A 288,358-nucleotide genomic window follows, 5' to 3' on the forward strand; every position below is an offset into this window, starting at 1 on the left:
AAGCATTAGGTTCAAATACTGAATATACCATCCACTTGAAGAAGGAAATGGCAACCCACTCAGTGTTTTTGCCTGGAGAATTCCATGGACAGAGGAGCCTGGAGGTCTTAAGTCCATGGGGTCGCAAAGAGTCGGACATGACTGAAGCAACTTAGCACAGCACATACCATCCACTAGCTGAGTGACCTAGGACACACCATTTAAACTTTCAAGATTACTGTGGAAGTCAAATGAGATATGTGGAAACAAAGTTTGTAAATTGTAAAGCCTTGTAAAAATGCTGTTAGTGATTCAAATTTCCTAGCTTAAAATTCCTTTTCGTAAAGATGTATCCTCATTTTATATCACGTTATCTTTCAACAGAACAAGAACGCACTTCAAAAATGGTATTCAAACAAGGAAATACAGCAACTCAGTTTATTACATGCAGATTCTTCTGCATTGATGCTAACAGTTCACTGGTCCAAAATTACTAAAATACTTAAAAAACTATACATTATGTAAACAAAACATAAATAAGACAGCATAGTTCTTTGTACATATAGTTTAGTACAGGTTGTTAAGGATTTAGGGATATGTACAATTTTACACAATGGACTGCATTTTCACAATGCATAAATATATATATATCTATTTTTTTACAGAAACAAAAATATTATTCCACTAAAGACACAGAATATTGTATCAGAGATACACGCTGCAACAGTCCAAATTCAAGAAGAAACATGTCGATGCAAGTGTGCAAAACCCTAGCTTATTCCAAACTAGTCAAACTTGACTGTTCAATGTCATACAGACAGGTAAATCCTGTCTATTTTAAACAAATAACCTTTGAAAACATACTCATACCAATGAGCGAAATGGAACAGATTTTTTCCTCCCCAAGAAAATCAAAGCCTTGTTGCAAGCTAATGAAAAGATACATTAACACACACACAAACTATGTATAGTATGTTTTCAACAGTATAATAAACAGTTAAAATTTTTATGGGAGTCAAAACAATGCCCCATTATTTAAAAACTGGCTCGTTTAGTCTAAATTCAAGATGCAGCTGTGTCAGGCTTCTCTAAGCCAGATGACTGAAAAGCAGGGAAGACAGAGGCAGGATTTCGACTGGCAGATACAATCTGAGAGAGTGATGGAGAGACTGAAGGAACCTTAGATGCTGGAGTATTTATGGTATTCAAAATGGCTCCTTCTGGGCTGACCAATAGTTTTTTGACTGATGTGTCCAAATGAAATACTGAAGTGTTACTTGGCAGTGGAGGATTACTAGAACAAATGGCAGAAACCAAAGATGTCTTAGCCAGAAGAGTTGCTGGAGGAGACTTAATTACTGAAGTCAGTGACACTGTTGGTACAGGAGGTGGAACAGAAACTTTAGCAGTTGGGTTTATGATTTGTGGTGCTGCAGGTACTGTGGATAGAGAACTTGCATTCCCAAGAGAGTTTACAATTTTTGTAGAGCTTTTTAGACAATGTTTTACAGGTTGCCCACTTAAAGAATTATTTGATGCTAGTGTGATCTTCTGGGCCAGGTTATCTACTGGTGTAGGCTGAGCGCCTTGGCCACTATTAAGAACTAAGGGAGGTCCATATTTTGGATTAGTAGATATAAGAAGAACATGGCTGCCAGCTCCAAGACCTTGTGGTGGAACAATAAACCGGGCTCCATTAATCATGATCTGAGTACCAGGTGCCAAAGGTGTACTGGTATTGATGACTATTTTTTGCTGGATGCAAGGTTCACTGAGCTGACTCCCTATTACACTAGTTACATTTGACGGTGCTGTAGCAGTGTGAATGGCAGTGACACCTGGAGTAGGACTGTAACTAGGGGTTGGTTTTAAGAAAGCAGGGGACATTTGCTGGTTTGGGAGAGAAGCAAGATTGGAAATGTTAATTATTTTACCTGGATTTGGTGAAAGGGATGGCAATTCAGTTTGAGGTTTATTTGTGTTTATATTTGTTGGCACTGTAGTTGAAACCCCTGGTGACTGAATCTGGACCGAAGTCCGAGATTGTCTTTTAGAAAGAGATACAGAACGTGTGGCTCCTGGTACTGTTGCTGCTTGTGCAACTGTGTTGATTATTTTAGGGGACACAGTCACAGGTGTAGGCAAGGCAACAGTAACAGGGATTTGCAAAGCTGATGTTAGACATTTCGGAGACACTGTTGGTTGTGTAGTTGAAATCAGAACAGATGATGCAAGATGTCCTGTTTTCACAGTTGATATAGCCACAGTGTTTCCGAGATTTGACGTGCAAAGTCTGTTTGACAAACTAGGCATAATTCTTGAAGAGGTATCATTTCCACTGACTAAAACAGGAGGTCGTGTCCCAACTGAGGCAGAGGTTGAGGTCACTGAAACAGAACCCAAAGATACATTTGCTCCTGTTCCTGAAAACATGTTTACTGTTCTTGAAGCAGAAACCACTGATTCATTAACAGGAGTAATATTTTGACTCATAAAATTTGAGCTTACTGGAATTGAACTGCCACTTGTTGACAATGGTAAAACATAGCCCTTGCTACTTTTTTCTTCTCCTTTTGAGGTTACATTTTGCAGTATGTTAATTGACGGTAGAGCTGGCACACTGCCTGAAGTATTAACAATTGCTTGGCCTATGTTTAGCCCAATTTTCACATCTTTTATCTGAGACACAGTTGGCGATGAATTTATTTTTATTGGTGTTCCCACTGTAGATGGAATTAGTACTATCTGGGGCTGTTCTGGAGACTTAACATATGTTTTACTCAATGGAGAAGGAAGAGCTTGTTTTAATGGTTCTGCTACAATAGCTGGGGTTGAAGTGCCACTGGGAATTGCAGCATTTATAAAAACTAATTTCTGGGCAGAAACACCTGGAGATGTTGGTGCTGGTGCCACATTAATCGAAGTTCCACTGCCAGAACAAAGAACAGATGGAGCTGACACCAGCATAAGTTTCTGCACTGGAGTCCCACTGATAGTATCTCCATTTGCTGCTGCTGTTGCTTCTGATCTTGTAACAGGGTAACTTTTTGTGACATAATCTACTTGTTGATGTTTAGCTGGTGTACGAACAACATTTGAATTGGTTTGTCCAAAATTTCCTGTTGATACATTAATTACACTTACTGAACTATTTGCTGTTGATGATAATAGAGGGCTAGAAGAAACAGAGGACTTTAAGGGAGAGGAGGGCATGGGTGAAGTTTTATCTAACATATGGCCCAAATTACCACTGCAGGAAGGTTGGCTTAATGTAAATTTAAGATTTTTCCCTGTGGATGGATTAAAGCCAGCTGGAATGGAAACAGAAGTAGGTGCTTGGCCAAAAGATGGGAGACTAGATGTAGCAGTTGTTCCAGCTCCTGACGAAAAAGCAGATGATGATGAAGCTGTTGATTTTGGTACCAGAAATGCCTGAAGCTGAGGAGCAATAGTAAAAACTGAACTTGAAGATAAACTGTTGGGTGAATTCTGATCTGGATTGGTCTGTACTTTTACAACTCCAGTGTTTCCGCCTCGTGTCCTAACAAGAATTGACTGTGAATCTCTTATACACACAGTTTTCAGTTCTTGCTTTGCTTCAGAAGAATCAGCAGTTTGTTGTGCAAAACAGTTGAGGGAACTACCGGAATTTGTAGATCCATTTAGTGTTGTTGCTGATAACTGAGGCTGAACTGTTGAGGAAATGGTGGGTGAAGCAATGGGCTGCGGGAATGCGGCAGCTGAAACTGTGTTCTTGACTTTTCCTGCCTCACTCTGGCTAGTCTTAACTGGTGGTGCTAACAAATTACTTATGGAGGTTACAGGTGTCAAAGACTGTGGTCTAGCACTACTCACATTTGACGAAGGGGTGACTGTCTTGTTGAAAGTTGTATTAGGTAGTTGTGTAGAAACAGTTCCTGTTGGGTTGACAAGAACTGATGGTAAAGAAGAGTTTACATTTGCTGTCTGTGGGAAAGGTGAACCATGTTGTTCTGTACCTTTTTGTTGAAGTGGTGGTATTTCTTTTGCAACTGCTTTCCCTTCCTTGTGCTGAATCACAAAATTCTTAGGCAGAATGAGAACCTGTTGCATAATTTTTTCTCCTGATTTACGATCTAGCATAGGTTGCATCTGAATCTTTACAGAGCTGTTATGAAGATCTATGGGCAACCACTGACCACAGGGCATTTTGTATACCATCTGTAAAGGACCTTTTGTACTGGTGTGGCAGGTCAATGCTGGCTTTATGGGGCTTGCTTCTGGAGGAGATATCACTGGCTTTTCCACAGCAGGGGCACTTCTACCTGTGGAAGGGGGCAGTTGATTTGTTAAGGTCACTTTGTTCCCAATATTCTTTGCAAGCAAGGCCTGAATAGGTTTGGTCCCTTTCTGGAGAGTAGACACTGGTGTTGAATCCAATGAGGCAAACGACTCTGGACACAGTGGCTCTGTATGCTTTGATTCATTCAAACAGTCCATCTGCACATCACCTTCTGCATTCTCAACCACTGTCTCATTTGTGCTTAACTTTGCTTTCTTCCTTGGGGAAAGCTCTTTTGTGCTATCATCCAGGTAACTAATTTGCTTGGACTGTCGTTTAAGTGTTTTAGGCAGTGTCTTCAGTACATCTTTAGAAGGCAAATCCTTTTTCAACAACTTACTTCTGGCCATAGGAAAATCTATTTCTGACAATTTCATATCATCTGAAAATGATAAAAAACAAGCATTTTGTTTATATAAAACAACAACTGAATAGCAATGATAAGATCAGTTATAAAAACAGAAAGTCAATCTTTGATCCAGCAATTTATTAGAAAAACTGTAGTATGATTCAAAAGTCTCAGTACCACTGATGGAAATTAAGGTAAGGAGACCATTGACATGGTTATCCTGATATTGTAACCATTCCCAAGAACAACATATTATTAGTGAGAAAATTATTTTTGGTCAGATTCTGCTGCCAATACAAGTGTAAAAGGAAACTTTACAACTTGAGATACTCAAGCCAGCAATTAGGGCTCAGAATTTAGAGTAGACTAGTACTCTACTAGACTACTTTTCTTCTTTTAGACAGAGAAATCCTCATATCAAAGAGAGATGTTTCTCCCTACCTTTTTTTCTTTTTAGAGAGAGACTGTAAAGAATAAAAAACATTCAGTTTTTTTCTGCTGTTCAATTATTCCTACAGTAAAAAATTTATGTTCATATCTGGTTAAACTGGGCTGATGAGAAGTTACACCTTTTCAATTCACCAAAGACATGAAATGTAATAGGTTAATACATTTCTAAGCACAAATTTTCATACCTATCAGATAACTAAGGAAAGTTATTTAACTGGATTTATAGAATAATATAATCTGACAAACTGAAAGGAAGATAATCTTATCCAGCCTCCTTATAAGAATGAGGTGTCCATTCTAGTCACAATAGGTCATCAACATAAAAAACAAAAACAAAAAACTCTTCACAATTATTAGGGACTTGCCAAGTTCCATTTAAGCAAACATCAGATATATTGTTTCAAAAATAATAACAGTAAAAGGAAGAGGATACACCTATTTCAAAGGGATTGTATATTAACGATGTGTGGTCTGTACTGAGCAATAACATGCCTAGTTTGGAGTCAGGTACTGGTTCCAGAAACTCCCAGAACAGTAATAATGACTCCAAAGAACCTTTAATAAGACATTCACACACCTTCAAACATAACAGATTTCCCCAATCAATAAACCTCATTAATCAGACTATCTTCTATCTCCACAAAAGATACTAAAATTTCTCTTTGTGCTTGTAGTGTTGATTTAAAGAAAGTTTGAATGCCCACCTGAATCAAAATGATCCTTCTCCAGGATATCCAGAGGTTCTGTGGTGTCTACAGACTTGCTACTGATTTCTACTTTAGAGGTTTCTCTTCCAGGATCTCCTTCACCTTCTTCACTAGTCCACAGTTCTCTAGCAAATTTATCATGATCAGGCTGTCTTCTAAAATCATCATAGTCTTTCTTTAGGCGACTCCTGAAATAAAATATTCAGCATAAAAATACATATGTGTTAATCTCTTGGAAGCCAAAGTAACTCAACATTTCAAACTATTTATTTCAGTATTTTCAATTAAGTCACTAAACCTATATTTTAATCAAGTGTGTGTAAGATGTCAATGATGATTGTTCAAGAAGACACAACACAGGGTGTAGGCATAGGAAGCTTAAAGATTGTATCTGTAAAGTATTTGCACATACCACCCACTATCATTTTAAAGGCTACTGGGAGACCTATTAAGAGTGAAAATGTGAAAAAGATTAACTTTTTTTTTCTAGCTGCACTGACAGAAATAGACTTGAGATAGTCTTAAAATTGATTATAATACTATTTAAAAGGTCACTTAAAAGTGTTAATCAAAAAATTCTAAGAAACAAAATTTATTATTTTTGACTTCTACAAAGAGTAATAAACAAAAATAATCCTTCATTTAATACTGAAAGCAATCCTATCTAAACCTTGGGTCTCACTAGAATTTTTTTTTTAAGTATAGGGAAACAAAGCTGGAAAGTGATTTTTCACAAAGCTGGAAAGTGATCCTTTTCACATAAAAACATAGTACTTATGTTTCTATGAGACTGCAAGAGATAGAAACATTTCCAAGTGATTGCATGGTATTTTAGAAATCCTTTATTATTCATTTGCTTTCAATTGAGTTTTTCTGTTCTACTTTAATCTTTATTTTGTTTAAAAAAATCTGAACATACATTCTCTAATTTACTTTTGCTACAAATCCCTATCTGTGCATACCGGAGTTTAAATCTCACCTCTGTCACTTAACAGTTGTAAGACTTCAGACAAGTTCCTTAAACTTTCTAAGCATCAGTTTACTTATGTGTACAAAGATACTTAACTCATAGTATCTTTGAGTTTGCTCAAATTCATGTCCATGAGTTGGTGATGCTATTTAACCATCTCATCCTCTGAGGCCCTGCTTCTGCTGAAAAGACATTATTTTCTGTTGTTTTTTTTTTTTTTAATAGCCATCCTAATGAGTATAATGTGGTATATCACTATAGTTTGGATTTCCACTTCCCTAATAATGAATGAAATTGAGTACATTTTTTAAGTGCTTATTGGCAATTTATGTATCTTTGGAGAAACGTCTAGAGATTTTGTTGTTGTCGTTGATTGAATCTCCTTACTAGTTACGTCTATTCAGAAACAGACATGATCTGGCTACCTTTCTCTGTATTTCTCTGGAAAAGACATGATCTGGCTACCTTTCTCTGTATTTCTCTGACTCTCGACTCTAACCACTTTCCTCTTCATTCACTCAGCTCTCCTTATTCTCACCCCTTTGCATTTCCTATAAATGTCAAACATGCTTTCAACCTTAGAGCTTCTGCATCTTAGATATCCACATGGTTCTCTTCCCTATTTCCTTCAGGTCTCTTTTCAAACACCAACTCATCAAGGAAACTTTATCCAACATCCTGTAAAAAAGCAATCATTATCCCATCTAAGCCAAGCATTTCTTTCTTTTTTAAAAAGTATTTATTTATTTTTGGCTGTGTTGGGACTTTGTTGGCATGCTTGGGCTTTCTCTAGTTGTGAGTGGGGGCTTCTCATTGCAGTGGCTTCTCTTGTTGAGAAGCATGGGCTCTAGGGTGTGCAGGCTTCAGTACTCGCAACACATGGGGCCTAGAGCATGGTGGCTTCAATAGTTGTGGCCCACGGGCTTCACTGTTCCAAAGCAAGTGAAATCTTCCTGGACCAGGGGTCAAACCTGTGTCCCCCGCAGTGGCAGATGGATTTTTGACCACTGGACCACCAGGGAAGTCCAAAACAAGTATTTCCTTTTTGTTTTTCTGTAAAGCACAGTGAACTATATTCAATATCCTGTGATAAACCATTATGAAAAAGATGAAAAAGAATACAGTATATAGATGAGTCACTTTGCTGTATAGCAGAAATCAACACAACACTGTAAATCAACTATACTTGAATAAAATACATGTAAAATATTTTAAGTATAGGATAATTGCTTTACAATATTGTGTTGGCTTCTGCCTTACATTAACATGAATCAGCCATAGGTATATGTAAGTTCCTTCCCTCGTGAACCTCCCTCCCACCTCATCCCACCCCTCTAGTTGTCACAGAGCACCTGACTTGAGTTCCCCACATCATGCAGCAACTTTCCACTGCCTATCTATTTTACATATTGTAATTTATCTGCAAAATAAATATATCTTATTCCCTTTAACCAGCTTCATTTTTCTTCACAGCACTTATCATATCTGACATTTGAGTTTGTCTGAATAGACGTAACTAGTAAGGAGATTCAATCAACAACAACAACAAAATCTCTAGACGTTTCTCCAAAGATACATAAATTGCCAATAAGCACTTAAAAAAATGTACTCAATTTCATTCATTATTAGGAAAGTGGAAATCCAAACTACAGTGATATATATTATACTCATTAGGATGCCTATTAAAAAAACAAAATAACACATGCTGGTGAGGATGTGGAGAAACTGAAGCTCTTGTACACTTATGATGGGAATGTAGACTTGTACAGACACTATAGAAAACAATATGATAGTTCCTTAAAAAATCAGGTTTATGATGTCTACCTTCTTTGTGAAATGTACCTTCTATCATTAAAAACATTCATCTTTGTTTCATTTAGAAAAAAATCAGAAGTAGAATTACCATAGTCCACTTCTAGGTATACATCCCCAACATTTGAAACCATGGTCTTAGATATTTGTACACGTATGTTCACAGCAGCATTATTCATAAGAACTAAAACATGAAAAGCCTCCCAAATGCCCATTACAGATGAATGAATAAGTAAAATGTGGTATATGCATAAAATGCAATATACAGTTCAGTTGTTCAGTTGTGTCTGACTCTTTGTGAGCCCATGGACTGCAGATTGCCAGGCATCCCTGTCCATTACCAACTCCTGGACTTTACTAAAACTCATGTCCATTGAGTTGGTGATGCCATCCAACAATCTCATCCTCTTTTGTCCCCTTCTCCTCCCGCCTTCAATCTTTCCCAGCATCAGGGTCTTTTCAAATGAGTCTTTTTTTTTCTTTACATTCAGTCTTTAAAAGGAAGTAAACTCTACAAAATAGAGGAACTTTGAAAATATTATGCTAATTGAAATAATGACAGTCACGAAAAGACAAGTATTTTATATTATATGATGTACTTAGAGTGATGCTTTCAAAGGCCCACTTGACTTCACATTCCAGGATGTCTGGCTCTAGATGAGTGATCACACCATCGTGATTATCTTGGTCGTGAAGATCTTTTTTATACAGTTCTTCTGTGTATTCTTGCCACCTCTTCTTAATATCTTCTGCTTCTGTTAGGTCCCTACCATTTCCGTCCTTTATCGAGCCCATCTATGCATGAAACAGTCCCTTCATATCTCTAATTTTCTTGAAGAGTCTTTCCCATTCTGTTGTTTTCCTCTATTTCTTTGCATTGATCGCTGAGGGGGAAGGCTTTCTTATCTCTTCTTGCTATTCTTTGGAACTCTGCATTCAGATGCTTTTATCTTTCCTTTTCTCCTTTGCTTTTCACTTCCCTTCTTTTCACAGCTATTTGTAAGGCCTCCCCAGACAGCCATTTTGCTTTTTTGTATTTCTTTTCTATGGGGATGGATCCCTGTCTTGATCCCTGTCTCCTGTACAATGTCACAAACCTCCATCCACAGTTCATCAAGCACTCTATCTATCAGATCTAGTCCCTTAAATCTATTTCTCACTTCCACTGTAATCATAAGGGATTTGATTTAGGTCATACCTACAGGTGACACCACCCTTACGGCACAAAGTGAAGAGGAGCTAAAAAGACTCTTGATGAAAGTGAAAGAGGAGAGTGAAAAAGTTGGCTTAAAGCTCAACATTCAGAAAACGAAGATCATGGCATCTGGTCCCATCAGTTCATGGCAAATAGATGGGGAAACAGTAGAAACAGTGGATGACTTCATTTTGGGGGGAGCTCCAAAATCACTGCAGATGGTGACTGTAGCCATGAAATTAAAAGACGCTTACTCCTTGGAAGGAAAGTTACGACCAACCTGGATAGCATATTCAAAAGCAGAAACATTACTTTGCCAGCAAAGGCCCATCAAGTCAAGGCCATGGTTTTTCCAGTAGTCATGTATGGATGTGAGAGTCGGACTGTGAAGAAAGCTGAGCGCCAAAGAATTGATGCTTTTGATCTGTGGTGTTGGAGAAGACTCTTGAGAGTCCCTTGGACTGCAAAGAGATCCAATCAGTCTATTCTAAAGGAGATCAGTCCTGGGTGTTCTTTGGAAGGATTGATGCTAAAGCTGAAACTCCAGTACTTTGGTCACCTCTTGCGAATAGCTGACTTATTGGAAAAGACTCTGATGCTGGGAGGGATTGGGGGCAGGAGGAGAAGGGGATGACAGAGGATGAGATGGCTGGATGGCATCACCGACTTGATGGACGTGAGTCTGAGTGTGCTCTTGGAGTGGGTGATGGACAGGAATGCCTGGCATGCTGCAATTCATGGGGTCGCAAAGAGTGGGACACGACTGAGTGACTGAACTGAACTGAACTTAGAGTAGTCAAAATCATAGACACAGAAAGTACAATGGTGGTTGCTAGGAGGTGGGGGAAGGAAGGTACAGAGCTTCAGTTTCACAAGATGAAGAGTTCTGTAGATGAATGATGGGCTGAGAGAAACACAACATTATGAATGTTAAAAAAAAGTGGTATTAAATATATCACTGAACCATACACTTAAAACTAGTTAAGATGGTGAATTTTACTTGTGCATTTTAACACAATCGAATAAACTAGGGGAAAAAAAATATAAACCACACAGTAGGGATTTTGTTTAATTAACATTACCTTGTCAGGACTTAGGAAGTGCCTTGCACACAAGATCAAAAATATCTGAACTACAAATCAATGGGACACTAGTAATTCCAGGACATCTTCCATAATCATAAAGTAAGAGTGTTAAACTAAGTGAAACAGATAATAAAGCTTGATTTACCTGTTTCTTTGAAAAGCTTTCATTAACTTTGGTTCCCATGGCAGCAATTCGTTTAAAAGACGTATCAATGTACTATGCAATTCTTTTACAGCTTGCCTCCGATGATACCATTTGCCCTAAAAACACAATTTGAAAAGTAAATCCTTTAGATTTAATCTAAAAGTCAACACCAAGACTTATTTTCTGAGTAAAAAAAAACAAAAACAAAATGCTGATACCCATTAAATAAGTACAAATCTCTTCTTCAGAAGGTTGCAGAAAGGAGAAAAATATCCTATAACAAATCTTCTTCGATATACTTTAAAGATTTTCAACTATACAGGAGAAATCTAAAACGCATTGAATCAAACTAGGACATAAAAGGTTTTTTAAAGCTTTTAATTGAGTCAATTATAAATATTCAATAAATCACAAAAATGTATGTAAAGATACAAACATTCATATAATTATGTAAATTATATGGCTCATTTCTGTAATGCTTTTGTGATTTTTTTCAAAAGGCTGGGGAAAAAAAAGAAAGAGAAAAACCCAAATTGTTATCATGTCCAAAAGCAGTCCTCTTAACAAACTTCCTTAGGAAATTTTACAATTATTTTATTTAAAAATGTTTTCAGCACAGAAAAGCAAACAAGTGGTCACCATTTCCATTATTTTTATGCTATATTAAGGGATAATAATTTGACATCCCCCTCCCCATTTGCTAAGTATTATCCTAAGTATTTCATTCATACATGGAGAGAAAGAGACAGGGAGAGAGAGACTGAGTGAGCATGAGTGTGTACATGAAACAGCAGTTTCAAAAACCTTCTAAGGTGTGTTTTTAGTCTTACTTAACAAATGATGAAACTAAGGGTCAGGGAGATTAAATGACTTGTTTAAAGGTTCTCTGACTTAAACCCAGATCTGCCTGTTGGTGTAGTCCAAGTTCTAGAACTAACTGTATCACTACGTCTTAAAAACTGTATCACATAAATTCAGTCTGACACAGGTTATAAAAACCTCTAGTAAAGATATATTTCACTGTACCCATAAAATCATTTGTATACCATAGAAACAATAAGATTATAGAAGTTATATCTTTAGGTAAGCAACTTCTCCACATCTATCAACATCACCACCACTATCACTATTATCACTTACTGTTATATAACCATGTTGTAATTTTTATTTGGTAAACAGCTTTGAGATATAATTTACATACCACACAGTCCACTCATTTTACTTCTTTTATAACAAAAACATACAAGTAAATGTTACAGATCGCATTTAACCTGCATAAAACTAGATTTCATCCCACAGGAACTCTGAGTTACATTTGCATACAGGCAGAATATTAAGGCAGAAAAATAACCACTCCCTATAGTAAAGCATAGGAGAAGGCAATAGCATCCCACTCCAGTACTCCTGCCTGCAGGACAGAGGAGCCTGGTAGGTTGCAGTCCATGGGGTCACTAAGATTTGTACACGACTGAGCGACTTCACTTTCACTTTTTACTTTCATGCATTGGAGAATGAAATCGCAACCCACTCCAGGGTTCTTGCTTGCAGAATCCCAGGTTCGGGAGAGCCTGGTGGGCTGCCGTCTATGGGGTCACACAGAGTCGGACACGACTGAAGTGACTTAGCAGCAGCAGCAGAGTAAACCATATACTAATCTGTGCATAAAATTCCCAACTTTATTTGTGTCTTCTTAGCAGCACAACAAATTATAATAAGTGAAAAATTTCAAGAAAAGTTAATTTTTATTTCATATAATATACTAACTTGAATAGACATCTTGTCAAAAAGCTTTCTAAAAGGACCCAACTAACAACAAGTTATACCTCAAGTTATTTTTCTCAAAGGAATGTTATGAGGTAGTATAAAGCACTTATTCTAACCCATGAAAGTAAAACTACTAGACTATGAACAATAAAACTTAGCAAAAAAAAACTTTTAACCTATGGAAAGCTATCTGAGGAAGATGAAAAGGCAGATGATAGTCACCCTAAATTCTTTTTGGAATGAGGTTAAGATTTTGTTTCAATAAAAAATAGAAACTAGGTAGATGGAGAAGACTATTCCCTTTAAGGCGTATTAACAACATTCCTTTTTCTACATCTCAACTTCTATTTGGTTCAAAAGTGAAATGGTGACTGTAGAAATAAACTTTTCCTAAGCTAAAGAGGGAAAGTCGCTCAGTCATGTTCAACTCTTTGTGACCCTATGGCTTATACAGTCCATGGAATTATACAGGCCAGGATACTGGAGAGGGTAGCTGTTTTTCTCCAGGGGATCTTCCCAACCCAGGGATTGAACCCAGGTCTTCTGAATTGCAGGCAGATTCTTAACCAGCTGAGCCACCAGGAAGATGATGTGCTGCACTCAATATGCCAACACATTTGGAAAACTCAGCAGTGGCAACAGGACTGGAAAGGTCCGTTTTCATTCCAATCCCAAAGAAAGGCAATGCCAAAGAATATTCAAACTACTGCACAATTGCACTCATCTCACACGCTAGCAAAGTAATGCTCAAAATTCTCCCAGCCAGGCTTCAACACTACATGAACTGTGAACTTCCAGATGTTCAAGCGAGATTTAGAAAAGGCAGAGGAACCAAAGATCAAATTGCCAACAACCGTTGAATCATCAATAAAGCAAGAGAGCTCCAGAAAAACATCTACTTCTGCTTTATTAACTACGCCAAAGCCTTTGACTGTGTAGATCACAACAAATGGTGGAAAATTCTTCAAGAGATGGGAATACCAGACAACCTAGCCTGACTCCTGATAAATCTGTATACAGGTCAAGAAGCAACAGTTAGAATCGGACATGGAACAACAGACTGGTTCCAAATTGGGAAAGGAGTACCTCAAAGCTGTGTATTTCACCCTGCTTATTTAACTTACATGCAGAGTACATCATACAAAATGCCAGGCTGGATGAAGCACAAGCTGGAATCATGATTGCCGGGATAAATATAAATTAACCTCAGATACACAGAAAACACTCACCCTTATGGCAGAAAGCAAAGAGGAACTAAAGAGCCTCTTGATGAAAATCAAAGAGGAGAATGAAAAAGTTGGCTTAAAACTCAACATTCAGAAAACTAAGATCATGGCATTTGGTCCCATCACTTCATGGCAAATAGATGGGGAAACAGTGAGAGACTATTTTTGGGGGCTCCAAAATCACTGCAGACGGTGACTGCAGCCGTGAAATTAAAAGATGCTTGCTTCTTGGAAGAAAAGCTACGACCAACCTAGACAGCATATTAAAAAGCAGAGACACTCCTTTGCCAACAAAGGTCTGTCTAGTCAAAGCTGTGGTTTTTCCAGTAGTCATGTATGGATGTGAGAGTTGGTGTAAGAGTTGGACCATAAAGAAAGCTAAAAAGTGCTGAAGAATTTATGCTTTTGAACTGTGGTGTTGGAGAGGACTCTTGAGAGTCCCTTGGATTGCAAGGAGATCAAATCAGTCAGTTCTAAAGGAAATCAGTCCTGAATATTCATTGGAAGGACTGATGCTGAAGCTGAAACTCCAATACTTTGGCCACCTGATTCGAAGAACTGACTAATTAGAAAAGACCCTGATGAGAAGGGGACGGCAGAGAAGATGGTTGGATGGCATCACCAACTTGATGGACGTGAGTTTGAGAAAGCTCTCCGAGTTGGTGATGGACATGGAGGCCTGTTGTCCTTAAGTCCATGGAGTCACAAAGAGTCGGACACGACTGAGCAACTGAACTAAACTGAACTGAAGTTAAGGAAAGCAGAAAGAGGAAAGATATAAGGAATGAAGCGGGGAGAATATGCTCTTCCTGGTATAATTAAGTGGAAAAGTGTTAAAAGACTACGGGGTGCCAGCATGCTGAATTCCTTATTGTGTGTGCAAGCTAAGTCACATCAGTTGTGTCAGATTCTTTGCGACCCTATGAACTGTATAGCCCACCAGGCTCTTGTCCATGAGATTCTCTAGGCAAGAATACTGGAGTGGACAGCCATGCCTTCCCCCAGTTATTAACTGGAAGTTAATACGAAGAAGAATGACAGATTTGAGTCAACCTAGGCAGTATGGCTGCTGTATAAGTTAGCATAGTGGTGGTAGAGTAGGGAATACAGAATTAACAGAACTGCAGGATGTTTAGGACTAGGTAGTTGAGGCACATGAAGTGGAGACTGTGTAACTGGATACTATTTCAAGACATTTATTAGCTCTGTTTGTGTCTTGACTAAATTACAATATTAATTTTTACAGGAAAGAATTTGAAACATATTAGGAAGACTTTACCTTTTGATTTTATTTTGGTTACTAAATTTTAATTAATCTAATGTCCAGAAAATATATGACTGAACTAACAGCATACAGGGACGGGGTCATATATACTCATCAGAGAATAGAGATCTAACTTTTGTATAACTCTGTTTCACCTACTGACCTGTTTGTAAATGTCTAAGGCCTTTTAACTTTATATATATGTTTTTTTGGCCTTCTCCCCTTTCTTTAGTATACATATTTGCAACTTGGGGTAGTGATGGTATGGCTCCTAATTTATATTTGAAAATGCCTATTTAATCACTGTATTTCAAAAAAAGTTTATTATTTTCATAACACAAATTACAGAAAGTAAAGGCTGATAAAATGTTTGACAAGAAGATACACATAAAGGCTATAATGACCTCAACAAAAGGGCATCCCTATATCTGCCAGGGGGTATGTGTGTTATCGATCAAGAGGTGGGACATGTTTAAAAAAAAATTCAGACTCACTGCTCTGGGACTGGTGTTTGATGCAGCTGTATACTTTAATCACTTGACAGTAAAAGAGAAACTCACACTGCTTGTTTCATTTATTATCTTCTTTGGTCAATATAACCTAAATGGATTTAAAACAGTATGTTCTTTTCTACCCAGTGCTGATCTCAAGAGTATCACAGTATACAATGAAACTAATGTAGAGAACTTATGAATTTTTAAATAAAGTTAGCCAAATGGTAATAATCTGACTTAACTTAGATCTAATATAAAATAAAAATCCATTTAAAATTAAGTAAGTATTTCCTGAACTTCTGACTGACCAACTTTATATACACAGAGAAAGGAAAAACTATCATGCTTCTAGGATGAAATTTTTAAAGCTAAAGGGAATTTAGCAGACATAATTTTACAGATGGAAAATGTCTAAGGTAAACAGAGAAGTACATGTAGGTGGGAGAAGACTTTAGAACTTTAGATCTCCTGAATGCTAAAATCCACTTTCCTTCCACTGCACAAAGCCACTTCTCCTGGCTTACATATAGACAGTCCCTAAAGAACAGACTGTATTGTGTAATTCCTATATTTACATATCTCTGTGATGCAAATATTAAAATCTCTAAAATTTACTTTAGTTAAAATAGTACTTAAAACTATGGTGATCTAAAGTTTAAAAGTGAATTAAAAAACAAGGAAAACAGCAAGCTCCCCATCTCCAAATACATGAGAGGATATGGCTACAATGAAAATCAGAAAGGCTCTTACAATCTTCATCTGCACTGATCAATACAGAATAAAAGATAAAGATGGTAGGTAGACAAAAATTTAGAGATGAGCTAACACCTATCCTACTCAAACTCTTCCAGAAAATTGCAGAGGAAGGTAAACTTCCAAACTCATTCTATGAGGCCACCATCACCCTAATACCAAAACCAGACAAAGACGCCACAAAAAAAGAAAACTACAGGTCAGTATCACTGATGAACATGGATGCAAACATCCTTAACAAAATTCTAGCAAACAGAATCCAACAACACATTAAAAAGATCAACATCATGACTAAGTGGGCTTTATCCCAGGGATGCAGGTTTCGTCAATATTCACAAATCAATCAATGTGACACATCACATTAACAAATTGAAAGATAAAAACCATATGATTATCTCAGAGCAAAAGCCTCTGACAAAATTCAACATCCATTTACAATAAAAACTCTCCAGAAAGCAGGCATAGAAGGAACATACCTCAACATAATAAAAGCCATATATGATAAACCCACCGCAAACATACTCAATGGTGAAAAACTGAAAGCATTTCCCCTAAAGTCAGGAACAAGATAAGGATGCCCAGTCTCACCGCTACTATTCATCATAGTTTTGGAAGTTTTAGCCACAGCAATCAGAGAAAAAAAAGAAATGAATCTAAATTGGAAAAGAAGAAGTAAAACTCTCACTGTTTGCATATGACATGATCCTCTACATAGAAAACCCTAAATACGCCACCAGAAAATTACTAGAGCTAATCAATGAATATAGTAAAGTTACAGGATATAAAATTAACACACAGAAATCTCTTGCATACACTAACAATGAGAAAACAGAAAGAGAAATTAAAGGAACAATTCCATTCACCATTGCAACGAAAAGAATAAAATACTTAGGAATAAATCTACTACCTAAAGAAACAAAAGACTTATATATAGAAAACTATAAAACACTGATGAAAGAAATCAAAGATGACACAAATAGATGGAGAAATATACCATGTTCACAGATCAGAAGAATCAACATAGTGAAAATGAGTATACTACCCAAAGAAATCTACAGATTCAGTGTAATCCCTATCAAGCTACCAAGAGTATTTTTCACAGAACTAGAACAAATAATTTCACAATTTGCACGGAAATACAAAAAACCTTGAATAGCCAAAGCAATCTTGAGAAAGAAGAATGGAACTGGAGGAATCAACCTGCCTGGCTTCAGGCTCTACTACAAAGGTACAGTCATCAAGACAGTATGGTACTGGCACAAAAACAGAAACACAGATCAATGGAACAAAATAGAAAGCCCAGAGATAAATCCACACACCTATGGACACCTTATCTTTGACAAATGAGGCAAGAATATACAATGGAGAAAAGATACTCTCTTTAACAAGTGGTGCTGGGAAAACTGGTCAACCACATGTAAAAGAATGAAACTAGAACACTTTTTAGAACTAACACCCAAAAAAGATGTCCTTTTCATTATAGGGGACTGGAATGCAAAACTAGGAAGTCAAGAAATACCTGGAGTAAGGCAAATTTGGCCTTGGAGTACAGAATAAAGCAGGCAAAGGCTAATAAGTGTTCTGCCAAGAGAATGCACTGGTCATAGCAAACACCCTCTTCCAACAACACAAGAGAAGACTCTACACATGGACATCACCAGATGGTCAGTACTGAAATCAGACTGATTATATTCTTTGCAGCCATAGATGGAAAAGCTCTATGCAGTCAGCAAAAACAAGACTGGGAGCTGACTGTGGCTCAGATCATTAACTCCTTATTGCCAAACTCAGACTTAAATTGAAGGAAGTGGAGAAAACCACTAGATCACTTGGTTATGACCTAAATAAAATCCCTTATGACTATACGGTGGAAGTGAGAAATAGACTTAAGGGACTAGATCTGATAGACAGAGTGCCTGATGAACTATGGACAGAGGTTCGTGACACTGTACAGGAGACAGGAATCAAGACCATCCCCAAGAAAAAGAAATGCAAAAAAGCAAAATGGCTGTCTGGGGAGGCCTTACAAATAGCTATGAAAAGAAGAGAAACAAAAAGCAAAGGAGACAAGGAAAGATATAAGCATCTGAATGCAGAGTTCCAAAGAATAGCAAGGAGAGATAAGAAAGCCTTCCTCAGTGACCAACGCAAAGAAATAGAGGAAAACAATAGAAAGGGAAAGACTAGAGATCTCTTCAAGAAAATTAGAGATACCAAGGGAACATTTCATGCAAAGACGGGCTTGATAAAGGACAGAAATGGTATGAACCTAACAGAAGCAGAAGATATTAAGAAGAGGTGGCAAGAATACACAGAAGAACTGTACAAAAAAGATCTTCATGACCCAGATTACCACGATGGTGTGATCACTCACCTAGAGCCAGATATCCTGGAATGTGAAGTCAAGTGGGCCTTAGAAAGCATCACTACGAACAAAGCTAGTGGAGGTGATGGAATTCCAGTTGAGCTACTTCAAATCCTGAAAGATGATGCTGTGAAAGTTCTGCACCAAATATGACAGCAAATTTGGAAAAGTCAGCAGTGGCCACAGGACTGGAAAACATCAGTTTTCAATCCAATCCCAAAGAAAGGCAATGCCAAAGAATGCTCAAACTACTACACAACTGCACTCATCTCACACGCTAGTAAAGTAATGCTTAAAATTCTCCAAGCCAGGCTTCAGCAATACATGAACTGTGAACTTCCAGATGTTCAAGCTGGTTTTAGAAAAGGCAGAGGAACTAGAGATCAAATTGCCAACATCTGCTGGATCATCAAAAAAGCAAGAGAGTTCCAGAAAAATATCTATTTCTGCTTTATTGACTATGCCAAAGCCTTTGACTGTGTGGGTCACAATAAACTGTGGAAAATTCTGAAAGAGATGGGAATTCCAGACCACCTGACCTGCCTCTTGAGAAACCTTTATGCAGGTCAAGAAGCAACAGTTAGAACTGGACATGGAACAACAGACTGGTTCCAAATAGGAAAAGGAACATGTCAAGGCTGTATATTGTCACCCTGCTTATTTAACTTATATGCAGAGTACATCATGAGAAACACTGGGCTGGATGAAGCACAAGCTGGAATCAAGATTGCTGGGAGAAATATCAATAACCTCAGATATGCAGATGACACCACCCTTATGGCAGAAAGTGAAGAAGAACTAAAGCGCCTCTTGACGAAAGTGAAAGAGGAGTGAAAAAGTTGGCTTAAAGCTCAACATTCAGAAAACGAAGATCATGGCATCCGGTTCCATCACTTCATGGGAAATAGATGGGGAAACAGTGGAAATAGTGGCTGACTTTATTTTGGGGGGCTCCAAAATCACTGCAGATGGTGATTGCAGCCATGAAATTAAAAGACACTTACTCCTTGGAAGGAAAGTTATGACCAACCTGCTAAGTCACTTTGGTCGTGTCCGACTGTGCTACCCCATATACGGCAGCCCACCAGGCTCCCCCGTCCCTGGGATTCTCCAGGCAAGAACACTGGAGTGGGTTGCCATTTCCTTCTCCAATGCATGAAAGTGAAAAGTGAAAGTTAAGTTGCTCAGTCGTGTCCAACTCCTAGCAACCCCATGGACTGCAGCCTACCAGGCTCCTCCATCCATGGGATTCTCCAGGCAAGAGTACTGGAGTGGGGTGCCATCACCTTCTCCGTATGACCAACCTAGACAGCACATTAAAAAGCAGAGACATTACTTTGTCAACAAAGGTCAGTCTAGTCAAGGCTATGGTTTTTCAGCGGTCGTGTATGGATGTGAGAGTTGACTATAAAGAAAGCTGAGTGCCAAAGATTTGATATTTTTGAACTGTGGTGTTGGAGAAGACTCTTGAGAGTCCCTTGGACTGCAAAGAGATCCAACCAGTCCATCCTGAGGGAAATCAGTCCTGGGTGTTCACTGGTAGGACTGATGTTGAAGCTGAACCTCCAATACTTCTGAGCATTTGACCTGAACTGAACTGAGAACACTTTCTAACAGCATACAGAAAAATAAACTCAAAATGGATTAAAGATCTAAATGTAAGACCAGAAACTATTAAACTCCTAGAGAAAAACAGGCAAAACACTTTCTGACGTAAATCATAGCAGGATCCTCTATGACCCACCTCTCAGAGTAATGGAAATAAAAGCAAAAATAAACAAATGGGTTCTAATTAAACTTAAAAGCTTTTGCACAACGAAGGAAACTATAAGCAAAGTGTAAAGACAGCCTCAGAATGGGAAAAAATAATAGCAAATGAAGTACTGACAAAGAGTTAATCACAAAAATATAGAAGCAACTCTTGCAGCTCAATTCCAGAAAATTAAGCAACCCAATCAAAAAATGAGCCAAAGAACTAAACAGACATTTCTCCAAAGAAGACATATAGATGTCTAACAAACACATGAAAAGATGCTCAACATCACTCATTATCAGAGAAATGCAAATCAAAACCACAATGAGATACTATCTCACGCAGGTCAGAATGGCTGCTATCAAAAAGTCTACAAACAATAAATGCTGGAGAGGGTACAGAGAAAAAGGAATCCTCTTACACCACTGGTGGGAATGCAAATTAGTACAGCCACTATGGAGAACAGTGTGGAGATTCCTTAAAAAAACTGGAAACAGAACTGCCATACGACCCAGCAATCCCACTGCTGGGCATACACACCGAGGAAACCAGAACTGAAAGAGACACGGGTACCCCAATGTTCATCACAACACTGTTTACAATAGCCAGGACACGGAAGCAGCCTAGATGTCCATCGGCAGACGAATGGATAAGAAAGCTGTGGTACATATACACAATGGAATATTACTCAGCCATTAGAAAGAATGCATTTGAATCAGTTCTAATGAGGTGGATGAAACTGGAGCCTATTATACAGAGCAAATTAAGTCAGAAAGAAAAACACCAATATGGTATATTAATGCATATATATGGAATTTAGAAAGATGGTAACGGTGACCCTATATGCGAGACAGCGAAAGAGACACAGATGTAAAGAACAGATTTTTGGATTCTGTGGGAGAAGGCGAGGGTGGGATGATTTGAGAGAATAGCATTGAAACATGTATATTATCATATGTGAAACAGACTGCCAGTCCAGGTTCGATACATGAGACAGGGTGCTCAGGTCTGGTGCACTGGGATGACCCAGAGGGATGGGATGGGGAGGGAGGTGGGATGGAGGTTCAGGATGGGGAACACATGTACACCCATGGCTGATTCATGTGAATGTATGGCAAAAACCACCATAATATTGTAAAGTAATTAGCCTCCAACTTAAAAAAAAAAAAAAAGAACAGAAAAAAAAGATGGTAGGTAGGAAGATTAAGGAGTAAATGGTTATTTGTGGAACAGTGTTATAACTGTTTCTATAATAAAAAATACATTTTATAAGCTTTACGTATATAAGTTTAGTCCTGACTTTTCTTTATAAACAGGTATGTCAATATGGGGATAAATGAACTATTTTTAATAATTAGAATTCTATTTTCAGGAATAAAAAATGTTTCCAAAATAATCCCAATATGTTACATGAACTTAATAATCCAAATATTTACTGATGGTCTCTTTAAAAAGAAGAGAGTGATATATCTTTCTTTATAAATTTACTATAAAGTTTAACGTGAAGTATGAATTCAAGCACACACCATGGAACCAAAAGTATACAGTATGATCTAAATTTGAGGCTTACCTTTCAATATTTTCTCATCCAATGTCCACAGCAGCTGTAGATTGCCAGCTCCCTTTCCATGAGATGGCTCAACTGTCAAATACTAAAGTTTTTATAACCTGATAGGGATTACTACAACAAGGAGTTCGTCTATGGTCACAAGATAAGTGCTTTATTATATTATGCAGTTTTATAAGCTTTATAATGTGATATGTTAATAACCTAAGGAACCACAAGAGAAAAGATACTCTGAAAAAACTTACAAAACTACACAATATTGTAAAATGGAAAGCTAAGTCTCTTTGTGTGAAATGAATGGGGAGGGAAACTTACCTTACAACTAAAGAAAAACTCCATTCTGCTGCAGTAATCTGGGATGGGTATGACAGACCAGCATTAATACTGGCTGGGGTGTTGCGAGGAGAGGGAATTGGCAATCTACTGATGCTGGGGACACTGAACATCTAGAAGGAAGAAAAGAGGAAAACAAATAAATTCTAGATTTATTAAATGTCTTATCACTATGGATCTTTTGCACATTTAATAAGTTTAGATACTCTGAATATTAGGTGAAAGTGATTTATACAATTCATTCTGTTACTTTTAGATTTTCTTACACCGATTTCTAAACAAAATTGATATCAACTGTTGTATGCAGAAAAAGATTATCATATATAAATACGTAAAGAATATTTTTAAAATTGAAATGGTATTATTGTGATGATAAAAATATAATTTTTATTAAAAAGAAGAGTACAAAAACATAATGTATATGAAAAAGGCAAAAATGCTCTCTTTCTACATGCTTCTACTTACACGTGTTGCTGGAGCACAGAAACAGGGATCATAAAACAGAGCATTTTTTGTTATAGGCTTGGTTCTTGTCACCAACATAAATCATATGGTGGAAAGGGATTATATAATAATACATCATGCTTTTCTAATAAAATTCAAATAGCTTTTAGAAAAGTCAAATGGATTTATATATAAAGATGTCTTATTTAAAAACATTAGGAATATCCAAAGTTAGGTTGCAAATAATTTAATGGAAATGAATAAAAACATAGCATAAATTAACTGGAATTAAGCATTTTAATAATTTAATTATTTCACATTCTCCTTAATCTAAGTAATAGTAAATGAAAAGGTATCAAGTATTTACTTTTTTTGCTTATTGCTCACCTAAAGAAACTACCACTGTATTAATATATTTTTGCATATTCACAGTTTTGGGGGTAAAATACCACATTCATCATGGTGGTATACAGTCTCTTGAAAAAGTACTACTTAGACAATATAGTGAAGTGTTTGAATATTAGTATGGAAGAAGTTAAAAAAAAAGAATTTTAACACTACCAGAGGTCTTAATATGAACTATTCTATCATCTACTAGTATTTTCTCTTTAGGTACTCAAACCTACTTTCTCTTAATACTAATTCAATAGGAAACAAAAGCATTTAAAGATACCAACACTGCACAGCACATACAATGTTTCCATTGTATTTCTAAATGAGCATTTAACTAGAAAGCATGAAGATAAACAACAGTGATACATCAGTGATAATACTGGAAACTACATCAGTGATAATACTGGAAATTTCAGTGTCATTTGACTTTGTAGAGACAGTGGACAGATCACATTCCCAGCGAAATAGTTATTATTACTGGGGAAGAAAATCTAACAATATGGATATAACTGATGGTATGTAACCACTTCCATTCATAAAGAAGAAAAAATCCTGGACTAGAAATTAACTACTGAATAGTATCTGAATCTGACCCTTTTTAGTAAACTGGTGGTAGCAAAGAAGTTAATAACATTTAATCAAATCTACACCTGTTATCAGAAAGGTGGATTCTCATGCAATTCACAGCACAATCTGAATCACTAAGTAATGCTACACTGTAACATCAGAGCATAAAAAGTTCCATGTAAATGAAATTATGACTGGGGATAGACTAAAAGTAGGGTCAGTATTCTACTTATTTTCACTTTCTCAGGCTCCATTACAATACTAAGTACACAGTAGGTCCACAATAAGTATTCGAACCACAGAAGTAAATTTCTTAGCTGAGATTTTCTACTTAGCTGAAAAGATTTCTAAAAATTGATAATCATTCCTAAAATACATGTCTTCCAGATTTTCTGAGCACACAATGAATATAATTTAACTCTTACTGACTTGTTCATCATTATGAACAAGCCATTGTTTCATATTTTAAAGCAGTGATGCTAGGGTTTACAGGGCTATAACCTATATTCCTATATTAAATGGTTATTGATTACTGTTTTGGACCCTAAAATCTTGTTTTTTAAATTGTCTATCAGTATTTCATGCAACTAAATCTGCCTTAAAATACTTCTGTCCTAATTAAAAGCACTTGCTACAACTAGTTAGCATCATGTCTTCATTAAAAGAAACTGGTTCCATACAAGGATATATATATATATATTTGTTTGTTTGTTTTCTATTTTAAAGTGCTAGAGATCCATATGTGGACTCTGTCTTCTATTTAGACTCTTTTTTATTCTTTGGTAGATCTGGATTAATTTTCCTTTAATATATAGTGTATCACTTTTACCTTCGTATCTACAGAGTATAAGATGGTAGGGAAGTTTTATTAGTGTTTAATCTTCTCTATTGTTTGGATGATATTCTTCCCTAATTCACAAAAGATATTAAACTATTCTATCTTTAAATTTGGGGGGCTTTCCAAAGATTTTGATTTCTTCTGTAATATAAATAAATAGAATGATGCAAAGTTTATTTTTGGTCTCAAGCACCTCATGGATTTAAATTCAATTTGTCAGAACTCTTGTCAGTGAAAGGCAGTAGAGTTAAATAAAACTAATAGATAAATTAAATAGAAAATAATACAAATTTACTTGCGGCTTTGAAAAATATTTGCCATTTAAACTTATTTATATTTGAGTAAGTGTGTATGATTTGTAATTCAAAAGAGTTTAAGGCAAATTATAAAAGCTGCACCATGAATCTCTAACTACAGAAGGATCTGTCACCTAGTTCAATTCTTCCTTGAAGTTCACTCCTTGCTGAGAAGACACAGTATTAATATTCTGGCTGATGTAAAAAATATAAAAATTTTCCCTTTTTAATTGGAACTTTCATTGGGAGAAAATAGGTTCAAATATTACTTTTAAGAAAGTTTCCCTGATGGGATACAGACTACGCCAAATTCCAGTAATGGAAAAGGTGAGCACTATTAATAGGAGTTAATATCCCGTTCTCAGTTGAGCAGAGTAGTTATTAAATGTTAAAAAAAAAAAAAAAAAGGCCCAAAGTGAGACCTACCATGGACAAATGAAGATAATGCATTCTCAGATAATTTGGTGACTACAGTCAATTGAAGCTTTGTCTTACTAGCCAGCTACTGTTCTGGTTCATGTTTCCAGTCATCTAGTTCTCTTTCCTTACTATTATTTTGAGTATGTCAGTTAATATTTGATTCTTCAGAAAGTCCATATGTTATCTACCCTTCCACCCTTACTCCCAAATAATACATAAACATGTCTTTAAGTGAGTGAAGCAAGTGTCTAGAAGCAGTGGCTCCTGAATTTAAATGGCTTGAAAAATCAAAGATCAAGTCTTTTATAAAAGGATAGGAATCAGCTCAACCAATACTGATTAAAGATTTATCCTCAGGACTGGGGAGAAAAAGCTTAAGCTCTAAAGTGAATTCCTTGAGGATAAAGACTTTCAGTCTCTGAATATCTACCAAGTTCCTTGGTGTTATGTACAGTACACAGACCACAATGAGGAAGTATGTGCCTATTGAATAAGACTAGAATATGACAGGTAAAGGAACTTATTATACAGGGTTTCCAAAAGGCTATTTTAACTTTTTGAAAGCTTTAAATATGACTATTTAATGGGAAAGCATCTTTTTCCCCACAGCTGAGAGTTTTTTCAGTTTTGTTAACCTTTATCAAAAGATCTAGAATAAGAAAATAAGATATACAACGATGTAATGGTCAAAAACTTATTTAAGGATAATTTAGATATTACTGCAATCTCTGCATGACTGGTAATTGAGGCCAGATAATTCTTTGTTGTGGGGGGCTATCATGTGCATTATAAGATTATACAATGTAGAATATTTTTAGTAGCACTACTGGCCTCTATCCATTAAGTGCCAGTACCACCTCTTCAACTATGTCAATCAAATATATCTTCAGACATTACCAAAGTCTCATAGTGGGGGTGCAAAGTCATTCCTCATTGATAACCACTGGCTTTTACAAAACTCTGACAAAAACTAGGGTGTAATCATCTTTGATCTAACTTCTGATTTCTCTAATGTTTGATCTAGTTAATGCACAGCCTTTGGTTAAGCAAGAGAAGTCTTATTATTATGAATTTAAATTATTTCAAGAACATAGTAAAGATTAATTTTGTTCATGACTTGTAATTTCTCTCTAATTCTCTTAAAACATGTCTTACAAAAAAACTATGCCTTTTGACATACTGTAATTATTGTGTATATATTTTTGAATGTTTTTAAAAGTTAACAATTTTACAAATACTTCCATATAGTAACAATGATCTACAAATATTTTATTTTACCAGCCTTATGACATACCACTGTTAATATTATTGTTCTCTCTACTATGAGAGAGATATTGAACATAATATTGTGTAAATTACTTTTGGGGGGATAGGGGAATAGTGTGCAAAATGGGGAGGATAAAAGTTAAATACTAACTACAACTACAGGACCAAAGAGTACAGACAGTTTTATAGCTTTTATTACATACTGAATATGAAATCTGGAAATATCTGAAGTCTTAAAACCTGCTCAGTGCTGAAGTGCTTAACTGCTAAAAGGTATATTAGAAAGATATGGTATTATATTTTAAAGTTTAGTTTGTTTATATTGATGACTATTATTTATCATGTCGTAGTCCAGACAAGGTTTCTTTTATCTTTTTGTTTTCTGCCAAATGTTCACTTTTCCATACACCCCATCTCTACACTGACTTTTCATTATCAAAAAGACTGAAAACTCTTTAAGATCTAAACAATAATATAAAACATAAGGAAATTATGCAAATATGAGAGATTAGGGTCACATGAAAAATTAAGAAACATAATAACCATTTCTGTATTAGTCTTACAAAAATCTATCAAGTTTGATTATTTATACAGCAAAAATGTTTAACAAATTTCAAATATAGGATCAGGAAAATATATCAATTATCTTAGGTGTAAAGCTGTCTTTCTGGAAAACTAATAAATTTCCAAAGTACAACTTTTATCTCTTGATTAAACCCACAAAGATAAAAACAATAAAATATCACAATGTCTTCTTTAGAGCACTAAAAAAAAAAAAACCCCTATCATCTAAATAATAATGAGACAGACAAAATTAAAGGATTTTGTCAAATTATATAATTCTATTTAGCTCTGTCAGTTGTCTCACTTTAAACAAAACTCAGGTAGGTAATTTGTATGGCACTGGAAGATGTAAAGGACATTGATTCCTCTTTGAATAAACCTTTAAATGAAGTAATGGGATAAAGTGAACTAAAGTAAACTCAAGAAAATTAAATCACTTATTTCTCTCTTCACACTCTAAATCATAAGTAGAATTAATTGTCCTGCAATAATGAGTAAACAATCCAGATTTTAGGAGACTAACTCTTCCAGTACAACGAGCAGTTCAATGGCAAAACCTCCAAGAGATTAAGAAAGCTTTTTTAATGGAACGTTGACCTGGATGAGGAAATGGGGTAATTCTTCCTTGTTGCTTTGGTAAGAAAAACATCTTGAAATGCCCTGTAGAGAAGCTTCCCAAAACAACCAGGTGTTTAAATGAATCCGTGTTAAAACCCTCTATCACATATATAATTTCTATCTTTAGTAATGACATGCTAATATGCTAATCCCTTTATGACAACCAAAAGTTTATAGGGAATATATATCTTCTTTGTTATTGAAGCCATTATTATGGATATGAAAGTTGATGATGAACAACAGAGTTGTTTTGACATTATTTTTCAGTGATATCCTCTTACGAAGAACAATATTAATAACTTCATTTGTCTGGCAATGGTGAAGGAAGCTCACTATGCAAGGAATAAACAAAATGGTTATCATTACCACCAAGTTCATACATTTCATTATTAATAAAATCTCTCAGGTCCTTACCATGAGCCCAATTTTGACAACATGGCTACTTGCTCTGCAACCATCAGTTAGGGCAAGTAAATGGACACACACAAGAAATGACAGACTGACAATGAAGAGACAGAACAAAAGCAAGCAAACAAACAAAAACCTTCAAAACATATAACCTAAAGGCCTATCTGTGAATGTTTAATAGAGTTACTGACATCAATAGATTTTTAGGGTATCAGTACAATTATGGATATTCATAATGATCCCTGAGTTTTCAAGAAAAGGGTTCAATTATGTTCAGTATAGTACCAGGAGGCAGGGAAATCTTTTTCATTAAATGATTAAAGTAAGGATTTTAGTACTGAATGTTTAGGTTTTCTAGAAAATTCAGTTAAGTGGAACCCCTACTCCCAAATGATGACAAACTAGTATTCAATACCAACATAAAAGTTCAATAAAATTTATCATACTCAGTATCAGCTTTTGTAAAAAAATAAGGAATGACACTGAGATGCAAACTTTTACTATTCCTTTATTCCTGGACATTTTATTAAGATAAGTTATTCATGAAAACAATATTTTAGTCAGTTTATTTTAGGGCAAGTAGCCTGTATACTGGTAATCTCAATTATTCCCAATAAATAAAGTTCAAAGAATTTCTATTTCTTGAAGAGCAGAAAACATATTTTAAAACTAATATGCAAATACCAAGGGTTATGGACAAGTCAAAAATTTAGAGACACAAAATCTAAACAATTAAAACCTATACATAACCTAAAATTTTCTGATAAACACACCCCCAAGTACTATAGAGTCAAATATTTGTAATTTATATTTTCTTTTACTCTTATAATTACTTTCATGAAGGAAGGCAATATGCTAATCCCTTATACTACCAATGGAAATGAGGTGGATGGCTTATAGAAAAACTCTAGGATGCTTGCAAAAGTCTTTTTGTCTTATACTACATACCGTAAGTAAGCACATAAGCCTATTATGCTTTGAACTATCCATTAAAAACAAAATCCTAATTTATAATATGAGAACAAATTAAGATGAATGTTATTGTTTAACTGTAGCTAATAAAAAACAAATAACAAATTTACTTAACAGAATTCTGTTTAGAGTCATGAAGTATGGACAAGTCACTAAAAATAAATGGCTTCTGCAAAAAAAAAAAACAAACTTTAAATATCCTGATCAAAATATTTTTCCTATTAAATAATAGAATCAATCATTTAAAAACATACACATAAAATACATTTAGAAAAACACTGGTTGGGGAAAAAATATTTTAATATAGTTTGATATATCACAGAGGTTGTTTTAAAACAACATGTAGGGTTCATTCCACACCAAGAGATTGCTGACATATTCAAAACAAAACAAAGCAAAACAAAACAGATAACCTCTCATAGTCTTATAATGATCTAAACCATTTTTAATGGAAATAATCCTAAAATAAAGTTTTGTGCATTCTCAGATTATATATTGTACACAAAAGTGTACTGAACATGATGCTTTCTTAATGCTTTTGATAGCTGTCCTCATATTATCTCATCTCTTAGATTATAGCCAATAGTCTCAGGGGTATCATGTGAGATACTTCTGAAATACTTAAGGCTGTTTTACCTCTGTATTAAATGATCTCCCAGTACTTTAATTTCCTTCCTTCAGAGTGCTACCAATATGTCCTTTCTGAACAACATATAAAATGAGTATTACAAATCTGCTGATATGAATGAAGCTTGCTGTACCTCTAACCTTATTATCATACACAATTCTAGATTAACAGGTTCTGAACAAGTTCCTAAATGTGGTTTCATGACATTCCTGAGGCATAAAATAAAGAGATTTTTAAAAATAGTGACTGATTTTTTTTTCAACGCTTAAAGCCTTCTCCATTTATTTATTGGTGTTTGTGTTTCAAATCTATGATATAATAGAACTATAAGTGTCAGTTAAATGGGTATTACTAACTTAATAAATAACATAATTGAGTGTTTTACCAAGTGCTGGGTAAATAAAAATAAAGCCCTTTATACTCTATTCTCTCAAGAACAGTTAAAAGCGAAGGTAAAGATTAATTGTGAATTTAGTATAGTGAAAGTTAAAAGAAGACCTTTAGATGATAAAGGTTCTTAAGATTTACTGTTAAGCATGTATCAAAAACATCTGGGGCAAGATTAAATAATTTACATGTTACTTATGTCAGAGCTAATCCATTAAAAGCATATATTATTAATTAAGAATATCTGTAAGGTAAGTACTACTCCAAAACTACCAGTCAGAAAACAACTAACCAGTATACTGGGAAATACATCAAACTAAACCTGATAGAAACCAGGCAAACAAAATTAATGTACTTGCCCCAGCACCATGTTTGTCTATTAAAAGTGAAAACTAGACCACATAGGAAAAATAAAAGAAACACCTTTCTATTTTTCAAGCAAATTTATATGTAATTCAGGACAACAAGATTTAAAAAGGCTTTAGAAAAAGCAGGAATAAATTTTAATGCTGACAATAATAGATAGAACTTTTGGATCAACACCTACCGATTTTTTTCTATTGTTTTCCAGATCTTTGAGTTCATTCTCGATTTTTGTGATTAATTCCCTGAGTTCATCAAGATTAGTGCAAATAAGCTAAAATAAAACACAAAAACACAGCTTGATAACACATAATATAAAACACCCAAAATGTGGTAACAGAAGTTGTTTTAACACACATTGAATTCACAATTATTTGTCTTTGTAACAGTAAAACGCAAAAAAGCTCCACAGTTGATATTTTAAAAGATATTTACTTGTTATGATGTATGAACTTCAGGCTTAGTATAAAATTAGCTGAAATTTCAACATTGGTGGTTTCATCCCACGTCCCCATCTTTCAGTTTGTTTTATAATCCAGGTTTTTTTTGTTTTTTGTTTTTTTTTTTAAAAAACATTCTTAACTTTCAGCCCAGAATGACAAAGATCTGGAAACTCACCCTAGATTTCACAAGTTACTGGATCACCTTTATGAAGTGTTTCATCAAGCAGTCTCCGAGCAGGTGAGTAAGTGCACCCCTGGAGAACAATTGCTTTACTTTTGCTTTGGTTGCTAACTATATAACTTAACAAATTGTATCACTGCTGTTGGGACTGCTAATAAAGAGGGACTCCAACTATATGAATATACTGAAAGAAGTTAATGAAATTAAGTATACATTCTTTATATGATCTTAGTAGTCTTTAATAAAACCAGATCCAAAGATAGCATCTATTGCCTTTCATAACTGTGTGGTTTACCTTATTTCACTTTGGTAATATTGGCAAATGGTCAAAACAATTGGTCTTTAGTTACTAACTGATAATCAAACAAGTCTGGCTTAACTGCTAAATATTTATAAACAGTGAAGCATCAGCAACATAACAAAAATATTAGTAACTACATTTTAGATCTTGTAAAATTATACTGAATGTTTCAATCAGTTTGATAATATTCAACTTTTTTTCTAAAATAATTTAAACTTACATTTTAAAAAATCTGTTGTGTAAAAGAAATAGAAGATTTCTAAAACAGAACTGCAATCACATACAGGGGAAAAGTTTTAGATTTAATGAAAGTCTTATAATGTATATACTGTATAAATGAAAAAATACTACACTTATAAAGCTATTAATTCATTATTAATTTTTTATTAGTTTCATGTTTTTTACATTCATTAATTTTTGGTAAGGGCACTGTTTTCCTAAAAGGCATATTTTCTTTTAAAAGAAAATGGACAAAAACACAAAGCAAAAGAGAATTACAACAAGATCATTCCTAGTGACTACTATGTGACAAAAATGGGAGACTAGGAGCCTCCACACTTTAAGTTGAACCATATGAAACGTTGATATGCCTTTGGTTACAAAAGAGACAATATGGTTCAACCGAATAGACTAAGAAAGAATTATCACAGATAATATAAATTATACTCAGTATTAACAATGATTAGAAACATCTACATAATTTCAAACTCACAGAACTGACAAAGCAGGGGAAACATATATTTAGGTAACCCAAATTAACAATTTCAGAGTACAAAACACCAGTATAACAACTAAATAGTAGGATATTGCTGCTGACACATTATACACATTTCCATTTGCCAAATCTAGAATTATGGAAGAAATGCTGATGGTTAAGTAGTAAAGTGGCTAATTACGTAAGTGCCTTTAGAACTAGATAATGTCTTCAACTTCCATCATATAAATAAAGCCTCAGAACCGTGTTGGCCCTACACCAGGTTTCTAGTAAGTACTCAATGGGAACTAGACTTGTATAAAATGCTATTATGATTACTATGTCAAATTTGCCATGGAACTTGCAAATGGTTACACCCCATTCATTCAACTTGGTGTACTAGTTAATGACATAGCATGGATTTCTCATTTGTACATAAGGCAAAGCTCAGAGCTATTTTCACTTGCATTTTCACTTAGCTGTCTCATTATACATGGAGTAAAGGTACATTTTCTTTGTACTTTGTAGAAACTCACAGTAACAATGAAAATATATACCCCTATACCTGAACACATCCTAAAATATTTAAGATCTTTTAATTAGCAATTAGTCATGAGATCAGAAAATATTTCTATTTCATTTAAGGAAACAGATAATGTAGTTTTGAAGTCAAACTAGGAATTATTTCTATACTGTAAGAGCTATATATTAAAAAAATACTTTACTAGTTATCAAGCTGTATTAAATCAGTGCTTCTCAAACTTCAATGTGTGTAGGAGTCACTTGGGAATCTTGTTAAAATGAGGTCTTTGATTTAGTAGGTCTGAGGTGGGACCTAGGATTCTACATTTGTAACAAGTTCTCAGGTATGGGCTGCAAATCTCACATTTTTGGGCAATTATGTACTAAATGATTATGAATTACAAATCTGCATGGTCACAGAAACATTTGGTAGTATGGAGCTAAATGAGTACAAAATTTAAAAAGATTATCTTCAAATAGGGGATGGAATACTGAATTAAAAGCACAAATGTTCAATGTTAATGCACAAATGTTCCTTAAATGCCATGATTCAAACATAAATTTTATTGAATTTGAGAGTTAAAATATTTTTAGCAATATTTACTTTGAACCTATCTTAAAGCAACTTAATACCTACCTAACAATTTATACTCTTTAAGTACTAATATATACCTCCCTCTACATATGTATATAATATGTAATACATATACTCCAAATATAGAGTCAAGTTATTAGAAAATTCTTATATGAGAACATATTCTAAATTTGTTACTTATCATTTTGAGGTTATATTTTAAGGGAAAATATTTATGTCAATTCTGTCATTTACACACTCTTCTCTTTACAAAGTAAGGTGTGTGTTTGTGTGGCCTTTTTGTGTGTGTGTGGGCTTTACACTCAGCTTAATTTCAAATGATGCTTTTAAAAATAGAATCAATCCAATAAGAAAAGTTGACTTTAATAAGAACATGAATTTTTTTGAACAAAGCAAAAAACCTTATCAAGACCTCCTTCTCATTACCTTAAATTTGGGGGAAAAAAAATCTAGGGCTTAGTGCCTCCAAGGGTGAAAGAAAGCTCCACAGCAGCTTGGATTACAGTCAGGACACACTGCCAACACTCAAAGAGAAGGTTTTCAGTCATACTGCAGAGGTTAACAAGAAGAGTTTTATCTCCCAGGAAGAACCTCTTCAAGGCTGTTAAACTCTCCCTCAAATTAATCTTTCACTTGGTGCAACTCGTGACAGTCACAAAATCATAAATTTTAGAGCTGAAAGGGACCAAAAGAAAAAAAAAGTAATTTGGTCCAAACCTTGGCCAAGGCTAAAGAGGGGTATCTCTAATTCACACACAAGCTAGTTTAAGAGAGATTAAGTGACCAAAGATGACACACTCATAGAGGAACACCATGGAACGTAGGACTCCTCTTCCTCTTACATCATATTCTTTAAGGGTTCTCTCTAAGCAAAATAAAACAAATTAGAAAAAAATCTAACAATAATTTGAACGTGTAGTTTTGCGCTTTATAGGTGGCGCCAGTGGTAAAGAATTCGCCTGCCAGTGCAGGAGCCATAAGAGATGCAGGTACTATTCCTCAGTGGGGAAGATGCCCTGGAGAAGGGAATGGCAACCCACTTCAGCACTGTCTGTAAAATCCCATGGACAGAGGAGCCTGGTGGGCTACAGTCTTGCAAAGAGTCAGACAGAACTGAACGACTGAGCACCCCATTATAGTTTAAGGAATTAATTTATATCTAAGCTTTCATATCTATTTAAGTATTAAAAGGCCCTCTCTCCAACTCAAGAAGCAAAAATGTGTGTATATAGTCTATAGAAATAAGTGTATATGGGGGAGAAGGGGAGGTCCTGTAGAGATCAAAAGAACTCCATAATCACATCTCAGAAAAATTACAAAGTAAATCACTATTTTAAGCTACATACTATGTCCTTCAGGTAAAAATTCCATAAGTTTGAGAGATATTTACTTTATTTGCTCCAAAAAGACTGTAAGTAAGATAGCATACAAAAGTAAAACAATATGGTAAATTACATTAAAAAGCAAAGGGAAATGCAGAGAAGTCAAAATGAATAGGTCCAAATAAAATGGACCATGCTCACTACCATTCTAATAAAACATTCCAATAATTTATTACATTATAAAGTTATAAGCAAAAAACTAAATGCATGGTATAAATTTAAAATCTATATTATACTTAAACTAAAATTATATTGACATCTGTTAAAATTATTGGGACAGAACACTCCTTCTCACTTCTTAGGATCATCATATCAGCAATAATGATTACTTCAAAACCTGCAAATAAAGATATCATGAGCAACATGACAAGTCTGATTAATAAATCAAAACATTTTTATACCACTATATGAAGAAAAACCTTTCTCTCAAGGCACAATATATAAAAACAGAAAAAAATTTCAGCGGGAAGTAAAATTCCATGATGTTAAAAGTGAAATAAAAAGCTGAAGCTGAAAATACTCATTTTAAGAGGCAGCAATTCAAAACAACAATACAATCAAAAGGTCCTTAACTCTGTGAGGCAGTTAAATTCTAATTTTAATCCCAAATTGTCACATTGAGGATAGTACTTTATTTCATATCCCTTAGTTTCTCCATTGGTTAAATGGAGCAACAGTGTTTTTTTCAGAGGTATGTTAAGGATCATTGAGTTTATGCTTATGCTAAAAAACAATACTTCTATATAAATCTTAGTCAACACCTGGGTTCTGGATTTTCTCTGCAAAGAAGCCTTTAGAATAAATTACACACATGTAATAGGAGCAAGCACACGACATAAGGTTCTTAAATTATTTTAAAACTGTATCTTGAGACGACAAACCACGTATTAGGAATACTTTCTATGACTCTGTTATAACTGTGCACAAAAAGAAAATTCATATAATATTAGGCTTCTCTTTCAAATATTAAACATTAATATTCTTGGTAAAAGTTAACTTTATTAAGAAAATCAATATTCACTTTTCAATCTAACAGTCTTCCTTGTACTACAAAACTGGATATAGAAAAACAAAAAAATAGTCTAGTCAATTTAACAAAGTAATCAGTAAAATTGTTAAATCTGACACAAAAGCTTAAATCACCCACATGCTGAAGACTAAAAATATTTCCTGACTTTCTGAAACTATTGCTAAGTAAAAACATGGCAACTTCCCCTATATGCCAAATGTATAACTCCCAATAGCACTACAGTAAGAAGGGCTAAGCACAGGTTTTCCCTCTAATATAATGATGCAAATACTACCACTTGGTTTTCCACTTTTCAAATACTTGTAGGCTTAATGATGAAATCTGACCAAATCTGAGACTTATTCCAAGCTCTTAAGGTGCTGGGGAAAGTGGTAAAGGTCAGTAATAGATGCTCTTTAACCAATAATTAATTATTTTCCTACTCACAAGTACAGTACTGTCTGAAGCATCTGACATGCTTATTTAAAAAATAAGATAATAAAACATTAAGTTCTATCACTTAATCCTGATAACAACCTTGTGAGGTGGGAACTATTATTATTACCCCATTGTACATATGAGAAATTAGAAGCTTTGAGCAGTTAAGTTACAGAGTTAGTGCTAAAATGGCATTCTAACCCAAGTAGCCTGGTTCCAGAATCTACATGCTTAAGCACTGTCCAGATTACTAATATCTATCTAGACTCTCTGAATCAAGGATGGACCATTAGAGGATGAAACCCAGGATTTTTCATTTTTAATAAACGTATAAGTTTCTTTTTATGCCATTGAACATTTGAGAACCACTGATATAACTCCTAGGAAAAACTGGTACAGATATGGTCAGTCTCATTATAATATACACATAAATATAAATACAACAGGCCTTTGACTGTTTACAGTGTATACTTTAAACAGGAGTGGGAGATTACTGTCTTGTCCTGAAGTATAGGTATCACTTGTTTATATGAATAAATATGGATTCTTCCTGAAACAAACAGGCTTACCCATTTCAACTAGCTAAAAAAAATCAACAACTATCAAATTAAAAACTAGTTGAAGTCAAAGACAGGATTTACTTTTTCAATTCACCAGAACCTTAAAAAAAAAAAAAGAAAAAAACTTCATGCAATTTAATCCCTGGACATGTTTCTGAAGTACTAAATGTCATATTGTTAGAGCTTTTTGAGAAGGAAATAAATTCACTTCTTTGTTTTATAATAACCAGTCTTCTTACATGTGGAAGACTTTCAAATACTTAAAGAAACTATCACAGAATTATTCTGAAAGGCAAAACTGTAAGTTCTGCATGTAACAACAAAGTTTACTAGTGACCAATATTATCTCCTATTCTTTGCTTATTTGAAGCAAATGACCTATTTCTTGGGAGATGGCTGTTAATTTTCTTTCTCAATACTACCATGGTATTTAAATTGTAAATCAGGAATAAGAACACCTGTTCTCATAAGTCTATTCCCCATACCTAGCCCCACCCACCCCCAACACACAGCCCTGCTCTCTTTCCAGAAAACCTTAAGAACCAGGAAGAGGACGTTGTTTATTTTAAACAGTTCAATTCAGCAAAACATGTACTTTTGACCTTCAGTTTCTGAGTGGTAAGCAAATGGTTGGTAACTAACTAAAAGCATCACTTAAGACAGTATTTTTCATACTTTTTTGCCCAGAACTCATGGTCAGAAATACAGTTTACACTGCATGTCAGTAAACACACACAATGGAAACCAAGGTTTTATGAAATAACATTACCTTTACTATATTTGACACACTCTTAAAATTTCTATTTTAACTGTGTTAGCTTAAAAAGAAATGCTGGCCATGTAATATACTAAATTAATTTTCATGCCTCACTAATGAGTATCACCTTCAATTAAAAAAAAACAATTACTTTATGCAGTGTTACTTACTACATATAAAAATCAGCCATTTAATATAGGGATGAAGGCAAATATCAACAATGGACCAGATTTGTCTTGAGATTCATATTCCCAGGATGAATACTTTGAGGTATTAAGGAAAAAAAATAAGTGGGAGAAGCACAAAATCAGTGGAAGAATGAATAACCATATACTCTTGTAGCATTAAATAAGGCACACAAGCAATGGTAGAAAGGTCTCTAAATAAACAGTAAATATTTTTTTTCCTTTTTACAGAATATGCTGAAACCAGGGTTACTTTATATAAAAGGATTCTGTAGAAATTATTCATCCTAAGGATGTCATTAAAAATATTCTAAAATACTAAGAGAAAAACATATCTCTTTTATTGTTCATTTAAAAGTATTAAATTTGACCAGTTATTAACTTCCATTTAAAACAAACACTTCTAAAATAGAAATTTTACTTAAAAGAAAAAAAAGGATGTGTCTACATTTTTGGATATATGTAATTGTTAAACTCATATTATATATTATCAATATTTTCATAGTTATTACTCCTTTATTTTCTTTTTTGTTACATTTTAACATCACTTATATTTTTTGGAATTGTTAGTTTTATAACCTAAACCAGAAATAGATAGGACACACTACTACAAGAAAATTTTTAGAAAGTCATTTGTTGTAGAAAACTCATCTTTTATAAAGTAGAAAATAAAAATATTATTTAAGGTAAACTTCTTTGCTTATTCCAGTATCAGCTTCAAACAGAAAACTCTTTACATAATCACACAGCAGAACATAAAAGTACTTTTTTTCTTTTTGCAGAAATGTTTAAAAACCATTCAGTTAATAGTCTCTCTGAAGTTTATATAGCTGTTAAAAAAAACCTGTTTTTTAAGTTAGTAAATCTATCATTTCTACAGTGCCCAAATAAATTAAAATAGATTACCTAGGCAATATTAGCATGTACAAACTAGAGTTTGTTCTTGGAAGACTTTAACACATTTACATATATGTGTGTATGTGTATATATGTATATACACACACATACACTATATGCTACACTGTAGTTAACAGTTTAACATATTTCTATTAAACCACTTCTATAAGATAGCATAGCATAAACAAACCACAGATTTTTTTAATATCAAGACAAAAAGAGAGGTAAAAATTTCTGAAATACTAGCAGATTAAATCATTGCTATGTCTGCACTTGCAGGGAAAAAGTCATAGTTGGAAATATTTCATTGAAGTATTGTGTGTTATGGTGGAACTTGGCCAGTCTCTTGAGGAACAATGTAAACACAGATATAAAAAATTAAACTGAAAAACTTTGAGACAAAATTGAAACATTTACCTGAAATTCTGGTACAGTAGGTGACTTTGTGACAGTTTTCCTCTTCTTTGTGATTGCTTTTTTAGATATGGATTTTTTTCCTTTCAAGATTAAAAGAGAAAAGCTTCATAATGCTGTTTATAGCATTTCATTAACAAAAAGCAAATTACATAGAACCTTGAAAGTTAAATTATAACTAACAGATGGCTTCTAGTGAGTCAAATAAAAATGATGAATCAAAACAAGCCCCAGCAAAAGCAAACATCAAACTGTAACTACCCATAACAGACATATTAACAAATGGTGTTTTCTTAACAGCCAAACTATTATAATCTCTAATGTGTTGCACGTTACCAGAATTAATTACAATAAGATTTGGAAAATAAAAAGTCATATTACTACTGCTTAGTTAAAATGTAACTCACAACTTAAAATGAGGTTACATAAGGGAAAAAAAACCTTACCTTTAACAACGACTTCTGTTGTCAGGAACCTGTACAGAACTATATTCTGAAGACTATGGTCTTTATTCAACCTAACGTGAAAATCCTCTCAGTAGCTTAGGAAACAAGATTTTCCTTCTATCTCTTTAGCTCTGCACTCCCCTAATGGGCTGCTGTTGGCAGTATTCAATAACCAGTTTTAAAACAAGGTAAACATTTCCCTTTAAAGTGCACCTCATCATTTGTGCAATCAGAAACCACAGGGAAGAATAAATCCATATTCTTAAAGAATTTCAGTTTATAGCATAAAGTATATATAATCTACAATATGTATTTAAGTAGACTAAAGAAATACTTGCATACATACAGCCTCTACCTTATTTTAAGGAACATATTAAAGTAAATGTTTTTTCCCATTTATAATTGGCAAAATCAATTAATAAATTATTTAAACAGGAGATACAGTACAATTTATGGGGACAACAAAGAATTATAAAATGGAAACCCTGCCCTCCAAAAGTTTACAATGTAAGGGAATAAAAAATTAATTTTAGCTCACAATCATTTGTATGCTAAAATCAGTTTAAAAACTATTTTTTCAAAAGAGAAAATTGCTATACTAAATAATTCCTACTGTTCTTTTCTAAATATTTTAATAGATATGATGATTTTGCATGAAAACAATCAATCTGATAGCACATTTTATTCAAGTCATAAGCATATTCTAGTTTACAATATAGTTCTATTTTCTTTTGTATTTGTAAAATCAGATCACAGAACTGTAATTTGAATCATTTCTAACTTTGACTCAACAGAATCCAACTATACCACACTTGAACTACTGCAAATTTTCAACTGCTGAGATTCACAAGGGTTTTAGTGTTTTGTTTTAATAGGTAACAACCTGCTGACTTTTGCTTTTAATTAAATTTAAGAACCTAACATATATTTTCTTTTCTCATTACTCTTATTTGCTTATGTGCTCACACAGTACAAATATTAGAACTAAATTTATACAAAAATAGGTAAGTGGGTGAGCTGCTTTAGCAATATCCGAGAAGTGATTCCCAGGTGGTGCTACTGCTAAAGAACCCACCTGTCAATGCAGGAGATGCAAGGGATGTGGGTTCAATCCCTGGGTCCAGAAGATCCCCTGGAGTAGGAAGTGGTAATCCACTCCAGTATTCTTGCCTTGAAAATCCCATGGACAGAGGAGCCTGGCAGGCTACAGTCCATGGGGACCACAAAGAGCTGGACATGACTGAGTACTATCTTACTATATAATACAGCTAATAACTGATTTCTAAACTGGGTGCAATAGGAAACTCTCAAGTGGACTGATGGATCTGAACACCAAAATGTCTCTCCTCTGAGACATGCTATCTTTACTATTATCGAAAGTTTACAGGAAAAGATTTAATTGCTTGCTGACTTAAGACAGTTTGAAGGAAATGAAATCCTTCCTCATTCCTATTCCCCACCCCTCAGAACGCCTCTAACTAGCTTTTTAAAAATAATTTGATTTTGTATTTACTTATTTACAAGCACAACAGAGGACATTTTTTATGTTTCCAATCAATTTGATATTATTGCCACAGAAACACCAAACTTACATAATAAATTCTCAATTAACTCTTAACAACCACTCTATCTGAATAAATTAAGCAGCTGAGGTGATTACTGGGAACCTCCTTTCATCATGTCATTTAGATAATTTAAATGTTATTAAGAAACTGGAATTAGTATTGGGAGTTTTGGAACTAAACTACCTGGATTGGAATTTCAGCTCTAACCACTTACAAGCTGCAAGACCTTGAGCGAATTATTTTATTCCCTTGTGCAGCTTCACTAAAACAGGAATAATATTTCCAACTTTGTGAGAATTATACAAATTAAAGCATGCTAAGAGCTTAGACTACTATTAGGCACAGGGTAAATCATCAACACATGTTAGTGGTTCTCATCTGCCTTAGATACGTTGTGATAAGAGTTTAAACAAAATGTTAATTATTTTTCAACCTTCTTCAATTTATTAACTTACTCCTTCATTTTAATTATTCTTGTTCTGATGTTCTCTGTTACCACTCAACTTTGTACATATATCAATTAATGTAACACTTACCATACAGTGTTACAATTATCTGTTTACATGTTTCTCTTCCTTACTAGATTGGGAATTACTGACAACAAAAATCCCATTATTCATTCTGTATACAAGTTAAGATGCTTAAATGTAAGAATCCTACTCTTCATCAGAAATGTTCAGTCTGGGGATAGGGAAAGGGAGGCAGGTAACTGTTTACAATTCTGAGTCTATAATCGAATGTAAATAATTTACACAATTTGCCAAAGAGTTTCACAACATGACCTAGGAAGGAAACTAACATTTATTGAGCACTTACTATGTGTCAGACACTTAGTAAGGTGATATATAAGTTATCTCAGTTAATTCTCAAAGAAACCTTCCAAGGTAGGCAAAACCTCCATTTTAATGTGGGATAAATGAAGATCAAAAGATTTTTAACTTACTTAAGTGTTACACTATAATAAGTAATCCCCACAGCCAGGGCCTCTTAACTCCAAAGTTCATGCTTTTTCCATTACGTAATTCTAACCTCTAAAAAATCATAGTTAACATTTACTGATTCCTACCATGTGCCAGACACCATGCTAGGTACCATGCATTCAGTATTCCATTAATTTTTGTGAAATTACAGCAAGATAAGTATTAGCTCATTTTTCACAGAGAAATAAACAGGCTATAATCAGGTAAATAAATTAACAGAGAACTTATAACTAACATGCACTGAAGCACATATTTGTACTAGATATGTCTCACTTCAAAGCTGTGCTCTTTTTATGGTAAAACACTGCATTTTTTCAGGCTTTCTGCAGGGATGTAATTTGTATTTGTATTTGACTGGTTAATTAGGGTTATAAGATTTGCATATTCACTATTACTTAATATCTTTGTCCTCAACGGAACAATATGAATACAAAGTTTTCTATATTCATCAATAAAAATTAACTGTTACTGTTCATTAATTATTGCTTTTAAAATGGAGAATGGAATACTATAAAACCACACAGCCTTTATTTGGTAATGTGTTTTTGCTCCAGGGCAACCCACTCCAGTATTCTCGCCTGGGAAACCAATGGACAGAGAAGCCTGGCAGGCTACACAGTCCATAGGGTCACAGAGCTGGAAACGACTAAAAAACAACAAGTTATATAGAGGGCAAGTTACATATTCCTATTAACTTCAACAGTTAATAGTTGAAAAACTATTCAACACACATACTTCTATCTCAGTACTTTCATTTTAGGGATTCTGATGTGAATGAATACTAAGACATTGATCACTGTTAAAATTAGAAACCCAAGGGCATTTGTATTATCAGCAATTCTGGCAAGTGCCTGTTAGACTGTAAAGTCACAGAAAGTCTAAATATGATTTTTACTTACTAAATGTCCATATCTTGGCTAATATATATATTTTTTTAAGTTGGCATTTTACTTTTATTTATTTGTTCTAAGATTTAGATGAGACTTAAAAGGCTTAGAATAGTGCCTCGTACACAGTAGGCATTATAAGAGTACTGGGTTTTGGGGGGTGGGGTAAGTAGAAGGCATTAAAATAAAAGGCCATGGAATATAATCAATTCTTTCACTCTAGTATCTTGACATCTTGAATTGGTTCTCTAAGAATTTTCTCCATAAAGACACATATCTATAGTAATATTAACACAGAATTATACAACTGTTTCACAAATATAGGCCTGGGTTTATCTGATTATTCAATATAATCAAATATTGTAGATTACATTACTTTCTCAGTCATTCCCTATAAGCAGCTCATTACTTTTTTATACATTTGATATATTTTATTTCAACCTCATTTCCCAGACTGTATTCCTGATTCAATTATCTAAAACAGCACCACAAACCCAGAAAGAGATCATCCCCAAATGGCATATTTCCATCATTCAAATGCCTTCTAAACCGTCAACTTTTCAACTTTTTCCTTAAGTTCTTCTCTAATTACTCTACTTTTTCTCAGTGAAACTTTGCTGATTTATACCTCCGTGGTTTTGCTCACTTACTAACCACTTTCATCTACCCAACCCCCTTATTCTTCAAAGTCCTTCATCCTCTATAAAATCATACTATAGAATACATTGATTTATCCTCTCTGACCTTTGATTGTATGGTCTTTACTGTATACTTAACAATTATTAAATGAGGCTATTTACTAATTTTGAATCTTAATTTCTTCAATAATAAGAAAATAACAATACTTGTCCTGTTTATTTTAGTTGGTTTAGATGAACTACACAAAATGATTTGATTGAAAATAACTGCCATGTAAATAGGGAAAAAACCTTCCAAACCAAACTAGTTGAAATAAATAACTTAAAAACACCACAAGCTTTTTCATAACAGTCAGTGTATTGTGAATCATTTCTGTTTATTTTTTCAGGTTTTATAAAAAAATCTTCTCATTTTTAAAATTTATAACTCATTTCAGTCAACTCTATTTGCTCTATACAATCTACAATAGTATGTTACTGAAATCAACTGAAATGTCCATTAAGGAAGCTAGTTAAATGAACTACACAATACATATAACAGAATCCTAGGTACTCATTTATTTTTTATTTTTTATTTTTTTTTTTAAATTTTTAGTCTGGCTCCTAATTTTTTTTTATTATTTTTTTTATTTTTTTTTTTTTAATTTTAAAATCTTTAATTCTTACATGCGTTCCCAAACATGACCCCCCCTCCCACCTCCCTCCCCACAACATCTCTCTGGGTCATCCCCATGTACCAGCCCCAAGCATGCTGCACCCTACGTCAGACATGGACTGGCGATTCAATTCTTACATGATAGTATACATGTTAGAATTCCCATTCTCCCAAATCATCCCACCCTCTCCCTCTCCCTCTGAGACCAAAAGTCCGTTATACCCATCTGTGTCTTTTTTCCTGACTTGCATACAGGGTCGTCATTGCCATCTTCCTAAATTCCATATATATGTGTTAGTATACTGTATTGGTGTTTTTCTTTCTGGCTTACTTCACTCTGTATAATTGGCTCCAGTTTCATCCATCTCATCAGAACTGATTCAAATGAATTCTTTTTAACGGCTGAGTAATACTCCATTGTGTATATGTACCACAGCTTTCTTATCCATTCATCTGCTGATGGACATCTAGGTTGTTTCCATGTCCTGGCTATTATAAACAGTGCTGCGATGAACATTGGGGTACATGTGTCTCTTTCTAACACCGTACACAAAAATAAACTCAAAATGGATTAAAGATCTAAATGTAAGATCAGAAACTATAAAACTCCTAGAGGAGAATATAGGCAAAACACTCTCAGAAATAAATCACAGCAGGATCCTCTATGATCCACCTCCCAGAATTCTAGGTACTCATTTAAAATGATGGTACAGAGATCTACTTATTGCACAAAGATGTTCATGGTAAACTGCCATGTAGGGAAAAAAGCAGACTGCAAAATAGTATGTATAGTATAATACTACTCAAAAATAAAAATGCTTTGAAAGAATATGAAAATACATGTTAAATGGTAAATCTTAGTTATTAATATATCTTAGAGAATCATACTATGTGTGTTCATTTATTCATTCAATAGATTCTTATGCAATGTGTCAGTTATTGTGCTAAGTATTAGGGAGCAAAACATAAAATAATCCTTCTATTCTCAAGGATGTTATAGAAATGAGGGGAGATAAGCATCAAAATAACCTAGAAATAAATGCAACTATTAAGAATAAATTTTATAAATAAGTATTATGAAGGAGAAGTATCTGGTGCTCTAAGTATGCACAATTGGGAAAATGACAATGTTTTTATATTCTGTAATGTTTCTAAGAATAAGGAACAGGTTTAAATAATTGAAAATAAATTCAAAATTTACAAGGCAGAAAGAGGGCTCCCCTGATGGCTCAGTGGTAAACAATCCACCTGTCAGTGGAGGAGACACAGGTTCAATCCCTGGTCTGGGAAGATTCCACATATTGCGGAGCAACTAAGCCTGTGCACAACTATTGAGCCCATGTGCCCTAAAGCCTATACTCTGTAACTATAGAAGCCAGTGCAATGAGAAGTCAGTGCACTGCCACTAGAGAGTAGCCTCCGCTTGCTGCAACTAGAAGAAAGCCTGCACGACAATCAAGACCCAGCACAGCCACACATAAACAAATTAAAAACAAAATTATATTTTAAAAAAGCAGAAAGAAAAGTCTAACTCTGAAAATAGACTAAAATGTTTATGGGTCACAAAACTGCCTCAGTGCACTTAAATTAGCAAATCATTTTCACCCAATTTGTCTTTGCACCTTCTACTAAAAATCGTCTGCCATTACAATAAGAAGGTTTTACTGACCTGAGGAGTCCACCAAAATTTCAGGTACGTGTAATCTACAGAAAATGGACCAGGTTGACTACATAAATCCAGACCAACCACATTTAGTCCACCCTAAGTAGAGGTTCATAAATCAGCCATGGATGACACAGCTTATCCCAAAGCATATTCTACAGCAAGGGTCCCCAACCCCCGGGCCTCAGATTGGAACTGATGCAGGGACTGGTACTGGGTCTTGGCTTGGTAGGAACTGGGCTGTACAGCGAGTGGCAAGTGAGCAAAGCTTCCTCTGCCACTGCCCCGCCCCCATTACCACGTGACCCATCACCCTCCCCAGCTACTCCCATTCCCGTCCATGGAAAAAGTGTCTTCCCTGGTGCCAAAAAAAGCTTGGGGACTGCTGTTCTACAGATTATTATTACTTGAAAAAAATTTCTGTGCCAGTAGCCAGCACGGGAGATTCCACCCATGACAAGGTCATGCGGAGAGACCTGACGGGGCAAGGTGAGTCAGGTCTCAAGGGGTCCTCTGCCTGAGCATCTACCCTGAAACCAAAATCTGTCTGTTTATTGTCTGCTATACTATACTCTTCTGACATTACAGGGGGCTATCCTCGACCACCTTTCTCTGGAAAAAGTTAACTTAGAGCTCCAACTGGTCTCCTGCATATGAAAGGAGTGTCTCAGCTCAAATCCCTCTGATGGTTCTCTAACTTGCCTGACAGTTAGAGACTTACAACTTGTGATTGGTTACAGCCCCCCAACCATGAGAGGCATGAAGCTTAAAACATCTTAAAGATATAGGGCCTTTTCTAAAGAGCTAAAAATTATACTGGTGATGGGTTTCACTGTTGAGTCAATGACTGCTGCCAGGCCTCCATATTCTTTATCTTTTAGGCACCTGGAGGATATTAATCAATGTAACTGGGATATAGAAAAAGGAATATAGTAGTTTTGATGTTAGCAACACTAGACTTTTGAGTTAGTGAACTTTCTCTTTGTTATCAATCACTGTACTCCTCTTTCCTTGTTATAAATTGTTGTGTCCTTGCTATATAAGAATGTAACTTTATTTACTGCTTTCTGAGAGTGGCACCAGACTTTGGAAAGAACAACACTTTTAAGGCAAATAAGTTTTCTGGTTGACAGACCCTTATCAGAAAAGGGCCATAAAATGGTAATAGGCTTCCTGGCCAGAAGATGATGCAAACCACCTAAGACTTGTGTATACAGCTAGGTATGCAGAGAGAAAGCCTGGTCTCGGTAAGAGTCAGGGCTGCTGACACTACATAATTTTGTATTATCCATTGATCTCTATGTACAACCAAAAGTATAAAAAGCTTTTCTGGACCATAAAGGATGGACCAGTCACTGGAAAGACTGGTTCCCCCGTATCTTCTTTTCTTTCTTACTCTATTTTCTGGCTGATTCCCATCTGGGGCTTAGAGGCTAGCCATGTCTACTTATTTGCCCGGGCTTCTAAGACCCACGTGAGAGAGCGCCCGAGGCGGGGCACCCTCTGCTATTCAAGCGGGCGCCTGTGGCCCTACGTAGACGGTTCAAGTCCCTTGTCTCAGGGCTTTATTGGCTTTCTATGTAAACTAAGGAATACAGCCTCTTTCCTCCTCTAAATTTTCTACTACACTATTCTTTCCTAATCTCTCTTTATATTTCTAAATAAATAAGTTTTTCCTCGCCAACTCCGTCCCCACTTTGAATTCCCTGGATCCAATGGGGCTGGATCCCGGCAGTTCTGTATTCAAGTAAACTTGAAAAGTACTAGGTTAAACAAAACTAAACAGTTTTCTTCAAGATTTTCTGGAGTCCTTAATACACCAGCTTAGAATCATATATGTGTAATTCTGAAGTCCAAAAGTTTCTGAAAACTAAAATTTTAAAAACAACTTCTATCAAAACATGATGAAGTGTTATGAGGTTCTTTATAGTCTTCATCTCATTTAGACTATCCATACATTTTCCTTTTGAAATTATACATTTGATTACAGGGTTGCCCTAAGGTCCACTGGGGATGTAATTTAATAAACATTACATGCATACCCTTCTAAAATCTGAAAATTTCTGAAATATCTGGTACAAAGTTTTGTAAGCTGCATTGTGGACCTGTATTAATGGAAAATGTGAATCTATAAGAGGAATAGTTCCCAAACATATGACCATGAGGCTCACTTTTAAAGAGTAAGAAAGAAAACACTGGATTAGGATATGCCCAAAACCAACTATAAAAGGCTCTGAAGTTGAATATCTAATAAAAAAAAAAAAAGCTCAGGGCAAAGTATCAGAAAGACAAGTATACAGAATGATGTAAAACAAATGTTTTGTTGTTATATCATTTTATATAATACTGTTATGATAGTAAGAAGTTTAGTGTCCAATGAAGCAAAATAATTGGTCTATGCTTACTCAGTACTAACAAGGGAGAGGAAAAGTGTATTAGCCAGATCCTAGTACTTTTGTCATGGAAAACCGACTTTCTAAAATTTGCTCTGAAGAAAAAAAGAAAAAGTATACAGGCAAGTGCATTATTTTCTTCTACTTCATGCTGAAAGCCTTTTTTTCCCAACAACAGGCTCTGAGAGCATGCACAAGTACTCACTGAATTTGCTTTCGAGTTTTTTTCATATACATGTCTAGAACTGGACATGCAACTCCCACAAATTTTATATCTGACCTACACACACTCCGAACTTTCATTTAAAAACTGTAGCAATGCTTTGTGTGTTTACAATATAAACTTCTTTTAATTCAGTCCTCAGGAGCTAATGTTTTTCTTCTGCAATTGGTAGTCTGTATAGAAGCTACCATCAATATGTATTCGATAAACCATCATAAATAAGTCATAATTACATTTGAACACACGAATAGTAGGTCATAAATGAACACTTAAAAGGTTTTAGGTGACAATGATATTAATAAAACTACATACTTTAGAATTGAAAAAAGTTTTTAAATTTAAAAATATTACTTACTATTTTAGAGGCTAACATTTCAAAGAGAACTTGGCAAATCAGTCAAAATAAATTTATATAGCCTAACGGATTGCTTGTAAAATTTAATGGATTTATTGCTGAGAGTTACCTTAAAAAAAAAAAACTGCACCTTTTTATCATATAGATCATTGTGGATTACTCTGCAATTTTTAGTTCAACAAACTAAGCCTGTTCTTGATGGTAAATTTTATACTATTTCTTTATCAATTATATATTACATACACATTTTAATATATTTAATTGTATTTAGTGATTTAAACAACTAAGGTATAACAGCAACTATATCAACTAAACAAAGTTCACTTCCCTCATTTGCCAACTCATTAAGTTATTGCCAAATCTTAATTATCTTTGTTACTGAGGGAAAGAGTAAAAACTGAAACCCACAAATGATGATAAACCACAACTTGTTTCAGTAAAACATTCAAGCTTTTCCCAATCAGGCAACATTTTCTTAGGGTTAATTAAAAGAAGCTTTTATCTCATCCATCCTATTGGTAACTGAGACAGAAACTGATTAAATGGCAAACAACAGGAAAAGCAAAGGCACCTGACTAACTTAAAATGCAGCACAATCACTCACTGAAAACTTTATTCGTAAGATTTTCTTGTTGTTAACGTTCGACAGGCTTGTGACAAATACAATGAGTACTTATATTTGGTGTAAGACAAACTTACAAATCCTTAAATAAGCTTCATAAGTTATTAAAGTAAAGTAGTCGCTCAGTTGTGTCCGACTCTTTGTAACCCAATGGACTATAGCCTACCAGGCTCCTCTGTCCATGGAATTTCCCAGGCAAGAGTACTGGAGACGGTTGCCATTTCCTTCTCCAGGGGCTCTTCTTGACCCAGAGATTGAACCTGGGTCTCCAGCATTGAAGGCAGACGCTTTACTATCTGAGCCACCAGGGAAGCCCATAAGTTATTAAGTTGATGTAATTTTTTCCTTATAGACAACATTTTTTTCTGGATATGAGAGTATATACTAAGAGAACTTTTCAGAGTGCTAAAAATATATAATGTGGGAAAAAACTAGGACCCAGAAAGATAATCTAACTTGTCTTGGTTTAAGAAGCTAGTTGCTATGAACTTTAGTCTTAGGAATGCTAGTTCCTGACATCAGTGCTTTGTCCACTGTATGGAACTGCCCTTAAGCTGGGGGAAAAAACACTTCTTAAAAAGGATGGCAAGGATCACTTATGGAGAAACTGGTCCAGAGAATGTTCAAAGATTTTAAAACTGAGAATTAAATTCAAATGTATTACATTGGTATTTTGTTGTTGCTAGTATGTAAAACCTCTTCTGCTCTGGGTTTTAATTATGGGGACTAATATAAAACTTGACATTCACACACACACACACAAAATATATTTCATTTTGTCAATCAGAGCCTTCCATGATGCCTAATTGAAAGAACTACTTGAAGTATGCTAAAATGTAATCATTGCCCATTTGTGTCAGCTTACCAGATTTGTGCTTCTTGTGTTTTGCTTTCTTTTTGATGATCAGTAACTTATTTTGGATCTCAGGTTTGTAAGACTTGAACGCAAGGGAATGAAGACTTTCGCGCTTTCTCTGTAAGTTTTCATTCAAAATATCTTTCAATTTCTTTTTTTTCTTTTTCTTCTTTTTTGCCCTCATTTTAGTTAGTTTAAGTTTCTTGTGGCTCTGCAGTGACTGTTCTAATAGAATATCCCTTACAACTTTGTGGCAGTTAATGTCTGGATGATCACTGTGGCTTCCATTTACATGTATCTGGCAAGATTTCAGAGCATTTTCTTTTAATGGACTGGGTTCAAGCTTTACTCTGGAAGCTTCACCATATTTTTCCTGATTTTCTATAAACCTTATTTCACCTGGACTGAGAGGCTCTCCAAAGCTAGTAACCTCCCCTGGACTTCCTGGTTTCTCTAAATTTTCTTTACAACAATCAGTTATATTCATTTCACAGGGCCTGCGAATTCTAATTTCACAGTTAGACTTCACTTCTGTTTCAACAGAGATATCATGATTATCTAAGTTCGTTTTAGCAGGGCAGCAGGTTGGATCAAAATTAATTTCCTGCTCTTTTCTGAAGGCAGAGGGCAGGCCTTCTCTGCTACACCTATGCTCTCCATTACTTGCACTCACATAGTCACACTTCAATTTCTCCAGTTTAATCCGAGGTACTCTTTGTATTTTAATGGGTGGAATTGGAAATTCTGGGGCCTGAAAAGGTCTTTGTTTGTAAATCCGTACATCTGCACCACAGAACTGTGGAAAATGTACATAAGCATTCTCCAAATAATCATAACCAAGAATGACTTCCCTGCATTCATGAATAGGTTGCCCAAGTACAGCATCTTGAACTTCCTTTTGTGTTTCATACACAAAGTCACAAAGACCCTTAAGTATCCACACTTTTTGGTAGAAAGGTAGCTCATGAAAAGGTTTTTCTTCCAATGGATTAACTTCTCCAAGAACTTTAAAAAACTGAGGACACAACCCAAGTTTTTCAGCACAGTTGTCAGGATTTTCTGTCTGCCCTACAGCTGTGTACCACTGCTGCACTTTCTGTCTCAGTGCTGCTTCCCAGGTCCTATAAGGCAAAGTAGGTCTTCGATGTAAGGTAGGTCTGCGATGGGGAGGACTTAATAGAGAAGTCATTATTTTAGATAGAAAAGCATTACATTGAGGCATCAGAAGACAACGTTCCAATTCGTAAAAGACTATTTCTGGCAAATTTAAAATTTGCTGGGCTAAACAAAGGAAATGCCCAATAGCTGGAATTTCCCACATGGTCTCCATACAAGTTGGAGCTGCTTGAGCTAGAAGTTTTCTTTCCCATTCTTCTATTTCCTTTTGACTAGCTTCTTCTGCTTCTTTTCTTTCCTGCTCCCGAAGCCTAAAAAAATTTAACAAATTATATTATTACTATTTAAAATAGAAGATACCATGAAATACTCAATTTTAAGTATGTCATATTTATCTTCAGACAACAAGGCTTTCCAGTTTAGATGTACTTTTTTTTTTCTTTTTTTTTTTTCAGATGAAGAAATACATATACAACTTGATACTGAGTTTTACGGATGGAGGATTATCACTGACATTGCCACTCAAAAGTAAAATTCAAATCACAAGTCCATCAACTTCAAAATAAATGGACAAAAATTTTAACTGTTTACTAAACAAAAGCACAATGGCACCCCACTCCAGTACTCTTGCCTGGAAAATCCATGGATGGAGGAACATGGTAGGCTGTAGTCCATGGGGTCACTAAGAGTCAGACACGACTGAGTGACTTCACTTTCACTTTTCACTTTCATGCACTGGAGAAGGAAATGGCAACCCACTCCAGTGTTCTTGCCTGGAGAATCCCAGGGATGGCAGAGCCTGGTGGGCTGCCGTCTATGGGGTCACACAGAGTCGGACACAACTGAAGTGACTTAGCAGCAAACAAAAGCACAGTTTAATGTTTTCTAGAAGCAATATGATGTCATATAAGAACTATAAAGATGTTTACATCCTTTAATCCCATAATTCCATGCCTAAAGAGTTATATGAGGAGGATAATTCAATAGAAGCAAAAGTTACATGTCTGTGCAAAGAGTTGACTCATTGGAAAAAAAAAAGAAAAAAAAAAAGTTACATGTCTGTCAGTGTTAACTGGAGTTCTATATAAAAAAAAAGAACTATAAGGAAGTTGTATTACACAGCTGGAAAATAAGCTTGCTATATTATATAGCCTTTAAATTAAAATTATGAATATCATCTATAAACATCATCAGAACACAGCACTTAACAAACAGTATCAATAATAAGTATATGCACATACTAAATAAGGAAATGACAATATTCCAAACATAAATGGCTCCTAGGTCAGTGAGATTATGAGTGTTTTTTTCCCCTTAAAAATTTCCTCATGTTGAAACTGTAAAAACAAACAAAAATTTTTCTTTATGGGCACTGCTTTAAATTTTCTTAAATAAAAAATTAAATTAGATAAAAAGAAGTCTTGTGATTTTGCATTAGGCAATGTGTTTTTAGATATAGCACCAAAAGCACAGTGACAAAAGGAAAAATGATGAAGTGGACATCATCAAAACTAAAGCTTTTTGTGCTTTCAAAGGACATCATCCGAGTGAAAAGACAGCGACAGAATGGGAGAAAATTTTTTCAAAATCATGTATCTAGTTAAGAGATCTGTAATTAGAAAATGAAAGAACACATAGAATAATAAAAAAGGATAAAACAGCCCAACTAAAAATGGACAAAGAATAATTTCTCCAACGAAGACATACAAATGAATAATAAGCGAATAAAAAGCTCAACATCATTATGCATTCAAGAAATGTAAATCAAAAACCAAAATAGGATACCAATCCATGCCTACTAAGATGATTATTGTAAGAGAGATAATAACAATTATTGGTGAGAAATGTGGAGAAACTGGAAACCTCACACACTGTAAAAGGTACAGATGCTTTGGAAGGCAGTCTAACAGTTCCTCAAAAAGTTAAACATGTGACCCAGGAATCCTACTTCTTGGTACATGTCCAAGAGAAATGAAAATATCAAAAACCTGTACATGAATGATCATAGAATTACTCAAAATGGCCAAAGAGTAGAAACATGAAATGTCCATCAACTGTCCAATGGATTAATAAGAAGTGGCATATCCATACAATGCAATATTATTTGGCAATAAAAAATATACAGTGCTGATACATGTTACAATATGGATGAACTCTGAAACATAATACTACATGAAAGAAGTCACCCACAAAATATCACATATTGTATAATTCTACTTATATGAAATGTCCAGAAATGTACAGAGACAGAAAGTAGATCAGAGGTTTCCTAGGATTGAAAAGGTGTGGAAAATGGGAAGTATCTTAATAGTCTTTCTGTCTTAGATGATGAAATGTTCTAAAATTGACTGTAGTATGTGTGTATAACTCTGTGAATATACAAAAAACAAAAGAATTTTATATTTAAATACGTAAATTCTATGGTGTGTGATACAATAAATCTGTATTTAAAAAAACTGGAGCATATAAGGTTTTAGGAGAGACATTACAATATGACAATAAATAGGGGAAAATATAATAACTTCTCTTATTTCTGAATTTTCAAGAGTGAACTCTTCCTCTAGAATAGATATATAAAGATGTGACTAATTCATGAACTCTAAATGAACACTGAGGTATAATGTCTGACATTGGCTATTTTTCTGTTAAAAAATAGCCTAAAATCATATTATAATCTGTTAAAACACAGTAAGAACACTATTTTAGCAGTATTGGGACTTCTCATTTTATCAAAAAATCCTACTTTTACATTTCTGGCTGAGAGGTCACACTATAACTACCTTGCTATTACTGATAAAACAAATTATCTGATCAAGTAGCCTGGTTCATTAAAGAAGTTAATAGAGAAACATACAAAATGTGTGATTTGGCATTTAAGTATATTAATTACATCTAAATATCCAAACAATGTTAGACATTTTAGCAAAAAATTTTTTTTTCAAAAGTGCTTATGGTTTTGAGGAGTTTCAGTTTTTCATTGAATGGGGGTGGTGGTGGGATGGTAGAATTTGGCTTCCCTAGTACAAAGCTGAGATTCCAAAGGCCCACAGAATTAGCAGAAAGGTGTACTAGCAATAGTAGTCCCTTCTTCTGGCCCCAACTAAAGGCCTGAAAGGAAAACTGTCTTCACAACAGGAGTGGTGGATGGAAAAAAATAAAATCTCTTCTAAGAATTTATAACTGTAAGCTGACTAATGTGGATTTATTGCCCACATTCACATTTCCTGGGTGCTCAGAAAAGTTTAACGTAGTTTCATGTCAAAATGTAGTTTCATGACTTGAACAGAAAAAAATTAAATCTCTAAGGCAATGCACTTTGTAACTGGATCTTAAGGAACTCCCACACAGATACAATGACAAGGAACGAGTTAAAAAAAAAAAACAAACTCAAAATATAAAAGGAAAGAAGTTATTGCGAGGCTCAGGAAAAAAAAGTATGACTTCTAAAAAAACTACAGATATGGAAAATTTAGGAGGTGGAAAATAGGTCTGGTGAAAAGAAACTGAAAACATCAGTAAAGAGGAGATTATTTTAAAATGGCAAGGTAGTATGAAAAAGAACTGAAGAAAATGAGTAAATATGGAAACTAAGAACTTAAAAGATTTACACTTAACAGAAATCATGGAAGCCAGAAGACAATGGAATATCTTTAATGTACTTAAAAAATAACTATCAATGTAAATTTCCATTCAGAGCAAAAGTATCTTTCAAAAATGACAAAAATAAAGATATTTTCAAACAAAAATGTCATATTTGTGATGAACAGAACCTCAGCCAAAGGAAATGCTAAAGTATTTACCTCAAGTGGAAGAAAGGTCATTGATACTGGACTGATGATTAGAGATGGGAAAAGAGTGAGAAATTGGAAATATATAGGTTAATCTATACAGATAGGGCATAAAATAATGATAAAAGTGCTTTGTGGAGTTTAAAAAGACGACAAGATAAAATTAAAATATATTATAACAATAGCAAATAAGCTGTGTGAGAGATGATTAAATTTAATAGTGTTTCAAGGTCCTTGTATTAATCAGGAAGATGGTAAAAATACTGATTAGGCTTTAATAAGTTAATGAGGCATGTGAAAGTTCAAGGTAGGGACTAAAGTAACAGACTTGAAACATACAAATTAGTAGAACCAGAAATATGGAAGGAAAAACATATAGCAATGAAAACTGGTGGGATACACGTTAACTAAAGCAGTACTTGGAGGGGCATTTAAAAGAATGTATATTTAGAAAAGAAGGAAAGTTGAAAATAAAATATTCATATTCATTAAAAGAAAAGAAAAAACTAGAAAAAAACAGCAAATCAAAAGTCCCAAAGTTGAAAGGAAATAGCAAAAATTAATGATATAAAACAAACAGAAAAATAATTAAATTCAAATGTTTGTTCTTCAAAAATGTTATTCAAATTAACAAACGCCTGACAAGACTGATGAGGAAAACAAAACATACACACAAAAAACCAATACCAGAAATGAAAATGAATTTATAGATTCTATAATTTAATCCTATAGATTCTACAGATATAGCTACTACAATGTTTACTGTAAGAAATTTTATGCCGAGACAATTTTAATGAATAAGCAAGTTTTTTGAAGAACACAAATCAACAAAACTGACACAAGAATGAAAATCTGAATAAACCTGTATTTACTGAAGAAACTACACACTTCAAAATCTTCTCTACATAGAAAAACTGGGGTCCTAAAGCCTTCACAAGAATTCATCTCAAAAATTTCAGTTAATGAAACAAAATATAAAACGGACATGTTAAAGAAGTAAAAGAGGGAATTTAAAATAATGAGTAATAAGAATTTATCAGAATGATTCAGAAAGATTTGTTTTAAAAAGGAACTTCTAAAAATAAGAAAATACAAACCAAAAATAAAACACAAAAAATAAAAGTCTAACAATCAACCGGAGTGCTAGAAAATAAGAATACAGAAGTGGGGTAAGAGTGTGGTGATGAGAGCAAAATTTGAAGAGATAATGGCTAAGAACTTCCTAGAAATAATGAAGGACACAAATCCCCAATTCAAAAGGCCCTAGAAAATAAATTAAGACAACCACCTTTGGGCATATCATAATAAAGCAATAAAACATCAAAGGAAAAAAAAATCTTGCAAGCAGTCAGAAGAGAAGAAAAAACAGATTCCATATACAAAAATGACAAAAAGATTGAGAGATTTCTCAATAGCAACAAAATAAATGCAAAACAATAACTATCATTCATGGATAAGGATAAATTAAAGTTATTTTCATTTAGATAAAAATCACAACTCATTCTAAAGTAAAAACTTCTAAAACATCTGTTTCCACCTGACAAAGTAACAAGGAGTCAAATTTACTTTCCTACCTGAACCAATCATAAAAATCCTGACAAAATACATAAAACAATGGTTTGTAAGAATTTAAGTATAAAGCAAAGGACAGTGATCTCAGAGAGATGGGAAACAGAAGGTGAGACCAAAAACTACTGCAATTTGTCGCTTTCAAAGAATTTTCAGGCCATGATGCAGGAAGGGAAACCCAGATAAGAGTCTAGCAGACTCCACAAGATGAGAAGCCAAGAGTCCAGAGATACCAAGGCAGCAGAGTCTACAAGAGATAAAACTCAAGAAGAAAAAGCTGCACATAAAATGAGAACAGCAAATTTTTACAGAGTCCTCCTCAACTTCAGAGCAATGACTAGTGTATGCATGCAAGGTAATAACCCAAAACTAGGTGAGGGAAAAATACCCCAAAGATTAGAAAATAAAGTGTTTATTCCCACAAGCCACGCTGGAAAAATTCAAAGGATGTTAGACAGCATCCTTTGCACAGTCTTGCACAGGCAGTAGAGAACAATTAGCCCTAGACAGAGTATTGCTCTGAACTCAACTAACAAATCATAAAAGATTCAAAATGACCAAACTGTTTCAAAATAATTACCGGCATTTCAGAAAAAAAGCTCTAGAAGACCTATAGAAATATAAACATATCTGGCACCCTCCAAGATAAAACTCACAATGTTTGGCATCCAAACCAAAAGTACTAGGCATACAACAAAGTACAAACACATGATCCATAATGAGATAAATAATCAATCAAAATAGACCCATAAATGAAACAAATGGTAGGATTAGCAAATAAGGTCATTAAAGTAGTAACTGAAACTGTAATCCATATAGTCAAAAAGTTAAGTAGAGACATGAAAAATTAAGTAGTGACATGGAAGATATAAAACAGATTCAAGTCAAACTTTTAGAGATGAAAACTACAATGTCTGAGAGGAAAATATACTGAATGGGACTAATGGCAAATTAGACACAGCAGAAGAAAAGATTAGTGAACTTGAGGACAGTAACAGAAACTATCTAAATTTAAAGATACAGAGAAAATACTTCTATAGTATATACTTCAGGAAAAAGATGATCATAGAAGTTCTAAGATGAAAGAAGGATTGAAGAACAAATCAACTGTGAACCATGTAGGTAAATAAACATTATTACAAAAAACAGTAACAATAATGTCTAGTTTGGGGTAAAAAATCAGATAGAGCTGAATTATTAATCAATAATACATAAAAAAGATGAGGCAGAAAATATCCATATTAACAGAAAAAGAGCATGTAACTTGCAAATAAGCAGAAATACTTATAAGTGAAATAAATCTTCACTTCCACAGATGGATGTCAACAGATAATGCCAAGCTAAAAAATCAAGAACTCTTAATAGCCACATAGGCATATATTAAGAAATATGGAAATAATTACTAGAAAAATTACCTAAAAAGTTAAAGGTAGATGTCTCTGAGTCATGGATTTGAAGATGAGCTGAAGTAAGGGTTGCTGTCTTTCATTAAAAGCCTCAGTAGTACTATGTGACTTTTAAACTATACAGCCAATGAAATTTAAAAAAATTTCATAAATCAACTTTTTAAAAGCTAAAGAATATTAGCCAGGAGATATAAAAGAGCCAAAATGAAAAAGACTTATACTGTATATCTTACCATGTTAGATTTATGTATATTTTGTATCTTAACATGAAACTGAGTTTCTCTACAGTTAATATATACTGAGAAGAGTAATCATTTATTCAATGTTCTGTTAACTAAAGAAAAGGTTTTCAATTTATTTCTCATGAAATGTAATTCAAGAATTTAAAGGTTTGGTATAGGAAATTGTATCTGTTCAAATATCAACCATCAAAAAGTGCATTTAGTATACTTGGCACTGAAACTGATTTTGGTCAACCATGTCACAATCAATTATGCTCTGTTTTTGTATAGGTGAAAGAGTAATAACTAGTACTCAGGGAAGAAAATGAAACGAGGAGTTGGAGCAGACAAAACACTTTTATGGACTTGTTTTTGCCTAAAACAGTGTTAGCAACGTTTGGCCAATAAAGGCTAGAGATATGGCAATTTCAGATACTATTCAACTTACAGATGGGGACATTAAGGACATAGAAGGACAATGAGATAATTTCTTTAGGCTTACATAGTGTATTAGTGTAAGATCAGCAATATAAATAGTCTGCCATTGGTAGGTTAAAGTTAGCACCAACTGGCTTACTCTGGGAAGAAGAAAATTTAGGCAATAATTCATGCATCCTGCAGGATCACGTACCTGGAAAGGCCGTGACATAGTAGTGTTATGATACAGCCAAATATGGACATTGCCTGAAGTTATTCAAGGGCCGCTACTCATGCTTATGTTTCCTACGAACTAAACCTTTTAGGAGACAATGATGGATTCTAAATTCAAACCATGAGTACTGAAGAGGTAGGAGGAAGAGAAAGTCTGGTCTGGTACAGGCCAGCATAATGTGGAATAATCCTTTAGAATTGGAACTGTGAGTCTCCATCCTGTCCTCAGCAGTGTGGTACATATGGAATGGGAGCTTGCCAAAGACCTCTAGAGTCAATATCTATAATATGCCAATAAAAAAACAAACACTTAAAATATAAGCAAAACATTTAAAAAACACTATATTAAAAAATGCTGAAGCAAACCAGTGTGCTCACAAGGACAGATTTTAAAAAAACAGCTTTCAAAGTTATTCTCAATTTAAAAAATTGTTGAGGTGTTATACTAAAATCAGATATAGTGCTACATGTTTCTAAAATGCTAGCTCAAAAAGTAAGCCTTCAGTATTTGGGGAATGCTATAAGACTGCCTGAGGATACTTACAAAAACCACATTCACTAATGGAAAAAGGAAAGTTAAACAGAGTAGATCCTAATAGTTCTCTTCACAAGGAGAATTTTCATCTTTTCATTACATCCATATAAGATGATCAATATAATTAAACCTACTTTGGTAATCATTTATGTAAATCAAACCATCATGCTGTTTATCTTAAACTTATACAGTGATATATATCAATCATTTCTCAATAAAACTGTAAATAAAGGTTAACACTACAAAATGAACAAATTTTTTTTTTCCTGGACAAGTTCTTGATTGTTCCTTACTGGCTTAGAGAACATTAATCTGTTACTACACAAAATACTAATAGAAGCTGTGCCTAAGGTTATTTTGATCATATATAACTTGACAGGAACATCACTCATGAGGAAATAGCTTTACAAAAAAGTTATTATATGTTTTAAAGTATCCTAACTTCAGTAGTTTTGTAAATTTTATCTAATGCCTATCATGTATAAAAATACAAAGAGGTGAAAGTATGGGCCACACACTTTACAATCTAGTAAGAAACATATACAGGAGCTGTAATGCCAAATAATCCATTAACTGAAAAACCATTATAACATAATGTTTAAGCTGGTTGAATGAAAAAGGAAAGCAAGACATTCATTTACATTTTTAATATAAAATATTATATTTTAGGAAAAGCAATTATTGATATTGTTTAGTCAAGCTTTTTACTTAGCTACAAACAAAAGAATCTCTTCCAGCTAAGTAGAAAAGGAATTAAGCTCTGTTAAGCGTTTGTTGTTACAAACCAAACTTAACAGATATGAACTGCAACTACACTTTGACAACTTCTCCAGGAAAAATTAGACTGCCACTATTATTTGGTACTTCTGATACTAGCAACCTAGAACAACTAGAATCTCCCACCACCACCTCTATCAAAAGATAAACTTCCTTGCCTAAGACTGCCACCTCATGTTGGTCCCAAGCAATTTCAAGTGAGAAGAGTATGACTGGTCATGGACCTTCTTACCTTAGTTGTGAGTGGGTATGAGAATACAGATTTCCTGACAACTGCTTTGCGAAGTCAAGAAGGAAGGAGGAGAAGGGGATGACAGAGGATGAGATGGCTGGATGACATCACCAACTCGATGGACATGAGTTTGAGCAAGCTCTGGGAGTTGGTGATGGACAGGGAAGCCTGGTGTGCTACAGTCCATAGGGTCGCAGAGTTGGACACAACCAAGTGACTGAACTGTGCTGAACTGCTTTGTTAAGTTAGGGCTTATAACATGGGAAATTACCAAAATGTAGGGCAACTGTTCAAAACTGTGGGGTTGTCACAAATGACAAATGTCTACTTCATTAAGTCATTGTTACTTTAGGTTATTAAGAATTTGAAAATAAATCAAAGTCATAATTTCTAAATCACAAAAATGCAGAAAACATTTTTACTTTTAACTTCAGCAATTTCCAGATCAATAAAATACCAATAAGTTTATACAACTTACATGCACACTACTTCTGGTAATCCAAATCATTTTGCAAAGAAAAGAATGGTGCAGTGGTACAATATTTTTAACACGGCTATTTGATTAAAACTGCTACCTAATACTATCATATTTCGGATTAACTGAAATTTGCTTGAGGAAAGCTAGCTTTCAATTTTAACAATTTTTTAAAAAACAGTTATCTAAAATGTATTACATACATTCTGGCTTAATAAACAAGGAACACAAAATATAGTTTAATCTTTCCTTAATGATTCAACGTCATCATTATTAACAAAATGCAGTGGTCATGAGTAGCTTAAAGACTATTCCAGCAACTACACATTAACCAGCCCTTTCGTTCCTCCTTGACTTATAGTGCTCCTGTCTTCTAAATCAATAGTGCCTCTCTACACTAATCAGCTCCAAGACTGGCTGCTACCCTATTAGCATTTACCTGGAGAAGGCCAGACTACCAACCCCTCAGTTCAGTTCAGTTGCTCAGTCATGTCCGACTTTGCGACCCCATTGACTGCAGCACGCCAGCCTTTCCTGTCCATATCCAACCCTTACTCAATGTTTATTTCTCTCTGTTTAAATACATATCATCTGCTATCTCCTTTGTATTGGTTTCCAGTGTATCTAGGTAAATAAAGATAACAGTATAGGAATGTCAGGATTTTTGTAATCTGATCTAAAAAACCATGGTTTTTATGGCCTATAATGTACAAGCAAGGGAAACTACCTACTGTATAAAAATAAAATACAGAGTAAAGACTGCCTTCCTTTAACTGAAATAGATCACAAATCAGAGACCTAACTGTTGGACTTAAAGATTTTTAAAAATAGTTTACTTTTAGGTCTGTGTCTGCCCAGATGATCACCTAAAAATTATTAGATACCTGTCAGTTAACTGAAGTATTGCCATATTACCATAATATGGACTAGAATTATTCAGTTTGCTGCCAACTTGAATTTCCAATATATTGAATAAAAAGTTGTTTAAAGCTAATGAACAGGAGGAGAACATTATTTTCCCACTTCTTATACCAGAAGTTTTAATCAAAAAACAACGAAAAAGAGAAAGCTACGCCCAAGTTTTTCAGCACAACTACAGTAACCTCTGCAACCTTCCCTGTCTTCCAATCTGACCTTTCTTTATGTTTCCAAAGTCCCTTTCAGACCAAATTTTTCAGTAGCCATATTCTCAGCTAGTCTCTGACTAACTCTCAACAGGATAATTAGATTGACAGATTGATAATATCATGATAGCCGGCAGAATAATCGTACATAGGGAGGGAGGCTTTGTTTAGCACTCCTATGAATCACATTACATGTTGCTGATGAAATGTCATATTTTCCTTCTGAAGACATATCATAATTTCCTTCCTTTTTTTCCCACCAAAAAATCTTGGGAAAGGCCCAAAAGACATAAAAAAAATAACAAAAACAAAAAACTCTGCTTATCCCATTAGTTAGGTGGCACTTTATAAATTTTAATACTTACTGCATTTTCAACTATAAAAGAAAATCATGCTTATGTTGGAAAAATTAGAAAACAAAGCTTAAGATAAAAGGTCTAACTATTCTTGATACATTTCATATGTTTTTAATGTAAACTCTAAATTTGGATGCACATACAGTTAACAATCTCTTGGCACAGAAGAGAGAAAAGGGAGGCTAGCGTGGCAAGGATAGCAAGAATGTGGGATAAAGGGTGTAAAATGGGGTTAGAGAGATAGGATGAGGCCAAAAGCTGAAAGCAGGGTCTTATAAACTATATTAAGCCATTAAAGTTCTTGTGTGTACCTGCTTTGTTTTGAGGAGGTAGAAAGTAATGGGAACAGGGAAGAGGCATGATCAAATCTGCATTGGGAAAAGTTCATTCTACTTTTTAGACATGAATCTGAGCAAATTCTGGAGACAGTGAAGGATAGGGAAGCCAGGCATGCTGCAGTCTATGGGGTCGCAAAGAGTTGGATACGACTTACCTACTGAACAACAACAAAATTCTACCTTTAATGTGAAAAACAGAATAGAATGAGGGTAAGCATGGACAGAGTTTCACTAATTAAGAGAAGATTATAGTTGTCTAAGTGAGAGATTAAGGAACTGGATGGAAACAGAGAAGACAGAGGGAAGCAGATTAAAGAGAGATTTAGGAAATAAAACATCAATATTTGGGACTGAATTTTGTGTATAAGGGAAAGGAGGATGTCCTGTATGAATCTCAGATTTCTAACTTAAGTAATCTAACAGATGGTGGTGCCATTCACAAAGATAGGGAGCACAACAGTGAGATCAAGATCTAGGTGTAAGCATTAGGCTTTCATAATTAATTTTTGATGTAATCATTTTGAAGAAGAGATCTATGGCAAATATCTTTTGTTTGCCTCCAGAACTATTCTCTACTGTATAGTTTTATCTGTATCAGTAGGCAACCTCATCCGCTAGCTTTCCTTAGGTTTAGTCAAGAGTGTCCTGGCAAGATAGGAAAGTAGGGTAAAGTATTTATTCCCTTGGCCTCCTCTTTGTGAAGTTTTTGGTATTTGCCTAACACACATGTGCTATACAAATAATAACAGGGAAATAACTTGAGATAATGACTAGCTCTGTTTAATGTCCTGTTAAAATTTCATGAACAATATAAGCATAACTGTTAAGAACGTGTGTATTAAGTTCATGTAAGTGGAATAAAACTTTTATAAATGGACTTAAAAGTTTTGTGGGGGGAGTTGTGTCCTTTAACAGAAGGTATCATCTCAATAGTCTCTTCTTTGTACTCCTAATGGCAACCCACTCAGGTACTCTTGCCTGGAGAATCCCACGGAGGGAGGAGCCTGGTAGGCTACAGTCCATGGGGTCACAAAGAGTCGGACACGACTAAGCGACTTCACTTTCACGGTACCAGTACATAATTCCCCTTGTTTGCTAACAGCCTTATATCTTTTTTTTTTTAAGACACATTTATTCAGAGTCATGATCAGACTATTACATTTAGCAATCAACAGCATGGGTGCAAAAAAAAACCCCAACAACAAACTACAGTAGAACACTTTGTTGAAATGCTTTACACTTTCCACAGAACAGAAATCAAAATTAGCTGTTACACAATTAATCACAAGTACAGTCCTCAACTTGCATTGTCTAAAACATGTCTTCTTTGTAGCAGATAGGCCCTGCTACCACTCTGCTTGGCTGAGTTCACAAATCTGTTGTAAACTGTAGTTTCCCTGTCACTTCTCTGGCTCTCCACTCCTGCTAAGTTTTGTTTCCTGCCAGTAATTAAAACATTCCATCACTGCCATAGCTACTGCTACTACTGGAACCACCAAAGTGACCTTGGTTTCATGGTTTGGTGAAGTACTGGCCTCTACTGCCATAGGGGACAGAACTTCTGCCTCCAAAGTTTCCACCTTTTGTAGGTCCAAAATTTGAAGACTGATTGCTGCAATTGCCAAAATCATTGTAGCTTCCATCATCTCCAAAATTGTTTCCATCATTACCAAGTCCATTATAGCCATTCTCACAGCCACGATATCCACCACCAAAGCCACCTCAACCACTAAAGCTTCCTCCATGACCAAAGTTGTCGTTCCTACCAAAACCACCTCCACATTCACCACTGAAGTTTCCAGAACCACTTCGACCTCTTTGGTGGATGAAGCACTAGCTATCTCTTACTTAGTTAGAGCTTTTCTTAATTCACAGTTGTGGCCATTCACAGTGTGGTATTTCTGAATGACAATCTTGTCTATGGAGTTATGGTCATCAAAGGTTACAAAAAGAAAGCCTCTCTTCCACTGCCTCAATCAGTCATGATTTCAATCACTTCAAATTTCCCGTACTGTTCAAAATAATCTCTCAGGTGATGTTCTTCAGTGTCGTTAAGGTCATCAATAAAAACTTTTTTTACAGTTAAGAGGGCACCGGGTATTTGAGAATCTTCTCTTGAGATGGTCCTCTTTGCTTCCACAATTCTTCCAACCGCCTTGTGTGACCTCACACAAGGTGTGAGGCTGCATCCACCTCCTGCATAGGCATATGTGACAAACCTGAAGCCTCTGCAGTGCTTGGTGTTTGGATCCCTCATTACCACACAGTCTGTGAGTGCTTTCCATTGCTCAAAATGGCTTCTCAGACTCTCATTGGTTGTTTCAAAGCTCAGTCCTCCGATGAAGAGCTGCCACAGCTGTTTGGGCTCTTTGGGAGACTCTGACTTAGACATGACAGCAGTGGAGTGGGGAGACTTCTATGATGTTTACTGACAGCATCCATGGGCAGAAAGGAGTAACCTAACGAATGTATCTCAGCTTCATGTCTTAATGTTCAGCTATATTCCAACTTCTCTGGAAATAAACCCTCTTTGAATTACCCCATTTTGAATGTGCCACCTATTTCCTGACAGATGAGATACACTGGTATCATCACTGATAGATATTACATCCAGAGAATATATTAAGCATGCAATTAGGCTTCAAATTTAGAGAAGTTTGAGCAAGAGACATCTATCTATAAGTCTTCTATATATAGGTGGTATGAGAATGAATGAAATCACTTATGAAGAAAGTATGAGAAAGGAGAGAATCTTAGATTAAAAACTAGAGCTGTGGCAACAGTTGGGCAGTTAAGAACCAGAAAGAACTAAAATATTGAACAATGATGGCACTTAAGACTGAGGGGGAGTATCTAGAGTTTAAAAGTTTAAATATTCATGTGTTCTTGGGAAGGAAAATAAGTATATTAAATTTACTCTTTAAATATATATAATAAGACACTTTACTGTCATAATTAACTGCTTTATACAAAACTAATATGATGGCAACTACTTTATCAATATAACTTCCTTACAACAACTTTAAGAACATATTAGTGTAGTTATTAGTGTAGCAACACTCTTTAAAGCACTAAAGAACTTGCCATGACCATAAGATTAAAGGCAGAATGAATACAGAATTGAATGGAAAAGAATGAATTACCTAGAAGGTGAAAGACCAAACAAAGCTAGACGCATCATGCTCCCTGACTTCAAGTGATGTTACAAAGCTATAGTAATCAAGACAGTTGGTTACTGGCATAAAGACAGACTCACAGATCAATGGAAAAGAATAGACAGCCCAGAAATAAACCCATGTATATATATCAACTATTTTATGACAAAGGAGACAAGAATATACAGTGTGGAAATCACAATCCCTTCAATAAATGGTGTTGGGGAAACTGGACAGCTACATGTAAAAGAATGAAATTTGACCACTATATTACAACATACACAAAAATGAACTCAAATGGATTAAAGACTTGAATGTAAGATCTTATACTATAGAACTCCTGGAAGAAAAAGACAGTCAATAAGCTCCTTGACATAGGTCTTGGTAAAGAGTTTTGGATCTGACAACAAAAGCAAAAGCAAGAAAAGAAAAAAACAACTAAGTGTGACTACATCATACTAAAAAGCTCTCTACAGCAAAGGAAGTCATCAACAAAATGAAAAGGCAAGCTATTAATGGGAGAAAATATCTGCAAATCATGTATCTGGTAAGAGGCTAAAATCCAAAATATATTTAAAAATTTATACAATGCATTAGTAGAAAACAATTTGATAAAAAATGGACAGATCTGAATGTACATTTTTCCAAAGACACAGAGGGTCTACAGGTACATGAGAAAATGCTCAACATCACTAATTATCAGGGAAATGCAAATGAAAACCACAATGAGATATCACCTCATACCTGTCAGAATGACCATTATCAAAAACACACACACAAAAACAAATCATTGGTTAGGATGTGGATACAAGGGAACCTTTGAGCACTATTGATGGTAATATAAACTGGTGCAACCACTATGAAAAACAGTATGGAAGCTCCCCCCCAAAATTAAAAATAAAACTACAATATAACCCAGTAATTCCACCTCTGAGGATTTATCTGGAGAAAACGAAAACACTAACTTGAAAATATGTATCCCCATATTTACTGCAGTATTATACACAACAGCCAAGATATAAAAACAACCTAAGTATCCATCAATGGGTGAATGGATAAAGAAATTGTGGTATTCACACACAATGGAGTACTATATAGCTACAAAACAGAAGGAAATATTGCCACTTCTGACAGCATGGATGGATTTTGAGGACATTACGCTAAGTGAAAAAAAAAGTCAGACAGCAAATGATAAAACTGTATGATCTTTCTTGTATGTAGAGTCTGAAAAAAAAAAAAAAAGAGAGAGAGAGAGAACAGATTGGTGGTTGCCAGAGGAGAAAGAGGAGAGTTGGGAACATAGGTTAAGTGAGTCAAAACATAAAGAAGAAAAATAAAATTAAAAACAATGTAGAATGGATACATACCCACAGATCTATTTATCCATATCCTCATCCTTAAATAAGACAAGTACATGAATGTTTACTGTAGCATTCTATATAATGCAACTCTAGAACTAATCCAAAATGTGTATCTTATCAGGTAAATAGATAAACTGTAATACAGTCAAATAATGGGATATTATACACTAGCACTGGAAATAAAATACAATGAAATAATTCAACACAGCTAAATCTCAAGACACATAATGTTGACTGAAAACAGAAGACTGCCATTTATATAAAGGTTAAAGGCATACAAAACAATGCTATATATTATCTATTAATATATACATAAAATTTGCCCAGAAATGACCTCCTTTTCCTGGTCATGATGCAATAACTGAACCAATCTTACCCTCACTCTGTAAACAATTACAAATTGAATAAGATGCATGAAACAAATGTTTTCAGACATTGAATATCAAACAGTACAAGACTGTGATCCCCAAGAAATGAAATAAATGAGGTGATCCCTACAACTGACTGACTTCCTAACTAAAAGCAATTAATTTCCAGACCATGAGCAGAGACAGCAGAAACCCAAATGGTCCAGTGGAGTTGAGTTGAGATGAGATGAAAATCAGCATTAGGGGAGTAAGGCACCTAGAAGTTGTGAGATAATTCTAAAAACAAGGAAGCTATGCAGAAAAGAGCTTCAGAAATCTATACAAGGGTACAAAGTAGGACAAGAATGACTAGAAAATTGTAAGATCAAGGAGTTCATAGACACAATAGGGAGACCAGAGGAGGTCCGGAGTTCTCAGTCATCACTTGGGGGCATTTGGTGGAGACTCCAGAGAGGTCAGATCTTAGTCTGTGCTTAGTCACTCAGTCGTGTCCAAATCTTTGCGACCCTATGGATTGTAGCCTGCCAGGCTCCTCTGTTCATGGGATTTTTCCAGAAATAATACTGGAATGGATTGCCATTTCCTTCTCCATGGGATCTTTCAGACCCAGGAACCAAACCTTTGTCTCCAGTGTCTCCTTAATAGAAGGAGGATTCTTTACTGCTGAGCCACCAGGAAAGCTCATTAGATTTTAGTAGCAGGGCTGAACTGGAGTGAAGGTTATTCTAGACCCATCCTATAAGAGCTTAAAGTTGGAGTTGAAAGGATCATCAAACTGATCCACAAGGAACTTAACTTCCTGGAAGAACAAAGCTCAGTCCTCTTTTAAGAAGGTAAATACAAATCTAAATACTCAACAAGGTAACATTCACAACATACAATTTCTAATAAAAAAATTACTGGACACGTCAAGAAACAGAAAAATGTTACTTACAACAAGGAGAAAAATTGGTCAATTGGCTTAGCAAAGACAAAGATGATGGAGCTAGCAGAAAAGGACATTAAAAGGAACACAATAAGACATGAAGATATTAAAAAAACAAATGTAACTTCTGGAGCTGAAAAAATACAAACTCTGAAATAAAAAAGTTCCCTGGATTAGACACTACATTAAAAAAAGATTAGCAAAACTTCCATGCAATCTCAATCAAAATTCCCTCAGGTGTTTTTATTTTTTGAAGGATTTCCAGTATGATTCTAAAATTATACAGATATGCAAAGATCCCAGGGTAGCCTAAAAATTTTAGGGGGAAAAGAAACAAAATACAAAGTTGGAATATTCACACTACCAAATTTCAAAGCTTATTATAAAGCCATAGTCATCAAGTCAACATAACTTAAGGATGGACCTATAGATGGTTAAGAACAGAAAGTCCAGAAAAACTCACAAATGTATGTTCAACTGATTTTTAGCAAAGATGCAAAAGTAACTTATGAATGCTGCTGCTGCTTCTAAGTCGCTTCAGTCGTGTCCGACTCTGTGCGACCCCAGAGACCGCAGCCCACCAGGTTCCCCCGTCCCTGGGATTCTCCAGGCAAGAACACTGGAGTGGGTTGCCATTTCCTTCTCCAATCATGAAAATGAAAAGTGAAAGCGAAGTCGCTTAGTTGTGTCCGACTCTTAGCGACCTCATGGGCTGCAGCCTACCAGGCTCCTCCATCCATGGGATTTTCCAGGCAAGAGAACTGGAGTGGGTTGCCATTGCCTTCTCCAACTTAAGAATAATAAATAACAAAACTTAAAACTATTAAAAAAAAAAACTGCTGAGTAGTGGGTACCAAGGCCTTTGATTTTATTCTTTGTTCCATGCTTAAAATATCCCTAGTTTAAAAAGAAAAGGTTAATGCTTTACCCAAAGAGCAAGCTTAATTCATATTAAATTATCATGGTTACTAGACATTTAAAGGAGGGTTTTTCCCCCATGTCTTAATTCACCCATGTTTATTTGATGTTACGCACAGGACACACACACATACATACATAAAACTGGAGAAAAGAAAAGGATTCTCATATTTCCAGATTCTTACTAGCCATTCCTACTTACTTGCTTAAATGTTTCCCTCATCACTTCAAACAACTATTAAAGACTGCAGTTCACGGGATCTGTCTCCACACCACTGACTCAAGCTCTTTTATTTTCTTTGATGGTTCCGTCATTTTTAGGTCATAGGGACAGCATACTTCTCAGGAGTACAAACTATAACCACAATGCTCTGGTTCAAATCTTAAATTTACCATTCAAAAACTGCCTGACTTTGGGAAAGTTACTCTATCTGATTCAGGACAAATACTGAATACATATGAGGTACTTAGAGGTGCTGCTGCTGCTAAGTTGCTTCAGTCTGAACCTGGCAAATAGCCCTGCACAGTAAACATTAACTATTCTTTTTTATTTTCTTCTTATTGCTACTATTACAACTATCTCCAGTCTCCTCTTTGTCTCTTCCTATGTTCCCCCAATATCAAGGAAGGTACTAAGTCCTGCTGATTGTTTTCAGAACAATCTGACCTTCTTCCTATTTCTGGTCATCAGTAGTGGAGCACTAGACTCCTTACAGCCTTCTTCCTATAAGCCTTCCTTTTCTTCAATTTCTCTCTACACTAACCTATTACATACTACTGTCAGATTAATCTTTAGCCCCTTCCATACAACCCCCTTTTCTATACCAGGAGTAGTTTAATGAGGCTCTATACAAGGAAAAGAAGTGGGTTTTGTTTAGTTTTTTTTTTTTTTTTTGAGAACACTGTGGGTTCTCAACTACCAACTATTATTAAAAAGTATGGTGGTACTGAAAGCCTCAGGGTGAATTTTAATCCTACAAAGCAAGCTAAATTCATTATTACAATATATTATAAATTGACTTTGACTAGCGTTAGTAGTTCTCTATTACATCAGCAATTGCTAATATAGTTTGGGATAAGATTTAATATAAAAATTATCAGTCTTTTCTGAGTAATCACTTACCTCTCTGGGCCCTACTCTTGCTATTCAAAAAAACCTTATAGATAGGTCATCAATCTCTGTACTCCCTGACCCTAAAAGTTAATACTAATTGAGCACAACATTCTTTCCTGATGAGTCCAGAGTAAGCATAATTATTCAGGAAATTAATACCAGTGAGGGAACTGGCATAAGTGAACTTATATGTCATTTTGAACTACATTATCTCCAGAGGTTCTCCTAATTTTAAATGTTAAAGGTCTGTGCTTCTATTCTAAAGTTCTACAAATCTATTCAAAATTTTTCTCATTTAAAATTTATAATTCAATTGAGACTACTTCCAGAAGTATAGAAAGCAACCTGAAATCTTTCACAAAAATTATTTTTGTATAGTTTTTAAATAATTTGGTTTAACATTTAAAACTGTACTTTGAAACAAATTCGAGTTTGCTATTTCAGTATTAACTCATATTTAGGTGAGAATGCATTTTGGAAACACTACTAAAATGGGCCCAGAAATTTGATATGGGCACACAAAAGTTACACAGCTACTCTCTGAAATGTAGTTCTTAAAAATTTAAACAACATGAAACTTAACTGTTTTTGTGGGGGTTTTTTACATTTACCTTTTTTCTTCTTTTGCTCTCAGCTGTTCTTCCTGTCTCAAAACTTGAACCATTACAGATTCAAAAACTCCACTTGTCAAGCCTGCCAAACTTCGTGGTGTTGACCGACGCCTTGTTGAAGTACATGCAGTTCCCTTCTCATCCTCCAATCCATAATAGCCTCTAGATGTAACTGCTATCGTTGTCTTTTCTCTCAAGTGCCTTGGAGAAGAATAAGTCATTCACAGGTCAAATCTTCTGGGTAAGCAATAAACCCCCTCAACCAGCATCTTAAGAAGAATCCTTTTTGCTAACTACATAAAACTTAGTTAAACTGTGCTTAGCTATGTTTCAGATTTTTATCCTTGCTACATAATTTCTAATTTTCCTTACTCATGTCATAAAATCAGTCTAAGGGATAGTGTCTTCCCTACATTAAAAAATATAAAACTGAAGCACTAAATTAAGAATTGAAGATCTCTTTAATGAAAAAAATTTGTAAAATTAAATCTAGCACATCTTTACATCTCTTTATAGATTTCATACTACTTATCATTGGTATGGGAAAGTATATAATAATAATAAAACATTTTGGGAGAGAAAATTTATGATACATAAACATGTTTAAGTAATTACAAACAAATGAAGTATTATAATATATAAATATTAAGTGGTAAGCATTATGATATATAATTGTAAATTTAGAAACTTTCTGACTAAACTATATAAAGAGCTTAGAGTTCTTCAACATCACCATGAATATCTTCCTTACCCTATATTTAGTAATACAATATTAACCTAACACTTAAAGATAATGATGAAAAAGTTTCTCAGCAGTTTGATTAATTACCCATAATTGAATAAAAACTATTTACACTAAAGAAACACTAAATTAATCTTATAAATTTTTAAGCCTAGACCAAAAACTGACTTCTGAATTTATGAGTTAATTGTGAAAAGCATTAGGGAAAATAACTGCTGTTGTATCTTTGCAAAACATGCCAGAGCCTCTGAAAGCTTTGTACAGGTTGTTTCTACAATGGTAAAATCAAACCAATCTTAAAAGCAAGCATTCATTATGCTGGAAAGGAATGTACGTCAATTAGAATAGAAGTCGACCCTGTAGTTTTATTTCCCTACTGTCCTACAGGCACAGCTTTCTTTAATACAAAATAAGCTAAAGGATCACCAAAACAAGATTTTATGGCATGAAATAAACTCCTGTATGTCTTGGACTATATTTACAGTGGTTTATTACTCTAAGTTAGAATAACTTTATAACAGTCTTACTCTCAGGCCATCTAGGTCCCATGAATAGTATGACTGCAAGGGTCTACTGAACTGTGGCACTGTTACCTGTTTTGTTTACTATGAGGAGATAACATTTTAATTAATACAGCTTTCCGCAGGGCATAAACTTTTAAACTGGTTTTTCAGTGTTGCTAAAGAACTTGAGCTAATCTATCCATACTATTTCAGGCTGTGATCTTTTAATCACAACAGCATACATCCGTATAATAGTTAATTGGGCTGGGAGTAAGGAATGTGGGCCCAAGGAAAAGAAACTGGCAATAACAGATACTGAATGGATATATCTGGGTTCATTTTAGTAGAGTGTTCACATTGGCAGAATGACTAGTTCTATAATTTTATTTATCTCCTTGTCAATACTAATGGAAAAGGACATTCATGGACAGTATTACACTAAAAGATGAAGACATGTCAGAAGTCACAGGGCATGGAGCACGGGGGAGAAGAAGAGTTAAGGGAAACATTAAGTCATATGCTTAAACTGTCATGTAAACAAGTCAGAAACTAAATTTTACCCTTTAACTTCAGTCATTTAAGTACAGAAGATGAAGTATCAAACTACTTTTTTTAAAACATTATTTTCTCAAAGAGAAATTAATATCCTTTATACTCATCAGAAATAAGAATTTATAAGCTTTGATATTTATCGTTCATAGTTCAAATACAAAGAAAACTGTTTGTCTTGTATCAATATGTAAAGATAAAAGGGTCTAAGGAAAAAATTCTTATCCAACGTGAGTGGGTATGTAAAACTGTCACAACCTTCTCGGAAGTCACTTTGGTAATAATCATTAAGATTTAATGTGCACATATCTTTTGACCAATCATGCTTCTAGTAATTTAGCCTACAGACATATATCCATGACTGTGAGCAATAATACACACACACAATATTGTCTTGTTATTCAAAAGAACAACATGGAAACAAACTTCTTTCAGTATGAGATCAAATAAAGTTACATACATCACACTGGAGAAGGAAATGGCAACCCACTTCAGTATTCTTGCCTGGAAAATTTCATGGAGAGAGAAGCCTGGTAGACTATAGTCCATGGGGTCACAAAAAGTCGGACATGAGTGAGCACGCACATCACACCACAGAATATCATCTATTAAAAGCAATAGGTAAATCTGTATGTACTCACTATAAAAGATGTCCTTATTACATTGCTGAATGTAAAAAAGAAATTTCTGGACAAAACATATTTTTTTAACCCAAAGGAATTATATAGAAGTATATGCATATGTACACCAGGACTTCCCTAGTGGCTCAGGCGGTTAAGCGTCTGTCTACAATGTGTGAGACCTGGGTTCGATCCCTGGGTCGGGAAGATCCCCTGGAGAAGGAAATGGCAATCCACTCTAGTAATTAGAGATACCAAGGGAACATTTCATACAAAGATGGGCTCGATAAAGGACAGAAATTGTAGGGACCTAACAGGAGCAGAAGATATTAAGAAGAGGTGGCAAGAATACACAGAAGAACTGTACAAAAAAGATCTTCACGACCCAGATAATCATGATGATGTGATCACTCATCTAGAGCCAGACATCTTGGAATGTGAAGTCAAGTGGGCCTTAGAAAGCTTCACTACAAACAAAGCTAGTGGAGGTGATGGAATTCCAGTGGAGCTGTTTCAAATCCTGAAAGATGATGCTGTGAAAGTGCTGCACTCAATATGCCAGCAAGTTTGGAAAACTCAGCAGTGGCCACAGGACTGGAAACGGTCAGTTTTCATTCCAATTCCAAAGAAAGGCAATGCCAAAGAACGCTCAAACTACCGCACAATTGCATTCATCTTATATGCTAGTAAAGTAATGCTCAAAATTCTCCAAGCCAGACTTCAGCAGTACGTGAACCGTGAACTCCCTGATGTTCATGCTGGTTTTAGAAAAGGCAGAGGAACCAGACATCAAACTGCCAACATCTGCTGGATCATGGAAAAAGCAAGAGAGTTCCAGAAAAACATCGATTTCTGCTTTATTGACTATGCCAAAGCCTTTGACTGTGTGGATCACAACAAACTGTGGAAAATTCTGAAAGAGATGGGAATACCAGACCACCTAACCTGCCTCTTGAGAAACCTATATGCAGGTCAGGAAGCAACAGTTAGAACTGGACATGGAACAGACTGGTTCCAAATAGGAAAAGGAGTACGTCAAGGCTGTATATTGTCACCCTGCTTATTGTAGGGTACACTTATATGCAGAGTACATCAAGAGAAACGCTGGACTGGAAGAAACACAAGCTGGAATCAAGATTGCCAGGAGAAATATCAATAACCTCAGATATGCAGATGACACCACCCTTATGGCAGAAAGTGAAGAGGAGCTAAAAAGCCAGATAAAACTGACCTTTTCTTGATGAAAGTGAAAGAGGAGAGTGAAAAAGTTGGCTTAAAGCTCAACATTCAGAAAACGAAGATCATGGCATCTGATCCCATCACTTCATGGGAAATAGATGGGGAAACAGTAGAAACAGTGTCAGACTTTATTTTTGGGGGCTCCAAAATCACTGCAGATGGTGACTGCAGCCATGAAATTAAAAGACGCTTACTCCTTGGAAGAAAAGTTATGACCAACCTAGATTGTATATTCAAAAGCAGAGACATTACTTTGCTGACTAAGGTCCATCTAGTCAAGGCTATGGTTTTTCCTGTGGTCATGTATGGATGTGAGAGTTAGACTGTGAAGAAGGCTGAGTGCCGAAGAATGGATGCTTTTGAACTGTGGTGTTGGAGAAGACTCTTGAGAGTCCCTTGGACTGCAAGGAAATCCAACCAGTCCATTCTGAAGGAGATCAGCCCTGGGATTTCTTTGGAAGGAATGATACAAAAGCTGAAGCTCCAGTACTTTGGCCACCTCATGCGAAGAGTTGATTCATTGGAAAAGACTCTGATGCTGGGAGGGATTGGGGGCAGGAGGAGAAGGGGACGACCCAGGATGAGACGGCTGGATGACATCACTGACTCGATGGACGTGAGTCTGAATGAACTCCGGGAGATGGTTATGGACAGGGAGGCCTGGCGTGCTGCGATTCATGGGGTCGCAAAGAGTCGGACACAACTGAGCCTTCTATGGTAGATATGCATATTTAAACATACATATGGCATCCAGTAGTGTGTAGTGTGTGTTTGTGTACATGTTCAAACTCTTACCTAGATTACTGCAGTCTCTTTGTGACAGTCCCCTGGCTTCTACTCAGACTTCTCTACAGTCTATCCTTTAGGCAACAAACCAAGTAATCCTTTTAAAAAGGTAATTAGAGTAAGTCAATGCCCTGCTGTCTCCTCTAAAGCCTTCCAGTTATACTTAAAATACAACACCAAGTTTTGATGACCTACAAGAGCTAGTATGATATGGTTCTCATTTACCTCTGCAGACCCTATCTTCTATGACTCTGCCTTTAGCTTTTTGTGTTCTGGTCACGAATGTCTCCTTATGATTCTCAATCACAGCAACATTCGCTTTGCACTGGATCTCTCTCCTGTAAGGCACTTTCCCCCTAGATATTTGTATGGCTAGGCATTATCACTTCCCTCAAATCTCTATTAAAACGTCACCATATCTGAGGGGGCTTTCTTGACCACCACAACCAGCAACAGATTCCCTGTCATTCTCTATTCCCTTACTCCACTTTCGTTTTCTTCATGCTACTCATCATATACTACATGATATAATTATCTGTTTACTTGGTAATTATTCATCTCCTTACCAGAATGAAAGCTCCAGAAGGATAAGGACTTTGTTTTTTAATGGCCATTACCTTCAGAGCCTCAAATACTATATATACACGGCATTTGAAAGGATACAAGCCAAACTATATTTTATTTTAAATTTACACACATAAAGTTGAAAAATTCCAGTCATTTATTCTGTTGTTCACAGTAAAAGAATCTTTATCAAACATCTCTTACTAACTAGTAGTTTTCATTTTCATTCATCAGAGAATAAAAGGCAATATTATAAGATGAAAATAAGTCTCACTTCCAAATAAGAACTGTTAGATAATTAATCAACCTTCAAGTTATACAAAAAATAACTCCCCTTTTCTAAAACTGAAGCTTTTTCCTTCCTACTAGGAAAATTATTCTATGAAATCAGTCTGGTAGTAGTTTGAAAATAACAGATTGCTAACTGTAAGTAAAAGCTAAGCAACAATTATAGTTGATTCATTGACTTTTTTAAAATTAAATTTTTATTTTTACTTTACTTTACAATACTGTATTGGTTTTGCCATACATTGACATGAATCCACCACGGGTGTACATGCGTTCCCAAATATGAAGCCCCCCTCCCACCTCCCTCACCATAACATCTCTCTGGGTCATCCCCGTGCACCAGCCACTCACAAAGTGTGAAAGGTCTTTTCTGTGGTGTTGATATATTCCAAATTTCAGAATTCAGAGGTTCAATTTTGTTTAAAATGACTAAAATATATATTAAGATGGAAATGAGCTGACATTAAGTTTTATTTAATGTTAACATATGGAGTAACACTGACCCTCTACTAAATACAGATATTTGGAAAGGTTTCCACTATTACATGACTTTATGTTACTAAAACAATGTAAAAGTGACACCTATAAAATTTTTTATCTGTATACTTTAAAGTTGGAAACAGAATCATCTAATCTGCTTAAAAATATTCTAAATGGAGAGTTTCAACCTCTTTTAAACCCATTTACTTAAAAAATTTTAAATGCAATACAGCCCTCAGGGTCCTGACAAGGAAGAGAGAATACTCAAAAGGAGGTGATATTTAATGAAGAATCTATTTACAAATGTGCAACTAAGCTTCAGGGAAACTAGGAAGGGATGGAGAAGCACTCGTGGACCAGCCATACAGCATTTTATCACTCTAGATTCAACAGGGGAGGGGAGGGAGTAGTTACTGGAACCAAGAAGCTGCCATTGTAGGAGAGAGCTACACATGATGATGTACAGTCACTGACAACCTGCAACACAGCAAAAAAGAAGCTGTTAGGTAAATATTTCTATCTCTCTGTCAGTGCCTCCAATTCACTGAATCCAATCAGAAGCCAGAGAACAAGGCAGACTAACTGAAGGAGTCCTTAGAGATCAGCCTCCCAGGACACACAGCATAGTGCAAAGGGTAGAGAATAGATTTGAAGGGGACTAATGTATGCAGGTCAGGAGGCAACAGTTAGAACTGGACATGGAACAACAGACTGGTTCCAAATAGGAAAAGGAGTACATCAAGGCTGTATATTGTCATCCTGCTTATTTACCTTATATGCAGAGTACATGAGAAACGCTGGGCTGGAAGAAACACAAGCTGGAATCAAGATTGCCAGGAGAAATATCAATAACCTCAGATATGCAGATGACACCACCCTTATGGCAGAAAGTGAAGAAGAACTAAAGAGCCACTTGATGAAAGTGAAAAAGTTGGCTTAAAGCTCAACATTCAGAAAATTAAGATCATGACATCCAGTCCCATCACTTCATGGGAAATAGATGGGGAAACAGTAGAAACAGTGTCAGACTTTATTTTTGGGGGCTCCAAAATCACTGCAGATGGTGACTGCAGCCATGAAATTAAAAGACGCTTACTCCTTGGAAGGAAAGTTAAGACCAACCTAGACAGCATATTAAAAAGCAGAGACATTACTTTGCCAACAAAGGTCTGTCTAGTCAAGGCTATGGTTTTTCCAGTAGTCATGTATGGATGTGAGAGTTGGACTATAAAGAAAGCTGAGCGCTGAAGAATTGATGCTTTTGAACTGTGGTGTTGGAGAAGACTCTTGAGAGTCCCTTAGACTGCAAGGAGAGCCAACCAGTCCATCCTAAAGGAGATCAGTCCTAGGTGTTCATTGGTAGGACTGATGTTGAAGCTGAAACTCCAATACTCTGGCCACCTGATGCGAAGAGCTGACTCACTTGAAAAGACCCTGATGCTGGGAAAGATTGAGGGCAGGAGGAGAAGGGGACAACAGAGGATGAGATGGTTGGATGACATCATCAACTCAGTGGACATGGGTTTGGGTAAACTCTTCGAGTTGGTGATGGACAGGGAAGCCTGGCATGCTGTGGTTCATGGGGTCTCAAAGAGTCGGACACAACTGAGCGACTGAACTGAACTGACTGAATGAAGACTATCCAGCACAACAGTTCAGTACTGGTTTTCAATAGCAACTGACTGATATTAGGGAAGGCAGAACTTTTTTTGGTGGGTTTGAACAAAACCTTTTGCATGTCTGATAGATAAGAATCATTATGCAGTTAGCCCAGCCTGTCATGCACTTTTTTCATCTGTATTTGTGTATCTTTATGAACTCTGAAATGAGCTTCCTTGATAGCTCAGTTGGTAAAGAATCTGCCTGCAATGCGGGAGACCCTGGTTTAATTCCTGGGTCTAGAAGATCCCCTGGAGAAGGGACAGGCTACCCACTCCAAACTACAACAGTCTTTGAAATCAAGTACCAAAAGAACCCCAACTTAAAACAAACCTTTCAAATAGCTCTAGAGTCAAGGATTAAAACAAGATTTTGAAAAACTAATGAAATATCAAAACATCCTACCCCAAATAACTTCATATTGGTATTTTTTTTAAGTAAAATATGCTTAATCTATTATTTCAATTATCTTGTTTAATGTGTTATATATAATGTTTTACAATATATACAGCACAACTGTACAGAAGAATCCATATATAATTTGTAAATAAATACGCATACAATTGGGGTACATATTGGAAACCTGGAAACTTTTTCTGCTTGAGGAGCCAGACCATAAAAATTTGGAGACCACTTCTCTCATTGCAGGTATATATCTGATACCCCAGTTTTCAGAACAAAGAGTCTTCATCCACACACACACACATTTATCACAGACTGTTAAATCTGTTTCCTAATTGATCTTCTTTACTTTCTATTCTCCCAATTGTTACTCTTATTCCCTGTGCATTTTTAACTCCTCTTTATCCAACCCTCCAGTTCCTTGAGTTTCAGCCTCATGTAGATAACTAGTTGGGATCCACTGATCCATCATATATGACTAAACCTCTCTTTTTCATGTTTTTGTTTTGGCCGCACACTGCAGCATGCAAGATCGTAGCTCCCCAGTGACAGAACCCGTACCCCTTGCAGTGGAAGTGCAGAGTCTTAACTATTGGACCGCCAGAGAAGTCCCATGACTCACCTCTTCTTTTATCTCATCTCCCTTGACCAATATATCTTTCTGTCTCAGGCACCCTATCTCTCTCTTGCATCTCAGCTGAAAGGTCCTTCACTCCTATATCTTCACTACTAAGGACGGTAGGAAAAAAAAAAAAATCACCACTTTGTAGTCTACTGTCTAACTGTAACCTAAACTGGACTCACCTAAGATGACTGCTCTGAAGGAAGTCAACTCCCTCTTTGGTTCTCCATAACAGCAACTTCAAATGTCACCATTATTCAAAAGCTTCACCTCACTATTCATTATCACATAGTAGCTGACTTTGCCTACTACTAATTTCACAGAGAAAATGGTAGTTTTAAAGAAAGAGTTCCATTAACTTTGTTTCTCAAAAAATAAAATTATCTGAATCCAAACAAAATTTATCTGAATTTTAAGTTGCAGTGAAAAAAGTGCTTACCAAAAACTAATCCAGGAGTAGGTTTTCAGAATTTGTATTTCATTAATTATTTCCTGCATTTTCAGCCTGTCCCTGCTAGTTGCCTTTAGCATATAAACATGTCCAAGTTTTTATTAAATACAAACCATTCCCCTCAAGAAGTACCACATCTAAACTCTTGGTCCATTTCACTTTTCACACTTCAAACTATCATTTGCCTACACCTACTCCACTGAAATTCCTCTTCCCAAATGACCTCCTACTTATATAATTCAAATGATAATTTTTCATTTCTTATTCACTCAACTTCTCTATACCATCCAATTACTCTTCTGTCAAGACTTTAACATGGACTTTGCAGAAAGAATAGTTTTAGATAGATAGGCAAGAGTGGAGTAGCAATACAAATTAACAAGAAAAATATTCATTCATAGTATTCAAATTCATTCATTCAAAATATTTACTGAGCAACAGGGATTCCTCAAGGACATGCTGACAGTTTGCATATCAGGTTGAAACAATGGTGACACCACTGGAAAAAAAAAAGTGAGAGTTGAAAAGAAAAACAGGAAATCTGGGAAGACCTGGGTTAGAAACACATTTAGTTTTTAACATTTTCACATAACAGTTACACAACCAGCTGTGAAAGTTCTATGGACAGAAATAGGAAACTAAAACAAAAGGAAAGGCTGAAGATACAGATGTGGAAGTCTTAGCAATAAAGTCATAAAAAACAATCTCTCCACAGAGGAACAAATATAGGGACACATGATCTAGAACATAACATTAGGGATCATCCATAATTATAAAGAAAAACATAGCAAAAGAGGAGGAAGATTCAAAAGATAAGTTATTCTTAAGACAAGAAATAGCACAATAACCAACAAAGAGAAAAGTTTTAATATCAAGTGATCTAAACTACTTAATCCTCCAGGTAGATGGCGAAAGTACTAAGTAAAAGCCAAGGATTAAACAAGAAGACATTCATTAGTAAAATTCAAGAGGGCAACTTCAATTAGGGAATAATTAGAAATAACTTTGTAAGTTAAAAAATACCTCAGAATTTTTGCTCATACCTGAAGTGGACATCAAAAAAATTGACGATAACACCCCTCCCCCAAAGAAGCATCAAAGACCACCACTGAAAACCAATCATTTCACTCAGAATAAATTTCCGTTTCTTGATTTTGCCTTTCTAATTTAAGGAAGGCACAAAGGTAAATGTCAAGTTTTTATTTACATAGGAAGGATGCTGAGAAGTGCCTTACCAACCTTGATAGCTCTGATATGCATTTTCCATAAGTTAGGACTGCCCTGTTGAACATTTTACTAACTTTACAGCTATTCCTTATCACACAGAAGCAATCAAGAGTTCTCAGCACAGAGGGCTGAGAACAGAGGGCTGTAGAACAGAGGGCTCCCTAGGTCACTATCTTTCAAAGACTGGTTACGTTCATTTTCCCTAGAAAACACTAAATCTGTGACAAGTCTGCAAAGTGGGCAGACAGATACTTTGGCTTCCTTTTCTTGGCTAACTCCTCTAAATATCTGCCAAGTATTGATGAGGATTTAAAGTGGGATACTGTAAATTCAGAATACTTTCAGATGTGACAAAGACACAAAGAAAAAAGCTGGGAAAGCTAGGGTGAGTTTTGCCTCTACCTACCTGAAATAACAGATCATAAACAAGAGATGTAGGGACCTGACAAGAGCTGAAGACTTAAATGAAATTAGGAAGATGTAGAAAGTGGATATCATGGTGTTTATATAAAATAAGTAATGCTACCAACTTCTCTATTGTTCATTTCAAGAATGGGAAGAATGTCATTCTTACTCCCCACAAACTAGTAATTCCTATTGTTCTCTCATATACTTTTAATTCAAAAAGGAGCATTTTATTTCCCCTCCTTTATGGAGATATAACTGACACAAACCACTATGTAAGTTTAAGGTGTAGGATATGTTGATTTGATACACACATATTTTGCAAAATGATTACCAGAGGGTTAGCTAACACCTCCACCAGGTCACGTAACTAAAAACAAGTATTTAAAATTTTCATTTCTGAATATTATTTTTCTTCTGATTTAAAAAATCTTCAGTTGTTTTACCCTGCCCTCTGGGTTTTGCAAGGTTTAGCGTGTGTTACAGGACTATCTGGCTGTATTGTCTCTCCTTCATTCCATAAACATTTATTGAGCACTACTGGGCCCCAGGCTCTGCTTTGGGAGCTGGGGATTCAGAAGACAATGGTCTTCGTCTTCCAGGTACTTCACTGCTCTCTTGCATTTTTCCATTCAGATATGCTGCTTGGTACTGCACCTCTGCACCAGTTTCTCTGTTCTTTCTTCCCCTCACCATCTGGTAACCTTGTTTCTTCAAAACCCAAGCCAAATCTCTCCCTCCTTGGATACTTCTCTATCTTTGACAATAATCATTCAACTCCATCTCATTGTGGTTCTGGTCTTTTTCACTGATGGCTATTCTTCAAATAGTTATGATTTTGGTGTGCTTGTGAGATGAGGTGAGCTTGGGGTCTTTCTACTCTGTCATCTTAGCTAATCTCTCCATCTCTCACTTATTTCTTTTGCCAACTGACCAAAAAATGAGTGGTTCAAATGTTGATTCCACAATACTATAAAAAAATATAAAAAGTACCTTATGTAAAAGTAAGAACATAAAAATTTCATTTATGGAAAACTAAGAAAAAATCATTTGACAGAGGACTCATCTGATTAGATCTTAAAATGGATTTTAAAAGTCACAGTAATAAAGAATTTTAATGCCAGAAGATGAAGAGCTAAAACATACCAACAGTATAGTGAAAAGAGTCCAAAAGTAGATCCAAATATTTAAATATATTAATATTACAAAATGGTATATCAAAGCAATGGAAAAAAATAATGCTGTGACAAATAGCTGGATGTGAGACAAAAAATAAAGCTCAACTTCAACCTCAATGCTTGATCAGACTCATTTATTTATTTCTTTTTTCAATACTAAGTTCTCACAGATATTGAGTTAGGTGCTGGCATCAACACTTACAGGCAAAATTCCTCCTTGCTGAGCTTGCAAGCTAGTAAGAAGATACACAAAAAGTGAGTAAACAAATACATACACATAAGTCCTAACTATAAGATACTGTAAGTTCTGTGAAAGACAGTCAAGAATGATTTCTCCAAGGAAGTGACAGGAGTCGCCAGCCACGATGAAAACAAGCAAACAAAAAAAGCAAACCAAAACACCGAAGAAAACTTTGGGGATAAGAGTGTTCTAGGTAAAAGAAAGAGCAAGTTTTATAAAGATGAGGCGAGGTGAGAAATGGCTTGGCAGGTATATAAAGAACAGTAAGCCAAACTCCTCACTATAGCCTCAGTGCAAATGAAGTGCCTGATGCAAGGTACTGACTTCTCAATGCACATTTTTTTTTTTTGAAGTTTACCCTGGCTGCTGAGTAGAAAATGGACTCTAAGAGAAAAAAGCAGAAGCAGGAAAAACAAATCAGCAAACTACAGCAGTATTCCAGTCAAGAAATAATAGTCTGTACTTAAGGGGAGACAGTGAAGAGAAATGGGCAAGATTCAAAATATACTTCAGTTCTATTTGCAATTTTTAAGGAATCCCACTGCTTGGCATACACACCGAGGAAACCAGAATTGAAAGAGACACATGTACCCCAATGTTCATCGCAGCACTGTTTATAATAGCCAGGACATGGAAACAACCTAGATGTCCATAAGCAGATGAATGGATAAGAAAGCTGTGGTACCATATACACAATGGAGTATTACTCAGCCATTAAAAAGAATACATTTGAATCAGTTCTGATGACATGGATGAAACTGGAGCCGATTATACCGAGTGAAGTAAGCCAGAAAGAAAAACACCAATACAGTATACTAACACATATATATGGAATTTAGAATGATGGCAATGACGACCCTGTATGCAAGACAGCAAAAAAGACACAGATGTGTATAGCGGACTTTTGGACTCAGAGGGAGAGGGAGAGGGTGGATGATTTGGGAGAATGGCATTGAAACATGTATACTATCATGAAAGAATCGAATCGCCAGTCTATGTCTGATGCAGGATACAGCATGCTTGCGGCTGGTGCACGGGGATGACCCAGAGAGATGTTATGGGGAGGGAGGTGGGAGGGGGGTTCATGTTTGGGAATGCATGTACACCCGGGGTGGATTCATGTCAATGTATGGCAAAACCAATACAGTATTGTAAAGTAAAATAAAGTAAAATAAATAAATATCATATAACTAAAAAAAAAAAAAATATATATATATATACACTTCAGAGGAAGAAAACTCAAAAATTGTTGACATACTTAAAATGAGAAATAAGTAAAAAGGAAGAATCAATGAAAAGAGCTAGGTTTTTGGTCAGAGCAACTTCACAGACAGTGGAATCATTTGCTCAGAACACAAGAATAGGCAGAATAGGCTTAGAAAAGAAAAAACAAACCCAAAGCTAAGTGTTTTTTTTTTTAATTTCAATACTTTATTTATTTGGCTGTGCCATGTCTCAGTTGTGGCACTCAGGATCTTTGATCTTCACTATGGCATTCAGGATCCTTTTTACTTTCTGCATGCAGGATCTAGTTCCCTGACCAGGGATTGAACCCAGACCCCCTTCACTGGGAGCACAGATTCTTAGCTACTGGATCACCAGAGAAGTTCCTAAAGTTCAATTCTGAACATGCTAAAATTTGGAATAGCTAACTTGTGTTCAACATAGTACTGGAAATCCTTATCACAGCAACCAGAAAATGAAAAGAAATCAAAATTGGAAAGGAAGAAGTAAAACTGTCACTGTTGGCATATGACATGATACTATACATATAAAATTGTAAAGACACCACCAAAAAACTACTAAAGCTTATCAATGAATTCAGTAAAGCTACAGAATACAAAATTAATATATAGTAATCTGTTGAGTTTCCATACACGAACAATTAACTATAAGAAAGAGAAATTTTAAAAAAAATCCCATTTACCATCAAAGCAAAAAGAATAAAATATCTAGGAAAAATATCTAGGAATAAATCTAAGGAAATAAAAGATCTGTACTTGGTACAGTGTACATTTTAAGACTAATGAAAGAAACTAAAAATGATAAACAGATGGAAAGATACTCCATGTTCAGTGAACGGAAGAATTAATATTGTTAAAATAACTATTCTACCCGAGAAAACCTAGAGTCAATGCAATCCCTATCAAAACACCAATAGTATTTTTCACAGAACTAGAATAAAGAATTTGAAAACGTGTATGGAAACAAAAAGACACTGAAGAGACAAAGCAATCTTGAGAAAAGAAGACACATGAAGGTATCAGGTTCCCTGACTTTACTACAAAGCTACAATAATGAAAACAATACAATACTAGTACAAAAGCAGACACACAGACCAATGCAATAGAATTGAACACCTCCCTCCCCATGGTTAATTGATCTGTTACAAAGCAGGCAAGAATATGCAATGGAGAAAGGAAGTCTCTTCAACAAATGGAGTAAAATAATGAAATTAGATTATTTTCTTATGTACAAAAGTAAACTCAAAATGGACTAAAAAACTAAACGTAAGATGGAAAACCATAAAACTACCAGAAGAAAACATAAGAAGAGCACTCTCTGACATAATTCATAGTAATGTTTTTTAAATATTTCCTTTCCTATAGCAGTATTTCCTTTACTAAAGCAAAAGAAACAAAAGCAAAAATTTTACAGTGACATCTTACTAAACCGAAAGCTTTTGCACAACAAAGAAAACCACCAATAAAGTGAAAAGACAACCTACACTGGGAAAAAATACTTGCAAACAATGCGAATAACAAGAGATTACTCTTCAAAATATACAAACAGCTCATACAGCTCAGTATCAAAATACCAGTACTAATTTAAAAATGGGTGGAAGCCCTGATAAGACATTTTTCCAAATAACACATACAGATGACCAACAGGCACATGAAAAGATGTTCAACATTGCTAATCATCAGAGAAATGGAAATCAAAATCACAATGCGGTATCATCTTATATCTGTCAGAATGGCTATTATCAATAAGACCATAAATAACAAATACTGGCAAGGATACTGAGAAAAGGGAACCCTTACCTACTGTTGGTGGGAATGTCAACTGGCACAAGTACAGAGACTCCTCAAAAGACTAAAATAGACCAACCATATGATCCAGCGATTCCACTCCTGGGTATATATTCAAAGAAAACGAAAACACTAATTTAAAAAGACACATGCATCCCAATGTTCATAGTAGCACTATTTACAATTGCCAAAATATGACAGCAACCTAAGAAAACATCAACAGATGAGTGGATTAAAAAAGATGTGGTTTGTGTGTATGTGTATAAAATATACACAACAGAATAGTACTGAGCCATAAAAAAGAATAAATTTTACCATCTGCAACAACACAGATGGACCTGAAGGGTATTATGCTTAGTGAAATAAGTCACACAGAGAAAGACAAATACTGTATGATATCACTTATATGTGGAATCTAAAAAATAAATAAAGAAAACAAACAAAAGCAGACTCATAGATATAGAAAACAAACTAATATGTACCAGTGGAGACAGGGAAGTAGGGAGAGGCAATCATAGGGGTAGGGGATTAAACAGATGCCAACTACTAGGCATAAAATAAATAAGCTGCAAGGATATACTATACAATATAGGAAATATAGCTTATATTTTATAATAGCTTTAAATGGAGTATAATATATAAAAATTTTCAATCAGTATGTTGTACACCTGAAACTAATATTGTAAATGAAGTTATACCTCAATACGAAAAAAATGGTAAAACTTCACACAAACAGAAAAAAAAAAAAAAAAAACCTGAAACATCCAAATGAATACAAGAAACTAGTGACAGTATTTACCTATTTTAGTAGGGGACCAGGCAAATGAAGAGGAGATATTTTTACTGTAATACTTCTACCATTTAATTTTTTGCCACCAAGATGTATATATTATTTTTTAAATTAATAAACTACTGACAAAACAAACACTACTGAATTGTTAAGCAAAGTCAGTGTACATCAGTTACACTATTTCCTTTAGATTATCACAGTAGTTACACTTTATATGCTTAGTTTTTAATAATTTATACTGTAAACACATATTATTGATCTCACCACCACAAGTATCTAAATGCTCCCTCCACCCTGAAATCTGTAATGATCCTATTCTCTCCAGTTTCTCTTTCAGGTAGAAAGGCTTCTTTCTCTCAATCTCTACAGCTCTAGATCATAAGCAGCAAGCACTGTGATTAAGCACCTGGGCTCTGGAGCTAAACAGATTCAAATCCAGGTTCTGTCATTAATTAGCTTGGGTAAACTAATTTTCCTGTGTCTCATTTCTTCATTTGTAAAATATGTTATCTAAATCATTAATTACTTCAAGAGTTGTGGGGATTAATAATCTAATATAGATAAAGCCTTTCAAACAGAGTGGCATTACTGGCATGATGCAGCCAAGGCAGGTTACTGCTACTCCTTGTTGTAAACTGGCAAATTAATCACACGTATTGTTTAAAAGTATAGCTATACAGTAATGAAAACATTAGGAACTAACTTGTGTGACTGAAAACATTCAAAAATAGTTTTAATGTATGTTCTTATTATTTCACAAATTCATCATACCATCATTGATGGCTTCAACCTATTTCTTAATAAGTTATGCTAATTTTTAGTGAAAAGCAGTGTGCATTTTTTTGTTGGTAGCCAAACAAAGCACACGGAGAAGGCGATGGCACCCCACTCCAGTACTCTTGCCTGGAAAATTCCGTGGATGGAGGAGCCTAGTGGACTGCAGTCCATGGGGTCGCAAAGAGTAGGACACGACTGAGTGACTTCACTTTCACTTTTCACTTTCATGCATTGGAGAAGGAAATGGCAACCCACTCCAGTGTTCTTGCCTGGAGAATCCCAGGGACGGGGAAGCCTGGTGGGCTGCCGTCTATGGGGTCGCACAGAGTCGGACACGACTGAAGTGACTTAGCGGCAGCAGCAAACAAAGCACAAGATGGCTAATCCACATGATGAAAAAATAACCTTAGAAGAAAAAACTACAGAGTCAAACAAAACAAAGCAAAACAAAACCATCACTAAAGAAAAAGGTCCTACTGTTGCTATCCGATAATCTGACATGCAACAATATACACACATAACAATCAAACAACCAGTAAAATCAAATCTAGTTAAGTGATAAGCAGAATATATGGCAAAATACATAAACTACATATGGTAAATTAAAATTTTGTCCTGAACTTTTTGTGTTGAGTAAATGATACATATATAGATGAGATAAAGAAGACTAACAAGTGATATCTGATGGGATAGGTGATTTTGTATTTTTATTTTTTTTAACAATTTTCCATGTGTTTCCAGTCTTCTTCAAAGAGCATACAGAGTGCTTAGCAAAGTATTATAGTCAGCATATAGAAAGAATGGATAAATGTTAACCATTCGTAAAAAAGGATTCACATGCCAATTCGGTGGTGGTCTGCTGCAGAGTTGGAGGCACTGAGTGCAGCAGCGGGTGCATGGGACCTTTTGAAGGAGGTCACCATTATCTTCATTACCTTCACCATAGTTTGAAGTAAAGTGAAGCTGCTCAGTCAAGTCCAACTCTTTGCAACCCCATGGACTGTAGCCCACCAGGCTTCTCCATCCATGGAATTTTCCACCCAAGAGTACTGGAGTGGGTTGCCATTTCCTTCTCCAGGGGATCTTCCTGACCCAGGTATCAAACCTGGGTCTTCTGCCTTGAAGGCAGATGCTTTACCTTCTGAGCCACTTTGGAAGGGGCTGAGCCACCAGAGAAGCCCCCACCATAGTTTAGCCCCAGGTAAATAACAGCCCCACCCATCCACAGAAAACTGAATTAAAGATTTACTGAGCCTGGCCCCGCCCATCAGAACAAGACCAGTTTCCCCCTCAGTCAGTCTTTCCCATCAGGAAGCTTCCATAACCTCTTATCCTTCTTCATCAGAGGGCAGGCAGACTGAAAAACCACAATCACAGAAAACTAACCAATCTGATCACATGGACCACAGCTTTGTCTAACTCAATGAAACTATGAGCCATATTGTATAGGGCCATCCAACGGGCAGGTCATGGTGGTGAGTTCTGACAAAACATGGTCCACTGGAGAAGGGCAAACCATTTCAGTATTCTTGCCTTGAGAACTCCATGAACAGTATGAAAAGGCAAAAAGAGAGTTCACTGAAAGATGAACTCCCCAGGTCAGCAGGTGCCCAATATGCTACTGGAGATCCGTGGAGAAATAACTCCAGAAAGAATGAAGAAACAGAGCCAAAGCAAAACCACCAACCCAGTTGTGGATGTGACTAGTGATGCAAGTAAGGTCTGATGCTGTAAAGAGCAATATTGCATAGGAACCTGGAATGTTAGCTCCATGAATCAAGGCAAACTGGAAGTGGTCAAACAGGAGATGGCAAGAGTGAACATCAACATTTTAGGAATCAGCGAACTAAAATGAACTGAAATGGGTGAATTTAACTCAGATGACCATTATATCTACTACTGTGGGAAAGAATCCCTTATAAGAAATGGAGTAACCCTCACAGTCAACAAGAGAGTCCAAAATGCAGGACTTGCATGCAATCTCAAAAATGAGAGAACGATCTCTGTTTGTCTCCAAGGCAAACCATTCAATATCACAGTAACCCCAGTCTATGCCCCTACCAGTAATGTTGAAGAAGCTGAAGCTGAACAGTTCTATGAAGACCTACAAGACCTTCTAGAACTAACACCCCAAAAAGATGTCCTTTTCATTACAGGGGACTGGAATGCAAAAGTAGGAAGTCAAGAAATACCTGGAGTAACAGGCAAATTTGAAATTTGGCCTTGGAGTACAAAATGAAGCAGGTCGAAGGCTAAGAGAGTTTTGCCAAGAGAACGCACTAGTCATAGCAAACACCCTCTTCCAACAACACAAGAGAAGACTCTACACATGGACATCACCAGATGGTCAGTATCAAAATCAGATTGATTATATTCTTTGCAGCAAAAGATGGAGAAGCTCTACACAGTCAGCAAAAACAAGACCAGGAGCTGACTGTAGATCAGATCATGAACTCCTTATTACCAAATTCAGACTTAAATTGAACAAAGTAAGGAAAACCACTACACCATTCAGGTATGACCTAAATCAAGTCCCTTACAATTATACAGTGGAAGTGACAAATAGATTCAAGGGCTTAGAGCTGATAGACAGAGTGCCTGAAGAACTATGGACGGAGGTTCGTGACATTGTACAGGAGGCAAGGATCAAGACCATCCCCAAGAAAAAGAAATGCAAAAAGGCAAAATGGTTGTCTGAAGAGGCCTTACTGACAGCTGTGGAAAGAAGAGAAGCAAAGGCAAAGGAGAAAAGAAAGATATATCCATCTGAATGCAGATTTCCAAAGAATAGCAAGAAGAGATAAGAAAGCCTTCCTCAGTGATCAACGCAAAGAAATAGAGGAAAACAACAGAATGGGAAAGACTAGAGATCTCTTCAAGAAAACGAGAGATACCAAAGGAACAAATCATGCAAAGATGGGCTCAATAAAGGACAGAAATGACATAGACCTACCAGAAGCAGAAGATATTAAGAAGAGGTGGCAAGAAAACACAGAAGAACTATACAAAAAAGATCTTCATGACTCAGATAATCAAGATAGTGTGATCACTCACCTAGAGCCAGATATCCTGGAATGCGAAGTCAAGTGGGTCTTAGGAAGCATCACTACGAACAAAGTTAGTGGAGATGATGGAATTCCAGTTGAGCTATTTCAAATTCTAAAAGGTGATTCTGTGAAAGTGCTGCACTCAGTATGCCGGCAAATTTGGAAAACGCAGCAGTAGCCACAGGACTGGAAAAGGTCAGTTTTCATTCCAATCACAAAGAAAGGCAATACCAAACAATGTTCGAACTGTTGCGCAATTACACTCATCTCACAAGCTAACAAAGTAATGCTCAAAATTCTCCAAGCCAGGCTTCAACAGTACGTGAACCGTGGACTTCCAGATGTTCAAGCTGGATTTTGAAAAGGCAGAGGAACCAGAGATCAAACTGCCAACATCCGTTGCATCATCGAAAAGCAAGAGAGTGCCAGAAGAACATCTACTTCTGCTTTATTGACTACACCAAAGCCTTTGATTGTGTGGATCACAACAAACTGTGGAAAATTCTGAAAGAGATGGGAATACTAGACCACCTGACCTGCCTGCTGAGAAATCTGTATGTACGTCAGGAAGCAACAATTAGAACTGGACGTGGAACAACAGACTGGTTCCAAATCAGGGAAGGAGTACATCAAGGCTGTATATTGTCACTCTGCTTACTTAACTTATATGCAGAATACATCATGTGAAATGCCAGGCTGGATGAAGCTGGAATCAAGATTTCCAAGAGAAACACCAATAACCTCAGATATGCAGATGACACCACCCTTATGGCAGGAAGCAAAGAACTACTAAGATCCAGTTGATAAAAGTGAAAGAAGAGAGTGAAAAAGTTGGCTTAAAACTCAACAGAAAACTAAGGTCACGCATCTGGTCCCATCACTTCATGGCAAACAGATGGGGGAAAGAATGGAAACAGTGACAAACTTTATTTTGGGGGCTTCCAAAATTACTGTAGATGGTGACTGCAGCCATTAAATCAAAAGACACTTGCTCCTTGAAAAAAAAAGTTATTACCAACTTAGACAGCATATTAAAAAGCAGAGACACTACTTTGCCAACAAAGATCCATCTAGTCAAAGCTAAGGTTTTTCCAGTAGTCACGTATGGATGTGAGAGTTGGACTATAAAGAAAGAAGCATGTCGAAGAATTCATGCTTTTGAATTGTGGTGGAGGAGTCACTTGCGAGTACCTTGGACTGCAAGGAGATCCAACCAGTCCATCCTAAAGGAAATCAGTCCTGAATATACATTCATTGGAAGGACTGATGGTAAGCTGAAACTCCAATATTTTGGCTACCTAATGCAAAGAACTGATTCATTGGAAAAGACCCTGATGCTGGGGAAGACTGAAACCAGAAGAAGGGGACGACAGAGGATGAGACGGTTGGATAGCATCACCGACTCAATGGACATGAGTTTGAGTGAACTCCAGGACTTCATGATAGACAGGAAGGCCTGGCATGCTGCAGTCCATGGGGTCGCAAAGAGTCGGATATGACTGACTGACTGAACTGAAAAAATTAAAAATAGTTATACTATCATTTACACACTTGCCAAAAAATCTTTAGAAATAACAGTTGATTTCAATTTCATTACCAACCAAATTCCCTACCATGGAATTAGTAAGTAGAGGAACTTATTAATGTACAGGCAGTTGTATCATTATCAGGGATTCAGATAAACTGGAGGATATTAATGGTTCTCATACTTGTTCAGTGCTCTCTGGCTCACCATGAAATAATGTCGTATTTAACATAATTTTTTTAAAAAACCTTTTATTTAGCTTGTTATGATGTTTAAGATTATGTTCTTATAAGTACCTATCAGATACAAATATAGGTTTGGGTCTATAAAAATCAAGCTGACAAATTAAGCATAACTAGCTGATACTGTCAATATGTACTTGCAATATAATAATTATATTTGTCCTGTTCATTTTTTTTTTTTTTGGTGACTGGTAAACAAAGTTGTAGAAAATAACTTGGAAGATATAGTAATTTAAATAGGAAAAATTCTGTATTTAACATAGTTTTTTCCCCGAGAACTGGAAGACTGAAATTATCCACTTATAGAAACAAAATTAAGTCCAACTTAAATTATTTAGATATTTAAACATGGCACATTATCCAAGTTATTTAGCAAAAGAAAATATTGTCTCTTCTTTATAGCATTATTCTTTTTGCTTTAATAAAAAATCCTTTTATATAATGTAAACAGATACATTTCTATTTAATCCTTCACCAAATCTGCTAAAAGAAGCAAAGTCAAATGTAAAATTAAAATCTATTAACTAAGCTTAAAATTAAGGGATGGGAAAACATCAAACTGATGTTAGTTTTCTCTTCTAATTCATCCCATCTATATGTCTCTTGTAATTCTCTAGCATAAAAGCTTTTAACTTAATAACTCACTAACAAGGAATATCAAACTTTCTATTAGCACAGCATATTAGACCCTTTAAGATCTGGCTCCATAATCTGGCCCTTCCAGTCACAGCTGTCATTACTTTTCTATATATAACTAGCACTCTAGCCAAACTAAACTACTGACCATTCCCTAACTACATATAGTGACTCTGCTGCCTCTGAACTTTTGAGTATGCTATTCTTGTTGACTGGAATGACCTTCACATCAATTTAGTTTATCAGCTTCTGTCTTCTCATTTTCATCTTGAACCCCTCTACACTGTTGATCAAATAATAAGCACTGTAAATATATTTTGACCATAAGGAACATTACCCATCTTTCTACATTAACCATACACTACCTTCTATTATGCTTTTATTTATTGTATCCATCCTTTAAGAGAGGATATGGTATCTGAATTCAATTAATATATGCTAAGTTTCTCTGCCCTTGAAGAGCTGGTTTCTAGAAGTACAAAAGCATCAGAAAATCTTAAACTTGGGGGGGGTGGGCAAACAGATAGCTTCAATATCATGATATTCAAAATCTTCAATACAAATCATATGAATACAAAAAGTGGGTTAAGAACAGAGGAATATACCTAACCCAAGCTGAAACAAAGGCAGAAGAAATTGTGTAATTCTCCTTAGGAGATAACAACTTTGCTGAATAGTTTATAAAAAGCAGCTATTCTGACTTGATATAACTGAGTATTTATTTGATTTTGATAAGCTCATTTATTTCATTAACTGAAGAATTACCAAACAATTAATATCACAATACAGACAGACACATAACTACCACAGAATTTTTAAGTGCTATAACCAAATGCAAAGCGAAGACTCATGGAATGCAGTGAAACAACAATTCTGTATCAGACTTCGTAGAAGAGGTAAAATCGGAGCTGAGCCTCAGATATAATTAGGATTTCACTAGACATAGAAAAAAGAAGAGAAGTAGAAAAGAAGACACTCCTGATGTTTTGAAATTGCTCTGAATTTGATGAAGTTAATGGCAACAACTGGAAATTGAATTCCAGAGAAAGTCAATGTCTAGTTCAACACAAGTGTCGGTGTCAAAACCAGAATTAAACTCACTTTACTTCCAAAGTTAAGATATCTTCAGTGCAGTAAGTCATATATTAACTTTCAGAGTCCAGAATACCAAGGGGGCTATTTCTAAAACATTTTTCCTCTTAATTTAATGCAGAGCAAAACTACTACTTAGTAAACAAGTCTCTCTGAACACCAAAGAGTATAAACACGGGCATAATGTAAGACTATCTTCAGGTACTATTCAAATTCTGTTATTTCTGTTAAAAGCCTAATTCTTCCTTCATTTAATTGGAATTTTCTCTACTTTAACCAAACATCATCATAACTTATTGAATGTTTGTTAATTCTGTGTCTTAAAATTACGGTTCTTAACCTATTTTGGGTCCGTGCTCCTCTGCTGACCTAATAAAAAGTTTTGTACCCTCTCCCTAGATAAAATGTAGGCACCAGTCCACACTACCACACACACTTTTGCATACATTACGGGGTAGGGATGGTTTAGAACTCTAATTTTTAAATATTATAAAGGCTTGGAACTCAAACTTAACTATAAAAGAAAAACATAAAATTTAAAAAACAAAAGACTATGAGGTCAACTAGTACATCACTTTGCCTGATATAGTGCAGAGCAAAGCTATGAGAGCTAACCTAGATCTCTTTTCATTGCTCCCCCAAATCAAATAAGGAACATAAAGAATACCATTATTATCCACAGCTGATTTATGATGTAAGATCATACAAACAGGCTTAAATGCATAAGTGACAGGAATAGAAACTTGGATCTTTAATTTCAGGCTTTTAAAAATTCTGGTATTATTTAACACATTAGCCCTATGTAACAGGAATTACTCAGAGTATTTTAATTCTAAATTAGAGATTGATCTGTGTAATATTCTATGGTAAACATGTGACTTTCAAGGTCTCTCCATTCTTTTTTCAAAGGAATAGAAATGCAAACACCAATATCATGTGTCCCCACCCCTCCCCCAACACTATCCCTCACTTGTTACCACTTCTTCAAGCTGTATGTATTTCACAGGAACACGACTATATGAAATCTGCTTCTTAATTCTCTACCGTCCCTTCATTCTGCCTAAAGGTTGACAAGTGTAAAAGAATAATTTAAAAAAATATACTTCAATGAAAGAAATTTTAAATTCTGAGGTGAAATCAATCATGAAACATTGTTACTATATCCTGAAGTATCAGTCCTGAAACTTTATTTTGCATAAAAATCATTTAGGAGTTTATTAAAAATGTAGCTTCCTTATCCCCACCCTGAGATAGTGGGTTAACAGATTTAAGTATGCTATTCTGGGGCCAAGATCTCTGCCTTTAACACAATTCAAATGCTGGTTATTTAGGAAACACTGAGAGGCATAGCCCCAAAACCTTTTAAAATGACCAGTATAACCTATAGCTACCTACTACTTAATTTTTAATCAAAATTTATAGAAGTCAATAGCAACAAGCCAAGCAGAAAAAGTCCCTGCCTGCACAGATTTTATATTCTAGTGAGACAGGAGAAACAGATATATAATTAAATCATATTATATATTACATTTCAATAAATGCTCTGAAGGAAGACAAAGAAGGTTAAGAAAGGATAGAGACTGACCAGACAGAGGGAAAATTTGCATATAAGGTAGCAACAAAGTAGAAAGTGAGGAAGACAGAAAATGAGCTTATCTGTGGGAAGAGTCAAATTTAAACCTGCTTTTCCTCAAGCACAAGTATTTGAAGATAGATATAAAATATGTTTTATATGTTCTATTTTGTTTACTGATTATATTTTAATATTTTTATCTTCCAATTTTAGTAACTCATATGTTAAAAATTGGGCTCGTGGGCGAACATGGAAACAGTTCACATTTATGTCTATGGGGAAATGATTCTATGTAATGTAAGTTTTTGAGATGATCTGCTTCTTTCCTTAGCGCCAAATGAAATGGATTTGTCCTTATTTTATGAAGACACAAGAACAGACCCTAAATTCGCTAGGAATTATATTTTTAGCAGAATCTTGGTATACCTTACTGCATTTGTTAAGTAAGCTACCACTGAAATTGAAAATAAGTTTAAGAACATAAAACATGAAATGCTGCAGGGAAAGTAATTCCAATATTCTACTTGCATGCACATTTTGTAAGAGAGATTTTCCTTCTAATCTCAACCATAAAAAACTGAAAATATACATACATCATTACCATAAAGGTCAATGTACTAGGCTAGTATAAATTGTAGAACTGAAACAAAACTATTTACCTTTAAAGCTTTCGCAAACTTAAACTGTAGTAATTATAAACCGGCATGTTACCATTTGAAAGAAACCTTATGTCTAGTAGATGAGACATATCTGAAGGATAAGTCCTTCAAACATATCTGAAGGAAAAAGAGGGATATCTTTTGGAAAGAGAAGCTCTCTAAAACACTTCATGTGCTAAATAGTCAGTTCAAATACTTTATGCAATTTTATCTTGGCACAGTTTTTTTCACTGATTCTAACTTAAGGGCAAAGTTTTTTTCGCTGATTCTAACTTAAAAGGCTTAAACTTCCACAAAAGAGCAATATTAGTAAAGTAGTACTTACAAGGTAGAACAAGAGGTAAATAGTTTTACCTTAAACTAGTTTATCTCAATCTGTATTCTCATCTTTTTTTCTCTTTTAGAGGGATGCCTAGAGAGAAATGAACAAGCCTGAATTTCCAGATACACTACCATTGAAGAGATATAAAACAAGCTATCAGAAGAGTTATTTTTGTCTGAAGGTACATTCATCATTTGCAGCCATGAAATTAAAAGATGCTTACTCCTTGGAAGGAAACTTATGACCAACCTAGATAGCATATTCAAAAACAGAGACATTACTTTGCCAACAAACATCCGTCTAGTCAAGGCTATGGTTTTTCCAGTAGTCATGTATGGATGTTAGAACTGAACTATAAAGAAAGCTGAGCGCCGAAGAATCGATGCTTTTGAACTGTGGTGTTGGAGAAGACTCTTGAGAGTCCCTTGGACTGCAAGGAGATCCAACCAGTCCATCCTAAAGGAGATCAGTCCTGGGTGTTCATTGGAAGGACTGACGTTGAAGCTGAAACTCCAATACTTTGGCCACCTGATGCAAAGAGCTGACTCATTTGAAAAGACCCTGATGCTGGGAAAGATTGAGGGCAGGAGGAGAAGGGGACGACAGACGATGAGATGGTTGGATGGCATCACCGACTCGATGGACATGGGTCTGGATGAACTCCGGGAGTTGGTGATGGACAGGGAGGCCTGGTGTGCTGTGGTTCATGGGGTCGCAAAGAGCTGGATATGACTGAGCGACTGGACTGAACTGAACTGAACATTCAGATGGCTCTACTCAAAACCTTTAAATAAGAAAGCTTAAAATGAGTTCTTAATACTAGCTATTTCAAGCATTTCAAACCGTACCTACAAAATCTGAAGATTTTATATTTTGAATGATATTATAAAAAGTAACAACAATAACACATGATCAGGGTTTCCCAGGTGGTGCTAGTGGTAAAATAACCTGCCTGCCAGTGCAGGAGACGTAAGAGACACAGGTTTGATCCCTGGGTCCAGAAGATCTCCTGGCTGAGGGCATGGCAACCCACTCCAATATTCTTGCCTGGAGAATTCCATGGACAGAGGAGCCTGGCAGGCAGCAGTCCGGGGGATTGCAGAATTAGACATGACTGAAGCAACTAAGCATGCATGCACATATTGTAAAAAAAAATAAAAAATACAAAGTGGATGGGAAAATTAATCACCCACAGTTACACCACCCACTTACAGCATCTAACATGACTGTACTGTCTTACAACTTTGATAATACATATTTTTAACCCAATTCTTTTTCAAAGTTGTAGATTCTAATTTCCTTTAAATATAATCTTTTATTAACTATAAAACAGAAAATCTGACATATAGAAAAATTTAAAAGTAAAATGAATAACCACTATTAACACTTTATTGGTTTTCATAAGTCTTTTTTTTCCAAAGTGTATATATTTAATACCTTGATTTTAAGCACAATTAATTGTGGAACATTCACTGGTCCCCAGTGGACGATGATGTAATAAAGGGCTTGGTTATAAGATAATATCACCACTGGGGTTTATTAGTGCTTCCCATTAAAAAAGAAGAACAACCTCTTCAAGTAATTTAAAATACATTTTAAAGATTCATATTATTGTGGAAGCTCCCTGGAAATGAAAACAGCTATTATTTGTTCTCTACTCTTGTGGAGAGAACCTAGAGATGATTTGAGGGCTAAAACACAAATACAAAAAGAACATAATCTTCTCTCCAAAAACGTGATTTCTTTTCCTTGCTCTAATTTTTTTCTTAGAAATAAAAATAATTACAAGGGCACAAATACAATGAGAAACAAACTTTGAGGCAAAACACCTTACAGTCTATTAGGGCTTTTTTTTTTACTGTATTAGATTTAAATCATTTTCAAATGAAACAAAATCTCCTAAAATACTAAAGCCTGTAACTTTACTATATTCCAACTGATACTTTTTATTTATTCCACAATTTTTTCTTTTTTTGGTGCACAGGCTTATTAGCTGCTTCATGGCATGTGGGATCTTCCTGGACCAGGGACTAAACTTGTGTTATCTTGCATTGGCAGGCAGATTCTTTACCACTGAGACACCAGGGAAGCCCTTATTTACTCCAGAATAAACTTTTCAGCTTTATTAACTGCCTTTTCTCAATTAAGCATTTCAACTTTTAATATACATTATACACACTTTAATCATATTTTTCTAATCTTTCCAAATTGAAGACAAATCCTTACACAAGGTTCTGTCTTGGATCCCCTTGTATTTTTACTAGACTCTATCCTGGGCCTTCCCTCCTATTTCTTCAACCATTCTCCTTTTGCAGGTTAATTCCTAATTAAACACCTCTAATCTAGCACCAGCCACTCTGCAGAGCTCCATATTCAGCCTTCTAATAATTCTCAGCTGCCTATCTTCAAATGCATGCCTCCTTTCACATTCCCTCAGCATCACCATCACTTGGGCTCAAATTTATTCTCTTTTGGACATCATCCTCTCCATCACACCCACATCCAGTAGCTTGCTACTGTACTACTTTTACTTGCAGAATTTACTCTTATAGCTTTATCCGCCTATTTATTTCTACTGCTTATTATTTTTGATGGTATTAACTCAAGAGCCTTTTAATAGGTTTCCTTCATTCTCTCTTCTTCCATTTTAGCCCTCAAACGTCAAAATAGTAGTACAATCATGTCACTCCCTTAGCTAAAAATTGTGATGAATCCATACTGCCTACATTATAAATTCCTTAGCAAGCAATCAAGGCCCTCCGTAATTACTGTTGCTGTTGTTCAGTCGCTAAGTCGTGTCTGACTCTTTGTGACCCCATGGACTGCAACACACCAGGCCTCCCTGTCCTTCACTATCTCCCTGAGTTTGCTCAAATTCTTGCCCATTGAGTCCGTGATACTATCTAACTATCTCACCCTCTGTCACCCCCCTCTCCTTTTGCCATCAATCTTTCCCAGCATCAGGGTCTTTTTGAACGAATCCTCCAAAATTAGTCCCAGCTTATCTTTCTAGACTTATCTGCCACTACAGGATCTCATCATTCTAACCAACCACTGGATATAAACCACTCCTCTGCAATATGCCCTCTCCTGCCTCCATACATGTAATTGTTTGTTTACCTACCACCTTGAAGTTAGGGATAAAGTCATGTTTATCATTGTAACCACAAAGCTTCACAAACTACTCATCATAGGATAGGTCAAATAATTGTCTCATGAACTCTTAAACTTCACCTATCAATAGTCTACTCACCTTTCAAAATTATGACCTATAAAACAAAATCTAATGAAGTATTTTTTTCAATCCCAGCTTTCCCACCTCCTTCGAGTAGTTGATCCCTCCCCTGTACTTTCATAAAACTCTATAATAAAGCTCATCATAGTAGTCCTCAAAGAATGCACCCTTAGAATATATAGTTAATCCTTGAACAAAAGATGTTTTAACTGCTTGAGTCCACTTAAACACAGGTCTTTTTCAACAGTAAATACTACAGCACTACACAGTCCTCAGTTGGATTCAGCTGGTTGAATCTGCAGATTCAGAACCCCAGATAGGAAAGAACCAAGTACATGCATTTGAACTGTGATGTTGGAGAAGACTCTTGAGAATCCCTTGGACTGCAAGGAGATCAAATCAATCAATCCTAAAGGAAATCAACCCTGAATACTCATTGGAAGGACTGATGCTGAAGCTGAAGCTCCAATACTATAGCCACCTGATGAGAAGAGCTGACTCATTGGAAAAAGACCCTGATGCTGAGAAAGATTGAGGGCAGGAGGAAAAGGGGACGACAGAGGAAGAGATGGTTGCATGGCATCACTGACTCAATGAACATCAGTTTGAGCAAACTTCGGAAGATGGTGAAGGACAGGGAAGCCTGCTGTGCTGCAATCCATAGGGTCCCAAAGAGTCAGATATGACTGAGCAACAGAACAACAATAAAATATACAGAGGGTCTATGCAGCGTAACGGAGAAGGCAATGGCACCCCACTCCAGTCCTCCTGCCTGGAAAATCCCATGGATGGAGAAGCCTGGTAGGCTGCAGTCCAAGGGGTCGCTGGACACGACTGAGAGACTTCACTTTGACTTTTCACTTTTGTGCGTTGGAGAAGGAAATGGCAACCCACTCCAGTGTTCTTGCCTGGAGAATCCCAGGGATGGGGAAGCCTGGTGGGCTTGCACACAGTCTATGGGGTTGCACACAGTCGGACATGACTGAAGTGACTTAGCAGCAGCATGCAGGGTAAACTTAGATGCAGGTTTTAAACTGCATCAAAAAAAATAAAAAATAAAAAAAAATAAACTGCATCAAAACCAACATATACCACCAAAAATCCAAAAATGATTATGTTTGCCCAGTTTGTAGGGAGAAAAATCTGAGGAGCTAGGCAGAATCTTATCATTAAGGGTTTCCTTCCATAATTTCTTTTAAACCTTTTTTATCCCCTAGCAAAAAATCATACAACTAAATATATCGATATCTCAGGATGCACTGTAAACAGTCCCATGACTTCCAGGTGTTTTGACAATGGATCAAGTCTGAAAATCAGTTTCAACGTATTTTAACCCTTTACCATAACTGTATGTAAACCTCTTGGGCCAAGAACTGTCCCTTAAGTCACAGAACAAAGCAGGAGCTCAAAAAACGTTTTGTTAGTTGAAATCCTTCCTCCATCCTTTCATCACTGCACTTAAAACATGCACTGAATCTTCTTAAATAGCACTTTTTTTAAAGAATGGAAACTATAATAAATAGAATTACATGGCGTATCAAGCACTAACATTCTATAATTCTGAACAAGAAGTAAATCCAGATTCTATTAGCAAAGGTACTCAATTGTTAAAGATTTACATAAAAAAGATAGAATTACACATTCCACTGGGAGTTGAACTACTAGGGAATAAGAAACACCTTGTTAAAATCCCCAGTTAATTTCTGGGTTTTGATCTGAGTTGAGAATAAGCAAGCCAACAAATTTCAAATTTAACTAAGGAGATTAAAATCAGTGTACAAAATCCATATGTAGTTCAATTACTACTTGTACTTGGAAACCAGTTTTTAAATTTCTGAAGCTTCATAATGATGCTTTTGTATTTTCACCTCCAACTAAAAAGCAATTACAAAACTAAGTAATCTTTACCTATATTTAAGAAATCCTTTTTTTTAAATAACCCCTTATATGTGCCTCTCTTTAACAGCAACTTAACTCAGAAATCAACAAAGATATATCATGTTCAAGCTTATTTTCACCAAAATATTATTTTAAATGGCCAAAACTAAAACTTCAAGTTCAGCTCTGTTGGGGTCACGGGTGATGCCTATTCCGTAATTACAACTTATTAAAACTACATAGCAATATTCTTAAAGCTTTCAAAAATGTTTAAATTTAAAAGCATTCAAAAATATAATTTAAAATTCAGAAGAGGCAAAAATTCTTATTAGGCATAATTTCTATTAAGTATTTTCTATTCCTTTCCACTTATTCAATGATTTTCTCCCTGTTCCTTAATGCTAATTGCTATTTCCCTCCTGGGTGTGTGGGCGTGTTCAGTTAAATCCGATTCTCTGTGACCCCATGGACTGTAGCCCACCAGGCTCCTCTATCCATTGGATTTTCCAGGCAAGAACACTGGAGTGGGTTGCCATTTTCTACTCCAGACGATCTTCCCAGCCCAGGGATTGAACCATATCTCTGGCGTCTCCTGCACTGGCAGGTGGATTCTTTACCACTAGCACCACCTGGGAAACCCTCAGTTGCCTCAAATACATGAATGAGATCCTTTCTAAAATATGTAACTGTGAGACTAGATACGCTACTCTTAGTCGTAGTTCTATCACAAATATTATATATATAAAACATTGTTATATATTACTAATATAGTTACATATGATTAAATGTCATTTGCAGATCATATACATGTAGTGTTATCATAAACACAAGACGCAAACCAAAAAACTTAGAAATGTTAACAGGATAAAATAAAAATAAAATATACTAAAGTTGTAATATTTTCTTCCTCCTCCCCAGTTGATCATCCTGCATACCTGCTGAAAAGCAGACACTACCCTGGAGACCATACTGTAGCCACAGGAAGTACCTGTAGTTCCCAGAAACACCTTGCTATCCCATGCCTTGCATTCATTGTAGTTCAATATTCTGGAATGTCTCTCTCAAACCCTCTAAGAAACTCCAGAAGCAATCTTCAACTTGTTTAAGAAATAGTTCAAGTATAAACTTCTCTATACCTTTTAACTCCATTATATTGTAGAATCATCAATCTTTTTAAGTGTCTTTTCCCCTACTCAACTATATACCACTTAAAAGAGTAGAAAACCTCTTTTGATATCTGAATGTCTAGTTCAGACAGATACACATTTGTGCAATCAATACTTTCAAAGAACAGATGAAAACACTGAGATTCAAGTTATACAATCTGCCCAAGGTACATGCCACTGAACTGCTCTGCAATAATGTGACACCCTCTCTATCTGATGTACCTCATTTCTTGCTCAGTAATATATGAAGCAGCTGTAAAATTCTCCTTAAATTTGAAAATAAGGGTTAATTCAGTATCTTACAAATACATATGAAAAGACAAAAGAGAACAAATTTAATACGTGTTCTTTATTACTAAAATATGATATACCACTTATTTAGAAATAAGGTATCTGAATTATCTACTTGCTGAAAATCATACTCATGTGGACAGTCTACAGAGTATTGTTCTGGAACATCTATATATCCTAACTGCATACCAAACAGTTATAATCTATGCTTTTCTTGAAGTGGTGCCCATTCAAAGCATTTATTTAGTAATGACTTGGATTTTAGACTAGTACAGAAAAAGAAATGATTTCCTAGATCTACAACTGTGGTTTGTTGAACCTATTATTTACAAAATGTTTGTACGTATCAAATACAAAAAAAGTGAGGGACTCAAAAAGCCTTAATTATCTCTTTGAGATCATCATATTACTATTTACTACTAAACTGCAAGAATTTTATCTCTCCTGGACTAAGAACGTCAGAAATACATTATTATGTTTATAAACAAAAGAATGTTTTAAGTATGGGTGCTATTAGATCATATGGTAATATAGTATTTTGAACTTTAGTCATTAGGAATGATTCAAAACATTCAGAAATTAACCTTTATGTAAAAGAGAAATGGTCTTCCTGCTATTTTGCAGGACTTATATAGGCAAAGGTTCTGAAAACACCTGTATTCAAACCTATTTGCAACTTCTTAGCACTTTTCATGCAATCATTATCCAGCCTCATTCTAAATCCCTGTTTCTAATCTGCAAAACTAGATGCTTGAACTAGATAAACTCTATGGCTTCTTCCACATCTAAAATCTTGCAACATCAACTTGGAATATATTTTACTACTTAAAAATAATGTGAATGGACTGTTTCTCATGTGAGTCATAACTATAAAACACCGTGAAGACAAGGGTAACAAACACACCACACAAATAAAATGCCACTAAATAAAGTATTAAAAGTAATATACAAATTTGTGAATTATTCTATTACCAAATAATTCAGTATTAAGAAAAGATTCAAGAAGAGGTTCCTTTAGTTTAAACAGAGCCGCCCTAATGAGTCAAGCACTACCGTAACCGTTGTTTTCAGTAAAAGAAGTCACTGGTAGCCTTGGAAACAGCATAATTGGAAGCCAGCAACAGTTGATTATTTTAAAATTACAATTATAAATCAAGGACAGAAAAGTTAACACAACTTTTCAGGAGCTTTTGGATAAAAGCACTGGCACACGTCCCAGTTTCAGATATGAGAATATTCATTTTATTCAACTACCACTACTAGTATCATAATGGTTAAAACTTGAGCTAACTATATGGGACTGGCACATTCGACTTTACATTTATTAATGCATTTAAGAAACAGCAACCCCATTAATTAGGTACTGTCATTATCCTCATTTTATAGATGAGGAAACTGAGGCCAAAAAGGTAGAGTGACTTGCAAGTTCACTTCCACTAGTAAAGAAAGGGTCAAACAACTGGATCACTTCAACCACAATTTCCAACAACTTTCAATTACTTTTTTATTCCTGACGAATTTCCACTAGAGAAATTCAACTGGCTCCTATCAATCACAGAATTATAAATTAATGTTTATTTTGGTAGCCTCCTGTGTTACATTATCACTTATTATAAAGGAAAAATAATTGAGTAGATATACGGGTGGAGCATACCTGAGTGTGAGGAGGGCATGGGCACCCCACTCCAGTATTCTTGCCTGGAGAATCCCCATGGACAGAGGACCGGGCGGGGTACAGTCAATGGGGTCTTAAAGAGTCGGACACGACTGAGCACACCCACCCACCTAGAGTGTACCGAGAGCATACACACACCTACTCACCCTCCCACCCACGTCGAGCCACCTGACCTCCCTATGACTTCTGGGAGAATAAACACCAACATCCTAAGCGTATTAAAATTTTTGTGTTGATACAAAAATTCAGTCCTCTCAGAGGAAGATGAGAGAAAAAACCAAGAATATGCCACAGTAACTGTTAACCATTTAATAACACTATACACTCCGATGACCGAGCTGAGTAGTAAAACGATATAACCTTAAGTTTGACACCACCTTTTACACGAGCCAACATAAATTTCTAATGATATTTCATTTCAAAAACGTTTAAAATTTTCTTGCCAAAATTGTCTAATAAAAGTTGCAAGGCCATCTTCCATCCCACTAAAACTTTTCCTCTCCCTACTCCTATAATTCTTCCTACGGGCACCTTTTCACTTTACTTCCACAAACTTTACCTGCTCTTCAGCGCTCGGTTCCCGGCTTTCTCCTCGGGTTCTTTTCCGTCTGGGCGCGGGGTTCTTTCGGCCCACACCCACCACACCCCTGCGGGCCCCCGCCCAGCACTGCTCCTCCTCCCGGGTTCTGACTCAGCACCTATCAGCGACGCCCCCCGGCCCCTGGCCCAACCCATCCTCGGACACGTGCGAGGGTGTGTTTGTGTCAGTCCGTCAGTCCCGCCGGGAACTGGGCTCACTCACCGAGAAAGAAGCGCCAACTTCTGCTCCAGCATCATCTCCAGCTTCTGGCCCTGTTTGGAGATCCAGTGGTCTACTCCATGCTGGCGGTAGCACGTCTCCAGCATCAACCTGAAGTCAGCCACGAACTCGGTGATGCCCCCGTACTGGCCGCTGGCGAACTTCTCCTCCATCTTCAGCAGACACATGCCCTGACCCGGCTGCTGCGGGAGGGCGCGACTGCCCCGGCCTCCGCCGCGCGGCCCCTCGGCCGCCTCTTCTTCCCTCGTGGCAACGCCCCCCAAGGGCTGGAGGAATGGGGCGGTGAGGCCTCGGTGCTTCTCCTGCAGGAACTCGCCCAGGATGCGGTAGCCCTGCTGCAGCTCGTAGGTCAGCTCCTGCTCCTTGCAGCCACCGCCCCCGACCACCATCTCCTCCTCCTCTTCGTCGTCGTCCGCGTCCTCCCTAGAGGAGGCACTCCTTCGAGCCGGCCGTGAGGCCGGGGCCGCTGCCACCAACTCGTCGTCGTCCTCTTCCTCGGCCGCCGCTGGCGGCCGCTCCTCTTCTCCGACCGGCTTCATCTCCCCCGGCTTCCCGGGCACGCTCATGCCTCCGGCAGGCCCAGCTTGGGCGGTGTGCAGGGGCCGCTCGAGGCGCCGGGGCACGCGTGAGCGCGGACCGCTTCCTCAGGGCTCAGGGGCGCCGCGCAGCCTCAGCCGCATCGGGCCTTGCTCTTCTCAGCCGCCGGCTCGGCTCGGTGCGCGCGGGGGTCTCGAGCTTGCCGCCGGCGGGGCGGGGTTACATGGGGCGCGGGGGAGGGGGGAGAGAAGAGGAGAGCCTAGGTGCCCTCCTCTCCCCTCCCCCCGGCGGCGGCGCGCGCGCACGGCCCTAGCCTGCCTCACCCCTCCGCGCCCCGCCCGGCCGCTCTTAACCCGCCAGGCCTGGCTTGGCCTCCGCGCCCCACCCCCTCCCGGGCCGGCTTGAAGGCAGGGAGGGGGCGAGGAGAAAAGTGGGCTTCTTCTCTAGCCTCCCCGGAGGGCGCCGAAACGCTGGGCCACCGCGGCTCGGGCTCCTCCTCCTCTCCCTCACACTCCCTCCCTCCCCTCTCTACCTGCGGGGGACCCAGGCAGGAGGAGGTGGCGCGCGGACGGGGCCTGGCGACAACTGTCAGTTAGAAGCCCTACTGGGCGGGGGGAAGAGGAGGGGCCGGGAGAGAAGGGGGAGGGCACTCAGCGCCCCCCCCCCCAACCCCCCCTCCCCGGCTCTCCAGGTTGGGGCGAGCTGTGGAAAGAAGCAAAGAAAGAGGCACCGTCGCCGTCGACGGTGAGCATGCGTAGTAGAACACTACCACCCCCACTTCACGTACCGATACGTGAAAGCCAGGACTTCGTCTCAGCTTCAGGCCCTGAGGCCTGGTAGGTTGCGCGGAGCAATGATGTCATCAGCTTGTAGCCAACTGGAAGGGGCGGAGTGAAGAGAGAAGCAAGGCGGCCGCTGGGCTTTGCTCGCCACCTCCTGAGTGGGAGGCTGAAAGGGTTTTAGAAGTGGGCTGTGCTAAAAGGGTATTTGTTCCGCGAGATCCCTGTTAGCGATACAAGCTAAAATTAATCCTGCAGGCGCTTGCTAGACAACTTTCGTTGATGGAAAGTGAATTGTAAGTAGACATAGAATGTAAATCCTATCCCTATTGTAAAAAGTTTCCCTTTGCACACTCCCATCCTCCACCCCCGTGACTGCTAGTTTTTCAATGTAGAATTGAAATTTTGTAAAGTTTAGAAAGGTTCAAGGACTCGATCATTTGGAACAAATGTTCACATGCAAAAGAAAAAGAGATGATGTGTAGAACTCGAATTCTAAAACTCCCGTCCCCGTCTTAACATCAGTTCCTATTTTGGAAGTTAATCCCATGTTTTCCGTTAAAGTGAAAAGACATCCCCACCTTCTCAATTTTTGACATCTGGCATCTGGTCCCATCACTTCATGGGAAATAGATGGGGAAACAGTGGAAACAGTGGCAGACTTTAGCTCCAAAATCACTGCAGATGGTGACAGCAGCCATGAAATTAAAAGACGCTTACTCCTTGGAAGAAAAGTTATGACCAACCTAGATTGTATATTCAAAAGCAGAGACATTACTTTGCCGACTAAGGTCCGTCTAGTCAAGGCTGTGGTTTTTCCTGTGGTCATGTATGGATGTGAGAGTTGGACTGTGAAGAAGGGTGAGCGCCGAAGAATTGATGCTTTTGAACTGTGGTGTTGGAGGACTCTTGAGGGTCCCTTGGACTGCAAGGAGATCCAAGCAGTCCATTCTGAAGGAGATCAGCCCTGGGGTTTCTTTGGAAGGAATGATGCTAAAGCTGAAGCTCCAGTACTTTGGCCACCTCATGTGAAGAGTTGACTCATTGGAAAAGACCCTGATGCTGGGAGAGATTGGGGGCAGGAGGAGAAGGGGACGACTAAGGATGAAATGGCTGGATGGCATCACTGACTCGATGGATGTGAGTCTGAGTGAACTCCGGGAGTTGGTGATGGACAGGGAGGCCTGACGTGCTGCGATTCATGGGGTCGCAAAGAATCGGACACGACTGAGCGACTAGACAGAACTGAAACTGAACTGAACTGAAGAGTCATGGAAGGGAATGGAACCTCATTTAAAGTCCTTGGGACTTAGTCTTCAAATATTTCAAATTAAAAATGAGTAGAAAGTAACTAACGGTCCCTTAATGCAGATAATAGTATTTTCTCAGGTTCTTTTTCGAAGATGCACATATTCCTTTTTCTGCTCTTGCTTGAAACGTCAAATTACTTTCAAAATTTTAGAAAGTAAAATTTTAAAAGATGTGTAACAAAGTGATTGCGATATATTGACTTTTAAGTCTGTTTTACTTCCCATCAATGTGGACCTTTAAAGCACTGATAAAATTCGAAACTAAAAAGCTTTTTCTTTTTTTTTTGCGGGTTGGGGGGTGTCTAGTATGTTAGATAGTCTTAGGTAAGAGTTAAATGGGGACACTTTTAAGGTTTTAGGGTATTGACAACCCCCCCCCACACAAACACACACCCATCATCTAGTTTATCTAGATCTCCTCTTACCTCATCAGACATTTGTAATTTATTAGGCATTTACAGCGTTCTCTCTCCTTAGCCCATGAGTGAAAGTCGCTTAGCTGTGTGGACTCTTTGGGACCCTATGGACTATACAGTCCATGGAATTCTCCAGGCCACAATATTGGAGTGGGTAGCCTTTCCCTTCTTCCCAACCAAGGAATCGAACTCAGGTCTACAGATGTACTTTAAATCAGGAACAAAGGCAGACCAGTCTTACTTCAGGGACTGGCAACCAAAAATGTGTCTGACTGGACATCTTTCCTTTGAGAAAGCTTAAGAATCTGGAGCCATCCTATCAGATATCACCTCCTTCTCTTTAGCCACCAACCATATTTCATGACTCCCAGATAATATTAGCTTACATTTATTGAACCCTGTGCCACTGATCACTTTATATTCATTACCTTCTTTAATTCTCACAATTAGCTAGGCCTTATGTTTATTTCACTGATGGAAAACTGTTTAGATTAAAAAAGCAGCTTGCCAAAATTCAAATCTAGGTTTGTCTTCAAAATTCTCCAGGTGCCTAATTCCAAGTCATATGGTAGGTTTTCCAATTTTTCATGCACAAGAATATATGGAATTGGTAGAAATGTTTACCAAAAGCTTCTTAAATAAAGAATATTAATAGACACCTGGATGAGTAGCAGGAAAGTTAGCTACATGTCACTGAGAGGCCAATTAACTTCGATCTTAACTATTACGAAAGTAGAATCAGGTCCTTGAACTTTTAAAAAATATAGATCAATGAGAAGAAAAACTGCCTTTCAATCCCACCATCCATAGAAAACCTCTATTAATACTTTGTGGTGGGGTTTTTCTATTTATTCATCTATACTTTTAAATTTAATCTTATTAAAATAATGACTATACCCCAACCAATGTCCTTTTCTTTCTTTCCCCTCATTAACAATAAATAACTACAGGGAATGTATAGGAATTGCATATTTAAAATCTCAATTTCGTATCTCTGTCCACAGTGGCCTAGATGGCCTGGTCATGAACTGGTAGGAGGGGAAACAGGGAGATTTTAATATAAAAGGAATTCCAGACCATAAAAAAGAACACAGAAGAGGTACAAACACCAACAGCAGTAACAGCTACCATTTATTAAGCACTTACTAGGTCTTAAATACTCACTAAATACATACACAGTACTCATAACAGCCCAAGGAAATCCATTACAGATGTATTTGTTCTTAAATTTTGGATCAATAATTTGCTGAGTAGAAAGCTTTTTCTACCCTACAAAAAGCCTGAGATTAAAGACCAACATTGTAATTAATATGTTACCCCAAATTTATAGAACTGCTTTCTTAGAATTCACACTGCTAAATGACTGGTCATCTCAAAGCTGTTTTCTTTTTCATGTTTAAAGATTAATTTTGCTTCCCTTTCATGATCACAATTGAATTCTCTTTAATGCTACTAAACAACTGAGTTTCTTCAAAATAGAAATCTATTTAAGCCCCATTTTGAATCAGGGCTTCTCTTGTTGAACTGCTTTGCAGGGAAAAATGGCTTACATACACAATGCAATATTCTGCTCAAACACGTAACAGTGATTGACCCCCACAAATAATCATTTACTCTTTGTCAAATACTGTATTACAGTATGTTATATGCTACCAATGTTAGATGTACCAGGATACCCTTTACAGTAACTGTGGTCCTTAAGAGTCCTGGTTAAGTTAAAATAGACAGACTGATCTGGCTAAGTAACTATCAGCTGGACACCTTGGGAAGCAGCATATGGATATGTCTCAGCCTCAGGAGGACATTATTAAAAAGTTCTTATGTATTATGGAGAAAACTCCCCACATCCACTGCAGTATCTCAAAACTTTTCCAATACCAGCATCCTCCCATTACTATGAAATCTAGGAGTATCATAAAGGAGGAATAAGCCTGCCACTATATTCTTCACTCAATTCCAAAGAGTTTGTCCTGGAAGTTCTTCTATCCCATCTTTGTGCACTCTTAACATCTTGTGTTAGGCAGCAGGACACCCTGACACCAAGCACACTGCTTGCCCAGCATCAGGAATTTAGACAAATAGCAACAATGTACATACTTCACATCAAATAGAGGAAAGGTGACAAACATTTTAAGACAACAGAAGCACAGGTTATCACCAAGGTCTGTATTTGATAAAACATGCAAGGTAAACAGAGGCTATAACACTGACTAATCATGGAGAAACACTGGGAAGGAATATAAACTGCTCAGCAGGAAGAGAACAGCTCTCTCAATCATAATAGAATCCACTCACAACACTTAGTTGGAGTTACTTTTATGGGGGATGATATTCAAGTAATAAAGTGCTTCAAGCAAAATTTAGCAGTTCCTGTAAGGCTTCCTGCTGCTCATCATCAAGATGGGAAATGCATTCCAACCATAATTCTTCAGAAGTCTGTACCTGACGTACAACATTAGCTAGGCGTTTGGCACAAGGATCTTCATAGTTAATAGTCTCGTTAATTTTTCCTTCTGCAATTATACTAATTATTTTTGGAAGATTGGAATTATTTGGACCAAGTACAACTGGGTGGTTACTTTCAATTAAGTCACAGAGAAAACTCAAAGTCTGAATAGCTTCCTCTTTATCCTCATGCAGCGGAAGCCATGACAACCAGTGTGGAAGAACTTCATCTACATTTACACAGTTAGGCTTAAACCTCAAAATCTTCCCTACTGCTGAGATACAGTTCTCTGTAGCAATGACATTTTTTTTGGTTTTGGAATTTGCACACTTAATAACTTTTACCAGCAGCGGAACAGCTTCTGAACATAAAGAACGATAATCATCTCCACCATACTGTGCCATAACACCCAGGCCATAAGCAGCAGCTTGCCTGACTTCAGGGTTGTTGTCACGCATATTTAGTAGCATTGGCCACCGAAAATATTCAACATATTTAAATGAAGTTGGACTGCAGTGCTCTATGATATCATCAAATATGCACAATCCCCACTGTCTGTCTGGCCATGGCCTATTAGAACAAATTAGATTTACAATTAATGGAAGTAGCTGTTCAAACCACGGTAAAATCTTTTCCTTGTAAGTACTAAATAAGGAGTGCAAAATATCTGATACTTTGGTCAGAATATAAACATCACATTCATCCTCATCTTGCAGAGACATTTCAACCTGTTGATCATAGTTTTCTTCCTGTCTTTTGACCTGTCTTAGTTCTTGGTTTTTAAAGTGCCCTTCAAGTTTTGCTTTCAGTATTTCTCCCAGTTCTTCCAAGTGTTCATCATTAAGGCACCCATCTCCCATTACTTCAATGGATTTTGCAAAAGAATTCATTATTTCTGAGAGTACATCTGTATCAGGTTCGGTCCCAATAGCCTTGATTAAGGGATCACATATGAACTGCCACATCTGTGCAAGATACTCTGGCCCCCGAATTCTTGCACATTCCAGGAGAAAAGGCAAGGACTCTGCAGCTGCCACTCGAACATTGTCATGGAAATAAAATTTCAGTAAAGGAACCATCAGTTTTACAACTTGTTCTGTATAGTCCATAAATCCTTCTCTTAACTCCTTAGCATAATAAACCAACATCTGGCAAGCAGTTGCTTTTGCTTCAAGTCCTGAAGTTTTAATTCCAAAACTTTGCTGGTCTCCAAGATTTACAAATTGCCATCCATCATCATCACTCATATTCTCCACATCTTGTGTGTCTAAGAGAGCAACGTCAGGTTTAGCTGAAGCAGTCTTAATAAGAGGCTCAATAACCAGTGGAAGGTACTGTTGAAAATCACTTCCAAGAATTTTACACATTCTAGCCCATGCTGAAACCATGTAAGAGGTCTGAGGGTCATCATCTTCCATATTATTTAACTCTGATTGTGTCTTCAACAATAACTGCATCACATTTGATGCATCTTGCATAAATTTTTCCTTACCAACAGCAAGACCAACATGGCTAATGCATTCAATAGTCTTTCCTTTCAGAAGTTTGAGTTCCTTTTGAACAGCAAGCTCAACAGTATGCTTTAGTGAGGGCATAAATATATCATAGTATGGTACAAATTTTTCTTCTATTGTATCTGCAACTGAGGCAATGGTTGTCACAAGCTGTTCTAAGGCCAACTTAGTTCCATTGCGAATCAACTCTTGAAGTTTAATCACCAAGATGGAATGTAGATTTCTTACCATACTATCCAAATATAGAACCAGCAATGATTTGGGACAGTCTTCAATAAAAATAATAAGCGCAGAAGCTGCATGTGACTGTACACGCTGATTACCTTGATTTTCCATAGTACGCAACAGAGCTGCAATCACAGTTTCATGGAATTTCTTTTGGAAGTTAGGTGCAAAATCTGTAGCCATCTGTCCAAGTGTAGTACAGGCTGCAGCCCTCACCCTTGGATGAGGATCCTGAAGAAAAAGCAAAACAGAGTTAACTGTTTCATCTAAAATTGATTCCATTTGCTGATGGCATCCTTCTCCAATAGCAGATAAGGCCATTAATCCAGCATGTCGGTATTTCCAGTCAGGGCTCTGCAGCATCTGCATGATATGCTCCTTAGTCATTGGTAAAACAAGTTTTCCACCGAGCCCACAAGCCAGTCTGTCTAATGCACTCTCAGCAGCAACTGCATTGCTGTCAAAATCATCTTCTTCCATTTCATCAGCATTTACCCAGTCCTCGTCATCTTGTAGATCAACCATCATTGCTAATATATGAGGAACTGCCTGTGCAATAATATTTGTATGTTTTTTCAACATTGGGGTGGCAGTTTCAGACAAGGTCACTATTACTTCAAGTGCCAGCTGGCGTTGCAGATTACTAAGTCTAGAGTCTCCACATAACTTTAGACTCAGTTGCAGAGTATCTTCTAAATAAGGACCCAAATATTTAGGTACAGTATCTGCAATCTCGACAAGGGATTCTAGCACTGAATCATCATCCTGGTAGCATGAATCATTCACAGCCTGTAAGATTCCAGGAAGCAAGTCTGCAAAGTCTTTGAAAAGACCAATATTATTCTCATTAGCAAGTACAAATGCAGCTGCAGCTCTAGCAGATAATGTCCTGATTGCTGGATGTTCTTGATCTTGAATACACTGGTCCAACAACCTTTTGATGATATCCAAATCGTGCCGCTCCTGGTTCCCAAAAATCCCCGGAAAGTGCCAGAAAACGTGAAGTGCAACTTCCCATAGAACCACATTTTTAGAGTAGATTGAATCAACAAGGAACTTCAGACCTTCAGGCCAGTGGTTAGTGCCATCCTCATCTATCAAATTCCTGGCCAGGACTGCAAAAATGTCACAAAGTTTTTTCCTCATACTAGCATGTGTTTCTAACTTAACAGCCAGTATCAGTTCAATCTTGACGTCCCTCTGAACATCAGAAGGCAAATTTGGATAGACTTCCTCAAACCCAGAGGACAAAAGCCGTCGTAGCAGGGCGGCAGCCATTTGTCTCACCTCATAACCTGCTCTTCTATTTCTGACGGCATCTAAGAGGAATGTAGTCTTACACAGACCTGGGATATTTTCATAGATTTCCTCTGCCTGCCGCCGCACCATACAGCTTGGATTGATCAGGTTCTTCAGAAGCTGGTAAAACTCTTGCTTTCCCGACACGGTCGCCGGTACTCCGGCAGACCCGGACGCCGCCATCGCGTTCTGTCAAAGCAACCGCGACGGGGAAGGAGGGCGGGGGTCTGCGTCCCGGAGCAGTGACATCAGCGAGGCGCCGGCGCGGAGGGGCGGGGCGGGGCCACTTCCTCCCCTGCCGTGGCTCGTCTTGGTCCGGGCTTTGGGAGGCCGGGAGGCCGGTGGCGCGGGACTCATGGGGTCGTGGTGGGAGCGAGGGTCACTCTCCATCTGATTTCCAATAAAATGAAAATGCACCTATAGAGAGGAAAAAATAAAAGTATGATAATGACTATTAGAATGGGATTATGGGTTTTTTCGTCTTCTATTTCTAAACTATATCTACGGTTGTTACACTGATAATTTTAAAACAGAGCGTACGCCTTGAAAATCTAAGTGAAAGAAGACAATCACGAAAGGCTACATGTTTTATGATTCCTTTTATATGAAAGGTCTAAAATGGAAAATCCATACAGAAAGTAGATTAGTGTTTGGCAATGGCTGAGGGGAAGAGAGAATAGAGAATAACTGCTGTCAGGAAAGTTCTTTCTGGGTGATGAAAATGTGAAATTGATAGTGGAGATAGCTGCACGACTCTGTGATTATACTCAAACCATTGAATTGTACAATTTAGTTTGGTGAATTGTATTGCATGTGGATAATACCTCAATAAAGCTTTTTATCAAATAAGTACAATAAAAGATAAAGACAATGATTAGCACCCACTATTACATCTAATGCAGTAGAGCAGAGGTGCTCAGATTCAGGTGTGTGTTGGAATCACTTGCTCTGTGGATTATAATAAAGAATGAGAAAGGTATTTGAGTAATGTATGATGAAAAGTAACGTGGGTTAGTAAGATTAGAATCCTGGTCTTGTCTCAAAATTGATTTGAATCCCTGGTCTTGTCACTGAAGTTGTTTTTTTTTTTTTTTTTGCAAACTTAAAATGTTTTTACAGTTTTCCTTTTCCTAGAGAGCAGCTGAGGTTATTCTAAGAAATAAATGCCCCTGAGGCTAAATATTGTTTCTTTAATTCAGAAAGGGTTGCTTCCCTGCAATTACCAGGCTCATTAATTACACGGGCTCAGCGGTAAATAATCCACCTGCCAATGCAGGGGGCACAATTTTGATCTCTGGTCCTAGAAGATGCCACATGCTGTGGAGCAACTAAGCCCTTGTGCTACAACTATTGAGCTGTACTCTGCTGCTGCTGCTAGGTCGCTTCAATCGTGTCCAACTCTGTGTGACCCCATAGACGGCAGCCCACCAGGCTCCGCCGTCCCTGGGATTCTCCAGGCAAGAGCACTGGAGTGGGTTTCCATTTCCTTCTCCAATGCATGAAAGTGAAAACTGAAAGTGAAGTTGCTCAGTCGTGTCTGACTCTTAGCGACCTCATGGACTGCAGCCTACCAGGCTCCTCCATCCATGGGATTTTCCAAGCAAGAGTACTGGAGTGGAGTGCCATTGTCTTCTAGAGCCTGGTAAATAGGAACTGCAACTACTGAGCCCACAAATCCAACTACTGAAGCCTGTGTGTCTAGAGCCTAGTGCTCTGCAACAAGATAAGCCAGTTCAATGAGAAGCCTGCCCACTGCAACAAAGAGTAGACCCTGCTTGCTGCAATGAGAGAAAAGCCTGCACAGCAAGGAAGACCCAGCACAGCCAAAAATAATTAGTAAAATACATAAATAAAATTATATATTAAAAAAATCATCATTACTTTAACAATGATTAGATCTTACTTTTGTATGGGCCTTGCCAATCTATCATTTTAACCATTACACAGGTTTGCAAGATTGGTAGAATAGATATAATACTAATTTTAGGTGAGAAATGGAAACTCAGGAAGGTTAAGGGATTTGCCTAAGATGACGCACCCTGAGTCTCCAATCTACCTCTTCTGAAAGCAACACTGATGCTCTTTCACCATACCACTTCCCCATAATTACTCTTGATTTTGCAATACAATCAGACGTTTTCGCTTATTGCACGGTATATTTTAAACTTCTCTGAGTCGGCTGAACTTTAATTTTGTTCCTGGTAGTTCATCAATAAAGAATCTGCCTGCCAATGCAGGAGATGCAGGTTTGATCCCTGGGTCAGGAAGATTCCTTTGAAAAGGAAATGGCAACTCACTCCAGTATTCTTGCCTGGGAAATCCAATGGACAAAGGAGCCTGGTGGGCTACAGGCAGCAGAGTCACAAAGAGTCAGACACGACTTAGTGACTAAACAACAACAAAAACAACAACAACAAATGCTCGTTTAGGAAAAAACCTTATTCTCTAAACAGTGCTTTTTATTCTGTGGACTGAAAGTCAACTGCATCAGAATCACTTGAGAAACTTATTTTAAAATGTAGATATTAGGGCTCAATCTCTGAACTACTGAATCAGAATTTCTGGGTGATACAACCTAAGAATGTTCAATTTTAACAAGGACACTGGGTTTTCATGTGAATACAAAAATTTGAGAACCACTGCTGAAATCAGTGTTGGTTCTGATTCCAAGATCTTGACTACAGTTCTGCATCTTGCTCCAGAGTCAATGGCTTTCCCACCATTCTTTGGAAAAGTCTAATTATAGGACCTTTGCATTCACTCTTTCAGAAAATCTTAATAACTATTACATGTTGGGGGGAAAAAGCTTGTCTTAAAACCATATCTGTTAGCATATTAAAGACACAAAAACTAGAATGAGATACCACCACAGGCCCAATACAATGTTTTAAATTTAAGTCTAAGAATATCAAGTGACAGTGAAAATATGGAATAATAGGAAACTCAATGATACTTTTGGTGGTAGTTTAAGTGAGTTGGTAGAACCACTCTGTAAAAAATGTTTGGAAAATGCTGGGTTAACATTACGCAGTTATTCATTTATTTTCTCAGCACACGTTCATTGAGGGTATACTCAAGTATGGTGCTGTGTGCTGGGGATAAACATTAAATACATGAGGATGCCATGAGAGACAGCAAATACCATATAGTGTAGTGATCACTGTGGTGATGCAACCACGTGAGTTTGTGGAGGCAGCTAAGGGAAATCAGGCAAGGCTTCCCAAAGGTGGTGATACCAGGGCTGGCTTTTAAAGGATAAATCTTTATTCACTATTTGAATAAAGAGAAGAAGTTTCTAAGTAAAGGGAACAGCTGTGTTCAAATGTGGAAAGGTCTTAGAGCCTAGTGTGATGAGTTCTGCCAGTATTTCTTGCTGGAGCATTGGGTATGTGACTTGAGGGGGCTTGGGATGACATAAGAGGCAGGAAGGAGGAAGACAGAAGTTCTATAGAAGCCAGATCATGAAGGGTCTCATATTCCATGTTAAGAAATTTGGCTTTTTTCCCCCAAAGGTAAAGAGGAGCAGTTTAAGGATTTTAATCAAGTGCTGTGAAATGATCCACATTTAGAAATATTACTTTGATAGCAATGCAAAAACTGAATTGTGAAGATTGGAGGCATTTAGGGTTTTCCAGGCAGCAGAATGGTAAAGAATCCACCTGCCAATGCAGGAGACGTAGGGAACATGAGTTTGATCCCTGGGTCGGTAAGATCCCCTGGAGTAGAAAACGGCAACCTGCTCCAGTATTCATGCCTGGAAATTTTCATGGACAGAGGTTCCTGGCAGTCTACAGTCTACAGGGTCACAAAGAGTTGGACAGGACCGAGCACACACACACCTTAGTTCAGTTAAACTGAAAGTCTAAATCATTGCAGTGGTGGAAGGAAAGAAAAGAGGGCAAGGACTAGATAGGTTGAAAGAAGTCATATCAATAACACCTTACATGGGAAGAAGCAGCCTAGGAAATCTTCCTAAGTTTTGACCTGGGCATCTGGTTGGAGATGCTGTAATTTACCTGTTTCTTTACCCACACATGAGGAAAGAACAGTATTAATGCAGACCAAAAGACTGCTAACTCTTTCTGGAAGAATTCCCTAACAAATGAAAGTGTTAATCCCTCAGTTATGTCCAACTCTTTGTGACCCCATGGACTGTAGCCCAACAGCTCCTCTGTCCATAGAATTTCCCAAGCAAGAATACAGGAGTGGGTTGTCATTCCCTTCTCCAGGGGACCTTCCCAACCCAGGTGTCAGACCCAGGTCTTTAGATTTCATGCAAATTCTTTACTGTCTGAGCCACCAGGGAAGTCCTGGCTATGTACCAGGTGGTACTCAGTGACATTTTATGAACAAAGATGGAGTTACTCCCAGTCTTATCAAAACTCTCCAGTATCTAGTGAAAGCAAAAGTGAGAGTCATGTCCGTCTCTTTGCGACCCCATGAACTATAGTCTATGGAATTTTCCAGGCCAAAATACTGGATAGGGTAGCCTTTCCATTCTCCAGGGGATCTTCCCAACCCAGGGATCAAGCCCAGGTCTCCCACATTGCAGGCAGATTATTTACCAGTTAAGCAACAAGGGAAGCCCAAGAATACTGGAGTAGGTCTTCCTTAAGAAGATGAGTCCCCAAATCCATATTTTGTTCTCTAGTTGCTCCCACACTCCATAGTGATGGTCATTGTTACAAAGGTAAGAGCTAAATGGAATCCATTTTAGGAAAAATATTTATGTTCTTAGTTTAGAAGAACATACACAGATTTAAAATCTTAAAGTACTTCCTCTCTAGATTGCATAATTCAATTCTATTTACCTTTTGCAGTGTTATTTCCTACCCCCTCACCCCCTAAGGAGCACACAAATATTCAAGATTTCAAGAATGGACTTGAATATTTGGTTAAAGAACTTTATTAAACTTTGTAATTAAAATTGGATTTTAAATTTGTTTGCACTGTTGAGAGGGCATTTAAAAATATTTCCGTAAGGTGTAAGGTGGCTCAGAAGTGGACGATTCAAGTATTTATTAGCACCTTGCTAAGCGAAGAAAGGTGAAAAGTAAGTTGCAAATTTCTTCCAAGATCTGAGAGATTTAGAATCAAGTGGGAGGAAGTAGAATTAAATTGGACATTCTTGACAGTTTTGCAAGAATAATCCATAATAAATAAAAATATAGAAAACAAAAAATACTATGAAGGCTCCTACCAACCTAAATTAAAACAATCAGAATATCAGAAAGAATAATGCTTCTGATGAATTAAAAAGACTTTAAATATAATCAGCAAAAGTTCCAAGTGTCTAATACTAACAAAAGTCACAACTCATTGGTCATCTTTGGATGCTAGGTCAGCAACTGAAAATTAATAATAATCACAATTTTTCCTGCCTTTTCTGTATAAACTGTATTTCAGGAAAACCTAACAGTTATTCACATTCTTCTCTATAGAATTCCATATAAAAAGTGCACAAAAATGCTAAAATCAGAAAATTACTGTGTTGTAACCCAAATGAAATAATGAATGTAGGCAGCAATAACCAGTGGATGCTAAAACCATTAATGAAACATTGATTGGGATTTGATAATAGAAGGATTAGGCTGAAACCATCTGAAGTTCCTGATCTTAGTATTATTAAAAGTGGGATAAACCAGAAGTTTCATTTATGTGTTATCTTTTGGTTTCGCATTCAAATTTTCTCTAATTTGTTCTCTGATGCTGAGGCTGGGCTCTGGAAGCAAAATTTCTCCTTTCTTAGCGTGGTCCCTCAGAGTTTCCACCAGAAAAGAGACAGAAAAGAGATTGCTCCTTCTTGTTTTTCCTTTTCTTGTCTGGATTGCCCCAGCAGTGGCCCCTCCTCCTGGTAACAGTAATTTCCTCTTAATCCAATCGCTTCCTGTTTCTGCAGAGATACCCACAGTAACCTGGGGGCACTCATTCCTCTGAGGTTTCACCTGGAGCTCTGAGCTCAAAGATGCCAGTTCTATTTTGTTCCTTCAGCTTTAGGGATGGTAGCAGGTCCTTCAGTTACCATTTTTTATTACATCAGTGCTGTTTATTCACTCCTTCAGGTCTCTCACACCTATGTAACCAATCTTTTAAATCTCCTCTTCAAGTAATTAGTGTGGTTTCCATTTTTCCACCTGGACCTTGGCTCATTCATATATCAGGCATTAAGTGATGCAATAGGGAGCACAACTATAACATATTTTTATTTAAAATCAGGTTTATTAAGGTATAATTTACATGCAATTGTTGTTGTTCAGTCGCTAAGTCATGTCTGACTCTGCGACCCCATGGGCTGCAGCACGCCAGACTTCCCTGTCCTTCACCAACTCCTAGCGTTTGCTCAGACTTATGTCCATTGGGTCAATGATGCCATCTCTGTCACCCCTTTTTCCTCATGTTCTCAACCTTCCCCAGTGTCAGGGTCTTTTCCAGTGAGTTGGTTCTTTGCATCAGGTGGCAAAAATATTGGAATTTCGGCATCAGTCCTTCCAATGAATATTCATTGTATTAATTTCCTTTAGGATTGACTAGTTTAATCTTGCTGTCCAAGGGACTCTCAAGAGTCTTCTCCAGCACAACAGTTTGAAAGCATCAATTCTTTGGCGCTCAGCCTTCTTTTTGGTCCAACTCTCACATCAGTACACGACTACTGGAAAAACCATAGTTTTGACTGTATGAACCTTTGCTGGTAAAGAAATATCTCTGCTTTTAATATGCTGTCTAAGTTTGTCACAGCTTTTCTTCCAAGGAGCAAGTGTCTTTTAATTTCATGGCTGCAGTCACCATCTGCAGTGATTTTGGAGCCCAAGAAAATCAAGTCTGTCACTGTTTCCATTGTTTCCCCATCTATTTGCCGTGAAGTGATAGGACTGCATGCCATGATCTTAGTTTCTTGAATGTTGACTTTTCCAGTTTTTTCACTCTCCTCTTTCACTTTCATCAAGAGGCTCTTTAGTTCCTTTTCACTCTCTGCCATAAAGGTGGTGTCATCTGTATATCTGAGGTTATTGATATTTCTCCTAGCAATCTTGATTCCAGGTTGTGATTCATCCAGTCCAGCATTTCACATGATGTACACTGCATATAAGTTAAATAAGCAGGGTGACAATATACAGCCTTGACATAGTCCTTTCCTGATTTGGAACCAGACATACTCCTTTCCTGATTTGGAACCAGTCTGTTGTTCTATGTCTGGTACTAACTGTTGCTTCTTGACCTGCATACGGGTTTCTCAGGAGGCAGGTAAGATGGTCTGGTATTCCCATCTCTTCAAGAATTTTCCACCGTTTGTTGTGATCCACACAGTCAAAAGTTCTCAGTTCAAGTACTATCGAAGCCTTGCTTGGAGAATACTGAGCATTACTTTGCTAGTGTGTGAGGATGAGTGTAATTGTGTTGTAGTTTGGACATTCTTTGGCATTGCCTTTCTTTGGGATTGGAATGAAAACTGACCTTTTCCAGTCCTGTGGCCCCTGCTGAGTTTCCCAAATTTGCTGGCATATTGAGTGCAGTGCTTTCACAGTGTCACCTTTTAGGATTTGAAATAGCTCAGCTGGAATTCCATCACCTCCACTAGCTTTGTAGATGCTTCCTAAGGCCCGCTTGACTTCACATTCCAGGATGTCTGCTTCTAGGTTAGCGCTCACACCATCGTGGTTATCTGGGTCATGAAAATCTTTTTTGTATAGTCCTTCTATGTATTCTTGCCACGTTTTCTTAATGTCTTCTGCTTCTGTTAGGTCCATACCATTTCTGTCCTTTATTGTGCCCATCTTTGCATGAAATGTTCTCTTGGTATCTAATTTTCTTGAAAAGATCTCTAGTCTTTCCCATTCTATTGTTTTCCTCTATTTCTTTGCATTGATCACTGATGAAGACTTTCTTATCTCTCCTTGCTATCCTTTGAAACTCTGCATTCAGATGGATACATGTTTCCTTTTCTCCTTTGCCTTTAGCTTCTCTTCTTTTCTCAGCTATTCATAAGGCCTCCTCAGACAGCTGTTTTGCTTTTTTGCATTTCTTTTTTGGGGGATGGTTTTAGCTGACTGTGGCTCAGATCATGAACTCCTTATTGCAAAATTTAGACTTAAGTTGAAGAAAGTAGGGAAATCCACTAGACCGTTTGGATATGACCTAAATCAAATCCCTTACAATTATATAGTGGAAGTGACAAACAGATTTAAGGAATTAGATCTGATAGATAGAGTGCCTAAAGAACTATGGACGGATGTTCGTTTTCCACAATAGATCTATGCTGTTAGAGTATTAAAAAATTGAAAATAACCAAACAATGGAAATAATAGTTGTTGCATAAGCCATGGTATTTTAACATGTGTTAAAATGGTTCTGTGGGAAAAGAAGATATATAATATGTGCACACCACATATACTTTGTATAAAAATATGGCTCTGTGGGCCTGGAGTGAGGCAGAGGGAGAGACTTCCTCCACAGAGGGCATCTTAGTGGGCCCCAAGTTGTGTGTCAGGCCTGGGGTCTTCCCCTTAGGTCATGCTCCAGGACAAGCAGATAGGTCTCTTTCTCACAGGGGCAGTGGTGTACTTCTGTCCATCTTTTGTGATATGCCCTGGGATAGCGGGCTACCAAAAGCTGTCTCTCTATTTGTTGCAGTCCCAGGAGACTCATGAGTGCAGGCTCTTCTGGCCATTAACCAAACAATCTAGAAGTGTCCCCTGGGTGCGCGTGCGTGCTCAGCCACTTAGTCGTGTCTGCCTCTTTGTGACCCCATGAACTGTGGCCTGCCAGGCTCCTCATGGGATTCTCCCAACAAGAATACTGGAGTGGGTTTCCATTTCCTCCTCGAGGGGATATTCTTGTCCCAGGGATCGAATCTACATATCCTGCATTGGCAGGTGGATTCTTTACCACTGAGCCACCTGGGAGGCCCATAGATATACTTTAGAGTATTGTAAAATCTGGGATCTTGTGCCTTGGAGCATGACAGAGAAAAGCAGGAATATAGTATCAGCAGGAAGATAGTATCTGTCCTCTAGGGTCTCTGGAGAGGAATACAGTCAGCCCTTAGATGGGTGTTTAATTGCAGGCTTTCCCGTTAGGCTGTGGCTATGAAAACAAGGCATCTGAAGTCTGTGTCTTGGCCCAGGGTGACACAGGTGGGGTTAGATGGCAGCAGCACATATCGTGGACAGGAGTGAGGGAACTGCTCCCAGACTTTACTTCCATTAAGGACATCCAGACTCACTTATGCACCACAACTTCCTACCGGAATCTATGGGGAGATGTGACATGAAAGAAAGCACCTTAAGCTTAAAGGCACATAGCAATAATCTCAGTTCTCAGAAAAGTAGTGAAACATCATGGTGAGAGGAATGTTATGCATAAAAGCATGTGGCAAGTTTTGCATAATATCCCATAGCAGGTGAACCTCTGGATAACCCAATCATTAAACAGTAGACTCTACTATCAATGATTCTAACACCTTAGATGGAGAAGGCAATGGCACCTTACTCCAGTACTCTTGCCTGGAAAATCCCATGGACGGAGGAACCTGGTAGGCTGCAGTCCATGGGGTCGATAGGAATTGGACACGACTGAGCGACTTCACTTTCACTTTTCACTTTCATGCACTGGAGAAGGAAATGGCAACCCACTCCAGGGTTCTTGCCTGGAGAATCCCAGGGATGGCAGAGCCTGGTGGGCTGCCATCTATGGGGTCACCCAGAGTCAGATACGACTGAAGAGACTTAGAAGCAGTGCAGCACCTTAGATGAGACTTCTTAGAGTGCTGATTAAGCTATCACAAGTCATGGACAGCAGAAACCTACCACGAGATTAGCCAACACAACAAACTTAAATATAAGAGAAAGTTTTTTCTTTTTTTTTTAAAGTTCATTCTTCTGGAGACTTCTCAAGCATAAGTTTCTTTCTTTGAAAATGAAGCACCCAAGACAACAGATTTCCTCAGGAAATTTAAATCCTATTTTAAGAAAAGAATCATCTAGATAGAATTGCATGTGGAGTTTTCTCCCTATGATCATAACTATGGCAACAATATTAGAAAGAGCTACTCTGTGCTTTGGACTAGGTGAACCTTCTTAAGGGTCCTTTTCAAATTCCCATGCTATAGTTTTGGGAGTCATTTAATGGAAAACTTTTACAGAAATAGTAGTCGACTGCCTGACAGTAGATTTCCTGTTATTCCTCCATCCTCGTTGTTGTTTTAATAACAATAAGTGACAGGCTGATAAGAAAATATAGGTTTAGGTTCTTTGGGTTCTTTTCTGTTTTCCTGTAAAGTTTTTAAGATTTCTAATTTATTTTAAAGATGTTGATTTACATAGCAATTTAGTACAACATTCTATGTTTGTGGCATTTACTTGGTCTTTTACCTAGGCATTTTTTAAAATGAAGAAAACGATATATTAACAAAATTGATGAAAATGTTATGCGAAGAGACAGAATAATGACTGGACCAGTGAATGTTCTTTCAGTTTTTCAGTTCAGCCGCTAAGTTGTGTCCTGCTGTTTGCAACCCCCATGGACTGCAGCATGCCAGGCTTCCCTGTCCACCACCAACTGAGTGTTCTTAGAGGACAATAGAAAAAAAACCTTTTAGATTAGCATCATTATAAATCATTCACTGACAATGAGCACAGACCCTTTCCTGGGATCAGAGAACTTAGGTAACTTGTCTGAGGTCATACAGCTAGGAAGTGCAGAACAAGACTGGAACTTAGACTGTTTAGCTCTCACACCATCCCTGGTGTGGGAATGTACAAGTAGAGGGATAGATTTTAAGGAAAAGAATGATGCTTCTATTGCAAAGAAGGAGAGCCTGAAAGAGAATGCACCTGAGGTAAGCTTGCAGTTGTGATGGTAGGTAGGCAGTGATTGAAGGACTTTTTTTTTTTCTAAAGATGAGTGAATGATGAATAAAGATGAATAAAGATCATCATGGTCTCTATTTTCTTGGTGAGACCACTGGTCTTAAGCACGGCAGTGAGGGTTTGAGGAAAAAGTCAAAGGTTTTGGAGAAGCCATGGGAGTGAGGAGTGAGGTATCCCTCGTTGAACAAAAATAATTTTAGGAATTGAAACAGGGAAAAAAAATAATTGCAAACTTTTCTTCAGTTGAGATTAGAAACCAGGAACCCACAGTGGCGACAATCCATTAATTATACTCTAAAGTAAAAAACGCAGAGTTCAGTGTCATTGGTTCAATTCTACTTCGTAAAACACCTGCACGTGTGTATAAAACATGTGTAGGAAAATGTTTAGTATATATACCAATTTGTTACAGTGGTTACTTTTTACCCATACATTTCAGTATGGTTTGAATTTTTATAACAATATATTTCTGTATTACTTGCATAAAAAATGGGGAAGGTGATGGCCTGGTAAAGACTTTAGGCTCCTGAGCATATCTGCGTCTCCACAGTGATCACCTAGAGGCAACTGTATAGTGATTGAAGCTTCAGAGCCAGGAAAAGTCCTACCTGAAGCCTCGTGGCACAGTTCATAGCTCCTGCATAAACCACAATGTTTAAACCAGAGCCAGTACTCTAGGATTAGTGGTATCCAACCCCACTGCTGCTCTGGTAGAAGACTCCAGCTTCCCAAACAGCTTGCATCTGTCCATTAAAAGCATTCAGACTCAGGGAGGATCTGGAAAGGTTCATAAAATTATATTTTCCAGCTGCTGAAATCTATGCCTATAGGGAATCTCCCTCCTGCTTGTGGGAGAGGTTTCTAGATTCTGTTTTGGCACTTGTAATGAGTGACAACTGCAGCAATTCCATGGCTGGTCCAGATTGTAAGTGCTTTTCTATTTATATTTGTATGTCAAGACACACCTAAAGCAACACAAGTTAATTTTTTGAAATATGTCTAGTCAATGCAGTCTTCTTGTGAAGATTAATTCTATAAAATAAGACAAATGAGAGATAGCAGTGACAAATAGAACATTCAATTAAGCAAGATTCTTTTTGTGATAAAGAAAATAGAAATAGAGGATTGAAGGCCAAAAATCAAAACAAAACTGTTCATCCCAATAACACAGCACTAATACTGGAAAAGACTTGGAAGGTAGACAGAGCTAGATTCAAATTTGTGCTTCACCACTTTGAGACTCTGGGGAGAATTACTAAACTTCAAGCTATCTGCTCATCTTCAACGGGGAATAATAAGATCTAGTTCACTGGGTAATTCTAACATCCAAATGAGACAAAATATAAACGTTGAAATTTGGTTTGCAGTATTAATTCATGTGAGTTTTCCCCTCCTATTGTTTTGCCTTCTTCATTTTCCAAGAAGGTCATTTGTGCATCCCTTCCTTGGGAGTTATTATAAGGAAGAAAGCTGTTGTTTGAAAACAAAGTTGCTTTTCTTGTGTTTTGTGAACACTTAAACTCATCAAGGAGATTATTTTAGGTATGAGTGGTTTGGGAGGGGGGAGTGGGTATTCTTATAGGGAATGAAATAGGAGCAGAATGAAGTAGGAGAGGAAGTGGACATTTCTGCTCAAATTAAGGAAAGGATGGAGGATATTCTATTAAGATGGGGGAACTACTGTTCTTCTGGAGGTTGGATCTCCACAGGTGTGTAGTGAACAGGTGAGACTACATGCTAGTACCTGATTCCCAGATCTGTGACCAAAAGGGGCATGCTTCCATGCTTGCAAACTTCCAAAGGACTATTTGAGCTCAAGAAATGAATATCTATCTCAGCTGGTGGCGCAAAGTGGGGACCAAAGCCTGGAGTGGTTTCTCCATTTACTTTGTTTTTTGTAAGACCCATTGAACCTTCTGTATAACTCAGTTGGATGGGAGTGGGTCTTTGCCTGTATTTCCTTGAGATGACAGCTTGAGACAAAAGCTGGGGCATACGTAATCTGAGACGTAATCCCATGGAACAGGAGTTCAGCACAGAGAGCGAGGAGAAATCAATCTCAAGTTGTATTATTGAGCTGGTTACTGGCATGGGTTCAAATCAGAATTGTTTCCCCAGTGAGGACTAAGAGAAGGAGGAAGAAGCATTTATTCTTCTACTCCTGCCTGTAATCAGTTGGGACATAAAACGCTCTTGCTTTCATGTATATGTGAGAGCTGAGCAGGCACCTATGGGCACTTACAATAAGGAATCAGAAAAGCCCTGAGGCAGGAAGCTAGGAAAAGTAGGCACAGCTTGAAGGGAGGTGCTTTCATACTAAGAGAGAGGAAGCCTGCAGGAACCTGTTTGTCACAGCCATTGGAGTTGAAAGTTTGAGAATGTGAAGTGGGGCTCCAGATGTCTGATACAGAGAAAGGCTCAATAATGACTGAGCAATATGGGCATAGAGATTTTTTAAATTTATTTTCCTCCTGATAAAAAAGTAATGTGTATTTTTGGAGTAGACTCTAACTTAATTTGATTAAATACAATTATCGTCTTTCTGATATATCCTTAGTTGGGGTCTAAAATTTAAACCTGCCATAGTAGCACAATGCCTAACAAAACAGGCACTAAAAATACACTCAATGACACAAACAAAAAAAGATTAGTTACCATCGTCTAATCACACATGAATATTCATAGGCACACACAAAACACATATATACACAGCTTTTTCTAAAATAAGAGGAAAAGATATTAATAAGTGTTGTGATTCCATTATGAGTTTGCACCTGTGTGACATTAGCATTTGGCTCTGAACCTCCAAGAAACTGACCAATAGCCTCCCCTCTGATTGGCACCAGAGTCCTCGCAATGCTCTCTAATGGTACCCAGAGTTACTTCAATAGCCCTGTGAGCAACAAATTAATTCTGAGCAGAATCACCCAGCAGAGCTGTATCAGAGCATCAACTGCTCAGTCTGCCTCACTTTGTGGGTCTCATGAAGGCACACAGGGTGAGCCCTTATTCTCCAAGTCCACCCCTTCAGAAGCACCCTGTGAAATCCATCCTTTCTTCTTGGCAAGGGTAACTAAATTTCAAGTATTTAGAGGACCTGGATATAAACCCCAGCATTTTTTCACGGTTCAGACTACAATCCTGCTCATTCTTATAAAGCATATAAATATTGATAAAGATTAGGGAAAAACCATTATATGATTCCTAAAGACCTACCTGCAAACACAACTAAAATTACAATCCACAATTACAAAAATAATAGAGAAGAGATACTTCTGAAGGAAAAATAATTTCATGTTCCTAGTCTCCTATTCCAGATATTCAAGTTGGTTTTAGAAAAGGTAGAGGAACCAGAAATCAAATTGCCAACATCCCCTGGATCATGGAAAAAACAAGAGAGTTCCAGAAAAACATCTATTTCTGCTTTATTGACTATGCCAAAGCCTTTGACTGTGTGGGTCACAATAAACTGTGGAAAATTCTGAAAGAGATGGGAATACCAGACCATCTGACCTGCCTCTTGAGAAACCTATATGCAGGTCAGGAAGCAACAGTTAGAACTGGACATGGAACAACAGACTGGTTCCAAATAGGAAAAGGAGTATTGTCACCCTGCTTCTTTAACATCTATGCAGAGTACATCATGAGAAACGCTGGGCTGGAAGAAGCACAAGCTGGAATCAAGATTGCCAGGAGAAATATCAATAACCTCAGATATGCAGATGACACCACCCTTATGGCAGAAAGTGAAGAGGAACTAACAAGCCTCTTGATGAAAGTGAAAGAGGAGAGTGAAAAAGTTGGCTTAAAGCTCAACATTCAGAAAACGAAGATCATGGCATCTGGTCCCATCACTTCATGGGAAATAGATGGAGAAACAGTAGAAACAGTGTCAGACTTTATTTTTGGGGGCTCCAAAATCACTGCAGATGGTGATTGCAGCCATGAAATTAAAAGACGCTTACCCCTTGGAAGAAAAGTTATGACTAACCTAGATAGCATATTAAAAAGCAGAGACATTACTTTGCCAACAAAGGTCCATCTAGTCAAGGCTATGGTTTTTCCAGTAGTCATGTATGGATGTGAGAGTTGGACTGTGAAGAAAGCTGAGCGTCGAAGAGTTGATGCTACTCAAGTGTGGTGTTGTAGAAGACTCTTGAGAGTCCCTTGGAGTGCAAGGAGATCCAACCAGTCCATCCTAAAGGAGATCAGTCCTGGGCGTTCTTTGGAAGGAATGATGCTAAGGCTGAAACTCCAGTACTTTGGCTACCTCATGTGAAGAATTGACTCATTGGAAAAGACCCTGATGCTGGGAGGGATTGGGGGCAGGAGGAGAAGGGGATGACAGAGGATGAGATGGCTGGATGGCATCATCGACTTGATGGATGTGGGTTTGGGTGGACTCCGGGAGTTGGTGATGGACAAGGAGGCCTGGCGTGCTGCAATTCATGGGGTCACAAAGAATTGGACATGACTGAGCGACTGAACTGAACTGAACTGAGTCTCCTATTCTGGCTTCTTGTATAAAAATACAACAATATTATAGTACCTAGAATTACAAACATAACTACTCATACTGTTTTTACATGGGTAGTTCTGTTTGTAATTCTAGGTACTGTATTTTGTGTATTTACAAATATTAATCTGAGAAGGCATCCAAAGCTTCATCACAGTGCCAAAGAGTTATTTGTCATGTTAAGAACAGCTGTAAATACATGTAAAAGAATAAAATTAGAATACTTCTTAACACCATTGACAAAGATAAACTCTAAATGGATTAAAGACCTAAATGTAAGACCAGAAACTATAAAACTCTTAGAAGAAAACATGAGCAGAACACCCTTCAACATAAATCATAGCAAGATCTTCTATGACCCATCACCTACAATAATGGAAATAAAAGCAAAAATAAACAAATGGGAACTAATTAAACATAAATGCTTTCACACAGCAAAGCAAACCACAAACAGGATGAAAAGACAACACTCAGAATAGGAGAAAATAATTGCAAATGAAGCAACTGACAAAGGATTAATCTCCAAAATATACAAGCAGCTCATACAGTTAACATCAGAAAAAAGAACCTAATAAAAAACTGAGCAGAAGACCTAAACAGACATTTCTCCAAAGAAGATATACAGATGGCCAATAGGTACATGAAAAGATGCTCAACATCACTAATTATTAGAGAAATGCAAATCAAAAGTACAATGAGGTCTCACCTCACTCTAGTCAGGAAGGCCACCATCAAAAAATCTACAAACAATAAATGCTGGAGAGAATGTGGAGAAAAGGGAGCCCTCTTGCACTGTTGGTAGGATACAGCCACTATGGAGAACAATACAGAGATTTCTTATAAAAAAAAAAAAAACTAGGAATAAAACTACCATATGACCCAGCAATCCCACCTGAGAAAACCTGAGAAAACTACAATTCTAAAAGACACATGTATCCCAATGTTCGTTGCAGCACTATTTACGATAGCTAGGACATGGAAGCAATGTAGATGTCCACCAACAGATGAATGGCTAAAGAAGTTCTGGTACATACATTCAATGGAATATTACTCAGCCATACAAAGGAATGAATTTAAGTCAGTTTTAGTGAGGTGGATGAACTTAGAGCCTGTTGTACAGAATGAAGCAGGTCAGAAAGAGAAAAACAAATATCATTAACAAATATTAATGCACATATATGGAATCTAGAAAAATGATCTGATGAACCTATCTGCAGGACACCAATAGAGGCACAGACATAGAGAAGAGACTTGTGGACATGGAGGTGGAAGGAGAATGTAGGACAAACTGTAGGTGGAAGGAGAGTGTAGGATGAATTGAGAGAGTAGCATTAAAACATATACATCACCATATGTAAGACAGATAGCCAGTGGGAATTTGCTGTATGCGGCAGGGAGTTCAAACTAGTGCTCTGTGACAATCTAGAGTGAAATGGGGTGGGATGTGGGAAGGAGGTTCAATAAGGAGGGGACGTAAGTATACCTATGCTGATTCATGTTGATGCATGGCAGAATCCAACACCACATTGCAAAACAACTCCTTGGTGGCTCCGATGGTAAAGAATCTGCGTAATGCAGGAGACCTGGGTTCAATTTCTGGGTTGGGAAGTTCCCCTGGAGAAGGAAACAGCAATCCACTCCAGTATTCTTGCCTGGAGGGTTCCATGGACAGAGGAACGGAGCAGGCTACAGTCCATGGGGTCACAAAGAGTCAGACACAACTGAGAGACTTTCACACTTCAGTTCAGTTCAGTTCAGTTCAATCACTCAGTTGTGTCCGACTCTTTGTGACCCCATGAATCGCAGCACACCAGGCCTCCCTGTCCATCACCAACTCCCAGAGTTCACTCAGACCCATGTCCATCGAGTCAGTGATGCCATCCAGCCATCTCATCCTCTGTTATCCCCTTCTCCTCCCACCCCCAATCCCTCCCAGCATCAGTCTTTTCCAATGAGTCAACTCTTCACATGAGGTGTCCAAAGCATTGGAGTTTCAGCTTTAGCATAATTCCTTCCAAAGAAATCCCAGGGCTGATCTCCTTCAGAATGGACTGGTTGGATCTCCTTGCAAGGGTCTCCAAGGGACTCTCAAGAGTTTTCTCCAACACCACAGTTTAAAAGCATCAATTCTTCGGCGCTCAGCTTTCTTCACAGTCCAACTCTCACATCCATACATGACTACTGGAAAAACCATAGCCTTGGCTAGATGGACCTTTGTTGGCAAAGTAATGTCTCTGCTTTTTAATATGCTATCTAGGTTGGTCATAACTTTTCTTCCAAGGGGTAAGCGTCTTTTAATTTCATGGCTTCAATCACCATCTGCAGTGATTTTGGAGCCCCCCCAAAATAAAGTCTGACACTGTTTCCCCATCTATTTCCCATAAAGTGATGGGATCAGATGCTGTGATCTTCATTTTCTGAATGTTGAGCTTTAATCCAACTTTTTCACTCTCCTCTTTCACTTTCGTCAAGAGGCTTGTTAGTTCCTCTTCACTTTCTGCCATAAGGGTGGTGTCATCTGCGTATCTGAGGTTATTGATATTTCTCCTGGCAATCTTGATTCCAGCTTGTGCTTCTTCCAGCCCAGCGTTTCTCATGATGTACACTGCATATATGTTAAATAAACAGGGTGACAATATACAGCCTGGATGTACTCCTTTTCCTATTTGGAACCAGTCTGTTGTTCCATGTCGAGTTCTGTTGCTTCCTGACCTGCATATAGGTTTCTCAAGAGGCAGGTCAGGTGGTCTGGTATTCCCATCTCTTTCAGAATTTTCCACAGTTTATTGTGACCCACACAGTCAAAGGCTTTGGCATAGTCAATAAAGCAGAAATAGATGTTTTTCTGGAACTCTCTTGTTTTTTCCATGATCCAGGGGATGTTGGCAATTTGATTTCTGGTTCCTCTACCTTTTCTAAAACCAGCTTGAACATCTGGAAGTTCACACTTCACGCTCACACAAATAAATAAATTTTAAAAATAAATTGACAAACACACACAAAGAACAGCTGTAAAAATTTGTATGTACTTCTGTGAGGCAGGCTTGCAAGACTCAATGAAGCTATGAGTCATGCCGTGCATGGTGACTCAAGACAGTCAGGTCATAGTAAAGAGTTCTGACAAAATGTAGTCTACTGGTGAAGGAAATGGCAACCTACTACAGTATTCTTGCCTAGAGAACCCCATGGACAGCATGAAAGGCAAAAAAAGATATGACATCAGAAGGTGAGTTCTCCAGGTTGGAAGGTGTTCAATATGTTACTGGGGAAGAGCAGAGAGCAATTACTAATAGCTCCAGTAAAGATGAAGCAGTTGGGTCAAAGTGGGATCAACTGCTCAGCAGATGTGTCTGGTGGTGAAAGTAAAGTCCAATGCTGTAAAGAACAATACTGCATTGCAACATAGTTAGGTCCATGAATCAAGGTGAATTGGATGTGGTCAAGCAGGAGATGCCAAGAGTGAACATCGACATCTTCAGTCAGTTCATTTGCTCAGTCGTGTCCGACTCTTTGTGACCCCATGAATCGCAGCATGCCAGGCCTCCCTGTCCATCACTAACTCCTGGAGTTCACTCAGACTCACGTCCATCCAGTCAGTGATGCCATCCAACCATCTCATCCTCTGTCATCCCTTAGGAATCAGTGAACTAAAATGGACGAGAATGGAATAATTTAATTCAGATGACCATTATATCTACTACCGTTAATAAGTATTCCCTAGAACAAATGGTCAACAAAAGAGTCCAAGATGCAGTACTTGGTGTAATCTCAAAAATGACAGAATAATCTTATTGTTTAGAATAATAGAATAATCTGCTTATTTAACTTACATGCAGAGTACATCACTCAAAATGCCAAGCTGGATGAATCCCAAGCTGGAATCTAGATTGCCAGAAGTTTCAACAACCTCAGATATGCAGACAAAACCACTCTAATGGCAGAAAGTGAAGAGGAACTAAGGAGCTCCTTGATGAGGGTGAAAGAAAAGAGTGAAAAAGCTGGCTCGAAACTCAACATTCAAAAAACGAAGATCGTGGCATCTGGTCCCATCACTTCATGGCAAATGGAAGGGGAAAAAGTGGAAGTAGTGATAGATTTTATTTTCTTGGGCTCCAAAATCACTGCTGACAGTGACTGCAACCATGAAATTAAAAGATACTTGCTCCTTGGGAGGAAAATTATGACAAACATAGACAGCATTTTACAAAGCAGATACATCACTTTGCCAACAAAAGATCAGTCTAATCAAAACTGTGGTTTTTCCAGTAGCCATGTATGGATGTGAGAGTTGGACCATAAAGAAGGTTGAGCACCGAAGAACTGATGCTTTTGAATTACGCTGGAGAAGACTCTTGAGAGTTCCTTGGATGGCAAGATCAAAACACTCAACCCTAAAGGAAATCAATCCTGAATATTCACTGGAAGGACTAATGTTGAAGCTGAAATTCCAATATACTGGCCACCTTATGCGAGGTTGCCTTATTAGAAAAGATCTCCATGCTGGGAAAGATTGAAAGCAAAAGGAGAAGGGGGCGGCAGAGGTTGAGATGGTTAGATAGCATTACCGACTCAGTTGACACAAATTTGAGCAAACACCAGGAGATAGTGGAAGGACAGAGGAGCCTGGAGTGCTGTAGTTCACGGGGGTTGCAAAGAGATGGACAGGACCTGGTAACTGAACATTTTAATCTTACCACAGGGTGGTGCTATTGCTTTAAGAACAGGGAGACTAAGGCAAGCTCCTTGAACAGGCATACAACTTACTTCAGAGAAACTTGAGAAAAAAGGGTGTCACGTGGTCACAGAAAGTCACAATAGTCTTAGTCTTTCAAGAAAGTTTCAAATTCTTAGCAGATAAAATGCAAATCCATTAACTAAGATATCAGGATCTAATATCTTTATGTGATTTAATATAGACAATCTGATTGGATTTTGCTGTTTTAAAATAGTATGTAACACAAAACCACAAGGTTTTAAGGATCTATTGGCTAACAAGTTCCCTAAACATTTATTGTACAGATTTATTGTACAACATTTATTGTACAACATTTATTGTATAGATTCTTTTCAGCACACAGAATGTCTCTGGGTTTTATTTTTCCCACTGTATGTAGTATGTGTGTGTGTTAGTCACTCAGTTGTGTCTGACTCTTTGCAACCCCATGGACTGTAGCCCACCAGGCTGCTCTGTCCATGGACTTCTCCAGGCAAGAACACTGGAGTGGACTGCTGTTGCCCTTCTCCAGAGGATCTTCCTGACCCAGGGACTGAACGCTGGTCTCCTGCGTTGTAGGAGATTCCATGATCTTTGATTTTTTTTTTAGGTTTTTATTTTATTTTCTTATTTATTTATATTTTTAAATTTTAAAATCTTTAATTTTTACATGCGTTCCCAAACATGAACCCCCCTCCCACCTCCCTCCCCATAACATCTCTCTGGGTCATCCCCATGCACCAGCCCCAAGCATGCTGTATCCTGCGTCAGACATAGACTGGCGATTCAATTCTTACATGATAGTATACATGTTAGAATGCCATTCTCCCAAATCATCCCACCCTCTCCCTCTCCCTCTGAGTCCAAAAGTCCGTTATACACATCTGTGTCTTTTTTCCTGTCTTGCATACAGGGTTGTCATTGCCATCTTTCTAAATTCCATATATATGTGTTAGTATACTGTGTTGGTGTTTTTCTTTCTGGCTTACTTCACTCTGTATAATCGGCTCCAGTTTCATCCATCTCATCAGAACTGATTCAAATGTATTCTTTTTAACGGCTGAGTAATACTCCATTGTGTATATGTACCACAGCTTTCTTATCCATTCATCTGCTGATGGACATCTAGGTTGTTTCCATGTCCTGGCTATTATAAACAGTGTTGCAATGAACATTGGGGTACATGTGTCTCTTTCAATTCTGGTTTCCTTGGTGTGTATGCCCAGCAGTGGGATTCCTGGGTCATAAGGTAGTTCTATTTGCAATTTTTTAAGGAATCTCCACACTGTTCTCCATAGTGGCTGTACTAGTTTGCATTCCCACCAACAGTGTAGGAGGGTTCCCTTTTCTCCACACCCTGTCCAGCATTTATTGCTTGCAGATTTTTGTTTTGTTTTTGTTTTTTTAATTTATTTTTTATTTTTTAAATTTTAAAATCTTTAATTCTTACATGCGTTTGGGAACGCATGCTTGCAGATTTTTGGATCGCAGACATTCTGACTGGTGTGAAGTGGTACCTCATTGTGGTTTTGATTTGCATTTCTCTAATAATGAGTGATGTTGAGCATCTTTTCATGTGTTTGTTAGACATCCGTATGTCTTCTTTGGAGAAATGTCTATTTAGTTCTTTGGCCCATTTTTTGATTGGGTCATTTATTTTTCTGGAATTGAGCTGCATAAGTTGCTTGTATATTTTTGAGATTAGTTGTTTGTCAGTTGCTTCATTTGCTATTATTTTCTCCCATTCAGAAGGCTGTCTTTTCACCTTGCTTATATTTTCCTTTGTTGTGCAGAAGCTTTTAATTTTAATTAGATCCCATTTGTTTATTTTTGCTTTTATTTCCAGAATTCTGGGAGGTGGATCATAGAGGATCCTGCTGTGATTTATGTCTGAGAGTGTTTTGCCTATGTTCTCCTCTAGGAGTTTTATAGTTTCTGATCTTACATTTAGATCTTTAATCCATTTTGAGTTTATTTTTGTGTGCGGTGTTAGAAAGTGATCTAGTTTCATTCTTTTACAAGTGGTTGACCAGTTTTCCCAGCACCACTTGTTAAAGAGATTGTCTTTCCTCCATTGTATATTCTTGCCTCCTTTGTCAAAGATAAGGTGTCCATATGTGTGTGGATTTATCTCTGGGCTTTCTATTTTGTTCCATTGATCTATATGTCTGTCTTTGTGCCAGTACCATACTGTCTTGATGACTGTGGCTTTGTAGTAGAGCCTGAAGTCAGGCAAGTTGATTCCTCCAGTTTCATTCTTATTTCTCAAGATTGCTTTGGCTATTCGAGGTTTTTTTAATTTCCATACAAATCTTGAAATTATTTGTTCTAGTTCTGTGAAAAATGATCTTTGATTTTTTGAATGTTGAGTTTGAAGCCAGCTTTTTCACTCTCCTCTTTCACCCTCATCAATGCTCTTAACCATTTGAATCACAGACATCATATTTAACATGCACTGAATTCCAGCTAGATCTAAACATTTATTAGATGCAGACAGAAAGTTCGAAAAGAAGATACAACTTCTGCACAGGGCATAGTGGTTTCTTTTATGGTTTGTGCCTTTTGTGACCCATTTGAAAAACCTGTATCTATCCCAAAGATTGAAAAGATTTTCTCCTATGTTTTCTTTTAGGAATTTTATAGCTACTTACATTTCAGGTTCATGAGAATAACCTGTCACCTAGTTTTCTATAAGTGTTGTCTAAGAGGTTTTTGTTCACTATTTACCTGCCCTGTTCTATGCGGGGATTAAGAGAGATTCAAAAATTATGCTATTACTGCTATATTTTCAGAATGTCCCTGTCGCATTTCGTGACTCATAAATCTGTTATGTTTCCTGTAGTAATACCTGTCTTTGTTTTTATTTGCTTAGTGTTCCTTTCACTGTCAATATGGACAATTCCTATTTTTCTCCATTATAGACTGCATAGTTCCTGGGTACTATGTTTTCTACTTTGTTTCATTTACTTTTCATGAAGAGTGATGGTTGCTTGCCTACTTAATATTAATTATCCCCTATTTCCAAGCAGAATCCTGCTTTATTTGAGGGTGGCAATCTGTCCAACAAAAATCCATATTTCTTACTGACCTTGTAGATAAACAGGTCATGAAACATGGTTCCGGTTGGTGTAATAGAAGCAGAAGTTGTTGGATGAGGCTTCCTTAAAACTTCTCTTAAGAAAGTTAGGGTAGGACTTCCCTGGTGGTCCAGTGGTTGAGAATCCTCCTGCCAGTGGAGGGGACATGGGTTCAATCCCTGGTCCGAGAATATTCCACATGCCACAGAGCAACTAAGCCTGTGTGCCACAACCGACGAGACAGCACTCTAGAGCCTGTGAACCGCGACTGCCGAGCCTGTGGGCCACGACTGCTGGAGCCTGGGTGCTCTAGAGCCCATGCTCTGCAACAAGAGAAGCCAACGCAGTGAGAAACCCATGCCCCACAACCAGAGAAAGCCCGTGTACAAGCAGTGAAGAGTCAGCTGAGCCACTAATAAATAAATGATTTAAAATTTAAAAACAAAGCAATGTAAGAAAAAAACTTAAAAAAAAAGAATGTAGGGGTATAGGCGTGCACATTGTGCCCTTTGTCTTTCCCTTTCTTCCTGTATGAATGAAGCTATGAGTCTTCCCACCCGGAGAAAATATATGTTACATAGACTTAGTAATTTAAGTCCGCACAATTTAAAATTTCTCATTGTAAGTTGATAAATTAGTATTCAGGTTTGTACATCAGACTCAGTGGGCCTGTTTAATTGGATTTTGCCTTGAGAGATAAACCCAAGACTGCAAGACAGAAATTCATCATTTTCTGTGAAGCTTCTTAGGCTATAAGACACCACCAGCCTTCCCAGGCAACATCCTAAACACATTAAACATTTCTTCTGAACATCAGTAGATTATGTATCCCCTATATTTGTACTGATATACGTAACATTCCACTGAACAAGGAATGGAATCTGCTCAGAGGCCATCCATGAGGAGGCATAAAAGATTTCTTCACAAGGTGATGCTATATTGGCTAACAATTTATTTAACCAATCAGATTTTCTCTAGAGAATTTGAATGTAAGGCATATACAGAAGGACACAAGTGGTTGAGAAACGCAGAAACAGTAACATGGAGAAAACTGTAAGAAGCCAAAACCAGGAGGTGGGGAAATCATAAGCGAACAGAAACTATGAGTCAATTGAAATAATATCAAATTGCATGAGTTGTATCATGTCCTGATAATGATTTATTTCTCTACAAAACCTGCTGAGAATACTTAGCTTCATATTTCTTATTTCCTCATCCATCTTTCCAATCTATTATCTGAGATCATCTGAGTGAGTCGATGCGCCTTGCAACTTGGAAGAGAAATTAGCATAAGCATTTCCTAAATCTGTTTCCTCACTTCTTCCCTTTCACTTTTCACTTTCATGCATTGGAGAAGGAAATGGCAACCCATGCCAGTGTTCTTGCCTGGAGAATCCCAGGGACGTGGGAGCCTGGGGGGCTGCCGTCTATGGGGTCGCACAGAGTCGGACACGACTGAAGCGACTTAGCAGCAGCAGCAGCAGCAGCAGCATTTCTAAGTTTACTGCCATGCTTAGATCAGGCTTTCATTCTTACTCACATAGATGACTAGGATAATAATTTATACCTTCCAAAGTTTCAGTCATCCTTCATGTAACCTTTCTAAAACACAAATCTTGTCACTCTGTTCATAAATAATGCACATGTGAGCACTGGCACATCATACAACAGCAAATCATAGTGTTGGCTCCAGAATGGTTCTACTCTTTCTGCGTACATGCACTGGAGGCTGAGAGAGGAGCATTGTCATACCCTTTAGAAGGGAACTGCATCTCAGAGAGGCTGGGTGATTTAATTCACTCTTTTGGCTTGCATCACCAAGTATATGCTGAAGACCTCTGCTTCACTCCACCTTCTCCTGACCTTAGGATGCATATAGGCAACTGTGAAGACTTACAGACAGCTGAATCTGAACATGTCTAAAGCAAAGCTCATTAGCTTTTCCTTCCTGTGAGAGTGATTCAGTTTCTTTCTTTAAAGACTGTTATTACCACTTGTCCAGGTCAAAAAGCTTGGGGTCCTCCCTGACCTCTCCTACTTCCTCATTCATATTCAAGAAATCACCAAGTTCTCTTAATTCTGCTTCTTAAATATTTTTTAATCTAAACTCTTTTTTCTATCCCACTGAATTTACCTTATTTTAATCCATTTCTCTCAGGTACGTCACTTACAGGTCCTCCCCACCTACTCTAGTGCTCCACCCCTCACCTCCACCAAGCCATTCCATTCTGTAGTCTGTATTTGTCCATGGAGTGTGTGCATGTGTGCTAAGTCACTTCAGTTGTGTCTGACTCCTTGAAACCCTATAGACTGTAGCCTGCTAGGCTCCTCTGTCCATGGGATTCTCCAATCAAGAATACTGGAGTGAGTTGCCATGCCATCCTCCAGGGGCCCTTCCCAACCAAGGGATCAAACCCATGTCTCTTACGTCTCCTGCATTGGCAGATGAGTTCTTTCCTAATAGCACCACCTGGGAAGCCCATTAGTCCATGGATGACTACTTAAATAAATTGTAATAGATTACAGTATACCTATACAGTGTATTATTGAATAGCCTTTAGAAAGAATAAAGCAGATTTGTATGTGACAAATAGAAAGTTTTCTAGAATATTTTGCTTAATAAAAATGCAAATTACTGAACAGTATCTATGATATCATCCTTTTAGGCAAACTAATTATAAAGTAAAAAATGTTGTGATATGTGTGTATAGATTATTTTTATTATTTTTCTAACTATTCCAAATAAAATGGCTACTTATGAGAAGTACTAAGGGCTGGAGTGGTAAAGGCAGAAGTACGGAGACTCTATTAATTTTCTACTATGGAAAATTTCAAACATACATATATGTAGGGAGAATAGATCGTTTCTTCCTTCCCTATGATCCAACTTCAATAATGATCAGTTCGATTTGTTTATATTCCTACCCACTCTACTTTTATCTACACTGGATTATTTTAAAGCAAGTTCCAGACATTATATTATTTAATTAATAAATAATTCAGTATTTGTGGCTAAGACAGAGCTGTCCAATAGAACTGTCTGCAATGATAGAAATATTCTACACATGTACTGTCCAATACATAGCTAATCATACATGGCTACCAAACACTGAAATGTGGCTGATGTGCCTAAGAAACTAAACATTTTAACTTTAAAATTTTAATTGACCTAAATCTAAATTTAAATAGCTACATGTAGCTGGTGGTTACCATCTTGAATAGCACTGCTCTTAGATATATAGGCTCTTTTTAAAAAACACAATTGCTATACATCACATTAAAAATTACTACTACTTTAACATCATCAGATTTGAAATGCCAGGGCTCAAATTTCCCCAGATATATTATAATTGTTCTTTTACAGTTAATTTGTTTGAATCTAAAGCCAAACACTTTATAGCTGGGTTGATATATCTCAAGTTGTCTTAATCTAAATTGAAGAAAGTAGGGAAAACCACTATACCATTCAGGTATGACCTAAATCAAATCCCTCATGATTATACAGTGGAAATGACAAATAGATTCAAGGGATTAGATCTGATAGACTGCCTGAAGAACTATGGATGGAGGTTCGTGACATTGTAGAAGAGGCAGGGATCAAGACCATCCCCAAGAAAAAGAAACGCAAAAAGGCAAAACGGTTGTCTGAGGATGCCTTATGAATAGTTGAGAAAAGAAGAGAAGCTAAAGGTAAAGGAGAAAAGGAAACATATATCCATCTGAATGCGGAGTTCCAAAGAATAGCAAGGAGAGATAAGAAAGCCTTTCTCAGTGTTCAGTGCAAAGAAATAGAGGAAAACAATAGAATGGGAAAGACTAGAGATCTCTTCAAGAAAATCAGAGATGCCAAGGGAAAATTTTATGCAAAGATGAGTACAATAAAGGACAGAAATGGTATGGTCCTAACAGAAGCAGAAGATATTAAGAAGAGGTGGCAAGAACACACAGAAGAACTGTACAAAAGATTTTCATGACCCAGATAACCACGATGGTGTGAGCACTAACCTAGAACCAGACATCTTGGAATGCAAAGTCAAATGGGCCTTAGGAAACATCACTACAAACAAAGCTAGTGGAGGTGATGGAATTTCAGCTGAGCTATTTCAAATCCAAAAAGATGATTCTGTAAAGTGCTGCTCTCAACATGCCAGCAAATTTGGGAAACTCAGCAGTGGCCACAGGACTGGAAAAGGTCAGTTTTCATTCCAATCCCAAAGAGAGGCAATGCCAAAGAATGTTCAAACTACTGCACAATTGCACTCATCTCACAAGCTAACAAAGTAATGCTCAAAATTCTCCCAGCCAGGCTTCAACAGTACACGAACTGAGAACTCCCTGATGTCCAAGTTGGATTTAGGCAGAGGAACTGGAGATCAAATTACCAACATGCACTGGATCATCAAAAAAGCAAGAGAGTTCCAGAAAAACATCTATTTCTGCTTTATTGACAACACTAAAGGCTTTGTGTGGATCACAACAAACTGTTGAAGATTCTTAAATAGATGGGAATACCAGACCACCTGACCTGCCTCCTGAGAAATCTGTATGCAGCCCAAGAAGCAACAATTAGAACTGGACATGGAAAAACAGACTGCTTCCAAATAGGGAAAGGAGTATGTCAAGGCTGTATATTGTCACCCTGCTTATTTAACTTATATGCACAGTACATCACGTGAAATACTGGGCTGGATGAAGCACAGGCTAGAAACAAGATTGCTGGGAGAAATATCAATAACCTCAGATATGCAGATGACACCACCCTTATGGCAGAAAGTGAAGAAGAACTAAGAGCCTCTTGATGAAAGTAAAAGAGGAGAGTGAAAAAGTTGGCTTAAAACTCAACATTCAGAAAATTAAGATCGTGGTATCTGGTCCCATCACTTGGTGGCAAATAGATGGGGAAACAATGGAAACAGTGACAGACTTTATGTTCTTGGTCTCTAAAATCACTGCAGATGCAGCCATGAAATTAAAAGATGCTTGCTCCTTGGAAGAAAAGCTATGACCAACCTAGACAGCATATTTAAAAGCAGAGACATTACTTTGCCAACAAAGGTCTGTCTAGTCAAAGCTATGGGTTTTCCAGTAGTCATATATGGAAGAAAGCTGAGTGCTGAAGAATCAATGCTTTTGAACTGTGGTGTTGGAGAAGATTCTTGAGAGTCCCTTGAACTGCAAGGATATTGAACCAGTCAATCCTAAAGGAAATCAGTCCTGAATATTCATTGGAAGGACTAATGCTGAAGCTGAAACTCAGATCCTTTGGCCACCTGATGCGAAGAACTGACTCATTGGAAAAGACCCTGATGCTGGGAAAGATTGAAGGCGGGAGGATAAGGCGATGACAGAGGATGAGATGGTTGGATGGCATCACCGACTTCATGGACATGAAGTTGAATAAGCTCCAGGAGTTGGTAATGGACAGGGAAGACTGGCGTGCTGCAGTCCATGGGATCACAAAGAATCAGACATGACTGAGCGACTGGACTGAACTGAAATCTGTTGATGACCTATGATTTTTCACTTTATATCAACCTATATAGTTTGAGTGTTTAAAAAGGCTTTAAACCATGGCTGTATATCACTTTTAACCATTAGTATCAGTATATCATTAGGGCTTGTCTGAGGTGGTGGGACTGTATGCCAATGCTGTGTGTATTTAAAAAAAGCTTACTTTTAAAAAAAGTATAAATCTTTTCATATCTTTTCTCTGCTTAAAATGCTTCAGATTTTCTCTCGGCTTCCAGGAAAACAATGAACCTGTTCTACAGGTCTTTCAAGATTCTTGGAAGGTTTTCAAGAAGGTTTTGCTGCCTCTCTTACCTCTTTCTTTCTACCTTCCTCTTTTCCAACCCACTTGCTGCAATTATACTGATTCCCTTTCAGTTTCCATACCAAGCCACGATCTTCTTCTCCGGTGAGTCTCTGCATACACTGTTCCACTCCTTGATGTTTCTTCCTTCTGTTTTGCCCATAACTTCCATTCACTGTAGCTCTAGATTAAGAGTTATTTCCTCTATGAAGTCTTCTCTCACCTAAGACTTAGTTACAGGTCTTAAAGAACCCTGTGCTTACAGCTATCACAGTCTTTACTACACTGAGGTTCAAAACTGCCTTTCCAAATTTAATTCTGTGTGGACTCTTTTTGAGTAAGGATTATGTCAAACATATTTTTGTAACTGTGGTTGCTATTAGAAATGCCTAACACATGATAGGTCTTTTATTAAATATTTATTGAGTCAATGAATTAGGTATTTTACTCAAGGTCAAAAATCAACAATTTTCTTTGGAGCTAGTATTGTCAAATGCTACTTTGAACCATTTAGTCTTATAATGTTCTTATTTTTCCCTATTTGTTGTTTATTTTTCTTTCCACTTGCTAGAATATAAGCTCCATGGGGGCAGGGATCTTTACCTGTTTTGTTCACTGATGATATAAAACTTACAGAAGAGAGCTGGAACACAGTAAGTACTTAATAAATATTTTTTGGATGAAAAAAAATCCCTTCTCTGGAAATAATGTGCAGTAATGTTTTCTTATCAAGTTTACTGAGGTATAATTTACATACAGTAAATTATATCTATTTTAAGTATATAATTCCATGAGTTTTGACAAATGATTGTACTCATGTAACCACCATGATGATCAAGATATAGAACAATTCCATCACCTCAAAATATTCCCTTGTATCCCTTCTCAATCAATAATTCCAGGCCCGGGCAATCACTGATGTGCTGTCTGTATAGATTAGATCAGCCTCTCCTAATGTTTCATATAGGGATCACACAACAGGTACTGTCTTGAATTTGACTTCTTTTACTCTGCACATTGTGTTAGAAGTAATGATTTGTAGTTTCTTTTTTGGTGCAAGTTTTGTTATCTCTATGTAATGCTATGACTTGTGAGTATCTCTACCCACACTTTAGGCTTGTGCTGGATGTTTCTGTGCTTGGTGTTACTATAGGAACCAGATGGTGGCACCAGACTACTGCACAGAACCCACTAAAGAATTCTGAGTCCAAGCTCATGTCTCTGTGTCCATTAATTAGGTGATGTATGACGGAAAGAGAGGTTGAATATGTTTCTTTCACTAAATTAGTTAATTTAGTATTGCTCCTTCATAGGAGGAGTGATGGAATAGAAGTTAAACATATGATTCCTAGAACCAGATTGCAGGGTTTGCATCTTGGCTGTGCCACTAACTAGCTGTGTGATCCTGGGCAAGTCAATTAGTCTGTAAAATAGGGATGTTTTCTAAGTCATTGTAAGAATTGAATACATTAAGCTGTGCTAAGTATTTAGAATAATACTTGGCAAGTGGTAACCTCTCAATAAGTTTCTACTGATGCTGTTATTTACATTGTTAAAGCAGTGTTTTGCCTGCTCTCACATAAATATACCCAGAAGATCATTAAGGATGTATACAGGAGTCCTCAAAATCTTTGGCACAGTCATTTTTTTGGAAATTTCACTTTGATATATTGTAGTGCTTTGATTTGTCTATTTTTGAGAAATCTCTATATTCTTACTATGCAATTCAAATCCTTGATCATGTCCCTATGGGAAAAAAGGTCTCTTTCAAACCTTATGATGAAGTTGCAACTCCCTGGACATGATATTTACTTTGCTTAAGAGGGAATAACATCTCCTAATAACTGGATATATTTTTCAATAAATGAAGGTTTAATTTTCATATGGAAAGATAATGACTGATAGACTGAATGTTACATCAGCCAGAAGCAACTTCTTAAAATATAATTTCTGAAAAACTAAAGCTTTGTGAAAAACACTAAAATTAAGATATGTGTTTGTTATTAAGCTACTATCCCTCAGCTTCAAATCTATCCTCTGTTTGCCTCTATAAAGGTGGGGACAGAATTCTGCAAACCCCATTACATCCTTCTTTGCCATTTGGACCCTGTTAGGCTCCCTTAATACAGGTGCTAGAGGGAGACTGGAAGGCTGGAGTGAACGGAAGAATCTGACTCCTTCCTGTGTGCTTCTCATCCCTCTCCCATCACTCCAGCAAAGACTCTTCACCTTGAGTGTCATGCCTTCTGTTAGCCAGAGCTGATTCTAGTTTGCAGTTTTCCCAGCACTTCTAGAACCAGGTCCATTGCACCTCTCCAGAGACACCAGCCCCAACTAGCTCATGTTCCTTCCTCAGAGGTCTCAGTCCAGCTCTGGAGTCCCTCATTCAAACGCCTGGAGCCCCAATCATTGTACAGCAGCATCCCTCCTCAGAAGTCTGAGTCATAGCCCCAAAAGGCTCCTCCTTCAGGGGTCTAAGATTTACTTTCCTAACTTTTTTCTTAATTTCCCCAGTCCCAGCTGTGATAGTCACTTTCTTTAATATCCATTTCCATCATATCTTCAGTGTTCCCTGTTTACCTTGCCAATTCTCTAATATCTGTTTAACAATATAATTCTTTATATCAACGTGTGACAAGATGTCATCTAAGTTATTTTCAGCAAACTATCCAGACTATCTGTGCATTTATTATCTATCTCTCTCTGTTTATCTTATTATCTTTCTATTTAGCTAGTCAGTACATTTTTATCAAGAATTTTACATATTTTGTGGAGATCACTTGACAGTCTGACTTGGTGTACAAAATTCTCTTCCTGGTATGGTTTGAAATATACTTTATGGCCCCAGCATATCTCCCATAGGAGGCTGTTGCCTACTAAAATTTCCAGTATTATGAAAATCATCCTTTTTAGGATGAGTTTTAAGAGGATCTCTAGAGATCCTCTTAAAATGCGGATTCTCCTTGGAGGGTACAATATGGTGTCATTTATAGATTAGTAAGTTATATTGGAACATGGAACATTGTAAGTATGCATAAGTAGCATATGAGCCCCTTTCCTGAATGTTCTCCTATATCCCCAGGAATTTCTTACTAACTTGCGCACATTATGCTTTCAATGAATATGTGTCAAGCGCGCATGACAGTTGAGGTAGGGAAGACTTCGTGTGGGACAAGAGGCAACGTTTGAGTGTGGTGGTCTCATAGTCAGAAGGAAACCTGAGGACAATGGCTACCTGAAAAGAGAAGGGCAGAGAAATAGCCAGAAAGAGTGCTGCTTATTTCAGAAGTCTCATCTTAGGCTGGCCTCCTGAGGTAAAGATCATGCTTGAGATAAAATTAAATTGGCAACAGACGATCTTTCCTGGGAACCTGGTAAGAAATTATTTCTTGCATCAGGGTATAGATTCCTCTCTACATCTACTTCAGTTCAGTTCAGTTCAGTTCAGTCGCTCAGTCGTGTCCGACTCTTTGCGACCCCATGAATTGCAGCACGCCAAGCCTCCCTGTCCATCACCAACTCTGGAGTTCACTCAAACTCACACGTCCATTGAGTCAGTGATGCCATCCAGCCATCTCATCCTCTGTTGTCCTCTTCTCCTGCCCCCAATCCCTCCCAGCATCACAGTCTTTTCTAATGAGTCAACTCTTCGCATGAGGTGGCCAAAGTACTGGAGTTTCAGCCTTAGCATCATTCCTTCCAAAGAACACCCAGGACTGATCTTTAGAATGGACTGGTGAGATCTCCTTGCAGTCCAAGGGACTCTCAAGAGTCTTCTCCAACACCACAGTTCAAAAGCATCAATTCTTTGGCGTTCAGCTTTCTTCACAGTCCAACTCTCACATCCATACATGACTACTGGAAAAACCACAGCCTTGACTAGACAGACCTTTGTTGGCAAAGTAATGTCTCTGCTTTTGGTACGCTATTACATTTACTTCATCCCCTGTATATTAGTGCAAAATCAGTCATCAGATCAGGTTTACCGAAAATCACTGACCTAGCCAAACTCAACATGTGAAATAAATTACAGATTAAGAAATCACATTTCTTCTGCAATCCCTTTTCTTCTTTAGGCAAGACCAGTTTTCCTTAAGCACTTCTGGGAATGAGGAACTGACAAATGCTTAATTCACTTAGCCCTGGTGTCTCCGTATCTTCTTCATCCTCATTCACAAGGTTTCCAGCATGGACACTTTTCATTAACCTTTCTCTTTTCTCCTGTTCTCCAAATGTTGTCAGAGAAAAGGTGTTTTTAGAAATTTTTCTTATATCAATATCTGTGTCCAAATTTTTATTTTTTTCCTCAGCAGAGCTGTCTTTAGAGAGGGCTTTGCAGTATGCTAAGCAGCATCATAAAAGTATAAGAAAACCAAAAGAAAAGGTGGCTCAAGGAGAGCAATGTCAGCATCACAGTGGAATAAGACATCCCTTATTTTTGTCCCCTCCTTCTACTGCCAACAGTAATCTGGCATTTATCCACAGACACAAGTTCTTTGTGAGAGCTATGGATCCAGTACTATACACCAGGAGACCCAGGAGGAGTCATACCTTCCAGGTAATAGGCATACAAACCTAGGTCCTGGCTTTGGACCCTGCAGCGTTCACGAACCAGCTGCAGTCCTTCTCTGCCTCAGTCTGGGAACCCCTAGAAGACTGTCTTAGACAATTACCCACAGATGCAAAAGACTTTGTGGAAGCCCAGGTTTCCAGAGAAGTCCTAGGAAATTGTTGGAGCCAAGAGAAAAAAAAAAAGTGAGTTTGAAACATTGGACTGGGTAAAAGAACAACTTGACTTTACCCACATCATTCCTCCCCCAAGGTTGCACAGCTCAGGGCCAGGAATGATCTTCCTTAGCCTATGATTTATCCTGTAGGTGAAAAGGAGAGTCTGTGAGTGAGCACCCAGCTTCCCCAATTGTGTGGGACATTGCCAAAGGGGGCTCATTTCTCTCTCACCTCATCCAGAGTACTTAATCATGAGCTGCAAGCCTGGGAGATGGGAAGAGTCTGGGAGGATAGCATATAGGACTACTGGAGAGCTTAAGGGGCAAAGATCCTATTAATTGCAGTGTGAACTCCATCAAAAAGCACACGCATGAGCCACTGGGAATGTCACACCCATGGATACCTTTAACTGGCCCACAGGCATTCCCAGAATTCCATGAACCTCAACCATACCCACTTCTACCTCAACCCTCTGTATACTCCTAAGGGCAGTAGTGAGAGTGACCTTTGGCAGACAGCTAATGAGCATGCACATACAGCCAATCTGGATCTGAGGTTCAGCAGGAGATAACAAATTTAAGACTTAGTTTCACCTTTGGAAAAACAAATAGGAGGTTGTCAGCACTTGGCCTAGTGTGTTATAGGATTGAGAGAAAGCATATAAGCTTAAGAATTCTGCTATAAGAGGAAGCAAGAAGCATGGAGCAGGTGTATCCACAGAAGTCCTGAGAAAGCCTCAGAATCCTTACCAGGGTTAAAAAAAGTATCTTGCTGAAGGCAGAGGGTAAAGACTGGAGGAAGCAGCTGCTACTTCATATGCAAAGATAGCTATGCACAACTTTAAGGAACATGAAAAATCAAGGAAACATGATCCCATCAAGAATCACAATAATCACTGACCCAAAAGACATGGAGATCTATAATTTAAATAATTTAAAATAGCCGTTTTGAGGAAACTCAATGGGTTACAAGAAAACACTGAAAGAAAATTCAATGAAATTAGGAAAACAATGTATAAAAAAAATGAGTTCAACAGAGATAAAAAATGATTAACAACAATCAAGCAGAAATTCTGGAGCTGAAGAATATAGTGAATGAACTACAATAGAAAGCCTCAGTAGCACCAGAGATCAAGCAAAAAAAAAAAAAAAAAAAAGAATATGTGAGACAGAAGACAGAAGAGAATAAAGAAAAAAGAATAAAAAAGAATGAAGATTTATGGGATACCATTTAAAGAACTAATTTGTGGATTACTGGAGTTCCAGAAGAAACAGAGAGGGAGAAGATGGCAGAAAGATTTTATAAGGAAATAATGGCTGAGAACGTCCCAAATTGGGGAGAGATTTGGATATCTAAGTTCATGAAGTTCACAGGTCATCAAACAAAATTAACTTAAAGAGATCCCTTCCAAGATACAGCATAATAAAACTTTCAAATATCCAAAACAAAGAGAGAAACTTAAAAGCAGCAAAAGAAAAAGAGCTTGAGACTTAAAAGGGAACTCCCTAAGGCTATCAGCAGATTTTTCAGCATGGATCTTGCAACCAGAGGAAGTGGAATCATATATTCTAAGTGCTGAAAGAAAAAAGGCTGCCAACCAAAAATGCTTTACCTATAAAGCTGCCCATCAGACATGAAGGAGCAATAAAGACTTGCTCAGACAAAAAAAGGGAATTCATTACTACTAGATCTATCTTACAAGAAATGCTGAAAGGAGATCTTGAAGCAGAAGTGACAGGTCACCAGTTAGTAACATAAATGCTATGAAAATATAAAGCACAATAGTAAAGGAAAGTAGAGACAAATTTAAAATACCTTAACTGAGTGCCGAAGAATTGATGCTTTTGAACTGTGGTTTTGGAGAAGACTCTTGAGAGTCCCTTGGACTGCAAGGAGATACAATCAGTCCATCCTAAAGGAGATCAGTCCTGGGTATTCACTGGAAGGACTGATGCTGAAGCTGAAGCTCCAATACTTTGGCCACCTAATGTGAAGAGCTGACTCATTTGAAAAGACCCTGATGCTGGGAGGGATTGGGGGCAGGAGGAGAAGGGGACGACAGAGGATGAGATGGCTGGATGGCATCACCGACTCGATGGACATGAGTTTGGGTAGACTCTGGGAGTTGGTGATGTATAGGGAGGCCTGGCGTGCTGCAATTCATGGGGTCACAAAGAGTCAGACACGACTGAGTAACTGAACTGAACTGAATTCTATAACACGGTGGAGCGCTAACCACTTAACTTTAATATAAAGCTTAAAAGAGTATTAAAAATAACTAAAACCACAATAATCTGATAATGAACACACAATATAAAAAGAGGTAAGTTGTGACATCAAAAACGTATGTGATCTAAGTTAAGTTGTTAACATCTTAAAATAGAGCATTATGAGTGTTATGTTTTATGTAAGTTTCATGGTAACCATAAACAATAAAACAAACCTATAGTGAATTCACAAACAGATAAGAAGGTATTCAAGGCATCAGTTCAGTTCAGTTCAGTCGCTCAGTCATGTCCAACTCTTTTCGACCCCATGAATTGCAGCACGCCAGGCCTCCCTGTCCATCACCAACTCCCGGAGTTCACTCAGACCCATGTCCATCGAGTCAGTGATGCCATCCAGCCATCTCATCCTCTGTCGTCCCCTTCTCCTCCTGCCCCCAATCCCTCCCAGCATCACAGTCTTTTCCAATGAGTCAACTCTTCGCATGAGGTGGCCAAAGTACTGGAGCTTCAGCTTTAGCATCATGCCTTCCAAAGAAATCCCAGGGCTGATCTCCTTCAGAATGGACTGGCTGGATCTCCTTGCAGTCCAAGGGACTCTCAAGAGTCTTCTCCAACACCACACTTCAAAAGCATCAATTCTTCGGCGCTCAGCCTTCTTCACAGTCCAACTCTCACATCCATACATGACCACAGGAAAAACCATAGCCTTGACTAGACAGACCTTAGTCGGCAAAGTAATGTCTCTGCTTTTGAATATACTATCTAGGTTGGTCAAAACTTTTCTTCCAAGGAGTAAGCGTCTTTTAATTTCATGGCTGCAATCACCATGTGCAGTGATTTTGGCGCCTAAAAAAATAAAGTCTGACACTGTTTCTACTGTTTCCCCATCTATTTCCCATGAAGTGATGCGACCAGATGCATAGGCAACCACTATGAGAAATCAGTAATTTACAAAGGAAGGTAGCAATATATGAAAAAAAAGAACAAGGAAAGTATAACACATTCAGAAAAAATTAATAAGATGACAGTAAGTTCTAACCTATCAACAATTACTCTAAAAGTAAATGGATTGAGTTCTCCAATAAAAATGTATAAAGTGGGTGATGGACTTAGAGTTGGTCATATACTGCCTACAACGGATTCATTCCAGCTTTAAGGACACATCAAAGCTTAAAATGAAGGCAAGACAAGAGATATTCCTAGAAAGCAAAACCAAACGTGAGCAGGAGTAGCTTTGTTTATATCAGACAAAATAGATTTTAGACCAAAAACAGTAGCAAAAGACAAAGGAGGTCATACATAATGATAAAAGGGTTAATTCAGTAAGAAGATGTACCAGGACTTCCATGGCGGTCCCGTGGTTAAGAATCTACCTGCGAATGCAGAAGACATGAGTTCAATCCCTGGTCTGTGAAGATCCCACGTGCTGCGGGGCACCTAAACCTGTGTACCACCACTGTTGAGCTCTTGCTCTAGAGCCTTCAGCATGAAGTTGCAGAATGCAACTACTGAGCCTGTGTGCTGCATTTGCTGAAGCTAGTATGCCCTAGAGCCTGTGCTCTGCAATAAGAGATGCCGCTGCAACGAGAAACTTGAGCACTGCAATTAGAGAGTACCTGCCACTTGCCGTAACTAGGGGAAGCCAGCATACAGCAACAAAGACTCAGCATAGCCAAAAATAAATTCATTAATTTAAAAATTATAAAAAGATGTGACAATAATAAATATATGTATTATGCATCCATTATTAGAGTATGTAAATATATAGCACAAATAATAACAGATCTGAAGGGCAATATAGACAAAAACACAATAATGGTGGGAAATTTCAATACACCACTTTCAAGAATGGACAAATATTCCACACCAAAAATCAAAAATGAAACTTTGGATTTAAATTATACTTTAGCCCGAATGTCTAACAGACATATAGAAAACATTACATTGAACAGAACAGAATATACATTCTTCTAAGGTACACCCAGAATATTTTCTAGGATAGATCAAATGTTAGGTCATAAAACATGTCTAAGCAAATTTAAGAAGACTGGAAAATTAAAAAAATGTGGAAATTAAATAAGTTTACACTCCTGAACAGCCAAGAGTTAAGGAAATATCAAAAGGGAAATAAAAAATACCTTGAATCAAATGAAATGCAAATACAACATACTAGAATATATGATGTATAGTAAAAGCAGCACTAAGAGGTAAGTTATAGAAACCAATGCTTATATTAAGAAAAAAGAAAGATCTTAATTTGGACCGCTATCTTTTACCACTCACAAAAATTAACTTGAGATGGATTAAATACTTTGGGAAATAATAGGTCTGATAAGGGGTTAATGTCCAAAACATATAAAGAATTCACATAATCCAATAGCAAAAATCCAAACAATCCAATTAATAATGGACAGACATTTTTCCAAAGAAGACTTACAAATAGCCAGCAGGTGCTTGGCATCCTTGTAGAAAATCAGTTGACTATAGACACATGGGTTTACTTCTGGGCTCTCTAATCTATTTCATTTATCTATATGTATATCCTTATGTAAGTACCATACTGTCTTGATTACTGAAACTTTGTAGTAAGCTTTAAGATTGGAATCTGTGGTCCTCCAGCTATGATTTTTATTTTCAAGATGGTTTTAGTGTTAAACTTTATTTTACTTTTTATTGGTGTATAATTAACTTACAATATTACATTAGCTTCAGATGTACACCATAGTGACTCAACATTTTTATACACTGTAAAATGATCATTACAATAAGTCCAGTTACTGACACCATACAAAGATATTATGATATCACTGTATTTCTCATGCTGTGCATTTCATCCCTGTGACCCATTTCTTTTGTAACTGAAAGCTTGTATTTTGTAAACTCTCTTACCTATTTCAGTCATTGCCTCCACCCTCTCCTTTTCTGCTTATTGACTATGGCCAAACCTTTGACTGTGTGGATCACCAGAAACTGTAGAAAATTCTGAAAGAGTTGTGAATACCAAACCACCTGACCTACCTCTTAAGAAATCTGTATGCAGGTCAGGAAGCAACAGTAGAACTGGACATGGAACAACAGACTGTTTCCAAATAGGGAAAGGAGTATGTCAAGGCTGTATATTGTCACCCTGCTTATTTAACTTATATGCAGAGTACATCATGAGAAATGCTGGGCTGGATGAAGCACAAGCTGAAATCAAGATTGCTGGGAGAAATATCAATAACCTCAGATATGCAGATGACACCACCCTTATGGCAGAAAGTGAAGAGGAACTAAAAAGCCTCTTGATGAAAGTGAAAGAGGAGAGCAAAAAAGTTGGCTTAAAGCTCAACATTCAGAAAACTAAGATCATGGCATCGGTCCTATCACTTCATATCAAGTAGATGGGGAAACAGTGTCAGACTTTATTTTTTGGGGCTCCAAAATCACTGTAAATGGTGACTGAAGCTATGAAATTGAAAGATGCTTACTCCTTGGAAGGAAAGTTATGACCAATCTAGAGAGCAAAGTAAGGTCTTTGCCAACAAAGGTCCATCTAGTCAAGGCTATGGTTTTTCCAGTAGTCAGGTATGGATGTGAGAGTTGGACTGTAAAGAAAGCTGAGCACAGAAAAATTGATGCTTTTGAACTGTGGTGTTGGAGAAGACTCTTAGGCATCCCTTGGACTGCAAGGAGATCCAACCAGTCCATCCTAATGGAGATCAGTCCTGGGTGTTCATTGGAAGGACTGATGCTGAAGCTGAAACTCCAATATTTTGACCACCTGATGCGACGAGCTGACTCATTTGAAAAGACCCTGATGCTGGGAAAGATTGAGGGCAGGAGGAGAAGGGGACGACAGGATGAGATGGTTGGATGGCATCACCAACTCAATGGACATGAGTTTGGGTATACTCCAGGAGTTGGTGATGGACAGGGAGGCCTGGGGTGCTGCAGTCCATGGGGTTGCAAAGAGTTGGACGCAGCTGAGCGACTGAACTGAACTGAACTCCTTTCTTGCAATCACACGTTTATTCTCCGTGAGTACGTTTCTCCTTTATTATGTTTATTCATTTGGGATTTGGGGGATTCCAAATGTAAGTGAAGTCATATAACATTTGTCTCCCTCTGTTTGACTTATTTCACTAAGCGTAATACCCTGTAGGTCCATTCATGTTGTTGCAAATGGCAAGATTTTATTCTTTTTTAATGGCAGCGTAAGATTCTATTGTGTATATATACCACATCTCCTTTAACCAGTCATCTATTGACAGACACATAGGTTGCTTTCAAATCTTGACTTGTGTAAATAATGCAAGGAACATAGTAGGGGTTCATATAGGTTTTGAATTAGTGTTTTCATTTTCTTTGATATTTACCCAGAAGTGGAATTGATGTATCATATGGTACTTCTATTTTTAATTTTTTTGAGAAACTTCTATATTGTTTTCCATAAAGTATGCACCAATTTACATTCCTACCAACAGTGCACAAGGGTTCCTTTCTCTCCAAACCCTTGCCGATACCTATGATTTGTTGTACTTTTGATAACAGCCATTCTGGCAGTGGTGAAGTGATACCTCATTGTGGTTTTGATTTGCAGTTTCCTAATAATTAGTGACACTGATCATTTTTTTCATGTGTCTGTTGGTCATCTCTTTGTCTCTGCTGTTGATGCTTCTCACAAATTTTGAGAAGTTGTATTTTCATTTTTTATTTTCTCTTGAGACCTGTTATTTGACCAATGGATTATTTAGAAATGCATTGTTTAATTTCCAGATATTTGTGAATTTTCCAGCTATCTTTCTCTTGCTTATTTCTAGTTCTATTTCATTGTGGTACAAGGACCTCCTTTGTATGATTTTTATCTTTCTACATCTCTTAAAGTTTTGTTTATAGGCCAGAATGTGGCCTATCATGATGAGTGTACATGTGAGGTTGAGAAGAATGTGTATTCTGCTGTCATTGGGAGGAGTGTACTATAAATATCAATTAGATGTAATTGATAGTGTTGCTCTATATCCTTATTTTTTTTCTGCTTTTATTACTAACAGAAGGTTATTGAAGGCCATGTTTAAATAAAGTGAATTTGTCTATCAGGTTTTGTCACATATTTTGACACCTTCTTGTTAGTTGCATACACATTTAATATTGTTATGTTTTCTCTGAAAATTTATCATTGTGTACTGCCTTTATTATTATGCAATGCTCTTCTTTAACCCTGATAACCTTTCTTGTTTCAAAGTCTGTTTTGTCAGGTATTAGTACAGATACTTTAGCTTTATTTTGAGCTGCTCTGTTCCTTTACTATTAACTTAATAAAGCCTTCATCTTTAAAGTGGGATTCTTTTTTTTCAGGGAATGATATTTTAAGACAATTTTTTTTTTTTTTGCCACGATTCACTACTGATTCCTCCAAGATGGTGCAATCTTCTTCAACAGTGACCAGGACATTCATGATTGCCAGATTATAGATGTCTTCAGGGAGATAGCCTTTGGGCTCATCTATCTTCATAGTGAGCATGTCTAGTGCTAGAATGATGCTTTCTGGAATTTTCCAAGTTGGTTTCTTGTAAACAACATACAGTTAGGTCTTTTTTCACTCTGATAGTCTTTCTTTTAATTGGCATATTTAGAAGATTCACATTTAAAGTGATTATTGATAGAGGTATATTAATACCTACCATGTTTTTAACTGTTTTCTATTCATTGCATTTATTTTTTGTTTCTTCTTTGCTCCCATCTTTCTTGCCTTCTTTTGTTTTAATGGAAAGCACATTTTATATGGATCCATTTAACATCTCCTCTGTTAACAATTATTCTATGTAAAAACTGTAATGATATTTACAACATAATTTTTAACTAGTCTAAGCCCCTTTCAGATAACACTATGCCACTTCACATGGGCAGATGCTGTAAAACAGAGTACTTCTAATTCCTCCCTCTCATCCTTTGTGACACTGCTGTCATTCATTTATCCACATGCTATAATGACCTGCTGCTGCTGCTGCTAAGTCGCTTTAGTCATGTCCGACTCTTGCAACCCCATGGACTGCAGCCTATGAGGCTCCCCGTCCATGGGATTCTTCAGGCAAGAGTACTGGAGTGGGTTGCCATTGCCTCCTCGGAACGATCTATTACCTTGTTACTATTATTGCTTTAAAAAGTTATACCTTAAATCAACTAAGATTAATAAATTTTTATTTTACTTTTATTTATTCCCTGATTCTATTCCTTTTTTTTTAATTTTTAACAAAGCAGGTTTCTGAGCTGCCTTATTTTTCTTCTGCCTACAGAACATTCTTTTTGGTTAAAATAATTTTATTATAATTTTGCTTAGCAATATAAAATTAATACTACATAAAAATTTCCTAATCTCATGACATTGGTACCATAATAAAATCCAAACCAACTTTGAAATCAAAATACAATATAAAATAGAATTTAAAAATTAGTAATATTAATTCAATATGCTAGATTTTATTTCACTAAAATCACCATTAGTAAGAATATATAGTACTGATTGCTTGGGGTATGGGCTCCTTTGAGTTTGGCATGCCTATGTTCTATTTTATTTTTTTAAGCTTTTTTATTATTGAAAATCTCAAACACACACAAAAGTGGAAGGATTAGTGTAATAAATCCTCAGGAATCTATCAGCTTCAAGAATTATCAATGACCAACCTCATCACATCTACAGCATGCTCTTGTCCCCTCTCCATTTTTTCGGAATACAGTAGGTCTTTATTGGTTATTTATTTTAAATATAGCAGTGTGCACATGTCAATCCCAAATTTCCTAACTAACCACCAACAGAAGAATGGAAAAAGAAGTTGTGGTACATATATACAATGGAATATGACTCAGCCATTCAAAAGAGTGAAACAATATCATTTGGTATTGTTCACTGGATGAACCTAGAAATTGTCATACTGAGTGAAGTCAGATAGACAAAGAGAAATATTGCATGATAGTGCTTATATGCAGAAATGTAGAAAAATTATACAAATGAACTTATTTATAAAACAGAAACAGACTTATTTACAATACAGAAACAGACTCAGAGACTTAAAGAACAAATTTCTCGTTACCAGGAGGGAAGGGTGAAGGAAAGGGATAGTTACAGAATTTTAAAAACATTTCTTCTGGTGGTGAATTCTCTTGTTGTTATGGGTTTTGTATTTTGTTTTGATTTTGTCTGAGAAAGTCTTTATTTATCCCTTAGTTTTGGAGAGTAAGTTCAGTGGATATAGAATTCTGGGTTGGTGGGTTTTATTTTTTTCCCCCCAACACTTTAAATATTTCATTCCACTTTCTTCTTCTTTGCATGGTTTCTGACAGAAGTCTATTAAAATTCTTATCCCTGTTGTCCTATTAGATAATGTATTATTTTTTTCCAAAGATTATTTTAAGATTATCTTTTTTGGTTTTGGGTTCTGAAGTGGGAGTTTGGGGTTGTTGTTTGGTTTTATTATTTCTCCTTCTTGATGTTCTCTGAGCTTCCTGGATCTGTAGTTTGTCTGGCATTAATTTTGCAAAGTCTTAATCATTACTACTGTACATATTCTTCTGTTTGTTCTCACTTTCTTCTCCCTCTGACATTCTAATTATATGCCTACTACCCCTTTGGGGATGTTCTACAGCTCTTAAATGTTATATTCCAATTTTCTTGTCTTCCTTTTTTTCTGTTTGCATTTCAGGTTGCGAATTTTCTACTGACATATATTCAAGCTCACTGATTCTTTTTTTGTCAGTCATGCTGAGTTTACTGATGAGTCCATCAAAGGTACCACTTTGTTGTATCCTCCACCTGTTTTTGCATGTAGTCTACCTTTTCCATTATAGCACTTAATAATAATCATAGTTATTTAAATTCCCTGTCTGATAATTCCAATATGTATTTCATAGCTGGGTCTGATTCTGCTGATTTGTCTCTTTAGACTGTGTCTGTTCTTGCCTTTAGAGGATTAATTTTAAACTGGTTAGAAATTCAGATGTTTTAAATATTTCCTATAGACACTGGTGCCAGAGACTTTGCCTGCAGTGTCTATTTTGTCTCACCTCTTGACTTTGGGCTTCCCTCAGTACTTCTCTTCAGAAAATTTGTATCTTTCATCTCTTTCAGCTGTGGTCCATGGTTGTTACGGTGCAGTCCAGTCCCATCAGTGTGGCATAGGGGAGGGGGAGCTTTCACCATCATCTGATTGCATCTCAGTCTTTTAGTAGGTCTATGTCTTCAGGCTGTGATCTTTACAAGTGTTTCTTCAGTGATATGGCTTTCCCATCCTACTTTCCACTTCTTTACTTGGTTTCTGCTTTCCGAGTCTATTTTATTGAAGACCTCATGCCTGTTGATTATGCTTTTTTCCTCAAATTAGGTGAGACAGGAAAGTTAAAGGAGACTGAAGTATTAGAGAAGGAATGCCTTTCCCAGCTGTTATAAGGCTCTGCCAATGTACTTTCACCTGGAGAGTGGGTCTTTGTCATGGAGAAGATACCGGGCATATTTCACAATGGTCACTCTTTACCTTACCTTATCAGAGCCACAAAGAATCTTTTTGAGGACCTGATGTTGTTCCTGAAAGCAAAAGCCACAAAAGTGTACTGGCCTTCAATAGTTTCTCATTACAAGTGTGTGTGCTCAGTAACTCAGTCATGTCCAACTATTTGTGATCCCATGGACCGTAGCCTGTCAAGCTCCTCTGTCGTTGGGATTCTCCAGGCAAGAATACTGGAGTGGGTAGTCATTCTCTTCTCCAGTTTCTCGTTACACACCAGTCCATTAGTCCACATAGCCTCCAGAAATTCATCAAATTACCAGTTACTTGTTTTTACCATTTTATGGTTCCAGCAGTTTCTGCCTCAGATAAGCATTGTTGTTCAGTCCCTAAGTCACGTCTGACTATTTGTGACCCATGTACTATAGCACACCAGGCTCCTCTGTCCTCCATCTATCTCCTGAAGTTTGCTCAAATTCATATCCATTGAGTCGGTGATGCTATTTAATCAATTTATCCTCTGCCTCCCCCTTTTCTTTTTGCCTTCAATTTTTCCCAGCATCAGGGACTTTTCCAATGAGTCGACTCTTCCCATCAAGTGGCCAAAGTATTGCAGCTTCAGTTTCAGAATCAGTCCTTCCAATGAATATTCAGGAATGATTTCCTTTAGGATTGACTGGTTTGATTTCTTTTTTGTCCAAGGAACTCTCAGGAGTCTTCTCCAGCACCACAGTTCAAAAGCATCAACTCTTCAGTACTCAACCTTCTTTATGGTCCAACTCTCATATCCATACATGACTACAGGAAAAACCATAGCTTTGACTATAAGGACCTACCTTTCATGGCAAAATGTCTGCATTTTAATACTCTGTCTAGGTTTGTCATAGCTTTTCTTCCAAGGAGCAAGCATCTTTCAATTTCATGGCTGCAGTTACCACCTGCAGTGATTTTGGAGCCCGAGAAAATAAAGTCTGTCACTGTTTCCATTATTTCCACTCTATTTGCCATGACATGATGGGACTGGATGCCATGATCTTGGTTTTTTGAATGTTGAGTTTCAAGCCAACTTTTTCACTCTCCTCTTTCACCTTTATCAAGAGGCTCTTTAGTTCCTCTTTGCTTTCTGCCATTACAGTGGTATCACCTGCACATCTCAGTTTGTTGATATTTCTCCTGAAAATCTTGATTCCAGTGTGATTCATCCAGCCTGGCATGTCTCATGATGTACTCTGCATATGAGTTAAATAAGCAGAGTGACAATGTACAGCCTTGATGTACTCTTTTCCCAATTTTGAACCAGTCCATTGTTTCATGGCTGGTTCTAACTGTTGCTTTTTGATCTGTACACAGGTTTCTCAGGATACACGTAAGGTGGTCTTGTATTTCCATCTCTTTAAGAAGTTTTCACAGTTTATTGTGATCTACACAGTCAAAGGCTTTAGCATAGTCAATGAAGCAGAAGTAGATGTTTTTCTGGAATTCCCTTGTTTTTTTCTATGATCCAGAGGATGTTGGCAATTTGATCTCTGGTTCCTCTGCCTTTTCTAATTCCAGCTTCTACATCTGGAAGTTCTCATTTCACATACTGCTGAAGCATAGCTTGAAGGATTTTGAGCGTTACCTTGCTAGCATGTGAAATGAGAACAATTGTATGGTAGTTTAAACATTCTTTGGCATTGACTTTCTTTAGGACTGAAATGAAAACTGGCCTTTTCTAGTCCTGTGACTACTGCTGAGTTTTCCAAATTTGCTGGCATATTGAGTGCAGCACTTTCACAGCATCATCTTTTAGGATTTGAAATAGCTCAGCTGGAATTCCATCACTTCCATTAGCTTTGTTTGCAGTAACACTTCCTAAGGCCCACTGTTTCGGTCTTTTATCATGCCCATCTTTGCATGAAATGTTTGTTTGGTATCTCCAATTTTCTTGAAGAGATCTCTAGTCTTTCCTATTCTATTGTTTTCTTCTATTTCTTTGCATTGTTCACTTAAGTCTCCTTAAGGTAAGTATATCTCACCTTTTTCTCTCTGATTATACTGTTTCTCTGGGCTTCCCAGGTGACATTAGTGGTAAAGAATCTACCTGCCAATGCAGGGGACATAGGAGAGGCAGGTTTGATCCCTAAGTAGGGAAGATCCCCTGGAGGAGGGCATGGCAATGCACTCCAGTACTCTTGCCTGTAGAATCCAGGGGCTAAGGAGCCAAGAGCTGGACGTGACTGAAGCGACTGAGCACACATGCATAAGAAGCCAGTCACTGTGGCCACTGGGAGCATGAGTCAGAATTACTAAAAACGACTGGAACTTTATTCAAACAATGACTTAAAATTAAGCACCAAAAACTATCATCTCCTAAGAAATATTCACTAGCTTCCTTACAGTATAGTCACCAGCCTTCCATTTAATTAGAGGAAGGCAGTGAGTAAGGACGGAGAAGGCAATGGCACCCCACTCCAGTGTTCTTGCCTGGAGAATCCCAGGGACAGCAGAGCCTGGTGGGCTGCCGTCTATGGGGTCGCACAGAGTCAGACATGACTGAAGCGACTTAGCAGCAGCAGCAGCAGTAAGGAAACTTTCCTGGAGATAAGGAAACATCAGTGGTCATAGTTGACTGTGATTATCAAAATAATCTGAAAATTAATCTAGTAACACTGAAACCTGCATGTATCATTGAAAGACAGAAGTGCATCCAAAATGTATCCAAATAGGCCATGGCTCCTCCAACAAAAAGATGACTAAATGGCAATTCCATGTGACCATAAAACTCCAAAGAGCTGCTGAAACACATTATCAAGCATCAGCTCAGTTCAGTTCAGTCGCTCAGTCATGTCCGACTCTTTGCGATCCCATGAATTGCAGCACGCCAGGCCTCCCTGTCCATCACCAACTCCCGGAGTTCACTCAGAGTCACGTCCATCGAGTCAGTGATGCCATCCAGCCATCTCATCCTCGGTTGTCCCCTTCTCCTCCTGCCCCCAATCCCTCCCAGCATCAGGGTCATTTCCAATGAGTCAACTCTTCGCATGAGGTGGCCAAAGTACTGGAGTTTCAGCTTTAGCATCATTCCTTCCAAAGAAATCGCAGGGCTGATCTCCTTCAAAATGGACTGGTTGGATCTCCTTGCAGTCCAAGGGACTCTCAAGAGTCTTCTCCAACACCACAGTTCAAAAGCATCAGTTCTTCGGCACTCAGCCTTCTTCACAGTCCAACTCTCACATCCATACAGGAAAAACAGCCTTGACTAGACAGACCTTTGTTGGCAAAGTAACATCTCTGCTTTTGAATATGCTATCTAGGTTGGTCATAACTTTTCTTCCAAGGAGTAAGTGTCTTTTAATTTCATGCCTGCAATCACCATCTGCAGTGATTTTGGAGCCGCCCCCAAATAAAGTCTGACACTGTTTCCACTGTTTCCCCATCTATTTCCCATGAAGTGACGGGACCAGATGCCATGATCTTCGTTTTCTGAATGTTGAGCTTTAAGCCAACTTTTCCACTTTATCCAGCTACTTTAACTTACCCCATGTATAACACTATTACTTTCAAAGCTTCATAACAGATTGTTCTATATTTTACACATATTTTACTTACAAATTTTTCAATTTGAAGCTAATATAGTTGTTTCAAATTTTTCAGAAGTATGATATAAGTAATGGCCAAGTTGAAACTACCTAGTAGAAGAAATGAAGGAGACTTTGACCGTGGTCAGGCCCTGGACACTGGGTTTAAGATTCTCCATCAAAAAAGGGGAACTAAGACTATCCTGGGTTTAGGATCTAGATGTAGTAGGGCAGGAGATACAGGGGAAGGTCAGGACATCTATCTAATGTTACAATTGAAATATTTGAGTCCCTTATCAGATCCTGGGGCTGCATCAGAGCAAAGCGCTAGATAAGATCATCTCTCTTCTGCTACCCACTTTCTTCCTGGTGATTCCTTCCAAGCAGTAGCCTTTAACTTGGAGTAACTGGGTGGCTGCTTGAGGGTTAAACCATGTAGAGGTCATTCTTTCTAAGGGTTGGTAGAATAACTGGTCCATCTGCAAATTCTTTCTTTCGGGAAGAAGCACCATGGTTCTCAGAAAACTTCGATTTAATAGCACTGGTAGAAATGGGGCAGGAACAGAACCGGTGACAGTTATCTTCTTGTTATCTTCTGCGGCCAATGTATCATCTCTTTTCCAACTCTGCCTGACTTCAACACTTCCTCCTCGATTCCCCAATTTCAGGCAGGCCCCACCATCCACCTTGTTACCCAAATTGCACACCTGGATGTCCACTTGACACTGCCTTTTTCTGGTCAAATATTTTCTTATGCACATATGAACACTGCAATAAATAGAGAATCTAACCCATGTCTAAATATTGTCAAGTGGTTGAATGAATTACTGAATAAGTGGACTCAGAGTTATCGAAGATTTTTCTATATGCAGATGGCCAATAGGCACATGAAAAGATGCTCATCATTGCTAATTATTAGAGAAATACAAATAAAAACTATAGTGAAGTACCATTTCACATCACTCAGAATGGCCATCATTTAAAAAGTCTAATAAATGCTTGAGGGGAATGTGGAGAAAAGGGAACCCTCATGCTGTTGGTAGGAATGTAAGTTGGTGTATCCATGATGGAAAACAGCATGGAGGTTCCTCAAAAAAACTAAAAACAGAGTTTCCATATGATTCAGCAATCCCACTTTTGGGCATATATCCAGACAAAACTATAATTTGAAAAGATATATGCACTCCTATGTTCATAGCTGCACTATTTACAACAGCGAAGATATGGAAACAGCCTAAATATTCATTAACAGATGAATGGATAAAAAAGATATGGTGTGTGTGTGTAAATATATATATATGACTATTTCTCAGCCATAAAAAGAATGAAATAATGCCATTTGCAGCAACATGAGATTATCATACTAAGTGAAGGAAGTCAGAAAGGGAAAGAGAAATACCATATGATATCAGTTATATCTGGAATATAAAATACAACACAAATGAACATATCTATGAAACAGAAACAGACTCACACAGAGAACAGACTAGTGGCTGTCAAGGGGGAGGGAGGTTGAGGGAGGGAAAGATTAAGAGATTGAGATTAGCAGACACAAATTATTATATATAGGGTGGATAAACAAGATCCTACCATACAGTGCAGGGAACTATACTTACTATCCCGTGATAAACTAATTGAAAATAATGTGAAAAAAATATATACATATATGTGTATAACTATCTATTTGTTGTACAGCAGAAACTAATGCAAATCTGTAAATCAACTATACTTCAATAACATTAAACACATTTTTAAAAGATTCTGTGTGCAGAATGTGGAAAACTGGAGCTATTTCTGAACATATTTATTACTACACTTCTGTGTATATTGTTTCAATTAAAATAATTCTGATCAAACATGATTTACTTCAGATTGCTTGTGCCTGGCATACAAGAAGAGTTTAATTGAACTGATAGAGTTCTACATGAGGTCCATAACCACTAGCAAATTTTTAGTTATTTCTTACAGAAGACAATGATTCAAACAGGCAGAATGCTCTTTTGCTGTGTTCAAAACTTTAAAATTAAAAAAATATTCTAATCTTGTTTCTTTAACAAATAGATAGCAAGGGAAAAAAGTAGGAGAAGGTGAACTGCAGAAAACCAGGGAGACTTAAGAGATGTATGAGAAATGTTTGGATCCTCATGTAAATAAACAAAAGGTTAAAAAAGTCTGAGACAAACAAGGGGATCTGCACTATAAACTATAACATTAATATTATAACTTAATAATATTAAAGAATTAATGTCATTTTTTAGATGTGCATTGTGTTTTCATGTTTTAAAAAAGAGTCAGAGAAAGACAAATACAGAATGAGATCACTTATATGTGGACCCTAAAAAATTTGAACTTGTAGAAACAGAGTAGAATGGTGGTTGCCAGGGGCTGAGGAGTGGGAGTGAGGGGAATGTGGAGATATTGGACAAAGGGTATAAACTTCCAGTTACAAGATGAGTAAGTTCTGGGGATCCAAGGTATAGCACAGTGACTATAGTTAACAGTGCTTTGTTATATACTTAAAATTGCCAGGAGAGTGGACCTTAATGGCTCTCACCACCGCCACCTCCAAAAAAGAAAAGGTAATTATGTGAGGTGATGGATGTGTTAACTAAGCTTATTTTGGTAATCTTTTCACAATATGTATGTGTCAAATAATCATATTGTACATTTTAAACTTACACACTATTATATTATATAGGGCTCATCCTAAAAATGTTGCTGGACTGAGCATAGTGAGAAATGAGAGGAGAGAAGATAAAATCGAGAATCCAGAGTCAGGCTTTGGATACAGCTTCTGTGATAGCCAGCAGTCCTTTTATTTCAGATCTCCTATTGCTGGTGACATTACTTTGCACAACTTCATCACCTCTGTGGAATCCATTCTACTCTTGCCCATTACGATTGTTTGCTTATTCTATGCACCTACGCAGAGCATTTCTCACTGAGGCTGTCCCCATTCATGACCACATTCCAGTTTTCCTAGTACAGAAAGTTTATTCACTGGTGATTAAAACCTGATTCACTAGTGAGTCGCATACCAAAGTAGATCATATTTTACAAAAGGTCTGCAAATTTCCTTATTTCCAAGAACTGGATAGTTGGTTTTTTCTTGACCAGGTTTAGAACAGCTTATCAGGTATGCGAGAGTCCTTTTTTGGAGAATTTCTATTTTAGTAGGTGCTAAGCTACCTGGTAGAATTCATGGTTTCTTTCTTTTAGACGTATCCCTGGAATGTGCCACTCAGGGCTCAAAATTCTTTGCTAAAAAATGGCTGGAGAGGAATTCTATAGATATGAATCTCAAAGGCTTAACTATCTTAATATTTACTAGTGCTTTATGTTAATACATACCTGTAAATTTTCTCGATTTTAATTTTAATATATATTCATCAGCTGCAAACTTGGCTGTAGTAAGCACCTGATGAGGTCAACAAAGTGAGGACTCATTACTGTCAGTTGTGGTTGTTGCTGCTGTTTTTTTTTTTTTTAACTTTATTTTTAAAAGTTTTAGATTAACAGAAAAATGTTACTGCTATTTTACACAGGTTAGCTACATAGAATCCTTGTGTACAGGAGACCCTGGTTATCCTCTTAGAATCAACCAGTCAGTCCTGCCCCTTTCACCATTTCCTAACCTATAACACTGGCTAAATCACTTTGGATTGTTTGACTAGAAAACTGCACTAAGCAGGGGTCCAGTACCCCAAAACCAGACTTAGGGAGGAGGGAGTGGAGGGAAGCCAAGATACCAGACGTGGCTCATTGGATATAACCTGACCGTCATTACCAGAAAGTTCTTGGGGCCAGCCAAAGGGGTCAGTTACTGTGTAACAAAAAGATGCGTAAAACTGGAAATCACAAAATTCCTAGAAGAAAAACACAGACAGAATACTGTATAACATAAATTGTAGCAATACTCTTTTGGATCTGTCTAGTAAAGCAAAGGACATAAAAGCAAAAATAACACATGGGACCTAATTAAGTTTAAAAGTTTTTGTACAGCAAAGGAAACCATTGACAAAATAAAAAGACAATCTACTGAATGGAAGAAAACATACACAAGTGAGGTGACCAATAAAAGTTAAATCCAAAATACATAAACAGCTCATACAACTCAATATCAAAAACAAAAAACAATCTGATTTTTTAAATGGGCAGAAGACCTGAATAGACATTTTTCCAAAGAAGACATATAGATGGTCAACAGGCAAGTGAAAAGATGCTAACCACTATTAATCATCAGAGGAATGCAAATTAAAACTACAAAGAGATAATCACGTCACACCTGTCAGAATGATTATCATCAAAAAGAACACAAGTAATAAATGTTGGTGAGAATGTGAAGAAAAGGGAATCCTCATATACTGTTGGTGGAAACATAAATTAGTGGAACCACTGTGAAAAATGCTATAGAGGTTTCTCAAAAAGCTAAAAATAGAACTACCACATGAGCCAGCAATTGTACTCCTGGGTATATATATATATATATAAAAAGAAAACATTAATCTGAAAAGACACATGCACCCCAATGTTCATAGCACATTATCTACAACTGCCAAGATATGGAAGCAGCCTAAACTTGCACCCATGGAAGAATGGATAAAGATGCAGCATACACACACACAACAGAATATTACTTACCCAGAAAAAAGAATGACATTTTGCCATTTGCAACAACATGAGTTGTTTGGAGGATATTATGCTGAGTGAAATAAGACAGAGAAAGACAAACACTGTTTGATATCACTTACGTGTGGAATCTAAGAAATAAAACAAACTAATGAACGTAACAAAAAAGAAACAAGGAGGAATCAAGACGTAATAGAAGGATGTGGAACTCACCTACCCCCATAAATATATCAAAAATTCACCTACATGTGGAAAAATTTCCACAGAATACCTTACTGAACGCTGGCAAAAGATACCAGATGCCCAGAAGTGCAAGAAAGATCTTCATTTAATGGTAGGGTGAAAGAAAAAAAGAAGGGAATTAGGACCAGACTTGCACACTGGGAAGGGAGCTGTGAAAGACGAAAGATTCCCACACTCTGGGAAGACCTTACACCAGTGGGAAGATCAGCCAGGACAGAAAGGGAGCTTCAGAGGCTCAGAGAGTGCAACAGCCAGCTGTCAGCAGGCAGTACAGAGAGACTGGCAGAGAGAATCCATGCTACCTTGCTGCAATCCCCAGCCCAAGATGTGTGCCTGCTAGTATATATGTGGGCAGGGTGCTGAAATGGCAGTTTCCGAAGACAGACCCAGGGAGATGACTGGGGTTGGTGACTGGAAGACAGCCAGAAGTGGGTGTAATATGGGCCAAAAATGAGGGAGGAGGAGGTATACACAGAAGCAGCTCAGCTCTGCCTTTGAAACAAAGTATCATTGCTAAACAATGTGCAAAGGGAGGGGTAGGGCCTGCTGCAGCAGCCTCTTTCTTAGCTCTGCCTCTAAGAGCTCTGAAGTGGAACGTTGGGGGCTTCTGTGACTAGGATGGGTCCAGCCTTAGCTGTGGACTTTGTGGGTGTGTGCATGCCCCCTTTTCAACGGAATAACAATAGGCACAATAAGGAACAGAAATCGTATGGACCTAACAGAAGCAAAAGATATTAAGAAGTGGCAAAATACACAGAAGAACTGTACAAAAAAGCTCTTGATGACCTGGATAACCAGATGGTGTGATCACTCACCTAGAGCCAGAAATCCTGAAGTGTGAAGTCAACAGGGCCTTAGGAAGCATTACTACAAGCAAAACTAGTGAAAGTGAAGGCATTCCAGATGAGCTATTTCAAATCCTAAAAGATGCTGCTGCTAGGAACAGCAGATAGAAAGTCAAATACAAAAAAAAAAACAAAAGCAATACACAAGCCCAATGGAATAATATAAAGTTTGCCAATCTACGCGTAGTAGATATATCAGAAGGAGAATAAAGAGTTCAGTTTAGTTCAGTCGCTCAGTCATGTCCGACTCTTTGCGACCCCATGAATTGCAGCACGCAGGGCCTCCCTGTCCATCATCAACTCCCGGAGTTCAGTCAAACTCATGTGCATAGAGTTGGTGATGCCATCCAGCCATCTCATCCTCTGTCGCCCCCTTCTCCTCCTGCCCCCAATCCCTCCCAGCATCAGGGTCTTTTCCAATGGTCAACTCTTCACATGATGTGGCCAAAGAATGGGAGTTTCAGCTTTAGCATCAGTCCTTGCAATGAACACCCAGGACTGGTCTCCTTTAGGATGGACTGGTTGGACCTCCTTGCACTCCAAGGGACTCTCAATAGTCTTTTCCAACACCATAGTTCAAAAACATAAATTCTTCGGTGCTCAGCTTTCTTCCCAGTCCAACTCTCACATCCATACATGACTACTGGAAAAACCATTGCCTTGACTAGATGGACCTTTGTTGGTAAAGTAATGTCTCTGCTTTTGAATATGCTATCTAGTTTGGTCATAACTTTTATTCCAAGGAGTAAACGTCTTTTAATTTCATGGCTGCAATCACCATCTGCAGTGATTTTGGAGCCCCTAAAAATAAAGTCTGACACTGTTTCCACTGTTTCCCCATCTATTTCCCATGAAGAGATGGAACCAGATGCCATGATCTTCATTTTCTGAATGTTGAGCTTTAAGCCAACTTTTTCACTCTCCTCTTTCACTTTCATCAAGAGCTTTTTAGCTCCTCTTCACTTTCTGCCATAAGGGTGTCATCTGCATATCTGAGGTTATTGATATTTCTCCCGGCAATCTTGATTCCAGCTTGTGCTTCTTCCAGTCCAGCGTTTCTCATGATGTACTCTGCATAGACATTAAAGAAGCAGGGTGACAATATACAGCCTTGACGTACTCCCTTTCCTATTTGGAACCAGTCTGTTGCTCCATGTCCAGTTCTAACTGTTGCTTCCTGACCTGCACACAGGTTTCTCAAGAGGCAGGTCAGGTGGTCTGGTATTCCCATCTCTTTCACAGTTTATTGTGACCCACACAGTCAAAGGCTTTGGCATAGTCAATAAAGCAGAAATAGATGTTTTCCTGGAACTCTCTTGCTTTTTCCATGATCCAGCAGATGTTGGCGATTTGATCTCTGGTTCCTCTGCCTTTTCTAAACCCAGCTTGAACAGCAGGAAGTTCTCGGTTCATGTATTGCTGAAGCCTGGCTTGGAGAATTTTGAGCATCACTTTACTAGCGTGTGAGATGAGTGCAATTGTGTGGTAGTTTGAGCATTCCTTGTTATTGTCTTTCTTTGGAATTGGAATGAAAACTGACCTTTTCCAGTTCTGTGGCCACTGCTGAGTTTTCCAAATTTGTTGGCATATTGAGTGAAGCATTTTCACAGCATCATCTTTCAGGATTTGAAATAGCTCAACTGGAATTCCATCACCTCCACTAGCTTTGTTCATAGTGATGCTTTCTAAAAGGCCCAGTTGACTTCACATTCTAGATGTCAAGGAGATTAAAAATGTATTTATGCTGAAAAATTTCCATACTTAAAGAAGAAAACAGATATCCAGTTACAAGAAGCAGAGGGGTCCCAAGTAAGTTAAACTGAAACAGAACTACACCAAGACATATAATAATTAAAATGACAAAATTTAAAGATAAAGAGAGAATTCTAAGGGCAGCAAGATAAAAAGAGAGTTAGTTATAATGGAACCTCCATAAGGCTATTTGCTGATTTCTCTACAGAAAGATTGCAGGCCAGAAGGGAGTGATAAGATATATTCAAAGTTCGGAAAGGGAAAAATATGCAACCTAGGATACTCTACCCAGCAAGATTACCATTTAGAATAGAAGAAGAGACAAAGAATTTCTCAGAAATTAAAAACTAAAAGAATACAATAATACCAAACCTATCCTTAAAAAATATTGAAAAACCTTCTGTAAATTAAAAAGAAGCAAGAATCTAGGAAAGAGAACATCCCCAAAGTAAATCACTTATATAAACCAGTATAAAATCTTTTTAATCAAAAATATTTTATGAAAGCAATGATAACCACAATAAACAGCAAAAGGGTAAATATGAATGTGTAAAAGAGAACATCATAAAATGCAGGGGAAGGGAGTAAGAAAATGCGGATTCCACACTGCCCCTGCCATGCCTTGAATGTGTTTGAGCCTATATAACTACCAGTTAAATGCAAATAGATATCAGAGGAGCCTAACATACATGAAAAATGGAGTAACTGTGAATCAAAAATACACAATAGATTCCCAAAAACTAAAAGAAGATAACAGAAGCATAACACAAAATAAAATTGTAAAACCACAAGAGAAAAATGAAAAAGAAAGGGACAAAAAAGAAATACAAAATTAATGGACAAACAAGGTTTAAAACGGCAATAAATACATATCTCTCAGTAACTACCTTAAATGCCAATGATCTAACTGCTCTAATCAAACGACATAGAGTGGCAGATTGGATAAAAGAACAAGAGCCCATAATATGCTGCTTACAAGACATCCACTTAAGGGTGAAGGATCCACATAGATTGAAAGTGAGGGGATAGAAAAAAATACATTTCATGCAAATGGAAAAGATAGCAAACCAGGGGTCACGATAGTCACATCAGACAAAACGGACTTTAAAACAAAGGCTATAAAGAAAGATATAGAAGTACACTATATATATGATGACAAAAGGATCAACACAAGTAGAGGATATCGCTAACATGTATACACCCAACATCAGTTCAGTTCAGTTCAGTCGCTCAGTAGTGTCCGACTCTTTGCGACCCCATGAATCACAGCACGCCAGGCCTCCCTGTCCATCACCAACTCCCGGAGTTCACTCAAACTCACGTCCATTGAGTCAGTGATGCCATCCAGCCATCTCATCCTCTGTCGTCCCCTTCTCCTCCTGCCCCCAATCCCTCCCAGCATCAGAGTCATTTCCAATGAGTCAACTCTTTGCATGAGGTGGCCAAAGTACTGGAGTTTCAGCTTTAGCATCATGCCTTCCAAAGAAATCCCTGGGTTGATCTCCTTCAGAATGGACTGGCTGGATCTCCTTGCAGTCCAAGGGACTCTCAAGAGTCTTCTCCAACACCACAGTTTAAAAGCATCAATTCTTCGGCACTCAGCCTTCTTCACAGTCCAACTCTCACATCCATACATGACCACAGGAAAAACCATAACCTAGATGGACCTTTGTTGGCAAAGTAACGTCTCTGCTTTTCAATATGCTATCTAGGTTGGTCATAACTTTCCTTCCAAGGGGTAAGCATCTTTTAATTTCATGGCTGCAATTACCATCTGCAGTGATTTTGGAGCCCCCCAAAATAAAGTCTGACACTGTTTCCACTGTTTCCCCGTCTATTTCCCATGAAGTGATGGGACCAGATGCCATGATCTTCGTTTTCTGAATGTTGAGCTTTAAGCCAACTTTTTCGCTCTCCTCTTTCACTTTCATCAAGAGCTTTTTAGTTCCTCTTCACTTTCTGCCATAAGGGTGGTGTCATCTGCATATCTGAGGTTATTGATATTTCTCCCGGCAATCTTGATTCCAGCCTGTGCTTCTTCCAGCCCAGCGTTTCTCATGTTGTACTCTGCATATAAGTTAAATAAGCAGGGTGACAATATACAGCCCTGATGTACTCCTTTTCCTATTTGGAACTAGTCTGTTGTTTCATGTATAGTTCTAACCGTTGCTTCCTGGCCTACATTTAGATCTCTCAAGAGGCAGGTCAAGTGATCTAGTATTCCCATCTCTTCCAGAATTTTCCACAGCTTATTGTGATCCACACAGTCAAAGGCTTTGGCATAGTCAATAAAGCAGAAATAGATATTTTTCTGGAACTCTGTTGCTTTTTTCATGATCCAGGGGATGTTGGCAATTTGATCTCTGGTTCCTCTGCCTTTTCTAAAACCAGCTTGAATATCTGGAAGTAGGAGTATCCAAATACATAAACAAATAAAACAGCCAAAAAGGGAGAAACTGACAGGAATACAATAATGGTAAGTGACTTTAACACCCTAATCCCAGTCTCTTCAAAAAGTGGTTTTGGAAAAGTTGGACAGCCACAGGCAAATCAATGAAGTTGGAACACACTCTCACACCATACATAAAAAAAACTCAAAGTGACTTAAAGCGTTAAATATAAGACAAGACATCATAAAATGGGAACCCTCTTGCCCTCTTGTTATGAATGTAAATTGGTGCAGCCACTATGGAAAGTAGTATGGAGGTTCCTCAAAAAACTAAAAATACAGCTGTCATACGATCCAGGATTTCCATTCCTGGACATACACTCAGACAAAACTATAATTCAAAAAGTTGCACGCACCCCTATGTTCATAGCAGCACTTTTTTTTTTTTTACAATAACCAAGGCATGGAAACAACCTAAACGTCTATCAACAGATGAAGGGATATAGAAGATGTAGTGTATCTATGTATACAATTGTATATAATGTATTTATTTGTGTGTGTATATATATACATATATAATGGAATATTACTCAGCCATAAAAAGAACAAAATAGCAACATTTGCAGCAACATGGATGGACCCAGAAATTATCATTAAGTGAGGTAAATAAGTAAGATTACTTAAGTGAAGTAAGTCAGAAAAAAAGATATCATAAAATATTACTTGTAATGGAGTCTAAAATATGACACAAATAAACATATCTATGAACATATCTAGAAACAGACTCATAGATAATAGAGAACAGACCTGTGGTTGCCAAGGGTGAGGGTGACAGGGTGAGAAGTACTGGGAGTCTGGATTAGTAGATACAAACTGTTATATATAATATGGATAAACAACCAACTACTACTGTATAGCACAAGGAAGTATATTCAATATCCTGTGATAAGCTAATGGAAAATAATATGAAAAATAATATATACACACACATATATACAATCAAATAACTTTGTTGAATAGGAGAAATGAACAACATTGTAAATCAATTATACTGCAAAAAAAAATTTTTTTTAAGAGAAACGGACCCACAGTTACAGAGAACAAACTAATCATTACCATTGGAGAGAGGAAAGTGGGAGAGGGCAAGGTAGAGGTAGGGGATTAAGAGATACAAACTATTATGTACAAATAAATTAGCTACAACATATTCTTTCCTGGAAAATTCCATGGACAGAAGAGCCTGGTGGGCTTACAGTCCATAGGGCTGCAAAGAGTCAGACAGGACTGAATGACTGAGCACAGAACACAAGGAATATAGCCAGTTGTATACAGTGTGGTACAGTATAAGCGAGTGAATGCAAAGCCAGCAGCCTAGGTTGTCAGACTAACCTATCATGGAATAGCAGAAAGAACGAGAACTGCAGGAAAGGGCCACCGTAGAGCAAAGAGCACTGGTGTGAGACTCCAGCCTCATGTGCTTCAGAGATGCCAGGTCCCAACCATCACAAACCCTTCACACATGGTTTGAGGGCTCTGAAGTGGTTGAGGGTTCTGATGTCCCACAGAGAGACTACCTTGCACACTGTGCCTATACCCCTTTTATCCCAACATCTCCCAAAAAATTACCTGCCAGGGTCATTATCTAGAACACCTAGCTGAACATTGGACCCATCTAGGTGCTTCTGAACTTTATCAATGTCCAGACACCAATGCATTGTGAATGACTTCTCTCAAATATCAAGCTTTCTTTCTTCCTTCCTTTCTTTCTTTCTTTCTTCCTTTCTTTCTTTCTTTCTTTCTTTCTTTCTTTTTCTTTCTTTCTTTCTTTTTTTTTTTTTTTACATTCCCAGAGTGGAACCAGAGAGAAGGGAAAAATAGACCCCAGAGGCTGCAGTAAAGCTGTTGGCTAGATGGACTCTTTCCTGGCTTGGAATTTAATTTCTTCTGTCTCAGGGCACCCATATCTCTGCTGCACCCTAATCCACCTGCAGAGAACAACCGCATCAGTGCAGTCTCTAACTCTGTAACAAGGCTCTGTCAGATGAGTCCTAGCAGGAAAACCGTGGCACTAAAAACAGGGAACCCAAGGAGGGTTAACAAAAGAATCCGTTTCAAAAGGCTGGGCAGTGTGACGGGGAACCAAGCACAGTGCTGCTTTTTGTGCTGGAAGGGTCATGAAGGAGGAGAAGGGCTGGGCCCAGAAAGTGTAGCTCTAGGAAGGGATTGTCAGGTGGCAGCTGAGGGTTCAGTACAGGGAATCCACCAATGCACAGAAACTTGGTTAAGGAGGGAGCCCAGGATCGAAAATCCCTGACGTCACTCTCTTCCTGTATGTCCCAAGAGCGACTGATCCTTTAGCTAGGGGCCCTGGATTTGAAGACAGATATGTGGAACAGATTTGTAGTGCCCCATATCCACAGTTGAGCCACAGAGGTGTTATCAACTCTCAGTCCTTGTGTCACATGAGAGAGAAACAGGTATTTGTTTGAAACTAATCTGGGCAAAGATACCAAGGGGAGCAACCCATAATGTCAGCCTCTATAATCATCAGAAGGGTTGTGGAGAGTGGAGACTGGACCTTGAGAGGCACACCAAAGGCATCCAGCTCAAAGGCCTGAGATCCCCATCTCTAGGCATCTTCCTGGGGCAGACATCTCTGCCAGAGGACCAGGGGTCTAGTCGGGGCAGAACTGGCAGTATGGTCCCTGGGTATCTTCTCAGATTGACAGCCCCTCCTAGATGCAGTTCCTAATGTCTCATTCTTCTTTGTATCCTCTGTGCCCAATACCTGCTCATGGAGACATAGTAGAGACATAATAAACACATAGGTGCTGAGTGCATATAAAGCCACTTATTTCTGCCACACGAATTTCAGAGAATCATATTACTCAAGACCAACTGGATAATCTCTTAATAATTAATCTGAAAGGTTTTCTCCCCTATTGTCATAATGTCTGTTGAGCAGAGTACGGTGTGAGTAAAACAATGTGGTTGCTTAAGTCGTAAATGCTTCATCATAAGTCTGTAGCTCTTAGTTCCCACTCTTCTGCAATTACGTACAAACCAGGATTATTGAAAGGTTGATCTTCTACTGAAGTTAAACAATAGAATCCAAAATATTGAGGCCAGTCGGGATAGAAAGGCTGAAAGTTTAACCCGAAATGTTGACTCAGCTATAACTAATTCTCCCCTCCAGTTTTCTCTTGACTTAAAAGCTCTTATTGGGTAATCTGATTCTTCATAGTTGCAGAAAGATGAATTTGCAAGAGTGGCAAAATAAAGAGACTCACAAGTGTGTCCTCCTCAAGAGACATTTTAGTAAATAAGATTTATGGTTGGAATCTCCTACAGTCATTGTGACTGGGCATTTCTAGCCAACATCAAAGTACTTTATACTTCAAAAAAGTTTCTATAGTCTCAGTTTTATCTGAGTGGCTTCCCCAAGGAATTTTAACCATAACCCCTTCAAATCTGAACTTGTATTCAAAATACAAATATTTATTTCAATTAGTACTTTTGGAGGGCATAAGTGGATGAGTAGATGATTTTCTGAATTCTTTTAATAAGACTTTTTGCTTCCATGCCCTGTTGCTTACTTTGAGCCATGCACCATATTAAACACCTTACATGTACTATCTCGCTTAGTCCCATAATACCTATAGAAGGTAGATACTATTTTGTCAGGGAATGTTTAACGGGAGGATTCCTACATGCTGTTTCTCATAAATCCTCTGTTCCTTATCAGCCTCTGTCGGAGGTGAGTAGAACTGCACGCAGCTCTCAGGACTGAGGTCATTGTGTGAGACAGGCTTGGGTCTCCTTTAGTAAACATTCTCTTTATAACAAGACTGCTTAGTCTTGCCCCCCTTTTTCTTAAGATATGGATTGTTTCCTGACCTTGTGACCATTATTATCTCTTGTTCCCTTGGTAACGGTTACTATACGTTTGGTTTTCTGACCTTTATCATTGTCGAAAGAAATTTCTTATACAACAGCCTATACATACACACATAAAAATCATTAAAGCACCTTTGCTCCATCAGAGCTTGGGTCCCCGTGTCTTTCTTTCTTTCTCTCTCTCTGGCTGTCTCTTTCACTTTCTTATCGTGGACTCCGGACCGCCAGGTCCCGGTCCATTAAAGGACCCCAGCACTATTTATCTTCATGTTACTGATTTATAACTAATGTTCAGAGATGTTAAGCAACTGACCCAAGTCAACCTTCATAAGATCCAGAATTTAATCATTTGTTACCACTTCCATTGCTCTTACCTGGTCTACATCACCATCACTTCTTAATGGGATTATGGCTATAGCCTCTTTTCAAGTCTCCCTGTTTTGACCCTACACACCCTACAGTCTATTCAGATCAAGCTACTCTTCTGCTAAATGCCTGTGGTGGCTCCCCATTTGTCTCTGAATAAAAAGTCAAGGCCTTTCTTTGAGCCTTAAGGTCCTATCTAACATGCCACAGTCACCTCTTTAAACAAACCCACAGCATGTCCCTTTACTCTCTTCCTTCCTCAAAGGAATTCTTGCTATTTCTTAAGGCCAAATGTGTTACCCTAGCCTTGTGGCCTTTGTCTCTGCTGTTTCCTCACACTGGAACAGTTTTCCCCCAGATACCTGTATGACTACTTCTTAATATTCTTGATGAAGTTACTTAAATGACACCTTCTCAATGAAGCCTACCCTCCCTCACCTTCCTATGTTAAATTGAAACCCGTCTGCTTTATCCCTTTGCATTCCTTTCTTTGAGAGCCCAAACCCTCCAGATCAATCTGAATTTGAGATGCCTTTTTTGCTTACTCCAGGTTGTTGTGCAAATGCAATTGTTTTCTATATGTCCTAGGTCAAAAGGCTTGACAAGATCTGCTTTAAGCAATCATGCAGATAATTTAACTTCTCAGGTTTCTTACTATTAAGCAAGACAAATACACAAAAGAGAAATTACAAATGAAAAAGATTTTTAAAAAAATCTTAGCTATTCTTAGATATGATACAGAATGAATATTCAATTACATACATTGAAAAAATAAAGCTATAATAATTAAAGCAATGTGACACTGTTACAAAAATAACAACGATCAAACTTTTTCTTTAAAAGAGTCTTTGAAAAACAAATTTCAGGTTTTCCTTACTTTAAGTATAGTAACCATGCCACATTAGAATTCCAGGACTTACTCATTTCATAACTGAAAGTTCATACCCTTGAGCAACACCTCTCCACTTCCCCCGTCCTCCCTCCTGATAACTACCACTCAACTCTCTGTTTCCGCAAGCTCAATTTTTTTTCTCATATTTCACATATAAGCAAGATCATGCAATGTTTTTATTTCCATGTCTGGTTTATTACACTTAGCATAATGTCCTCTAGGTTCATCTATATTGCCATAAATGATAGGATCTCTTCTTTTTAATGGCTGAATAATGTTTCTCTCTGTGTTTGTGCAAGTTCTTGTGCCTGATGCACAGTGAGGTTAAACAAAATGAAACGTCAGTTTGGAGCAGAGAAAAGTTTATTGCAAGGCCATGAAAGGAGATGGGTGGCTTGTGCCACCCCAAACCTCGAACTCTGTGTATGTTTGTATTTACATGTGAGTACACATCCGTATTTTCTACACCCATTCATCCACTGCCAATTAGGTTGTTCCATGTCTTTTCTACTGTGAATAATGTTGCAACAAACATGAGAGTACAAATGCCTTTTCAAGACAATGATTTCATTTTCTTTGAATATATACCCAGTGAAGAATATATATTTCTTTGAATATATATTCAGCAGTGGGACTGCTGAATCATATTGTAGTTCTATTTTTAATTTTTTGAGAAGTTGCTGTACTGTTTCCCATAATGGCTGAACTATTTCACAAGCCCACCAACACTGTACAAAGGATTTCCTTTTGTCCACATCCTTACCAGCATTTGCTATTTTTTAATTTTTAAATAATAGTCATCCTAACAGGTGTGAGGTGATATCTTACTATAGTTTTGATTTGTATTTTCATGTATATTTTTTGGCACCTTTTTCATATATCTGTTGATCACTTGTGCATCTCCTTCAGAAAAATGTCTATTTGTGTCATTTACCCATTTTTTAAAAGTGGGTGCTGATTGTTTGGCTTACTTGTTTTTTCTTCTGGGAGGATACTGATTTCAGGTCTTATCCTTAAGTCTTTAATGCATTTTGAGTTGACTTTTATACATGGTATAAAATATAGTTCCAATTTCATTATTTTGCATGTGGCTGTCCAGTTTCCCAATACCATTTACTGAGGAGATTATCCTTTTTCCAATGTGTGTTCTTGATGGTCCTGTTGAAAATTAGTGGACAATATATGTTTAGGTTTATTTCCATGCTGTCTATTTTGTTCCATTATTCTATGAGTCTGTTTTTTACATCAGATCATACTGTTCCTGATCAGAATAGAAAAGAATACATTTACCAAATTGTTTGCATACTATTTACTGAAGGCCTTATCCATCTATTCTAGTAAGTATACCATGTCTGGCACAGAAGATGTTATTAGGCTATTACTTGGTTGAGCTTATAGTAGCTATAGTCATCCTTCCGAATCTAGTCACTTTATACAGGGAACAGACTTATAAATTAAATGGAGATACTATAAGGACCATCACTGCTATGACATTAAGTCTTTAAAAATGGCACTAATTTCCACCAGCACTGCCTTCCCATCTGCCACGAGGATGTGATACTGTGTTTGACTTCATATGTTGGCCAGCTAGGGGAAGGCAGTTTCCAAAGTTTCTACTTGGTTTTTCCTACTACTAGAGCTCTTTTCTTTAGGTCAAAGGAACTGGGAACTGATTTTTCTCCAGTATACACTCATCTGAGTAAATGGTCATAAGGAAGAACTGAAAAAATCATTATAGTATATGCTTGCCATCATGTTTCAGGGTCCCTCCTACTCACGACCTAGCTTCGTTTTCAGTCAGTGGGTTCTCTGTATAAAAATTGGTTTAGATCTAAGAACTGAGCAAGGTACCATAACTCTACTAGGACTTCTGTGTTCAACTTCTATGTATTCCATGATTGCCTCCTCCCTTTCTTTTTTTGGTTGCACAATACTCTTGAGTGCCTGCCAAAATAACTGCCTGTGTATTTTGCCTATAGGGGTCTCAAACTCCATTAATATCTCAATAACCTCCTGAAGATCAAGCTTTCTTGGCAGCCTCTCTGATTTTGCTGGTCATTGTGAAAACTATGACACTTTGGCTTTAAGTAGTCAAGTACTACCACCTGACTTCTACTACTTCAAGGGCTCTGTTATCCACATGACATTAATGAACCTGGCTCTGTGACTGCATCTCCTACCAACAGCCTGAGTAAGCAGAAAAGACCTGCCACTGAACTTCTTAATGATCCTGATATCCTTTTAACCAGTGCATTCCTAATATCTGGAGAAACGACATGTACTCTGAGCCCTTATTTGGCACATCATCATCTGAGAGTCTTTGGTTTCACATAACATATTTGTTTCAGCTTGGCTATTTCCTTTGCCTCTTTATTCCCTACTCTGTTATCTTCTGGGAAACTTGGCATTAGTCATGATTCTTTCCAACCGATAAAGAGTCACCCTAGAAGGTAACTTAGAGTCACCCAGTTTGTCCTATACTCAAGAGTCCTTGTCAAGGTTTAAATCTCATATTCCATAAAAGTGCTCATAGTTCAGTTCAGTTGCTCAGTTGTGCCGATTCTGTGCAACCCCATGGACCACAGCACGCCAGGCTTCCCTGTCCATCATCAAGTCCTGGAACTTATTCAAACTAATGTCCAGTGAGTCAGTGATGCCATCCAATCATCTCAACCTCTGTTGTCCCCTTATCCTCCCACCTTCAATCTTTCCCAGCATCAGGGTCTTTTCCAGTGAGTCAGTGCTTCACATCATGTGGCCAAAGTATTGGAGTTTCAGCTACATCATCAGTCCTTCCAATGAATTGTCAGGACAGATTTCCTTTACGATTGACTGGTTGGATCTCCTTGCAGTCCAAAGTACTCTCAAGAGTCTTCTCCAACACCACAGTTCAAAAGCATCAATTCTCCATTGCTCAGCTTTCTTTATGGTCCAATTCTCACATCCATACATGACTACTGGAAAAACCATAGCTTTGACTAGATGGACCGTTGTTGGCGAAGTAATGTCTCTGCTTTTTAATATGCTGTCTAGGTTGGAGAAGGAAATGGCAACCCACTCCAATGTTCTTGCCTGGAGAATCCCAGGGATGGGGGAGCCTGGTGGGCTGCCGTCTATGGGGTCGCACAGAGTCGGACACGACTGAAGCGACTTAGCAGCAGCAGCAGCAGGTTGGTCATAGCTTTTCTTCCAAGGAGCAAGCATCTTTTAATTTCATGGCTGCAGTCACCATCTGCAGGGACTTTGGAGCCCTCCAAAATAAAGTTTGTCACTGTTTCCATTGTTTCTCCATCTATTTGCCATCAAATGATGGAACCGGATGTCATGATCTTAGTTTTGTGAATGTTGAGTATTAAGCCAACTTTTTCACTCTCCTTTTTCACTTTCATCAAGAAGCTCTTTAGTTCTTCTTCACTTTCTGCCATAAGGGTGGTGTCATCTGCATGTCTGAGGTTATTGATATTTCTCCCAGCAGTCTTGAGTCTACCCTGTGTTTCATCCAGCCCAGCATTTTGCGTGATGTACTCTGCATATATGTTAAACACAGCCTTGATGTACTCCTTTCCCGATTTGGAACCAGTCTGTTGTCCTATGTCCAGTTCTAACTGTTGCCTCTTGACCTGCATATAGATTTCTCAGGAGGCCGGTCAGGTGGTCTGGTATTCCCATCTCTTAAAGAAATTTCCACAGTTTGTTGTGATCAACATGGTCAAAGACATTGGCATAGTCGATAAAGCAGAGGTAGATGTTTTCCTGGTACTCTCTTGCTTTTTCGATGATCCAACAGATGTTGGCAACTTGATCTCTGGTTCCTCTGCCTTTTCTAAATCCAGCTTGAACATCTGGAAGTTCACAGTTCAAGTACTCTTGAAGCCTGGCTTGGAGAATTTTGAACATTACTTTGCTAGCGTGTGAGATGAGTGCAAATGTGCAATAGTTTGAACATTCTTTGGCATTGCCTTTCTTTGGGATTGGAATGAAAACTGACCTTTGCCAGTCCTGTAGCTACTGCTGAGTGTTCCAAATTTGCTGGCATATTGAGTGCAGCATTTTCACAGCATCATCTTTCAGGATTTGATATAGCTCAGCTGGAATTCCATCACCTCCACTAGCTTTGTTCATAGTGATGCTTCTTAAGGCCCACTTGACTTTACATTCCAGGATATCTGGCTCTAGTTGAGTAATCACACCATTGTGATTATCTGAGTCATGAAGATCTTTTTTGTATAGTTCTTCTTTGTATCCTTGCCACCTCTTCTTAATATCTTCTGCTTCTGTTAGGTCCATACCATTTCTGTCCTTTATAGTGCCCATCGTTGCATGAAATGTTCCTTTGGTATCTCTAGTTTTCTTGAAGAGTTCTCTAGTCTTTCCCATTCTATTATTTTCTTCTATTTCTTTGCATTGATCACAGAGGAAGGCTTTCTTATCTCTCCTTGCTATTCTTTGGAACTCTGAATTCAAATGGGTATATCTTTCCTTTTCTCCTTTGCCTTTAGCTTCTCTTCTTTTCTCAGCTATTTGTAAGGCCTCTTCAGACAACTATTTTGCCTTTTTGCATTTCTTTTTCTTGGAGATGGTCTTGATCACTGCCTCTTGTACAATGTCCCAACCCTTGTCCATAGTTCTTCAGGCACTCTGTCTATCAGATCTAAGCCCTTGAATCCATTTGTCACTTCCACAGTATAATTGTAAGGGATTTGATTTAGGTCACACCTAAATGGTATGTTTAGTTTAGGTCTAGTGATTTTCCCTACTTTCTTCAATTTAAGTCTGAATTTGGCATAAGGTGGTCATGGTCTGAGCCACAGTCAGCTCCCATTCTTGTTTTTGCTGACTGTATAGAGCTTCTCCATCTTTGGCTGCAAAGAATATAATCAATCTGACTTCAGTACTGACCATCTGGTGATGTCCATGTGTAGAGTCTTCTTTTGTGTTATTGGAAGAAGTTGTTTGCTATGATCAGTGCGTTCTCTTGGCAAAACTCTGATAGCCTTTGACCTGCTTCATTTTGTACTCCAAGGCCAACTATGCCTGTTACTCCAGGTATTTCTTGGCTTCCTACTTTTGCATTCCAGCCCCCTATGATGAAAAGGACATCTTTTTTTGGGTGTTAGTTCTAGAAGGTCTTGTCGGTCTTCATAGAACCATTCAACTTCAGCTTCTTCAACATTACTGGTAGGGGCATAGACTGGGATTACTGTGATATTGAATGGTTTGCCTTGGAAACGAACAGAGATCATTCTGTCATTTTTGAGATTGCATCCAAGTACTGCAATTCGGACTCTTTTGTTGACTGTGATTGCTGCTCCATTTCTTCTAAGAGATTCTTGCCCACAGTAGTAGATATAATGGTCATCTGAGTTAAATTCACCCATTCCAATCAATTTTAGTTCACTGATTCCTAAAATGTCAGTGTTCACTCTTGCCATCTCTTGTTTGACCACTTCCAATTTGCCTTGATTCATGGAGCTAACATTTCAGGTTGCTATGCAATATTGCTCTTTATGGAATCAGGCTTTACTTCCACCACCTGTCACATCCATAACTGGATGTTGTTTTTGCCTTGGCTCCATCTCTTCAATCTTTCTGGAGTTATTTCTCCACTGATCTCCCATAGCATATTGGGCACCTACCAACCTGGGGTGTTCATCTTTTGGTGTCCTATCTTTTTGTCTTTTCATGCTGTTCATGGGGTTCTCAAGGCAAGAATACTGAAGTGGTTTGCCATTCCCTTCTCTAGTGGATCACATTTTGTCAGGACTCTCCACCATGACCCATCTGTCTTGGGTGGCCCTACATGCCTTGGCTCATATTTTCATTGAGTTAGATATCTAACTTGCTTACTTACTTACATACATGTGGAAGCTAAAAAACAAAACAAATGAACAAACATAAAATAGAACATACTCAAAAATAGAGAAAACAAACTGGTGATTTCGGGGAGAGGGGTAGGTGGATGAGTGAAATAGTTGAGGGAGATTAAGAGGTCCAAACTTCTAGTTATAAAATTGAAAATCATGAAGATATAATAATGTACAGAATTGGAAACATAGTCAATAATATTGTTAATAACTTCATACGGTGATAGATGGTAACTAGACTTTTCATGATTATTGCCGGGAGCCAGAATGAGGAACTCCGCCCATGGCAAAGGTCATGAGGAAGGAGGCTCGGCATTATGCAAAGGTGGGATCGAACCTCAGGAGACCCCCTGTTCCCGAGCATCTACCCCCAAAAGCAGAATCTGCCTACTTTACTGTTTCATGCTATTACCTACACCTCTGACTTTATGGGGGTGCTGCCCCCCACCCCACCTCTCTCAGAGAAGGAGTTAACTTGCAGCTCCAGTCAATAAAAATTCCTGGGCATGACAACAGTGTTTCAACTTACAAACTCCTCTGAAGGTTCTCTAGCCTGCCTGAGCAGGTTCGTCTGGCCACATGTGATTGTATATAGCCTCCCAATCGTGAGAGGCACAAGATGCTTTAAACTTTCTAAATACATATTCTTTTGAGAAGTTAGAAAATTATTAGTATAGTATAGTGGGTTGATTAGAAATTATATTGGTGAAGGGTTTTTCATTTGTTGAGCCAATATTTGCTGCTAAATCTCCATATTCCCTGCCCTTATAATGAATATAACTAGCATATGGGAGAAATAAGTATTAACCTTTGATATTAATCATGTTAAACCTTAGGCCAAGTAAATTCCTTTTCTTGATTATAACCCCCTGCACCCTCACCCTATAGGAATGCAACTTTATCTGATATCTTCAGAGGGTGGTGCCTAGTTTAAGAAAAAATCACCCCTGGAAAAAATAAGTTTTCTGGTTGACTGACCATTATCAGAAAGGGCCATAAAATGTCAGCAGGCCTCATAGCCAGAAGATGATGTGAAATCCCTAAGACCTTTGTACACTTTTATATGAAGCACCTAATTTTGATAAAGGTCAGGTCTGCTGATCCTGCGTGACTCTGTATTCATCCCTATGTATAACAAAAAGTATATAAGCAAACCTGAAAATAAAGAAAACGGATCAGTTTCTGGAAAGACTGATTCCCCCGTGTCGTTCTTTCTTTCCCCTTCTGGCTGAATTCCCATCTGGAGTGTGGATACTCGCCAAGGCTGCTAATTTTGCCTGGGCTTCTAAGATTTGACTGGGGAGGCCTCAGTGTCTCCTCTCCTTCGGGAGAACGGAAAGACGCCTGTGGCCTACATAGCTGGTGCAAACTCCTTGTCTTGGAGTTTTATTGGTATTCCATGTAAACCAAGTTATTCAGCATCTTTTTCTCCACTAATATTTCCTACTACCCTATCATTTTCTAATCTCTCTTTATATCTGTAATTAAATAAGTTATTTCCCAGGACGCCTACTCCGTCTCCCCTTCTAATTACCCTGGATCCACCAGGGCTGGACCCTGGCAGATTATCATTTTGTAACATATAAAAATACTGAATATCTTACATACCTGAAACTAATATAATATTGTACATCAAAAATAAAACTAGATCTGTTTAAAGGAATGAGATATACTGTGCTTAAAATTAACATTTAAAACAAAATGATCAAGCTTGAAAATGAATAAACAGATAATTTTAAGCAAAAAAGAAAGCAGGAATATTAATATTAATATTAGTTAAAATTGAATTTAAGATGAAAAAATTGCACATGAAAAAGAGCATTAGGTTATTTTAAAAGGTACAATTTATAAAGTAAATACAACTCTCATAAATCTGCATGCACCTCCCAGAGTATTGGAAATAAAAGCAAAAATAAACAAATGGGACCCAATTAAACTTAAAAGCATTTGCACAACAAAGGAAACTATAAACAAGGTGAAAAGACAGCCTTCAGAATGGGAGAAAATAATAACAAATGAAGCAACTGACAAAGAATTAATCTCAAAAATTTACAACCAACTCCTGCAGCTCAATTCTGGAAAAATAAACAACCCAATCAAAAAATGGGCCAAAGAACTAAATAGACATTTCTCCAAAGAAGATATACAGATGGCTAACAAACACATGAAAAGATGCTCAACATTACTCAATATCAGAGAAATGCAAATCAAAACCACAATGAGGTACCATTTCACACCAGTCAGAATGTCTGCGATCCAAAAGTCTACAAGCAATAAATGCTGACGTGGGTGTGGAGAAAAGGGAACCCTCTAACACTGTGGTGGGAATGCAAACTAGTAGAGCCACTATGGAGAACAGTGTGGAGATTCCTTAAAACTGGAAATAGAACTGCCATATGACCCAGCAATCCCACTGCTGGGCATACACACCGAGGAAACCAGAATTGAAAGAGATACGTGTACTCCAATGTTCATCACAGCACTGTTTATAATAGCCAGGACATGGAAGCAACTTAGATGTCCATCAGCAGACGAATGGATAAGAAAGCTGTGGTACATATACACAATGGAGTATTACTCAGCCATTAAAAAGAATACATTTGAATCAGTTCTAATGAGATGGATGAAACTGGAGCCGATTATACAGAGTGATGTAAGCCAGAAAGAAAAACACCAGTACAGTATACTAACACATATATATGGAATTTAGAAAGATGGTAATGATAACCCTGTATGAGAGACAGCAAAAGAGACACAGATGTATAGAACAGTCTTTTGGATTCTGTGGGAGAGGGCAAGGGTGGGATGGTTTGGGAGAATGGCATTGAAACATGTATATTATCATATGTGAAACAAATCACCAGTCCAGGTTCGATGCATGAGACAGGGTTCTCGGGGCTGGTGCACTGGGATGACCCAGAGGGATGGGATGGGGAGGGAGGAGAGAGGGGGGTTCAGGATGGGGAACACATGGTGGATTCAAAAATAAATAAATAAATCTGCATGCAGCAAAAACTGTTATAAACAAAGAAAGCACTAATAGCAATATAACTATCATGTATATTAATATGCTTCTTCAAGAATTAATTTTCTAAACAATGAATAACTAATAATACATGTAAATAAAACTTGACTTAATAGATACATATAGAACCTATATATTTAGAATTGATAATATGTATTTTACCTGAGCATTATTTATTTATAAAAATTAATATTTGGTGGAAAAAATTAAAAAAATAAAACAACAAAGGCTTTTAAAACCAGACACTCATTATAATCCAATAAAATCAGAAATATATAATATAAAGATGATCTTAAAAATTAGAAGGAACAGAGGTCAATCTTGACCCACTTAGTTTAGGAGTAATGACTTTGCCTACCTCAAGGGTATTTTTTCATTGCTGAATTAGAACTGCTGCTTTTAATAATGAATTTTAACTATGAGAATGGTTGTTAGGCTTATTTGTTTAGTAAGATAAGAAAAGTATAAACATTTTAGCAGCATTTCCAAACTGTGAAGAAAAATTAAAAACTTGATAAAAAAAATTAGAACAAATGAGTACTCAAACTAGGAAAATAAAATATAACCTAAAATTGAAGGATTAAACAGAAAAAAAATGCAGAAAAAAATGTTCATTTAAAAGCTACTCCTTTGAAAGTATCAATAAAAATATCCTTCACAAACCTAATTCTAGCAAAATATTGTAAAAAAACAAATTACACCAGATGAGGAATGAAAAGGGATTTACCTGTGGCCATCACAATATTATAAAGTAATTATTCCCAAATTAAAATAAATTAATTAATTAAAAATAAATCCTCTATGATCCACCTCCCAGAATTCTGGAAATAAAAGCAAAAATAAACAAATGGGATCTAATTAAAATTAAAAGCTTCTGCACAACAAAGGAAAATATAAGCAAGGTGAAAAGACAGCCATCTGAATGGGAGAAAATAATAGCAAATGAAGCAACTGACAAACAACTAATCTCAAAAATATACAAGCAACTTCTGCAGCTCAACTCCAGAAAAATAAACGACCCAATCAAAAAATGGGCCAAAGAACTAAATAGACATTTCTCCAAAGAAGACATATGGATGGCTAACAAACACATGAAAAGATGCTCAACATCACTCATTATTAGAGAAATGCAAATCAAAACCACAATGAGGTACCACTTCACACCAGTCAGAATGGCTGCGATCCAAAAATCTGCAAGCAATAAATGCTGGAGAGGGTGTGGAGAAAAGGGAACCCTCCTACACTGTTGGTGGGAATGCAAACTAGTACAGCCACTATGGAGAACAGTGTGGAGATTCCTTAAAAAATTGCAAATAGAACTACCTTATGACCCAGCAATCCCACTTCTGGGCATACACACCGAGGAAACCAGAATTGAAAGAGACACATGTACCCCAATGTTCATCGCAGCACTGTTTATAATAGCCAGGACATGGAAACAACCTAGATGTCCATCAGCAGATGAATGGATAAGAAAGCTGTGGTACATATACACAATGGAGTATTACTCAGCCGTTAAAAAGAATTCATTTGAATCAGTTCTGATGAGATGGATGAAACTGGAGCCGATTATACAGAGTGAAGTAAGCCAGAAAGAAAAACACCAATACAGTATACTAACACATATATATGGAATTTAGGAAGATGGCAATGATGACCCTGTATGCAAGACAGGGAAAGAGACACAGATGTGTATAATGGACTTTTGGACTCAGAGGGAGAGGGAGAGGGTGGGATGATTTGGGAGAATGACATTCTAACATGTATACTATCATGTGAATTGAATCGCCAGTCTATGTCTGACGCAGGATGCAGCATTCTTGGGGCTGGTGCATGGGGATGACCCAGAAAGATGTTCTGGGGAGGGAGGTGGGAGGGGGGGTCATGTTTGGGAATGCATGTAAGAATTAAAGATTTTAAAATTTAAAAAATAAAAAACTAAAAATTAAAAAATAAATAAATAAATAAATAAATAAAAATTATGAGAATATTTTATACAAATCTTCAGGAACAAATTTTAGGAGTAGAGAGAAATTGATTATTTCCTTCCACAATGGAAATGGCTAGACCTGACCTAAAGAAGTATAAAACATTAAAAGACCAATTTCCACAGAAAAGATTTGAAAGGTAATATGGTAGACTGAAAAATGATCCCCCAAAGAGGTCTGTGTGCTTGTCCCTGAATCTGTGAATGAGTTGTTTTATATAGTCAAAGGATTATGTTTGGAAGATAAAGAGCTTATCCTACATTATCTGGTTGGTCCAAATGATGCAATCTCAGTTCAGTTCAGTCCAACTCAGTCGTGTCCAACTCTTTGTGACCCCACGTACTGCAGCAGGCCAGGCCTCCCTGTCCATCGCCAACTCCCGGAGTTTACTCCAACTCATGTCCATTGAGTTGGTGATGCCATCCAACTATCTCATGCTCTGTCGTCCCCTTCTCCTCCTGCAATCTCAAGAGTTTGTATATAATAAGAAGAGTAGTAGGATAAGTAATGACCCTCAAGTATACTAAGGTTCTATTACCTGGAATTTGTGAACATTACCCTTTGTAGCAAAGAGATTTTTGCAGGTGTAACTTCAGCATTTTATTTAATTATCTAGGTTGCCCCAAATGTAATAACAAGTATCTTTATAAGATGGAGGTAGAAGGTGATCTGACCATAAATGAAGACAGTGCAACTGGGAAGCAGAGATTTGAAGATGCTACACTACTAGTTTGAAGATGCAAGAAAAGACCAGGAGCAAAAAAATGTAAGTGGTCTCTAGAAGCTGGAAAAGACAAGGAAGTGCTTTTCCCATTCCAACACAATACTCAGTCTTCTCTAGAGCCCTCAGAGGAGGTGCAGCCCTAATGACTTTAGCCAGTAAGCTGATTTTGCTTATTTGACCTCTATAACTATGAGTGAATCAATATGTGTTGTTTTACTAATTTTGTGCTACTTTGTTACAGTAGCAACAGGAAACTAATGCAGGTGATTATTAAAGCCATTAAAACAAGGATCGCAAAACCAATACAATATTATAAAGTAATTAACCTCCAATTAAAATAAATAAATTTATATTAAAAAAATAAAACAAGGATCGATTTTTCATAACTGTGCTCTAACTCTTAAATAACAGGTAATTCTGATGCAATTTAAGCTCCTCTATTTATTTTATAAGCCAGCATAATCCTTTTGCTGAAACCAATTAAAGAGCATGAAAAAGCAAAACTTTCAGGCCACGTTCACTAATGAATCTAGATATAAAAATTCTAAGTAAGTTATCAGCAAACAAAATTTAGCATCTAATAAAATGAATTACACGTATTATTACCAGATGGTAAAACTTTTAGGAATCCAAGTGTATGGTCTAAAATCAATAATTTATTACAACAGAAAATTAAAGAGAAAAACCATATGACCACATGAACACTTGCTGAAAAGACACTGATACAATCTAGCAGCCTCTCCTAATAAACTCTCTCCGTAAAATAGATACAAAATAAATCAATAGAAAAGGTAGTGAATGACAAGTACATGAAATCTAATAAATGCTCATTCATTCAGTAAGTGCTTACCAGTACCAGGCACACCAAGGAGACAATGGTGAACATGATAGATAAAATCTGTGCTCCCTAAAGCTTACAGCATAGTGGGAGTGACAGGAAGTTCACTTCAGGTTTTGATGTGGAAGTAGGATATGGGAATTCATGAGAAACCACTAAACCCAATCAGGGTCACGTAAGAATAGACGTATTGCAGGAAGTAACATTTAATGAGATTGAAAAAGTGAGCTCACTGCATCTAGATTAAAGTGAGAGTGACTGATTGTAGTATACAACATGATAAATGTAATTGCATTTTATATATGAAAGTTGCTGAGAGTAAATCCTAAGAATTTTAATTATAAGGAATTTTGTCTTTAAGTTTGGCATCTCTATGAAATGATAGAGGTTCTAAACTTACTGTAATAATCATTTCATAATGCATGTAAGTCAAATCATTATGCCATACAACTTTAACTTACACAGTGTTGTATGTCAATTATATTTCAATAAAACTGAAGAAAAAGGTAGAGTGGAGAAAATATTTCTGAAAGAGAGAATAGTTCTTAAAAGGCCTGGATATGAAAGACCCAGAGTTGACGTGAGTGAAGTATAGAGCAGGAAGAGAGGGAAATATGTGATAAAATTGGTGAAGAAGACCCAGTCTAGATCAGGGAACAGCTAGAACCATATCAAGGATCTTGGACTTTATCCTACAAGCACAGTGAAGACATTGGTGAGGTTTAAGCAGGGGTATTGTGTTGGTTCTTTTCTGCTTCCCTTACATGAAAACCTATTCTTTGCCTTGATCTTGCCATGGAAAGCTGATCCCCACAGGGTCCACCACCCAGTTTCTCTTGCCTGCTGGCTTTTGGTTCAGTTTGGCCAATGAGTTGTCTATGCCTCATGCCCTCTTGCTTCAGTGCTGTATCCTGTCAATGACTATTTATCTCTCCTGGGTCTCCAGCTCTCACGGAGTAACTATCTCTTGACTCTACAGGCCTTAAAGATGGATATGACTTCCCCTGTTCCTAGTCTCCTTAATTTTGCTCACATCTCTTGTAAGAAACTTTTCTATGGAAAGTTTTCATCTGAACCATCTCAATTAAAGTCTATTTCTTTTAGAGAATCTGACTGATATAGGAATGATTAGATCATATTTCTATTTTACAAAGATCCTTTAGGCAGCTTTATGGAAAACAACCTAGAGGATGGCAAGCCTGTCTTCAAGGAGATGAGTAAGGAGGCTGTTTCAGAGGTAAGAGAGGACAGTGGCCTGGGCTAAGGTTGCAGAACAAGGAATAGGGACCAAGGAGTCCAGCTTCTTGCCAAAATTCTGTCTGTGGCTTTTCAGGTCCTACAACAGGCAATCACAAAGGCTTTACCAGGCAGGCCGCACCGGGAAAAGCCTCTCTCCCACACTAGCCAATGCACTGCAGTCTCTAAAGGGAGTTGCAGCCATCTCTTATATACTCTGTATCCTAGTCCAGATATCTCCACTAGGAGGTCTCCTTATCAGGGACCCTAGAAAGTGCTTTCCCCATTCCAACACAATACTCAGTATTTTTCCACTTCTAGCCCTTCTCCATCTTCCTCTCCTTTGGCTCCACAGTTCATAAAATTGTAGTAGCCCCTTGTTTGGGGTTCACTCAACAGTGAGTCAACTTCATCTGTTCATAATTCCACAGCAGAAAATGAAATGGATGGTGTCAACACTTAGTTTGCTTTTATCCTCTTCCTTGTACTATTGTAGTTAAATGATTAAAGACTTGACTATTACTTTTAGCTCGTTAATCAGCAACTCCAACACCTGACAGCTAAATGTTCTCTGGCTCACTTGAGCTCCCGACAGACAGAAGTATGTGGATTCCAGGGATAACTGGAAGACAGAGTTGACAGGTTCAGTTATTAACTAGATTCAGAGTGAAGTGGATGAAGAGCAGTAAGGGAAAATATAAAGCCAAGGAAGTTGCTTAGTTTTCTCATTTAGACAACTGAGTGGATAGAGCTGTCATTCACTGGAATGTGAAACAAGGAGCAAGAGAAGAGCAGCAGGGAGATATTTCCATTTGAGGTCTGTGGGTCATCCAAGTTAGATCTGCACAAGGGAGTTGGATATGTGAAAAGAAATTTAGGGGAGAGGTCTGGATTGTGGTATAGATTTGAGAGTCACTGGTTTATAAAAGGTATTTGTAGCTATGGACATGGATAAAATGGTCCTGGGAGAATACAGAGGAAGAAGAGATGGCCTGAGACTAAAGCCTACAATGGTCCTTAAAGCTGACCTTTTGGGATTCTTTAGAGAAATTCTCTAATAATATATTTGTCTATGAATCTAGCAATACCCTTCTTAAACTTACTGAATAAAGTAGATATAGCAGATTACAACAGAGCACCAAAATTTATAGTCAGTCTCATCATTCCTACTCTCCTCTGGCCTCCACATTGCCCTCCCTGCCCCCATAACTCTAAATTATGCCCTGGCTCACTCTTCTCGGGGAGTTGGAGGATGATGGACCCAGTCAAGCTTTCCATGAACTCACACAATCCTGACCTCCCTGTAATTTGAGTCTCTCCAAAGAGCAAAGGAATAGCCAGAATTTAGAGTTCAACTCTTGAGTTTTTCTTTCTTTGAAGACAGGGATAATAATAGCGCTTACTTCATAACATTCTATATCAAATGATATGAGAAAATTAAAGCATTTATGAATGAGCTTGGAACACTGTAGATACTCAGCAAATGTGAGCCCTTTCTTTGAACTCCTTGTCCCTCAGAGTTGATAGAAATCCAAAGAGCTGATTAAAGCACATGGTTAATGGCAAGCTGTTCCTAAATGAAAGCAGCTGCCTTCACAACTGCAGGTAATATAGTTCTTGGAATAATGTGTTCTGTACATTTATATCAATGGTGTAAATGATCATTTATACTATTTGGTTCACAAATAATTTCTCCTAATCAGTAAAGAGTACTACCTCTAAACCAAACCTGACTAAACCCTTTTCTCAGGGAGCAGGCACCATGCCTCTGAATAAAACTGCAGAATAATTTCTTGAAATCTTTCTCTTTTTTTTTTTCCATTTCCTATTGGCAAGCCAAACCAAGCAGAAGGCTAATTCCTAAGTATCAGGAAATATAAGGGTCACTGTGTATAATTCATCTTGAAAGGTTGAAATTAAATCAATCTGATAAAGATGGGGATTTCCTGATTTTCATCCTGTTTATAACGAGCTATTCTTTTGTTATGTTTAAAAGCATTCCTTAAAAACAAAGACTTGGCAAGATGCCTGAGTATCTAATTTCTTTCTAACCCCTCTTTTAATTTCTGTGTCTCCATATGAGAGGCAGCACAGGCCCCACAGTTCTATGAAAAAAATGTAAGTTTTGGAATTAGGCAATCTTGGGCTCAACTTTGAGCTTCACTACTAAGTAGATTTGTGACCTTGGATCAACCACTTAAACTCTATGAGCCTTAATTTTTCTATATATGTAATGATAATTTCACTGGGGTCCTGTGTCAATTAAATGAAATAATATGTATAAAGCCTCAGGAACACAGTAGGTACCCAACAAATGGAAGTCATGATGATATTTACTATGGAGGGCTAAACCAGAGAGAAGAATGGAGTGGGCCCAGAAAACATTTCTTGAAAGGAAGAAAGAAAGGAAAGGACTAGACAGAACGGGAAGAGAATCTCATGATCTTTTATCCACTTCTCAGGGAAACAGGAAGGGACAATATAAGTGTGGGAGGGTCACTTGGGAAGCTGTCCTAGATGAAAAGCATATGAATAAAGTTTCACCAGGTCAAAAAAGAGAAGCAAAATTCACTAATACTTCTTTTTGCATTCAAACAAAAATTTCTAAGAAAAAAATTCTAATTAGAGACGGGGTTGTGATTTTCAGGGAAGTGAAATGGATATCATCATCCCAGAGGACTCAACAATAGAATCAGCCTATAGGGAAAACACTAGAGAAAATACCTGGGAATGGGACCTGCAAGTGTAGCTGGTATTATTTGTCTCCATGTCTGTTTGATTTATATTTTCTGTCCAAGAGCCATTTCTGTATCTGAGTGAGAGGTCCCTATTTTACTTTGGGAAGATTATCTTTCCTAATGAAGTTGCAAAGGAGGAACTAAAGCAAAGACAAACAAAAGAGCCTCTTGATGAAGGTGAAGGAGGAGAGTGAAAGTGGCCCCATTACTTCATGGCAAATAGAAGGGGAAAAGGTGGAAGTAGTGACAGATTTCCTCTTCTTGGGCTCTAAAATCACTGCAGATGGTAACTGCAGCCATAAAATCAGAAGATGATTGCTTCTTGGCAGGAAAGCTATGACAAACCTAGACAGTGCATTGAAAAGCAGAGACATTACTCTGCCGACAAAAGTCCATATAGTGAAGGCTATGGTCTTCCCAGTGGTTAGGTACAGTTGTGAGAGCTGGACCATAAAGAAGACAGAGTGCCAAAGAATTGATCTTTTCGAGTTTGTGGTGCTGGAGAAGATTCCTGAAAGTCCTTTGGAGAGCAAGGAGATCAAACCAACCAATCTTAAGGAAAATCAACCCTGAATACTTGTTGGAAGAACTGATGTTGAAGCTTAAACTCCAGTATTTTGGTCATCTGATGCAAAGAGCTGACTCATTGGAAAAGTCCCTGATGCTTAGAAAGATTGAGGGCAGGAGAAGAGGGCATCAGAGGATAAGATAGCTGGATGGCATCACCGAAGCAATGGACACGAACTTGGGCAAACTTTGGGAGATGGTGAGGGACAGGGAGGCTTGGCGTGCTGCAGTCCATGGGGTCGCAAAGAGGCAGACATGACTGGGTGACTGAACAACAACAACAACAATAAAGTTGCCATCCTTTCAAAGACTGATCAACTTAATTATCTTTTCTTGAACTTTGATTTAAAAATGAAAAATGGATACAATGAATTCCTCTAAACGGGAGTGCCTAGCAGAGTTCCTACCCTTACCCTACCCCCATCAGTTTCTGTTTTCCAGTTCCAGCTTTCCCCTCACTTCTGTTAGCACCCAATTATCTTTCCAATGAATCTCTTTACTGCTTAAGTACATGAGAGATGAAAATCCAGTTGCTCAGTGATGGCACTGAATTACAACACAATTAACAAGAAAAGAGAGCTCTAAAAGTAAGAAGATGATCAAGTGACTATTATGATATCATTCCTTGGGAAAGCTGATTTTTAGTTTCATTCACGCTTTTTAGCATTCTTTATATTGAAGGGTGCTGGAAATCTGCAAACTAGATTTTCTAGGTTTCCTTGCCAGGTAGTTTCCAGTGAGATTCCACCAAACGCAGGCCTAGAGAAAGACTAGGCAAGAGAAGAGAGAAGGTGTCTTTACCATTTGCTGCATCTGGATCAGTGGAAACAAGCAACCATAAGCCCCAGAAGTCCTGGCTACTCCAGTAACACCAGTGGAACTGTGGGCTTCCATGATCTTTCAGCTTAAGTAAGAGTGCAAATTCTCAGCTCCTAGAAGTATCAACAAATACAGAAGGGTCCCAATAGCATAGCCTCAGTACTACGACTCTTCTGAGCTCTGGGCACCATCATATGCCCATTTTGGCCTCTTTGGATTTTATCCCCTTTATCTGAACTGCCTAGAGCACTTCTGCTTTTCTGACTAGGCACTGACTAATAACTAGGTGATTTAATAATAAAGTTTTTATGGGACTATTAACACACAAGTAGAATCAAGCACCCAGGTACTGCATTTTGGACTCTTTTGTTGAGTCCATTCCTTCTAAGAGATTCTTGTCCACAGTAGTAGATATAATGGTCATCTGAATTAAATTCACCCATTCCAGTCCATTTTAGTTCACTGATTTCTAAAATGTCGATGCTCACTCTTGCTGTCTCCTGTTTGACCACATCCAATTTACCTTGATTCATGGACCTAACATTCCAGGTTCCAATGTAATATTGTTCTTTACAGCATTGGACTTTACTTTCACCACCAGACACAACCATAACTTGGCATCATTTCTGCTTTGGCTCAGCTTCTACATTCCTTCTGGAGCTATTTCTCAGCTCTTCTCCAGAAGCATATTGGACACCTTCCTCCCTGGGTGGCTCATTTTCTGGGATCAATTTTTTTTTTTTTTTTTTGCCTTTTCTACTGTTTCTGGAGTTCTCCAGGCAAGAATACTGGAGTGGTTTGCCATTCCCCTCTCCAGTGGACCACATTTTGTCAAACCCTGCCTAGGAGGACAGGTCCTTCAGTAGCTCCACATAGCTGGATGACATTGCTGGTGCCCTGGTTGTCCCACTGCTGGTCCTCCTTGAGTGTATAAATCTTCACCAGCCATTGAATTTTGGTCAACGTGCCACCAGTGAGCCAAGGCAGAGGCCCTGCTGGAGTCCCCCCCAGAAGGGGATCCGAGAAAGGCTGAAGGAAATGATCGACGGCACCCAGGAGCAGAGAGCACATAGGCCTCTCCTCTCCTCTCCGCCCTTATAAGTGGACTTTCTCTTCATATTCCTGCTTGAGCTCATGGTTGTATCTGAGGGGCATGGGCAATGACCTTCACACTTACTGAGATCTGTTTTCCTAAGACACATGCTTGATATTCTAGTTTGCACTAAGAAGGGTATGTTTGTCCATCTGAACCACAGATGGGTCTGGTAGACAGCCCACAGCACTACCTGCAGGTGGATGGAGGGGGCCCTTCCAGGGCTTATGCCCAACTCCCAAATCTTTCATACTGTGCATGAGCCTCTGATGATCAACTGCAGACCGCGGTGTGAGAACCTTGAACGATGCACACTTCGTGGTGACTACATTTCATCCTTTAGCCTGATAGAAATCTTTCCTGGACTTCAAGTGCAGAAATAATCATCATCTCAGAAGCGGTTCCACTGTCCGGCCTCTTGGTTATACTGGGACACCTCGCTGAGCTACTGTTTGTCTTCCAGAAAACTGCCGCCATCCAGCTGGCCCGCAGCTGCCCCCTGAGCCTGCCAGAACCAAGCAGTCACACCCATGCACAGCACTGCCGGTGCCCGGAGCATCTAGGGATGCAGACACCGGAGCCAAATCATACGGAGGCCCAGAACACACGGCTCAACCAGGAGCAGGGGTGAGAAGGCAGCCGGTGTCAATCCTGTGAGCCACCCAGCCCCTGCCGGACGCACTGGACAAGCTCCCAGAGCCTCTCCTGGATCCCATGGCCACTGATGCCTGCCGAATCCAAATCCATATCCAAACCACTAATGTCGAAGCTGAAGTAGATTTAGAACGATTCTATGAAGAATCACAAGACCTCCTAGAACTAACACCAAAGAAATATGTCCTTTTTATCACTGGGGACTGGAATGCAAAATTAGGAAGTCAAGAGATACCTGGAGTAAAAGGCAAGTTTGGCCTTGGAGTACAAAATGAAGCAGGTTAAAAGCTAACAGAGTTTTGCCAAGAGAACACACTGGTTATAGCAAACACCCTCTTCCAACAACAGAAGAGATGCCCCTACACATGGACATCACCAGATGGTCAATACCAAAATCAGATTGATTCTATTATTTGTAGCTAAAGATGGAGAAGTTGTATACAGTCAGCAAAAACAAGACCAGGAGCTGACTGGCTCAGACCATGAGCTCCTTACTGCAAAATTCAGACTTATATTGAAGAAAGTAGGGAAAACCATGAGGCCACTGAGGTATGACCTAAAAATCCCTTATGTCATACAGTAGAGGTGACAGATAGATTCAAGGGACTAAGTCTGGTAGGCAGAATGCCTGAAGAACTATGGATGGAGGTTTGTAAAACTGTACAGGAAGTGGTAACTAAAACCATCCCCAAGAAAAAGAAATGGAAGAAGGCAAAGTGATTGTCGGAGGAGGTCTTACAAATAGCTGAGAAATTAAAGGCAAAGGACAAAGGAAAATATATACCCAACTGAATGCAGAGTTTGAGAGAATAGCAAGGAGAGATAAGAAAGCCTTCTTAAGTGAACAATGCAAAGAAATGGAGGAAAACAGTAGAATGGGAAAGACTAGAAATCTCTTTAAGAAAATTAGAGATACAGAAATGGCAAGGACCTAACAGAAGCAGAAGAGATTCTGTGCAAAAACACACAGAAGAACTATACAATATAGTTCTTAACGACCCAGATAACCATGATGGTGTGGTCACTCACCTAGAGTCAGATATCCTGGAATGTGAAGTCAAGTGGGCCTTAGGAAGTATTACTATGAACAAAGCTAGTGAATTCCAGCTGAACTATTTCAAATCCTAAAAGATGATTCTGTGAAAGTGCTGCTCTAAATATGCCAGCAAATTTGGAAAACTCAGCAGTGGCCACAGGACTGGAAAAGGTCAGTTTTCATTCCAATCCCAAAGAAGGGCAATGCTTAAGAAGGTTCAAACTACTACACAATTGCCCTCATTTCACATACTAGCAAGGTAATGCTCAAAATCCTTCAAGCTTGGTTTCAATGATACATGAGCTGAGAACTTCTAGATGTAGAAGCTGGATTTAGAAAAGGCAGAGGAACCAGAGATCAAATTTCCAACACCCACTGGATTACAGAAAAAGCAAGGGAATTCCAAACATCTCTTTTATTAACTATGCTAAAGGCTTTGACTGTGTGAATTGCAACAAACTGTGGAAAATTCTTAAAGAGATGAGAATACCAGACCACCTTACTTGCCTCCTGAGAAACCTGTATACAGGTCAAGAAGCAACAGTTAGAAGCAGACATGGAAGAATGGACTGGTTCCAAATTGAGAAAGGAGTTGTCAAGGCTGTATATTGTCACCTTGCTTATTTAACTTATATGCAGAGTACATCATTCAAAATGCTGGGCTGGAGTGGGTAGCCTTTCCCTTCTCCAGGGGATCCTCATAACCCAGGGATCGAACCCAGGTCTCCCACATTGCAAGCGGATTCTTTACCAGCTGAGCCACAAGGGAAGCCTAAGAATACTGGAGTGGTAGCCTATTCCTTCTCCAGCCGATCTTCCCAACCCAGGAGTCTAACCAGGGTCTTCTGCATTGTAAGCAGATTCTTTACCAACCAAGTTATCAGGGGAGCCCCTATATGCAGAGTACATCATGCAAAATGCTGGGCTGGATGAAGCACAAGCTGGAATCAAGGTTGCTGGGAGAAATATCAACAACCTCAGATATGCAATTGATACCACACTAATGGCAGACAGTGAGGAGGAACTAAAGAGCCTCTTGATGTGGGTGAAAGATAATAGTTTATGAAAAAGCTAGCTTAAAACTCAACATTCAAAAAATTAAGATCATGGCATATGGTCCCATCATTCATGGCAAATAGATGGGAAAAAAGTGGAAACAGTGACAAATTTCATTTCTTGGTCTCCAAAACCACTGCAGATGGTAAGTGCAGCCATGAAATTAAAAGATGCTTGCTCCTTGGAAGAAAAGCTATGACAAACCTAGACAGTGTATTAAAAAGCAGAGACATCACTTTGCTGACAAAGGTCCATCTAGTCAAAGCTATGGATTTTCCAGTAGTCATGTATGGATGCGAGAGTTGGACCATAAAGAAGGCTGAGGGCCAAAAAACTGATGCTTTTGAACTGTGGTGTTGGGGAAGACTCTTGAGAGTCCCTTGGACTGCAAGGAGATCAAACCAATCAATCCTAAAGAAAATTCACCCTGAGTATTCATTGGCAGGACTGATGCTAAAGCCGAAGCTCCAATACTTTGGCCCCCTGATGTGAAAAGCTAACTCATTAGAAAATACCTTGATGCTGGGAAAGATTGAGGGCAAGAGGAGAAGGGGTCTACAGAGGATGAGATGGTTGGATGGCATCATTCACTCAATGGACATAAGCTTGAGAAAACTCAGGGAGATAGCAAAGGACAAGGAAGCCTGGCGTGGCACAGTTCATGGGGTTGCAAAGAGTTGGACTTAGAATCAGCAAGGTGTACTGCAGTCAGACAGACCTGTGTTTAAACCTGGCTCTTTCACCGAGGCAGTGTCTTAGGCAAGTAACCTAACTTAAACATGCCTCAGTTTCCTTATTTGTAAAATAGAGATGACAAGATTCCTCATAGAGATACTATATAGATTAAATGATAATATGTATGTACTTGACACTTAGTAGGCACTTAACAAATTATAGCTTCCTGTATATCTCTTTTTCACCACTTGCCTACACATGGCTTGGGGCTTCCCTGGTGGCTCAGAAGTAAAGAATCCGCCTGCCGATGCAGGAGATGTGAGTTTGATCCTTGGGTCAGGAAGATCCCTTGGAGGAGGAAATGGCAACCCACTCCAGTATTATTGCTTGGGAAATCCAAGAACAGAGAAGCTTGGATGGCTGCAGTCCATGGGGTCACAAAAGAATCAGACATGACTTAGCAACTAAACAACAACACATGATTTGGGTACGTAAGTACAAACATGGTTCAGAAATTTTTACTTCAGACAAGCTTATCTCAAGAACTAAGATACAATAAAATTGGACTATAAGAAGAAGTTAGAAATGGAAAGGAAACATTTCCTGTCAGTTGCTGATAGGAAATTTAAGCTGAGTTTGCAGAAAGGATGCTTTCCAGAAGATAAATATGACATACACACACAAAATTTAAATCCTCACTTCATAACAACCTAGCTCAAATCATAAATATAGGGCTCTACTCAGAAAAATTATGTTCTTATGTAAGTGTGGGAATTAGATATTAATTTGGTAAAAATTTACTGCTAATCTTACTGTGGAGAATTTTCATAATCTTACTTGGAAAATGGAATGAGTTATTTTTGACCTATCTGTATAGGTCACATTTTGTGTCATTTAGTATGAGTCATCAAAGATGTTAACAGAGAAAAAATGCCTTTTCATATAGGGCCGCTTTAGCCCTTTGGAGCACTGGCTCTTTAGAATGAATTATTTGAAGTAAACCCAAAAGAGATAAATAAAAATGACTAAATGACTAAAGGATTATTGCAAGGACTTCATGAGCAAATATTAGGGATTAAAGATGTTTAAGCCTAAATAAATTATAAGATACTAGTATTGGATGAGGAGATCCTTACCTTCATTCTTATTTTGGATGAGGAGATCTAAGGTCAGAGGAGAAGGGACCCACTCCTAAGTCACACATATATTTGAAGGCAGAAATGTAATGAGGTTTCTTATATCTGGGAGGGAGGCCCCCAAATGTGCTATCTTTTGATGTTTTCTGTAATGGCTTTGGCCACAGTCTTTAGCTTCTGATGGTGGGGCTGGAGGATAATCATTGCTATTCACCTTCTTAGGGGTAACAAGCATTTGACATTTTTTTTTTTAAACCATCTATCAGGAAAGCTCAGCCTCTCTCTCAGGGGGAGCACCAGCTGTTCATTCCTAACAGTGCAACCATACCAGGTACATTGGTTCCAGGGGAAGGGCAGCACCATACAGTGCCCTCTGAGCAAACTCTGCCCAGATCTTTGACTTTGGGGAGCTCCAACAGTGATCTCCCATTCTTGGTTAGTAAGGTCACACATAACAATATGCCACTCTGCCATATATGTTTCAATCTAGTATTGAATAGACAGACATTTGCTTTCACATACATCCTTCCATATACTTTCATCATAAGCTTTGCAACTTTATAATTACAAATGATCAAAAAGGCCTCAATTTTGACAAAGGCATATAAAATGAAGAGTGACTGCTCCCCTCTGTTCTAGCAAGGAACAGAAACTGGCTTGGAAAGCATGCCTTTTGATATTCAGTCTTATGTTTTTCCTGCTGCTGCTGCTAGGTAGCTTCAGTAGTGTCCAATTCTGTGCGACCCCACAGACGGCCTCCTACCAGGCTCCGCCATCCCTGGGATTCTCCAGGCAAGAACACTGGAGTGGGTTGCCATTTCCTTCTCCAATGCATGAAAGTGAAAAGTGAAAGTGAAGTCGCTCAGTCGTGTCCGTCTCTTAGTGACCTCATGGTTTCTCCAAAATACCTAACAATAGCTTACAAAAGTATTAAAATACAGCGCCCTGCATGTGTTTTATAAGAAGACTTTATTTTCCCTTAAAAAAGAGACTTGTAATAGCTGGTCTAAATTTCTAGGAGGCACAATCAAAGAATTTAAAGTAAATATTTTAATATTACACTAATGGTTACTAAGGATCATCTAGTATGACTACTATTTCTAGAAAGCTTAAAGACTATGTTTCACCATGTGAAGGGATGAAAAGATAGCCAGAAGATAGTTTTAGTTCACACTGTTCTTTGAATGTGTTGACAAGTGATGATGCTGAGAAGTCATCCCCACAGGATCCAGTCAAACGGGAAAGAAAGAGATACGGTATTGGCAGTTAACTTAAGAAAACAGACATTTTGAGTGTTGCTGTTGTTATTTTTAACCACTATATTTTAAAAAACTGTTTTATTGAAATACAATTCACATATGTACAATTCACTCACTGAAAGTGTACAAATCAATGGTTTTAATATATTCATAGGGTTGTGGTACTATCACTACACTCAGTTTTAGAACACTTTCTAAATGAAACCCTGTACCCATCAGCAGTCACTCCCCGTTTCATCCTTCATCCCATCTCAGACCCTGGCCACCACTAATCTGCTTTTTGTTTCAATGGAGTTGCCTATGCTGGACCTTTCATATACATGGACTCACACAATGTAGCAGAATGTTTTCAAGGTTTGTCTATGTTATAGTATGTACCAGTATTTCATTCATTTATATTGCTAAATAATATTCCATTATATAAATATACCACATTTTAAAAATTCATTCACTAGTTGATGGACATTTAGGTTGTTTCTCTTTTTGGCTATTACAAAAGTCAGTATGAATATTCAGGTACAGGTTTTTGCATGGGCATAATGCTTTCACATCTCTTGACTATCTACCTGGGAGTGGATTTCCTAGGTCATATGGTAACTCTATGATTAACCTTTTGAGAAATTTCCAGACTGTTTTCCAAAGTGGTTACACCATTTTATATTCCTACCAGCAGTATCAGAGGGTTCCAACTTTCCACATCCCTTCAAAAATCTGTTATTTTGCCTCTTTTTCATTTTAGCCATTCTAGTTTATAAGGTGTGGCACCTGATAGTTTTGATTTGCATTTCCTAATAAGATAGTAATGTTGAGTCTTTTCATGTACTTTTTGGCCTTGTTTATTTTCTTTAAAAAGTTATCCTTTTATGGAAGAAAGTTTTGCTGTACATACGTCCTGATAGTCACTTTCTTTCAGTACTTTCAAAATGTGATCTCACTGCCTTCTGGTATCTTGTTTCTTATGCGAATTCAGTGATCAAACTAATTGGAATTCCACTTCATATAATCACTCATTTTTCTCTTAAAAATTTCTATTTTTGGATTTTTACATTTATGATACATTGTGTATCTCTATATTTATCCCACTTAGAATTTATTGAGCTTTATGGATGTGTAAATTAAAACTTTTCATGAATTTGGGAAGTTTTCAAACACTAAATCTTCTTTAAATTTTTATTTATATTTATTTTTTGGCCGTGCTGGGTCTTTGTTGCTGCATGTGTTTTTCTGTAGTTGCAGCGAGCAGGGGCAACTCTCTAGTTGCAGTGACAGTCTTCTCACTGAGGTGGCTTCTCTTGTTGTGGAGCCAGGGCTTTAGGCACGTGGGCTTCAGTAGTTGTGGCTTGCAGGCTGACAGCATTGGCTCAGTAGTTATGGTTCACTGGCTTGGTTGCTCCCTGGCATGTGGGTTCTTCCCGGTGTCCCTTGCATTGCAAGATGGCTTCTTACCACTGAGGCACCAAGGAAGCTCTCAATCATTAATTCTTTGATCATTTTTTCTGCTCCTTTCTCTTCTCTCTTTAAGGTACTTCCATTAAACAGATATACACATACTTAATGGTGTCCCACATTTCTCTAAGACTGTTCATTTCCATTTTTTTTTCTTTTTGTTCTTCAGATGGCATAATCTGTATCAATTTATCTTTAAGTTCACTGTTTTTTGTTTGTTTGTTTTTTAATGCTTGTTGAAATCTACTACTGAGTTTTTCTAGTCAATTTTTCTTTCAATTACTGTATTCTTCACCTCCAGAACGTCCATGAGTTTATAATTTCTATCTCTTTATTGATACTCTCTATTTGGTAAGACACCATCATCTTGCCTTTTTAGGCTTTAAAGCACGGTTCCAAACATATATTTAATAGCTTTCTTGCAGTCTTTTTTCGCTGAGTCCATTTGGGTATTCTCATAGGAAGTTTCTATTCCCTGCTATTTTTCCTGAATATCACACCTTCCTGTTTCTTTGTGTTAGGTAGTTAGAATAGGAAAAAGGAGCCCAAAATGGCAGTGGCCAAAAGATAAGGAAGGAAAAAGCCCACAAAAATAGAACAAAGGAAGGTCCAAAGACCGGAGTGAGGACCTCAGGTAAAACCACCAGCACTCCTTGCTAGACCAATTTACATAGGGCAGGCCCAGAGGGAGGAGAAAAGACATATAAAAACAGGAGCCAAAGGGCCAGGGGTCTCTCTCTTTTCTTCGCGTCTTTTGAGTCAGCATACCCTCACGTTTCGAGGATGTATTTTCTTTACTTTCTAAATAAAACTGAGCTGTAACACGAAGCTGTAACACTGGTCCATCCGAGGGCTGTAACACTGGTCCATCCGAGGGCTGTAACACTGGTACATCACTTCAAGTTTTTGTTGTGACGAGACAGAACCGAGGAAATTACACACTCCCCCAATATATATGGTGCCATAACTCAGATTTAACCTGGCTGAAACAACCCTGGCATGGCCTGTTCAAGGAGGAGGCCAAGCACAGCACAAGCCCAACTTGGTGAAAGCTCCCACGGTGAAAGCTAAATACGAAGAAAACCCAGCACAGGGGAAGTGACAAGAAGCCCAGCATCCTGGAAGTGGGACAGCGAAAAAGGAAATCAGCAGAAAGCTCATGCAGCTCAGTCTCAGATTCCAGAAAACCCCAAGTTAAGGTAGGAGGTCCTTGGTCCTATGGGTGGAAGGACATACGTCTAACAAAATCTTAATTCCTTTACAGTCTCTCGTTTCTTGTTTTCTTGAATCCCCTGTGAACAGGTGAGCAGCAGTAGATGCAATTGAGGTACTCTGGAGAGGTTACACCTCAGTGTGTCCTGAAGACTATCCTCTGCACTCTAGTAGCTGTTACTGAAGCTGGTGGGGGTTCTTCTGTCCTTAATCTTCTTTGTGTCATGGATCAGGCCAATGAAAATTGTGAGCACAGGTCAGGTATTTAGCAGATTTTCCAGCAGGTTATGAAGGAGATTCCTCAGCACGTTTCCCCCAACTGGTTTTTCCTCCTGTCCTTCTCTTCTCTCCTGGGACTTGAGCCCGGTCAAACCCATGATGCCTGGCTTCAGGATCTAATGAAGCTCAGGGTCTGCAGTCTCATTGCAAAAATTCAGTTAGAGACACAGCAACAGTGAAGAGGTGGATTTGTTGGGATTCAGAGAGAAGCACACTCTGCAGGGTGTGGTTCATTGCAGAGGGCAAGTGCTGAGGCCATGAAATGTGGTGTGGCTAGTTTTTGTGAACTGGATGAATTCATATGCTAATGAGTGGGAGGATCATCCCAACCATTGGGGAACCACCCACTCTTCTATCTTTTGACAGTGCCTTGGAACTGTTCTGCCACCTCTGGGTGTGTCATTTAGCTTGCAGATTGGGGATCAAGGTTTAGTTGAATTTGGCTTGTCATCTTGGATCCACTTGATTTTAATTGGTTTATGTTATGCCCTTGGGCTATGTAATTCTTTCAAAAGTTTTGCCCTACTCCCTTCCCTCCTGTTTCATGCTCTTTTCCTGAGCCCTGTCCGGACCCACAATGTTGCCTCTACAGTCTTCTAGAGGGACAACCAGAAAAGAGCTGGCCCTTGGGAGGGAAATACTGTATAATATCCAATCCCTCTAGATATTCAGGCTTTCATCTTCTCTGTCCTATAACATGCGCAACATCAGCATCTCTCAGTGAACCCACTAGGGTGGGAGACAGGCATACAATGCCTGCTAGAAGTCCATCTGCTGGCATCCCTTCAAAGGCAATTGGGCTTCCAGGGATAATGTTGGCCACTTTGGGAATTAGCCCTGCAAGCCATTTGGGCCCAAACCCTTACCACCCTTTTCCTAAAGTTACAAACATAACCCTGGATCAAATCTCCACTCCACTTTTATGCAACATCTGGTCTGTTGCCTCTTATCAATTTGTTCTTAAGCCAATTACTAACTCTTATGACCAGAACCCTGCCCCCGTTGTAGGCAGAATTGACCCACCCTGCTTATTATTAAAATATTCTTAATGACCCTAACAGGACCACATAGTTCAGTTCAGTTCAGTCGCTCAGTTGTGTCTGACTCTTTGCGACCCATGAATCGCAGCACGCTAGGCCTCCCTGTCCATCACCATCCCCCGGAGTTCACTCAGACTCACGTCCATCGAGTCTGTGATGCCATCCAGCCATCTCATCCTCGGTCGTCCCCTTCTCCTCCTGCCCCCAATCCCTCCCAGCATCAGAGTCTTTTCCAATGAATCAACTCTTCGCATGAGGTGGCCAAAGTACTGGAGCTTCAGCTTTAGCATCATGCCTTCCAAAGAAATCCCAGGGCTGATCTCCTTTGAATGGACTGGTTGGATCTCCTTGCAGTCCAAGGGACTCTCAAGAGTCTTCTCCAACACCACACCTCAAAAGCATCAATTCTTCAGTGCTCAGCCTTCTTCACAGTCCAACTCTCACATCCATACATGACCACAGGAAAAACCATAGCCTTGACTAGATGGACCTTAATCGGCAAAGTAATGTCTCTGCTTTTGAATATACTATCTAGGTTGGTCATAACTTTTCTTCCAAGGAGTAAGTGTTTTTTAATTTCATGGCTGCAGTCACCATTTGCAGTGATTTTGGAGCCCAAAAAAATAAAGTCTGACACTGTTTCTACTGTTTCCCCATCTATTTCCCATGAAGTGATGGGACCAGATGCCATGATCTTCATTTTCTGAATGTTGAGCTTTAAGTCAACTTTTTCACTCTCCTCTTTCACTTTCATCAAGAGGCTTTTTAGCTCCTCTTCACTTTCTGCCATAAGGGTGGTGTCATCTGCATATCTGAGGTTATTGATATTTCTCCCAGCAATCTTGATTCCAGCTTGTGTTTCTTCCAGTCCAGCGTTTCTCATGATGTACTCTGCATATATGTTAAACAAGCAGGGTGACAATATACAGCCTTGACATACTCCTTTTCCTATTTGGAACCAGTCTGTTGTTCCATGTCCAGTTCTAACTGTTGCTTCCTGACCTGCATACAGATTTCTCAAGAAGCAGGTTAGGTGGTCTGGTATTCCCATCTCTTTCAGAATTTTCCACAGTTTATTGTGATCCACACTGTCAAAGGCTTTGGCATAGTCAATAAAGCAGAAATAGATGTTTTTCTGGAACTCTCTTGCTTTTTCCATGATCCATGAGCAGATGTTGGCAATTTGATCTCTGGTTCCTCTGCCTTTTCTAAAACCAGCTTGATCATCAGGAAGTTCATGGTTCACGTATTGCTGAAGCCTGGCTTGGAGAATTTTGAGCATTACTTTACTAGCATGTGAGATGAGTGCAATTGTGTGGTAGTTTGAGCATTCTTTGGCATTGCCTTTCTTTGGGATTGGAATGAAAACTGACCTTTTCCAGTCCTGTGGCCACTGCTAAGTTTTCCAAACTTGCTGGCATATTGAGTGCAGCACTTTCACAGCATCATCTTTCAGGATTTGAAACAGCTCAACTGGAATTCCATCACCTCCACTAGCTTTGTTCAAGGCCCACTTGACTTCACATTCCAGGATGTCTGTCTCTAGATGAGTGATCACATCATCATGATTATCTGGGTCGTGAAGATCTTTTTTGTACAGTTCTTCTGTGTATTCTTGCCACCTCTGTATAATCATAAGGGATTTGATTTAGGTCATACCTGAATGATCTAGCGGTTTTCCCTACTTTCTTCAATTTGAGTCTGAATTTGGTAATAAGGAGTTCATGATCTGAGCCACAGTCAGCTCCTGGTCTTGTTTTTGCTGACTGTATAGAGCTTCTCCATCTTTGGCTGCAAAGATTATAATCAATCTGATTTCGGAGTTGACCATCTGGTGATGTCCATGTGTAGAGTCTTCTCTTGTGTTGTTGGAAGAGGGTGTTTGCTATGACCAGTGCATTTTCTTGGCAAAACTCTATTAGTCTTTGCCCTGCTTCATTCCACATTCCAAGGCCAAATTTGCCTATTCCCTGGTGGCTCAGATGTTGAAACATCTGCCTGCAGTGTGGGAGACCTGGGTTCGATCCCTGGGTTGGGAAGATCCCCTGGAGAAGGAAATGGCAACCCACTCCAGTATTCTTGTCTGGTGAATCCCATGGACAGAGGAGCCTGGTGGGCTACAGTCCATGGGGTCACAAAGAGTTGGACAAGACTGAGCAACTTCACTTCACTTCCAGGTGTTTCTGGACTTCCTACTTTTGCATTCCAGTCCCCTATAATGAAAAGGATGTGTTTTTTGGGTGTTAGTTCGAAAAGGTCTTGTAGGTCTTCATAGAACTGTTCAACTTCAGCTTCTTCAGTGTTACTGGTTGGGGCATAGACTTGGGTTACCGTGATATTGAATGGTTTGCTTTGGAAACGAACAGAGATCATTCTGTCGTTTTTGAGATTGCATCCAAATACTGCATTTCAGACTCTTTTGTTGACCATGATGGCTACTCCATTTCTTCTGAGGGATTCCTGCCCACAGTAGTAGATATAATGGTCATCTGAGTTAAATTCACCCATTCCAGTCCATTTTAGTTCGCTGATTCCTAGAATGTCGACGTTCACTCTTGTCATCTCTTGTTTGACCACTTCCAATTTGCCTTGATTCATGGACCTGACATTCCAGGTTCCTAAGCAATATTGCTCTTTACTGCATTGGACCTTGCTTCTATCACCAGTCACATCCACAGCTGGGTATTGTTTTTGCTTTGGCTTCATCCCTTCATTCTTTCTGAAGTTATTTCGCCACTGATCTCCAGTAGCTTATTGGGCACCTACTGACCTGGAGAGTTTCTCTTTCAGTATCCTGTCATTTTGCCTTTTCATATTGTTCATGGGGTTCTCAAGGCAAGAATACTGAAGTGGTTTGCCATTCCCTTCTCCAGTGGGTCACATTCTGTCAGACCTCTCCACCATGACCCACCAGTCTTGGGTTGCCTCGCGGGCATGGCTTAGTTTCATTGAGTTAATGCTCAAAATTCTTCAAGCCAGGCTTCAGCAGTACATGAACCGTGAACTCCCTGATGTTCAAGCTGGTTTTAGAAAAGGCAGAGGAACCAGAGATCAAATTGCCAACATCCGCTGGATCATTGAAAAAGCAAGAGAGTTCCAGAAAAACATCTATTTCTGCTTTATTGACTATGCCAAAGCCTTTGACTGTGTGGATCACAATAAACTGTGGAAAATTCTGAAAGAGATGGGAATACCAGACCACCTAACCTGCTTCTTGAGAAATCTGTGTGCAGGTCAGGAAGCAACAGTTAGAACTGGACATGGAACAACAGACTGGTTCCAAATAGGAAAAGGAGTATGTCAAGGCTGTATATTGTCACCCTGCTTGTTTAACATATATGCAGAGTACATCATGAGAAACGCTGGACTGGAAGAAACACAAGCTGGAATCAAGATTGCTGGGAGAAATATCAATAACCTCAGATATGCAGATGACACCACCCTTATGGCAGAAAGTGAAGAGGAGCTAAAAAGCCTCTTGATGAAAGTGAAAGAGGAGAGTGAAAAAGTTGACTTAAAGCTCAACATTCAGAAAATGAAGATCATGGCATCTGGTCCCATCACTTCATGGGAAATAGATGGGGAAACAGTAGAAACAGTGTCAGACTTTATTTTTTTGGGCTCCAAAATCACTGCAAATGGTGACTGCAGCCATGAAATTAAAAAACACTTACTCCTTGGAAGAAAAGTTATGACCAACCTAGATAGTATATTCAAAAGCAGAGACATTACTTTGCCGATTAAGGTCCATCTAGTCAAGGCTATGGTTTTTCCTGTGGTCATGTATGGATGTGAGAGTTGGACTGTGAAGAAGGCTGAGCACTGAAGAATTGATGCTTTTGAGGTGTGGTGTTGGAGAAGACTCTTGAGAGTCCCTTGGACTGCAAGGAGATCCAACCAGTCCATTCAAAGGAGATCAGCCCTGGGATTTCTTTGGAAGGCATGATGCTAAAGCTGAAGCTCCAGTACTTTGGCCACCTCATGCGAAGAGTTGATTCATTGGAAAAGACTCTGATGCTGGGAGGGATTGGGGGCAGGAGGAGAAGGGGACGACCGAGGATGAGATGGCTGGATGGCATCACAGACTCGATGGACGTGAGTCTGAGTGAACTCCGGGGGATGGTGATGGACAGGGAGGCCTAGCGTGCTGCGATTCATGGGTCGCAAAGAGTCAGACACAACTGAGCGACTGAACTGAACTGTGGTCCTAGTGTGATTAGATTGACTAGTTTTCTGTGAGTAGGTTTCAGTGTGTCTGCCCTCTCATGCCCTCTTGCAACACCTCCCATCTTACTTGGATTTCTCTTACCTTGGGCGTGGGTATCTCTTCATGGCTGCTCCAGCAAAGCACCGCCGCTGCTCCTTACCTTGGAGGAGGGGTATCTCCTCACCGCCACCCTTCCTGACCTTCAATGTGGGATAGCTGCTCTAGGCCCTCCTATGCCCTCTCAGCCACCGCTCCTCGGGTTGCTCCTCCTGGCCGCCGGCCCTGGCCTCGGGGGCGGGGTGGCTCCTCCCAGCTGCCACTGACCTTGGACGCGGGGTGTCTCCTTCCGGCCGCCACTGACCTCGGACGCAGGGTAGCTCCTCTCGGCCGCCGCCCCTGGCCTCGGACTAGGGGTAGCTCCTCTCTGCGGCCGCCCCTGACCTCGGACGCAGGGTGTCTCCTTCCGTCCGCCACTGACCTCGGACGCAGGGTAGCTCCTCCCGGCCGCCGCCCCTGACCTCGGACTTGGGTAGCTCCTCTCAGCCGTTCCTGCGTCGTTGCAGCCTGGCACTCTCGGCCGCTGCCCCTGACCTCGGACTTTGGGTAACTCCTCTCGGCCGTGCTTAGTGCGCCGGGTCCATGTTAAACAAAGACTGATCTAAAACTCTACTGTCAAATATAAGATCATGTAGATACCTCTATATTTTCTACTATGATTTTTGTGGTTTTAGTTCTTACATTTAAGTCTTTGGTCCATTTTTATGTATTTTGTCTACATGTGAGGCAGTTCAGTTTCATTATCCACTGTCCCAACATAATCTGTGAAAAAGTCTGCTCCTTTCCCTATTGAATGACCTTGGCACCCTTGTCAAAAATCATCCAAACGTATATACAAGAAATTACTTCTAGGCTCTCTACTCTATCCCACAGTTCTTTGTGTCTGTCTTCATGCCTGTACCACACTATTTTGATCAATGCAGCTCGGTAGTCAGTTTTGAAATCAGGAAGTGTGAATCCTTTTGTTTTTGTTGTTGTTCTAGATTGTTCTGACTATTCTTGGTCTCTTGAAATTCTACACGAATTTAGAATCAGATTGTCCTTTCTACAAAGAAGCTAGCTGGAATTCTGATAGGGATTGTGTAAAATTTGTAGATCAATAGCCATCTTAACAATATGTAAGCACTTTGATTCATAAACATGGAATGTCTTTCCGTTCATTTAGGTCTTCTTTAATTTTTTCAATGTTTTGTCATTTTCAATGTACAATTCTTCTATCTCCTTAGTCAAATCTATTTTTAGGTATTTTATTCTTTTTTGGCACTGCAATGGACATTTAGGTTGCTTCCATGTCCTGTTGATTGTAATTAGTGTTGCAGTGAACACTACCAGGAGCCTACCAGGATCCTCTGTCCAAGGAATTTTCCAAGCAAGACTACTAGAGTGGGTTGCCACAGGGATCGAACCCAGGGCTCCCGCATTGCAGGCACACACTTCACCATCTAAGCTACCAGGGAAGCCTGATGAACACTGATGTGCATGTGACTTTTTGAATTACGGTTTTCTCGGGGCATGCTAGTAGAGGAATTACTGTATCATATGGTAGTTCTATTTTTAGATTTTTAAGGAACTTCCATACTGTTCTCCGTGGTGGTGGTGGTGGCAGTTTAGTCTCTCAGTCGTGTTTGACTTTATGACCCCATGGATGCCAGGTTCCTCTGTCCATGGGATTCTCCAGGAGTGGGCTGCCATTTCCTTCTCCAGGACTGTTCTCCATAGTGGATTCATTAATTTACATTCCCACCAACAGTGCAAGAGGATTCCCTTTTCTCCACACCCTCTCCAGCATTAATTGTTTGTAGATTTTTTGATGGTAGTCACTCTGACTGGTGTGAGGTAAAACCTCATTGTAGTTTTAGTCTGCATTTCTCTAATAATTAGTGATGTTGATAACCTTTTTATGTGCCTCTTGGCCATATGTCTGTCTACTTGGAGAAATGTCTATTTAGGTCTTCTGCCCAGTTTTTGATTGGGTTGTTTTTTGTCACTGAGCTGCATGAGCTATTTGTATATTTTGGATATTATTCCCTTGTCAGTTGCTTAATTTGCAAATATTTTCTCCCATTCTGAGGGTTGCCTTTTCATCTATTTACAATTTTCTATTCTGTGAAAAAGCTTTTAAGTTTAATTAGGTCTCAATTGTTTATTTTTATTTTCATTACACTAGGAAGTGGGTCAAAAAAGATCTTGCATGATTTATGTCAGAGTGTATTTCCTGTGTTTTTCTCTAAGAGTTCTGTAGTGTCTAGTCTTACATTTAGGCATTTAATCCATTTTGAATTTATTTTTGTGTATAGTGTTATGGAGTGTTCTAATTTCATCCTTTTATATGCAGCTGTCCAGTTTTCCCTGTACCATTTATTGAAGAAATTGTCTTTTCTCCACTGTATATTCTTGCCCCTTCTGTCATAGATTAGGTAACCTTAGGTTCACGGGTTTATCTCTGGGCTTTCCATCTTGTTTCATTCATCTATATTTCTATTTTTGTGCTAATATTGTGCTGTCTTGATCACTATAGCTTTGTAGTATAGTCTAAAGTTGGGGAACCTGATTCCTTCAGCTCCATTCTTCTTTCTCAAGATTGCTTTGGCTATTCATGGTCTTCTGTGTTTCCATACAAATTAAAATTTTTTTTTTGTTCTAATTCTGTGGAAAATACCATTGTAATTTGATAGGGGTTGCACTGAATCTGTAAATTGCTTTGGGTAGCATAGTCAAAATACTGATTCTTCTGATCTAAGAACATGATATATCTCTCCATCTGTTTGTGTCATCTTTGATTTCTCTCACTGAGAAGAAATAGTTTTCTGAGTACAGGTCTTTTGTCTCCCTATGTAAGTTTGCTCTTAAGTATTTTATTATTTTTTCTTACAGTGGTAAATGAAATTGTTTCTTTCTCTTTCTGATCTTTTGTTGTTAGTGTACAGAAATGCATGAGATTTCTGCACATTGATTTTGTATACTGCAATTTTACCATTTCATTGATTAGCTCTAGCAGTTTTCTTGTGGCATCTTTATTATTTTTTTTTTTATGTATAGTATCATGTCATCTGCATGGTTTTTCCAGTAGTCATGTATGGGTGTGAGAGTTGGGCCATAAAGAAGACTGAGTGCCAAAGAATTGATGTTTTCGAACTGTGGTGCTGGAGAAGATTCTTGAGAGTCACTTGGACAGCAAGAGATCAAACCAGCCAATCCTAAGGGAAATCAATCCTAAATATTCATTGGAAGGACTAGTGCTGAAGCTCCAATACGCTGGCCACCTGATGTGAAGATCTGGCTCGTTGGAAAAGACCCTGATGCTATGAAAGATTGAGAGCAAGAGGAGAAGGGGGTGACAGAGGATGACATGGTTGAATGGCATCACTGACTCAACGGACATGAGTTTGAGAAAACTCGGGGAGATATGAAGGATAGGAAAGCCTGGTGTGTTGCAGTTCATGGGGTCACAAAGAATTGGACGTGATTTAGCAACTGAACATCATCATCATCATCATATCTACATGTGTCTGTGGGTCAGCAAAATTTCAGACAGTCACCTTGCATCTACCCTGAAAGAAGGTAGCTGGTATTTGAGAAGGAATAGGAGAGGAGAAACAACTATATAAATCATAAAACTGGGGTGACCATATCTCAATGTTCGCCTATTACTCTGGGCTGATTATTAATAACACTCTTTTCATTCTCAAAAGTTTTACAGTTTTGATAATAAATTATTCTATTGTCACTTGAATAAAGCCCCAAAGACCTGCAGTCCTCCTGGCTTCTGGAGACATGCTTTCATCTACACTGAACTCAAATTTCAATTTGAATGGAATGGCATACTTTGTGGCAGTCCAGTATTGTCATTAAGATTAACCAGAAGGGCTGAAAAAGCCCCACAAACAAAAAACAAATTAAAAATCCATATAAACGTAAGAGAAAGAAAAGAAGCATTGAGGATGAGGAATCAAGATTCCAGGAAGACAGAAGCTGAAGCTACAGCTACTTTTTTCCAGGGGCATTTGACAATTCCATGTGTGTACCAGGAAGCAGGCAATCTGGATTTCTGGGCAGAAGGCCACTGCTAGGAAACAGGAAGATCAACAAAGTCTTTGATTGTCTTGTGGGGATGAAGAGACAAAATTGGAGGCCTGAAGAGCCAAGAATTCAGTGAAAAAAGAGGGCTGGCGAGAACTGAGCCTGACATTCAAGGAATTTTCACCTCAAAACATTTGCCAAATTACACAGCTGCATTAGGCAGAGGATTAAAAAAAAAGGAAAGAAAGAAAGCAAGCCACTTAAAAGCAGAGCTGAAGTTTTGGCAGTTTTCATTTTGCAATCTTACTCCACTGAGGAGACAAGAGTTATAGAGCATGAATGCTAGGGGAAATTTTTGTAATTTAAACATTTTGTTAATCCAAAAGAAGCAAACATAGAAAGAAAATGAGGCATAAACAAGATTGACAAAATATAGAAAGAATAAAGCAAAATTTCAGAAATAAATGCAAATATACCAGCAACTGAGAGAAGGCAATGGCAACCCACTCCAGTACTCTTGCCTGGAAAATCCCATGGACGGAGGAGCCTGGTAGGCTGCAGTCCATGGGGTTGCAAAGAGTCGGACACGACTGAGTGACTTCACTTTCACTTTTCACTTTCATGCGTTGTAGAAGGAAATGGCAACCCACTCCAGTGTTCTTGCCTGGAGAATCCCAGGGACGGAGGAGCCTGGTGGGCTGCCATCTATGGGGTTGCACAGAGTCGGACACAACTGAAGTGACTTTGCAGCAGCAGCAGTATACCAGCAATTACAGTCTAGTACAAAGACAAACTGGTAAAAACCAGAACAAAACAAAAGTCAACTATACCCTGCTTATGAGACACTTCTTAAATAAACATCAATAGATAATAGATAAAGAGGGACTTCCCTTGTGGCTCAGCTGGTAAAGAATCAACCTGCAATGCAGGAGACCTGGGTTTGATCCCTGGGTTGGGAAGATCTCCTAGAGAAGGGAACTGCTACCCACTCCAGTATTCTGGCCTGGAGAATTCCATAAACTGTATAGTCCCTGGGGTCGCAAAGAGTTGGACATGACTGAGTGAGTTTCACTTTCAATAGATAAAGAGGGGCATTTTGTAGGAACAAAGTCAAAGAATTGCACTGTTTATTCTTTGTATTCTTAGTATTCGCAAGAATTTCCAAGGTAAAACATAATGACAGTCCCTTGGTTGCTATTAATACCTGTCGTCTCTCCCTCCCATTTACTGTACACAGCTCAATTCCTAATCAGAACAGATTGTCTAGCTTCCTGTCTGTTTGTGTTCTTCCTTCATGCTTTATCTCAAGGAGTGGATACAGCCGTCTTCTTTCATTCCTCAGAAATGCAAGACTTGGCTTGCTCAAGATCATTGCTCAAGTTTGGGGATGATGAAAGTGTTGCATATGAGTTGATTTTGGTAGGAATTGGAAGCATAAAAACACAGAACATCAAATTCATAATTGCAGGATTAACTTAAGATGGAAATGGGGAGAAGACTGAATTTTAGCTGACAGGATTGTAACTATTGTTTACATGCTATTAAAAATCTGCTAAAATACCATCCAATCAGCTCTTCCTTCCACAGCAGCTTGGTTCTCTGCCAAACTTTCAATAACAAATAGAGCCTGCAAGCGCTCTGAACACAGAGCTGCAGCTTTTCAGGGGAGAAATCAAAATAAGATCACAAGGTAAGAATGAAACCAATATTCTGGTACATTTTAATAAGGTCTTACAAAGTAAAGTCTTGAGAACTACAGAGAAATGCTTTTTATTTCTATAAAATAAAGAATTAGGTTGACTTATTATTATTGCCAATAGAATTAAAAGTTGATAACAGTTGTTGCTAACTTAGAATTCCTCTTGGTTCTCTTTTGAGTGATTTATAAAATTATTAATAAATTGTTAAAATAAGTTGTCTTTATAGTACATGTTCCCCTTTTGCACCACAAAACTTTATAAAGCAAGTTGATATTCTACTTCTTACTCCTGAAATGCTTATCCAAGGCAAACCTACTCACAATTGTTTACAACTGGTTTTTAAGAAAGAAGGACAAATATAAGAACTAAAGATGCCATCCTCTCAAAAACAATTTGTGGAAAAAATAAGGAATTAGTTTTGCTACTATTCTTCATTTACAGTGAAAATTGCTTTTTTTTCCCCCCTCCTCTTCAATTCTTGCTGTCTTGCACTTTTCTCTGCCTTATATTTCCTTGCATAAATATGTGCCTCCTGGCTATTTTAATTAAAATAAAAAATGGCACAAAGTCCTAAATACTGTGGCTGCACACAAGTTGATTCTAGAGGGTTTTTGGAGACTTGAGAGTTAAGTAACTAGGACTAGGGGTGGCTGGACTTGACTCTCACTACCTCCTCAGCACTGTGCTTATTCTGTTTGACTCGTCCCTGTATGTGATCCTATGCTGTTCTCTATAGTCCTACCTACTGCTTCTCATATTTGTCTTTTGAATACTTAATGCTCTTCTTTTAATTTTGACCCTGAAAAGGCACAGCTCTGTGTTCAGAAAACTTCAGAATTCTCTATTTCTTAGAGTTTGGGGTGCTTGAGCTGAATCACACAACTGGGTAGTATCCTTAAATTGTAAAGAACTCTCACAGGCATCATTTTCTGCAACTCAAATTTCACATTTTCTTCTACATGCTTCTCTGAAAGAATCCTAGATTTCCTACTAATCTTTAACTGGTGGCTGCCTAATTCATTTTCTCAGCAATGTATTGACCTAGATGTTTTACTGTTTCCCATCACTTTTTAACTTACAATATCTAAAGCCAAAAGATACCTCTTTTCCTTTCCCATTTATAGAGAGGGAAGAATGCTGAGGGGAATTTTCACTGAAACATTGAAACAGTGCTAAAAAGTAAAGGAAGAGACTGAGAAATGGGAGCCACCTCTCCTGGACACAGTCTGTAAATGATTAAAGAAACAGTTTTCAACCAACTTCAGGGAATGTACTGAGTCACTGTAAAAAGTTCTGCTCTATGAAGGAATTAAATCATTTCAGCAAATACTGCGGGAGGTGAGAAGGGGGATAGCGGTGCAGCAATGAAGGAGGAAAAAAAAAAAAAGCACCAAAAATTGTTCATACCAATAAATCTGATATCATGAGGTCTTTTTGGAGAATATGAGTGTAAAGTTAAATTGTTACATGGAAGTACTCCAGAGGGAGTAGCATTGGGGGAAGAAAGATATTACATTAGAGAAACTTATGCCAGTAAATCTGACAACAGGATGTCTGTTTTTGAGATGAGAGTGTGACTGTGCCAAAATCATTGTATCTTTCATGCGACAAGGTGAAATTTTGGAAAACACGGTGGGAATCAAGTGATAGAATTCTTCTTTTATATCTCAATTTGCAGCAGGGACATTTAGAAACATTAAGACCAAAAATAATCTTGAACAGCAGAAAGAAATTTTAATTCCATTAAAAACAACAACAACAAAAACAATATTTGGTTCAAGGACTTTGAGACATAGTAGAACCTCTAATCTCTTTTCATTTTCCGTCTGGTTTCCCTGGTGTTGATATCTGTACACAGGAGGAATCTTTAAGGGTACACAGTCTTAAAGGACAGGCAAAGTTCATTGTTGGGGGTGTTAAAGATGGTATAAGGAGTTTAGGGCACTTCCTCACTGTAGCAGACTCCTGGCATGACATGCTTACATGCTGTCCTTTCTACTAATGGTAAATCATCCTATAACTGTGAAGATTTTTGTTTCTGTTCATTTTTTGCCCTAAGTGTAGACTGCAGTATAGCATAATAGTAAAAAAAAACACAAAATTTTAAAGAAGATAGGCCTCAACTCCATCATCTGTCATTGACTAGCTGTGTGATTTTGTATCTTAACATTCCTAAGCCTGAATTATTTTCTCTTGTGTAAAATGTAAAACAAAAACAAAAGAATAATAAGATACTCTACCTTAGAGAGGTGTTGAGATGCTTTTGAAGGTAAAGCAAGTAAGAAGCAGTCATGAAAGGTAACTATTAATAATCACTGAAATTGCATTAAATGTGAGACATTAATTCCACATTCTCTCATTTAATCTTCATAGAATCTCTATGAAATAAATATTATCTTCTCCATTTATAAAATTAAACAGGTGAGATTTCAAAAGACTGTACTAACCCGAAATGACACAACCGGCAAATTTCAAACCAGCAATTAAAACCCAGAGTCAAGTTCCAGGAAGGAGAAAGAACCGACAAGGAAGATGGATTCCAAATGACTTCATTTAATGCATCTCTAACCATCTTTGTGAAGCCATTTTCTATTTAAGGTTTCGGTCATTTTCAAATAAAAATTTTAATGAAATAACATTAAAATATTTCAGCTATTTTCTTTAGGACTACATTTATTGCCATCTGAAGGAAAGGGTTCCTGTCAGCCACTATTCTCTTAAGTAATTTTCTATTGTCGCTGCCACTAGTAATGCAGTACAGCATCCACCCATAACCTTGGCTTCACTTTTAACCAGCAGAGCAGTCTACATCTAGTTCCCCCTCACTTTGCACAGATCATGAATTGGGTCATCATTACTATTTTCCCCAGAAGTGCTAATACACCTGAGACCTTTTGCAAGTGTAAGAATGTTTTGCTCATCACTTCTCTTGGATTTCATAGCAAAGATTAGATATTTTCTTAAAGAACTTCATAGTTTTGCATATCTGCTGTGTTCAAATCTCAGCCACCCTAACTCCTTAGCCTGCTGGCTCTATCATTGGCTGCTGTTTAAGAAATGCTGTGTAAGTAGTTTATGTGTGTGTTGTGTTTCAGTCACTCAGTTGTGTCTGACTCTTTGCAGCCCCATGGACTGTAGCCCACCAGGCTCCTCTGTCCATGTAATTCTGCAGGCAAGAATACTGGAATGGGTTGCCATGTCCTCCTCCAGGAGATCTTCCTGACCTAGGAATTGATCCTGTGTCTCTTGAGTCTCTTGCATTGTCAGGAAGATTCTTTACCACTGGCACCGCCTAGGAAGACTTTAAGTAGTTTATATTTTCTTTTTAAAAAGAAAATTATATGCCTTTCTCCCATGTTCTTTCATTTGGGACCTTATTAAACCCAATCACGAACTTTCCTCTAACTTGAATTTACCAAAAATTTTTCCTTCCTGAGGTTTTATTTATCCATTATCTTTTATACATATACTATGTAGCAATTGTCTACATTCTTTAGCAAAGGTGTTTAAACAGTTTATCAGTAGTCAGCATGGCTACTTCATACTAATCAATGAATAGTAGTAGGATTGTTTTCTTGAGTAAATATTTCTTTTCTTCTAGACTTTTTTTAAAAGTTTGAGCTACAGGTTTAGGTGCCAACATTCATTTTAATATAATTTGGTGGCTACTTTTAGCTTCTTTTTTTTCTTCAATGTGACTTTTATAAGATTCATATTACATCAATGTATATGTGGCATTATTTATCAAAGAGCAGGAACAGTTTTTTCTTCACTTACTCAAGTGCCATATGGCTTGTGAAATCATAAGCATAATCATAATTGTCACTATGTGGTATAAAACAGTATAAGCTGTTTTAATAAACAAGTTTGGAGAGTGCCATGCCTAGGATGTGGCATATAATGCTTACATCTGGCTGTCTAATTACCATTACCTTTCAAATGTCAAGTGGAAAGACTTCTACTCAGTGCTAAAAGTCCCTGAGAGTAGACTCAGCATTTAGAAGCATTGAAGTCATTTGCATTGTGGTATGTCAGTTGGAAAAAAAATACTATCTGTAAATCCTTGTATTTTTTTAATTCATAGAAGTATAAAAATTGGATAGAAATCCAATTTTTAGAGCATCCATTTTTTTTCTGGTTATTTGTGACAAATGCTCCTAAAAGAGCATCTGTTTTTAGACTTATTGGTTCTCTCTACTATCTAGGTAGAACCATGCAGGGACTAGTAGCCTCAAGGATTGTGGTTCACTGTTAGATCTGGATAACTTCTTTACCTATCCCATGCAACACCCCTTCTTGGCAAAGTAAGAGACCCCAGTTACATTCTTCTGCCCTGCATCATTAGATATACCCATAAAGAGGTCATCTCTGTCCAAAGAAGGAAAATGATTAGGTCTATCTTGGAGAATAAGAGAAGTATCTAGCACAGTCTTTTCACTTTAAGCCCAGCTACCAGGTAAGCCTAGATTCCCATGTAAGGATGATGAAGTCAGCCATTTGTGAAATGGTTGCAACACACGAATTAGGCGGGGTGGAGACAAGGTTTATCATTCCATGGTGGACAAGTTTCCAGACCTCTGAACTGTATTTTCTGATCATTGAACAAGGTAACTCTATTGAAACTCTTATGGGAATTAAATATACCGGATGTGGATTACAACTTAGCCTGTTCAGATCAATGTGCAGAAACTCTAACATCTGTGAGTAGAAAGAGTTTATACTCTTGATTTTTAAATGTCTTCTAACAATAAAAGTTTAATATTTAATACACAGTGCAGTATATCACTGGGTGGCCACTGGCTTGAGAAAGAAAATCTCATAGTCTGTACAGGGTGAGGTACAAAACATTTAACAGCTGGCACGGCATAAGCAGTATAATAGTGAGAAAGGAACTAGCCATTTGGAGCATGCCAGCTGAATGCCAGCACTGGGAGTGACCTTCACTGTGGCTTTGATGTGTATCAGCCAATCTAGGATAACATGGGAATGACAGCGCAGTGGAAAAGTTAAAGGTTTACAGAACTTTCAACAAGTTGGCCAGTGTTTCTGTTACTGTTCGATAAGGAAATCCCAAACAGAAGAGAAAAATCGTATAAAAGTTATGCTAGCAATAACTTTAGTCATTGTACAAGGAAACACTTTCACATACTATGAGACTATATTTATAATTAACTTCTGAATGAAGGTAATGTGAGATAATGTTTGATCTAAAAACAGCTTTTTAGTCCATCATTATGGACTCATGATTTTGGTGATACTACAATTAACTCATTTTCAGACTTGGTCTGATTAGCTACAGTTTTTTGTTGTGCTGAGCCACATGGTCACAATTTATCACACAGAAGCCCTTTCATGGTGGCTCATTTTAAAATTTTCTCAGAACTTTAAAATTTTCTCAGAACTTTAAAATATGCATCACTGCTTTCAGGCAAAAGTTATTCAGGCTTATCCTGCATTTCTTTTACCTGAAATAATAAATCAGCCATTCTCCAAAGAACCCCAATTTCTTTAGTGGAGAACATTATTAGGTTACCAAAAATCTGGGCCCTGGGATACACATTGGATTATTTCATCTTAATACTGAAATTAAAGCAGTTCAGTTACCAGATATAGGGAAGAAAATTATATATTATATGAAATCATTAGTTCATATTTGTATTATCATTGGAATTCTATGATATATGTCAAAATACTTCTTACAATTTATTTTTAATATTTTATTTTGTTATGAGTATATAATCATTTGTTTTATTTACACTGTGGTCCAATTGTTTAAATTCTTTTAACTTTGAAAATGTTGGTGTCTTATTAATTGACAGCTTTTGTTTGGTTCCTATATTAGTTTGGAGTAGGAAATGGCAACCCACTACAGTATTCTTGCCTGGGAAATTCCATGGACAGAGGAGCCTGGCAGGCTACAAATCCATGGGGTTGCAAAGAAGTGAACATATTACTGGAGGATATGGTGTAACTGGTGTCCATTACTTTGCCAAATAAAGGTATTGCATATGATAGGTACAGAAGTTATCTGGATCTACCAGTGAACCACAGTCCTCGAGGTTACTAGTCTCTGCATGGTTCTACCTATTAAACAGTTCACTGTATAAGTAGGATGTTAACTGAAGTTTGATCTTCAATGTTTTTATAAGTCATTTCGTTTTGTCATTATTTGTCCACTCGTAACGAGATAATGCATCATTATAAGATATGATTTTCATAATCAATTTTATACACAAATTAATATGTATAAAAAATTATGGCAAACAAGCTCAACTGGTGTTTTACAAGAGTAAAATATCAATAAAAGTACTATATTGGCAATCTGTAAAATTAGTAGTAAAAATACTAATAGTACCATTATTGGCAATCTGAATTTAAAAACAGAAAAAGAACAGAACTGAAATAGTTACTTATACATTTCAAAATTTTTCCCTGATACACAAAAATAATTTAGTTTACCCATTCTGTTTCTGGTGTATCATGCTGTTTTCTGATAAATAATATTTTTATTGATTTTAAAATATCAATGTATATATTCTTATTATTTTACTAAAATTTTGCTTAAAATATAACATTACTTAAATATTAAAATTTTAAACTAGCTGCAATAGGACACAGTATGAAGATTCCTCAAAAAAATTAAAAATAGAACCACCACATGATCTAGTATTCCCACTTTTGGGTACATATCCAAAAGAATCAAAAATGGGATGTTGAAGAGATAGCTGCATACCTATGTTTGTTATAATATTATTCAAAATAGCCAAGAGGTGGAATCAACCCAAATGTCCACTAATGAATGGATAAAGAAAATATAGTATACAAATATGATGAAATATCATTCAGGCTTAAAAAAGAAAGAAATCTTGTCACATGCTCAACAGGGATGAACCTTGAGAACATTATGTTAAGTGAAATAAGCCAAACACAAATACTGTGTACTATATGATCCCACTTACATGAGGTACTAAAGTAGTCAAACACAAGAGACAGAGGGTAAAACGATGTTGCCATGGGCTTTGGGAAGGTGAAATGAGGAGTTTTTTAAGTTTAAAACTAAACTCTAGTTTTAGTTTTGCAAGATGAAAAAGTTCTAGAGGTCTGTTGCACAACAATGTGAATGTAGTTAACACTACTGAAATATACTTAAAATGGGTAAGATGGTAAATTTTATTTTATTTTATTTTATTGGTAAATTTTATATTATCCATTTTTACAATTAAAAAATTTTTTAAGAAGAGCTTTGAGCAGGGGATAAGGAAGAATGTTTAAACAACCCAACTGTATTTAGAGATATTATTAATTCAGAGTCCAGAATACATTAGTTGTTAGCTACTTCTTTTTAGGATTTAGAAAAAGCCAATGCAGATCACATTTAGACAAAAATATATATAAAGATAATTTATATCACTTGATAAGCTTTAACTAGAATAAAAGATAAATTGACTATGTAAGGACACTTAGTGCTCAGTTAACAAGAGGTTCTGAAGTTGGCAGCCCCAGAGTTAGTACAAAGAATTGAGGACATCACCTAAAGACCCAAGCTCATCTTATCCTTCTGCTCTGCCATTCTTAGACTATCCATGATCTCTCCCTTCTGGGGAGAGGATGGCTGGCCTAGCTCTGAGCATCACATCCTCACAGAAGCCAAGTGAGTGGAAGTTAAACGGCACTTACTTCTAAGGAGAAAAGTTTTTTCAGAAGTCTCAGACATGCCTCGCCTTTGTCTCATTAGCAAGATCTGTGTCACATGCCCATACTTAGACCTGTTATTAGCAGATGGAAACAGTATTGCCACGAATGGCTTAGGTTTCTGTATATCTAAATTTCTTCTTTGGTGGACGAAAAGATATTTGTTGGATAAGAAACAACATTTATACTAGGTAAGTCTCAGCATCATTTCATTTTTGCAGAACTCCAAGCATTTTTGGTTTTTAAGAACTTCTTGCCCGTTGCTGAGAAGGGCAGCCAAATTTTTTCAAAGTCATCACAAGGATTCTGCCTCAGTCTGCAAAATACCTCAAAAATCATCTTTAATATGATTTTTCAGTTCTTTCAGAACAAAAAACTAGGTCTTAAATCAGGTATATCAGAAGAACTTCTACCATATTAAGGAAAGACAGGAATATGTTCATTTCCCATCTAACCATTTTCTAGTCAGCTCAATTCATTCTTAAATACAGACAATAGTGTTCATTTAGCCATGAAAAAGATTGCTTACTTAGTTCTGTCAATCTCTTTGACCACCTCACTTGAGAATGTAGAATCCATATATTTTAGAATTCACTGACAGTCTCTGTTTCCTTTAACTTAAAAAGTTCATTAACATATAACATACACACAGAAAATTGTACAAGTCATTGCTATACAGCTTAATGAGTTATCACAAAGTGAACAAACTTCAGTCCAGTTCAGTCGCTCAGTCATGTCTGACTCTTTGCAGTCTCATAGACTGCAGCACACCAGGCTTCCCTGTCCATAACCAACTCCTGGAGCTTGCTCACACTTAAGTCCATCGAATCAGTGATGCCATCCAACCATCACATCCTCTGTTGTCCCCTTATCCTCCTGCCTTCAATATTGCCCAGCATCTGGGTCTTTTCCAGTGACTCAGTTCTTCGCGTCAGGTGGCCGAGGTTTTGGAGTTTAGCTTCAGCATCAGTCCTTTCAATGAACATTCAGGACTGATTTCCTTTAGGATGGATTAGTTTGATCTCCTAGCAATGCAAGGGGCTCTCAAGAGTCTTCTCCAACATCACAGTTCAGAAGCATCAGTTCTTTGAAGCTCAGCTTTCTTTATAGTCAAACTCTCACATCCATACATGACTACTGGAAAAACCATAGCTTTGACTAGACACACCTTTGTCAGCAAGGTAATGTTTCTGCTTTTTAATATGCTGTCTAGATCGATCATAGCTTTGTTTCCAAGGAGCAAGCATCTTTTGATTTCATGGCTTCAGTCACCGTCTGCAGTGATTTGGGGGCCCCCAAAAATAAAGTCTGACACTGTTTCCCCATCTATTTGTCATGAAGTGATGGGACTGGATGCCATGATCTTTGTTTTTTGAATGTTGAGTTTTAAGCCAGCTTTTTCACTCTCCTCTTTCACTTTCATCAAGAGGCTCTTCAGTTCAGTTGCTTTCTGCCATAAGCATGGTGTCATCTGCGTATCAGAGATTATTGATATTTCCCCCTGGCAATCTTGACTCCAGCTTGCACAAACGTATGCAACCATAAAAAGAAACAGAAGAGTAAAGGATTCCAGAAGCCTCCTCTTTCCCTCTTCTAGTCATTTCTCTCTACCTCAAGAAAAGCCATTATTAGCTTTTCTAACATACATTCAATTCACCTGTGGGGGTTTTGACCTATTTATAAATAAATTCACACATTAGTTCAGTTCAGTCACTCAGTCATGTCCGACTCTTTGCGACCCCATGAACCAAAGCATGCCAGGCCTCCCTGTCCATCACCAACTCCCGGAGTTCACTCAGACTCAACATCCATCGAATCAGTGATGCCATCCAGCCATCTCATCCTCTGTCGTCCCCTTCTCCTCCTGCCCCCAATCCCTCCCAGCATCAAAGATTTTTCCAATGAGTCAACTCTTTGCATGAGGTGGCCAAAGTATTGGAGTTTCAGCTTTAGCATCATGCCTTCCAAAGGAATCCCAGGGCTGATCTCCTTTGAATGGACTGGTTGGATCTCCTTGCAGTCCAAGGGACTCTCAAGAGTCTTCTCCAACACCACACTTCAAAAGCATCAATTCTTCGGCGCTCAGCTTTCTTCACAGTCCAACTCTCACATCCATACATGACCACAGGAAAAACCATAGCCTTGACTAGACGGACCTTAGTTGGCAAAGTAATGTCTCTGCTTTTGAAAACACTATCTAGGTTGGTCATAACTTTTCTTCCAAGGAGTAAGCTTCTTTTAATTTCATGGCTGCAATCACCATCTGCAGTGATTTTGGAGCCCCCCAAAATAAAGTCTGACACTGTTTCCACTGTTTCCCTATCTATTTCCCATGAAGGGACGGGACCAAATGCCATGATCTTCGTTTTCTGAATGGTGAGCTTTAAGCCAACTTTTTCACTCTCCTCTTTCACTTTCATCAAGAGGCTTTTTAGCTCCTCTTCACTTTCTGCCATAAGCGTGGTGTCATCTGCATATCTGAGGTTATTGATATTTCTCCTGGCAATCTTGATTCCTGCTTGTGTTTCTTCCAGTCCAGCATTTCTCATGATGTACTCTGCATATATGTTAAACAAGCAGGGTGACAATATACAGCCTTGATGTACTCCTTTTCCTATTTGGAACCAGTCTGTTGTTCCATGTCCAGTTCTAACTGTTGCTTCCTGACCTGCATATAGGTTTCTCAAGAGGCAGGTCAGTTGGTCTGGTATTCCCATCTCTCTCAGACTTTCCCACAGTTTATTGTGATCCACACAGTCAAAGGCTTTGGCATAGTCAATAAAGCAGAAATAGATGTTTTTCTGGAACTCTCTTGCTTTTTCGATGATCCAGCAGATGTTGGCAATTTGATCTCTGGTTCCTCTATGTTTTCTAAAACCAGCTTGAACATCAGGAAGTTCATGGTTCATGTATTGCTGAAGCCTGGCTTGAAGAATTTTGAGCATTACTTTACTAGCATGTGAGATGAGTGCAACTGTCTAACTCAATGAAACTAAGCCATTTCCATGGGGCAATCCAAGATGGGCAGGTCGTGGTGGAGAGGTCTGACAGAATGTGGTCCACTGGAGAAGGGAATGGCAAACCACTTCAGTATTCTTGCCTTGAGAACTCCATGAACAATATGAAAAGGCAAAATGATACGATACTAAAAGAGGAACTCTCCAGGTCAGTAGGTTCCCAATATGCTACTGGAGATCAGTGGAGAAATAACTCTAGAAAGAATGAAGGGATGGAGCCAAAGCAAAAACAATACCCAGCTGTGGATGTGACTGGTGATAGAAGCAAGGTCCAAGGCAGTAAAGAGCAATATTGCATAGGAACCTGGAATGTCAGGTCCATGAATCAAGGCAAATTGGAAGTGGTCAAACAAGAGACGGCAAGAGTGAATGTCGACATTCTAGGAATCAGCAAACTAAAATGGACTGGAAAGGGTGAATTTAACTCAGATGACAATTATATCTACTACTGTGGGCAGGAATCCCTCAGAAGAAATGGAGTAGCCATCATAGTCAACAAAAGAGTCTGAAATGCAGTACTTGGATGCAATCTCAAAAACAACAGAATGATCTCTGTTCGTCTCCAAGGCAAACCATTCAATATCACAGTAATCCAAGTCTATGCCCCAACCAGTAACGCTGAAGAAGCTGAAGTTGAACGGTTCCATGAATACATACAAGACCTTTTAGAACTGACACCCATAAAAGAAGTCCTTTTCATTATAGGGGACTGGAATGCAAAAGTAGAAAGTCAAGAAACACCTGGAGTAACAGGCAAATTTGGCCTTGGAATGCAGAAGGAAGCAGGGCAAAGATTAATAGAGTTTTGCCAAGAAAATGCACTGGTCATAGCAAACACCTTCTTCCAACAACACAAGAGAAGACTCTACACACGGACATCACCAAATGGTCGACTCCGAAATCAGATTGATTATATTCTTTGCAGCCAAAGATGGAGAAGCTCTATACAGTCAACAAAAACAAGACCAGGAGCTGACTGTGGCTCAGATCATGAACTCCTTATTGCCAAATTCAGACTTAAATTGAAGAAAGTAGGGAAAACCACTAGACCATTCAGGTATGACCTAAATCAAATCCCTTATGATTATACAGTGGAAGTGAGAAGTAGATTTAAGGGCCTAGATCTGATAGATAGAGTGCCTGATGAACTATGGAATGAGGTTCGCGACATTGTATGGGAGACAGGGATCAAGACCATCCCCATGGAAAAGAAATGCAAAAAAGCAAAATGGCTGTCTGGGGAGGCCTTACAAATAGTTGTGAAAAGAAGAGAAGTGGAAAGCAAAGGAGACAAGGAAAGATATAAGCATCTGAATGCAGAGTTCCAAAGAACAGCAAGAAGAGATAAGAAAGCCTTCTTCAGCGATCAATGCAAAGAAATAGAGGAGAAGAACAGAATGGGAAAGACTAGAGATCTCTTCAAGAAAATTAGAGATACCAAGGGAACATTTCATGCAAAGATGTGCTCAATAAAGGACAGAAATGGTATGGACCTAACAGAAGCAGAAGATATTAAGAAGAGGTGGCAAGAATACCGAGAAGAACTGTACAAAAAAGATCGTGACCTGGATAATCACGATGGTGCGATCACTCATCTAGAGTTAGACATCCTGGAATGTGAAGTCAAGTGGGCCTTAGAAAGCATCAGTATGAACAAAGCTAGTGGAGGTGATGGAATTCCAGTTGAGCTATTTCAAATCCTGAAAGATGATGCTGTGAAAGCGCTGCACTCAATATGCCAACAAATTTGGAAAACTCAGCAGTGGCCACAGGACTGGAAGAGGTCAGTTTTCATTCCAATTCCAAAGAAAGGCAATGCCAAAGAATGCTCCAACTACTGCACGATTGCACTCATCTCACAATTCACACATTGTTTACCTTTTTTTGTCTGGCCTCATTCACTCAAGATTATGGTTGTGAGCTGCCTCTGTGTTGCATATAGAAGTAGCTTGTCTTCTGCACAACAAAGGAAAATATAAGCAAGGTGAAAAGACAGCCTTCTGAATGGGAGAAAATAATAGCAAATGAAGCAACTGACAAACAACTAATCTCAAAAATATACAAGCAACTTATGCAGCTCAATTCCAGGAAAATAAACGTCCCAATCAAAAAATGGGCCAAAGAACTAAATAGACATTTCTCCAAAGAAGACATACGGATGGCTAACAAACACATGAAAAGATGCTCAACATCACTCATTATCAGGGAAATGCAAATCAAAACCACAATGAGGTACCACTTCACACCAGTCAGAATGTCTGTGATCCAAAAATCTGCAAGCAATAAATGCTGGAGAGGGTGTGGAGAAAAGGGAACCCTCCTACACTGTTGGTGGGAATGCAAACTAGTACAGCCACTATGGAGAACAGTGTGGAGATTCCTTAAAAAATTGCAAATAGAACTACCGTATGACCCAGGAATCCCACTTCTGGGCATACACACTGAGGAAACCAGAATTGAAAGAGACACATGTACCCCAATGTTCATCACAGCACTGTTTATAATAGCCAGGACATGGAAACAACCTAGATGTCCATCAGCAGATGAATGGATAAGAAAGCTGTGGTACATATACACAATGGAGTATTACTCAGCCGTTAAAAAGAATTCATTTGAATCAGTTCTGATGAGATGGATGAAACTGGAGCCGATTATACAGAGTGAGAAAGCCAGAAAGAAAAACACCAATACAGTATACTAACACATATATATGGAATTTAGAAAGATGGCAATGACGACCCCGTATGCAAGACAGGAAAAAAGACACAGATGTGTATAATGGACTTTTGGACTCAGAGGGAGAGGGAGAGGGTGGGATGATTTGGGAGAATGGCATTCTAACATGTATACTATCATGTAAGAATCGAATCACCAGTCTAATGTCTGATGCAGGATACAGCATGCTTGGGGCTGGTGCATGGGGATGACCCAGAGAGATGTTATGGGGAGGGAGGTGGGAGGGGGGTTCATGTTTGGGAACACATGTAAGAATTAAAGATTTTAAAATTAAAAAAAAAAAAGATTAAAAAAAAGTTACTTTATGCCACAACTAAAAAAAAAAAAAAAAAGAAGAAGAAGTAGCTTGTTTACTCTCATTACTAGTTAGAATTCCTCTAAATGAACATACCATAATTTATCCATTATGATGTAGATGGACATTTGCATTGTTTCCAGCTTGGAGTTACATGACTAGGACTGTAGGAACATTCCCTTACATATATTTTGGCAAATACTTTTATGTCTTTCTGTCAGATATATTAACTTTAAGTAAACTTGTCAGGTCAAAGGTATATATATGTTTTATGTGTGTGTGTGTGTATATATATATATATATACAAATATATATAAATATATTTTCCAAAGTGGTTGTAGCAATTTACACTTTCAGCACCCATGTATAAGAATTACAGTTATCTGAAACCCTTGCAAATAACTGGTATTTTCTGTCTTCTTTACTGTATTCATTCTGATAGGCATTGTGGTTCTCCTTTAATGCATGCATTTTTTCAACTTTTCCTAGAAATATGTAGCTTTTTATTTATATATTACACTTAAGTTAATATGTACAGTTAACTACATGTTAGTTGACTTAATATGTAAGTCATATTATATATTAATATGTAATAATTACATATTATTTGTAATTAATGCAACTACACTTAAGTTAGTTGACAAACCTAGGTTGCTTCCATGTCCTAGCTATTGTAAATAGTGCTTCATTGAACATCTGGGTACATGTGTCTTCCTGACTATATTTTTCTGAAACCCAACTAACTTAGTTAACAAACACTTTAGAAAAAGATATCTTCCCTATGACTATATTTTGGAGTTAAAGTATTCCTCTCTTGTATACCAATAGCAAGAAAACATTAGTTAGAGAGGAAAACATTAAAACAAACCATTATACTATATTTGGGTTTCAGAAAAATAAAAAAATTGTCAGGAAGACAAATGGACAGATGAATGGATAAATAAGTTGTGGTACATATAAACAATGGAATTTAAAAAAATGCTCAGCCATAAAATGGAATGCATTTGATTCAGTTCTAACGAGGTGAATGAACTTAGAGCCTATTATACAGACGGCAGTAAGTAGAAAGAGAAAGACAAATACTGTTTATTAGCACATATATATGGAATCTAGAATGATGGTACTGATGAACCTATCTCCAGGGCAGCAGTGGAGATGCAGACATAGAGAACAGACTTGTGGACACAGGAGGGAGGGAAAGGGGGGGACAAATTGAGAGAGTAGCACTGAAACATATACATTACATATGTAAAATTAGATAGCTGTATGATGCAGGGAGCTCAAATCCAGTGCTCTGTGGCAACCTAGAGGGGTGGGAGGCAAGAAGGAGTTTAAGGAGGTTAAGAGGGGACATATGTATACTTATGACTGATTCATGTTGATATATGGCAGCAACCAACACAATATTGTAAAGCAATTATCCTCCAATTAAAAATAAAATAAAAAGTTACGCTATAGTGGGAAAAATGGATAATTTCTCTTATCCCCATGATCACAAATGGAGTTTCTATAGACCTTGAACACAACATACTTTAAGAAAATTTAGTCAAGTATTGTTGAACTATTATGAGCTAATAATCCACCTCAATGTTTTCTTAATTAAAACATAGTTCAAATGACATAGAATTTAATTTATAACAAGCAAACTAATAAACCAGATAAAATAGAGGCTCTACTTGTGACATCAAAACTTTAAAGGCTGACAAACTGGCTGGTTTGGGGTCTTTATTAAGCACAAGGACAATTCTTATCTTTATTTTTTAATTTTTTGGTTGTCTATTTTATGATTTTTTCTTTTTATTTATTTATTTATTTTTAATTTATTTTTTTATTGAAGGATAATTGCTTTACAGAACTTTGTTGTTTTCTGTCAAACCTCAACATGAATCAGCCATAGGTATAGATATATCCCCTCCCTTTTGGACCTCCTTCCCATCTCCCTCCCCATCCCACCCCTCTAGGTTGATCAGAGCCCCTGTTTGAGTTTCCTGAGCCACACAGCAAATTCCCGTTGGCTATATATTTTACATATGGTAATGTAAGTTTCCATGTTACACTTTCCATACATCTCACCCTCTCCTTCCCTTTCCCCATGTCCATAAGTCTCTTCTCTATGTCTGTTTCTCCATTGCTGCCCTGTAAATAAATTCTTCAGTACCATTTTTCTAGACTCCATATATGTGCGTTAGAATATATTTATCTTTCTCTTTCTGACTCACTTCACTCTGTATAATAGGTTCTAGGTTCATCCACCTCATCAGAACTGACTCAAATGTGTTTCTCTTTACGGCTGAGTAATAGTCTATTGTGTATATGTACCACAACTTCTTTATCCATTCATCTGCTGATGGATATCTAGGTTGCATCCATGATCTAGCTATTGTAAATAGTACAGCAATGAACAATGGAAAACATGTGTCTTTTTCAATTTTGGTTTCCTCAAGGTATATTCCTCAGGGATTGCTGGGTCTTATGGTAGATTTATTCCTAGTATTTTAAGGAATCTCCATACTGTCTTCCATAGTGGCTGTATCAATTTACATTCCTAACAACAGTGCAAGAGAGTGCCCTTTTCTCCACACCCTCTCCAGCATTTATTGTTTGTAGATTTTTTGATGATGGCCATTCTGACCGGTGTGAGGTGATATCTCCTTGTGGTTTTGATTTGCATTTCTCTAATAATGAGTGATGTTGAGCATCTTTACACGTGTTTGTTAGCCATCTGTATGTCTTCTTTGGAGAAATGTCTGTTTAGGTCTTTTTCCCACTTCTTGATTGGGTTGTTTGTTTTTCTGGTATTGAGTTGTATGAGTTGCTTGTATATTTTGGCAATTAATCCTTTGTCAGTTGCTTCATTTGCTATTATTTTCTCCCATTCTGAGAGTTGTCTTTTCACCCTGCTTATAGTTTCCTTTGTTGCGCAAAAGCTTTTAAGTTTAATTAGGTCCCACTTGTTTACTTTTGTTTTTATTTCCATTACTCTAGGAGGTGGGTCATAGAGCACCTTGCTTTGATTTATGTCATCTACTATTCTGCCTATGTTTTCCTCTAAGAGTTTTATAGTTTCTGGTCTCATATTTAGGTCTTTAATCCATTTTGAGTTTATCTTTGTGTGTGTTGTTAGGAAGTGTTCTAATTTCATTCTTAGCTACATTCTGGACATGTAGCTGTCCAGTTTTCCCAGCACCATTTTTTGAAGAGGCTATCTTTGCCCCATTGTATATTCTCCCTTCCTTTGTCAAAAATAAGGTACCCATGGGGCATGGGTTTATTTCTGGGCTTTCTATCTTGTTGCATTGGTCTATATTTCTGTTTTTGTGCCAATACCATACTGTCTCCATGACTGAAGTTTTGTAGTATACTCTGAAGTCAGGGAAGTTGATTCCTCCAGCTCCATTCTTCTTTCTCAAGACTGCTTTGGCTATTCAGGGTCTTCTGTGTTTCCATATGAATTGTGAAATTTTTTGTTCTAGTTCTGTGAAAAATTCCATTGGTAATTTGATAAGGGTCACACTGAATCTGTAGATTGCATTTAGTAGTGTAGTCATTTTCACAATATTGATCCTTCCTACCCAGGAACATGGAATATCTCTCTATCTGTTTATGTCATCTTTGATTTCTTTCATCAGAGTCTTATAATTTTCTGTATACAGTTCTTTTGTCTCCTTAGGTAAGTTTATTCCTAGATATTTAATTCCTTTTGTTGCAATGGTGAATGGGATTGATTCCTTAATTTCTCTTTCTGATTTTTCATTGTTAGTATATAGAAATGCAAGTGATTTCAGTGTACTGATTTTGTATCTTGCAACTTTGCTAAATTTACTGATTAGCTCTAGTAATTTTCTGATACTATCTTTAGGGTTTTCTATGTACAGTATCATGTCATCTGCAAACAGTGAGAGCTTTACTTCTTTTCTGATCTGGATTCCTTTTATTTCTTTTTCTTCTCTGATTGCTATAGCTAGGACTTCCAGCACTATGTTGAATAGTAGTGGTGAGAGTGGACACGCTAGTCTTGTTCCTGTTCTTAGGGGGAATGCTTTCAGTTTCTCACCATTGAGAATAATGTTTGCTGTAGGCTTATCATATATGGCCTTTACTATGTTGAGGTAGATTCCTTCAATGCCCATTTTCTGAAGAGTTTTAATCATAAATGTGTGCTGAGCTTTATCAAAGGCTTTTTCTGCATCTATTGAGATTACCATATGGTTTTATCTTTCAATTTGTTAACATGGTATATCACATTGATTGATTTGCATATATTGAAGAATTCTTGTATCCCCGGAATAAACCCAATTTGATCATGGTGTATGAGCTTTTTGATGTGTTGCTGAATTCTGTTTGCTAAAATTTTGTTGAGGATTTTTGCACCTATGTTCATCAGTGATATTGGCTGGCCTGTAGTTTTCTTTTTGTGTGTTGTCTTTGTCTGGTTTTGGTATCAGGGTGATGGTGGCCTCTTAGAATGAGTTTGGAAGTGTTCCTTCCTCTGCAATTTTTTGAAAGAGTTTTAGAAGGACAGGCATTAGCTCCTCTCTAAATGTCTGACAGAATTCCTCTGTGAGGCCATCTGGTCCTGGGCTTTGTTTTTTTGGGTGATTTTTGAGCACAGATTCAATTTCAGTGCTTGTGCTTGGGTTGTTCACAATTTCTATTTCTCCCTGGTTCAGTCTTCAGAGATTGAACTTTTCTAAGAATCTGTCCATTTCTTCCAGGTTATCCATTTTATTGCTGTATGGTTGTTCATAATAGTCTCTTATAATCCTTTGTATTTCTGCATTGTCTGTTGTAACCTCTCCTGTTTCATTTCTAATTTTGTTGATTTGATTCTCCTCTCTTTTTTCTTGATCATCTGGTTAATGGTTTGTCAATTTTGTTTATCTTCACAAAGAACCAGCTTTTAGTTTTATTATTCTTTACTATTATTTCTTTCATTTCTTTTTCATTTATTTCTGCTCAGATCTTTATGATTTCTTTCCTTCTACTAATTTTGGGGCTTTTTTGTTCTTTTTTCGGTTGTTTTAGGTGTAAAGTTAGGTTGTCTATTTGATGTTTTTCTGATTTCTTGAGGTAGGATTTTACTGTTATACACTTCCTCTCAGAACTGCTTTTGCTGCATCCTATAAGTTTTGAGTTGTCATGTTTTCATTGTCATTTGTTTCTAGAAATTGTTTGATTTCCCTTTTGATTTCTTCAGTAACCTTTTGGTTATTTAGAGCATATTTTTTAATCTCCACGTGTTTGTGTTTCTTGCATTTTTTTTCTTGTAATTGATACCTAGTCTCATAGCATTGTGGTCAGAGATGCTTGATACGATTTCAGTTTTCTCAAATTTACTGAGGTTTGATTTGTGACCCAAGATGTGGTCTATCTCGTAGAGTGTTCCATGTGCACTTGAGAAGAAGGTGTATTCTTCTGCATTTGGATGGAATGTCCTGAAGATCAATGAGATCCATCTTATCTAATGAATCATAATGTATCATTAGACTTGTGTTTCCTTATTAATTTTCTATTTTGATGATCTGTCCATTGGTGTGAGTGGGGTGTTAAATCTCCTAGTATTATTGTGTTATTGTCAATTTCTCCTTTTATGTCTGTTAGTGTTTGTCTTATGTGTTGAGGTACTCCTATGTTGGGTGCAAAGATATTTACGATTGTTATGTCTTCCTCTTGGATTGATCTCTTTATCATTATGTAGTGTCCTTCCTTATCTCTTGTAATATTCTTTATTTAAAGTTTTATTTTGTCTGATATGAGGATTGCTACTCCAGCTTTCTTTTGCTTCTCATTTGCATGGAATCTACTTTCCCATCCTCTCACTTTCAGTCTATATGTGTCTTTAGGTCTGAAGTGGGTTTCTTGTAGACAGCATATATATGGGTCTTGTTTTTGTATCCAATCAGCCAGTCTGTGTCTTTTGGTTGGAGCATTTAATCCATTTACATTTAAAGTAATTATTGATATATGTGTTCCTATTGCCATTTTTTAATTGTTTGGGGTTGACTGTGTAAATCTTTTTTCTTCTTTTGTATTTCTTGACTATCTAAATCCATTTAACATTTGTTGTAAAGCTGGTTTGGTGGTACTGAATTCTCTTAACTTTTGCTTGTCTGAAAAACTTTTGATTTCTCCATCAATTTTGAATGGACCCTTTCCAGGTACAGTAATCTTGGTTGTAGATTTTTCCATTTCAGTACTTTAAATATATCCTGCCATTCCCTTCTGGCCTGCAGAGTTTCTGCTGAAAGATCAGCTGTTAAGCATATGGGGTTTTCTTGTACGTTACTTGTTGCTTTTCCCTTGCTGCTCTCAATATTCTTTCTTTGTGTTTAGTCTTTGTTAGTTTAATTAGCATATGTCTTGGTGTGTTTCTCCTTGGGTTTACCCTGTATGGGACTCTTTGTGCCTCTTGGACTTGATTGACTATTTCCTTTTCCATGTTGGTGAAATTTTCAACTATAATCTCTTCAAAAATCTTCTCATACCCTTTCTTTTTCTCTTCTTCTTCTGGGACCCCTATTATATGAATGTTGGTGTTTTTGATATTGTCCCAGAGGTCTCTGAGACTATCCTCAGTTCTTTTCATTCTTTTTACTTTATTCTGCTCTTCAGAAGTTATTTCCACCATTTTATCTTCAGCTCACTGATTCATTCTGCTTCAGGTATTCTGGTATTGATTCCTTCTAGAGTATTTTTGATTTCAGTAATCATGTTGTTTGTCTCTGTATGTATATTCTTTGACTCTTCTAGGTCTTTGTTAATTGATTCTTGCTTTTTCTCCATTTTGCTTTCAAAGTTTTTGATCATTACTATCATTATTCTGAATTCTTTTTCAGGTAGTTTGCCTATTTCCTCGCCATTTATTTGGACTTCTGTGTTTCTAGTTTGTTGCTTCATTCGTGAGTATTTCTCTGCCTTTTCATTATTATTATTATTATTATTTTAACTTCTTGTGTTTGAAGTCTCTTTTTCTCAGTCCAGTGATTTGTGTAAGCTTCTTATAGGGTGAGATTTGTGCTGAGTTTTTGTTTGTTTTTCCTCTGATGGTAAAGGCTGAGTGAGGTGGTAATCCTGTCTGCTGATGATTTTGTTTGTATTTTTGTTTTGTTTGCTGTTTAGATGAGGTGTCCTGCACAGGGTGCTATTGGTGATTGGGGGATGCCAGGTCTTGTATTCAGGTGGTTTCCTTTGTGTGAGTTCTCATCATTTGATACCCCCTAGGGTTATTTCTCTGGTAGTCTAGGGTCTTTGCTTCAGTGCTCCCACTCCAAAGGCTCAGGGCTTGATCTCTAGTTTTGCATGCATCTATATATTCTTTTCTGCTGGTCATTTACTCCTGTTTGCTCTCAGCTGGTGTTCTGCATGCACTTCTGTGTGTGAATGTGTATTCCTGATGTACCTTGTGCTGTGAACTGGGACAGCAATCACATGTCTTAGGGGTTTAGTTTTCTTCCAGATCTCTTCATGACACTGGGGAAGGCAAATTTTTCTTAGGTTCAGTTCAGTTCAGTTCAGTTGCTCAGGCGTGACCTCATGAATTGCAGCACACCAGGCCTCCCTGTCCATCACCAGCTCCTGGAGTTCACTCACACTCACATCCATCGAGTTGGTGATGCCATCCAGCCATCTCATCCTCTGTCATCCCCTTCTCCTCCTGCCCCTAATTCCTCCCAGCATCAGGGTCTTTTCCAATGAGTCAGCTCTTCACATGAGGTGGCCAAAGTATTGGAGTTTCAGCTTCAACATCAGTCCTTCCAATGAACATGCAGGACTGATCTCTTTTAGAATGGACTGGTTGGATCTCCTTGCAGTCCTAGGGACGCCTAAGAGTCTTCTCCAACACCACACTTCAAAAGCATCAGTTCTTCAGTGCTCAGCTTTCTTCACAGTCCAACTTTCACATCCATACATGACTACTGGAAAGACCATAGCCTTGACTAGATAGACCTTTGTTGGCAAAGTAATGTCTCTGCTTTTGAATATGCTATCTAAGTTGGTCACAACGTTCCTTCCAAGGAATAAACGTCTTTTAATTTCATGGCTGCAATCACCATCTGCAGTGATTTTGGAGCCCCCAAAAATAAAGTCTGACACTGTTTCCACTGTTTCCCCATCTATTTCCCATGAAGTGATGGGACTAGATGCCATGATCTTCGTTTTCTGAATGTTGAGTTTTAGGCCAACTTTTTCACTCTCCTCTTTCACTTTCATCAAGAGGCTCTTTAGTTCCTCTTCACTTTCTGCCATAAGGGTGGTGTCATCTGCATATCTGAGGTTATTGATATTTCTCCTGGCAATCTTGATTCCAGCTTGTGTTTCTTAGAGTCCAGCGTTTCTCATGATGTGCTCTGCATAGAAGTTATATAAGCAGGGTGACAATATACAGCCTTGACGTACTCCTTTTCCTATTTGGAACCAGTCCATTGTTCTATGTCCAGTTCTAACTGTTGCTTCCTGACCTGCATATAGGTTTCTCAAGAGGCAGGTCAGGTGGTCTGGTATTCCCATCTCTTTCAGAGTTTTCCACAGTTTATTGTGACCCACACAGTCAAAGGCTTTGGCATAGTCAATAAAGCAGAAATAGATGTTTTTCTGGAACTCTCTTGCTTTTTTGATGATCCAGCAGATGTTGGCAATTTGATCTCTGGTTCCTCTGCCTTTTCTAAAACCAGCTTGAAAGGACCTTGAAAACACCATCTCTCAGAGTTCAGTCTTCTTGGATGCTCAACAGCAATTCTTATTTTTTGCTGAGTGTCAGAAGCTTTAAAGTAGAAAGTTCAGACAAAGGAAAACATATTTTTAGAATTTACATTTAATCTTCATAATATTGCTAGAACGTACTATGTAGCAGTTGACTTCCATTCTTAAAGAAGCTTTTTCCTTAACTGTTTTTATTTTTAAAGCAGGTCTGGTACATTTATCTTCCACCAATGCAAAGATTTGCTATATCAACTACTGCTTTGGGTTGCCTTCTCTTGGCCCTTTTTTTTTTTTTTTTTGCCTACACTTGCTGTGGAAGTCCCCTTTGGTCTTAAATTTTAGATTTAGATTCCTTATTTCTCCACTACTATAAATATCTGGCTCACCCTTTCAGAAGCTCCTCTTGTTATTCCTCAGTTTTCCACATCTGCCTTCAAATGAAGTTTACTACCTCCAGGATCAATTCCAGAAGTATCTAGTGGCATCCCTTTGCACTGGGAATGGAAGTTAGGTACACTTTCACTGGCTTTAAAGATATATATATATCTGTGGTATCTGGAGGAAACTCTTCTTATCAATGTTTTATGTAGTTAATAAATGCACCACACCCAAATCAGGCTACTACTTTAGGAATTGAAAAATAAATATTGCATTCTTTGAAGATAGGCTTCAAAATCTAATACTTTTTCTTGTCTAAAATCTGATATTTCTCTTAAAAAAAAACAAACATCAAGTCATCTGATAGAATTTTGGATGCTGCCCAAAGAACCCTATCCTTGTTAGGATTTGGAATTATAATAATTCACAAATAATAAGTCATGTTAGGCTCTGGAATCTGGGCACTATTCCCAGAGTCAATGGTGAAATTAATGGGCAAATTCTTATCTTTGAGTAAGCAATTGTTTTGGTTGAATTGTTGCCATCCAGATTGGTGTATGTATTTGCAGAGACTAGGCAAGATCCAGAAATAACACTTCCAAGCCTACATACAAACAGATACAATTACTATCATTAATAAATAACCAGGAATAATAGAGTTTGATATATCTTCATTGTCTTCCCTTGCAAGTTGTCTTCCTTTGTGGATCTAGGTATAAACTGCTTTTTGGCAGTGCAATTTCTGGTAATACTTATTTTCACAAGTTTTCTGACACATAGATTAATTTTATAATCAGAAAAACTTATCATAGTATATTGCTAAATGAAAACAATTATAAAATAGTAACAGATGGTGGCTATTTAAAAATATATGTATATAAAAACACTAAGATAGATAACAGAATGTAAAATAATTCCACTTGAGTAATGGAATTATAAATTTTATTCATTATTTCCTAAATTTCTTATAAAAAAACATTACTTTGGTAAAATTAACTTATGTTAAGTGGAGTGGGAGTTCTGGCATGCACTACCAGGAAGGGCGTCATACCTCATGATCTCAACTAACTTGACCTGTGGCCATATGGCTACTTCCCATCCTAGTTTTTCTTCTCATTTTTTCACCCCTCCCCACAACATATCTAAATCTGCTCTTTTTACTGCTTAGCTCTGAAATCCCCCAGAAATGGTTCAGGCTACCCTCATAGTCAAGGTGAGAGGTGTGGAACAAAACACTAGGCAGTGGCATGCGAAGTGGAGAGAGAGGCTTGGCTGGATTGTGGGGATTTTTCTAAGGTGGAAGATTTTAGACTCTGGTGGTGAAGGAGAGGGAAGAGCAGAGATTTCTAATCTGGACAGCTGGCTGGATGGTGGCAGGAATACAGGAAAGGTGCAGGTGTGGACAAGTTGAGTTTGCACAGCCACAGTCCTGGGGGTGATGTGCAATAGGTGGTTAGGTATGTGGATGCTGAAAGTTCAAGAAAGGTCTAGATTTGAGCATGAGGAATGCAGGGGTGAGCAGTACTGAAGTCATGGAGTGGGTAAGGTCAGCCACAAACGACAGAAAAGAGTAAATCAGGTTGATAGAATCTTGGGGATTCTCCCTTTAGGAGGTAAAGAGAACTCTTAAAAAGGGAGGGTAGGCAGCAACTAGACTTCAGTGGCTGAAATAAATGAGTTAGGAGAGTGGAAGCAGAAAATATTTAGATATCTTTACCACTTGGTGGTAGAAGAAGCTACAAACTGATGGTCTACCACGCTTCTGTAAAATACTGAATTTGTTGTCAGGATTTAAGTTAAGTAAACTTCTCATAAATCTGGATTTCTGGCTTTCCTCAAGAAATAAGGAGATTCAACAACACTGGACAGTTATTTCTGTTTGGCAATAAGCAGCAGGAATCACATAAAAGCAACTTCATAGTTCTTAGACATAAACTTTTTAGAAAACAAAGCAAGGCAAGTCTAAACAGTGAACTGGAGCAAAACAGATGGGATTTTGTCTTCAGTTTTGAATGCTGATTTTATGACCTAGTGACTCAGGTATATTCACACACTGTAGTTTGACACCTGCTTTTACCTTGTGTATTTTTTAGAAAAACCTTTGTCCAGGCTGGAATTTTGCTCCCACTCCTTGTTCCCCTGCCATTAATGTAATGCTATGCCAGTAATATTTTCTGTGATTCAGTTTTAATCACATCTTCTAAAACCTGTCTCACTCTTCCCGCACTTTGTCCTACAAGCTAGAAGAAAACAAAGCAAGACTGCATGCCCTTATCCCCATCCAAAAAAGTGAGCAGTTACCTTGGTTCCTAGAGATGGGACATTGTACTGTGGAAGAAGTTATTCAAATATTTATTAAATTCTGTAAGTGAGACAAAACAACAGCATCAAAAAGTTACCTGATAAAATGGAAGTCTTCCCTGTACTTTCTTCATTTTGTTTTTATTTGCTGCTGTTGCTTAAATTTTTAAAGAAACAGCATCAGGTTATAAAGGAAAGAGCAGTCATAGCTATGGCTCTGTGAGTTGGGGACCTAAGTTCTGGTCCTGGCTCCACCATGTACTCACTTCCTAGCTGTGTGACCTTGAAGAAGACCAGCTTTGAGTGTCACTTCCCTCATCTGTAAAACAAGGAATTTTAGACCAGCCCTGCAGTTTTTAATGGTACTCAGTGGACTGAAAAAATGTGCTTTCGTGGTTCTACAAATACCTGATGCTAATTTCATGGATTCTGGACTACATAGTTCTAAGACTACATACTCACCCATAAATCCAATAAAAAATTCCTTTCTTCTAATCCAAATTGTTTCATTGTTTTTAGTGGCTCACATTACAATCTTCTCTTTTTTAAAATGTCCTGCAGTTTCATAATTAATATGTCAAGATGTTTATTTATTTCTTTTGTTTTTTAAACCCACATTGGGATTTTTAGATCTCAGGATTTGAGTCTCTCAATAATTCTGGAAACTTCTCAGCCTTTATTCCTTCAAATATTGCTTCTTTCTTATTCTACTGCCTTTTAAAATTCCAACTAGATACACATTAGACTGTTTCATCCTGTTCTTTCAGTTTCTTACCCCCTTTTTATCTTTAAGTATTCCTTGACTATATTCCAAGGAATATTTTCAGGTATATTTTCTAGTTTATTGACTCTTCATTTGTGTCTAATCCATTTAATCAATCCATGGAGCTATAATTTCAACAATATGTTTTTCATTGCTAGATATTCTATTTGGATCTTTTTCATATCCATTTGTTCTTTGTTCATGTCTTCAATCTTTTTAGAACACTACCTAAACATATTAAAATCAGCTGCTGTATATGTCATTTCTGATTGTCCTAATACATAAAGTCTTTGCAATTTGGTTTCTGCTGTCTGTTCCCTTTTGGGGCTCTCAACATGGTGCCTACTATTCTTGTTTGCTTAACAAATCTTGGCTGCAAATAACTAATTCATCTGGGAAATTTTTTGTGTGTAAATGTTTTGCAGCTTGGTATGCAGTTCATGAGATTCATCAGATAAGATCTGAGTTTGTCTTTCCAATATGACTTGGGATACTAGCAACCTACAACCATTTTATATTTAATTCTCTATTTCAGGCTTTTGGAAGCACACAGGTAGTGAGTATGATTTCAAGCTTCCAGCACTTGTGGGGGCTGATTTTTCATGTTGTTGTTGTTCAGTCGGTGGTTCGTGTCCAAGTCTTTGCAACTCTATAGTCTGTAGTATGCCAGGCTTTCCTGTCTTTCACAATCTCCCTGTGTCAGTAATGGTATCTAGCCAGCTCATCCTCTGTCACCCTCTTCTCTTCCTGCCCTCAGTCTTTCCCAGCATCTTTTCCAATGAAAAGTTGGCTCTTTGCATCAGGTGGCCAAGTACTGGAGCTTCAGTTTCAGCATCAGTCCTTCCAGTGAATTTTCAGGGTTGATTTCCTTTAGGATTGACTGCTTTGATCTCCCTGCTGTCCAAGGGACTCTCAAGAGTCTTCTCCAGCACCACAATTCAAAAGCATCAATTCTTAAGCTCTCAGCCTTCTTTATGGTCCAAATCTCACATCTGTTCATGACTACTGGAAAAACATAGCTCTGACTGTAAGAACCTTTGTCAGTAAAGTAATGTCTCTGTTTTTTAGTACACTGTCTAGGTTTATCACAGCTTTCCTTCCAAGAAATAAGTGTCTTTTAAACTTCAGGCCTACAGTACCATCCACAGTGAGTTTGGAGCCCAAGAAAATAAAGTCTGTCACTGTTTCCATTGTTTCCCTATTTGTCATGAAATGATGGGACCAGATGCCATGCTCTTAGTTTCTTGAATGTTGAGCTTTAAGCCCGCTTTTTCACTCTCTTCTTTTACCCTCATCAGGAGGCTCTTTAGGTCTTCTTTGCTTCCTGCCATTAGAGTGGTAACATTCGCAAATCTAAGGTTGTTGATATTTCTCCTGGCAATCTTGATTCCAGCTTGTGAGTCATCTAGCCCAGCATTTCACATGAAGTACTCTACATATAAGTTAAATAAGCAGGGTTACAATATACAGCCTTGATGTACTACTCCTTTCCCAATTTTGAACCAGTCTGTTGTTCTATGTACAGTTCTAGCTGTTGCTTCTTGACCTGCATACAGGTTTCTCAGGAGGTAGGTAAGATCTAGTATTTCCATCTCGCCAGGGTCCAGCCCCGGTGGATCCAGGGTAATTCGAAGCAGCGATGGTGTCGGCGATCTGATAAGATTATTTATTTAGAGATATAAAGAGAGATTAGCAAAGAATAGTGTAGTGGAGAAAATAGAGGAGAAAAAAGGCTGTATCCCTTGGTTTACACAAGAAGCCAATGAAGTCTCAAGACAAGAGACTTGCACCATCTGTGTAGGCTGCAGGTGCCTTCCCGGTCTCCCAAAGGAGTGGAGACGCAAAGCGCCTCCCTGTTCTGGTCTTAGAAACCCAGGCAAAATTAGTAGACATGGAGAGCCTTTGTGTTCCAGATGGGAATTCAGCCTGAAAAGGAGAATGAGAGAAAAGACGACATGGGGAGAACAGTCTTTCCAGGAACTGATCCAACTCTTTATTTTTCGGGACAGCTTTTATACCTCAGGTTGTACATAGAGATAAATGCAGAATACAAAGTCATGCAGGGTCAGTAGTCCTGACCTTTGTTGAGACCAGACACTTCTTTATACATACGTACAAAGGTCTTAGATGGTTTTACATCATCTTCTGGCTAAGGGGCCTGCCAACATTTTATGAACCTTTCTGTCTGATAACGGGCAGTCAACCAGAAAACTTATTTTCTCCAGAGGTGATTTTTCTTAAACCAGGCACCACCCTCCGAAGGCACCAGATAAAGTTGCATTCCTATAGGGCAAAGGTTCAGTGGGCTATAATCAAGAAAAGAATTTACTAGTCTAAGGTCTAACGTGATTAATATCAAAGATTATTACTTATTTTTCTCATATGCCAGTTATATCAATTAATGTATATAAGGGACAAGGGATATGGAGACTTAGCAGCAAATATTGGCTCAACAATAAAACCCTCCACCGGTATATTTCTAAAAACCCACTAATACTACGCTAATAATTTCTAATTTCTCATAAGACTTTGTATTTAGAAAGTTCAAACATCCCATGCCTCTCACGGTTGGGAGGCTGTGAAAAATTATGTGTGGTTGTAAGAGGCCGGACAAACTTGTCAGACAGGATAGAAAGCCATCAGAAGAGTTTTTGGACTGAAACACTCTTGTTATGCCCAGGAGACTTATTAACTGGAGCTGCAAGTTAACTCCTTTTAGAGGAAGGTGGTGGGGGACAGCCCCCCTGTAATGTCAGAAGAGTAGGTGGAAAACATAATGCAGTAAGGCAGGCAGACTCTGGTTTTGGGGGTAGATGCTCAAGAAAGTCTAGGGGGACCCCTGAGGCCTGATCCTGCCTTTGCGTTTGTCAGGCCCCTTTCCTCATGACCTTTGCCATGGGCAGGATTCCCCATGCTGGCTCCCGGCACATCTCTTTAAGAATTTTCCAGTTTGTTGTGATCTACACAGACAAAGTCATTAGCACAGTCAATGAAGCAGAAGGAAATGTTTTTCTAGAATTTCTTTGTTTTTTCTATGATTCAACAGATTGGCAATTGGCAGTTTGATCTCTGGTTCCTCTGCCTTCTCTAAATCCAGCTTGTACATCTGAAAGTTCTCAGTTCAGGTAGAGTTGAAACTTGGCTTGAAAGATTTTGAGTATTACCTTGTTAGCATGTGAAATGAATATGGTAGTTTGAATATTCTTTCTCATTGCCTTTCTTTGGGACTGGAATGAAAACTGACCTTTTCCAGTCCTGTGGCCACTGCTGAGTTTTCCAAATTGTTGGCATATATTGAGTACAGCACTTTATTTTTTAATATAAATTTATTTAATTGGAGGCTAATTACTTTACAATATTGTATTGGTTTTGCCATACATCAACATGAATCTGCCACGGGTATACACATGTTCCCTATCCCCTCCCACCTCCATCCCCATACCTTCCCTTTGGGTCATCCCAGTGCACCAGCCCCAAGCATCCTGTATCATGCATCGAACCTGGACTGGTGATTGGTTTCACATATATTATACATGTTTCAATGCCATTCTCCCAAATCATCCCACCCTTGCCCTCTCCCACAGAATCCAAAAGACTGTTCTATACATCTGTGTCTCTTTTGCTGTCTCGCATACAGGGTTATGTTTACCATCTTTCTAAATTCCATATATATGCATTAGTATACTGTATTGGTGTTTTTCGTTCTGGCTTACTTCACTCTGTACAACAGGCTCCAGTTTCATCCACCTGATTAGAACTGATTCAAATGTATTCTTTTTAATGGCTGAGTAATACTCCATTGTGTATATGTACCACAGCTTTCTTATCCATTCGTCTGCTGATGGACATCTAAGTTGCTTCCATGTCCTGGCTATTATAAACAGTGCTGCGATGAACATTGGAGTACACGTGTCTCTTTCAATTCTGGTTTCCTCGGTGTGTATACACAGCAGTGGGATTGCTGGGTCGTCTGGCAGTTCTATTTACAGTTTTTTAAGGAATCTCCACACTGTTCTCCATAGTGGCTGTACTAGTTTGCATTCCCACCACAGTGTAAGAGGGTTCCCTTTTCTCCACACCCTCTCCAGCATTTATTGCTTGTAGATTTTTGGATAGCAGACATTCTGAGTGGCATGAATTGGTACCTCATTGTGGCTTTGATTTGCATTTCTCTGATAATGAGTGATGTTGAGCATTTTTTCACATGTTTGTTAGCCATCTGTATGTCTTCTTTGGAGAAATGTCTGTTTAGCTCTTTGGCCCATTTTTTGATTGAGTTGTTTATATTTCTGGAATTGAGCTACAGGAGTTGGTTGTATATTTTTGAGATTAATTCTTTGTCAGTTGCTTCATTTGTTATTATTTTCTCCTATTCTGAAGGCTGTCTTTTTACCTTTCTTATAGTTTCCTTTGCTGTGCAGAAGCTTTTAATTTTAATTAGGTCCCATTTGTTTATTTTTGCTTTTATTTCCAATATTCTGGGAGGTGGGTCACAGAGGATCTTGCTGTGATTTATGTCGGAGAGTGTTTTGCCTACGTTCTCCTCTAGGAGTTTTATAGTTTCTGGTCTTATGTTTAGATCTTTAATCCATTTTGAGTTTATTTTTGTGTGTGGTGTTAGAAAGCATTCTAGTTTCATTCTTTTACAAGTGGCTGACCAGTTTTCCCAGCACACCACTTGTTAAAGAGATTGTCTTTCTCCACTGTATATTCTTGCCTCCTTTGTCGAAGATAAGGTGTCCATAGGTGTGTGGATTTATCTCTGGGCTTTCTATTTTGTTCCATTGATCTATATTTCTGTCTTTGTGCCAGTACCATACTGTCTTGATGACTGTGGCTTTGTAGTAGAGCCTGAATTCAGGCAGGTTGATTCCTCCAGTTCCATTCTTCTTTCTCAAGATTGCTTGGCTATTTGATTTTTTTTGTATTTCCATACAAATTGTGAAATTATTTGTTCTAGCTCTGTGAAAAATACTGTTGGTAGCTTGATAAGGATTGCATTGAATCTATAGATTGCTTGGGGTAGTAAACTCATTTTCACTATATTGATTCTTCTGATCCATGATCACGCTGTATTTCTCCATCTATTAGTGTCCTCTTTGATTTCTTTCACCAGTATTTTATAGTTTTCTATATATAGGTCTTTTGTTTCTTTAGGTAGATATATTCCTAAGTATTTTATTCTTTTCGTTGCAATGGTGAATGGAATTGTTTCCTTAACTTCTCTTTCTATTTTCTCATTATTAGTGTATAGGAATGCAAGGGATTTCTGTGTGTTGACTAAACTTTACTATATTCATTGATTCAGTTCGGTTCAGTTGAGTTCAGTCACTCAATCGTGTCCGACTCTGCGACCCCATGAATCGCAGCACACCAGGCCTCCCTGTCCATCACCAACTCCTGGAGTTCACTCAGACTCACATCCATCAAGTCAGTGATGCCATCCAGCCATCTCATCCTCTGTTGTCCCCTTCTCCTCCTGCCCCCAATCCCTCCAAGCATCAGAGTCTTTTCCAATGAGTTAACTCTTCACATGAGGTGGCCAAAGTATTGGAGTTTCAGCTTTAGCATCATGCCTTCCAAAGAAATCCCAGAGCTGATCTCCTTCAGAATGGACTGCTTGGGTCTCCTTGCAGTCCAATGGACTCTCAAGAGTCTTCTCCAACACCACACTTCAAAAGCATCAATTCTTCGGCACTCAGCTTTCTTCACAGTCCAACTCTCACATCCGTACATGACCACTGGAAAAACCATAGCCTTGACTAGACAGACCTTTGTTGGCAAAGTAATGTCTCTGCTTTTGAATATGCTATCTAGGTTGGTCATAACTTTTCTTCCAAGGAGTAAGCGCTCTAGTAATTTTCTGGTGGAGTCTTTAGGGTTTTCTAACGAGAGGATCATGTCATCTGCAAACAGTGAGAGTTTACTTCTTTTCCATTTTGGATTTCTTTTACTTCTTTTTCTGCTCTGATTGCTGTGGCCAAAACTTCCAGAACTATGTTGAATAGTAGTGATGAAAGTGGGCACCCTTGTCTTGTTCCTGACTTTAGGGGAAATGCTTTCAATTTTTCACCATTGAGGATAATGTTTGCTGTGGGTTTGTCATATATAGCTTTTATTATATTGAGGTATGTTCCTTCCATTCCTGCTTTCTGGAGAGTTTTTATCATAAATGGATGTTGAATTTTGTCAAAGGCTTTCTGTGCATCTATTGAGATAATCATATGGCTTTTATTTTTCAATTTGTTAATATGGTGAATTACATTGATTGATTTGTGGATATTGAAGAATCCTTGCATCCCTGGGATAAAGCCCACTTGGTCATGATGTATGATTTTTCAATGTGTTGTTGGATTCTGATTGCTAGAATCCTGTTAAGGATTTTTGCATCTATGTTCATCAGTGATGTTGGCCTATAGTTTGTGTGTGTGTGTGTGTGTGTGGCATCTTTGTCAGGCTTTGGTATTAGGGTGATGGTGGCCTCATAGAATGAGTTTGGAAGTTTACCTTCCTCTGAAAAATTCTGGAAGAGTTTGAGTAGGATAGGTGTTAGCTCTTCTCGAAATTTTTGGTAGAATTCAGCTGTGAAGCCATCTGGACCTGGGCTTTTGTCTGCTGGAAGATTTCTGATTACAGTTTCAATTTCCATGCTTGTGATGGGTCTGTTAAGATTTTCTATTTCTTCTTGGTTCAGTTTTGGAAAGTTGTACTTTTCTAAGAATTTGTCCATTTCTTCCACGTTGTCCATTTTATTGGCATATAATTACTGATAGTAGTCTTTTATGATCCTTTGTATTTCTGTGTTGTCTGTTGTGATCTCTCCATTTTCATTTCTAATTTTATTGATTTGATTTTTCTCCCTTTGTTTCTTGATAGGTCTGGCTACTGGTTTGTCAATTTTATTTATCCTCTCAAAGAACCAGCTTTTGGCTTTGTTGATTTTTGCTATGGTCTCTTTTGTTTCTTTTGCATTTATTTCTGCCATAATTTTTAAGATATCTTTCCTTCTACTAAGCCTGGGGATCTCATTTCTTCCTTTTCTAGTTGCTTTAGGTGTAGAGTTAGGTTATTTATTTGACTTTTTTCTTGTTTCTTGAGGTATGCCTGTATTGCTATGAACCTTCCCCTTAGCACTGATTTTACAGTGTCCCACAGGTTTTAGGTTGCTGTGTTTTCATTTTCATTCATTTCTATGCATATTTTTATTTCTTTTTTATTTCTTCTGTGATTTGTTGGTTATTCAGCAGCGTGTTGTTCAGCCTCCATATGTTGGAATTTTTAATAGTTTTTCTCCTGTAATTGAGATCTAATCTTACTGCATTGTGGTCAGAAAAGATGCTTGGAATGATTTCAATTTTTTTGAATTTACCAAGGCTAGATTTATGGCCCAGGATGTGGTCTATCCTGGAGAAGTTTCCGTGTGCCCTTGAGAAAAAGGTGAAATTCATTATTTTGGGGTGAAATGTCCTATAGAATCAATTAGGTCTAACAGGTCTGTTGTATCATTTAAAGTTTGTGTTTCCTTGTTAATTTTGTGTTTAGTTGATCTATCCATAAGTGTGAGTAAGGTATTAAAGTCTTCCACTATTATTGCGTTATTGTTAATTTCCCTTTTATACTTGTTAGCATTTGTCTTACATATTGCGGTGCTCCTATGTTGGGTGCATATATATTTATAATTGTTATATCTTCTTCTAGGATTGATCCTTTGATCATTATGTAGTGTCCTTCTTTGTCTCTTTTCACAGCCTTTGTTTTAAAGTCTATTTTATCTAATATGAGTATTGCTACTCCTGCTTTCTTTTGGTCTCTATTTGCGTGGAATATCTTTTTCCAGCCCTTCACTTTCAGTCTGTATGTGTCCCTTGTTTTGAAGTGGGTCTCTTGTAGACAACATATATAGGGGTCTTGTTTTTGTATCCATTCAGCCAGTCTTTGTCTTTTGGTTAAGGTATTCAACCCATTTACATTTAAGGTAATTATTGATCTGTGATCCCGTTGAGTTAAATTCACCCATTCCAGTCCATTTTAGTTCACTGATTCCTAGAATGTTGACGTTCACTCTTGCCATCTCTTGCTTGACCACTTCCAATTTGCCTTGATTCATGGACCTGACATTCCAGGTTCCTATGCAATATTGCTCTTTACCGCATTGGACCTTGCTTCTATCACCAGTCACATCCACAGCTGGGTATTGTTTTTGCTTTGGCTCCATCCCTTCATTCTTTCTAGAGTTATTTCTCCACTGATCTCCAGTAGCATATTGGGCACCTACTGACCTGGAGAGTTCCTCTTTCAGTATCCTATCATTTTGCCTTTTCATACTGTTCATGGGGTTCTCAAGGTAAGAATACTGAAGTGGTTTGCCATTCCCTTCTCCAGTGGACCACATTCTGTCAGACCTCTCCACCATGACCCACCGTCTTGGGTTGCCTCGTGGGCATGGCTTAGTTTCATTGAGTTAGACAAGGCTGTGGTCCTAGTGTGATTAGATTGACTAGTTTTCTGTGAGTATGGTTTCAGTGTGTCTGCCCTCTGATGCCCTCTTGCAACACCTACCATCTTACTTGGATTTCTCTTACCTTGGGCGTGGGGTATCCTTCATGGATGCTCCTTACCTTAGATGAGGGATATCTCCTCACTGCCGCCCTTCCTGACCTTCAACGTGGGATAGATACTACTGCAGGCAGGAATCCCTCAGAAGAAATGGAGTAATCATCATGGTCAACAAAAGAGTCCAAAATGCAGTACTTGGATACAATCTCAAAAACGACAGAATGATCTCTGTTCGTCTCCAAGGCAAACCATTCAATATCACAGTAATCCAAATCTATGCCCCAACCAGTAATGCTGAAGAAGCTGAAGTTGAAAGGTTCTATGAAGACCTACAAGACCTTTTAGAACTAACACCCAAAAAAGTAGGAAGTCAAGAAACACCTGGAGTAACAGGCAAATTTGGCCTTGGAATGTGGAATGAAGCAGGGCAAAGACTAATAGAGTTTTGCCAAGAAATGCACTGGTCATAGCAAACACCTTCTTCCAACAACACAAGAGAAGACTCTACACATGGACATCACCAAATGGTCAACACCAAACTCAGATTGATTATAAACTTTGCAGCCAAAGATGGAGAAGCTCTATACAGTCAACAAAAACAAGACCAGGAGCTGACTGTGGCTCAGATCATGAACTCCTTATTACCAAATTCAGACTCAAATTGAAGAAAGTAGGGAAAACTGCTAGACCATTCAGGTATGACCTAAATCAAATCCTTTATGATTATAAAGTGGAAGTGAGAAATAGATTTAAGGGCCTAGATCTGATAGAGTGCCTGATGAACTATGGAATGAGGTTCGTGACATTGTACAGGAGACAGGAATCAAGACCATCCCCAAGAAAAAGAAATGCAAAAAAGCAAAATGGCTGTCTGGGGAGGCCTTACAAATAGCTGTGAAAGAAGAGAGGAGAAAAGCAAAGGAGAAAAGAAAAGATATAAGCATCTGAATGCAGAGTTCCAGAGAATAGCAAGAAGAGATAAGAAAGCCTTCCTCAGCAATCAATGCAAAGAAATAGAGGAAAAGAACAGAATGGGAAAGACTAGAGATCTCTTCAAGAAAATTAGAGATACCAAGGGAACATTTCATGCAAAGATGAGCTCGATAAAGGATAGAAATGGTATGGACCTAACAGAAGCAGAAGATATTAAGAAGAGGTGGCAAGAATACACAGAAGAAATGTACAAAAAATATCTTCATGACCCAGATAATCATGATGATGTGATCACTCATCTAAAGCCAGACATCCTGGAATGTGAAGTCAAGGGGGCCTTAGAAAGCATCACTACGAACAAAGCTAGTGGAGGTGATGGAATTCCAGTTGAGCTGTTTCAAATCCTGAAAGATGATGCTGTGAAAGTGCTGCACTCAATATGCCAGCAAATTTGGAAAACTCAGCAGTGGCCACAGGACTGGAAAAGATCAGTTTTCATTCCAATCCCAAAGAAAGGCAATGCCAAAGAATGCTCAAACTATCGCACAATTGCACTCATCTCACATGCTAGTAAAGTAATGCTCAAAATTCTCCAAGCCAGGCTTCAGCAATACGTGAACCATTAACTTCCTGATGTTCAAGCTGGTTTTAGAAAAGGCAGAGGAACCAGAGATCAAATTGCCAACATCTGCTGGATCATCAAAAAAGCAAGAGAGTTCCAGAAAAACATCTATTTCTGCTTTATTGACTATGCCAAAGCCTTTGACTGTGTGGATCACAATAAACTGTGGAAAATTCTGAAAGAGATGGGAATACCAGACCACCTGACCTGCCTCTTGAGAAATGTGTATGCAGGTCAGGAAGCACCAGTTAGAACTGGACATGGAACAACAGATTGGTTCCAAATAGGAAAAGGAGTACATCAAGGCTGTATATTGTCACCCTGCTTATTTAACTTCTATGCAGAGTACATCATGAGAAACGCTGGGCTGGAAGAAACACAAGCTGGCATCAAGATTGCTGGGAGAAATATCAATAATCTCAGATATGCAGATGACACCACCCTTATGGCAGAAAGTGAAGAGGAGCTAAAAAGCTCTTGATGAAAGTGAAAGAGGAGAGTGAAAAAGTTGGCTTAAAGCTCAACATTCAGAAAACGAAGATCATGGCATCTGGTCCCATCACTTCATGGGAAATAGATGGGGAAACAGTGGAAACAGTGTCAGACTTTATTTTTGGGGGCTCCAAAATCACTGCAGATGGTGATTGCAGCCATGAAATTAAAAGAAGCTTACTCCTTGGAAGAAAAGTTATGACCAACCTAGATAGCATATTCAAAAGCAGAGACATTACTTTGCTGACTAAGGTCCGTCTAGTCAAGGCTATGGTTTTTCCTGTGGTTATGTATGGATGTGAGAGTTGGACTATGAAGAAGGCAGAGTACCGAAGAATTGATGCTTTTGAAGTGTGGTGTTGGCGAAGACTCTTGAGAGTCCCTTGGACTGCAAGGAGATCGAGCCAGTCCATTCTGAAGATCAGCCCTGGGATATCTTTGGAAGGAATGATGCTAAAGCTGAAAGTCCAGTACTTTGGCCACCTCATGCAAAGAGTTGACTCATTGGAAAAGACTCTGATGCTGGGAGGGATTGGGGGCAGGAGGAGAAGGGGACGACAGAGGATGAGATGGCTGGATGGCATCACTGACTTGATGGACGTGAGTATGAGTGAACTCCGGGAGTTGGTGATGGACAGGGAGGCCTGGTGTGCTACGATTCATGGGGTTGCAAAGAGTCGGACATGACTGAGCGACTAAACTGAACTGTGATATCGTTGCCATTTACTTTATTGTTTTGGTTTCAGGTTTATACACCCTTTTTGTGTTTCCTGTCTAGAGAAGATCCTTTAGCATTTGCTGGAGAGCTGGTTTGGCGGTGCTGATTTCCCTCAGCTTTTGCTTGCTTGTCTGTAAAGCTTTTGATTTCTCCTTCATATTTGAATGAGATCCTTGCTGGGTACAGTAATCTGGGCTGTAGGTTATTTTTTTTTCATCACTTTAAGTATGCTCTGCCATTCCCTCCTGGCCTGAAGAGTTCCTATTGAAAGATCAGCTGGTATCCTTATGGGAATCCCCTTGTGTGTTATTTGTTATTTTCCCCTTGCTGCTTTTAATATTTGTTCTTTGTGTTTGATCTTTATTAATGTGATTAATATGTGTCTTGGGGTGTTTTGCCTTGGGTTTATCCTGTTTGGGACTCTCTGGATTTCTTAGACTTGGGTGATTATTTCCTTCCCCATTTTAGGGAAGTTTTCAACTATTATCTCTTGAAGTATTTTCTCATGATCTTTCTTTTTGTCTTCTTCTTCTGGGACTCCTATAACTCGAATGTTGGAGCATTTAATATTGTCCTGGTGGTCTCTGAGATTGTCCTCATTTCTTTTAATTCATTTTTCTTTTTTTCCTCTCTGATTCATTTATTTCTACCATTCTATCTTCCACCTCACTAATCCTATCTTCTGCCTCCATTATTCTACTATTTGTTCCCTCCAGAGTGTTTTTTATCTCATTTATTGCATTATTCATTATATATTGACTCTTTTTTTTTCTTCTAGGTCCTTGTTAAACCTTTCTTGCATCTTCTCAATCCTTGTCTCCAGGCTATTTATCTCTGATTCCATTTTGTTTTCAAGATTTTGGATCATTTTCACTATCATTATTTGTAATTCTTTATCAGGTAGATTCCTTATCTCTTCCTCTTTTGTTTGGTTTGGTGGGCATTTATCCTGTTCCTTTACCTGCTGGGTATTCCTCTGTCTCTTCATCTTGTTTATATTGCTGTGTTTGGGGTGGCCTTTCTGTATTCTGGCAGTTTGTGGAGTTCTCTTTATTGTGGAGTTTCCTCACTGTGAGTGGGATTGTACGGGTGGCTTGTCAAGGTTTCCTGGTTAGGGAAGCTTGTGTTGGTGTTCTGGTGGGTGGAGCTGGATTTCTTCTCTCTGGAGTGCAATGAATTATCCAATAATGAGTTATGAAATGTCAGTGGGTTTGGAGAGACTTTGGGCAGCCTGTATATTGAAGCTCAGGGCTATGTTCCTGCATTGCTGGAGAATTTGCGTGGTAGGTCTTGCTCTGGAACTTGTTGGCCCTTGGGTGGTGCTTGGTTTCAGTTTAGGTATGGAGGCATTTGATGAGGTCCTGTTGACTAATGTTCCCTGGAGTCAGGAGTTTTCTGGTGTTCTCAAGATTTGGACTTAAGCCTGCTGCTTCTGGTTTTCAGTCTTATTTTTACAGTAGCCTCAAGACTTCTCCATCTATAAAGCACCATTGATAAAACATCTAGGTTAAAGATGAAAAGTTTCTCCACAGTGAGGGACACCCAGAGAAGTTCACAGAGTTACATGGAGAAGAGAAGAGGGAGGAGGGAGATAGAGGTGACCCAGATGAGATGAGGTGGAATCAAAAGAGGAGAGAGCAAGCTAGCCAGTAATCACTTCCTTATGTGCACTCCATAGTCTGGACTGCTCAGAGATGTTCACGGAGTTACACAGAGAAGAGAAGAGGGAGGAAGGAGACAGAGGTGGCCAGGAGGATAAAGGGGGGAATCAAAAGGAGAGAGACAGATCCAGCCAGTAATCAGTTCCCTAAGTGTTCTCCACTGTCCGGAATACACAAAGAGATTCACAGAGTTGGGTAGAGAAGAGAAGGGGGAGGGAGGAGATAGAAGCGACCTGGCAGAGAAAAAGGAGAGTTCAAAGGGGAAGAGAGCAGTCAAGCCAGTAATCTCGCTCCCAAGTAAGAAGGGGTACTGAAGATTGGGTTCTTAAAAGTACAAAATTGATAACAAATACCAAAAGTCAAAGATTAAAAAGCTAGAGTAGAGGTTGCACTTTCAAAAATGCAATATTAAAGAAAAAAGTCACAAAAATTATAATAGATATATATGAAGTTTGCTTTAAAAATAGGGTCTCTCTCTTTTTTTTTTTTTGCAAAGTAATAGTAGGTTACAAAAATGAAAATTAAAGGAGTAATACAGAACTTAAAAATAAAAAAAGATTAAAGAATGATAGTAAAAATAGTAAAAATGTATCTAGGACTTTCTCTGGTGTTGTTATGAGCAGTGTGGGGTCAGTTCATTTTCGGATAGTTCCTTGATCCAGCTTATATTTCTCAAGATCTATAGGCCCTTTCCTAGGTAGTCAGTACTAACTACAGGGTTTTAATCAATTGCACCTCTCACTTCCAAGGAGGTTCCCTATGTTTTAGCTTCTTCTGTTTGCTGGTCTCTTCAGTGTCTAATTTCCACCCTGACACAAGGGGGCAGTGGTGGACACTTTTTTAGGCTCACTTGTTCAGTTGTACTGTGGGGAGGGAGGGTCGCTGCAAACGAATAACACTGGCATGTGCTCACAGTGTCTCGGCCACACTGGGTTTGTCCCCGCTCACTGCGTGTGTGGTTTCCCTGTCAACACTGCTTAGGCTCTATGTTGCTCTGCTGGGAACTATCTGAGGCCAGCCCTGGGTTGTATACACTTCCCAGGTCTAAGCTGCTCAGGTTCAGGTACTCAGGTAGCCCTCAGAGGCGCAGACTCAGTTGGGCCTGCGTTTTGTGCCCTTCCCAGGTCCGAGCAGCTCAGGTGACCAGGTGTTTGGCAAGCGTGGTCACTGTGACTTATCGCCTCCCTCGTCCCTGCCACTCGGTTTTCTGGGTGTACAACTGGCACACCTTCTCAAGAGGATGTTGAGCATCCAGAATCCCAAGAAGTCTTGGTTAGCAACAAAGCCTGTTTGCAGTTTGGTAGATAATGCCTCTCTGGGGCCATGATTGCCCCTTCTGGCTTTGGCTGCACTCGCTTGCCCATCCTTTGTTCTGTGAGTGGGCCTGGTGGTGTCTTAGGTTAGGGCTTTTCGCGTGGTAGCTATCCCACAGTCTGGTTTGCTACCTCAAGTTAGTTCCCTCGGATTGCCCTCGGGGCATTCAGGCCCGGTCCTTACTCTAAGCAATGCAGCCCACGCCTCCCTGCCCAGCCCTGGCTTGCTAGTGGCAGATGCAGGCATCTGTGCTGCTTCTCCGCTGGGGCAGTTACCGTTGGGCACGTAATCTGTGGGTTTTAATTATTTATTTATTTTTCCTCCCGGTTATGTTGCCCTCTATGGTTCCAAGACTCGCCACAGACTCGGCAGTGAGAGTGTTTTCTGGTGTTTGGAAACTTCTCTCTTTTTTAAGACTCCCTTCCTGGGACAGAGCTCTATCTTTTATATTTTTTCCTACCTCCTTTCTAAGACAATGGGCTGCTTTTCTGGGTGCCTGATGTCCTCTGCTGGCATTCAGAAGTTGTTTTGTGGAATTTACTCAGCATTCAAATGTTCTTTTGATGAATTTGTGGGGGAGAAAATGGTCTCCCTGTCCTATTCCTCTGCCATCTTAGGACCGCATCCCCCTGAGTGCAGCACTTTAAAAGCATCATCTTTTAGGATTTTAAACAGCTCAGCTGGAATCCCATCACCTCTACTAGGGTTTTTTTTTTTTTCACAGTAAAGCTTCCTGCAGCCCACTTGACCTCATACTCCAAGATGTCTGGCTCCAGGTGAGTGACCAAACCATTGTGGTTATCTGGTCATTAAGATTTTTTCTGTATAGTTTTTCTGTATATTCTTGCCACCTCTTCTTAATCTCTTCTGCTTCTGTTAGGTCCTCACCATTTCTGTCCTTTATTGTGCCCATCTTTGCATGAAATGTTCCCTTAGTATCTCCAATTAAAGAGATTTCTAGTCTTTTTCATTCTATTGTTTTCCTCCATTTATTTGTATTGTTCACTTAAGAAGGCTTTCTTATCTCTTCTTGCTATTCTGTGGATCTCTGCATTCAGTTGGGTATATCTTTCCTTTTCTCCTTTGCTTTTCACTTCTTTTCTCAGCTACTTGTAAGGCCTCCTCAGACAACCACTTTGCCTTCTTCCCTTTCTTTTTCTTTGGGATGGCTTTGGTCACCACCTCCTGTACGATGTTAGGAATCTCTGTCCATAGTTCTTCAGACATTCTGTCTACCAGATCTAATTCCTTGAATCTATTTGCCACATATGTGAGGCATGAGGTGGGGCAACCAAAGGGAATAAAACAACACATTGAACTGAATAATTCAAAATGTTGATCACACTAAAACCACAGAGCCAGAGACTAAACATAAAGTCAGCTTTTAAAAATGCTTTAGAACAAGCACTGACCCAAGAACAAGAAGACCTGGGTTCTATCAGGTTGAGTCATATAAAAGTGTTATTTTTATAGGTCAAAATTCAGTAGTGCCAGTTTCATATTGCTCAACCCACAGTTCCTGCTACACCACTCTGTGGTGATCTTTGGGATTTGGATAGGGCTTCCACATCTGTCCAGCTGATGATGCCTGCCTTGCCTAGTTTGTAGGGTTTCTGCAAGGACCTATACAAATTATACAACATTTTATTGAGTGTCTGCTTATGAGTAGTTGCTTGGAAAACAAAAAATGACTAAGGTATAATGTTTGTTCCCAAGGAGCTAACAGCCAATGAAGGAAACAAAGAGAAGCAACATTGGATATGATAAGCAAGTAAGGAAGGAAGCAATAAATTCTATTGGATTGGTAGACAAAATCATTTCAATTGAGCTCTAAAGGTTAAATAGAAGTTTCCCATGTAAAGGGGAAGAGACAAATTTAGCAAGAGGAACAACTTGAACAAGGCATGCAGGTGTGAAAGTGCATGGTAACTTGAGGAACAGTAAATCATCCAGTGGGTCTAAAATGTACAGGGTAATGAGGAAAGGGGTGTGTGAGGCCAAAAAGTTTGAAGGGGTGGGTCACACCAGGGTATGAAAATGATTGGATAAGATGCATCTAGAGGAACTGTAAGAAAGCATAGAGTGTTTTACAAATGCTGTTATTTACCTTGAATACATAAAAGAAAGTTTCCCTGAAAACTCATACCATCCCTCCCTGAAACTCACATCATCCCTTCCCTGAAAACTCACAAAAGGTTTGGCTTGAGTCATAGATTGATTTGCCAAATTTCTTAATAGAGTGTTTCCTCTCCCTAGGAGGCACGTAGAAATTTTCAGAGTGGTGGGGAGTGGAGAACAGGAAGTGATTCAGTTTGAGTGCTATCTCATTGTTGCCCCCTTCTTCCATATCAGTTAGTCTGATCTCCCCCAAGAAAGAATTAAAGCCACCACAAACAATGGAGGAGAGGGTCAGTGTAAGCACACTTCCCTCTTATCTTTTCCCTTCTGCTTCCCTGTAAAATCTCTCAGAATTAAGGCATTCAGTGTTGCCAAGCTTAGTCATATTTTCCATTTCCCCTCTCTCCTACCAGCCAGGATCAATTTTGGGGTGCTGACTTCTTTCAATAATTTTCTTGTACCCAACAATAGGTTAGTATAATTCCACCATACCCTCAGAGTTCCTCTGCACAAACAAGAACATGCAAGCCTGACAACACAGTGAATGGCATTGAAGGCCCAGGAATCAATTTCACCTTATTCTACCAATGGCTCCCATGGAATAAGAGAAAGAACCAAATGGACTTGATTTCAAATTCTGCCTTTGCTACTTACTGACTATGTGGCCTTTTGCAAGACAATTAATCACTCTGAGTCTCTATTTCCTCACTTCTAAAATGGAGGAAATAATATCAAATACTGGTGTTATGGTGACTATTATAAACAATGTATGTAAAATATCTGATCCACAGAAGATGCCCAAGATACTGTAACTGTTATCACCATTAGTGTTATCGCCACCACCATCATTAAGAGTCTGAACTAATGCAGACTCCCTGCTGGTCTCATTCCTTCTCTCTTACTGCCCTCCATCTGTTCCTCACATGGCAGCCAGAGCACTCTTTAAAAAACTAAGTCATATTCCACCTTACTTAAAACCCTTCTTTGGCTTCCCATTGCACTTTGAATGAAATCCAACTCCTTCCCCTGGCCTCCAGGGCCCAGCCCTACTTGGTTTCTTCCTCCTTCCAACTCCAACCCCATTACATTATACTCTCCCAATTGCCCAATCTGCTCCAGCCACACTGGTGCTCTTAGTTCCCTAAAAACTGCAAGTTCTGTCAGGGCCTGTGCCCCTGGAGTTTTCTCTATCCAGAAGGCATCCTCTGTCCCCTTTCAGCCATATGTTCTTCACACCCTTTGGGCACAGCTTAAATGCCACCTTCTCTGACCACACTATCTTAGTTCCATTCTAGTCCTTAAACTTCCTCATCAATCTAATTCTTACTTATCATATTGATTTATTTGTATGGTTTATTTTCTCAAAATATATCTCCCCAAAAAAGAATAAACTCCAGGAGGGCAGGAAGAAGTTTGCTTTATTCACTACTGTATCCCTAGCACCTAGCTGAGCACTAGAAAAGTGTTTGATTTATTATTGTTATTCTTAGCACTCTGTGCAGATACAAATCCATACCACTTGTGAACTCGGGACCTCAGAGAGGTTGGGATTTCTCTATAATGATTACTAGCTATATTTCTTTTCAAAGCATTTAACTACTTTGTAGGACATCAAAGATTAAACTTTCTATTTTCTGTATCATCCAAATTGTCCATAATGAACATATATTTTTAATAAAAATTTCTCATAAACTCTGCATTTTAACAAGACTCCTCACTCCAATTTGATTAAATTCATTTATTTTAAAAGTAAAATCCACAAAGAGGAAAGAAAGACCAGCAGCCAACTTAACACTCTTAAGGGTATCAATTTTGGGAAAAGAGGAATTGCTAATCAAACATGATATATAAGAGACATTTACTGATTCAATAAACAATTTTCCATTTGATCAAATGTAGATTATATGACAAAGTAAAATGAAAACTGTTGTGCAGTGTCCCATGGGTTAACACTGATGGAATACATAGTCCCTGGCAACTAATGGGCACTCACTATTTGTGGAATGTAGGTTTCTGGAAGCCTTCTCCAGCCAAAGAAGCAATCATACACATGGCAACTTTGGAAATGATAATATCGCATACATTTTTGTTGTTGTTGTTGCTCAGAAATGAATTACCAACTAATGAATTTCTTTTTAAGACACTATTCCTTGATTAAAATCTCATTTCAGGTTTTTATTTTACTTTTTTGTGATTTAGTGTTAGTCGCTCAGTCGTGTCCGACTCTCAGTGACCCTATGGACTGTAGCCAGCCGGGCTCCTCTGTCCATGGAATTCTCCAGGCAAGAATACTGGAGTGGGTGGCGATTTTCTTCAGGGTTTAGTGATTTAAATGTATGTCATTTCCTCTGAAATGTTCCTCTCCACTACACATACACTCTTACCCTCTTCTTCCTCCTTTCTTAAAAAGTTCCTGTTCTTTCCTTGTATTGTCTAAAACATGGCTTTCCCCTTGTGACACCACTATTCTTAAACCCACTCTCCTTCATTGTGTGCCCATTTCCTAGCACCAGTACAGGAAGTGGCACATTTCTCATTTTCCACTGCCCTTAGTAACCTCAACCCTGGGCCCAACTACTTTTGTTAATGTCTTTCCATTCTGGTTACCAGGGATCCCAACATCCTTTTCTGTTTGAGTTGCCTTCTCTATCATCACCCTCAGTTGACTTCATTGCCTGTTTTAATGATTCTTTAGTCCTCTACAGGGCTTTGCTGGTGGCTCAGATGGTAAAGAACCCACATGCAATGCACAGCTCACTGACAAAGCCTCATCCTGACCGCCATTATCATCAGAACATCTCCACCTCCAAGATAAGAACACTGGAATTCACCTGCTTATAATGTAAAACAAGCTTCTGTATTTTTACTTCTCCCACTCCCATTTTTAAAACCTTTAGAAATTGTGCTAAAATGTAACAATAAATATAATACATCTGATTTTCATTTTAATTATTTTAAGTGTATATAAAATACACTGACATTAGTGAGCAACCATCATAATCCAGCTCCAAAATTTTTTTCATCTTCCCAAAATGAAGCTTGATATCCATGAACAGTATTACCCCATTTCCTAGTTAAGTCTTTTAAGCATATTTATATTTCCCTTAATCGCTGTAAAGCTTCTCACAACCTACTTTATGAAGAAGAATCAGGCCATTTTACAAGACCCTCAAGTTCATGTTCCTAGACCTGACATTTCACATCTCCCTCATTCTCTCACTTTTCCTCCTCTCCTGCACAAAGAAATATGCCCCCTCCTTTTCAAAGCTGACCTTCCACTAGTATTCTTTCCCCCTCTCTCTTCTCTGTTTCCTCTGGGACTTTGATATAGAAAACTATATAGTTTTGATATAGAAAACTATATCAGTTTTCTCTTTCTCATTCACTACTTTCTCTCTACACTGAAATACACCTAGGAGTTTAATATTCTAATAAAAAATAATAACGGGTTAAGTTTTACTATGTTCTAGCTATTATGCTAAGTGCTTAAAATGTACCTCCTTATATAATTCTCATAAAAATCCCATGAGTTCAAAATATTATAAGAAAAAGTGTTATTATGAGGAAACTGAGGCTTTAGAGACATCAAGTAACTTGCCCTAGACTTTTCACCTGACTAGTTAGCAGCATCCTCCCTTCTCCATGCTGCTGTCAAGATACCATTTTCCCTGTGTTTCCCTTTCATTACTGTACTTTTTAAAAAGTCTTTCTTCTTTCTTCTTCACACTGTGCAGTGCACTACAGTTTCCTACCTTGCCTAAAGGACTCTCTCCAAGGCCTCTAATCTGCTAGTTCTCTGCACTGCTCATCAAATGTTCCTTTTTGAGAGGATCTGCTTTCTTAGCCTTCATAATATGACCTGGTTTTTTTGTTTGTTTGTTTGTTTTGTCCTTCTCTTTCTGATCTTCTTTGCTAACTCCTTTTCTTCTCTTACCCCTTAAATGTAAGAGTCTCCACAGTTCCATCTAGACACAGCTTTCTCTTCCTGCTCCACACTCAGCTGAGCCAATCTCACTTTGCTCCCACATAATCAACAGTTATGCTTTCACAAATGAACAAATCCACATGGCTAAGTCTGGCCTTCTCAACCCACAACCCAGCTCCAGCTCCCTGCTGAAATTTCCATATAACTGTTCCTTAAGTTTGAGATACCATTTGCCCCATATTACTCATTACTTGTTCCTGTCAATGAACTCTTCACCTGAGTTTCCTACCCAGACCACTGGCACCAATTTCACTTCCCTTTGCCTTCCCTTCCCCTGTCCAGAGCTAATACATCCACATCCAAAAAGAGCTATGGAGGCTCTGTGGCAGACACAACACTGAACTGCGAATGAACTTTTGTTCTAATCCTGACTCAGCCACTAAGGACCTATGCAACAATGGAGGTAGGACCAGGGATCTCTGGGGCCCTTCCTCATTCAACATTTAAGGATTCTTATGAAATATGCCTGAAGCACTAATCACATTCATCCCCTCCTGACTACTCTCACTGACACTGCCCTAGCTCTATCCTCACTGCTTTTTGCCTGGGTTATTTAATTGGCCTCCTAACTGGCATTCTTTCCTTTCTTCTAGTCCTTCATACAGCCATAAAATTACATTCATAAAACACATCTTTGATATTTCTCACTTGCTTAAAAAACTTATAAAAGATTCCTGTTAGCTACAGAGTAAAAGTCAAACTCCTTACCATTATATTCACAGCTCCTTGAATTCTACTCCCCACATAACATAGGAAGCCTCACTTTTTCTAAATTGGATTACAAAGGTGTTTGGGATAAGCATTTGGGGGAAAAAAATCCCTAAATTACTCTTTATACTAGACATAATAAGGGATTAAAGATTTAAATATTAAATAGTAAAGAATAAAACTTTTAGAAAGTGGCATGATAAATTAATTTATAATCTTTTATAAATCTATAATTTATAAATTAATTTATAATCTTCAAAGCAGGACACAAAATTCAGAAGTTATAGAAGGAAATGTTGATTAAAATTTATGACATAACATGGGTGTACCTATGCCTGATTCTTGTTGATGTTTGACAGAAAACCACAAAATTCTGTAAAGCAATTATCCTTCAATTAAAAAATAAATAAATTGGCAAAAAATCAATCAAACATGAGTAAACCTATGGCTGAGCATCTTGATGTTTGCTAGAAATCAGTGCAACACTGTAAAGCAATTATCCTTCAATTAAAAATAAATAAATAAAATAAAGTAAATAAATAAAAAATAAATTGTTCCTCCCCTACCCACACTGGACCCCTGCTGCTAAGGCAATGGAGAAAGGGCATGCACTTGAATTGCTGAAATTACAAATCAATACAAACTTTTTGAAGTCAGTTGGATAATATCTATCAAAATATAAGATGCTTATACAGTTTGATCCAGAAATCTTGCTACAAGGAATGTATGCTACCAATGAATTTCCAAAGGCTTACCAGAATCACAACACACAAACACACACACACATAGACCTGTAAGTTACAACTCTGGTTATAGCAGAAAAGAAGAAAAGGGGAAAACTGGAAACGGCCAAAGAATTGATCAATACAAGATTGCTTATAGTATATTTATATGATTATATATATTGTTGTTGCGGTCCTGTAATGGACCGGAACCTGGTGGTCCAGAGTCGACGTTAAGAAAGTGAAAGAGACAGAGAGAGAGAGAAAGAGAGACAGACAGACAGACATGGGGACCCAAGCTCTGATGGAGAAAGGGTGCTTTATTAGCAGAAATGCAGGCTTATATATCTTTACAACAGACTGGTTCCAAATAGGAAAAGGAGTACGTCAAGGCTGTATATTGTCACCCTGCTTCTTTAACGTCTATGCAGAGTACATCATGAGAAACGCTGGGCTGGAAGAAGCGCAAGCTGGAATCAAGATTGCCGGGAGAAATATCAACAACCTCAGATATGCAGATGACACCACCCTTATGGCAGAAAGTGAAGAAGAACTAAAGAGCCTCTTGATGAAAGTGAAAGTGGAGAGTGAAAAAGTTGGCTTAAAGCTTAATATTCAGAAAACGAAGATCATGGCATCTGGTCCCATCACTTCATGGGAAATTGATGGGAAAACAGTGGAAACAGTGTCAGACTTTATTTTGGGGGGCTCCAAAATCACTGCAGATGGTGATTGCAGCCATGAAATTAAAAGACGCTTGTTCCTTGGAAGATAGTTATGACCAACCTAGATAGCATATTGAAAAGCAGAGATATTATTTTGCCAACAAAGGTCCGTCTAGTCAAGGCTATTTCCTGTGGTCATGTATGGATGTGAGAGTTGGACTGTGAAGAAAGCTGAGCGCTGAAGAATTGATGCTTCTGAAGTTTGGTGTTGGAAAAGACTCTTGAGAGTCCCTTGGACTGCAAGGAGATCCAGCCAGTCCATTCTGAAGGAGATCAGCCCTGGGATTTCTTTGGAAGGAATGATGCTAAAGCTGAAAGTCCAGTACTTTGGCCACCTCATGCAAAGAGTTGACTCACTGGAAAAGACTCTGATGTTGGGAGGGATTGGGGGCAGGAGGAGAAGGGGAAGACAGAGGATGAGATGGCTGGACTGCATCACTGACTCAATGGACATGAGTCTGAGTAAACTCCGGGAGTTAGTAATGGACAGGGAGGCCTGGCGGGCTGCGATTCATGGGGCCACAAAGAGTCAGACACGACTGAGCGACTGAAATGAACTGAATACATACAAGGTCGCTGACGCTGAAAAGAGTCGCTGCATGTCTCATCCTATGACTTCAGTCCTAAGAACTGCGTGCAGCTCTACTCATTCTCAGAATAGGAACAAATAAGGAACAGAGAATCCTTGAGAAATAGAAAACAGCATGCAGGAATAGGCCTGTTAAATGTTCTCTGACAATTTGTAATGCTCCCTGTAAAAAGAATTATTCTGACATGTAAAAATGTCATGTTTATGCTTATGATGTATGTTAACTGTATAATGAAAAAGCTTATAAAATAACATCTGCAGTATGATTCTACTTTTTATTTAAAAAAATAGATATATATAGTACTTCTTCACTGAAAAAAAGAATGTTAGGATCTACAGTATACATGCTTTCCTGTCATTTACCCATTTCCTAAGTGTACATATATCATTTTTATAACCAGAAAAAAAATTACTTGAAAAGTTTTCAACTTTCTGTAGGAAAGAGAAAGGCAATTAAATAATCTGGGTCCTTATACGCTCCGTGGTGAGTAATAAACAGTATGTAGAGTCCAAATGACAGAGGTTTTATCAAAGTTAATGATTAACTGAGTACAGCTCATTGAAAGTGCTATGGCTAAAATAATCTAAAAGCTCTGTTTAGGATTTTGTTGTGGGAATGGGAATGCATTCCCACCCATTCTAACCCATTCAACTGGCTCTATTAGGATTGCCTCATTCATCTAATGCTGTCATCCAACGTTGCTTAATCCAAGAGTGTGTATATATAAGTAGAGTTGGACTATAACTGCATCAACTACTACCAAGTGTGGACAACAGGAAGCCGCATCATTTGAGACCAGCCCTTCACATTTATAACTTAGGTGGGTATCATAACCAGTATGCGAGAATATTTGCCATATATTATTAGAAAGAGCAGCTCAAAAGAACCAGTAATGTTTACAATGCCATACTCTAATATTTCTGATTTTAAAATAAGAGAATAAACAGTAAATTTTAAGCATAAAATTTTTTTAAGAGTGATTGTATTTTTTAAGGTAAAAGATTTGTAGGTTGTTTAAAGAAAATGTTTTGTTTTTCAGACAAAGATTAGAAAATATTTCCTGTTTTTGACTTATTGCATGCTCCTTAAAAAGCAGTTGACCTTTTCTGTGTCAGTGACTCCATTTTAAATGTTATATTTCAGTTTCTTATCTATCTTACATGAATCTACAGGCTAATATTGGTTTAGAACAGAGTTCCTCCAAGTGTGTTCTCTCAAACTAACCATGGGAATATTAACAGAGTGAACTGAGGAGATTATTTGAGATCAAATAATCACTGAAAATAATTAATTAAACAAAGGTACCCACAATTCTACAGTGAGGGAATGTCAGCACCTTTACTATGCTAATATGAATTCTGACTTTCCAAGAAGTGGAATATAGATTGAAATATTTCCCAGATTTATTTGAAAATACAACTTTTAAAAATGTCTATCCAAGAGATTTTTTTTCTAGGACATAAAGATTCTTGGATAAAAGAGAAAAACAAATCCAGCAATGTAATCTTCATGTTATCAGTAAAATATTACCTGAACACCTACTGTGTGCAGGGTACTATTTGAACTATTTTCTGTACAATTTAAAATTTAACACAATAAAGCTACTTAAATGCACTATCCCACATTATGGTTACAAATTAAATATCGTATTCTGAAATTTATGATTTAAAAGAATTTGGACAATTGCTTGAGCATTTGAAGCTGAATTCTCATTTCTGCTTACTTTCTTTCTACATTTGGAGGGAGAAGAGAATAGCCAGGGTCGGGAAGCTCTGACATAAAGATGGAAATCACGAGACTAGATTCTAGTCCTGGTTCTGCTTTTGTGAACCTGGGCGAGGCACTTAACCTTTCAGACCTAGCCTACTCAACTACAGAGCTGGGGTGGGTGGGGTGCTCAGGAAATGATGTCTAAGTTTCTCTGCTTCTTATGTTCAACTGTTCTTGATCAAGAAAGGCAGCAGAATCAGAGGAAGAAGGTAAGGATTGATGTGAGCCCCTCATGCTCTGTGAGGATAATATTTACTCCCGTGGACGATACATTCATTTCTAGGGGCAAAATAGGGAATCTCAATTATGCTATCATTGAAGGATTTTGCTCATCAGACAGGCTATAAATAGAATGGCTTTGTGTAAGATTCTAGTTCCATTTAAACAAGAAAATTTGGAATTTCAGCCTACTGGGGACTTGGCAAGGGACAAAAATAAAGGTGCAGAAAGTTTATTTTCCAGTGAATCCTCTAACCCAGGAACTCAATGTTCCTCCTTTAGTCTGCTAGAAGAGCTGGTCCTAATGAAGTTTATAAGAGATTTAAATAGTAACCACTCTTGGGATAATTTGGATTAAAAAATTTTAAATCTAGCACAAAGAGAGCAATGCTTACTAAAAGAAGTATTAACTATTATAGAATTTCAGATAATATTAGAGAAAGTTTAAGACTGGAGGAGCAATCTTGCTCCCTCCACAAAGCACAGCAACAATGCCTTACCTTGACCATGAAGCCTGGTTGCAGTACCCTACTGAAAGAATACATGAAAGTGAAAGTGAAAACGTTACACAGTCATGTCTGACTCTTTGCGATCCCACAGATTGTAGCCCAGTAGGCTCCTTTGTCCATGGAATTCTCTATGGAAGAATACTGGAGTGAGTAGCCATTCCCCCAGGGAATCTTCCTGACCTAGGCAATTTATAAGACAACTCCATATTCCTTCAAAATGGTACTATGACCCAGCTTGATAATTAAGGAACAGCATCATTGATGATCCTTGCCTGAATCAAATATTAAATTGGACGCTGCAAAACGGTGATTTTTCTAATTCTATCATTCCTTCCATAATGAATAAATCTTATTTATTCTTAAGAAATGCTATGGACTTGCAGCTTTTTTTTTTTAATAAAATGCTTTATAGTCAATTACCATCATTTTTTCTGATGCTCAAACTGTGCCAAATTTATGCAGCAGGAGACCCTTCAAGGGGACTCCTGTGTCCTTTTGACACAATCTCACTAGTTTTTGAATGATTCACTGCTTTCTGGCACAATGAGATACTCAGTGTTCACTTCTATTATTTCTCAACCCAGATCTAGAATCTTGGTTCCCTTCAATGGAAAAAGTAGCTAGAAACTAAGATACAGGCACATTGATATTGATAATTCAAATTTAACACTACAGGGATTTTCTTTTCTACTTTTATATTTATATCTCCTTTTCCCTGCAGTGAAAATCCTATAACACCAATACATCTGTTCTATTCCATAGTATAGCAAAAAACAGTCTCAGAATTTCAAAACCAATATTTCCACTAACAACAAGCCCACAAAGTAAAGTTTAAGATTGGAATTCTTTTCACCCTCTGACAATAGTTCTAGTATGTATGTATGTGTATATATATATATATATATATATATATATATATATATATATATTCAGAATACTACATTCAAATTTTACTGAATTATTTTTCTATGTAGCTTTGTTATCAATTTTATATTGTTAGCCACAGTTGTTTCTGTTTGTTTTCAAGTTGAGACAATTGAACTAACATTATATTTTAATTCAACAGAAGCCTGAAAAATGAAGCCTAAAATGAAGTATTCAACCACCAAAATTTCCCCAACAAAGATGAAAAGCACAGCAGGCAAAGCCTTGGTAAAATCTCCCAAGTTGAGAAGTAAGGACTTAAGTCTTTCTGATTGTTTTACACACTATTGTTTATCTGTTACCAAATCTTTATTAATCCAATGTTTATACATGTAAACTTATTAAAAACTACTAAGATGGCTCATAAGTGTATAATAGAGAAGGCTTTGGTTGTAAAATCAGACTATAAAGGGCCAACTTTTGTTTATTTGATATATCACAGAACAGGAGAGGTTTAGGTGATTTAAACCTGCTAATAGTGATAAATATAATTACAGCCTGTCATATCAATTCCTTCTCTACCCAAACCTACTGCCACCAAATCCCAAAACCTTTTTCCCAGATCACCTAACAAAAATTTAAACTGACTGACTTTTATTCAACAAACATTTATTAAGACCTTTGGTATATCAAGTTTTTGGTCTTGACTTCAGATAAAGGAGAGAATAACAAGTGAAGATATTTGAATAATCCGGGCACCAAATAAAGCAAAATTGACCAAATGATGCTCAAGTTTATCCAGTTGCAAACTCAAAGTGTCTGAAATAAGTTGAAGGGCAGATAAAATCAGAGAGTAGCTATACCTTCAAGATGAAAGAATTATTAACATCTTTGATTCTTAAAATAACCTATCCTAGGAAAAAATTATACAAATTTACACTCATGTTTTTCATTTGAGAGCAGTAGCACAAGAGAATTAACAGAGCTCTGGTGTACTGAGAAAAAAAAGAGAATGAAAAATGGTAGTGGGCACTGGCATATCTTTGTCTTTTGTGCGCCTCTTCATTTCCCTGAACATGTAAGGCTAGAAGAGAAAGCAATGTCAGACAGAATATCATTTCTGTCTTCCCTGAGGCTCTGGCCCATTAATGCTCCTCTCTTATAAGTAGGAAGACCAATCTGCTGCGGTATCTGAATCACCAGGTATCTGAGTCACAGCTAAGTTAGTTGTTTTATTTATGTCTGAGCCAAAATGCTCCTTTCAGAAACAGTGACTCATTAGAAGTGACTCTGTGTCCCCAAATTCCCTCTTAATAAAGAATGCATTTTCTTTGTACCCTAGGAGATGTGGGCTCTCCGTAGATAACTGATATGAAGCAGGAGGCTGGGAATATGTACCAGAGTCGCTGGCATTAGTGGAAAATGAAAATGTAACCCATCCTTTAAGGGTGCAAAGGACCCAACAGCTTATTTATGCCATTTAGAGAAACAATGATTAAGATTATCCCCAAATCACATTACATTATTTTTATCATCCCTTAGCAGATTTTTCCCTTCCAATAATAACTGGTTCAGTTTAATACTAAAATTGTCATTATTTAAACACTCTTGGCTAAAATTGCAACAGATACCTATGTGGTATCTGACAGATATGAACTGCTTCTCAAAACTGAAGGTGCAAGGAATGTCACACCTTATTTTTGTAAATAAACTGCTCTGAGTACCCAAGCAACAAAGTCTATTTTAATACTGTCTCCTCCCGTGGGCTAGCAGGATCTTACACAGTGGAAAAGCCACAAAACTCAGTACTTAACCTCTACCGGTATCCATACAGTCAGATCCCACATAAGTTCTGGTCAGCACCAGAGCATTTCACCTCTAGTTTTCACCTCTAGTGCCAACACAGTACAGAACTTCAGGAGTTAGAGGAAAGCCTCTCCCCAAATGTATCTCCTTTCCAGGAACCTACTCCTTAGAGTTAGCCCATTCTCCCCTACTATTTCCTCTCCCCATACCCATTAATCCTTTCCCTGCCCTGACAATCCAGTGTCGTTATGGATCTATTCAGAAGTCACAATAAGGAAGCCTTGGCCCATATCCATCCAACAGAAGTATTTTAGTTGGCCTGAACAGTGTTACTGTTGTTTTTCAATTGAGGTAACATTTAAAAATTGGGAGATTTTGCATACAAATCTGAATTACAGCTTCTCAGGAGAAATTTGAAGATCTAGCAACAACTGGGCCCATATATCCCTACATGACAATAGCTGGAGGCAGAATACAGTAGGGATCACCCCCTTTAGTTTGGAGTTGTCTATAAGATAATCTTCTGTTACAGTGAAGGAGCTTTAACTTTATCCTGTGGATAGCAGGGAACCACTGAAAATGTTTAATTGGGAAATAATAAGACATTTTTACTTTGGATAGATCATGTTGGTGGTAGTAAAGATAGAGTAAAGAGGCAAGAGTGGAAACAGAGACTGGTCAGAGGTCTACTGCATTCATCTTAGGGGACTGATGATGAGGGCCTGCCCTAAGATGACAGAATGGAAAGGAAAAACTAAAATTCAGATACATTCAGAAAATGAAATCAGTAAGGCTTAATAACAAACTGAATAAATTGAAGAATGGAGACAGGCGGGGAAATGATTAATTCTCAGCTTTTTGATTTTAAAGTTGGGCAGATATGGCAGATAGCAGTACTATTTTTAAAGATGGGGAATTCTTCAGGAATATATTGGGGGCAGAGAAAGATAAAGTTTATTTTTTTTTATTGTAAGTGTATTTTCATTTGGGGTAAGTGTAGGTCATCTGGGTCAAGATATCCAGAATTCAGGAGGCTCTACATAGATAGAAATAGGGATGCTTTCAGTTCAGTCGCTCAGTTGTGTCCGACTGTTTGCAATCCCGTGAATCGCAGCATGCCAGGCCTTCCTGTCCATCACCCACTCCTGGAGTTCACCCAAACTCAAGGCTATTGAGTCGGTGATGCCATCCAGCCATCTCATCCTCTGTCGTCCCCTTCTCCTCCTGCCCCCACTCCCTCCCAGCATCAGAGTCTTTTCCAGTGAGTCAACTCTTTGCATGAGGTGGCCAAAGTATTGGAGTTTCAGCTTCAGCATCCAAAGAAATTCCAGGGCTGATCTCCTTTAGAATGGACTGGTTGGATCTCTGTGCAGTCCAAGGGACTCTCAAGAGTCTTCTCCAACACTACACTTCAAAAGCATCAATTCTTGGGCTCTCAGCTTTCTTCACAGTCCAACTCTCACATCCATACATAACCAGAGGAAAAACCATAGCCTTGACTAGACGGACCATTGTTGGTAAAGTAATATTTCTGCTTTTCAATATGCTATCTAGGTTGGTCATAACTTTTCTTCCAAGGAGTAAGCGTCTTTTAATTTCATGGCTGCAGTCACTATCTGCAGTGATTTTGGTGTCCAAAAACATAAAGTCTGACACTGTTTCCATTTCCCATGAAGTGATGGGACCAGATGCCATGATCTTCATTTTCTGAATGTTGAGCTTTAATCCAACTTTTTCACTCTCCTCTTTCACTTTCATCCAGAGGCTTTTTAGTACCTCTTCACTTTCTGCCATAAGGGTGGTGTCATCTGCATATCTGAGGTTCTTGATATTTCTCCCGGCAATCTTGATTCCAGCTTGTGCTTCTTCCAGCTCAGCGTTTCTCATGATGTACTCTGCATAGAAGTTAAATAAGCAGGGTGACAATATACAGCCTTGATGTACTCCTTTTCCTATTTGGAACCAGTCTGCCACTGGTTCCATGTCCAGTTCTAACTATTGTTTCCTGACCTGCATATAGGTTTCTCAAGAGGCAGGTCAGGTGGTCTGGTATTTCCATCTCTTTCAGAATTTTCCACAGTTTATTGTGATCCACACAGTCAAAGGCTTTGGCATAGTCAATGAGGCAGAAATAGATGTTTTTCTGGAACTCTCTTGCTTTTTCCATGATCCAGCAGATGTTGGCAATTTGATATCTGGTTCCTCTGCCTTTTCTAAAACCAGCTTCAACATCTGGAAGTTCACGGTTCACATATTGCTGAAGCCTGGCTTGGAGAATTTTGGCCATTACTTTACTAGCATATGAGATGAGTGCAATTGTGTGGTAGTTTGAGCATTCTTTGGCATTGCCTTTCTTGGGAACTTAAGTCAAAATGCCCCATGGGATCAAAATTTCTGTGGAGAAAAAACAAAAGATACAAAGCTTGGGAGAGAGACCAAAGGTCTACTTACTTTTGGGGAATCATCAACATAAAAAGATGATTGAAGTCATTGGAGCAAGCAAGATTGCCTGGAAAGTCTAAACTGAGAAGAAAGACAAAGGACAAAACCTTTAGGAAGACCAACATTTTAGGACCAAGCAGAGAAGGAAGAACAACAAAGAGACAGAGATGGAGTGATCAGAGGGAAATAAAAATAATCCAAGAAGAGTGCTAATTCAACAGTAAGGGAAGAAGGATTCAGAAAGGATGTGGTCCCCAAATCAAATGTCACAGACAGGTCAAAGATAGTAAACATAAGGGGAGGCCTTTGGTGAAATTAGTGCTTGGGGAATAAAGAAAGATGAAGTCACTCACTTCTGCAGTTCTTGTCAGCCATGGTCTGGCTCTCTCTGTAGCATATTTTAAAAAAAAGATTTCTGGGCCCATCCTCATGACACGCCTGAGAAATCTCATCATGCTGTTGCTATGATGAAATTCTAGGTTATGAGAATTTCCTTAAAAGACTTTTAAAGACATTTCCCTCAGATATCAAACAGGATGGAGACATAGGAAATGGCAACAGTAAGTCTGAAAGGCTTTGACCCTAATGGAACACTCTCTTCAACAGAGTTCCCATAGCCATGCCACCTTTATGCTTTCCTCTCAAAAACACAACCTTCATACCAGTTTCAGCTACCCCAAATATTAAAGTATACCTTCTTCCAAATTCTCCCATCCTGGAATGTGAAGTCAAGTGGGCCTTAGAAAGCATCACTACGAACAAAGCTAGTGGAGGTGATGGAATTCCAGTGGAGCTATTTCAAATCCTGAAAGATGATGCTGTGAAAGTGCTGCACTCAATATGCCAACAAATTTGGAACACTCAGCAGTGGCCACAGGACTGGAAAAGGTCAGTTTAATTCCAATCCCAAAGAAAGGCAATGCCAAAGAATGTTCAAACTACTGCACAATTGCACTCATCTTACATGCTAGTAAAGTAATGCTCAAAATTCTCCAAGCCAGGCTTCAGCAATACTTGAACAGAGAACTTCCAGATGCTCAAGATGGTTTTAGAAAAGGCAGAGAACCAGAGATCAAATTGCCAACATCTGCTGGATCATGGAAAAATCAAGAGAGTTCCAGAAAAACATCTATTTCTGCTTTATTGACTATGCCAAAGCCTTTGACTGTGTGGATCACAATAAACTGTGGAAAATTCTGAGAAAGATGGGAATACCAGACCACCTGACCTGCCTCTTGAGAAACCTATATGCAGGTCAGGAAGCAACAGTTAGAACTGGACATGGAACCAGTGGCAGACTGGTTCCAAATAGGAAAAGGAGTACATCAAGGCTGTATATTGTCACCCTGCTTATTTAACTTCTATGCAGAGTACATCATGAGAAATGCTGGGCTGGAAGAAGCACAAGCTGGAATCAAGATTGCTGGGAGCAATATCAAGAACCTCAGATATGCAGATGACACCACCCTTATGGCAGAAAGTGAAGAGGTACTAAAAAGCCTCTGGATGAAAGTGAAAGAGGAGAGTGAAAAAGTTGGATTAAAGCTCAACATTCAGAAAATGAAGATCATGGCATCTGGTCCCATCACTTCATGGGAAATAGATGGGGAAATAGTGGCAAAATTTATTGTTTTGGGCTCCAAAATCACTGATGGTGATGGTGATGGTAACTGTAGCCATGAAATTAAAAGACGCTTACTCCTTGGAATGAAAGTTGTGACCAACCTAGATAGCATATTGAAAAGCAGAGATATTACTTTGCCAACAAAGGTCCATCTACTCAAGGCTATGGTTTTTCCTGTGGTCATGTATGGATGTGAGAGTTGGACTGTGAAGAAAGCTGAGTGCTGAAGAATTGATGCTTTTGAAGTGTAGTGTTGGAGAAGACTCTTGAGAGTCCCTTGGACTGCACGGAGATCCAACCAGTCCATCCTGAAGGAGATCAGTCCTGGGTGTTCATTGGAAGGACTGATGCTGAAACTGAAACTCCAATACTTTGGCCACCTCATGCAGAGTTGACTCATTGGAAAAGACTCTGATGCTGGGAGGGATTGGGGGCAGGAGGAGAAGGGGACGACAGAGGATGAGATGGCTGGATGGCATCACCGACTCAATGGACAGGAGTTTGAGAGAACTCCGGGAGTTGGTGATGGACAGGGAGGCCTGGCATGCTGTGATTCATGGGCTCACAAAGAGTTGGACTCGACTGAGCAACTGAACTGAACTGAAAGTATTCTAAATACTTCAAACACAGTCAGCTCCCAAGGAATTATATCCAGATTTTGTCTCACTAGATGGTACTTGCTACATTACTATCTTTAGCCCCTAATCCTCTTTCACATCCACAATATTTCCTCAATTCTATGACCTTCATTTCTAACTGCCCAAGACCCATATCCTACTCCCCACAGAGTCTACTTTCAATATTGGACATACCTGGCATGGCCCTATGGGATGCTACACATTAAGATAAGCTTATAAGGAATGAACATATTTAGAGTATCATCTATGCCTTTTAACTCGGAAAAGACAATGGGATACAATATAGTGTAAGCCATGACAGTTGAATTTTGCTTTTCTATTTTGTAATGCAAGTGCCTGACTTAAGCTTTGATTGCTGAGGCATCTACTTCAAAAATGATCATCTCAAATAAGTCCATGGAATTATCCAGGCCAGAATACTGGAGTGGGTAGCTTTTCCCTTCTCCATTGGATCTTCCCAACCCAGGGATCGAACCCAGGTCTCCCACATTGCAGGCAGATTCTTTATCAGCTATAGTCCATGGAATTATCCAGGCCAGAATACTGGAATGGGTAGCTTTTCCCTCCTCCACTGGATCTTCCCAACCCAGGGATCGAACCCAAGTCTCCCACATTGCAGGCAGATTCTTTATCAGCTGAGCCATAAGGGAAGCCCAAGAATACTGGGGTGGGTAGTCTATCCCTTCCCCAGTGTATCTTTCTGACCCAGGAATCAAACCAGGGTCTCCTGCATTGCAGGCAGATTCTTTACCAACTGAGCTACCAGAGAAGCCCAAATATACACAGCCAGTCACAAAGCTAGATAAAGATCAGAAGATCTTGGTTGATTTCCATAACTGACCATTTGGACTACTTGCTTTTTTTCCCCTACTCTTACCATGCTTTAAGGGGCTTCCCTGGTGGCTCAGAGGTTAAAGTGTCTGCCTCCAATGTGGGAGACCCGGGTTCGATCCCTGGGTAAGGAAGATCCCCTGGAGAAGGAAATGGTAACCCACTCCAGTATTCTTGCCTGGAGAATCCCATGGATGGAGAAGCCTGGTAGGCTACAGTCCATGGGGTCGCAAAGAGTCGGACATGACTGCGCGACTTCGCTATATTCACTATACCATGCTTTAAATTCCTGCTCGTATATTTTAAATTCACCAATAAACAGTGAGCTCTCACTATCCTAGGATCACACACTCAATCCCAATAAAAAGCAGAACCTCAGGCCCATGCACTCTCTCTACCTGTGACCTCTCTGTGTGGTCCCAGATATGCAGTGTAATTTCCAAATCCTATAATTATAGTCAAAGCTATGGGTTTTCCAATAGTCATGTATGGATGTGAGAGTTAGACCATAAAGAAGGCTGAGTGCCAAAGGATTGATGCTTTTAAACTGTGACGTTGGAGGAGACTCTTGAGAGTCCCTTCGACTGCAAGGAGATCAAACCAGTCAATCCTAAAGGAAATCAACTCTGAATATTCATTGGAAGGACTGCTGCTGAAGCTGAAACTCCAATATTTTGGCCACCTGATGTGAAGAACTGACTCACTGAAAAAGTCCCTGATTGTAGGCAGGAGGAAAAGGGGACAACAGAGGATGAGATGGTTGAACGGCATCACTGACTCAATGGACTTGAGTTTGAGCAAACTCTAGGAGATGGTGAAGGGCAGGGAAACCTGGTGTGCTGCAGTCCATGGGGTTACAAAGAGTCGGACACAACTGAGTGACTAAACAACAACAACAAATAATTAATTAAACTTTATTTCTTCAATTTCCTGATGGTTATTGCTGAAGGGCATTTTGCAATCATAATAAGAACATTAAGGGACAGTCCAAATACAATATTGGTTATTATTAACAGGCTAAGATCAGCACAAAACATACAATTAATAACATATTGTATTAAATTATTGTCAGGAGGCCAAGTTCAGGGTTGACTCTGGCACAGCTTTGTAAATTATCTTTGTGTTAAATACATGTAAGATACCACAGTTGACATATCTAAAGTTATAAAGGAATATTAGGAATTTCCAGGGCAAATGAGTATGATTAAATGGCCTTACCCTGTTCAAACAGTTGAAGACACCTAAAGGTAGATGCTCATCTGAATTGGAGGCAAGATATAGAAAAGTCAAACCAGTAACTAACAAAAGTTTATTCCACTTAATTTTATTAATCATGTTAGGAAGGCAAATCTACAGAATTTTTAAAAAGATCATAGAATGTATCTGAAAATCACAAGTAATTATTTTCATTTTCTGAATTACTGTGAATTATTGAATTTGGCTATATTGTATAAATTTCTTGATAATTCATTGGCTATTATGTTGAAGATGGAGATCTTATCACCTAGGTGTTATCACTTTCTTTTCTATTTGACTTTTAAAGGCTTTTAAAAAAATGATTTTCAAGTGGCAAATTTAATTTTTATTTGAAATTTTAATTTTTATTTGGATAAGTTAAATGAGAATTAATGAATAACTGATTTTTTTTTACTTCAACTGATTTAATCTCAGTTTGTGTTTTGTTAGTCTCTAAAATTGCAATATAGCATTTTCTTAGATGGAGTAGATGGAAGTATAGCTTTAATATTAGACACACTTGAGTCACAACTTCTCATCAGAACTTTGGCAAATGTCATGACTGCTAAGAACTTCAAATCATCATTTGTAAAATGAAATGAATAATATCTACCTGTAATATTATTTGTGAAGGTTTAAATGAAAATTATGCACAGTGCTTGGCCCACTGTAGACACACTAATATTTGACAAGGAAGCCAAGAATACTCAGTGGAATAAAAAAACAGTCTCTTCAATAAATGGTGCTGGTAAAGCTGGATTATAACATGTAAAAGAATGAAACAACCCCTATCTACACCACTCACAAAAATTAACTCACAATGAATTTAAAGAGTTAAACGTAAGACCTGAAACTATGAAACTCCTAGAAGAAAACATAGTCAAAAAGCTCCCTGACCTGGGTCAGTTCAGTTCAGTTCAGTTCAGTGGCTCAGTCATGTCTGACTCTTTGTGACCCCATGAACTGCAGCATGCCAGGCCTCCCTGTCCACCACCAACTCCCGGAGTTCACTCAGACTCATGTCCATCGAGTCCGTGATGCCATCCAGCCATCTCATCCTCTGTCATCCCCTTCTCCTCCTGCCCCCAATCCCTCCCAGCATCACAGTCTTTTCCAATGAGTCAACTCTTCGTATGAAGTGGCCAGAGTACTAGAGTTTCAGCTTTAGCATCATTCCTTCCAAAGAAATCCCAGGGTTGATCTCCTTTAGAATGGACTAGTTGGATCTCCTTGCAGTCCAAGGAACTCTTGAGAGTTTTCTCCAACACCACAGTTCAAACGCATCAATTCTTCAGCACTCAGCTTTCTTCACAGTCCAACTCTTACATCCATACACAACCACTGGAAAAACCATAGCCTTGACTAGATGGGTCAGCTATTCTTAATAACCTTTACAGACAATAGCCATCTCTCTAACATTATTAAAAAATAGATTCTAGATAAGTAGAAAGGAGTATAGATTTCATATAACCAAAGAGCTCCCTGCCAGCTAGGCAAAGATTGATATATGTTGGATGTAGAGCTACAGTCTCTTAAGCCAGTTTTTAAACCAAAATTTTTTCTAAAGACCTAAAGCTTTTCATAACTCATTTAACAGCAAAATATGACCTGAACTCATTAACAGTTAAATCCTGACCTAAACCAACATGAAGTCTTTATTTATTTCACTTGATGTATATTTTCCTGTGCCTCACTATAAAGTTATTAATTTTTTATTATGAGGTATTCACCTAGTCCCTGCTGGGTGTGTTTCCCTAGCCTCTTCTCAATGTGCTAGTTATAGACAATATATACTCTGCACAACAATCTTAAAATCTAAAAAACTCTGAATTTTGGAAAACAACTGGCCCCAAGGTTTGTGATAAGATACTGTGGACTGTGGTTGTTTTCTTGATCTGCTACACTCAGGGTTTGTAAAAGGAGAAAGCAGGATGGAATGAAATGGTATCACGATTTTTTTCAATTACTTAGAATCCCAACAGAAGGCTGAAGAAGTTTGTCAGATGTACTATATGCAGCTACGCTCCGGCCTTAAAATAGAAAAAAAGTTCTGTTACTTTAGGAAAGAAACCACTAAAAGGCATTCATCAACAGGTAAGGAGAAACTATGCACTTCCTGATAATTTTTCAACATAATGATGGACATTGATTTGCCTTCACTTATCACATCAAGATACACAATTTCTTTCCTCACCCAAATTCCTTCTGGAAAAGAGTAAGGATGAGGAACTATTTTTTAGTCATTTTCAGAATAGTGTGGAAGAAATGGTTATATCATGTTAAGTAAAAATAGAGGATACAAAATTATAAATATATTTTATAATATTTTAAAATGTTTTTCCTTTCATTTAATGAAAGTAAACTAAAACATTAATAGTGGTTGCCTTTTGGGTATTAAGACCATGAGTGACTAGTTTTCTTCAGCCTGGACTCCAGCGAGTGTGTCCTATTGGGATGTAAGTATGTAGAAAGTATTGATTCCTTCAGAGCATAGCATGACCAAAGCCCTGGGGTCAGTCATCACTGTGAGCAAGCAGCCTTGACTGGAAGTCCTCAAAGGGGTGATGGGAAGGGGTCTGCACTGAGTGAGGACTGACAGCCCACTCCTATCCCCACCCCTGTCCTGCAGCTGAGAAGTACAAAGAGCATCTGGCACTATTTACCTGTAAGCAGACAAAACACTTTAGTCGGTCTGTGGACCAGGGCTTCACCTTGGGTAATACAACGGTCAAGAAATACTCTACAGAAAATCACCTATCAAGTATCAAAGGTAAGATTGGTCACAGGGGTGTGTGAGGGTGAGAAGGGAGGCAGGGCATGGGACCCTCACGAGTGCTAGTCCAAGAAGCAGCCCCAACTCTACAATTTCATGTATACCAGAAACTTCTGTCCTTTTTAAGCGGTATCCAAAGTAGTACAGGGTATCTGCTCTAACAGTACTTGTGCATTCTATAGTCAGAACTATATTATTATTTTGAAATGCTTGCTATGGACTGGAATCTCATCTACATAATTCCTGAGATAAATATATTATCTTTTTGGGGGAAAAAAACCACACATTATCTCTCCAAATTTCAACATTTTGACAATGAAAGAAAAGGAAGAGCTATTATATTTTCAAATATAATTTCAACTCAAAAATTTTAAATAATTGTTGATTGTTTTAAATTATATCACACATGTGCAAATAAATTCAATATTTAAAGTTCTTAATGTTATATATATTATTTTCTTTAGCATAATTCTACACTATAAATAAGATATAATTATTTTTTTTATCTAGGGCCTATATATGTAGTCTCTAAATCTGACCCAGTTTACCCCAGCATGCTGCAGAAATATCATTTTCTGTGTGTGCTGATATATTAAAAAAAAAATTGAGAGTACTGATTTAAGTGTTGCAGTTTTTTGGCCAGAAGACAAAATGAGGCTCACACCTGCATCCTCCAGGACTGTTGAAAGTCTCCAAGTAACTCCATCTTTACAGTTGTCTATCCATGTCTATCAAAATACAAAATCTTATACATGTCTATCAAAATACAGTCCCCTTTGCCCACAGTTCCCTAGATCATGTGAAATTAAGAAGCAGACTTTTCTTCAGGCAATGTCTATCACTTTTCCAGTTTCTTTCTCCCCATCAAACCCTCCCCTAAGCACACTAATATGGCCTCCCATGGCCTTCACACAGGAGGCTAGCATCTTTGATATCCTTCATGCAGGAGGTTAGCATCTTATGATCCCATAACATAGCTCAACCTTTGAGTTATGTTAAGTTTGTGCCTGAGACTTTCATCTATTCAACGGTGATAAAGTACAGCTCAAGTTGCAAAGACAAAAAAACCACAACACATTTAGAAGCTTTCTTAATTTTCAAAAGATTTTTCATGGAAACAAGTCTTTAAATTCTTAATGACAAGATTTTTACTTGTTACAGAACATTCTGCTTCCCTGAGTACATACAACGATCAGTTCATTAGTTTTGTTTTTGAGGATGGAAACTATGAGATCTGTGTTGAGGACTTGATAGGAGACCAAGAGAAAGGTAGACTATTTCCTTTTGTCTATAATGATATAATGATGACCAGTAAAGTAAAAATTAATAAATTTAACAAACTGTAAACAATAGATTAACTCAGATATGGCTAATAGATTTCATGCTATGTGCTAACTCCAATGCACTGGCAATAGATGCTTGAATATCACTGTATTGGGGAGGATTCAGAAGCTTATTCAGGGTTCATCAAGGAAGAATGATGATACTGAGAAGTTGTATCTGTTGTGAAATATGGAAGGAAGTACCACACATATTTACTGTCATTAAATTATTAATATCTACTAGGTCTTTCCAGTTTTATCAATACCACTAGAGTGTAATTCTAGCAAAAGAGTATACCAATGCTATGAACAACATTTTAAATATTTTAATACCAACATTGTTGGGGAAATCCTCAGAGCATATTTATACATTTTTAAGACCTTTCTCAAAGCCACAAAAGTTTTGCTTTTATTGATACCACAATAAGAGGATATTTTCTGATGTTATATATGTTGAAACTGAAATCATTTGGTAAAATTGTATCTCACTAAAGGGATTTTATGCATTCTCTTTCAGACAAGGTGTTACTCCGTTACTATGAATCCCAATTCCCCTTAAGTGAAACAGGTAATTTGGGAGGCTGGGTAGCTCTGGGGCTTGAATTCTTAAATTTAGGGTAAAGACACATCCAAACATGTTCCATGGAAAAGGAAGGTGTCTCAGAAGGTTCTCTCCTACCCAATTCATGGTAAAAATATTGGATTTTAGATTTCAAAAGGACTTATTCCATCTCATCCATTTTGTAGTTTAATAATCAGGATAAATCGGCTGCATTTAACAGAGATTCAGAATAACAGTGTCTTACTGAGTGACTTCACTCTCACTTTTCACTTTCATGCATTGGAGAAGGAAATGGCAACCCACTCCAGTGTTCTTGCCTGGAGAATCCCAGGGACAAGGGAGCCTGGTGGGCTGCCGTCTATGTCCTTCTTATCAGAACAAACTATGAGTTTTATTTCCTTTAAGAACACAACCTGGAAGTTGTACCTGACACTTAACATTCACCTTATGTTGGTCAGAACTAAGACATATTGCTACATAAGGCAGGCCTGGAAACATTCTGTTATTACACAAAAGAGGAATTAGATATTGGGACAACTATCAGTGGCTTTCTATGCAGACAGGGAAGCTGACACTGAGAGCAATACTCATTAGATTCTCAATTCTACTATTAGAAAGCATATAAGAAAACTAACCTCTCTCCTAAGAGGACTTAGAATTACACCTTACTGTCCAATGACTCTTTAGTTTTATCTGGGTACAAATATTTCTAATAGATGTGTTGGTGAATGAAATAGTCATTTTACATCTGGGACTCTTTTCCTGGGTGTTAAATTCATTTAAATTAAAACGAGTTACAATTCTTAAGTTTATAATTTGTGTGTTTTAATTGCAAGATGGTGATGGTGGTCATCGGAAGTTAATGGTAAACCTGAGCCCCACGAAAGACAAAGACTTCTTGCTGCACGCTAACAGTAAGGAGCACTCTGTGGAGGTAACAGAAACATGCACCTAATTGTCATGACTGACTACTCATCTGTACAGATTTGGGGGTTTGGGGTACTTTGAAGAAGTTTTGTTTGTAATATTGTAAATAAAACAAAACCAGTTACAATTAATACCTTGCTTCTGAAATAGGGAAGGGAGTAAAATTGGCATGTGTCCCCTTCCGACTGAAAGTCTGGTCTCTGCCAGCAGTGCAGCATTACCCGGGAGCTTGTTAGAAATGTAGACTTCCAGACTCCCTCACAACTGAATCAAAACGAGCATTTTAACAAATCTCCAGGAGACTCATAGGTACTCCTGGGTACATAGGTACTCATAGGTACATAGACTCATTAAAGTTTGAGAAGCACTGCTGAATAAAATGATATAAAATCCTTTCTCTTTGGCTGTAGGAACTACTGTTTTCGTCCAGGCAGTATTTCCTTGTAAAATATCATTATCTTGGGCAACTGAAAAGTAATTTTATAGTCTGAAACTGCTAAAGGGATGGGTTCATAAATATTTCCATATGCCAAGATATAGAGATAGCATAACAACCTACATTCTGATCATAGGATTCACTGCGCTGTCTTCCTCAGTTAGTAAATAGAACTGTTATATTGGTCATGATAAGTGAACAATGAAAAGAAATAGAGGAAAACAATAGAATGGAAAAGACTAGAAATCTCTTTAAGAATATTAGAGATACCAAGGGAACATTTCATGCAAAGATGGACACAATTATTGTGTGTCAAAGAGAAAAGGTATGGGCCTAACAGAAGCAGAAGATACTAAGAAGAGGCGGCAGGAATACATAGAAGAATTGTACAAAAAAAGATCTTAATGACCCAGATAACCACAATGGCGTGATTAATCACCTACAGCCAGACATCCTGGAGTATGAAGTCAAGCAGGCCTTAGGAAGCATCACTACAAACAAAGCCAGTGGAGGTGATAGGATTCCAGCAGAGCTATTTAAAATCCTAAAAGATGATGCTGTTAAAGCGCTGCACTCAATATGCCAGCAAATTTGGAAAACTCAGCAGTGGCCATAGGACAGGGAAAGGTCAGTTTTCATTCCAATCCCAAAGAAGGGCCCTGCAAAAGAATGTTCAAACTACTGCACAACTGTACTTTTTTCACATGCTAGCAAGGTAATGCTCAACAATATGTGAACTGAGAACTTGAAGATGTACAAGCTGGATTTAGAAAAGGCAGAGGAACCAGAGATCAAATTGCCAACATCTGTTGGATCATAGAAAAAGCAAGGGAATGCCAGGAAAACATCATCTTTTGCCTTTATTGACTAGGCTAAAGCCTTTGACTCTATGGATCACAACAAACTGTGGAGTATTCTTAAAGAGATGGGAATACCAGACCACCTTACCTGCCTCCTAAGAAACCTGTATGCAGGTCAAGAAGCAACAGTTAGAACCAGCCATGGAACAATGGACTGGTTCAAACTAAGGAAAGGAGTACATCAAGGCTATATATTGTCACCCTGCTTATTTAACTTATATGCAGAGTACATCATGTGAAATGCTGGGCTGAATGAAGCACACGATGGAATCAAGATTGCCAGGAGAAATATCAATAACCTCAGATATGCAGATGACACCACCCTAATGGCAGAAAGCAAAGAGGAACTAATGAGCCTCTTGAGGAAGGTTAAAGAAAAGAGTGAAAAAGCTGGCTTAAAACTCAACATTCAAAAAACTAAGATCATGGAATTGGTCCCATGACTTCATGGCAAATAGATGGGGATAAAATGAAAACAGTGACAGACTTATCTTCTTGGGCTCCAAAATCACTGTAGATGGTGACTGCAGCTATGAAATTAAAAGACCCTTGCACCTTGGAAGAAAGGCTATGACGAACTCAGATAGTCTGTAAAAAAAAAGAGACATCACTTTGCCTACAAAGGTCCATATAGCCAAAGCTAAGGCCTTTCCATTAGTCATGTACAGATGGGAGAGTTGGACCATAAAAAAGGCTGAGCACAAAACAATTGATGCTTTCCAACTGTGGTGCTGGAGAAGATTCTTGAGAGTTCCTTGGACAACAAGGAGATCAAATCAATCAATTCTAAAGGATATCAACTCTGAATATTCATTAGAAAAATTAATGCTGAACCTGAAGCTCTAATACTTTGGTCATCTGATTTGAAGAGCCAATACCCTGGGAAAGACCCTGATGCCGGAAAAGATAGAGGGCAAGAGAAGAAGGGGACAACAGAGGATAAAATGGATGGCATCACTGACTCAATGGACATGAGTCTGAGCAAACTCAGGGAGATAGTGAAGGACAGGGAAGCCTGGCGTGCTGCAGTTCATAAAATCACAGAGAGTTGGACACGACTTGGTGACTGAACAACAACAGCAGCAGTGTAGCCATGCAAGGTACTAATGTAAACTCTGGCTGCATCTCCCTCAACAAAACATTTCTAAGTTTATATAACAGTGTTTGGCATATATAACTACTCAACAATACAAGCTGACTCCTAATGAGCTTTATTATATATACCAAGTTGTATGCTAAAGGTTAAGTAATGTCTTATTTAATTCTCACAGTAACTGTCTCATGAAGTCATTGTATTGGTCAGGTACACTGTGTAACGAACCACTTAATAACTTAAAATAATATTCATTTATATCACTCACATATCTATGGGTAAGTTAGGGGTTGAACTAGAAAACTGGCTGCAATAAATACTTGAGACTTGAAACATAAAGCAAAGTGTCTAGTTCTCAGAGATACCACATGGCAAATAGAGAAGTATGAATCCAGAACTACTGCATCAAGAGCCACTTATTCTAAGCCATTATGTCTCTCAAAATATACTATCAGTGAATCAAATCAAATTCCCCTGCTTGGACCCTCTGCTCACTTTCTCCCCACTTCCTATCCCCTATCCAGTAAGCAGGCTTGCTAGAAATATCAAGTTATGAATAATTATTCTCTTTTAGTTTTCAACACAGGGATGTAAAGTTAACTCTGAACTTCCCACTCACATATTGATTACTTTCTCTCTTGTTTTCCTCAGCTACAAAAATGTGAAAACCAGTTGCCAGAACAAGCCTTCTTTGTCCTTCATGAGACGTCCTCCCAGTGTGTTTCATTTGAATGTAAGAGCAATCCTGGAGTGTTTCTAGGAGTAAAGGATAACCAACTAGCTCTAATTAAAAGAGGGGAAGACCCTGAGGATTCAAATACACAGAATATCACATTTAAGCTCTCAAACTTAATGTGATGGAAAGCTGCAGATCTTTGGTTGAGTAGCCCCAATAGCCACCACTGAAAAAAAGATGAGATATAAAGAGACAGATAACACGAAGGCAAATGGAATGTTTAGTATGGTGTGGAATGTTTTCCTTATTATGTACAAAAATTTTTTTATAACCCTTCAGTTCTGTTTTTCATTTCCCTCTGTATATCTCTCTGTATATTCTACTGCATATTCAATACAAATATTGGAATATTTAATAGCATACTGGTAAAGAGAATTGCCAACATTCTGAAGTATACACCTGACCTTTACTTTTTTCCTACTTTCAATCCAAAAAGAACTTAGTATTTAGAGTGAGACCTCTGGGGAGAAGCAAAGGTCCTTATCCCTAGTCTTGCTTTAGTCAAAGATCAATTTTAAAGAGCTACCTAGGGACATCATTTTCCATGATTCTAAACAATAGCCTCAAACACTTAAAGGCTTAATGAAAAGACAACTGGAAGCTACACAGATTGACCATTTCACAACCAGAATAAAACATCAAGATTGTTTATAAATACTCAAAACTTCAGATACCTAAATGGCTAAGCAGGTAATATGAATATGTGAAAAGGCAAGAATAATTTTAAAATTAAGAAAATTAAATCTAGTATTTAAAACTGAATAATTTCATCTCTCATTTTTTAAATTCCAATTTTTATAGATTGTGTTAACTTTAAGCAAGGCATTCTTACATTAAAAAGTAAAATAAATTTTATTTCAGACATAAAACTGAAATTATTAGGAATATCTAACAAACTAGAATTTTTTTTTGAAGCATTGAACCACAACATATGTTCAGGCATGCAAGTACCATGGGCTGCAAGTACTATGGAGGGGCTAGAAGTCCTCTAACCTATTAGAGCTTATATGGGACATAGGATTAATATTACAATTTCAATAACTGGCTATCCCTCATATTTTCTTCTGACCCTGACTTTCAAGAACCCATGACTTTTGATCTACTCATCACCTTAAACAAAATTTTTTCTAATCCTTTCTTCTCACATGTGCAAGTCCTTTTCTTGTCTGATTTCCCAATGACCCTGCTTACTATGGAATATACATATACATTTCTTTTGACCAACTATGTCATGTACTCCCAAATGTACTCCCTGACCTCACTTCTACATCACCTGATCTCTCATGCCAGTATGTTTATTCTGCTTTTTCTACCTGATGCTGTAGAATTTTACATAAACCTATCAGTGGCAATATTTTTCATTAAACATCTTTGTGTTTTATTGTTACTAAAGTACTAAAGTTTATAGTCAATCATATAATAACATTTCTCAACTACTAAATAGTTTTTGCTTACTTTAAAACCTTTGCAATTTCTACTGTAACTTTTCATAGGTATAATACTGACAATGAATGATAAACATAATGACAAAATACTTACAAAATAAGACTTTTTCTGAAAGTGTAGGCTTTTTAAGTTGTTGAGATATATTGACTATAACTGCTGGTGCAACATAAAAGACGCTGTGAATTACTATATGAGGGCAAAAACTTATAGAACAATACATCTTTGTTTCATTACTTTGTCAATAATTTAACTATAGAAACAACAATAAAAACAGAATCTATATCATTCCCTCTGAAAAACACTAAATGTTGATGATGTGCATCTGTATAATATACTTAAAATTATTATTATTAAGTAACCAAATATATCCATTACATTATTCATATTCTTAAATAAACTGTGTTTTTCAAAAGTATATGAGACCATAGTGATTTTATCATAAAATGACTCAATATTGTGAAATTCTTAAGTGAAAGTACACATACCCTAATCCATCAATGTTAGTAAGTGGAGGAAGTTATTTGCCTAATATTTCTGGTGATTCAAAATTAACTAAAATTTTCCAGAGAAGAGATTGTGTCTTTTTCACCTTTGTGCTCCCAGTGCCCATCATGGTGGCCAGCACAAAGTAGGTATTCAGTGACTTAAACCCAAGATCAAACAGCCAACACGTACTTGCATTATAATTTTAACCTAAGACTTCCAACCTGGTTTTCTTATTTTACATGATTAATTTTCCTTAAAAAAACACTTTCTGTCATCACTATAATCAGTGTTATTTGATTAAAATATTCAAATGTATGGTGGTTTTTGTCACTTAGATGTCTGTGTTTTGATGGTGGATAAAAGCAATGCCAAAGAATGCTCAAACTACCTCACAATTGCACTCATCTCACATGCTAGTAAAGTAATGCTCAAAATTCTCCAAGCCAGGCTTCAA

General features: G+C 37.9%; 3 protein-coding genes and 2 pseudogenes across 16 annotated transcripts; 1 reads left to right on the forward strand and 4 right to left on the reverse strand.

The window, feature by feature from the left end:
- Positions 1-403: 403 nt before the first annotated feature.
- BRD10 (bromodomain containing 10) lies at positions 404-107,525 on the reverse strand. 4 transcript variants are annotated; one of them, XM_069576527.1, is made up of 9 exons: positions 107,367-107,431; positions 106,096-106,909; positions 71,398-71,598; positions 50,367-51,784; positions 39,078-39,157; positions 30,881-30,970; positions 11,014-11,129; positions 5,804-5,994; positions 404-4,682 (listed from the first exon to the last, which is right to left on the reverse strand). In XM_069576527.1, exons 2-9 carry the CDS (start codon positions 106,677-106,679, stop codon positions 1,042-1,044), a joined length of 6,321 nt encoding a protein of 2,106 aa, XP_069432628.1. In that variant the 5' UTR covers positions 106,680-106,909; positions 107,367-107,431; the 3' UTR covers positions 404-1,041. The 4 variants fall into 4 exon arrangements, with proteins under 4 accessions (XP_069432628.1, XP_069432627.1, XP_069432629.1 ...); XM_069576526.1 differs by having other exon boundaries at positions 106,096-107,525; XM_069576528.1 differs by lacking the exon at positions 30,881-30,970 and having other exon boundaries at positions 106,096-107,525.
- LOC138433599 (heterogeneous nuclear ribonucleoprotein A1-like) lies at positions 64,395-65,369 on the reverse strand (annotated as a pseudogene).
- Positions 107,526-110,268: 2,743 nt separating the features above from the next.
- Positions 110,269-114,938, reverse strand: RANBP6 (RAN binding protein 6). Of its 3 annotated transcripts, none has more exons than XM_069576531.1 (2): positions 114,628-114,865; positions 110,269-113,571 (listed from the first exon to the last, which is right to left on the reverse strand). In XM_069576531.1, exons 1-2 carry the CDS (start codon positions 114,820-114,822, stop codon positions 111,505-111,507), a joined length of 2,262 nt encoding a protein of 753 aa, XP_069432632.1. In that variant the 5' UTR covers positions 114,823-114,865; the 3' UTR covers positions 110,269-111,504. The 3 variants fall into 3 exon arrangements, with proteins under 3 accessions (XP_069432632.1, XP_069432633.1, XP_069432631.1); XM_069576532.1 differs by having other exon boundaries at positions 114,687-114,863; XM_069576530.1 differs by having other exon boundaries at positions 110,269-114,938.
- Positions 114,939-143,636: 28,698 nt separating this feature from the next.
- Positions 143,637-287,833, forward strand: IL33 (interleukin 33). Of its 9 annotated transcripts, none has more exons than XM_069576539.1 (12): positions 216,241-216,288; positions 257,201-257,252; positions 260,794-260,928; positions 262,862-262,982; positions 265,989-266,144; positions 268,889-268,996; positions 279,235-279,357; positions 279,893-280,033; positions 281,198-281,305; positions 281,876-281,926; positions 282,757-282,854; positions 285,888-287,833. In XM_069576539.1, the coding sequence occupies exons 6-12, from the start codon at positions 268,900-268,902 to the stop codon at positions 286,092-286,094; spliced, it is 825 nt and encodes a 274-aa protein (XP_069432640.1). In that variant the 5' UTR covers positions 216,241-216,288; positions 257,201-257,252; positions 260,794-260,928; positions 262,862-262,982; positions 265,989-266,144; positions 268,889-268,899; the 3' UTR covers positions 286,095-287,833. The 9 variants fall into 9 exon arrangements, with proteins under 9 accessions (XP_069432641.1, XP_069432635.1, XP_069432642.1 ...); XM_069576538.1 differs by lacking the exon at positions 260,794-260,928 and adding an exon at positions 236,875-236,937 and having other exon boundaries at positions 216,248-216,288; XM_069576537.1 differs by lacking the exon at positions 260,794-260,928 and having other exon boundaries at positions 216,245-216,288.
- Positions 196,388-197,080, reverse strand: LOC138432366 (testican-3-like; annotated as a pseudogene).
- Positions 287,834-288,358: the final 525 nt, after the last annotated feature.

Source organism: Ovis canadensis, chromosome 2 (assembly GCF_042477335.2).
Source record: "Ovis canadensis isolate MfBH-ARS-UI-01 breed Bighorn chromosome 2, ARS-UI_OviCan_v2, whole genome shotgun sequence".
NCBI classification, from domain to species: Eukaryota; Metazoa; Chordata; class Mammalia; order Artiodactyla; family Bovidae; genus Ovis; species Ovis canadensis.

Bases quoted from the DNA above. Each gene is read 5' to 3' on its own strand.
- IL33 (XM_069576540.1), top strand. From the start codon at position 268,900: ATGAAGCCTAAAATGAAGTATTCAACCACCAAAATTTCCCCAACAAAG. The intron at 268,997-279,234 runs GTAAGGACTTAA...TCAATTACTTAG, and splicing joins AAAATCTCCCAAGTTGAGAA to AATCCCAACAGAAGGCTGAA. The intron at 279,358-279,892 runs GTAAGGAGAAAC...CCTGTCCTGCAG, and splicing joins TAAAAGGCATTCATCAACAG to CTGAGAAGTACAAAGAGCAT.
- RANBP6 (XM_069576530.1), bottom strand. From the start codon at position 114,822: ATGGCGGCGTCCGGGTCTGCCGGAGTACCGGCGACCGTGTCGGGAAAG.
- BRD10 (XM_069576526.1), bottom strand. From the start codon at position 106,679: ATGAGCGTGCCCGGGAAGCCGGGGGAGATGAAGCCGGTCGGAGAAGAG. The intron at 51,785-71,397 runs GTAAATGTAAAA...AAATTTTTTTAG, and splicing joins AGAGCAAAAGAAGAAAAAAG to GCTTCGGGAGCAGGAAAGAA. The intron at 11,130-30,880 runs GTAGGTGTTGAT...TTGTGTTTTTAG, and splicing joins AAAACAATAGAAAAAAATCG to GGCAAATGGTATCATCGGAG.